Source organism: Oncorhynchus gorbuscha, linkage group LG16 (genome assembly GCF_021184085.1).
Source record: "Oncorhynchus gorbuscha isolate QuinsamMale2020 ecotype Even-year linkage group LG16, OgorEven_v1.0, whole genome shotgun sequence".
Lineage (NCBI taxonomy): Eukaryota > Metazoa > Chordata > Actinopteri > Salmoniformes > Salmonidae > Oncorhynchus > Oncorhynchus gorbuscha.
The window spans coordinates 79247135-79535492 of NC_060188.1; the positions used below are offsets into that span (position 1 = coordinate 79247135).

Sequence of the window (288358 nt, forward strand, 5' to 3'; positions counted from 1 at the left end):
TACAGACCAACTAAAGAACAACTAAATAACTGTATAACATCTAAAGAACTACCAAACTACAGACCAACTAAAGAACTACCAAACTACAGAACATCTAAAGAACTACAGAACAACTAAAGAACTACAGAACAACTAAACAACTGTATAACATCTAAAGAACTACCAAACTACAGACCAACTAAAGAACTACAGAACAACTAAACAACTGTATAACATCTAAAGAACTACCAAACTACAGACCAACTAAAGAACTACAGAACAACTAAACAACTGTATAACATCTAAAGAACTACCAAACTACAGACCAACTAAAGAACTACAGAACAACTAAACAACTGTATAACATCTAAAGAACTACCAAACTACAGACCAACTAAAGAACTACAGAACAACTAAACAAACGGAATAACATCTAAAGAACAACCAAACTACAGACCAACTAAAGAACTACAGAACAACTGTATAACATCTAAAGAACTACCAAACTACAGACCAACTAAAGAACTACAGAACAACTAAACAACTGTATAACATCTAAAGAACTACCAAACTACAGACCAACTAAAGAACTACAGAACAACTAAACAACTGTATAACATCTAAAGAACTACCAAACTACAGACCAACTAAAGAACTACAGAACAACTAAACAACTGTATAACATCTAAAGAACTACCAAACTACAGACCAACTAAAGAACTACAGAACAACTAAACAACTTTATAACATCTAAAGAACTACCAAACTACAGACCAACTAAAGAACTACAGAACAACTAAACAACTGTATAACATCTAAAGAACTACCAAACTACAGACCAACTAAAGAACAACTAAATAACTACAGAACAACTAAAGAACTGCATAACTACTAAAGAACTACAGAACAACGAAAGAACTGCATAACTACTAAAGAACTACAGAACAACGAAATAACTGCATAACTACTAAAGAACTACAGAACAACAAAAGAACTGCATAACTACTAAAGAACTACAGAACAACGAAAGAACTGCATAACTACTAAAGAACTACAGAACAACGAAAGAACTGCATAACTACTAAAGAACTACAGAACAACGAAAGAACTGCATAACTACTAAAGAACTACAGAACAACGAAAGAACTGCATAACTACTAAAGAACTACAGAACAACGAAAGAACTGCATAACTACTAAAGAACTACAGAACAACGAAAGAACTGCATAACTACTAAAGAACTACAGAACAACGAAAGAACTGCATAACTACTAAAGAACTACAGAACAACAAAAGAACTGCATAACTACTAAAGAACTACAGAACAACGAAAGAACTGCATAACTACTAAAGAACTACAGAACAACGAAAGAACTGCATAACTACTAAAGAACTACAGAACAACGAAAGAACTGCATAACTACTAAAGAACTACAGAACAACGAAAGAACTGCATAACTACTAAAGAACTACAGAACAACGAAAGAACTGCATAACTACTAAAGAACTACAGAACAACAAAAGAACTGTATAACTACTAAAGAACTACAGAACAACGAAAGAACTGCATAACTACTAAAGAACTACAGAACAACAAAAGAACTGCATAACTACTAAAGAACTACAGAACAACTAAATAACTGTATAACATCTAAAGAACTACCAAACTACAGACCAACTAAAGAACTACCAAACTACAGAACATCTAAAGAACTACAGAACAACTAAAGAACTACAGAACAACTAAACAACTGTATAACATCTAAAGAACTACCAAACTACAGACCAACTAAAGAACTACAGAACAACTAAACAACTGTATAACATCTAAAGAACTACCAAACTACAGACCAACTAAAGAACTACAGAACAACTAAACAACTGTATAACATCTAAAGAACTACCAAACTACAGACCAACTAAAGAACTACAGAACAACTAAACAACTGTATAACATCTAAAGAACTACCAAACTACAGACCAACTAAAGAACTACAGAACAACTAAACAAACGGAATAACATCTAAAGAACAACCAAACTACAGACCAACTAAAGAACTACAGAACAACTGTATAACATCTAAAGAACTACCAAACTACAGACCAACTAAAGAACTACAGAACAACTAAACAACTGTATAACATCTAAAGAACTACCAAACTACAGACCAACTAAAGAACTACAGAACAACTAAACAACTGTATAACATCTAAAGAACTACCAAACTACAGACCAACTAAAGAACTACAGAACAACTAAACAACTTTATAACATCTAAAGAACTACCAAACTACAGACCAACTAAAGAACTACAGAACAACTAAACAACTGTATAACATCTAAAGAACTACCAAACTACAGACCAACTAAAGAACAACTAAATAACTACAGAACAACTAAAGAACTGCATAACTACTAAAGAACTACAGAACAACGAAAGAACTGCATAACTACTAAAGAACTACAGAACAACGAAATAACTGCATAACTACTAAAGAACTACAGAACAACAAAAGAACTGCATAACTACTAAAGAACTACAGAACAACGAAAGAACTGCATAACTACTAAAGAACTACAGAACAACGAAAGAACTGCATAACTACTAAAGAACTACAGAACAACGAAATAACTGCATAACTACTAAAGAACTACAGAACAACGAAAGAACTGCATAACTACTAAAGAACTACAGAACAACGAAAGAACTGCATAACTACTAAAGAACTACAGAACAACGAAAGAACTGCATAACTACTAAAGAACTACAGAACAACGAAAGAACTGCATAACTACTAAAGAACTACAGAACAACGAAAGAACTGCATAACTACTAAAGAACTACAGAACAACAAAAGAACTGCATAACTACTAAAGAACTACAGAACAACGAAAGAACTGCATAACTACTAAAGAACTACAGAACAACGAAAGAACTGCATAACTACTAAAGAACTACAGAACAACGAAAGAACTGCATAACTACTAAAGAACTACAGAACAACGAAAGAACTGCATAACTACTAAAGAACTACAGAACAACGAAAGAACTGCATAACTACTAAAGAACTACAGAACAACAAAAGAACTGTATAACTACTAAAGAACTACAGAACAACGAAAGAACTGCATAACTACTAAAGAACTACAGAACAACAAAAGAACTGCATAACTACTAAAGAACTACAGAACAACGAAAGAACTGCATAACTACTAAAGAACTACAGAACAACGAAAGAACTGCATAACTACTAAAGAACTGCATAACTACTAAAGAACTACAGAACAACGAAAGAACTGCATAACTACTAAAGAACTGCATAACAACTAAAGAACTACAGAACAACGAAAGAACTACATAACAACTAAAGAAATACTAATGCCCAAAGAGCTATCCCAGAAATAGACAATAACACTGGGTGTAATGCCTCAAAGTAGTGTTGAGAAAGATTACAGTACACAATGCTCTAACTACTGGAAGTGCCTTTTGTTAAATTAATGAAGATTGAATGAAGAGTGGTGGTGCCACCCCTCTGCAGAGCCCGTTAGCCAATCATTCATGCCCTTTGCCATCATCCTCTGTGTCCACTCCTCAGACCAAAATGTCCCCAGAGAACTCCAGACAGCTCCTGGCAGGAGGCTCCAGGTACTGGGATTACACTCTTATACTGGTAACAGGTGGACAGTGGTGGGAAAAGTACCTAATTGTAATACTTGAGAAAAAGTAAAGATACCTTCATAGAAAATGACTCGAGTAAAAGTGAAAGTCACCCAGTAAAAGTCTAAAAGTATTTGGTTTTAAATGTATTTAAGTATCAAAAGTAAAAGTATGAATAATTTCACATTCCTTATATTAAGAAAACCAGACGTGCGTGTGTGTGTGTGTGTGTGTGTGTGTGTGTGTGTGTGTGTGTGTGTGTGTGTGTGTGTGTGTGTGTGTGTGTGTGTGTGTGTGTGTGTGTGTGTGTGTGTGTGTGTGTGTGTGTGTGTGTGTGTGTGTGTGTGTGTGTGTGTGTGTGTGTGTGTGTGTGTGTGTGAGAGAGAGTTTTTGTGTGCGTGTGTGAGTGCGTTCATGTGTATGTGACACAACAGAAGCGTTAGTGTTTATTGTATCATGTTGTTTCCAGCTGAGTTCATACACTGAGTCTCCATAGAACACAAGTGTTACATTACAAACATAATGTACATCACATATACATGGATCAGAGTCAAACAAAGCCTATCTATAAAAACACTAGCTCACACAGCACACCTTGTCCCCAGGCTAATTGCTACCAGATAGCAATAGCTTGACAGAGAGATTCAGCTGATGGATGAGACTACAATATTGAGACTTTTAGCCAGCTGGCTGTTTTATCATACTTCAGGATCTCCAAACTAGTGTCAAGGTCTACAACTGAGCAGTGCTGCTGGCAGTGGGTGATTTAAAAAAATATTTTTTATATATACATTCTGTCACATAAAAAGCACATCTCAAGAAGTTAAATAAAATACATGTAAGTGCCTGTTACGTGCCAAATAAAGTTACAGGGTTGACAATTTCATTTTCAATTAGCCATAAATCCCATTGTGACAGCAGGAATGGAAGCCTCACAAAATAAAATGCTTTTTTTTCCTTCTTTTTTTGCCTGTCTTTTTATGAGTAACAGGCTTGACTTGTTATGCTCAACCCGGTCAGTTTTTCACCACAAAACACCAGAAAATTGCCAAAAGGCATAGAACCAGCTCACATGCTTTAAACTATGATTTGATTACTAGATGTTCAATGATTCTTTTGAATAATAATAAAAGTAATCCGCGTGGCTCAGTTGATAGAGCATGGCACTTGCAATGCCAGGGTTCTGGGTTTGATTTTCACTGGGGACCAGAACAAAAATGTATGAGCTCATTACTGCAAGTTGCTGTGGATAAGAGTGTCTACTAATTGACTAAAATGTAAAAATGAGATTTAAGTTCACCTATCACACACTTTGGCATTCCCCATGGGGGAACCCTTTTTGGTTCGAGATAAAACCCTTTTGGTTCCATGTAGAACCATTTTGGGTTCTGTGTAGAACCCTCTGTGGATAGGATTCTACATGGAACCCAAAACAATTCTACTTGGAACCAAAAGTGTTCTACCTTGAACCAACAAGGGTTCTTCAAATGGTTCTCCTATGGGGACAGCCGATAGCTCCTTTTTTTCTAGAGTGCGGGGTTGACTTTAAAATGAAGGACATGTTGTTTTTTACTTCAAAATGAATCACTAATCACATGAAATAAATAATAATAATCTTCAGAAATAACTTTGTCAAAGCAACAAAACAACTAGTTCTTACAATCAGAGTGAAATCTTAAACCTGGGTTAGGTGGGTTAAAATCTTTCTGTAAGTCTCAGAAATGAACATGTCAATACGCTGAATTTTGGCACTGATTTATTGTATTCTCTGTTTGGTCTATATTAAAGAAAACTTAAATTAATATAACAGCTTTTAAAATTCTATTTGGTGCAAAATGTCTACTTAAAATATCAAGGATGATGCAAAATACACTTATTTTGTGGAACGACACTAGTATTCCATCAGCATAGTAATGATTTATGTTCTGAAACACAACAACTAATGCTCATTACTGCTGGCTCTGTTTTCTCTAATCTTGCTGGTCCTCTGTGTTTGTAGAATAGATTTTCCCATTGTAAGTATGTGTGTGTTTGTGTGTGTGTTTCTTCACAGTTACATAAAGCCCTAATTGTTTTTACGGGAGGCATGGGCGGGTTCAGAGGTGAAGCCAGATTATAGTCGGAATTTCACCAACCCGGATTAACCCGAGATTTAATCACCTTATTTACTTACAAGAAGTGAAAATAATAATTAAGCTTGTCTGTGTTCGTGTATATAAAGGACCACAAACACAAGAGACTCCACAACCTAACGGACAACCACAAAACAGAGATCACTGAGTTCTACTTGCTGGTCATCTTTACAAAGAAGGGTAAGGTCCAGACACTTGGTAAAGAGGAGCCATGGATATAATATAACTTGATTATCTTACTGAAAACGTAAATATTGTTCTTGAATACAGTACAAATTTATTTTGGAAGATACTAGTTAGCTAAGAATGAGTTGTGCTTTTGTATATATGTGCATGCAAAATATGTGATTGGACAGCTCATTTTTACCTCAGGACCCTATGAACATATAACAGAATGACCATCGTTCCTAAAGAAAAATGTTTATGTCATTTTACTACAACTACTAGTGTGTTTACTAACTTCATTTGAAGCTCTCTCTCCTGATCTAGTGTCTATTTTGTCTAGTGTGGTCAGTTCATCCCCATTGTCTCTCTCTCTCTCTCTCTCTTTCTCTTTCTTTCTCTCTCTCTCTCTCTCTCTCTCTCTCTCTCTCTCTCTCTCTCTCTCTCTCTCTCTCTCTCTCTCTCTCTCTCTCTCTCTCTCTCTCTCTCTTCTCTCTCTCTCTCTCTCTCTCTCTCTCTCTCTCTCTCTCTCTCTCTCTCTCTCTCTCTCTCTCTCTCTCTCTCTCTCTCTCTCTGTCTCTCTCTCTCTCTCTGTGTGTGTGTCTCTCTCTCTCTGTGTGTGTCTCTCTCTCTCTCTCTCTCTCTCTCTCTCTCTCTCTCTCTCTCTCTCTCTCTCTCTCTCTCTCTCTCTCTCTCTCTCTCTCTCTCTCTCTCTCTCTCTCTCTCTCTCTCTCTCTCTCTCTCTTACTCTCTCTCTCTCTCTCTGCTGTGCAGCATGGGATCCTCAAAGCTGACTCTCCTCATGGTCCTGATGGCCTGCGTGGAACACACCTGGTCTGCTTCCTGCGTGGTCGACAGCTTCACAGTCAAGGAGGACTTTGAACCGAAGAGGGTGAGCTTTGCTACAGTACATACATTATGGGTCACATCCCTAGACAGACAAAAACAAGCAATGATGTCAGTGAATGATGTCAGTTCTAAACATGATTGGATAAACATGGCTGTACGAGAATGTTTAACGTAAATGAATATGAGAGTATTACAATGATCTACTGATGAAGTCTTACATCTCCATATATACATTTAGTGCTCTGGATTTCCACCCTCATCTCCATCACTGTCTACGGTATGTGTGAGCATTTCTCACCTTTCTGGTTTTGTTCTGTTTCTCTCTGTGGCAGTATGCAGGGAAGTGGTATGCCCTTCAGAAGAAGGACCCCGAGGGACTATTCCTCCAGGACAACATCTCCGCTGAGTACACCATCGATGATGACGGCACTATGACAGCCTCCTCCAAGGGACGTGTCACTCTCTTCGGGTGAGTAGGTCTATATCAACTTGGAAAAACTAGCATATAAAGCATAGAGTCTAAACTAATTGTCTAATTGTACAGAAGAATGTGGTTTGATATCCGAACATTAATCTAAACAATTTTTCTGTTAGACAACAAGATTTTGTGGACAGGAAATATAGACAACAGTTTACAGTGTGTGTTATGGATCGCAATAATGTTGCGTTTGTATTTGACCTCCGGTTCTGTTTTGCGAGAGCTAATATGAGTTTGAGTTTGTTCTGGATTGTGTGCTGATGAGTGTGTGTTGTTGTGATGACAGGTTCTGGGTTGTGTGTGCTGACATGGCTGCCCAGTACAGTGTGCCTAACCCCACCACCCCCGGCAAGATGTTTATGAACTACCAGGGGCTGGCCAGCTACCTGTCCAGTGGAGGTGACAACTACTGGGTGATTGACACCGACTATGACAACTATGCCATCACCTACGCCTGCCGTACACTGAAGGAGGATGGAAGCTGCGAGGATGGTTACTCCCTGATCTTTTCCCGTAACCCACGTGGCCTACCCCCAGCCATCCAGCGCATTGTCCGTGGGAAACAAGAGGAGATCTGCATGGCTGGCCAGTTCGAGCCTGTCCTGCAGTCCGGTGAGTTGGACACAGCATGGAAAAAAATGAGATCCCATCTGGATAATTGCAATGAGAGCATTTATCCAGAGCATCCTGATTAATGAATGAAAGATAAGCGGGAGCTTAGAGTTGCAGTTAAAATACAATAAAAAACTATTCACAGCCTTAGGAAGATAACTTATTCATGCTCCCTAACCTAACTTATTTTTCTCTTTCATCTACAGGAGCTTGCTAAGTTGGTAGCACACCCTGTGCTCAATTCCTTAAACATGCTGGCATGAGAAGAGGCCTCCAGGGCCGATGGATGCATCCATAACAGAGCTGTAGAAGTGAATAGACTGTGTTGCTAGGCGGGAGGGAAGAAGCCCGCCTCAGCCACCCATTGTCTCAAGGGAAGGGTTGCTCAATTAGGTTGGTGTGTTCTGTCAAGTCAAGTGCGTGTGTTAAAATGTATCTTCTTTTTTTTCAACAAATCTCTGAGTTGCATCCATGTTTGATCAAGACTGCATTTAAGCAAAAATGCCTGAGTGTGTGTGGTATATGGCCAATATACCTTGGCTAAGGGCTGTTCTAATACACGACGCAATGCGGAGTGCCTTGATACAGACCGTAGCCATGGTAAATGGCCATACATCACAAACCCCCGAGCAGCCTTTTTGCTATTATGAACTGGTTGCCAATGTAATTAGAGCAGTAAAAATAAATGCTTTGTCATACCCTTGGTATCTGGTCTGATATGCTATGGCTTTCAGCCAATCAGCATTAAAGAGGCAAACCACCCAGTTTATAAAGAGCGATACCTGAGGTACATTGAGACCAACACTGAGACAAAGCACCACAACAAACCTCAAAGTTACCCTGAACAAAAATATAAACGCAACACTCAACAATTTCAAAGATTTTACTGAGTTCACAGTTAATCTATGTTTTTCACATCACTGGGAATACAGATACGCATCTTTTAGCCACAGATCCTTTAAAACAAAGATCAGACATTTTCAGCATTCAGGAATTGTGTACAAATCCTTGCGACATGGAGCCACGCATTATCACTTTTAGTTTTTAGTTATTATATTTTTAGTCCAGCAAATTCAACCAAATCTATCTGGACATGGATACTACACTGAGTATACCAAACTGGGGCACAACTACCTACCCCCCTATTCGACAGCGCAAAACCTAGCAGTACTATTTAATTTCTCTGAGAGTGAGGTGGATTCAGTTGAAGTAGGAAGTTTACATACACAGGGCTTTTAGCCAAACCTTGACTTTACATTTAAACTCAGTCATTTTTTGGGAGGACCCATTTATGACAATTCCTGACATTTAATTCTTCAATATAAATATACCTCCCATTTGTCTTAGGTCAGTTAGGATCACCACTTTATTTTCAGAATGTGAAACATCAGAATCATAGTAGAGAGAATGATTTATTTCAGATTTTATTTCTTTCATCACAGATAGAGGTGGAGGTGGACATAGAGGTGGAGGTGGAGATAGAGATAGACGTGGAGGTTGGGGTGGAGGTAGAGATGAAGGTGGAGGAGGAGGTGGAGATAGAGGTGGAGGTGAAGGTAGAGATAGAGGTGGAGGTGGGGGTAGAGATGGAGGAGGTAGAGATGGTGGTATTTGTATTTATTATGGATCATATCAAATGTATTTATAAAGCCCTTCTTACATCAGCTGATATTTCAAAGTACTGTACAGAAACCCAGCCTAAAACCCCAAACAGCAAGCAATGCAGGTGTAGAAGCACGGTGGCTAGGAAAAACTCCCTAGAAAGGGCTGAACCTAGGAAGAAACATAGAGCGTAACCAGGCTATGAGGGGTGGCCAAGATGTTCAAATGTTCATAGATGACCAGCAGGGTCAAATAATAATAATCACAGTGGTTGTCGAGGGTGCAACAGCTCAGCACCTCAGGAGTAAATGTCAGTTGGCATTTCATAGCCGATCATTCAGAGTATCTCTGCCACTCCTGCTGTCTCTAGAGAGTTGAAAACAGCAGGTCTGGGACAGGTAGCACATCCGGTGAAAAGGTCAGGGTTCCATAGCCGCAGGCAGAACAGTTGAAACTGGAGCAGTAGCACGGCCAGGTGGACTGGGGACAGCAAGGAGTCATCAGGTCAGGTAGTCCTGAGACATGGTCCTAAGGCTCAGGTCCTCCGAGAGAGAGAAAGAAAGAGAGAAAGAGAAAGAAAGAGAAAATTAAAAAGAGCATACTTAAATTCACACAGGACACCGGATTAGACAGGAGAAATATTCCAGATATAACAGACTGACCCTAGCCCCCCGACACAAACTACTGAAGCATAAATACTGGAGGCTGAGAAAGGAGGGGTCGGGAGACATTGTGGCCCCATCCAACGATACCCCCGGACAGGAACAAACAGGTAGGATATAACCCCACCCACTTTGCCAAAGCACAGCCCCACACCACTAGAGGGATTTCTTCAACCACAGGCCGAGTATAGCCCACAAAGATCTCTACCATGGCACAATCCAAGGGGGGGTGCCAACCCAGACAGGAAGATCACGTCAGTGACTCAACCCACTCAAGTGACGCAACCCTCCTAGGGACGGCATGGAAGAGCATCAGTAAGCCAGTGATTCAGCCCCTGTAATAGGGTTAGAGGCAGAGAATCCCAGTGGAGAGAGGGGAACCGGCCAGGCAGAGACAGCAAGCATGGTTCGTTGCTCCAGTGCCTTTCCGTTCACACACTCCTGGGCCACACTACACTTAATCATAGGACCTACTGAAGAGATGAGTCTTCAATGAAGACTTAAAGGTTGAGACCGAGTCTGCGTCTCTCACATGGGTAGGCAGACCATTCCATAAAAATGGAGCTCTATAGGAGAAAGCCCTGCCTCCAGCTGTTTGCTTAGAAATTCTAGGGGTAGTTAGGAGGCCTGCATCTTGTGACCGTAGAGTACGTGTAGGTATGTACGGCAGGACCAAATCAGAAAGATAGGTAGGTGCACGCCCATGTAATGCTTTGTAGGTTAGCAGTAAAACCTTGAAATCAGCCCTTGCCTTAACAGGAAACAAATGTAGAGAGGCTAGCACTGGAGTAATATGATCACATTTTTTGGTTCTAGTCAAGATTCTATCAGTCGTGTTTAGCACTAACAACCTAGAAGTGACAAAAGCATGGATACATTTTTCTGCATCATTTTTGGACAGAAAGTTTCTGACTCATGCAATGTTACATAGATGGAAAAAAGCTGTCCTTGAAACAGTCTTGATATGTTCGTCAAAAGAGAGATCAGGGTTCAGAGTAATGCCGAGGTCCTTCACAGTTTTATTTTAGACAACTGTACAACTATCAATATCAATTGTCAGATTCAACAGAAGATCTCTTTGTTTCTTGGGTCCTAGAACAATCATCTCTGTTTTGTCCAAGTTTAGAAGTTTAAAATTTGCAGCCATCCACTTTGTTAAGTCTGAAACACAGGCTTCCAGGGAGGGCAATTTTGGGACTTCACCATGTTTCATCGAAATGTACAGCTGTTTGTCATCCGCATAGCAGTGAAAGTTAACATTATGTTTCCGAATGACATCACCAAGAGGTAAGATATATAGTGAAAACAATAGTGGTCCTAAAACGGAACCTTGAGGAACACCGAAATTTACAGTTGATTTGTCAGAGGACAAAACATCGACAGAAAATATCTAAACCAGGCCAGAACTTGTCCGTGTAGACCAATTTGGGTTTCCAATCTCTCCAAAAGAATGTGGTGATCAATGGTATCAAAAGCAGCACTAAGGTCTAGGAGCATGAGGACAGATGCAGAGCCTCGGTCTGACGCCATTAAAAGGTAATTTACCACCTTCACAAGTGCAGTCTCAGTGCTATGATGGGGTCTAAAACCAGACTGAAGCATTTCATATACATTGTTTGTCTTCAGGAAGGCAGTGAGATACTGTGCAGCAGCTTTTTCCCCCAAAATTGAGAGGAATGGAAGATTCGATATAGGCCGCTAGTTTTTTATATTTTCTGGGCCATGGTTTGGCTTTTACACGAGAGGCTTTATTACTGCCACTTTTAGTGAGTTTGGTACACATCCGGCACATAGAGAGTCGTTTATTATGTTCAGCATAGGATGGCCAAGCACAGGAAGCATCTCTTTCAGCAGTTTAGTTGGAATAGGGTCCAGTATGCAGCTTGAAGGTTTAGAGGCCATGATTATTTTCAACATTGTGTCAAGAGATATAGTACTAAAACACTTGAGTGTCTCCCTTGATCCTAGGTCCTGGCAGAGTTGTGCAGACTCAGGACAACTGAGCTTTGGAGGAATCGGCAGATTTAAAGAGGAATCCGTAATTTGCTTTCTAATGATCATGATCTTTCCTTCAAAGAAGTTCATGAATGTATCACTGCTGAAGTGAAAGCCATCCTCTCTTGGGGAATGCTGCGTTTTAGTTAGCTTTGTGACAGTATCAAAAATACATTTTGGATTGTTCTTATTTTCCTCAATTAAGTTGGAAAAATAGGATGATCGAGCAGCAGTGAGGACTCTTCGATACTGCACGGTACTGTCTTTCCAAGCTAGTTGGAAGACTTCCAGTTTGGTGTGGCGCCATTTCTGTTACAATTTTCTGGAAGCTTGCTTCAGAGCTCAGGTATTTTCTGTATACCAGGGAGCGAGTTTCTTATGACAAATGTTATTTGTTGTTCAGGGTGCGACTGCATCTAGGGTATTGCGCAAGTTTAAATTGAGTTCCTCAGTTAGGTGGTTAACTGATTTTGGGGTAGGTAGAGGGAGTCTGGAAGGGCATCTAGGAATCTTTGGGTTATCCGAGAATTTATAGCACGGCTTTTGATGATCCTTGGTTAAATCAAAAGTCTCAGAGTACAAATATCAGTTAACCACCTAACTGAGGAACTCAATTTTACCTAGCGCAATATCCTAGATGCAGTCGCACCCCTAAAAACAAAAAACATTTGCCATAAGAAACTAGCTTCCTGGTATACATAAAATACCCGAGCTCTGAAGCAAGCTTCCAGAAATGGATCCCCATTAGCTGCTGCCAACGCAAGAGCTACTCTTCCTGGGGTCCAGCAAAATTAAGGCAGTTTATACAAATGTAAAACATTACAATACATTCACAGATTTCAAAATAGTGATGAAATCAATCTCTCCTCCACTTTCAGCCAGGAGAGATTGACATGCATATTATTAATATTAGCTCTCTGTGTACATCCATCTGAAACTAACTGCAGCTCTTTGATGAGTGTTGCAATCATTTCAGTCAAGTCAGTGGCATGTTGTTAGTAAAAATTGAAAAAAGCAGGTGGAGGTAGGTCACTGTGATGATTTTAACTGAAACATCCTCCCTCGTAAGAAAGCTTCGCAAACCAGCCAATAAGCTGCCATGTTGAGTAGGTGAAGGCAAGACAAAAATAAAACCAAAAACCCATTGGCTTAACAATAAAGTGACAAGGGGAATCACCAATATAACCATGTTACATATGGGGTGGAAGGTGTATGATCGCAAACCCCATTGAACCTATGGCAATTTCCAGGCAATGTAGGAGGCCTGTAGTGGCATTCCAGTCCTTTCAGGGGTGGAGGTGTCATGCTAAATCAAATCAAATTGTATTGTTCACATACACATGGTTCGCAGATGTTAATGCGAGTGTAGCGAAATGCTTGTGTTTCTAGTTCCAACAGTGCAGTAATGTCTAACAAGCAATCTAATAATTGCACAACAACTACCTAATACACACAAATGTAAAGGGATGGAATAAGAATATGTACATAAAAATACATAGATGAGCAATGGCCGAGCAGCATAGGCAAGATGCAGTAGATGGTATAAAACACAGTATACACATATGAGATGAGTTACGTAAGATACAGTTGACGTCGGAAGTTTACATACACTTAGGATGGAGTCATTAAAACTAGTTTTTCAACCACTTCACAAATGTTTTGTTAACAAACTATAGTTTTGGCAAGTCGGTTAGGACATCTACTTTGAGCATGACACAAGTAATTTTTCAATTTTTTGAGAAATACGTTTTTGTGCTTATGGCAAATGTCTGTGATCTTTTATTTCAACTTATGAAACATGGGACCAACACTGTCAGGATTTGGCCAGGGTTGTTCCGGTTTTTGGTCACTAGATGCCCCCATTGTGCCTTTTGACCTTTTGTTTCCCTTGATCCCCATTATTATTTGCACCTGTGCCTCGTTTCCCCTGATTGTATTTAAACCCTTTGTTTTCCTCTGTTCTTTGCTCTGTGTTTGTATGTTAGCACCCAGCCCTAGTACTCTGAGAACTCTTGTTGATCCCGGTGGACTCTCTTGTGGAATTCTGTTTTTTTTGTTCTTGTTTGTTTGTTTTTTGAGTATCTTTTGAGGCTTTTTGTGCTTTACCTTCCACCTTGTGGATTTACCTTTTTTGTCTTGGAGGATTACCTTTGTTCTTGTAGGATTCCTTTTGAGGTTGTGGAGTTACATGTTTTCCTGAAGAACTTCACTTTTTACTTAATTAAATACACCGTCTCAAGTACTGCTGCGTCTGCCTCATCTTCTGGGTTCTGCAGACTATTCGTGGCTCAGTTGGTTAAGTGACTGTTTCTCACTCTGAAGACCCGGGTTCGTAACTGGGTCCTGACAAACACTTTACATGTTGCGTTTATATTTTTGTTCACAATAAAGTTTTAGTCCAGCAAATTCACCCAATTCTATCTGGACATGAATAATACACTGAGTACACCAAACAGTGGTACACCTACCTAATATTAGGTTGAGTATGAAACATGGGACCAACACATTCTTCCTTCAGCTATTCAGTGTAATAATAGAAACAGTGACACAAGGAATAAATACACAGTGAATAACAATAACGAGTAAAAATAGCGTGGCTATACAGTATACAAGGAGTACCGAGACAGTGTGCAGGGTTCAAGGTAATTGAGGTAGCTATGTACACACACGTAGGGGTTAAATAAACATGAAATAAAAACAATTTTAAAAAGGGATAAAGTCACTAGGCAACAGAATAGATCATAGACAGTAGTAGCAGCGCATGTGAAAGTGTGTGTGTGTGTAGTCAGTATGCATGTGTTATGTGTGTGTGGATGTACAGTTGAAGTCGGAAGTTTACATATACTTCGGTTGGAGTCATTAAAACTCGTTATTCATCCAAAAATGTATTTTTAACCAAACTATAGTTTTGGCAAGTCGGTTAGGACACATACATTGTGCATGACACAAGTAATTTTTCCAGCAATTGTTTACAGACAGATTATTTCACTTATAATTCACTGTATCACAATTCCAGTGGGTCAGAAGATTACATACACTAAATTGACTGAGCCTTTAAACAGCTTGGAAAATTTCAGAAAATGATGTCATGGCTTTAGAAGCTTCTGATAGGCTAATTGACATAATTTGAGTCAATTGGAGGTGTACCTGCGGATGTATTTCAAGGCCTACCTTCAAACTCAGTGCCTCTTTGCTTGACATCATGGGAAAATCCAAATAAAAATTGTAGACCTCCACAAGTCTGGTTCATCCTTGAATTTTCAAACGCCTGGAGGTACCACGTTCATCTGTACAAACAATAGTATGCAAGTATAAACACCATGGGATCACGCAGCCATCATACCGCTCAGGAAGGAGACGCGTTCTGTCTCCTAGAGATGAACGTACTTTGGTGCAAAAAGTGAAAATAAATCCCAGAACAACAGCAAACGACCATGTGAAGATGCTGGAGGAAACAGGTAAAAAAAAGTATTTATATCCACAGTAAAAACAAGTCCTATATCAACATAACCTGAAAGGCTGCTCATCAAGGAAGAAGCCATTACCTCAAAACCGCCATAAAAACGCCAGACTACGGTTTGCAACTGCACATGGGGACAAAGATCGTACTTTTTGGAGAAATGTCCTCTGGTGTGATGAAAGAAAAATGGGACTGCTTGGCCATAGTGACCATTGTTATGTTTGGAGGAAAAGGAGGAGGCTTGCCAGCCGATGAACACCATCCCAACCGTGAAGCATGGGGTGGCATCATCATGTTGTGGTGGTGCTTTGCTGCAGGAGGGACTGGTGCACTTCACAAAATAGATGGCGTCATGGGGAAGGACAATTATATGGATATATTGAAGCAACATCTCAAGACATCAGTCAGGAAGTTAAAGCTTGGTCGCAAATGGGTCCTCCAAATGGACAATGACCACAAGTATACTTCCAAAGTTGTGGCAAAATGGCCTAAGCACAACAAAGTCAAGATATTGCAGTGGCCATCACAAAACCCTGACCTCAGACCTAGGAAGCCTACAGACCTGACTCAGTTACAAGAGCTCTGTCAGGAGGAATGGGCCAAAATTCAACCAACTTATTGTGGGAAGCTTGTGGAAGGCTACCTGAAATGTTTGCCCCAATGTAAACAATTTAAAGGCAATGCTACCAAATACCAATTGTGTGTATATAAACTTCTGACCCACTGGGAATGTGATGAAAGAAATAAACACTGAAATAAATCATTCTCTCTACTATTATTCTGATATTTCACATTCTTAAAATAAACTGGTGATCCTAACTGACCTAAGACAGGGACGTTTTACTTTTTAAATGTCAGGAATTGTAAACTTGAAAACTTCCGAGATCAACTTTATGTAAACATTATTAAAGTGGCATTTTATAAAAGTAACTAGTGATCCATTTATTAAAGTGGCTAATGATTTTAGTCTATGTTGGCATTCAAATTAATTAAGGATCGGACCCTTGCCTAAAATTCTTGCCTAAAATGGCATTCCCAAATCTAACTGCCTATAGCTCAGGCCCTGTAGCAAGGCTATGTATTTTATTGATACCATTTGAAAAGAAACACATTGAAGTTTGTGGAAAGGTGAAAGGAGTGTAGGAGAATATAACACATTAGATCTGGTAAAGTAATAAATAAAAATAATTGTACCATCTTTGAAATGCAAGAGAAAGGCTATACTGTACTATTCCAGCCCAGGTGTAATTTGGATTTTGGCCACTAGGTGGCAGCGGTGTATGTGCAAAGTTTTAGACTGATCCAAAGAACCATTGCATTTCTATTCAGAACTTTGAATCGAGACTGCCCAAATGTGCCTAATCTGTTTATTAATAACTTTTCATGTTCAAAACAGTGTACTCTCCTCAAACAATAGCATGGTATAATTTCACTATAATAGCTACTGTAAATTGGACAGTGCAGTTAGATTAACAAGAATTTAAGCTTTCTGCCAATATCAGATATGCCTATGTCCCAGGAAAGGTTCTTGTTACTTACAACCTCATGCTAATCTCATTAACCTAGATTAGCTCAACCATCCCGCAGGGGACCCACCGATCCTGGAGAAGATTTATACATTTATTTAACAGTCTGATGACCTTGAGATAGAAGCAGTTTTTCAGTCTCTCGGTCCCAGCTTTGATGCACTTGTACTGACCCCATCTTCTGGATGGTAGCGGGGTGAACAGGCAGTGGCTCAGGTGGTTGTTGTGCTTGATGATCTTTTTGGCCTTCCTGTGACATCGGGTACTGTAGGTGTGTCCTGGAGGGCAGGTAGTTTGCCCCCCGGTGATGCATTATGCAGACCGCACCACCCTCTGGAGAGCCTTGCGGTTGAGGGCAGTGCAATTGCCGTACCAGGGGGTGACACAGCTCGACAGGATGCTCTCAATTGTGTGTCTGTTGTGAGGGTTTTAGGTGACAAGCCACATTTCTTCAGCCTCCTGAGGTTGAAGAGGCGCTATTGCGCTTTCTTGACCACACTGTCTGTGTGGGTGGACCATTTCAGTTTGTCCATGATGTGTATGCCGAAGGAACTTAAGTTGCAGAAACATTTCAAGGGTGATCATTGGAAACAGGATGCACCTGAACTCAATTTTGAGTCTCATAGCAAAGGGTCAGAATACTTACGTAAATAATGTATTCATATATTTTTTTATCTTTAATACATTTGCAAAAATTTCTAATAACCTGTTTTTGCTTTGTCATTATGGGGTATTCTGTGTTGCTGATTTATTTATTTTTTAAATCAATTTTAGAATAAGGCTGTAGCGTAACAAAATGTGGAAAAAGTCAAGGGGTCTGAATATTTCCGTAGGCACTTTATGTCCTAAATACAAAGTGTTATATTTGGGACAAATCCAACGCAACACGTCACTGAGTACCACTCTTCATATCCAAGCATGGTGGTGGCTGCGTCATGTTATGGGTGTTTGTCATCGGCAAGGACTACGTTTTTTATGATCAAAAGAAACAGAATAGCGTCAAGCACTGGCAAGAGGAAGAGAGGAAATCCTGGTTCAGTCTGCTTTCCAACAGACACTGGGAGACAAATTCACCTTTCAGCAGGACAATAACCTAAAACACAAGGCCAATATATACACTGGAGTTGCTTACCAAGATGAAATTGAATGTTCCTGAGTGGCCAAGGTACAGTTTTGACTTAATCAGCTTTAAAATCTACGGCACAGCTTGAAAATGGCTGTCTAGCAATGATCAGCAACCAACTTGACAGAGCTTGAAGAATTTTTTTAATAATAATGTGTGAATATTGTACAATCCAGGACAAGTGTGCAAAGCTATTAGAGACGTACCCAGAAAGACTTTCAGCTGTAATTGCTGCCAAATGTGATTTTCAAATGTATTGACTCAGCGGTAACTACTTATGTACATGATACATTTCTGTATTTATTTTTCAGTAAACTTTTCAAAAAATATATTTTCACAGTTATTATGGGCTATTGTGTGTAGAAGGGTGGAAAATTTATTTGATAAATTTTGAATTCATGCTGTAACACAACAAAATGTGGAATAAGTCAAGGGATATGAATACTTTCTGAAGACACTGTATATAGATATAGTAAACATTCACAAACACCTGTTGCATAAAACTGGACTCAGGGGTAGATGTAACATAATAAATCTAAATCCGAGACACTCAAATTAGTGTGATATGTTACATTTCATATGGTATGTATTCATTTGTGGCTGTCCATCATACATCTTGTATGATGGCTTACGAATTACAATTCATATGATATGAATTTCAGTTAGCGCAATATGTCACTAACGGCAATTTCTTACAATATGTTATGAATTTGAAAAATGTATGATATGTAACAAACTACAATTTGTAGCTCGGTGGCGAGGTGGTTAAACATAATGTTTAGCAAGGCTAGGGCTTAGTGTTAGAGGTTAAGGTTATGGTTATGGTTAAGGTTAGGAATTATGTTAAAGGGTTAGCTTTAGGGTTAAGTGTTAGGTTAAAGATTTAAGTTTAGGGTTATTGTTAGGATTAGGAGTTAGGTTAAAGGGTTAAGGTAAGGATTAGCTAAAATGCTAAGTAGTTTCAAAGAGCTGGCCTTTTTAATAACAGTGTAGCTAGTTTATTTTGAGTCTATTGTGTTGTTGTTTTGTATTCCACTGGTCCAGATGGTCCCACTCACCAGTCCCTTAGACGCCAGATTGCTAATTACAGCTTCTCCTCACAGAACCTCTTTGTAAGAGCCATAGTTAATAATATAAGTGGATTTACCTGCACAGTTGTTCTCCTGTAGTCTGTGAACTGTGAATACTGGCAGACAGAGACTCCACTGGTCCAGGTCCAGTTAGGTCCACACTCGGTAATGATAGGTCCAGACTAGGTCCACACTAGGTACAGCTAGGTCCACACTAGGTCCAGCTCTGTCCACACTAGGTACAGCTAGGTTCAGACTAGGTCCAGACTAGGTCCAGCTAGGACCAGACTAGGTTCAGACTAGGTCCAGACTAGGTCCAGCTAGGTCCACACTAGGTCCACACTAGGTCCAGCTAGGTCCAGACTAGGTCCCGTCTAGGTCCAGACTGGGTCCAGCTAGGTCCAGACTAGGTCCAGAATAGGTCCAGCTAGGTCCACACTAGGTCCAGCTAGGTCCACACTAGGTCCAGCTCGGTCCACACTAGGTCCAGCTAGGTCCAGACTAGGTCCCGTCTAGGTCCAGCTAGGTCCAGACTAGGTCCAGCTAGGTCCAGACTAGGTCCAGACTAGGTCCAGCTAGGTCCACACTAGGTCCAGCTAGGTCCAGACATGGTCCAGACTAGGTCCAGCTAGGTCCAGACTAGGTCCAGTCTAGGTCCAGCTAGGTCCAGCTAGGTCCAGCTAGGTCCAGACTAGGTCCAGTCTAGGACAGTTCTGAAAGTCAGTTCTCTCTCACACCAGCTCAACGGCCTCAACTCCTGAATCATGAGACCACAGATATCCTATTAAATTATCAAGTTAGTTCTAATATGTAATTCTTTGTGTGAGCCTTCAAAGCCTTTACCCGGAAAGTCCCCATGTGAATATGGCCCACACAAAATGTGACTTTGTGTATTAACAGAATAGCTGAGTTGCAATAGGCTTATCAAGCTAGTTATTCAGGAACTGTTTTCTCCTGTTGGGGGGTGAACAACCTACCGTCAATCATACCTTAACTTTGGATACAAAGTATCTAAGATGAGTAAAACATGTCTAGACTGTGGTTTCTCACTCTGCTATCTCGGCCTTGAGCCTGGGTGACAATCAGCAGGTTCAGACCATTCTCAGCCTGAGAACTAAAGCAGTACATCTCCATTTACCCAGTACTTTTCAGTCATTGCGCATTGCAAGCATACAAAGGTTATCACATATATACAGTAATCATGGCATTGGCAAGTTCTTAACTTCCCTGCATGGGCTGATTTTTTAATTGTACCTTTATTTAACTAGGCAAGTCAGTTAAGAACAAATTATTATTTACAATGGCGGCCTACACCGGCCAAAGCTGGACGACACTGGGCCAATTGTGCACCACCCGATGGGACTCCCAATCACAGCCCGTTCTGATACAGCCTGGATTTGAACCAGGGTGTCTGTAGTGACACCTCAAGCACTGAGCCTTAGACCGCTGTGCCACTGATGAGACAGTGGATAACACAGTCAGATGGAACAGATACATTTTAACATCATAGATTTAGCCGGATGTAACTTGTGGAATAGACACCAGCTGGAATGTGCTTTTAACCTATCAGCATTCAGGATTAGACCCACCCGTTGTATAAAAGGCTATATTTAAACCATGATCACCCACTGAGAAATACTGTAGTTATGATATGCAGCAAATGTGTAGCTATGTGTCTAATGTTAGCTAGGCTAGGAGTTAGGGTTAAGCATTAAGGTTAGGGCTAGGGTTAAGGTTAGGGCTAGGGTTAAGGTCAGGGTTAAGGTTAAGGTTAGAGTTAGGAGTTAGGTCAAAGGGTTAAGGTTAGGGTTAGAGGGTTAGCTATCATGCTAAGTAGTTGCAAAATTGCTAATTAGCTAAAATTGTAATGTTGTCTGTGATGACATTTTATCACGCAAACTTTGGGTTTGCTTAGACATTCACGTTAACACGCTACCATCCACCCCGACCAACTGCCTATTAACCTGAAATGTATAACATATTTGTATGTTATTGTAATTTGTAACATATCATACAAGATGTATGATGAACATTCAGAAATGAAAACATACTATATGAAATGTCATGTATGTGTCATTAATTTGAGTGTCCTCGATTTACATTTACTATGTTATGTCTAGTCTATGAGAACAGGCTGGTTTCATTGCCATGCAGTTTCCTTTGCCTTTTCTAACTTCCTTTCTGTACTATTCAACAGTGGTGATTGTGGCATGATGAGAACTCAAGATAGGAGATTGTTCCCTCTAGTGGCACATGGTATTTTTAATTTGGCCTAACAGAGACAGAAGAAAAAGCAAGACACTCAACCTTAACCCACATTTTTCCTGATCGCTTATTTGATTTATTATACTTTTCTTAATGCTTAGGTTGTTACGAGTGTACTGATATAAGTCCCATAAACTTTAAGAAAAAACACTTCATACAGGAGTAGTGCCTGTTGTTCACACACGCTAGAATGACCCACCTGATCTTGCCTCCTCCCATCGCCTTTCCTTTTTGAATAATTGTTCAAGCGGCCACTTGAGTATCTGGTCAATATAATGGATAATCTGGGGACACAGTTGCCCAGAGCAAGCTGTTCCCTTCCTCACTTGAACATGCCAGATATTCTGGAGGAACCGTGAGCTCATGAGGAGAGCATGCTGACACGCTAGAGGGAATGCCCACTTACACAGATCATTTTTTCTATGGTAAACAGCCCGAGTAAACTATCTTATTTATCCACCATCATTAGTGCTACCACACTCATGAGGAAGAGTGAGGATTATGCAATGATTAGGGATTTATTTGTATCTTTATGGTACCTCAAATCTGTATGGTATGCATTATTTTCCCTCAACAACTGTTCGCCCCCCGTCCTAAAAAGACAAAAACAGAAAGTAATTGGTGACTGATTAAGAAACAAAAAACGTATGGACTTTATAGTGAACTTAGTGTGACTCAGCATTATAGCCAGACCTAGATGTAAAAACACATTATTCTATGGTTACAATATAACCCAAAGGACTTTACAACAACAATAACTAGACAACATTGACTGGGGAACTTTGATCTGGAAACAAAGCTTAAAATGTAATTTTAAGCAAGCCAAAGTATGTTTTGCAACTACATATTGCTCTTATTATTTTGAAACCATCCGTCTTGTCAGGATCAAAGGGGGAATGTCCAACATTGCTGCTCAAGCTAAGCTCTGATTCTACTCATTCTAAGCCATAGGCAGAATTCTATCGCATTCATGACTACCTTCGTTGCTGGAAATAAAAGTAGACTACAGGCTTTGTTACCGCAATATCTTTCAGATATATAGAAAAGGCAGCTAAAAGTTGGCGGCATGGTAAAGTTTGTGGCTAAACATCTTGGTATGTAAGGGGTATTAGTTAGAGTGGATCTCAAGGTCAAAAGTGTATCTGCTGTAAACCTGGATGAGATGGTAACCAATAGGTCACTTTTCCAAGCTCGCTAACTAATCCTATTCAAACATTTACATGTTGATACAAAAAACTGTTTACTCTCTTCAAAGGAAGTTAATGTGTAAAGGACCTTTAATTACTCTCACACCTAGGGTTGCAAAAATTCTTGGTACGTTCAAAAACTTTTGCCAAAATACCGGCTGTAGGATTGCCGGAATCAGGAGGGAATAAGCAGGAAATCCGTTAACCTTCAACCAGGATTTCTGGAAAACCAGGGAATTTATTAAAAGCCCAGAATTTTGCAACCTTACTTACACAAGATGTTCCATGTATGTAAGAATGAATTGGCATAACAAACGTCCTCTCTGTACAGCCAGTACTGCAAAAAGAACCCAACAATAGAATAGAATAGAATAGAATAGAATAGAATAGAATAGAATAGAACACCTACATATTGTTGCTGAGGTAGGCTACCCGGGGAGATAATAAAGCACTTGACAGTGACACATTTTACAAAGTAACAGTGCTAATGATGTGACAATGTCCTAGAGAAAGCATTATGTATTTGGCAAGCTATATAACACGTACAACACAGTTCATGATCATTCTGTTACTTCGAGAGAGACTGTTCATTCCCTCCACCTCCTCACACAGACTCTCAGTCCCATCAGTGAATGGATGCCTCTGTCTCCATGGTAACAACCCATCCCACACAACCCATCCCCTGTCCCCTCCTCTCTCGCTCTGTGATTGGAGGATTAGATGAGTGGTGCCTGGATGAGAATGAGGCTGCTATTCCCATCATGCTTTGCTCCATCCGGTTGTACGGAATCAGGCCTGTGGGTGTGCGCACAGTGAAGATCTCAGAAGAGGAGGCATGGCTACTGTGTCCTCTCACAAGCCTTCACATTCCTTATGTCAGGGTGAGTCTCCTTTCCTTGTTCACAATGTTGGCTCTGTCTCTGTGCAGCCACAGATGGACCCCTGCAGAGGGGCTTTGTAGCTAAAACAGATACATGTCTAGACTGAGAATGAATAGTACATCAGAGAACACCCCGACTCTGATGTATTTGCAGAGACAGAGCTTTAATCCTCTCAGATCTGTTACGTATAGTGCGCCTTCTACAGTACATACTTACACATTTACAAAACAAGGTATTGCCTTATTTATTTATGTGTTTTATAATAACGTCCTCATTTCAATATTAACTTGAAAGGTAAATGTTTCAGCAGCATGGTGTATTCCTCTCTGCATGTTTTTCACAGATACAGGTTCTTCAAGAGGTATATTCTGTCTGGAATGCATTGTATATAAACTTATGATGAACTGTATTGTGTTGCACATTGTTACACTTAAACAACAATGAGCGACCCCTCCCTTTACAGATTACAGTAATTTAGTACCATTAGTCTACTGAAGCCCGTTACTCTGTTGGAGAGGGGTCTGTTGAATGCCACTTCTTCAGCCCACCAACATTAGTGCCATTCACTATGAAACACAGCCACACAAAGCAATTGTTACTACTACGGGACCAAGGCACTGAAGGAAAAAACAGACAATACAATGACTCTCAATTCCATTTATATTTGGGAAAATGTACATAAATTCATGAGGTAGAAAGAACCAATATCACCAAGCACCCCTATTTGGAATAACCCTACCTTCCCTCCAGCATTTAATGATAACACCCTTAAGTCCTGGTTCCAAAGTGGCATCATTCATTTTGAACATGTGTGATCTGATCCTATGAAGGATCTCTATTGTCATTCATTCAATTACAAGAAAGATTTGGATTGTCCAAGGACGATTTCTTTACGTTCTTACAACTCAGAAATCTTATTTGTATTTATATTTGTACTTATTAGGGATTCCCATTCTTCCTGGGGTCCAAACATATTAGAACACTTACATTACATATAAAACAAAAGATTAAACAGTACATCATATAAACATCCTTACACTACTACATACCGGTCAAAAGTTTGGACACACCTACTCACTCAAGGGTTTTTCTTTATTTTGACTATTTTCAACCTTGTAGAATAATAGTGAAGACATCAAAACTATGAAATAACATATGGAAACATGTAGTAACCAAAAAAGTGTTCAACAAATCAACAAAATGTTGTTTTTTTAGATTCTTCAAATAGCCACACTTTACCTTGATGACACAATCTTGGCATTCTCTCAACCATCTTCATGAGGTCGTCACCTGGAATGCATTTCAATTAACAGGTGTGCCTTGTTAAAAGTTCATTTGTGGATTTTTTTTCCTTCTTAATGCAATAAAGCCAATCAGTTGTGTTGTGACAAGGTGGGGTGGTATACAGAAGACAGCCTTATTAGGTAAAAGACCAAGTCCACATTATGGCAAGAACAGCTCAAATAAGCAAAGAGAAACAACAGTCCATCATTACTTTAAGACATAAAGGTCAGTCAATACGTAACATTTCAAGAACTTTTAAAGTTTCTTCAAGTGCAGTCGCTAAAACCATCAGCGCTATGATGACTGGCTCTCATGAGGACCGCCACAGGAATGGAAGACCCAGAGTTACCTCTGCTGCAGAGGATAAGTTCATTAGAATTACCAGCCTCAGAATTCACAGCCCAAATAAATGCTTCACAGAGTTCAAGTAACAGACGCATCTCAACATCAACTGTTCAGAGGAGACTGTGTAAATCAGGACTTCATGGTTGAATTGCTGCAAAGAAGCCACAACTAAAGGACACCAATAAGAAGAAGAGACTTGCTTTGGCCAAGAAACACAAGCAATGGACATTAGACCGGTGGAAATTTGTCCTTTGGTCTGGAGTCTATATTGGAGATTTGTGTGTTTTTGTGTGTGAACGGATGATCTCCGCATGTGTATTTCCCACCGTAAAGCATGGAGGAGGAGGTGTTATGGTTTGTTGGTGCTTTTCTAGTGACACTGTTGGTGATTTATTTAGAATTCAAGGCCCACTTTACCAGCATGGCTACCACAGCATCCTGCAGCGATACGCCATCCCATCTGGTTTAGGCTTAGAGGGACTATCATTTGTTTCTCAACAAGAGAAACACCTCCAGGCTGTGTAAGGGCTATTTTACCAAGAAGGAGAGTGTTGGAGTGCTGCATCAGATGACCTGGCCACCACAATCCCCCGACCTCAACCAAACTGAGATGGTTTGGGATGAGGCTTAGGAAGGAAACCAAAAAATAGAACATTTCCATCCCAAATTACAACATTTTCCGTCAAGACAGAACTGCTGAAGGGGGTGGAATTACAATCTACTGTAGAGATAGCCTGCAGAGTTCTGTCATACTATCCAGGTCTATGCCCAAACAATTTGAGCTTCTACTTTTAAAGATCCATTTCTCTAGAAATAAGTCCCTTACTGTTGTCGCTTGTTATAGATCCCCCTCAGTTCCCAGCTGTACCCTGGACACCATATGTGAATTGATAGCCCCCCATCCATCGTCAGATGTTCGTACTGCTAGGTGACCTAAATTGGGATATGCTTAACACCCCGGCTGTCCTACAATCTAAGCTAGATGCCCTCAATCTCACACAAATTATCAAGGAACCTACCAGGTACAACCCCAAATCCGTAAACATGGGCACCCTCATAGATATCATCCTGACTAACTTGCCCTCTAAATAGACCTCTGCTGTTTTCAACCAGGATCTCAGTGATCATTGCCTCATTGCCTGCATCGGTTATGGGTCCGCGGTCAAACGACCACCCCTCATTACTGTCAAACGCTCCCTAAAACACTTCTGCGAGCAGCCCCTTTTAATCGACCTGGCCCGGGTATCGTGGAAGGATATTGACCTCATCCCGTCAGTAGAGGATGCCTGGTTCTAATTTAAAAGTTCTTTCCTCACCATCTTAAATAAGCATGCCCCTTTCATTAAAAAATTAATTAAGAACAGATATAGCCCTTGGTTCACTCCAGACTTGACTGCCCTTGACCAGCACAAAAACACCCTGACACCGTAAAGTCCATGGAGAATAAGAGTACCTCCTCCCAGCCTCCCACTGCACTTAGACTAGGAAACACTGTCACCACTGATAAATCCACGATAATCGAGAATTTCAAGAAGCATTCCTCTACGGCTGGCCATGCATTCCACCTGGTTACCCCCCCCCCCCACTACTCCATCACCCATATCCAGACAGCTGATGTCCTGAAAGAGCTGAAACATCTGGATCCCTACATATCAGCTGGGCTAGACAATCTGGACCCTCTCTTCCTAAAAGTATCTGCTGCCATTGTTGCAACCCCTATTACTAGTCTGTTCAACCTCTCTTTCGTATCGTCTGAGATTCCTAAAGATTGGAAAGTGGCCGTGGTCATCCCCCTCTTCAAAGGGGAGACACTCTAGACCCAAACTGTTACAGACCTATATCCATCCTGCCCTGCCTTTCTAAAGTATTTGAAAGTCAAGTTAACAAAGATCAATCAGTTCAAATCAAACAAAGATCAGTTCGAATCCCACCATACCTTCTCCGCTATGCAATCTGGTTTCCGAGCTGGTCACAGGTGCACCTCAGCCATGCTCAGGGTCCGAAACAATATCATATCCGTCATCAATAAAAGACAGTACTGTGCAGCCGCCTTCTTCGACCTGGCCAAGGCTTTCGACTCTGTCAATCACAGTATTCTTATCGGCAGACTCAACAGTCTTGGTTTCTCTAATGACTGCCTCGCCTGCTTAACTACCTACTTCCCAGATAGAGTTCAGAGTGTTAAATCAGAGGGCCTGTTGTCTGGACCCCTGGCAGTCTCTATGGGGTGCCACAGGGTTCAATTCTCGGGCTGACTCTTTTCTCTGTATATATCAATGATGTCGCTCTTGCTGCCGGGTTATTGTTTTATCCACCTCTATGCAGATGACCCCATTCTGTATATATCTGGCCCTTCTTTGGACACTGTTTTAACAAACTTCCAAACGAGCTTCAACGCCATACAACACTCCTTCCGTGGCCTCCAACTGCTCTTAAATGCTAGTAAAACAAAATGCATGCTCTTCAATCGATCACTGCCCACACCCACCCGCCCGACTAGCATCACTACTCTGGACGGTTCTGACTTAGAATATGTGGACAACTATAAATACCTAGGTGTCTGGCTAGACTGTAAACTCTCCTTCCAGACTCACATTAAGCATCTCCAATCCAAAATTAAATCTAGAATTGGCTTCCTTTTTCACAACTAAGCCTCCTTCACTCATGCTGCCAAACAAAGCCTCGTAAAACTGACCGTCCTACCGATCCTTGACTTCGGCGATGTCATTTACAAAATAGCCTCCAACACTACTCAGCAAATTGGATGCAGTCTATCACAGTGCCATCCGTTTTGTTACCAAAGCCCCATATACTACCCACCACTGCAACCTGTTTGATCTCGTTGGCTGGTCCTCGCTACATATTCGTCGCCAAACCCACTGGCTCCAGGTCATCTACAAGTCTTTGCTAGGTAAGGCTCCACCTTATCTCAGCTCACTGGTTACAATAGCAGCACCCACCCGTAGTAAACGCTCCAGTAGGTATATTTCACTTGTCATCCCCAAAGCCAACACCTCCTTTGGCCGCCTTTCCTTCCAGTTATTTGCTGCCAATGACTGGAACGAATTGCAAAAATCAATGAAGTTGGAGACCTATATCTCCCTCACTAACTTTAAATGCCAGCTGTCAGAGCAGCTTACCGATCGCTGCAGCTGTACACAGCCCATTTGTAAATAGCCCATCCAACCAACTAGCTACCTCATCCCCATATTTGTTTTTGTTTTTCTGCTCTTTTGCACACCAGTATTTCTACTTGCACATCCTCATCAGCACATATATCACTCCAGTGTAGATTGCTAAATTGTAATTACTTCGCCACTATTGGCCTATTTATTGCCTTACCTCCTTACTTCATTTGCACACACAGTATACAGATTTTTCTATTGTGTTATTGACGGTATGTTTGTTTATCCCATATATAAATCTGTGTTGTTTATGTCGCACTGTTTTGCTTTATCTTGGCCAGGTCGCAGTTGTAAATGAGAACTTTTTCTCAACTGGCCTACCTGGTTAAATAAAGGTGTTCTCAACTGGCCTACCTGGTTAAATAAAGGTGTTCTCAACTGGCCTACCTGGTTAAATAAAGGGGAAATACATGTTTTTAATGTTGGACCGCAGAGTGAAGGAAAAGCAGCCAACAAGTGCCCAGCATATCTGGGAACTCCTTCAAGACGGTTGGAAAAGCATTCCAGGTGAAGCTGGTTGAGAGAATGTCAAGAGTGTGCAAAGCTGTCATCAAGGCAAATGGTGGCTATTTGAAGAATCTCAAATCTCAAATATATTTTGATTTGTTTAACACTTTTTTGGTTACTATATGATTCCATATGTGTTATTTCATAGTTTTGATGTCTTCACTATTATTCTACAGTGTAGAAAATAGTTTTAAAAAAACTAAAAACTTGAATGAGTAAGTGTTCTAAAATGTTTGACCGGTAGTGTATCTATAATACAAAATGTTTGATACCACCATATAACAATATCACAATGTGTGCATATGCATGTGTCTGTACCTTTGTGTGTGTTACTTCACTGTCTCCATTGCTCCATAAGGTGTATTTTTACCAGTTTTTTAAATCTGATCCTACGTGGAATAGAGTTCCATGTAGTCATGGCTCTATGTAGTACTGTGCGCCTCCCATAGTCCATTCTGGACTTGTGGACTGTGAAGAGACCTCTGGTGGCATGTCTTGTGGGGTATGCATGGGTGTCCGAGCTGTGTGCAAGTATTTTAAACAGACAGCTCGGTACATTCTGCTTGTCAACACCTCTTAAATAAACAAGTATTAAATTGCTTCAATGGAATCTGGATGAACCTAAGGCATCTTCCATAGAAAAAATACTGAAAGAGGCTGCTACGCCAAATAAGTTGATTGCCAAGTTTTTCAAGGGTTGTTTGAAACTCTACCTGGTGGTTCAGACCCTAAAAGGAAAAAACGGGAATCAGATCTAAAGGAAGAATTTGGGGGGAACCATTGGTCACAGATATCGAATTGCTGGAGAGAAAAAAATGAGCCATCAATTGGAAATCCTCATATCCGCCCTCAATAACAAACTAGAGGACTGAACTATCTAGCTACATCCCATTAGACATTACAAAATCAAACATAAACCAGACACATTTGAATGTTTTCTATAGTGCCTGTTTCATTGAGTTTTTTGTGTTGTGTTATACAGTATGTGTTGTATGTAATAATAACAAATGTAAACAAACAACATAGACAAAAATAGCTTTTTGCTAAAAATATATTCCGCAATAAAGGATTTTGCTAGGACTGTCTGGGAGTAGTCTGGTTGGGAGGGGAAAACTGAAAACTAGCTGTTATTGGCAAAGAGGTTCGGAACTCTCTTTGTTTTTGGTCTATTAACCAATTTACCCCCTGGTGATGTCACCAGGCAAGCCGAAACTCCCGCCCATGCAAACCTGCTGATTAGAAGGTCCTATGTAGATTTAATTTTCAACCAGCAACTGTCAGGAAATAACACTGATCAAATTTGTTCACACTTTTACAGCATTAGTTTCCTCAGCTGTTGTACAATATGATACAAAACAAAGGAACAACTGAATTTTGACTGCACTAAGTCTTTGACATAGCTAGAAACCAGAAACACAACACATATTTTAGTAGTCCATCAATGATGACTAATATGCAAAGCAGAAGTAAAAAATAATGTACGTGAATACAGACCTTACTAAGTAAGCGCACCTTTCTGATTCAGTGTGGTTGGGTTAAATGCGGAAGACACATTTCAGTTGAAGGCATTCAGCAACTGACTAGGTAGCTTCTGGAAACAGGGCATTCTGTCTAATTAAAAAAGTCTGGTTCTGAAAAGCATGTGCATTTGTTTTTTAATTTCCATATTTGTCACATATATTATGTAAATGAATGCAATACATTGATAAACTGAGAGCAGGGATCGGTAACCTGGTGTCCAGGCAATAGTGAATGAAGCCCCAATCTGTGGTAAGGCATCCATACCAGGCTATGGTATCAACTGGAACTATGTGAACAGTTTGGCTTTTGCAATTTGTGACCCTTCTTCAATTTCAGTTGGACAACCAGATCCCAGGTTAAGTCTGAATAGTAACACTGTAGAAGATAAGCCACACCAGCCAGTAAACGATTGACTTATGTTACCCTATTGCCCTGATCTTGACTCAATGAGACAGTGCCCCCCCCCCTCCCCATGATAATGATCAGTGTCAGGCAAAGGGTTGCCCTTATCTTCATTCTCATCCAACATAAATTTGCCACAGAAACCGGTTTGTCAGTCTCCTTGGGGGAAGTGAGCGAGGTGCATGTATGACACTGCCAGAGAGACAGTGGAGACGGGGGAGACAAAAGTAGAGAGAGAGAGAGCGAGCGAGCGAGCGTGTGACACGTTGGCTTTAAGTGTGAGGGACAGTACAGATAGCGGTGATTATTTTCAGGTATACCTGAAGATACATGTACCTGACTATAAAACTAAGACACCCAGTTTGCATTCCTCTTTGGGTTGGCAGAACACAGTGTGGGTGAGTTATTGTTTTACCTCAGCCTGAACGTTGCTAAAATAACAAGTAGCCTAACTTTGTAACCTACAGTATGCATGCCATATCATGCATTTAGATGTTTTAATACAGGTATAAAATATCATTTAGAGGAGAGAGTGTTAAAAATAGTGTTCAAATCTGGAGTGTCTACCAATGAGATTTTTTACCTTAAATATCTCTTACTATTTGAGTCCCCTTAGTGCAGTTATGGGGGGTGGGTGTTGTACATGGGGGGTGGGTGTTGACTTTGGCAACACAGAGTAAAAGCAGGAATCAAAGCCCATTAGACAGTTGTAATGAGGTTAGGATGAGACACAATGATGACTTGATCTTCTGTGCTACTGTAAGGGATTATCATCCTAGTTATCATATACTGCATCGTTTAGTGCTTCTGAAGACATGATGAGACATGAACGGCTCTATGGTGAATGTCTGTATTACCCATTCATCTCAATCTAGGGATGTTCAGACTGTCCACAGCGGGAAATGGAGTCATGTTTTGTTTTTTTCACTGATATCATTAGAGGCATGCTTTGATACTTTCCGGTTAGGTCCCATTTAAGATATATTGGGGTTTTATATGATAATTATTATTATTATAATAACATATTTTATTTTGTACCCTTTTCAAGACACCCAGTCACTTTACATACACAAGCTAATCAGCAGGATAAAAAGTAATACAATCACACATTAAAATAAGCAAATGCAAAAATACATACAGTGCCGTGAAAATGTATTTTCCCCTTTCAGATTTTCTCTATTTTTGCATATTTTTACACTGAACGTTGTCATCTTTAAAAAAACGACTAATATTAGATAAAGGGAACCTGAATGAACAACAAACACAACATTTTGATACGTATTTCATTTATTTTATTTTGGGGATGCTTTGCTGCCTCAGGACCTGGACGACTTGCCACCATTGAAGGAACCATGAATTGTGCTCTGTATCAGAGAATTCTAAAGGACAATGTCAAGCCATCCGTCAGTGGGCTGAAACTAAAGCGCAGCTGGGTCATGCTGCAAGACAATGATACAAAACACACAAGCTAGACTACATCAGAATGTCTGGAAAGCAACACATTTAAAGTTTTGGAACGGCCTTGTCAAAGTCCAGAAAATCAGAAAGTGGAAAAATATTTATTCATGGCACTGTATATGGACTGTCAATACATTGTCTGTGTTTGTCTTTGGATTGAGGGGCAATCTGAGATGGGTTGACAGATATGGTCCTTGGGTAAGTTTTTCCATTGCCACTGTGCTGAACATAGCTCTGCAATATTGAACTGGATGTGGGAGCACATCAACAGCAGGCTCTATGAGAATAGTCTAACTTATCTCTCATATATAATGACATGTTTATTGCTTTTCAATGTATTCATGTTATCCATACAGTGAAGCTATTTTCACTAAATCACAATTTCATCGATGTACACTACCCATCAAAGTTTAACTAGCAGACTATGTGAGTGATGTAACACCCCTTGAATTCCAATGCTAGCTTGGAAGTAGCTGTGTTTAATCATTGTTTCCTTTCAGGGAGGAAACACTATCTAATGATCAAAGAGTATCATGATGAGTGAAGGTTCTCTGTCTGATTCATTCCAGGAGCACGGTTAAGCACCACACCAAGACCACCACCACAACCTACCCCTTCCAGAGGCCATGGAGGAAGCCAAGGTCACAGAAGTTCCCCACCTGGAGCGGAGGGTCAGGAAGCGGAAAGAGCCCATGGCCATCCTGAAGACCAAGCTGAGCCGTAGCCTGTCCTGCTCCATGCCCAGGGTCAAGACAACCCTGACTGGATTATTCCCTGTGGTGCTCTGGCTGCCCAGGTACAAGCTGAAAGAGTATATCTGGGGTGATCTAATGTCGGGCCTCGTCATAGGCATCATCCTGGTCCCTCAGGCCATCGCCTACTGTCTGCTGGCCGGCGTAGACCCCATCTATGGCCTCTACACTTCCTTCTTCGCCAACATCATCTACTTCTTCATGGGGACCTCCAGGCACGTGTCTGTGGGCATATTCAGTCTGATGAGCCTTATGGTGGGCCAAGTGGTGGACAGAGAGGTGTATATGGCAGGGTTCGATTTGGATGACACCAAAGCAGATGGAATCTTGAATGTGACAGTTGACTCAGACAGCTCAGCCGTCAACCTGACCATGGGGGCCTTCGGCATGGAATGTGGGAAAGAATGTTATGCCATCAGTATCGCAGCAGCCATGACATTTTTGGTTGGGATTTACCAGGTACATTTTCAACTCAACCACTCTGATTCATCACTCTCAAAACTGCTTTGAAGATTTTGTGAAAAAGATGTAACAATTACTCCTGAAATGATTTTACTTAATTAAACACTGATGTCATAAACATTGTAGATCCCCTACAGATGTAGGATCTTAATATGAACCATATTTCTACAGCAGAAAATAAATCCTGCAGCAACAGGAAATTATGTAGATTATAATTCATGGGAATTTATTGTAGGTGTTGATACATTTATCATTAGGGCAAATCACGTCTGACATTTTTTAAGTTAAGTGGAAATTATGAACTTTAGAAGCCTTTTTAAGCTTTGAATACGGTACAAGTTTGCATTTCCTGCTGTACAGGAAAGTTTTCGCCAATAAACGAGTGATCAAATGAAGATCCTACATCTGTACATCAAAGATGACTGTGCTGAATATATTGACCTTCAGAATAGATTGAATGAACTATCTGATAAAAATGGTTGTCTCCTTCCAGGTATTGATGGCTGTGTTTAGACTGGGCTTTGTCTCCGTCTATCTCTCTGCCCCCATGCTGGACGGCTTCGCCACTGGCGCCTCGTTCACCATCCTAACCGTCCAAGCCAAGTACCTCCTGGGGCTCAAGATCCCTCGCCACCAGGGCTATGGAACAGTGGTGGTCACCTGGATCAACATCTTAAGCAACATCCAGAATACCAACTACTGTGACCTGATCACCAGTGCCATCTGCATCTCCGTCCTGGTGGCGGGGAAGGAGCTCCAAGAGCGCTTCAAGGACCGTCTTAAGATCCCCCTGCCCACAGAGCTGGTGGTGGTGGCGATCGCCACACTGGCGTCCCACTTTGGAGACTTTCATAGACGGTATGACTCCAATGTCTCTGGGGCTATCCCCACAGGCTTCATCCCCCCTAAGGTGCCCAGTTTTGGGTTGATGCCCAGGGTGGCCTTCGACGCCATCCCACTGGCTGTGATCAGCTTTGCCTTCACGGTTTCCCTCTCTGAGATGTTTGCCAAGAAGAACGGCTACACCGTTCGCCCCAACCAGGAGATGATGGCCATTGCTTTCTGTAACATCATCCCTTCTTTCTTTCACTGTTTTACCACCAGCGCTGCCCTGGCTAAGACTATGGTGAAAGACTCCACGGGCTGCCAGACTCAGGTCTCCAGCATTGTGAGTGCCTTCGTCGTTCTCCTGGTCCTACTCTTCTTTGCCCCCCTCTTTTACTCCCTCCAGAAGTGCGTCCTGGCCTGTATCATCATCGTCAGCCTGAGGGGTGCGCTCCGTAAATTCAGAGACGTGCCCAGTAAGTGGCGCATCAGTAAGATGGACGCTGTTGTCTGGATGGTGACGATGAGTGCCTCAGCTCTGATCAGTGTGGAGATGGGGCTGGTGGTTGGGGTAGTTTTCTCTATGCTCTGTATCATCGTCCAGACCCAGAAGCCCAAGGTTTCTCTGCTGGGACAGATCCATGACACTGCCCACTACGAGGATATGGAGGAGTATGAAAACCTCATGTCTCTCCCTAAAGTAAAGATATTCCGTTTCCAGGCCCCGCTGTACTATGCAAACAATGACTTCTTCCTGAAGTCCCTGTACAAAGCCGTGGGCTTGGCACCCTTCCTGGAGATGACCAGGAGGAGGAAAGCAGAGAAAAAAGGGGAAACACTGGCAGCGAAGGAGGCTGGGAGAGCCGACAAGACTAATGGAGAGGTAAAGGTAGGGCTGGGTTCCAGAGAATTTGACTTACATACGATCATCCTAGACTGCTCTGCCATGCCCTTCATAGACTCAACAGGAATGCAAACCTTCAAAGGGATCCTTAAAGACTATAAGGAGGTGGGTGTCACGGTGCTGCTAGCGAGCTGCAACACCACGGTCATAGATTCTCTCAGTCAAGGCTCTTTCTTTGGGAAGGCTGACAAAGACATGGAAAACTTGTCATTTTACACTGTACATGCTGCAGTTAGATTTGCCAATGACAGGGCAGCTTCTACATCAGAACTCTCCAACCCTGTTCCTCGAGAGCTACCGTCCTGTAGGTTTTCGATCCAATCCTAATCTAGCAGTTGTTAGTTGATAAACTGAGTCAAGTTAGTTAAAACTGGGGTTGGAGTAAAAGTAAAAACCTACAGGAGGCTAGCTCTCTAGGAACAGAATTGGAGAACCCCGATCTACATCCATTGGTGACGCACAGAAAGGTTGGAGGCACCTTCATTGGGGAGGACAGGCTCGTGGTAATGTCTGGAGCGGAATCAGTGGAATGCGACCAAATAGTTAACAGTATAGGAACCTATTGAACTTTTCAACAACAAAATATTCCCTTAATGTTATACTTGAATTATAAGACAAGCAAGCTTTTGTACAGTGATGACCATGTGTCAGTGATACTGTTAATGCGCTGGATGTTTATAGGGGATTTATGATTGACCATCCAATTAATAATCAAGGGAGTATCAATATATTTTATGTTACATTTTGAGTTTGGCCAGGACAGATTCACCGTAACATAGTACATTTGACTTCACAATTTATTTTCTAAAACACAACCTATGGTTACTAATCCAATATGTTACCTCAAGATGTACAATATTAGTTGACTTTTCAGATTAACTTTTGAAGTTTGGAATCTCATCAATTAATTACATTCCCATATATTATTTCTTAAAATCTGTACATTTGAGTTACCAAAAGAAACAATAATTTTGTATATTTATACAGTATCTGGAAATCCATGGTTTAATAAACTATTACAATACATTGTGTAATTTAAATGACTGATGATTTTGAAACTGTGAAGTTATAATGAATGCCATTTTCAGCACGCAGTGTGTCAATTATTAACTAGCAAACATGGAGCATTGGACAACACTTTGTCTGTGCTCAGCCATATACAGCCTAGGCCTACTACTTTGTTTGATCATTTCATCATTTGTTTCATCGGTATGACATTTTAAAAATGTTTATTTAGCATTTATTTAACTAGTCAAGTCAGTTAGGAACAAATTCTTATTTACAATAACGGCCTACCCCGGCCAAACTCTAACCCGGACGACGCTGGGCAAATTGTGCCCCGCCCTATGGGACTCCCAATCACGGCTGGTTGTGATACAGCCTGGAATCGAACCAGGGTCTGTAGTGCTGCCTCTAGCACTGAGATGCAGTACCTTAGACCTTAGACCGATTGGGTGCACCCAAGTGGCATGTATTACGGTGACTTTTCCTATTACAGGTTCAAACATATGTCCAGACTATTACAGACATTCATTGCAATTTGATCTAACTGTTTATTGAAAATGTATTGAATGCACTGTCTAACGTGTCTAATCTAATCAGCAATAGCTGGCTACAGTATTTTGACTGACAACGTTCAGTACTAAAGTGAAAATGTAATGTAGCTTACTATCCACTTGACGGAGGCAGAGAGCCTCTCTGACCAAAACGAGAAAAGGGGAGTGTCATTAGTGAATAGCACCATTGCTTCGTCGCGGCTATAATGACAATTCAAACCAGCCAGACACACGTCTTTTTAATTTAATGTAAAACATTTATATTCGTCAATAGCTACCTAGTTTTCAGAGCAGCTAACGTTATGTCAAGCCGGAGGAGGTAAGTTGACTTGGTTTGCTAGCTAAAGTGGCCATAATTAACCATATTAGTAAGGAGTTAACGTTAGCTATACTTAGGAGTATCTCTAGTTATGTTTGCTGCAGCAATGTGTGATTTAAATTAGAAGTAGCTACCACAATGCAAAAAGCCAATGCCATTGCTGGGGTGGGGGAACGTCTCATACTAGACTACTCTTATTCTGACAATGACTATATTAGGTTAGCTAAATTAAGTTATTCCGCGTTCAAAACAACTGGTAACTCGTATATATCGGATTTGTGAGTTCAAGACAATTGGGAACCCGGCTGGCGGAAAAAATCGTTTAATGGTCATCTAACTCAAGAACTCGGGCCTATTTCTAGAACTCTTAACTTCCCGACCTGAAGATCAGACGTCATGATTTGACCGTCATTTTTAGTGTTCCCAGGTGTCTTGAACGCACCAATAGTTAAACACACGTTTTCTAGCTCGGGAGTATTCATTACAGAACACGTTCAGTTTAATAACCAAACAGAACTAAACTCGTTTTTGGACAAATGCAGGTCTCTCATAAAACGGAAGCAAACGAAACTAAGGAACGTTTTGCAACAGAATTGGCGCAATGAATAGACCCGTGGGGCAAGAGGAGTCTTCAACGCGCTTTATCGTTAAATCATCCCCACATCACACATTTTTATTAGACTGTCATCACCATATTTGGCAGTGAGAGAAACACCAATGAGATGCTTCACATGTATACTTCCGATCAACTATCTGGCTCATTTTAATATCTGTGATGGCGCTACCCATGCTGTCACAGACACTAAATATAATGGCACCGATACAATGACGAGGCCTCCATCTCAATGCCACATCCACAAAGTCATAATTATGGCTAAACCCTGCCTATTTCTAAAATGTGTCTGCTTTTAACCACACTGCTAACCTTGTGCCTAACCTTAAGACCAGAAAGGAAAGCAAGTTTTTGTTTTCATGTATTTTTACGATTTAGCCAATTTTGGCTGTGGTAACTAGTGACAACCCGGTGAAAACCCAATCTGCACCGTTCGGCAACATGATCCATTGTTAAGAAACAAACATCTCATTTCCATAAAGTATATATTCAAATTTTCATACTATATTTCATTGGAAAGGCAGAGCGTTTATCAAAAGCAATCACTTTTGCACGTGAACACAGAATCGTACTCATTACTCCACATCCTTAATCTACCTCACTTTCGTTTTGCGTGAACTTTGCCAACGAATGCAATCACTCTTCACCCGATGCAAACTACTTTTGCCCGGGCCAGGGGTGTATTCATTAAGCCAAGTATATTGCAAAATGTTTTGTCTGTTCAACGTGACGTAAAAGCGGTTGGGTTCTTAAACTGAAGTTGTAGTTCATTTTAATTGTATGATTTCCACACATTGCCATTTCAATCAGAATAGTCTGATGTGTTTGAGACAAAATATCCACAGGAAAATAGTATTAAACAGACATCAAAATGTGGGTCTCTGTGTGGCAGTCAATACTTGTTTGGTCATCTGCTAAGACATGTGCACAAGACAGAAGTACATGGATAGGATACAACAAAAGTCTTGAAGGTGTTTACATGGTGTAAGCATGTGACAGATATAACAACGCCAGTACCGGTGCTCTAATAATTCAGGAAGACAACACTTCTGTGGATATTTTGTCTCACATTTTGACCTGCTGAAGGACCAACCGCACAGACAACCAGTAGAGTAAGTGCAAATGTAATTTTATACAAGATTCTGGCTTGTAAGGAAACTTTCCAAGTTTTTGCAGTGCTTGGTTTGACTGTATACCAATAATTGGTATCATATTCAATTAAGTAATGTGTTTGCGAATGGGGCTGAAGTATGGGATTAAAAACAAACAAAAAAATAACTGTTGTAAATTATAAACTGGGTAGTTTGAGCCCTGAATGCTGATTGGCTGACAGCCGTGGTATATCAGCCCGTACACCACGGTCTTGACATGTATTTTTACTGCTCTAATTAACTTCTTGGCGCACCCAAGAAGGGTGCGTCAACATCGCTGAATTGCAGAGCGCCAAATTCAAATTAAATTACGAAAAGGATTTAATTTTCATGAAATAACAAGTGCAATATAGCAGAACACAGCTTAGTTTGTTAATCCACCTGGTGTGTCAGATTTCAAAAAAGCTTTACAGCAAAAGCTATCCAAGCGTTTGTTAGGACATCTCTCTCAGCAGACAAAACATTACAAACAGCTAGCAGCAAAGTAGATTGGTCACGAAAGTCAGAGAAGCCATAAAATGAATCGCTTACCTTTGATCTTCAGATGTTTTTACTCACGAGACTCCCAGTTACACAAATGTTCCTTTTGTTCCATAAAGATTATTTTTATATCCAAAATACCTCCATTTGGTTGGTGTGTTTGTTCAGAAATCCACAGGCTCGAGCGGTCACGACGGGGCAGATGAAAATTCCAAATAGTATCCGTGAAGTTCGTAGAAACATGTCAAATGTTTTTTATAATAAATCCTCAGGTTGTTTTTACAATAAATAATCAATAATATTTCAACAGGACCGTAGCTTTTTCAATAGGAGAGAGTGAGAAAATGTCTGCTCCAAGCTGTTGCGCATGCAAAACTCTGCTGGCACCCAGTCATCCAATGACACGATGTGATCCTTTTCGTTCATTTTTCAGAATAAGCCTGAAACTGTGTAAAGACTGTTCACAACATGTTTAAGCCATAGAGAAAGGAATCTGGTTGATATCTCTTTAAATGGAAGGAAGGCATGCAATGGAACAGAGGTTTCTGGAAAAACAGCACTTCCTGGTTGGATTTTCCTTAGGTTTTCGCCTGCAATATCAGTTCTGTTAATCTCACTGACAATATTTTGACAGTTTTGGAAACTTTAGTGTTTTCTATCCTAATCTGACAATTATATGCATATTCTGGGCCTGAGGAATAGGCAGTTTCATTTGGGTAAGTTTTTCGTCCAAACATCAAAATACTCCCCCCTACACTCAAGAGGTTAAGTTGGTAACCAGTTGCGTCATGCCTAAGAACAGCCCTTGGCCATGGTATATTGGCCATATACCACAACCCCATGCCTTATTGCTTAAATATACTGTCTGTAAAATGTATGTATGAGCTGGATGTAGAAGCCTGAGTGTTGTCCATTAGTTTACTCCAATTAGGGGAGGGATGGTAGGGTTGGGGGAAAATAATATAGATCTTTTTTTATACAGTACCAGTAAAAAGTTTGGACACCTACTCATTCAAGGGTTTTCCTTTATTTTTTTTACTATCTTCTACATAGTAGAGTAATAGTGAAGACATCAAAACTATGAAATGACACATATGGAATCATGGAGTAAACAAAACAAGTGTAAAACATTTTTTTTATAATAATCTAAATATATTTGAGATTCTTCAAAGTAGCCACCCTTTGCCTTGATGACAGCGTTGCTCACTCTTCGCATTCTCTCAACCAGCTTCATGAGGTAGTCACCTGGAATGCATTTCAATTAACAGGTTAAGTTAATATGGAATTTCTTTCCTTAATGCGTTTGATCCAATCAGTTGTGTTGTGACAAGGTAGGGTTGGTATACAGAAGATAGCCCTATTTAGTAAAAGCAAAGAGAAACGACAGTACATCATTACTTTAAGACATGAAGGTCAGTCAATCCGGAACATTTCAAGAACTTTGAACGTTTCTTCAAGTGCAGTCGCAAAGGCCATCAAGCGCTATGATGAAACTGGCTCTCATAAGGACCGCCACTGGAAAGGAAGACCCAGAGGTACCTCTGCAAATAAGTTCATTAGTTAACGGCCTCAGAAATTAACTGCACCTCAGATAGCAGCCCAAATAAATGCTTCAGAGTTTAACTAACAGACACATCTCAACATCAACTGTTCAGAGGAGACTGCATGGTTGAATTGCTGCAACAACAAAAAAACACTACTAAAGGACACCAAGAAGATACTTGCTTGGACCAAGAAATACGAGCGATGGACATTAGACCGGTGGAAATCTTCCCTTTGGTCTGATGAGTCCAAATTTGTGATTTTCTTTTTTTTGTTCCAACCGTCGTATCTTTGTGACATGCAGAGTAAGTGAACGTATTATCTCCGTATGTGTGGTTCCCACCGTGAAGCATTGAGGTGTGCTTTGCTGGTGACATTGTCTGATTTATTTAGGATTCAAGGCAAACTTAACCAGCATGCCTACCACAGCATTCTGCAGTGATACGCTATCCCATCTGGTTTGCGCTTAGAGGGACTATCATTTGTTTTTAAACAGGACAATGACCCAACACACCTCCAGGTTATGTAAGGGCTATTTGACCAAGAAGGGGAGTGATGCATCAGATGATCTGGCCTCCACAATCACCAGACCTCAACCCAATTGTGATGGTTTGGGATAAGTTGGACCTCAGAGTGATGGAAAAGCAGCCAACAAGTGCTCAGCATATGTGGGAACTCCTTCAAGACTGTTGGAAAAGCATTCCAGTTGTAGCTGGTTGAGAGAATGCCAAGAGTATGCAAAGCTGTCAAGGCAAAGGGTGGCTACTTTGAATAATGAAATATATATTGATTTGTTTGACTTTTTTCTATTTTTTTTCTATTTATTTAACCAGGTAAGCTAGTTGAGAACAAGTTCTCATTTGCAACTGCGACCTGGCCAAGATAAATCATAGCAGTTCGACACATACAACAGAGTTACACATGGAATGAACAAAACATACAGTCAATAATACAGTAGGGAAAAAAAGAAAACAAAGTCTATATACAGTGAGTGCAAATGAGGTAAGATTAGGGAGGTAAGGCAATAAGTAGGCCATGGTGGCGAAGTAATTACAATATGGCAAATAAACACTGGAGTGGTAGATGTGCAAGTAGAGATACTGTGGTGCAAAAGGAGCAAAATAGATGGGCTGTATACTGATGGGCTATGAACAGGTGCAGTGATCTGTGAGTTGCTCTGACAGTTGGTTCTTAAAGCTAGTGAGGGAGATGGGAATCTCCAGCTTCAGTGATTTTTGCAGTTAGTTCCAGTCAGTGGCAGCAGAGAACTGGAAGGAAAGGTGACCAAAGGAGGAATTGGCTTTGGGGGTGACCAGTGAGATATACCTGCTGGAGCGTGAGCTACGAGTGGGTGCTGCTATGGTGACCAGCGAGCTGAGATAGGGCGGTGCTTTACTTAGCAGAGACTTGTAGATAACCTGTAGCCAGTGGGTTTGGTGACGAGTATGAAGCGAGGGCCAGCCAACGAGAGCGTACAGGTCGCAGTGGTGGGTAGTATATGGGGCTTTGGTGACAAAACGTATGGCACTGTGATAGACTACATCCAGTTTGCTGAGTAGCGTGTTGAAGGCTATTTTATAGATGACATCGCCGGAGTCAAGGAAGGGTAGGATGGTCAGTGTTACGAGGGTATGTTTGGCAGCATGAGTGAAGGAAGCTTTGTTTTGCGAAATAGGAAGCAGATTCTAGATAAAACTTTTGATTGGAGATGCTTAATGTGAATCTGGAAGGAGAGTTTACAGTCTAGCCAGACACCTAGGTATTTGTAGTTATCCACGTATTCTAAGTCAGAGCCATCCAGAGTAGTGATGCTGGATGGGCGGGCAGGTGCGGGCAGTGATCGGTTGAATAGCATGCATTTAGTTTCTTGCGTTTAAGAGCAGTTGGAGGCCACGGAAGGCGAGTTGTATGGCATTGAAGCTCGTCTGGTGGTTAGTTAACAGTGTCCAAAGAAGGGCCAGAAGTATACAGAATGGTGTTGTCTGCGTAGAGGTGGAATAGAGAATCACCAGCAGCAAGAGCGACATCATTGATGTGTACAGAGAAGAGAGTCGGCCCGAGATTTGAACCCTATGGCACCCCCATAGACTGCGAGAGGTCCGGACAACAGGCCCTCCGATTTGACACACTGTCTATCAGAGAAGTAGTTGGTGAACCAGGCGAGGCAATCATTTGAGAAACCAAGGCTGTTGAGTCTGCCAATAAGAATGTGGTGATTGACAGTCGAAAGCCTTGGCCAGGTCGATGAATACAGCTGCACAGTAATGTCTCTTATCGATGGTGGTTATGATATCGTTAAGGACCTTGAGCGTGGCTGAGGTGCACCCATGACCAGATTGTACCTTCTCCGCTATGCAATGTGATTCAAAATGGTCAGTAATCTGTTTGTTAACTTGGCTTTCGAAGACCTTAGATGTAGGATAGATATAGGTATGTAGCAGTTTGGGTCTAGAGTGTCACCCTTTTGAAGAGAGGAATGACAGCGGCAGATTTCCAATCTTTGGGAATCTCAGACGATACGAAGAGAGGTTGAACAGGCTAGTAATAGGGATTGCAACAATTTAGGCAGATAATTTAAGAGAGGGTCCAGATTGTCTAGCCCGGCTGATTTGTAGGGGTCCAGATTTTGCCGCACTTTCAGAACATCAGCTATCTGGATATGGGTGAAGGAGAAATGGTGGGGGCTTGGGTGGGTTGCTGTGGAGGGTGCCGGGCAGTTGACCAGGGTCGGGGTAGCCAGGTGGAAAGCATGGCCAGCCGTAGAGAAATGCTTATTGAAATTCTCAATTATAGTGAATTTGTTGGTTGTAAGTCTTTCCTAGCCTCAGAGCAGTGGGTAGCTGGGATGAGGTGCTCTTATTCTCCATGGACAATGGTGTCCCATAACATTTTTGAGTTTGTACTGCAGGATACAAATTTCTGTTTAAAATAGCTAGCCTTAGCTTTCCTAACTGCCTGTGTATATTGGTTCCTAACTTCCCTGAAAAGTTGCATATCACGGGGGCTATTCGATGCTAATGCAGAACGCCACAGGATGTTTTTGTGCAGGTCTGGAGTGAACCAAGGGCTATATCTATTCCCGGTTCTACATTTTTTTGAATGGGGCATGCCTATTTAAGATGGTGAGGAAGGAACTTTTAAAGAATAACCAGGCATTCTCTGTCTGGATGAGGTCAATGGCGTTCCAGGATACTCCGGCCAGGTCGATTAGAAAGGCTGAGATCTTGGTTGATAACAGCAGAGGTGTATTTGGAGGGTGAGTTAGTTAGGATGATATCTATGAGGGTGCCCGTGTTTACGGATTTGGGGATCTGGTAGGTTCATTGATAAGTTGTTTGAGATTGAGGGCATCAAGCTTAGATTTTAGGATGGCCGGGGTGTTAAGCATTTCCCCTTTTAGGTCACGAGCTCAGAAGATAGATGAGGGGGAGCAATCAAATCACATATGGTGTTGAGGGCACTGCTGGGGGCAGAGGGTGGTCTATAGCAAGCAGCAACGGTGAGAGACTTGTTTCTGGAAAGGTTCATTTTTAGAAGTAGAAGCTAAATTTTTGGGGGTACAGACCTGGATAGTAAGACAGAACTCTGCAGGTTTTCTTTGCAGTAAATTGCAACATCGCCCCCTTTGGCAGTTCTATCTTGTCGGAAAATGTTATAGTTAGGAAAGGAAATTTCAGTTTTTGGTGGTCTTCCTAAGCCAGGATTCAGACAGGGCTAGGACATCCGGATTGGTGGGGTGTGCTAGGGCAGTGAATAAAACAAACTTAGGGAGGAGGCTTCTAATGTTAACATGCATGAAACCAAGGCTTTTACGGTTGCAGAAGTCAACAAATGAGAGAGCCTGGGGGATGGGAGTGGAGGTAGACACTGCAGGGCCTCTGGATTAACCTCTGCATCACCAGAGGAACAGAGGAGGAGTAGGATAAGGGTACGGCTAAAGGCTAACAGAACTGGACGCCTAGTATGTTCAGAACAGAGAGTAAAAGGAGCCAATTTCTGGGCACGGTAGAATATATTCAAGGCATAATGTACAGACAAAGGTATAGTAGGATGTGAATACAGTGGGGGTAAACCTGTGCATATAGTGATAATGAAAGAGATATTGTCTCTAGAAATGGCATTTAAACCAGGTGATGTCACTGCATGTGTGTGGGGGGGTGGAACTAAATTGTTAGCAGAGTCGTGTTGTGCAGTGCTAGAGGTTCTACAGTGAAATGTTTCTATTGTAAAAAATAGTAAAAATAAAAACCCTTGAATGAGTAGGTGTGTCAACTTTTGACTGGTACTATGTATCAATTTTTTTCATATTTGATTTACTTAAATAAGTCATTGGAAATGCAGACAATTACATAGATTCTGTCAATCTGCAATATTAAAGCCGATCTACCCCCTAAAGAAATATTGTTTTTGCAGTGCTTGGTTTCAAACGGTATACCAATAATTGGTATCCTATTCAGATTTGTTGGGCAATGTGTTTGCTACTTAGCCAGCTGAAGTTACCAAATGTAATGGTCATGTCACTCATCTCTGCAGTGAAGCCCTGGCTTTCTCTCTAGTGACGGGTATAAACCATGCCATGGCCAAGCTGGTGGACATCTGGGACAGCATGGGCATCATGGAGGAGCAGAGGGTGGAGCGGATGGAGACTGTGAAGAAACACATTGAGGTGAGGCTTCAGAAAACAGGAAATGTAGATTAACTGAAACGGAAGCCTTGTCAAGTAACTAATTAACAGACTGACTTGACATTCCTAATCTAAAGGGCCTTTTGAATGACATGATCACTGAGGAGGAAGCTTTGAAGCACCGCATCCGAACCAATGTCATCACTTTTGAAAAACAGTTGGATACCTTGTGTCTGGAAATGTCAATGGATCCATACAAAGTAAGTGGTTATTTCTTCAGGCTTAACAACAGTAAAGGTTGGTCTTTAAAGGTTCTGTGTCTCAATAATTTAGCTGGTTCCACCCCTTGACTCTTTACCTTCCATTGTGCTAACCTCCTGTCTCCATCTTGTCCACCTGTCAGTTGGAGGAGGGCCTGACAGTCCTCCAGATCGAGAAGAACCTGCGTCTGCGTGTGGAGGTTCTGACCAAGGAGAAGGGGGATCGTTTGAAGGAGTTACACGGACTGCAGCAGCAGGATAAGGAACTGTGCTTGGAGCTGTGCGTCACTCCCTATTATGTTCCCACAGGCAGCATACCCTCACGCACTCAGTTGCAGGAGTTCCGGGAGCACCTCAAGACCCTCAGTGAAGAAAAGGTATTGCAACAGCTGCCAGGATGGCAAGACTTTAGTGTGAATGTTATGAATACCTGACTCAAGTATTACTAAGAACACTATTATTAATTTCTTATTTTTTAAGTCTCTTTTGTGGTCTTGTGATATTTGTCTTTTGTTGGAAGCATCTCGTCTCTTGTCCCTCCCTTCCCCCGTTCTGTAGAAGAGTCGAGCAAAGGTGTTCTCGGGGCTGCGTGAGGACATCAGGAAGCTCATGGAGGACATGGGTCAGAAACCAGAAACCAGTCTGGAGAAAGAGTCTGTGTGTCATGGCGAGGAGATATTCCTGCTCACGCATGAAAACATCAAAGCCCTCCAACTGCTGTTGTCCCAGGTACTGAAAATAATTTGATAAAACTTACTAACGATTACTCAAAGATTTGTTGTTTTGGTTCTAGGACTTTTGACCAATTATATTAGTATATTTTTGTTTAGATGAAGGTCAAGAAGGAATCGCTGATGAATACTCTGGCTGAGCTGAAAGAACGAGCTATAAGCCTGTGGAATCGTCTGGAAGCGCTGGAGCAAGATCGCACTGCGTTCCAGGAGAGTGTGCGGGGTACCCTTTCTGACCAAATCGCACAGGTTGGAACTCCCTCTTCATACATCTCCCTTCACCACTGTGTTGGACAAAGCTTCACCGGCATACCATACACCACTGTGTTGGACAAAGCTTCACCGGCATACCACTGCAAAACAGTAAACATGGCACCATAACAATTAAGTTTCCCCAGAATTGACTAACAAGGGAACAGAGAATACCTTTACAATGGTGCTAGAACATCAGTGTTTGACAGTCCTGTATCATTAGGGCAGTGTTTCCTAACTCCAGTACCTTCAACAGTACACATTTTTGTTGTAGTCCCAGACAAGCACACCTGATTCAACTTGTCAACTAATGATCAAGCCCTCAATGAGTTGAATCAGGTGAGTTTGTCTGGGGCTACAACAAAAACATGTGCTGTTGGGAGGTACTTGAGGACTGGAGTTGAGAAACACTGCATTAGGGCATACGGAAAATTTAAATGAGTATTTCTTAAGGAACGAGTTCAGATGGTACCTCATGTTGCTGTTTCAGAGATGTATTTTTACTCCTACTGAACCTGACCTTGTTGCCCTTCCAGTGGCAGGGGGAGGTTGATCGTCTGACAGTCCTGCAGAAAGCCATGTTGGAGGATGTGATTGACAAGGTCCGACAGGAACTAGTGGCTCTCTGGGACAAGTGCAACCAGGGCACTGAGCACCGTGAACCCTTCAATGCCCACATCTGTGACGGTAGGTAGAACAATAATGGAAATACTTCCTCTCACTCATGCGCAAAACGCATACATACTGATCGAACCGATCCGTCTTTCCCTAGATGACTTCACAGAGGAATTGTTGGCACTGCATGATGCTGAGCTATTGAAGGTGAAGAATTACTATGATCAGGCTAAACCCTTACTGGAGGTTCTGCAGAAATGGGAGAAGTACTGGGCCCTCTTCCTGGACTTTGAGGTAATGCTGGAATTTGCGGTCAAGCTATGTTTGTGAAATAAAGTGCAAATATGTATTTTTAATTGTGTACCACTTGACGCATGTAATGGTTTTCAATCAAAAATATCCACAGTAGATACCAGCTGCTCTTGTTTCTGATACATGTTCAGTGTGGTGCAGAATTGTTTTTGTTCCACTTGACATAGAAACATATCTAATTTTCAAACCTCTTTGCAGAAAAAGGCCAATGATCCAAACCGCTTCTCCAACAGAGGAGGTGCCCTTCTCAAAGAGGCCAAAGAGAAGGTCAAAGTTCAGAAGATGTTGCCAAAGGTAAGGCTGGATTTGACTCCTCAACATGTCCCTCTAATAACTTTATTTGGCAGTTGGAGGGAGAAAAAAAAAATGTATATATTCTTTGTTTTTAAAGTAGGGCTGTTGTACATGTTGGTCTAGAGCATCGCAATCATGCTCAATGGGTGACTTGTCTGAGAATGGAAGAACTGGGACATTTTCAGCTTCCAGGAATTGTGTACAGATCCTTGCGATATTGAGCTGTGCATTATCATGCTGGACATGAAGTGGTGGATGAATGGCACCACAACGGGCCTCGGTTCTCGTCACGGTATCACTGCATTCAAATTGCCATCAATAAAATGCAATTGTGTTCATTCTCTGAAGCTTATGCCTGCCCATCCCATAACCCCACTGCCACCATGGGGCACTCTGTTCACAACGTTGACATCAGAAACCCGCTCGCCCACACGTCTGCGGTTGAGGCTGGTTGGACGTACTGCCAAGTTCTCTAAAAGATTCTTGCAGTCAGGAAACTTTTATTGTCCCCAGCACAATGTGCACCTGTGGACGTACTGCCAAATTCTCTAAAAGATTCTTGCAGTCAGGAAACTTTTATTGTCCCCAGCACAATGTGCACCTGTGGTAATGATCATGCTGTTTAATCATCTTCTTGATATGCCTCACCTGTCAAGTGGATGGAATAGCTTGGCAAAGGAGAAATGCTCCCTAACGGATGTAAACAAATTTGTTCATAATTTTAGAGAAATAAGCTTTTTGTGTGTGGAAAGTTTCTGGGATCTTTTATTTCAGCTCATTAAACATGGGACCAACACTTTACATGTTGCATTCATATTTTTGTTCAGTGAATATATTTTTTGAAATATACTGTACATTTAAAATGTAATGTCTGAAAAGTGGCAGCAATGGTTGATGGTAATCAAAAGATCACCGCCTCCTTTATTCAATGTCAAATCTCGCCCCACTGTATGCTGCTGCCCCACTGTATGATGGGTATATGATGGTGTCAGTGAGGTTGTGACCTTATGTAAAATGCCAATGATGTATACAGTTTAAATGTGTGTGTGTATAAAGGATTTTTACAAAGGAAAAGTGATGTTGATCCTCCCTGTTATGTGATGTGACTAGTTGGAGGAAGAGCTGAGGACTGGTGTTGAGAGCTGGGAGAAGGACCAGGGTACTGCCTTCCTGGTCCAGGGCCAGAGAGTCATGACCTACATCTCCACCCAATGGGAGGAGCACAAACAGCTGAGGGGCAAGGAGAAGAGTGAACGTGTCACTGTAAGTCCAGCCCCTCATAATGCTCTCACATTGACCCAGCAGTGGTCCCCAGTCAGCCCAATACTGGTCCATAGAGGCTTCGGGTGGGGGTTTGCTATTTGTCTTTAAAAACTATCAACAAACCTGATCTCCCTGTTCCCATGTGCAAAAGGCCAATTCTAAAACGTACTGTGCTGAACTTAGATTGAAATAGACTTGTACACCATATGGTGGTCAGCATGTGTAACTGTTGAGTGGTGGGAAACAGGGATTTTACCATTCTGTCCCCAGCAGAATGGTCTGTTTGTTATTGACTGGTCTGTGACTGAGGCTTTGTTTGTCTCTGTGTTGCAGACATCAAAGAAGGGAGAAATGACAACTCTCTTCAAAACTCCCACAAAGAGGGCCCATGGCGGGATGAACACCCTCACCCCCAACAAGATCAGGAAGGTACAGTAACTAGCAGTGGTCCACATAGGGCTAGTTCACTCTCCTCCAAAACCAACTGGCCAATTTACTATTGTGGTAACTTTTTATTTAACTAGGCAAGTCTGTTCTTAACTTTCTTATTAACAATGACTGCCTACACCAGCCAAACCCAGACGACGCTGGGCCAATTGACCTTGACCACCATGACTGTCCTTTCAGCAGACTCCTACACAGCCCATCATGGTGCGCTCCTACAGCTGCAACTCATCCAGCACCTTCATCAGTGTGCCTAGCAGCAAGCCTCCTCTCTCCCAGATTCAGATGCAGGTACACACACACAGCACTCACTCCAAACTGTGACCCATCATTGGTTCTTGTGCTTGCACACGTATATCCAAATTGAATGTTCAACATCTTCCTTTTATATTGCTGGACAACTATTAAAACAACCACTAGGTGATGTTGTTATAGAATTGTTCTTATTCAAGCGGTATTCATTCGGCCACAGTCAACTTAGCTTGTGAAAGAATATTGACAGCAAAATCAAAACTTGTCTTTAGAATCTAAACTCTTTCCAAGGTCAATCATTATGGTAAAGAGATGCAGAAATTGAATACTTCAAATGGATTAGCAGAGACTGCTGGGAAGGAAGTGTTGCATGCTCAGTTTGTTGACTGATGTGCTGTTTGTTTGTCCATTCATTGGCTAAGCAGAAAACCAAGTCCCTTGAGAGAAGCAGCAGTAGTCAGAGAACACCCCTGCAGGAGTACAACGGTACAGAGGAGAAAAATCCTGTTGACATCAGCTACTCTGACTTCACTGTAAGACCAGCCTTTTAAACTATACTCGAACTCAGCGATCACCAACCTTTTCTCAGTCAAGATCACTTTCGCAGTCAAAAAGCAAGCCGAGATCTACCTCACAGAATTAATTAAAAGCATGACATGAATCGAGGCCTATGCAACATTAATCTAATTAAACCAGTTCTGTAGGAATGACGTTTGTGCTGTATGCCTAATATATTACCACAGCATACTGCCAATCTTGTTCTTGTCGGACCATACACTGCCATTCAAACGTTTGGGAACACTTAGAAATGTTCTTGTTTTTGAAAGAAATGCACTTTTTTTTTTGTGCATTAAAATAACATCAAATTGATCAGAAATACAGTGTAGACATTGTTAATGTTGTAAATGACTATTGTAGCTGGAAACGGCTGATTTAAAATTAAAATAAAAATGGAATATCTACATAGGCGTACAGAGGCCCATTATCAGCAACCATCACTCCTGTGTTCCACTCCTGTTGTTAGCTAATCCAAGTGTATTATTTTTTAAGACTATTTGATCATTAGAAAACCCTTTTGCAATTGTTAGCACAGCTGAAAACTGTTCTGATTTTTAAAGAAGCAATAAAACTGGCCTTTAGACTAGTTGAGTATCTGGAGCCTCAGCATTTGTGGGTTCAATTAAAGGCTCAAAATGGTCAGAAACCAAGCACTTTCTTCTGAAACTCAGTCTATTCTTGTTCTGAGAAATGAAGGCTATTCCATGTGAGAAATTGCCAAGAAACTGAAGATCTGGTACAACGCTGTGTACTACTCCCTTCACAGAACAGCACAAACTGGCTCTAACCAGAATAGAAAGAGGAGTGGGAGGCCCTGGTGCACAACTGAGCAAGAGGACAAGTACATTAGAGTAATGGAGTACAAATTCATGACCTCCATATTAAAATAGACACGACGAGCTGCTTATAATTATAATGCAGGGCTGTCGATACTTTTGGCTACTCATTCATTGCAGCTACAGATCTGGTTGTAGCGGGAGTAGAAGTAGGGTGAAGCGCATTTTTATGTTTTGTAAAAGTGTTGAATAAAAACAGTGTTGACAGTGGTGAATTAAACTGAAGTATGAAAGCAGCAGCTCTTTGCTGTGTTCTTTAAGTCTCTCTGGTCATGGGTTTTAAAGTGATTAGATCTCATGTAGTTTGGGTGTTGTGGAAGCTGTAGGCATGGTGATTTGAGCTATTCAATAGGCCAGTGCACTTGATTTAGCTCTCTCAGGTCTGCCGGGTAGGCAGAGTTTGTTCCTTCAGACAAATGAAATGGTTCAAAATGGGAGTACTTTGATTATCTGGCGCGCAGGGCTTCTGAATCAAGTGCACCTACCGCCAGCAGCACAAGATGAATAAAAAATAATAATAATAGGCGCATAAGGCTTTATCGACCAGTTAACTTCACTGTAAGACCAGCCTTATATGCTGCCACCTCAACTTTCAATGTTTACTTCAATAATCCATACCAGACACATGAATTTAAATGTTTTTTTTTCTTCGCATTCTGCTTACTCTTCTAGATTGCTTTTTTTTATGGGGGTGGGGAGGGGTATATCAGTTACTAAAATATGTGTCCTTTCATTCCCCCCAGGGTGACCTGTCCAAAAAGACAAATGATGCCGTTTTCAATTCGACAGCAAAGGACCTTTTCTGATTTTCTCTTGATGGTCCCCATGTTTTAAGATGTGTGTGTGTGTGTGGACAATTCACCCCGCACAGGGTGTTGTGTCCACTTGGCACTCCTCGTGTGTGTGTATATATGGCCGGTGTTTGTAATGGTCAGTGAGCATTTCAGGTAATGCAAGTCTTTGTTATCTTGATGTAAATCATTTTTTGTAGTTTGTGTTGCTGTTACTTTGAAATGTGACCTATTTTGTCTTTTTGTAAATGCTTATTTTTGGACACCCTGTATGGAAGTGAATAGGTCTAAAGGGACTCTATGTGTCAGGTGTGGATGAAACATCATAAAGCCATGTTTTCCAGTTATTAATACTGTGCAGTCCAGGGAAGTGAATCACAAGTTTGATACGGTAGAGCCCCTTAGATGTTACATGCAGTACTTTTGATATTCCTTTTGATATTTGACTTGTTTATAAATGGCCAGGCTCCACCGGAGGAAGTATCCTGTTTAGATAGACCTTCCAGCAGAACAACATGCAGCTCTTTCTGTATGTAAATATTGCGCTCTTGAAAATATACTTTTCTTATTGCACATACGGTATTGACAATGTGTTTTGTCTTGACATGTGCGTTGTCTTGTCAACATGTGCCTGTTTTTATTTGATATTTTTTGACTTAATTAATAAATATATTTCAATGACATCTTTTGAGTTTATTTTTTAATCTACGGTATATCATAATACACATGAAACAAGAGTTTGGCGTTAATCATATGGGGGAGTGTTCGATTAGAGCCAAAGTCCTTCAATTGAACCAGGCCCTGTAAACTTGAGCGATTTATAGAGAATATGAATTCCTCTTCTGCGCCATCAATCCTGGATTGTATCGTTGACCTTGAGGTCAAACACTCCTCTAACCTCGACCGATGAGTGGGATTGTAGCAACCATGTAATTATCATGGATAATCAAGTTAGTCATTTATGAAAAGGGAGGGAGAAGAGTATTTTTGCTGTGTAATTGCCTCACTGAAATAACAGCATAATGGTCAAACATGTTTTAAATGCTTTCAAGGCAACCCAGTATTACACAATTACAGCTGTTTGCTATTCAGCGGTCTCCATCAATTTTTCTGGCCTACATGATCAGAAGTATAAGGCTAGATTAGACAGCAATTCAAAAGCAATTTTGTTAGTTGCTGAGTTCTTGGCACATAAAATTGTGAAGTTACACATTTATTTATCACAAATAATATCCAACAATGCAAAAGAAATCTGACTAAAAAGTTGTCACATAGTAACAAGACATTGCTCCTTATTTTCTGAAGCCAAAATAAATACAATTTAGTAATGTCTATACCATCAGTTCTCTTCAGATTAAAATGTACATGAAATATTTGTTGTCAGAGTCAAAACTGAATATAAATAGTAAATGCTAAGTTGATTGACATAATTAAATACAGTTTTTAACATACACGGGTCACTACCAGGAATGAGACTCTTTCATCCAGTGTTTTCCCCCAGGTATTTTTTTCAGCAGGGGTGGCAAGTAAGCAGGGGGTGGTAGGCATGGCCAATGGAGCGGTTTTAGAAGCCCTCTTGACAATTCTACATGTTTTGCCATAGGGCAGAGAGAATTTTAGTTTTAAAGCTAGTTTCCTACAATTGTTCTTATGCTGAGTAGCTCAAACAACTAAATTAAAGGGGGTCCCATGCTATGACATTTTTGGAATTTCAGATTCTCCCTGACTAGTTTGTATTGTGGTGGTTGTTTGTTCCTCAAATATGATCTTATTTAAAATAAAATAAAGTGTGTGTGTAATATATATATATATATATATTGCTCCATTATCTTTTCTACGTTCCTTTATATATTGTTTTAGTTGTTGAAGTTTAGATTTTAAATGTTTTATCATCCCGAAAATATATTTAAAAAATTAACTGGAGGCCAAGATTTAGCAGCGGTAGTGCGACGCTTGTAAAATACATATAGGGGAAACACTGACAACTGGTGAGCCAACAATAGCTTTTACCTTCATAGGGACCCGTAGAATATGAATCACCAACAATCATCTTGGTGTAATACTCATGTCATTCCACAGACACTAATTGGCTTTTGATCTCTTCATGCATCTTCATTGTCTGATTGTCTTCACCTGGGGGAAAAAACTCTGACTGGACAGTGCTTTTACGCAGTAAATTCATAAACCATGATCTGGTAATTCAATAATCAAATGATTGACTTCATCACTATCAGACTAGTCCTTCAGACCAGAATCTCATTGTGGTGACCATACGACCCCATTAATACATACTGTATTTCACTTGTTGAACTTGTGTAAGACATAAGCAGGTTTAGGTCATTATCTCTGGGCTATAGACAGTCCACCCATGGAGTCCTGAGATTCCAGCTCATTGGATAAAATCCTCCTGCTGTTGTCACTGTAGCTTCCGTTGGGAAGGAAGGATAGTCTAGAAGGGGGAAATGAAAATAATTTAGTTAGTTATGAGCTCAGCCTGCCACGACCGGGAGACCCATGGGGCGGTGCACAATTGGCCCAGCGTCGTCCGGGTTAGGGGAGGGTTTGGCCGGTAGGGATGTCCTTGTCCCATCGCGCTCTAACGACTCCTGGGCCGGGCGCATGCGTGCAGACACGGTCGCCAGGTGTACGGGGTTTCCTCCAACACATTGGTGTGGCTGGCTTCCGGGTTAAGTGGGCATTGTGTCAAGAAACAGTGCGGGTTGTGTTTTGGAGGACGCACGGCTCTCGACCTTCGCCTCTCCCGAGTCTCTGTACGGGAGTTGCAGCGATGAGACAAGACTGTAACTACCAATTGGATACCAAGAAATTGGAGAGTAAAAAGGGGTAAAATAATAAAAACATATATTTTTTTAAAGAGTTATGAGCTGATGAGGGTCCAAGTAAAAGATGATATCCAATGGAAAGTGAATCTGAAAAAAGACAGTTCTTGACAAATGAAGGCTCCTAGCAGGCAGGGCAGATACCAGACAGTGTTACACAACCAGCTACGCTAACCGTAGAATAGACGCATCTCTCACGCCTCAAGACATTCATTCTTAATTACAATGTTCCTCCATGTGAGACAAGGGAGATGTACCTGTCCATAGTTTTGTCTGTCTTTGTCTTGTCACTACTATTGCTGCCAAACCTTGCTGCATCCCCCTTCCCCTCCAAAAGGAGCACAATGAAAATAAGCTTTTAAGCTTTGTGTTATCATTAATGATTTTCTTAAATTGTTTGTGGAGGCGTCACTGGCTGGAGCGCCCTTATGTATGTATTTAAAATGGTCTAAATTCAATCAAATCAACCTCCAAATGCACTCTGTTCTCACAGAAGACTGTTTAATGTCAAAATAGAGCTCTCAATCTCTATTTATCAAACAAGTACTTATCATACCCATATGAACAATATCAGATGCTATTTGTCTAAGCCTGTACAGAATGTCATATCAGGCATTGTCATGATCAACTTGACAACATGAAAATGTCACCAGGACATCCATCAAACTTGGACATATTATCACTCCTACACGGATGTTTCAAACATACATTTTCTGTCAGGAATGACAAATGGTTTATAAATAGCCTACTGCAATTGCCTTTGTTCATATTTACACTGCTAAACGGCCATTAAAGCTGCCATAATGCACAGCTATATATAATGCTACAGTGCCTATTCTATGCCGGGTATTTTGTCAGTGTAATGATGCCACTTAAATGGAATGAATCACGATGGCACAATGTGGCATCACACCACACACAGTAACAGAATCACTCTGTACCTATGGCATCCTGTGGCACTGGACTTGTTCACTGCAGTTATGTTTCAGCACTTCCTGCAGGGTCGACAAAGGTACCTCATAACATGCGTTCCTGATTGACAAAATACACAAGACATGTTCAATGTTATTTCTAGATTATTAATGTTATGCACTCTAGACTAGTGCCAGCTCACACCTGAGGGCTGCATCCATGGAATCAGACAGTTGTGCTATCCACTGAGAACCGAAGGCATTTTGCGGGAATTAGACATTTTGAATGCTGATGATACATTTCTAGAGCACCACCCTTGTATGGTTCATTTCACCTACATGCCATGTGATTTAGCTTAAGATGTTTATGGTTAAAGAACTAAAATAGATCTCCATAATGGACATTCCCACGTTTGACCACAATGGGATCTATAAAAACTGTGCTCCACATTGTGAACCCTGAACCTTGAACTGTATTTCGCATCATACAAATGCTTTGGCAGAGATGTCACCCTATCTCTTACACTAAGCAGTAGATCCAACTGATATCTTTGGCTGTAGTGCAAACTTCATTACAAGAACAAAATGTGTTGTCCACATTTTTGAAAACAGAGTGACCTCCAGCCAGGATGTACTGTTTTGAAAGAACAAGTGCCAAAATAAACCCACATGAGGTCAAGCACTCAACATAAACATACTGTATCAAAAGAAGCACTATAACTATATAGATACCATTCAATGCATGTCCAATTTGGCCTAAACTTTCCAACAGCTCTCCAACTCTATACAACTCCTCAAAAGAGAATGTGTAGTGAGCATGAGAAAGCCGATTTGGTTTATTAGCTTAGATCGTTGTCACTTAATACAATATTTAGGCAAGTGAAGAGGGAACACAACCCCTTCTGCCGTTTTCTATGCTCCATTTCATGGCAATATTTTTTTTTTTTGTATATCAAATAATCAAACCCTCATCAAATAAAAATTAAAGCAAATTTTATTTGTCACATACACATGTTTAGCAGATGTTATTGCAAGTGTGGTGAAATGCTTGTTTTTCTAGCTCCAACAATGCAGTAATATGTAACAATTCACAACAATACACACAACCTAAACGTAAAAGAATGGAATTATAAAGAACATATAAATATTAGGATGAGCAATGTCGGACTGGCATAAACTAAATACAGTAGAATAGAATACAGTATATACGTATGAGATGAGTAAAGCAAAAATATGTAACATTATTATTGTGACTAGCGTTCCATTATTAAAGTGGCTAGTGATTTCAAGTCTATGTAAACTACCATTCAAAATCTTGGGGTCACTTAGAAATATCCGGGCACATTTTTTCGTCCATTAAAATAACAAATTGATCAGAAATACGGTGTCAACATTGTTAATGTTGTCAATGACTATTGTAGAAACGGCAGATTTCTTTTATGGAGTATCTACTGTACATGGGTGTACAGAGGTCCATTATCAGCAACCATCACACCTGTGTTCCAATGGCACTTTGTGTTTAGCTAATCCAACTGTATCATTTTAAAAGGCTAATTGATCATTAGCAAACCCTTTTGCAATTATGTTAGCACATCTGAAAATGGTTGTGCTGATTAAAGAAGCAATAAAACTGGCCTTCTTTAGACTAGTTGAGTGTCTGGAGAATCAGCATTTGTGGGTTCGATTACAGGCTCAAAATGGCCAGGAACAAAGAGCTTTCTTCTGAAACTTGTCAGTCTATTCTTGTTCTGAGAAATTAAGGCTATTCCATGCGAGAAATTGCCAAGAAACTGAAGATCTCACAACGCTGTGTACTACTCCCTTCACAGAACAGCGCAAACGGGCTCTAACCAGATTTGAAACAGGAGTGGGAGGCCCCGGTTCACAATTGAGCAAGAGGACAATCACATTAGAGTGCCTTTTAAAATGATAAACTTGGATTAGCTAACAACGTGCCATTGGAATACAGGAGTGATGGTTGCTGATAATGGGCCTCTAATGGGCCTCTGGCCTGTAGATATTCCATAAAAAATCTGTCGCACAACTGAGCAAGAGGACAAGTACATTAGAGTGTCTAGTTTGAGAAACAGACGTCTCCCAAGTCCTCAACTGGAAAAACACCAGTGTCAACGTCAACAGTGAAGAGTCGACTCTGGGATGGTGACCTTCTAGGCAGAGTTCCTCTGTCCAAAGCCCTGACCTCAATCCTATTGAAAATGTGTGGGCAGAACTGAAAAAGCATGTCCGCTCAAGGAGGCCTACAAACCTGACTCAGTTACACCAGCTCTGTCAGGAGGAATGGGCCAAAATTCACCCAACTTATTGTGGGAAGCTTGTGGAAGGCTACCCGAAACATTTGACCTAAGTTAAACAATTTAAAGGCAATGCTACCAAATACTAATTGAGTGTATGTAAACTTCTGACCCACTGGGAATGTGATGAAACAAATAAAAGCTGAAATAAATAAATCATTCTCTCTACTGTTGTTCTGACATTTCACATTCTTAAAATAAAGTGGTGATCCTAACTGACCTAAAACATGGAATTTCTACTAGGATTAAATGTCAGGAATTGTGAAAAACTGAGTTTAAATGTATTTGGCCAAGGTGTATGTAAACCTCTGACTTCAACTTTATACAGTGCATTCGGAAAGCATTCAGACCCCTTGACTTTTTTCACATTTTGTTACGTTACAGCCTTATTCTAAAATGAATGAAATAGTTTTTTTCTCTCATCAATCTACACACAATACCCCATAATGAAAAAGCAAAAGAAAATGGAAATATCACATTTACATAAGTTTTCTGACCCTTTGCTCAGTACTTTGTTGAAGCACTTTTGGCAGCAATTACATCTTTGAGTCTTCTTGGGTATGACACTACAAGCTTGGTACACCTGTATTTGGGGAGTAAATCACATTTTCTGCAGATCCTCTCAAGCTCTGTCAGTTTGGATGGGGAGTGTCGCTGCACAATTTTTAGGTCTCTCCAGAGATGTTTGATCGGGTTCAAGTCCGTGCTCTGGCTGGGCACCTCAAGAACATTCAGAGACTTGTCCCGAAGCCACTCCTATGTTGTCTTGGCTGTGTGCTTTGGGTCGTTGTCCTGTTGGAAGGTGAATCTTTGCCCCAGTCTGAGGTCCTGAGCGCTCTGGAGCAGGTTTTCATCAAGGATCTCCCTCTACATTGATCCGTTCATATTTCCCTCGATCCCGACTAGTCTCCCAGTCCCTGCCGCTAAATAACATCCCCACAGCATGGTGCTGCCACCACCATCCTTCACTGTAGCTATGGTGCCAGGTTTCTTCCAGACTTGATGCTTGGCATTCAGGCCAAAGAGTTCAATCTTGGTTTCATCAAACCAGAGAATCTTGTTTCTCATGGTCTGAGTGTCTTTAGGTGCCTTTTGGCAAACTCCGAGCAGGCTGTCATGTGCCTTTTACTGAGGAATGGCTTCCATCAGGCCATGACCATAAAGGCCTGATTGGTGTAGTGCTGCTGAGATGGTTGTCCTTCTGGAAGGTTGTCCTTCTCCCATCTCCACAGAGGATCTCTGGAGCTCTGTCAGAGTGACCATCAGGTTCTTGGTCACCTCCCTGACCAAGGCCCTTCTTCCCCGATTGCTCAGTTTGTCTGAGCAGCCAGCTCTAGGATGAGTCTTGGTGGTTCTAAACTGTGCTCCTGGGTACCTTCAGTGCTGATGACATTTGTTGGTATCCTTCTACAGAGCTGAGCCTCGACACAATCCTGTCTTTTGCTCTGACATGCACTGTCAACTGTGGGACCTTATATAGACAGGTGTGTGCCTTTCCAAATCATGTCCAATCAATTGAATGTACCACAGCTAGGCTCCAATCAAGTTGTAGAAACATCTCAAGGATGATCAATGGAAACAGTATGCAGCTGAGCTCAATTTTGAGTCTCATAGCAAAGGGTCTGAATAATTACGTAAATACATTTATAAAGTTTTGAAAAACCTGTTTTCGCTTTGTCGTTATGGGGTATTGTCTGATGATTGAAGAAAAAGGTAATTTAATACATTTTAGAATAAGGCTTTAACATAACAAAATGTGGAAAAGGGAAGGGGTCTGAATACTTTCTGAATGCACTGTCATCAACAGAGACGAAGGGAGACCAGTTGAACGTCTCCAGGGGAAGGTTGTTTCTGTTTAATTTAGTCTTAATTCCTCGGACGCTGGTACACATGGTTCTTTTTATCAACATATGTGATCAGTCTTAAACTATAAACTCTGAATCCTGGAGGACTCTGGATGGAAATGAAACCAAAATACAGGACCTCAGACCTTGACCTGGCAGACACCAGGAGCCATGGGGATTGCATGTTGATTAGCTTAATAATGATGTGATTTTCTTCTGACATGACATCAAGGAATGTAGAAATAGAGCTACAACAGGGGTGGGCCAGTTCCGGCTCGTGAGCCCATTCAATCTGGCCCGCGGGAGGTTTGAGTAAGAATAAAATAAAAATCACTCCAGGCCACTCTTGAATGTCTTCAACTAGATAGAAAGTATGTAGAAATTAGAATGTACCTATATATTTTCAAATACCTGCCCTTTTTCTGAAATTTCTTTTGACAAACAAATCGTTCCAACAAAAGAAATCTGTGAAACCCTCCGCTGAATTTTTAAATCCCACCTCCTGATCTACAGTATATCTCTCAGACACTTCGACCTTATTTCACAGGGTCAGAAAACAGAAAATGGCTTGAGTCCCTTGGGTACCTGACTACCCTGAATTTCTTTCTGCCAAAACATGTTACGAAGAATTTGTTCTGCCCCTGAAAACAAATAAATTGCATTTTTGCAGCTCTATCAAATCCCTAAGTCCCAGTCAGTCTCAAATGAATTACAACCAAATCCCATCTATGGTGCAGTATTTGTTCAAATGTAGTCATGGTACATTTTACAACTGTTTATTCCCAGACTAAAAATAACATGTATTTCTATTGAAGAGGGCAGAACAGCAGTACATTCCCCAAAGGAAATGAAAACACTGACTTTCAGATCACTTGACCATTATCCAAGGTATTATGCCACCGGTATAGTGGGTCTATAATATACTATTCTGATATTTGAAAACATCTATATAATAGATGAAAACATCTTATATTTTTTATACCTATTCATCCATTCATCTTGCACTGCATAAATCCATTTGCAGTCACTGACGACAACTGAAATTGCCATCCGGATCAGCTCCTCTGATCCCTGGTATGTGGACGTTACTAGTTTCAGTTTGTATGGGGTTTATTGGATTGAGGCTGAGACACACTGTTAAATTCCCCAATCCTGGTATGTGGACGTTACTAGTTTCAGTTTGTATGGGGTTTATTGGATTGAGGCTGAGACACACTGTTAAATTATCCAATCCTGTGGTCCTAAACTCAAACCTTTGATCATAACCAGATGACCACCAGTATGGTCAGGGCAGGACAGGAGTGAAAGGGGCTGTGTGTGAGAGACCCTGCTATCTGAGCCCTTCTATCTGAGCCTTGCTATCTGAGCCTTGCTATCTCAGCCCTGCTATCTGAGCCCTGCTATCTGAGTCCTGTTATCTCAACCCTGCTATCTGAACCCTGCTATATGAGCCCTGCTATCTGAGTCCTGTTATCTCAACCCTGTTATCTCAACCCTGCTATCTGAGCCCTGCTATATGAGTCCTGCTATCTGAGCCCTGCTATCTGAGCCCTGCTATCTGAGCCCTGCTATCTCAACCCTGCTATCTGAACCCTGCTATATGAGCCCTGCTATCTGAGTCCTGTTATCTCAACCCTGTTATCTCAACCCTGCTATCTGAGCCCTGCTATCTGAGTCCTGCTATCTGAGCCCTGCTATCTGAGTCCTGTTATCTCAACCCTGTTATCTCAACCCTGCTATCTGAGCCCTGCTATCTGAGCCCTGCTATCTGAGCCCTGCTATCTGAGCCCTGCTATCTGAGTCCTGCTATCTGAGCCCTGCTATCTGAGCCCTGCTATCTGAGCCCTGCTATCTGAGTCCTGTTATCTCAACCCTGCTATCTGAACCCTGCTATATGAGCCCTGCTATCTGAGTCCTGTTATCTCAACCCTGTTATCTCAACCCTGCTATCTGAGCCCTGCTATCTGAGCCCTGCTATCTGAGTCCTGCTATCTGAGCCCTGCTATCTGAGCCCTGCTATCTGAGCCCTGCTATCTCAACCCTACTATCTCAGCCCTGCTATCTCAGCCCTGCTATCTGAGCCCTGCTATCTGAGCCCTGCTATCTCAACCCTGCTATCTCAACCCTGCTATCTCTGCTATCTCAGCCCTGCTATCTGAGCCCTGCTATCTGAGCCTTGCTATCTCAGCCCTGCTGTCTGAGCCCTGCTATCTGAGCCCTGCTATCTGAGTCCTGTTATCTCAACCCTGCTATCTGAGCCCTGCTATCTCAGCCCTGCTATCTGAGCCCTGCTATCTGAGTCCTGCTATCTGAGCCCTGCTATCTGAGCCCTGCTATCTCAGCCCTGCTATCTGAGCCCTGCTATCTGAGCCCTGCTATCTCAACCCTGCTATCTGAGCCCTGCTATCTGAGCCCTGCTATCTCAGCCCTGCTATCTCAGCCCTGCTATCTGAGCCCTGCTATCTCAACCCTGCTATCTCAGCCCTGCTATCTCAACCCTGCTATCTGAGCCCTGCTATCTCAACCCTGCTATCTCAGCCCTGCTATCTGAGCCCTGCTATTTCAGCAGGTAGCCAAATCTCCACATGTTAGATCACTGAAGGGATCTGTCAAGCATCAAACCAGCTCTGGTAAAATAAACAACCATCAAACCTGTTTTAACTGTTTTATCTGAAAAAGTCAAATGAACATTACTGTTCAAGTTTCAAAACATGCATATTAATTACACATGAACATGTAGTGCTCATAAAAGCTTCCGCCGAGTCCATCATAAATCTATTCTGTGCAGTAAACAAACACCTGGTTTGACTAAAGTCTGCAGAACCTAGAGGGGTTGAGTTGTGAGTTTAGTACAGTTAAAATTATATTAAATTATATGGTTTGACTCACCATATTTGCATCATATTGTGAGAACTAGTAAACAATTTATATAACATAATATAATCGTGAAATTCACAGTACATTTGTAATACAATATAACATGGTGAACTATGTGTATTACAACTTGTTGACGTCAAAGAAAGTACTGGAAGCTTTGTTATTAAACTGGAACAGATCAGTTGCCCCCAGGTCATGAAGTCATTTCCCCCCATTTTTCCACAGTCTTTCACTATTACATCAAGACATAATAATAATAGTAATAATATGTGCCATTTAGCAGACGTGACTTACAATCATGTGTGCATGCATTTTACATATGGATGGTCCCGGGAATCAAACCCACAACCCTGGCAGTGCAAGGACCACAAGACAAGGCAGGAAGAGATAGAATCAGACATCCACATCAGTTGAGGTCCTGCTTTATTTATGAGCTATATTAAAATCCAGTCTCCAATAATAATAATATATAATAATAATAATATATGCCATTTAGCAGACGCTTTTATCCAAAGCGACTTACACTCAGTACACTGTACCAAAATACACTCTGCGGCCAGTTTACTAGGTACACAACCCTGTTCACGAAAATGGTTCGCTACTAGTGAGTCACGTGGCCATCGCTTGCTATATATTTGTATTTATTTAACGAGGCAAGTCGGTTACGAACAAATTCTTATTTACAATGACGACCTACCGGGGAACAGTGGGTTAACTGCCTTGTTCAGGGGCAGAACGACAGATTTGACCTTGTCAGCTCGGGGATTCAATCCAGCAACCTTTCGGTTGCTGACCCAACGCTCTAGCCACTAGGCTACCTGCCTGCCCTACAGCAGGCAGACAAGCATCGAGGCATTCAGTTACTGTTCGATTGAACGTTATAATGGGAAAAACTAGTGACTTTGAGGGTGATATGATCGTCGGTATCTCAGAAACAGCTGGCCTCCTGATCTTTTCACATGTCTAGAGTTTATTAAGAGTGGTGTGACAAAACAAAAACCATCCAGTCAGCGGCAGTCCTGAGGGTGAAAACAGCTAGTTGATGAGAGGTCAAAGGAGAATGGCAAGAATCGTATAGGCTAACAGGCATGCCACAAGCAGGCAAATAATGGCACAGTACAATAGTGGTGTGCAGAACGGCACCTCAGAACCCACACCTCGTTGGACCCTTTCACGAATAGGTTATTACAGCCGCACTGGGTTCCACTCCTATCAGCTAAAAACAAGAAGAAGCGTCTCCAATGGGCACGCGATAACCAACACTGGATAATATGGAAATGGAAATACATTGCCTGGTCCGACGAATCCCGGTTCCTGTTGCGTCATGCTGATGGCAGAATCAGGATTTGCCTGGTGTCAATGGTACAGGCTGGTGGGGGTGGTGTAATGGTGTGGGGAATGTTTTCCTGGCACGTGTTAGGTCCCTTGATACCAATTGAGCAATGCTTACATTCCCCAAAACATTCAGTCTGTTCTGGAGACAAAGGGGTCCGACTCTGTACCATATGGGTGTGCCTAATAAACTGTCTACTGAGAGTAGATTCCCACAATTGAAACAGCCTGGACCTGACTTGTTTTTCCAAGTTTTAAAAAACTGTCATGCTCTATAAGTTTGTTTTCTTTGAAGAAAATGAAAACGATTTCATAAAAACTTGCCTTCTTTTGATCATCCTGTGCCTTAGGAAAGTATTCAGACCCCTTGACTTTTTCCACATTTTGTTACGTTACAGCCTTATTCTAAAATGGATGCAATAAAAAAAAATCCTCAGCAAACTACACAGAGTACCCCATGAGGACAAAGCGAAAACAGTTTTTTAGACATTTTTGAAATACCTTATTTACATAAGTATTCAGACCCTTTGCTATGAGACTCAAAATTGAGCACAGGTGCATCCTGTTTCCATTGATCATCCTTGAGATGCTTCTACAACTTGATTGGATTCCACCTGTAGTAAATTCAATTGATTGGACATGATTTGGAAAGGCACACACCTGTCTATATAAGACCTCATAGTTGGCAGTGCATGTTAGAACAAAAACCAAACCATGAGGACGAAGGAACTGTCTGTAGTGCTCCGAGACAGAATTGTGTCAAGGCACAGATCTGGGGAATGTGACGACCCTCCCACTCTGTCTGCCGTATTCTGTCTTTGTTCTTGTTTCCTTATTAGGATGCCGGTGGGCGGAGTTGAGAGGGTCGTCAGCTACATGGGAAACACCTGGGCCAGGTGTCTCCCAGGATAAATAGACCTCTTCAACATTCATGGAGGAGACTCTCTCCATGCAGACACCTGTTGTAGATTGTGGTGTGGTTCTTGGTGGCCTTTTGTTTGTGTGCTTTGGCACCTTTCAACACCCTGCATTATCACATTCATGCATGCAAAACACTCACTTACACTACGGACTACTGATTACACACACCATTGGATATTTTCCTTAGTTGCTTTAGTTAATAAATATATCTTTTGTTACTCCTTATCTCCACGTTGTCTCCCTTTGTTACGGGCTTTGAGCCGGTTCGTGACAAGTGGGGGCTCGTCGGGATCTTTGAACTATTGGTTTGGGAGACCGTGGAGGTACGTGTTTGGTTTGAATATGGTGTTTGAGTGTGATCGGCCCAGTATTGGTTGCCTTTGTTGTTTGGTTTGTGTGCTGCGTTGGAGAGAGTATAATGGTTAGTTTCCCGGCCTTGCCTAGCCTGGAAACTCTTGTTCTACTTTCTGTTGGGAAGTCAGTCTGAGGAGGTGAGTAAATCGGCTGTGTACCTCGGTAGGAGATTTGTGTAGGGTAGTGGAACTTCCTACCCGGAGCTATAGCCTTTTTCCCCTGATAGGTTTAGCGACGTGTTTCATTTTTTGGAATATGTTGGGCATGGTTAATGTTTGTTATTTTTGTGTGGTGTCTGTGGACTGAGCAGTTGTCTCGGGGCACATCCGTGGCTTGGTGGAATTTGCCAGCATGCTGGGGAGTTCTATTTCCTTGCCAGCGGGCTACAGTGCGTAAATTCCACCGCAAATCTGCACGAAGACTAGGTTGAGTTATTGTAGGTTTTGGGGAAGCTCCATATCTCATCTCTCTTCTGTGGTGCTCAGGGTGATTGTCAATTCTCGGGTTGTGTTCTGGTGTGCTCAGCAGAAGGGAAGAGCGAGAATTTTTTTTTGTGTGATTATGGCGTCTTATGTAGATAAGTTCATTCGCTCTCCATCAGAGGAATTGTTAGATTTAGGTACTAAAGAACAGCTGTTGAAGGTCGCGGAACACTACAAGGTTGAGATTAGTGATAAACGTCTAAAGAATTCTATTAGGTTGATATTGAAAGCCAATCTGATGGAGAGTGGTATTCTTGAAGTTACCACCGGGCCAGCCTCTGCTGAGGATTTGTTGTCTCCCCATAACGTTACAATGGCCATTCCATCGGTTAGTCCTAGTAGCCTTCTTTTTGAACAGCAGAAAGAACTGCTTTTGTTACAGCTAGAGCATGATCGTGAGAAGCTAGAGCATGATCGGCAGCATGATCGTGAGAAGCTAGAGCATGATCGTGTGAAATATGAAAAGGAATTGGCATTTAAACAATATATGGAGCGTGCTAAAATCAAGTTGCAACAAGAACGTATAGAGTTGGTTAGGGAAGGAAAGATCTCAGGGGAGAGTTTGTTTTGGGAAGGTGACCCAGATTTACCTAGGGGTAGTTCCGCTTTTGGTTGTGCCCCAGAGACATTTGATATTGTTGGGAACTTGCGGTTATTGCCTCGGTTTAATGAAAGGGACCCCGAGACATTCTTTTCGTTGTTTGAGCGGGTTGCTAACGCTAGAGTTGGCCTGATTCTGACCGCACTTTAATGTTGCAGTGTGTGCTGACTGGTAAAGCGCAGGAAGCATATTCAGCTCTTAGTGTACACGACAGTGCCAGTTATGATAAAGTTAAAACAGCTGTGTTACAGATTTATGAATTGGTCCCTGAGGCTTACCGCCAACGATTTAGAACTTTAAAAAGGGACGATAACCAGACTCATGTTGAGTTTGCGCGACAGTTATCTTTACAGTTTAATCGCTGGTGTTCTGCCTCTGCAGTTGTGACTTTCAAGGGCTGTGTGATCTGATTATGTTAGAGCAATTTAAGGACACAATTCCTGATCGTATTGCCACTTATATTAATGAACAGAAAGTAAAGAATGTTGCTGAAGCTGCGGTTTTGGCGGACGAGTATGTGTTGACTCACAAAAGTGTCTTTGCAAAACCCCGTATTCGGAAAGAGTGGGGGCGTTCGGATAGATTTGGGCTTCGCTCACCGAGATACTTTGATTCTCGGGCAGAGTTCTATTCAACTAGGGTTGAACCTGACTCCCATGGTAAGGCTGACTTTGGGCAGGAGTGTCACTACTGTCAAGGTTCAGGTCATTGGAAAAACGAATGTCCACTTCTCAGGTCAAAGGGTGCTTACGCTAAATCTAAGCCTGCTGCGTTAGCTGCACCTGTTCCACATCAGTTCATTCTTGACTCATTTCCTCAGGCCCAGGAGAATGTGAAAGTCCATATTGATCCAGACTATTTACCTTTCATTACAGAAGGTTTTGTGTCTATGTTAGGAAGTAAAGACCTAGTGCCAGTGAAGATCCTGAGAGACACAGGTGCCTCTGAATCATTTGTGTTGGAGTCTGTGTTACCCTTTTCTGCTGAGACTGATTCGGGGAATAGTGTTCTAATTAGGGGAATAGGTTTGAACACTCTGTCAGTTCCATTGCATAAACTGATGTTGGATTGTGGGCTGGTGAAGGGTGAAGTTGTTGTGGGGGTGCGTCCTTCGTTGCCTATTGAGGGTATCGACGTTATCCTTGGGAATAACTTAGCAGGTGAGCGTGTATGGCCAGTTGTGTTTCCATCTCTAGTGGTTTCCACTAAGCCGTCATTTGTTGGGATTCCTGATGAGAGTGTACAGAGTTTCCCAGAGGTGTTCTCTGCGTGTGCAGTGACACGTTCTATGAGCCGTGGCGAACTAGTCACTGCGCCGACTAATGATAATAATACAAAGTATGTCACTGTTTTCCCTGTTATCCCGTTATCTGTAACCCGCTCAGATCTAATCAATGCTCAACGGGATGACCCCACGTTGGAAGAGTTGCGTGATCAAATTGTGCCTATAGAACAGTTGGGAGATGTCGCCCATGGCTATTTTCTCCAAGAGGATGTCCTGATGAGAAAGTGGGTGTCTCATGATAGTGTTTTTCTGGGGGAGGCAATTAGTCAGGTTGTTGTACCAGTTAAGCTTCGTGAGTTGGTGTTGGAAACTTCTCACAGTGACGTTGCTGGACATATGGGGGTGAGGAAAACCTACAATCGCATATTAAGACATTTCTTTTGGCCTAGATTAAAGAGGGATGTTTCTGATTTTATCAAAACTTGTCACACCTGTCAATTAACTGGTAAGCCTAATCAAGCTATTAAACCAGTACCATTGTTTCCTATTCCTGTACTCAGCCAACCTTTTGAGTATCTTATTATTGACTGTGTGGGTCCTCTGCCTCGTTCTAAAAAGGGTAGCAGTTACCTGTTCACTGTCATGTGTCAGACCACTAGGTTTCCTGCTGCCTATCCTCTCCGATCTATCACGACTAAATCGGTGTTAAAAGCTTTGACTCAGTTTCTCTCATTGTTTGGAATCCCTAAGGTCATTCAGAGTGATCAAGGATCTAATTTTACCTCTAATCTGTTTGGTCAGGTTCTTCAACAGCTCCATATTAAACACAATGTGTCTAGCGCCTATCACGCGCAAAGTCAAGGAGCACTGGAACGTTTCCATCAAACACTTAAGTCTTTGTTGAGAGCTTATTGTACTGAGATGGATAAGGATTGGGAGGAGGGGTTGCCTTGGTTACTGTTAGCCGCTAGGGAAGTTTCACAGGAGAGCACAGGTTTCAGTCCAAATGACCTTGTGTTTGGACATAGGGTGCGTGGACTTTTATCTGTTCTCCAGGATGACTGGAAGTCTCCCGAGCCTCCTCAGTCCCTGTGTTCGTATGTGTGTGATTTCCGGCGACGGCTGTATGCCGCTGGTGAAATGGCTAAAGAGAAGTTATCATCTTCACAGGCTAGGATGAAGGGCATATTTGATCGCCGAACTGAGCCTCGTCACTTTAGTCCAGGTGACCAGGTTCTTGCTCTGCTGCCAATTGTTGGTTCTCCTTTTCAAGCCAAGTTTCAAGGTCCATATACAGTGGTGCGCCAGTACACTGAGCAAAATTATCTAGTTGCCACTCCAGAACGGAGGAAAGCACACCAGCTGTGCCATGTAAATCTGTTAAAACCCTATTATGCACGTTCCTCTGAGACTGAACAGTGGGATTCTACAGAGGACGGTAAACCTGTTCTTTTGGCTGATACCGTTGTTTCCTTGGGTTCTTGTCGTGCTAGATCTGTGCATGAGGAGGAAGATGTTCCTGGTCCTGACGATTGTATATTGCAGGGTAGATTGAAAAATTCAGAAACACTGGATATTTTAGACAGTCTTCTCACTCACCTACCTGTTGATGAGCGGAAAGAGATGGTTGGTCTGATTCAGAGATTTCCAGGTTTATTTTCTGATACACCTACACGTACAAACTTAATAGAACATGATATTGACATTGGAGGTGCTGACCCCATTCGTCAGCGGTTCTATAGAGTTTCTTCAGAGAAACTACGTTGTCTGGATGCTGAGGTCAAGTACATGCTGGAGAGTAAGATAGCAGAGCCTTCTTTCTCCAGTTGGGCTTCTCCCTGTATCTTGGTCAGTAAACCGGATGGAACAAACCGTTTTTGTACGGACTACCGTAAGGTAAACAGTGTCACAAAGCCAGATTCATTTCCTCTTCCTCGGATGGAGGACTGTGTTGATCAAGTCGGTGCAGCTAAGTTTGTGAGCAAATTTGACCTGTTAAAAGGCTATTGGCAGGTGCCACTGACGAGTAGGGCACGTGAAATCTCTGCCTTTATTACACCCTTTGGTCTGTACTCGTATTCAGTTATGAGTTTCGGTCTGCGCAATGCACCTGCCACTTTTCAGCGACTTATGAACAGGGTTGTCGCCGGTCTGACCGGGTGCGCTGTTTATTTGGACGATGTAGTGATCTATGCAGATACTTGGGAAGAACATCTGTCCCGTATTCAAGCCTTGTTTGAACGTCTGGCTGCAGGTCGCCTCACAATCAATCTGGCAAAATGTGAGTTTGCTCAGGCGACCGTTACATACCTTGGAAAAGTGGTTGGGCAGGGTGAAGTGCGTCCTGTTCGGGCTAAAGTGGTGGCTATTGATGCTTTTCCACCACCAACTACTAAAAAGGAACTGATGCGTTTCTTGGGCATGATTGGTTATTACCGTAGTTTTTGTAATAACTTCTCTACTGTGGTCGCTCCCTTGACAGATATGCTGAAAGCTAAGGCTGTTTACGTTTGGTCTACTCGTTGTCAACACGCTTTTGAAGATTCAAAGAGGTTGCTTACCTCAACTCCAGTGCTGGCTGCTCCTCGCATGGATTTGTCATTTACCTTGCAGGTGGATGCTAGTCATGTGGGGGCAGGTGCAGTTTTGCTGCAAGCAGATGTGTCTGGGATTGAGAAGCCTGTTAGTTTCTTTTCTAAAAAGTTTAACGATTATCAGTTGAACTATTCGGTTATTGAAAAGGAAGCGCTAGCACTCATTTGGGCGCTACAACACTTCGAAGTGTATGTCGGGTCGGGGTAGTACCTATTGTGGTCTACACCGACCATAACCCCCTCACTTTTTTGAGGTCCATGATGTGTCCAAACCAGAGGATAATGCGATGGTGTTTATTTTTACAATCATTCCATCTAGATGTGAGGCACATCCGGGGGACTGAAAACGTGATTGCTGATGCGCTCTCTCGTGCGCCCTGTTCCTAATGTTTACGTGACTGACCATTGTTTCGTATTGTCATGTTCTCTCTGTCCTGTCTGCTCCCTCCTGGTCTTGTTTTCTTTCCTCTTAAATGTTGCTTCCTGTGCGAAGGTTGCTGAGGTCTGGGGAGGAGGTTGGCTGGGGCAAATTGTAAGTGTGAACACGTAAACCCTCATCAATTTGGGGCACAGAGGCCTGTGTCAATTTGGGACGCAGAGGCCTGTGTCAATTTGGGACGCAGAGGCCTGTGTCAATTTGGGACGCAGAGGCCTGTGTCAATTTGGGACGCAGAGGCCTGTGTCAATTTGGGACGCAGAGGCCTGTGTCAATTTGGGACGCAGAGGCCTGTGTCAATTTGGGACGCAGAGGCCTGTGTCAATTTGGGACGCAGAGGCCTGTGTCAATTTGGGACGCAGAGGCCTGTGTCAATTTGGGACGCGAGAGGCCTGTGTCAATTTGGGACGCGGGAGGCCTGTGTCAATTTGGGACGCGGGAGGCCTGTGTCAATTTGGGACGCGGGAGGCCTGTGTCAATTTGGGACGCGGGAGGCCTGTGTCAATTTGGGACGCGGGAGGCCTGTGTCAATTTGGGGCGCGGGAGGCTGGTATGTTGTTCCGGGGTCCTTGTTGGTCCCCGGTTTTATGGGGGGGAATGTGACGACCCTCCCACTCTGTCTGCCGTATTCTGTCTTTGTTCTTGTTTCCTTATTAGGATGCCGGTGGGCGGAGTTGAGAGGGTCGTCAGCTACATGGGAAACACCTGGGCCAGGTGTCTCCCAGGATAAATAGACCTCTTCAACATTCATGGAGGAGACTCTCTCCATGCAGACACCTGTTGTAGATTGTGGTGTGGTTCTTGGTGGCCTTTTGTTTGTGTGCTTTGGCACCTTTCAACACCCTGCATTATCACATTCATGCATGCAAAACACTCACTTACACTACGGACTACTGATTACACACACCATTGGATATTTTCCTTAGTTGCTTTAGTTAATAAATATATCTTTTGTTACTCCTTATCTCCACGTTGTCTCCCTTTGTTACGGGCTTTGAGCCGGTTCGTGACAGGAAGGGGACCAAAACATTTCGGCAGCATTGAATGTCCCAAAGAACATCATCATTCTTAAATGGAAGAAGTTTGGAACTACCAAGATTCTTCCTAAAGCTGACTGCCAGCCAAACTAAGCAATCGGGGGAGAAGGGCTTTGGTCAGGGAGGTGATCAAGAACCCGATGGTCACTCTGACAGAACGTCACATCTGGAGGAAACCTGGGACCATCCATGTTTTTCAGCTGCAGGGACTGGGAGACAAGTCAGGATCGAGGGGAAGATGAACAGAACAAAGTATAGAGAGATCCTTGATAAAAACCTGCTCCAGAGTGCTCAGGACCTCAGACTGGGGTGAAGGTTCACCTTCCATCAGGACAACGACCCAAAGCACACAGCCAAGATGACATAGGAGTGGCTTCGAGACAAGTCTCTGAATTCCCTTAAGTGGCCGAGCCAGAGAACGGACTTCAAATAAAATAAAATAAAATAAAAGTTTATTTGTCACGTGCGCCGAATACAACAGGTGTAGGTAGGCCTTACAGTGAAATGCTTACTTACAGGCTCTAACCAATAGTGCAAAAAAGGTGAACAATAGGTAAGTAAAGAAATAAAACAATAGTAAAAGTGAGGCTATATACAGTAGCGAGGCTATAACAGTAGCGAGGCTATAACAGTAGCGAGGCTATAACAGTAGCAAGGCTATAACAATAGCGAGGCTATAACAGTAGCGAGGCTATATACAGTAGCGAGGCTATAACAGTAGCGAGGCTATATACAGTAGTGAGGCTATAACAGTAGCGAGGCTACATACAGACACCGGTTAGTCAGGCTGATTGAGGTAGTATGTACATGTAGATATGGTTAAAGTGACTATGCATATACACTGCTCAAAAAATAAAGGGAACACTAAAATAACACATCCTAGATCTGAATGAATTAAATATTCTTATTAAATACTTTTTTATTTACATAGTTGACTGTGCGGACAAAATCACACAAATATTATCAATGGAAATCAAATTTATCAACCCATGGAGGTCTGGATTTGGAGTGACACTCTAAATTAAAGTGGAAAACCACACTACAGGCGGATCCAACTTTGATGTAATGTCCTTAAAGCAAGTCAAAATGAGGCTCAGTAGTGTGTGTGGCCTCCACGTGCCTGTATGACCTCCCTACAATGCCTGGGCATGCTCCTGATGAGGTGGTGGTTGGTCTCCTGAGGGATCTCCTCCCATACCTGGACTAAAGCATCCGCCAACTCCTGGACAGTCTGTGGTGGATGGAGCGAGACATGATGTCCCAGATGTGCTCAATTGAATTCAGGTCTGGGGAACGGGCGGGCCAGTCCATAGCATCAATGCCTTCCTCTTGCAGGAACTGCTGACACACTCCAGCCACATGAGGTCTAGCATTGTTTTGCATTAGGAGGAACCCAGGGCCAACCGCACCAGCATATAGTCTCACAAGGGGTCTGAGGATCTCATCTCGGTACCTAATGGCAGTCAGGCTACCTCTGGCGAACACATGGAGGGCTGTGCGGCCCCCCAAAGAAATGCCACCCCACACCATGACTGACCCACCGCCAAACCGGTCATGCTGGAGGATGTTGCAGGCAGCAGAACGTTCTCCACAGCGTCACCAGACTGTCACGTCTGTCACATGTGCTCAGTGTGAACCTGCTTTCATCTGTGAAGAGCACAGCGCGCCAGTGGCGAATTTGCCAATCTTGGTGTTCTCTGGCAAATGAAAAACGTTCTGCACGGTGTTGGGCTGTAAGCACAACCCCCACCTGTGGACGTCGGGCCCTCATACCACCCTCATGGAGTCTGTTTCTGACCGTTTGAGCAGACACATGCACATTTGTGGCCTGCTGGAGGTCCTTTTGCAGGGTTCTGGAAGTGCTCCTCCTGCTCCTCCTTGCACAAAGGCAGAGGTAGCGGTCCTGCTGCTGGGTTGTTGCCATCCTGGATAAGCTGCACTACCTGAGCCACTTGTGTGGGTTGTAGACTCCGTCTCATGTTACCACTAGAGTGAAAGCACCGGCAGCATTCAAAAGTGACCAAAACATCTGCCAGGAAGCATAGGAACTGAGAAGTGGTCTGTGGTCCCCACCTGCAGAACCACTCCTTTAATGGGGGTGTCTTGCTAATTGCCTATAATTTCCACCTGTTGTCTATACCATTTGCACAACAACATGTGAAATGTATTGTCAATCAGTGTTGCTTCCTAGGTGGACAGTTTGATTTCACAGATGTGTGATTGACTTGGAGTTACATTGTGTTGTTTAAGTGTTCCCTTAATTTTTTTGAGCAGTGTATGATGAACAGAGAGTAGCAGTAGCGTAAAAGAGGGGGTGGCAGGTGGTTGGTGGCGGGCCACAATGCAGATTAGCCAATGTGCGGGAGCACTGGTTGGTCGGCCCAATTGAGGTAGTATGTACATGAATGTATAGTTAAAGTGACTAAGCATACATGATAAACAGAGAGTAGCAGCAGTGTAAAAAGGGGGGTTGGGGAGGGGGGGCACATGCAATTAGTCTGAGTAGCCATTTGATTACCTGTTCAGGAGTCTTATGGCTTGGGGGTAAAAAACTGTTGAGAAGACTTTTTGTCCTAGACTTGGCACTCCTGTTGTGTTGTCTGCAAACTTAATAATGGTGTTGGAGTCATGCCTGGCCATGCAGTCGTGGGTGAACAGGAAGTACAGGAGGGGACTGAGCACGCACCCCTGTGGAGGTCCAGTGTTGAGGATCAGTGTGGCAGATGTGTTGCTACCTTCACTCACCCCCTGGGGACAGCCTGTCAGGAATTCTAGGATCCAGTTGCAGAGGGAGGTGTTCAGTCCCAGGATCCTTAGCTTAGTGATGAGCTTTGAGGGTACTATGGTGTTGAACGCTGAGCTGTAGTCAATGAATAGCATTCTCACATAAGTGTTCCTTTTGTCCAGGTGGGAAAGGGCAGTGTGGAGTGCAATAGAGATTGCATCGTCTGTGGATCTGTTTGGGCGGTATGAAAATTTGAGTAGGTCTAGGGTTTCTGGGATAATGGTGTTGATGTGAGCCATTACCAACCTTTCAAAGCACCTCATGACTACGGATGTGCATGCTACGGGTCTGTAGTCATTTAGGCAGGTTGCCTTTGTGTTCTTGGGCACAGTTGGTCAGCACATGCCCGGAGCACACGTCCTGGTAATCCGTCTGGCCCCACAGCCTTGTGTATGTTGACCTGTTTAAAGGTCTTACTCACGTCGGCTATGGAGAGCGTGATCACAGTCATCCGGAACAGCTGATGCTCTCATGCATGCCTCAGTGATTATGCTCGTGTCACTGGGCAGCTCGCGGTTGTGCTTCCCTTTGTAGTCTGTAATAGTTTGCAAGCCCTGTCACATAAGACGAGTGTCAGAGCCGGTGTAGTATGATTCAATCTTAACCCTGTATTGACCCTTTGCCTGTTTGATGGTTCGTCGCAGGGCATAGCAGGATTTCTTGTAAGCTTCCGGGTTAGCGTCCCGCACCTTGAAAGCGGCAGCTCTACCCTTTAGCTCAGTGCGAATGTTGCCTGTAATCCATGGCTTCTGGTTGGGGTATGTACGTACAGTCACTGCGGGGATGACGTACTCGATGCACTTATTGATAAAGCCAGTGACTGATGTGGTGTACTCCTCAATGCCATCGGAAGAATTCCGGAACATGTTCCAGTCTGTGATAGCAAAACAGTCCTGTAGTTTAGCATCTACTTCATCTGATCACTTTTTTATAGACCGAGTCACTGGTGCTTCCTGCTTTAAATTTTTCTTGTAAGCAGGAATCAGAAGGATAGAATTGTGGTCGGATTTACTAAATGGAGGGGAGGGAGAGCTTTGTACGCGTCTCTGTGTGTGGAGTACAGATGATCTAGAATTGTTTTTCCTCTGGTTGCATATTTAACATGTTGATAGAAATTTGGTAGAACTGATTTAGGTTTCCCTGCATTAAAGTCTCCGGCCACTAGGAGCGCCACCTCTGGGTAATTTTTATTTTTATTTATTTTACCTTTATTTAACTAGGCAAGGCAGTTAAGAACATATTCTTATTTTCAATGACGGCGTGGGTTAACTGCCTGTTCAGGGGCAGAACGACAGATTTGTACCTTGTCAGCTCGGGGGTTTGAACTCGCAACCTTCCGGTTACTAGTCCAACGCTCTAACCACTAGGCTACGCTGCCGCCCCGTAAGTAGTTTCCTGTTTGCTTCTTTCCTTATACAGCTGACTGAGTGCGGCCTTAGTGCCAGCATCTGTCTGTGGTGGTAGATAAACAGCCACGAAAAGTAGAGCTGAAAACTCTTGAACCCGATCGAACATCTCTGGAGAGACCTGAAAATAGCTGCACAGCGACGCTCCCCATCCAACCTGACAGAGTTTGAGAGGATTTGCAGAGAAGAATGGCGGACTCCCCAAATACAGGTGTGCCAAGCTTGTAGCGTCACACCCAAGAAGACTCAAGTCTGTAATTGCTGGCAAAGGGTCTTCAACAAAGTACTGAGTAAAGGGTCTAACTACTTATGTAAATGTCATATTTCAGTTTTAAAAATGTCGAAAAACCTCTTTTTGCTTTGTCATTTTGGGGTATTGCGTGTATGTTGATGAGGGGGAAAAAATGTTTTAATCAATTTTAGAATGAGGCTGTAACTGTCACGACTCCGACCGAAGGACACTCCCCTTCCCGTTCGGGTGGCGCTCGGCGCTCGTTGTCGCCGGCCTACTAGCTGCCACTGATTATTTCCTCCCCCTCCTTATGTGTTTATTGAATGCACCTGTTTTGAGTTAGATAGTTAGTAGTAAGGCTTTATTAGTCAGCCGGCCCGCCTGGTTCCTTGTGCGGGATTAATTATTGTGACCATCTGTTTGGTGTACACGTCTATGGGTTTTGTGTTTTCCCATTTTGTGGGTTTTCCCTGGACAGTTTAAGTCCCCCTGTTTGGGGCATTTGTTTGTTCTTTACGCCCTGTGTTTTCGTGAGGGTTGGCTTATGTTCGCCGTTTCTCTGTGCATTAAAATAGCACTCACCTGAACTCTCTGCTTCCTGCGCCTGACTCCTCACCCACTACACTCAGATCGTTACAGTAACGTAACAAAATGTGGAAAAAGTGAAGGGGTCTGAATACTTGCCGAATGCACTGTATCTTTGATCTCTCATTTCATCAAAGCTAAAAACAATCATTCCTGAAATTCTACTTTTTCTTAAATGTATTTGCTGATATCAGAATCTGTGGCTTTTTATCATCAGTTTCAGAGACATAAAGATTTGTCTAGGCTGATTTATTGTGGTTTTCCTTTATGAAGAACTTTCCCCCTGACTATATATCTAGCCGCAAGCATCATAGTAAAACATGATTTACCACCAGTGTCATTGGGCCATCTCAGCCCATGTATTAATAAGCACATTACTGCTAGTCTATAGCGTAAGACAATGTTTCGTGTAAGACACAGTGAATGACTAGGGACCTCTCTCTGTCTTTCGTATCCATTACTGTCTTCTACAGTTGATCACTCAGGCCTGTCATGTAACATCATGAATATGCTTCCTTATACAACCAGTGCTTAGGGTGGTTGTTATTGAACAGACACAAAATGGCACTCTTTGCATATACATTTTATAGTTTGCAAGTTCATTAAGAATTCTTTAGGCATGTGAGTGTGAAGGTGTATAATTTATAGAATGCATTTCATCGCTGTTATATGGAATGTTTGTCCAAAGTTAATTTAATTGTTTTGCTGCATAATGTGGAGGAGAGCTTGCCTTAAAAAAAAATCACAAAAACAATTAGCAATGCTGTATCAACAACTGTCAAAGCCAACACGTTGATTTGGAATGGTCATATCAAGGCTAACCAATGTAAATAAACCTTTAATAATCTCTTCATCCAATTTAATCAAAGCCAAGAGGTGATACAGTATGTAACCAATTCCAGCATTTGTACTGAACAACGCTGAATCTCCAGAGGTTACTGCGGACTGATCAAATCCAGGCTTCATCTACGCCACTAATCCAAGCACACTAATAACAGAAACCACTGAAAAGCTCAGTGTGAATAGAACAGTGCATATTTATACTGGCAATTGCTTAAAAGCAAAATCCTCCAAACGCAGATCCTGCCAAATGCCTGTCTTGAATTGGGTCCGGAATGACTCATCAAAATGATAGTTTTGGACAGATCTGGCAGAATCAACACCTCGGCTGGATTTGTACACGGACATCAGACGATACACATGAGATGATGTGTTAGATGTTTTGCTGTTACTATACAATCAATCAGGATGGGAAACAACCTCTTTGGTTGTTAGTATCATTCTGAAAATACCTGATATTATTTATTTATTGTAAAATTGTCATTTATTGTCAAATTAGTCATGCAAGCTGAAGAAGAGACTCCCTGAAATCTACACTGGAAACAGTATAACAGTTTACAACAGAAATCATTCCGCAACCGTTTCCAGGTTACACAGGTTACGATGATGATTACTGAATACAAATCTACCACAATTAGGAAAGCTGCTCTTCTGGATGTTAAAACAACTACATTAGCAAGATATTTCAGGATGCTGTATTTGACAGACATAAGAGGCGAACCTGATAAAGAAAGCATTGTTTTCAATGGCTAATCAATATGATTGACTGACGCTGTAGCCCAAAGACTGACAGGGCTGGCCATCATCCTGAGATGGGTTGATTTGGTGCTTTAGAGAAAAACATTTTCCTTGGTTTGACCAAATATGGAGATATACTTCTAGGTAATTGCTTAGAAATTAGGTTTTACTAAATGCTTACTGCAGCTGGAGAAATTGGCACGCAAGGGTTATTCTCTTGGTAATAGTCACCATGGTGATAAACACTTATAGAAAGCCTAATAATTGTGAGACAAGCACATCTACAGCACAGCCTCACTCAATCCACTATTATTATCCAGATCAATTATTTTCTGTGATTTCAGTAAAAAGAGGATTTGATTCATTCTAGCGGTAAATCAAAAACATTGATCTCACTACCAACAGTGCAGTTGACTGTAAGGGGGGGATTGTATATTTACCTAGATATGTCACACTCACAGGATTAAATTGAGATTTTGTGTCACTGAAATGTCTTGAGTCAATAAGTATTCAACCCCTTTGTAGGGCAAAACTAAATTCAGGAGTAAAATGGGCTTAACAAGTCACATAATAAATTGCATGTGCAATAATAGTGTTTAACATTATTTTTGAATGACTCCCTCATCTCTGTACCCCACACATACAATTATCTGTACGGTCCCTCAGTCGAGCAGTGAATTTCAAACACAGATTCCATAAACCATAAAGACCAGGGAGTATCACTCTTCATATTTTCAAGCATAGTGTTGGCTGCATCATGTTATGGGTGTTAAAAATAAATGGAAATGGAAGTTTCCCACTGCAGGCGGTCAATGAGTTTGAGGTGCTAAAGGAACTCCTTAAACTTGACCCCCACAAAAAACATCTGGGTCAGATGGTTTAGACCCTTTCTTCTTTAAGGTTGCTGCCCCTATCATCGCAAAGCCTATCTCTGAACGTTTTAACCTGTCTATCCTTAGAGCTTGAGGTAGTTACCTCATACAAATACTATTCAAATGACCATCCTACCCGTACTAGACTACGGAGACATAATTTATAGATCGGCAGGTAGGCTAGATGTTCTTTACCATTCGGCTATCAGATTTGCCACCAATGCTCCTTATAGGACACATCATTGCACTCTATACTCCTTTGTAAACTGGTCATCTCTGTATACCCGTCACAAGACCCACTGGTTGATGCTTATTTATAAAACCCTCTTAGGCCTCACTTCCCCCTATCTGAGATACCTACTGCAGCCCTCATCCTCCACCTATTCTGCCAGTCACAATCTGTTAAAGATCTCCAAAGCACACACATCCCTGGGTCACTCCTCTTTTCAGTTCGCAAGTGACTGGAACAAGCTGCAAAAAACACTGAAACTGGACCGTTTTATCTCAGTTTCTTCATTCAAAGACTACATCATGGACACTCTTACTGACAATTGTGGCTGCTTCACTTAATGTATTGTTGTCTCTACCTTCTTGCCCTCTGTGCTGTTGTCTGTGCCCAATAATGTTTGTACCATGTGCTGTACCATTGTGGTGCTACCATGTTGTGCTGCTGCCATGTTGTGTTGCTACCATGCTGTGTTTTCATGTGTTGATGCCATGCTATGTTGTTGTCTTAGGTCTATCTTTATGTAGTGTTGTGGTGTCTCATCGTTTTTCATTTTCACGTGTCATTGTGGGGTTATTGTGTGTAGTTGGGTAAGAAAAAAATATATTTAATACATTTTGAATTCAGGCTGTAACACAAAATGTTGAATAAGTCAAGGGATATGAATACTTTCTGAAGACACTGTATGTCAAGTCACTATAGGAATAAAACAGGACAATGTGATTCAAGGAGGCAACCTACTCTCTTCATGCAGCTTAATTCCACTTCCATAAAAATAAAATATATTTAGCTGTTCAGGTCTACAAAGTACAGCTGTTGGTGATTCACATTGGCAGAATGAATAGAGAATGTATAGAGAATGTATCACTAGCCACTTTAACTATGCCACTTTGTTTACTTTGTCTACACACTCATCTCATATGTATATACTGTACTCGATACCATCTACTGTATGCTGCTCTGTACCATCACTCATTCATATATCCTTATGTACATGTTCCTTATCCCCTTACACTGTGTATAAGACAGTAGTTTTGGAATTGTTAGTTAGATTACTTGTTGGTTATCACTGCATTGTCGGAACTAGAAGCACAAGCATTTCGCTACACTCGCATTAACATCTGCTAACCATGTGTATGTGACAAATAAAATTTGATTTGATTTGATTTTGAGAATACAACACATCAGTTTCTACAGAGCACAGACTTTCTACACAGTAAACAGAAAACCAAAGGGTGACCACTAGGACTGTTACAGTGGCCGTATTACTGCCACACCGGAGGTCACGAGTCATGACGGCAGTCAAATTCCACGTGACCATTTAGTCACGGTAATAAGGCTTCTCCAAGCTCTGATGTTGCTGATGGTCATTAGTAGCCTACCAAACTTGCTAACCGCCTGGTACTCAGCACTCTATTGTCCATCTAATCACTCTGACATCAATGCAAATGTAATCTAAAATCAAATCAAACACTTCATGAGAGCCCATGAGCTCATGTTGCACAACATTTCTATAGATTGCAAATGTGTGAGAAAACAGAGTGATGGCCTCTATTAAAAATAGGAGAATCCCATTAGCTTTCTATAGGCAAGGCCTTATATTTATTTCTAAACTTTCCTAATATTAAGCACATTGCTTATCATTACAACAGGAGTATAGGCCACCTAGCTGGCATGAAAATGAACCACGGGAAAAGCACACTCCATTCTCTATTTAAGTACATAAATTACATGTATTTTTTTCACCTGTTTCAGACATCATGAAAATGGTTCATTCTAAATAAAACAAATTTCACACATGTATTATTTGGTATACAGTACCAGTCAAAAGTTTGGACACACCTACTCATTAAAATCCAATCAAATCAAAATCAAATCAAATGTATTTATATAGCCCTTCGTACATCAGCTGATATCTCAAAGTGCTGTACAGAAACCCAGTCTAAAACCCCAAACAGCAAGCAATGCAGGTGTAGAAGCACGGTGGCTAGGAAAAACTCCCTAGAAAAGCCAAATCCTAGGAAGAAACCTAGAGAGGAACCAGGCTATGTGGGGTGGCCAGTCCTCTTCCTCTTCATTCAAGGGTTTGTCTTTATTTGGACTATTTTCTACATTGCAGAATAATAGTGAAGACATCAAAACTATGAAATAACACATGGAATCATGTAGTAACCAAAAAAGTGTTCAAATCAAAATATATTTGAGCTTTGAGATTCATTCAAAGTAGCCACCCTTTGCCTTGATGACAGCTTTGCACACGCTTGGCATTCTCTCAACCAGCTTCACCTGGAATGATTTTCCAACAGTCTTGAAAGTGTTCCCATATATGCTGTGCACTTGTTTGCTACTTTTCCTTCAGTCTGTGGTCCACCTCATCCCAAACCATCTCAATTGGGTTGAGGTTGGGTGATTTAACTAGGTAAGTCAGTTAAAAACAAATTCATCTTTGCAATGACGGCTTACCGGGGAACAGTGGGTTAACTGCCTTGTTCAGGGGCAGAACGACAGATTTATTTTACCTTATCAGGTTAGGGATTTGATCCAGCAACCTTTCAGTCATTGGCCCCACGCTCTAATTACTAGGAGGCCAGGTCTGATGCAGCACTCCATCACTCCCCTTCTTGGTCAAATAGCCCTTACACAACCTGGAGGTGTGTTGGGTCATTATCCGGTTGAAAAACAAATGATAGTCCCACTAAACACAAACCAGATGGGATGGCGTATTGCTGCCGAATGCTGTGGTAGCCAAGGTCAGTCAATACAGAACATTTCAAGAATTTTGAACGTTTCTTCAAATGCAGTCGCAAAACCATCAAGTGCTATGATGAAACTGGCTCTAATGTGTCCCGCCATAGGAAAGTAATACCCAGACTTACCTCTGCTGGAGAGGACAAGTTCATTTGAGTTACCAGCCTCAGAAATTGTCCAAATAAATGCTTCACAGAGTTCAAGTAACAGACACATCTCAACACCAACTGATCAGAGGAGATTGCATGAATCAGGCCTTCATGGTAAAGTACAACAAAAATAAGAGGATACTTGATTGGGCCAAGACACACAAGCAATGGACATTAGACTGTTCCTTGGTCTAATGAGTCCAAATTTTAGGTTTTTAGTTCCAACTGCCGTGTCTTTGTGAGACACAGAGTAGGTGAATGGATGATGTCTGCATGTGTGGATCCCACAATGAATCTTGGAAGAGGAGGTGTGATGGTGTAAGGATGCTTTGCTGGTGACACTGTCTGAGATTTATTTAGAATTCAAGGCACACTTAACCAGCATGGCTACCACAGCATTCTGCAGCGATACGCCATCCCATCTGGTTTGGTCTTAGTGGGACTATCATTTGTTTTTCAACAGGACAATGACATAATACACCGCAAGGCTGTGTAAGGGCTATTTGACCAAGAAGGAGAGTGATGGAGAGCTGCATCAGATGACTTGGCCTCCATAATCACCTGACCTCAACTCAATTGAGATGAACTGGGATGAGTTGGACCGCAGAGTGAAGAATCTCAAATATAAAATATATTTTGATTTGTTTAACACTTTTTTAGTTACTACATGATTCCATATCAAAAGCATATAAAATAAAATGTTATTGAACATATACACATGTTTATGTGGCAGGTAGCCTATTGGTTAGAGCGCTGGGCCAGTAACCGAAAGGTTGCTGGATCAAATCCCTCAGCTAACAAGGTAAACATCTGTAATTCTGCCCCTGAACACAACAGTTAACCCACTCTTCCCCGGTAGGTCGTCATTGTAAATAAGAATTTGTTTTTAACTAACTTGCCTAGTTAAATAAAGGTTAAATTTAGCAGATGTTATTGCGGGTGTAGCGAAATGCAGCTTTATAAAATAGTATCTGCAAAACACCAGTCAACAGTGAAGAGGCGACTCCGGGATGCTGGCCTTTAAGGCTGAGTTGCAAAGAAAAAGCCATATCTCAGACTGGCCAATAAAAATAAAAGATTAAGATGGGCTAAAGAACAAAGACACCGGACAGAGGAACTCTGCCTAGTAGGCCAGTATCCCGGAGTCTGTCGCCTCTTCACTGTTGACGTTGAGACTGGTGTTTTGCGGGTACTATTTAACGAAGCTGCCAGTTGAGGACATGTGAGGCGTCTGTTTCTCAAAATAGACACTTTAATGTACTTGTCCTCTTGCTCAGTTGTGCACCAGGGCCTCCCACTCCTCTTTCTATTCAGGTTAGAGCCAGTTTGCGCTGTTCTGTGAAGGGTGTAGCACACAGCGTTGTACCAGATCTTCAGTTTCTTGGCAATTTCTCACGTGGAATAGCCTTAATTTCTTAGAACAAGAATAGACTGACGAATTTCAGAAGAAATTTTTTAGCTTGTAATCAAACCCACAAATGTTGATGCTCCAGATTCTCAACTATTCTAAAGAAGGCCAGTTGTATTGCTTCTTTAATCAGCACAATAGTTTTCAGTTGAGCTAACATACTTGCAAAATGGTTTTCTTGAAAAAATATATATACTTTTTTTCTCCAATTTGGTGGTATCCAATTGTTTTAGTAGCTACAATCTTGTCTCATCGCTACAACTCCCGTACGGGCTCGGGAGAGACGAAGGTTGAAAGTCATGCATCCTCCGATACACAACCCAACCAGCCGTACTGCTTCTTAACACAGCGCGCATCCAACCCGGAAGCCAGCTGCACCAATGTGTCGGGGGAAACACCCTGCACCTGTCAACTTTGGTTAGCGTGCACTGCGCCCGGCCCGCCACAGGAGTCACTAGTGTGCGATGAGACAAGGATATCCCTACCGGTCAAGCCCTCCCTAACCCAGACGACGCTAGGCCAATTGTGCGTCGCCCCACGGACCTCCTGGTCACTGACGAAAAGTAAATGTGGACAGTTGTTCCAATATGCAGCCGGGAAAATGTAGGCATTATCCAGTCCTTGTCAAATTATTAATGAGAGACTGATGAAGTGTGTACAGCCTTCACAAAAAACAAAGCAGATCTCATGTCTTTCATGCAACTTTTTTCAAATCATTGTTAGAGTAGTTTCATGCAGCCTTAGAATATATTTTAAAAAATCTAAAACATATAGCTCAACATTTGTATCACAACTAAAGTTTCATAAATAACTCTAAATTTAGCATTTAGAAGTACCTGTTCCTTTGTTACCCTCCCAACACAGAATCGACACGTGTGCACTCCATCAAAACATTTGGAGAAAATACCCCTTCTATTTTATTCAGGTATGTTCAATTGTATTATTCATACTGTCAAACATACATACTGCCAAACACAAGGACAACTCAGAGTATGCAATTCTGTTCTTCTGAAATAAACCACGTTTTCTTCATATAATGTTTCTTTAAGACCTGTCTAAAATAAAGAATGGATTTATTGTGATGGTGTAGGCTATATTACAAGTATTTATCAGCACTCCTACTCTGAGAAGCTTTTGGATACGGGCCCAGGGCTGTTTGAGCTGAAGGTCATTAAACTCTCACTATGTAGTTGAACATTTTACCAGAACTATACTGTAGCTACCTGGGAATTTACAACATGCAATAACCACACTTCCCCATCATTGCATACAGACCAATAAAGCAATATCACCGCCTTTATAAAGGGAAAACCAGCTGTGGCAAATACAGATGCCTCTCTTCCAGACGAGCTAAACGCCTTTTACGCTTTCTTCGAGGTAAACAACAGCGATCCTCCTATGAGGGCCCCCGGTGCTCAATGGGATGTGTGCTCAGCCCCCTCCTGTACTCCATGTACACTCACGACTGTGTGGCCATGCACGACTCTAACACCATCATTAAGTTTGCCAGCGACAAGACGGGGGTGGGCCTTATTGCTGACGGTGACAAGACAGCCTACAGGGAGGAGGTTAGAGCCTTGGCAAAGGGGTGCCTGGGGAACAGCACCTCCCTCAACGTCAATAAAACCAAGGAGCTGATCATGAAATCCAGGAAATGGGGGAGGAGCACACCCCCATCTGCATCGACGGGGCTGCAGTGGACATCACAGAGGAACTGACATGGACCAATCACACCGACACTGTGTTGAAAAAGGCACCATAGCGCCTCTTCAACCTCAGCAGACTGAAGAAATGTGGCATGTGCCCTCAGATCCTCAAGAAGTTATACAGGTGCACCATCGAGAAGGATCTTGACCGGCTGCATCACCGCCTGGAATGGCAACTGCACTGGCCTCAACCACAAAGTTCTACAGATGGTGGTGCGGACATCCCAATACATTACTGGGGGCGAGCTCTCTTGTCTGAGGAAGCCCAGGGAGATCGTCAAGGACTACAGTCACCCGAACCATGGAATATTCAATCTGTTACCATCTGGCAAATGGTATCGGAGGATCGTGTCTCGGACCAACAGGCACCGAGACAGTTTCTAACATCAGGCTATCAGACTGTTGAACAGCTAGACCCTAGCTGTATAACTGCTCAGCCCTGCACCACCAAGACTATCTGCACCACCGAGACTATCTGCACCACCGAGACTGTTTACACCGACTCGCCACACATCCAACCCTTACACACAAGCACAGACACATACAACCACAAACAGCTTTGTTTTGGTGAAATGTCAGGACTTTTTGGAATGTAAATATGTTTGACCATTAAAAATCCTATTTTCCCTAAACCCTAACCTTACACCCAAATCCCTAAACCTAACCCTTACCTTAACCCCAAAACCCTAAACCTAACCCTTAAGCTTAAAATAGCATTTTAACAAATTTCCTACCTTTTCAGGACATTTGCGTGAAATGTCAAGACATTGGGTTCCTGATAATGTAGGAAAACACACACACACACCCACATAGTCAACGCTACTGTTCTATTATATATTTTTATTAAACTGTGCGACCAAGACACAATCCACTTTACATTTGTAACAGAGTTATACTTGATCATAGCACATTCATGATTTATATCATATAACCTATTATGTACATATACTTTTATTACTATGCATACTACCTTCCTCTATTACTTGTTATTATCCATTTGGATTATTATTGATATCAATATTGTATCACAATGTTCAGGGAGCTAGCATGTAAGCATTTCACTGCACCTTGGACCTGCTGTAACTATGTCCGTGATTAATAAAATTGTATTTTATTTAATTTCATTCAAGTCTGCCTTGAGATAACTAACAGCCAACACAATGCTCTACTACCGTAAAAGGATTCCATCTTCTTGCCAGAAGTAGCGTACTAGAGCCATCAATGCTGGATCCAAGATAAATGCATGGATGCAATACAGTTGAAGTCGTAAGTTTACATACACTTAGGTTGGAGTCATTAACTTCTTGGTGACAGTGGGGGCAGTATTGAGTAGCTTGGATAAGGTGCCCAGAGTAAACTGCCTTCTACTCTGTCCCAGATGCTAATATATGCATATCATTAGTCTTATTGGATAGAAAACACTCTGAAGTTTCTAAAACTGTTTGAATGATGTCTGTGAGTATAACAGAACTCATATGGCAGGTGACAACCTGAGAAAATCCAACCCGGAAGTGGGAAATCTGAGGTTTGTAGTTTTTCAACTCCTTGCCATTCCAATATTCAGTTTAAATTGGGTCATATTGCACGTCCTACGGCTTACACTAGATGTCAACAGTCTTTAGAACTTGGTTTGAGGATTCTACTGTGAAGTGTGGGCGAATGAGAGGGGATAAAGCCAGGTGTCTGGCAGAGTGCCACAGGCTCATGAGGCGCGGTCTCGTTCCATTGCTTTTCTACAGACAATGGAATTCTCCGGTTGGAACATTATTGAAGATTTATGATAAAAACATCCTAAAGATTGATTCTGTCATGTTTTGTCATTGATTATCATGCCTTGTCCCTGTTCTTCTCCTTCTATTCGTTTCCCTCTGCTGGTCTTATTAGGTTCTTTCCCTCTTTCTATCCCTCTCTCTCCCCCTCCCTCTCTCACTCTCCCGCTCTCTCTTCTCTCTATCGTTCCGTTCCTGCTCCCAGCTGTTCCTATTCCCCTAATCAATCATTTAGTCTTCCCACACCTGTTCCCGATCCTTTTCCCTGATTAGAGTCCCTATTTCTCTCCTTGTTATTCATTTCTGCCCTGTCGGTTCCTTGTCTAGAATTCACCGTGCTGTGTTTGTGTATCGCCCTGTCGTGTCGTGTTTTCCTCAGATGCTGCGTGGTGAGCAGGTGTCTGAGTCTGTTTGGTTCAAGTGCCTTCCCGAGGCAACCTGCTGTTCACCTGCTGTTCAAGATCGAGTCTCCAGTTTGTCCTTGTCATTTCGAGTGAAAGTTGTGTTTTTTTGATTGTATTTACTTTACTGGATTAAAGACTCTGTTTTCGCCAAGTCGCTTTTGGGTCCTCTTTCACCTGCATGACAGAAGGAACCGACCAAGGAATGGACCCAGCGACTTCAGACGCTCGTTACACTGCCGTCGAGATCCAAGGAGCCATGCTCGGCAGACACGAGCAGGAATTGTCTGCTGCTCGCCATGCCGTGGAGAATCTGGCCGCTCAGGTTTCCGACCTCTCTGGACAGTTCCAGAGTCTTCGTCTCGTGCCACCTGTTACTTCCTGGCCTGCCGAGCCTCCAGAACCTAGGGTTAATAACCCACCTTGCTACTCCGGGCAGCCCACTGAGTGCCGCTCCTTTCTCACGCAGTGTGAGATTGTGTTCTCTCTCCAACCCAACACATACTCTAGAGAGAGAGCTCGGGTTGCTTACGTCATTTCACTCCTTACTGGCCGGGCTCGAGAATGGGGCACAGCTATCTGGGAGGCAAGGGCTGATTGCTCTAACAAGTACCAGAACTTTAAAGAGGAGATGATTCGGGTTTTTGACCGTTCAGTTTTTGGTAGGGAGGCTTCTAGGGCCCTGGCTTCCCTATGCCAAGGTGAACGGTCCATAACGGATTATTCTATTGAGTTTCGCACTCTTGCTGCCTCTAGTGAGTGGAACGAGCCGGCGCTGCTCGCTCGTTTTCTGGAGGGACTCCACGCAGTGGTTAAGGATGAGATTCTCTCCCGGGAGGTTCCTTCAGATGTGGACTCTTTGATTGCTCTCGCCATCCGCATAGAACGACGGGTAGATCTTCGTCACCGGGCTCGTGGAAGAGAGCTCGCATCAACGGTGTTTCCCTGCTCCGCATCGCAACCATCTCCCTCCTCTGGCTCAGAGACTGAGCCCATGCAGCTGGGAGGGATTCGCATCTCGACTAAGGAGAGGGAACGGAGGATCACCAACCGCCTGTGCCTCTATTGCGGAGTTGCTGGACATTTTGTTAATTCATGTCCAGTAAAAGCCAGAGCTCATCTGTAAGCGGAGGGCTACAGGTGAGCGCAACTACTCAAGTCTCTCCATCAAAATCCTGTACTACTTTGTCGGTCCATCTACGCTGGACCGGTTCGGGTGCTACATGTAGTGCCTTGATAGACTCTGGGGCTGAGGGTTGTTTCATGGACGAAGCATGGGTTCGGAAACATGACATTCCTTTCAGAGAGTTAGAGAAGCCTACGCCCATGTTCGCCTTAGATGGTAGTCATCTTCCCAGTATCAGATTTGAGACACTACCTTTAACCCTCACAGTATCTGGTAACCACAGTGAGACTATTTCTTTTTTGATTTTTCGTTCACCGTTTACACCTGTTGTTTTGGGTCATCCCTGGCTAGTATGTCATAATCCTTCTATTAATTGGTCTAGTAATTCTATCCTATCCTGGAACGTTTCTTGTCATGTGAAGTGTTTAATGTCTGCCATCCCTCCCGTTTCTTCTGTCCCTACTTCTCAGGAGGAACCTGGCGATTTGACAGGAGTGCCGGAGGAATATCATGATCTGCGCACGGTCTTCAGTCGGTCCCGAGCCAACTCCCTTCCTCCTCACCGGTCGTATGATTGTAGTATTGATCTCCTTCCGGGGACCACTCCTCCTCGGGGTAGACTATACTCTCTGTCGGCTCCCGAACGTAAGGCTCTCGAGGATTATTTGTCTGTGTCTCTTGACGCCGGTACCATAGTGCCTTCTTCCTCTCCGGCCGGGGCGGGGTTCTTTTTGTTAAGAAGAAGGACGGTACTCTGCGCCCTGCGTGGATTATCGAGGGCTGAATGACATAACGGTTAAGAATCGTTATCCGCTTCCCCTTATGTCATCATCCTTTGAGATTCTGCAGGGAGCCAGGTGCTTTACTAAGTTGGACCTTCGTAACGCTTACCATCTCGTGCGCATCAGAGAGGGGGACGAGTGGAAAACGGCGTTTAACACTCCGTTAGGGCATTTTGAGTACCGGGTTCTGCCGTTTGGTCTCGCCAATGCGCCAGCTGTTTTTCAGGCATTAGTTAATGATGTTCTGAGAGACATGCTGAACATCTTTGTTTTTGTCTATCTTGACGATATCCTGATTTTTTCTCCGTCACTCGAGATTCATGTTCAGCACGTTCGACGTGTTCTACAGCGCCTTTTAGAGAATTGTCTCTACGTAAAGGCTGAGAAGTGCTCTTTTCATGTCTCCTCCGTTACTTTTCTCGGTTCCGTTATTTCCGCTGAAGGCATTCAGATGGATTCCGCTAAGGTCCAAGCTGTCAGTGATTGGCCCGTTCCAAGGTCACGTGTCGAGTTGCAGCGCTTTTTAGGTTTCGCTAATTTCTATCGGCGTTTCATTCGTAATTTCGGTCAAGTTGCTGCCCCTCTCACAGCTCTTACTTCTGTCAAGACGTGTTTTAAGTGGTCCGGTTCCGCCCAGGGAGCTTTTGATCTTCTAAAAGAACGTTTTACGTCCGCTCCTATCCTCGTTACTCCTGACGTCACTAGACAATTCATTGTCGAGGTTGACGCTTCAGAGGTAGGCGTGGGAGCCATTCTATCCCAGCGCTTCCAGTCTGACGATAAGGTTCATCCTTGCGCTTATTTTTCTCATCGCCTGTCGCCATCTGAGCGCAACTATGATGTGGGTAACCGTGAACTGCTCGCCATCCGCTTAGCCCTAGGCGAATGGCGACAGTGGTTGGAGGGGGCGACCGTTCCTTTTGTCGTTTGGACAGACCATAAGAACCTTGAGTACATCCGTTCTGCCAAACGACTTAATGCCCGTCAAGCTCGTTGGGCGTTGTTTTTCGCTCGTTTCGAGTTTGTGATTTCTTACCGTCCGGGTAGCAAGAACACCAAGCCTGATGCCTTATCCCGTCTGTTTAGTTCTTCTGTGGCTTCTACTGATCCCGAGGGGATTCTTCCTTATGGGCGTGTTGTCGGGTTAACAGTCTGGGGAATTGAAAGACAGGTTAAGCAAGCACTCACGCACACTGCGTCGCCGCGCGCTTGTCCTAGTAACCTCCTTTTCGTTCCTGTTTCCACTCGTCTGGCTGTTCTTCAGTGGGCTCACTCTGCCAAGTTAGCTGGTCATCCCGGTGTTCGAGGCACTCTTGCGTCTATTCGCCAGCGCTTTTGGTGGCCGACTCAGGAGCGTGACACGCGCCGTTTCGTGGCTGCTTGTTCGGACTGCGCGCAGACTAAGTCGGGTAACTCTCCTCCTGCCGGTCGTCTCAGACCGCTCCCCATTCCTTCTCGACCATGGTCTCACATCGCCCTAGACTTCATTACCGGTCTGCCTTTGTCTGCGGGGAAGACTGTGATTCTTACGGTTGTCGATAGGTTCTCTAAGGCGGCACATTTCATTCCCCTCGCTAAACTTCCTTCCGCTAAGGAGACGGCACAAATCATTATCGAGAATGTATTCAGAATTCATGGCCTTCCGTTAGACGCCGTTTCAGACAGAGGCCCGCAATTCACGTCACAGTTTTGGAGGGAGTTCTGTCGTTTGATTGGTGCGTCCGTCAGTCTCTCTTCCGGGTTTCATCCCCAGTCTAACGGTCAAGCAGAGAGGGCCAATCAGACGATTGGTCGCATACTACGCAGCCTTTCTTTCAGAAACCCTGCGTCTTGGGCAGAACAGCTCCCTGGGCAGAATACGCTCTGGTCGCTTCCTTCGTCTGCTACCGGGTTATCTCCGTTTCAGAGTAGTCTGGGTTACCAGCCTCCTCTGTTCTCATCCCAGCTTGCCGAGTCCAGCGTTCCCTCCGCTCAAGCGTTTGTCCGCACCTGGAGTCACCTTAGTGGATTGGGGGTGAGGTCTGCACTTTGCCGTTATAGGGCACAGACTGTGAGAGCCGCCAATAAACGCAGGATTAAGAGTCCAAGGTATTGTGGCGGCCAGAGAGTGTGGCTTTCCACTCGCAACCTTCCTCTTACGACAGCTTCTCGTAAGTTGACTCCGCGGTTCATTGGTCCGTTCCGTGTCTCCCAGGTCGTCAATCCTGTCGCTGTGCGACTTTTTGGATTTTCTTCAAAAGAAGCTATTTGAACATAAATGATGACATCTTCGCATTCGCGTCCATCCTGTCTTCCATGTCTCCTGTGTCAAGCCCTTTCTTCGCACTCCCGTTCGTCTTCCCTCCCCCCCAACAGACCAACAGAAGTCTGGTTCATCCTTGGGAGCAGTTTCCAAACGCCTGAAGGTACCACATTCATCTATACAAACAATAGTACGCAAGTATAAACACCATGGGACCACGCAGCCATCATACCGCTCCGGAAGGAGATGCGTTCTGTCTCCTAGAGATGAACGTACTTTGGTGCGAAAAGTGCAAATCAATCCCAGAACAACAGCAAAGGACATTGTGAAGATGCTGGAGGAAACAGGTACAAAAGAATCTACAACCTCAGTAAAACGAGTCCTATATCGACATAACCTGAAAGGCCGCTCAGCAAGGAAGAAGCCACTGCTCCGAAACCACCATTAAAAAAAGCCTGACTACGGTTTGCAACTGCACATGGGGACAAAAATCGTACTTTTTGGAGAAATGTCCTATGGTCTGATGAAACAAAAATAGAACTGTTTAGCCATAATGGCCATCGTTATGTTTGGAGGAAAAGGGGGAGGCTTGCAAGTCAAAGAACACCATCCCAATCGTGAAGCATGGGTGTGGCAGCATTATGTTGTGGGGGTGCTTTGCTGCAGGAGGGACTAGTGCACTTCACAAAATTGATGGCATCATGAGGTAAGGAAATTATGTGGATATATTGAAGGAACATCTCAAGACATCAGTCAGGAAGTTAAAGCTTGGTCGCAAATGGATCTTCCAAGTGGACAATGACCCCAAGCATACTTGCAAGATACGTTGCGGCAAAATTGCTTAAGGACAACAAAGGCAAATCAAATCAAATCAAATCAAATTGTATTTGTCACATACACATGGTTAGCAGATGTTAATGCGAGTGTAGCGAAATGCTTGTGCTTCTAGTTCCGACAATGCAGTGAACCAACAAGTAATCTAACTAACAATTCCAAAACTACTGTCTTATACACAGTGTAAGGGGATAAGGAATATGTACATAAGGATATATGAATGAGTGATGGTACAGAGCAGCATACAGTAGATGGTATCGAGTACAGTATATACATATGAGATGAGTGTGTAGACAAAGTAAACAAAGTGGCATAGTTAAAGTGGCTAGTGATACATGTATTACATAAGGATGCAGTCGATGATGTAGAGTACAGTATATACATATGCATATGAGATGAATAATGTAGGGTAAGTAACATTATATAAGGTAGCATTGTTTAAAGTGGCTAGTGATATATTTACATAATTTCCCATCAATTCCCATTATTAAAGTGGCTGGAGTTGGGTCAGTGTCAATGACAGTGTGTTGGCAGCAGCCACTCAATGTTAGTGGTGGCTGTTTAACAGTCAGATGGCCTTGAGATAGAAGCTGTTTTTCAGTCTCTCGGTCCCAGCTTTGATGCACCTGTACTGACCTCGCCTTCTGGATGATAGCGGGGTGAACAGGCAGTGGTTCGGGTGGTTGATGTCCTTGATGATCTTTATGGCCTTCCTGTAACATCGGGTGGTGTAGGTGTCCTGGAGGGCAGGTAGTTTGCCCCCGGTGATGCGTTGTGCAGTCCTCACTACCCTCTGGAGAGCCTTACGGTTGAGGGCGGAGCAGTTGCCGTACCAGGCGGTGATACAGCCCGCCAGGATGCTCTCGATTGTGCATCTGTAGAAGTTTGTGAGTGCTTTTGGTGACAAGCCGAATTTCTTCAGCCTCCTGGTCCTTCTGTAGCTCAGTTGGTAGAGCATGGCGCTTGTAACGCCAGGGTAGTGGGTTCAATCCCCGGGACCACCCATATGTAGAATGTATGCACACATGACTGTAAGTCGCTTTGGATAAAAGCGTCTGCTAAATGGCATATATTATTATATCATATATTATTCTTCACAACGCTGTCAGTGTGAGTGGACCAATTCAGTTTGTCTGTGATGTGTATGCCGAGGAACTTAAAACGTACTACCCTCTCCACTACTGTTCCATCGATGTGGATAGGGGGGGTGTTCCCTCTGCTGTTTCCTGAAGTCCACAATCATCTCCTTAGTTTTGTTGACGTTGAGTGTGAGGTTATTTTCCTGACACCACACTCCGAGGGCCCTCACCTCCTCCCTGTAGGCCGTCTCGTCGTTGTTGGTAATCAAGCATACCACTGTTGTGTCGTCCGCAAACTTGATGATTGAGTTGGAGGCGTGCGCGGCCACGCAGTCGTGGGTGAACAGGGAGTACAGGAGAGGGCTCAGAACGCACCCTTGTGGGGCCCCCGTGTTGAGGATCAGCGGGGAGGAGATGTTGTTGCCTATCCTCACCACCTGGGGGCGGCCCGTCAGGAAGTCCAGTACCCAGTTGCACAGGGCGGGGTCGAGACCCAGGGTCTCGAGCTTGATGATGAGCTTGGAGGGTACTATGGTGTTGAATGCCTAGCTGTAGTCGATGAACAGCATTCTCACATAGGTATTCCTCTTGTCCAGGTGGGTTAGGGCAGTGTGCAGTGTGGTTGAGATTGCATCGTCTGTGGACCTATTTGGGCGGTAAGCAAATTGGAGTGGGTCTAGGGTGTCAGGTAGGGTGGAGGTGATATGGTCCTTGACTAGTCTCTCAAAGCACTTCATGATGACGGAAGTGAGTGCTACGGGGCGGTAGTCGTTTAGCTCAGTTACCTTAGCTTTCTTGGGAACAGGAACAATGGTGGCCCTCTTGAAGCATGTGGGAACAGCAGACTGGTATAGGGATTGATTGAATATGTCCGTAAACACACCGGCCAGCTGGTCTGCGCATGCTCTGAGGGCGCGGCTGGGGATGCCGTCTGGGCCTGCAGCCTTGCGAGGGTTAACACGTTTAAATGTCTTACTCACCTCGGCTGCAGTGAAGGAGAGACCGCATGTTTTCGTTGCAGGCCGTGTCAGTGGCACTGTATTGTCCTCAAAGCGGGCAAAAAAGTTATTTAGTCTGCCTGGGAGCAAGACATCCTGGTCCGTGACTGGGCTGGGTTTCTTCTTGTAGTCCGTGATTGACTGTAGACCCTGCCACATGCCTCTTGTGTCTGAGCCATTGAATTGAGATTCCACTTTGTCTCTGTACTGACGCTTAGCTTGTTTAATAGCCTTGCGGAGGGAATAGCTGCATTGTTTATATTCGGACATGTTACCAGACACCTTGCACTGATTAAAAGCAGTGGTTCGCGCTTTCAGTTTCACGCGAATGCTGCCATCAATCCATGGTTTCTGGTTTGGGAATGTTTTTATCGTTGCTATGGGAACGACATCTTCGACGCACGTTCTAATGAACTCGCACACCGAATCAGCGTATTCGTCAATATTTCCATCTGACGCAATACGAAACATGTCCCAGTCCACGTGATGGAAGCAGTCTTGGAGTGTAGAGTCAACTTGGTCTGACCAGCGTTGGACAGACCTCAGCGTGGGAGCCTCTTGTTTTAGCTTCTGCCTGTAGGCAGGGATCAGCAAAATGGAGTCGTGGTCAGCTTTCCCGAAAGGGGGGCGGGGCAGGGCCTTATATGCGTCGCGGAAGTTAGAGTAACAATCATCCAAGGTTTTACCACCCCTGGTTGCGCAATCGATATGCTGATAAAATTTAGGGAGTCTTGTTTTCAGATTAGCTTTGTTAAAATCCCCAGCTACAATGAATGCAGCCTCCGGATAAATGGTTTCCAGTTTGCAAATAGTTAAATAAAGTTTGTTCAGAGCCATCGATGTGTCTGCTTGGGGGGGGATATATACGGCTGTGATTATAATCGAAGAGAATTCTCTTGGAAGATAATGCGGTCTACATTTGATTGTGAGGAATTCTAAATCAGGTGAACAGAAGGATTTGAGTTCCTGTATGTTTCCTTCATCACACCATGTCTCGTTAGACATAAGGCATACGCCCCCGCCCCTCTTCTTACCAGAGAGATGTATGTTTCTGTCGGCGCGATGCGTGGAGAAACCCGTTGGCTGCACCGCCCTGGATAGCGTCTTCCCAGTAAGCCATGTTTCCGTGAAGCAGAGAACGTTGCAGTCTCTGATGTCCCTCTGGAATGCCACCCTTGCTCGGATTTCATCAACCTTGTTGTCGAGAGACTGGACATTGGCAAGAAGAATGCTGGGAAGTGGTGCGCGATGTGCCCTTTTTCGGAGTCTGACCAGAACACCGCCTCGTTTCCCTCTTTTTCGGAGTCGTTTTTTTTGGGTCGCTGCATGCGATCCATTCCGTTGTCCTGTTTGTAAGGCAGAACACAGGATCCGCATCGCGGAAAACATATTCTTGGTCGTACTGATGGTGAGTTAACGCTGATCTTATATTCAGTAGTTCTTCTCGACTGTATGTAATGAAACCTAAGATGACCTGGGGTACTATTGTAAGAAATAACACGTAAAAAAAACAAAAAACTGCATAGTTTCCTAGGAACGCGAAGCGAGGCGGCCATCTCAGTCGGCGCCAGAAGTGCCAGTCAAGGAATTGGAGTGGCCATCACAAAGCCCTGACCTCAATCCTATAGAAATTTTGTGGGCAGAACTGAAAAAGCATGTGCACTCAAGGAGGCCTACAAACCTGACTCAATTACACCAGCTCTGTCAGGAGAAATGGGCCAAAATTCACCCAACTTATTGTGGGAAGCTTGTGGAAGGCTACCCGAAATGTTTGACCCAAGTTAAACAATTTAAAGGCAATGCTACCAAATACTAATTGAGTGTATGTAAACTTCTGACCCACTGGGAATGTGATGAAAGAAATAAAAGCTGAAATAAATAAATAATTATCTCTACTATTATTCTGATATTTCACATTCTTAAAATAAAGTGGTGATCCTAACTAACCTAAGACAGTGAATTTTTACTCTGATTAAATGTCAGGAATTGTTAAAAACTGAGTTATTTGGCTAAGGTGTATGTAAACTTCTGACTTCAACTGTATGTTTGACCTGAAATGTCTATATCTAAGTGATGTACAGTAGCCATTTTGCACCAGGACACCCATCATCCTATGTATGAACTATTTTGGTGGCAAGATGACGAGTCAATACAACCAATGGAACATGGCCAGACTGGGAATTCCACGAGGAAATCAGGGTCAGTATACAAATGTGTACTCTCTGAATCTTCAAATCAAATTTTATTGGCCACATACATCTGTTTAGCAGGTGTTATTGCGGGTGTAGCGAAATGCTTGTACTTCTAGCTCCGACAGTGCAGTAATATCTAACAATTACACAACATAAACCCAATACACATAAATCTAGTAAATGAATGGAATTAAGAATATTAAAATGTATGGACGAGCAAAGTCTGAGAGGGCACAGAATAAGATACAGTAGAATAGTATAGGATATAGTATATACATATTGACCATAAAGGTTGAGAGCAAAACATTTGTAAATTATTGAAAGGGGCGTAACAAGAAAAACTTCCCAAAAGGATTCATTCAAGGCAGAAAAGAGTTGGAGCACTCAACAAAAAAGGCTCAAAATTATTTTCTCACTTTAATCCATTGGTCAGGTTGAGTAATTCACCTGTAGTCATCCTGAACAAAGGATTAAATGGAGCAAATGAGTGCTCCAATTTAACACAACATTTTGCCTCAAATTAGTCCTTTTGGAAGTTTTTCTTGGTAAGCCCCTTAGATGGATTTTGGTCATTGTTGTCGAGCACCCCTCCCACTTTTCATTGTTTGCAGTAGCGCGGAGGCCTACCTGAACTCTCATTTGGAAAGTAAATGCACTCATTCTCAGACTTTTTTTTCACTAATGGTTCTTTAGACCAATTAGGTCAGCTCTGAAAAAGATCTGATGTGAGAAGATCTAATGTGATTGGTCAAAATGCCAATTAGTGGTACAAAGTTTAGCATTGGTCTGCCTCTGTAAACACAGCAAGAGAGGCTGAAGGGGTGTGTGGCTGCTAGAGCCTGACACAATCCTCTAAAATATCCCTGAAAAAAAACAACTCAGTACATCCCTGCCAGCAGATCAGCACCATTGGGACATGTTTCTGCATTTGGCATTCCTGGATTACAATCTTAGGGTTTATGTGAAAGTTAAGAACATTCACAACATCGCAAAAATAAGAAGTCCAAAGTACTTGGAAGGGAAGATATTCCAGCTCTTTCTAGGCACATGCAATATCTGTTAATATAATCAACATTCTTACCAATTTTACCTAACAGCTCAAACAGGACTGATGACACACTTCACCTGAATAGAACACCAGAGACATGGTTAGAAGGGGGGGGAATGAATAACCAGCATTCTGTGCATCGGCGTCTACTTTTGAGTCCTTCACTACTTGCTATGTGAATAAAACCATTGAATGAACCAAGGATTATTCATGTGTGAAGCAAGGTGAGAGCTGAGTGCAGCAGAGAGCATGGTCTGTGTGAACCAAGGCTAAACCTGCTTTTCAGCCACAGGAACTCCATTCTCTCTCTGCATTATGACTACACTTGTTACACAAGGCTTGGTTTTTGACGTGTAATGTGCTTATGCCTTTTTCCTTCAGATTACTAAACACACACTATGAATCCACACTTTGTTCTGATGCTGAAAGCAGCTTTATAATGAAAACACAGACTAAAGCTGCTAAAGTCGCTGAAAAAAGGAAATGTTTGTCTATAATGATATCCATAAGAAACACTGAAAACAATGGATTTGACCATCCTATGTAAGCATTATAACCTAACTATCAAAGTGTTATTCAACATCCTACAACCTCATGGAAGGACGACTGGGACGTTGAGTTCAACCCCCGAACCCCAGTCAAGCCAGGTGCTCATTTGACCTGCTACAGTATAATATAGATAGGCTAGATAAAGACACAGAGCTGACAGTGAATTTCTCTGTATAGTAAATCTATGATTTGTATAGTAAATCTATGATTTACTATAGTCAGTCACATGGTGAAGAGTGAACATTTGAACCAATAACCTAACAGCACGGCTATAGTACTCTCTCTAACCCACTGCCCTGAATAATCATGGGATTAGCAGCCAATGTAAGGGCTATAGTACTCTCTCTAACCCACTGCCCTGAATAATCATGGGATTAGCAGCCAATGTAAGGGCTATAGTACTCTCTCTAACCCACTGCCCTGAATAATCATGGAATTAGCAGCCAATGTAAGGGCTATAGTACTCTCTCTAACCCACTGCCCTGAATAATCATGGGATTAGCAGCCAATGTAAGGGCTATAGTATTCTCTCTAACCCACTGCCCTGAATAATCATGGGATTAGCAGCCAATGTAAGGGCTATAGTACTCTCTCTAACCCACTGCCCTGAATAATCATAGGATTAACAGCCAATGTAAGGGCTATAGTACTCTCTCTAACCCACTGCCCTGAATAATCATGGGATTAGCAGCCAATGTAAGGGCTATAGTATTCTCTCTAACCCACTGCCCTGAATAATCATGGGATTAGCAGCCAATGTAAGGGCTATAGTATTCTCTCTAACCCACTGCCCTGAATAATCATGGGATTAGCAGCCAATGTAAGGGCTATAGTATTCTCTCTAACCCACTGCCCTGAATAATCATGGGATTAGCAGCCAATGTAAGGGCTATAGTACTCTCTCCAACCCACTGTCCTGAATAATCATGGGATTAGCAGCCAATATAAGGGCTATAGTATTCTCTCTAACCCACTGCCCTGAATAATCATGGGATTAGCAGCCAATATAAGGGCTATAGTATTCTCTCTAACCCACTGCCCTGAATAATCATGGGATTAGCAGCCAATGTAAGGGCTATAGTACTCTCTCTAACCCACTGCCCTGAATAATCATAGGATTAGCAGCCAATGTAAGGGCTGTAGTACTCTCTCTAACCCACTGCCCTGAATAATCATGGGATTAGCAGCCAATGTAAGGGCTGTAGTACTCTCTCTAACCCACCTCCCTGAATAATCATGGGATTAGCAGCCAATGTAAGGGCTGTAGTACTCTCTCTAACCCACTGCCCTGAATAATCATGGGATTAGCAGCCAATGTAAGGGCTGTAGTACTCTCTTTAACCCACCTCCCTGAATAATCATGGGATTAGCAGCCAATGTAAGGGCTGTAGTACTCTCTCTAACCCACTCTCCTGAATAATCATGGAATTAGCAGCCAATGTAAAGGCTATAGTACTCTCTCTAACCCACTGCCCTGAATAATCATGGGATTAGCAGCCAATGTAAGGGCTATAGTCAGCATTGATGCGTTGTATGACTGCTAGGGAGCAAAACAGTTGCAAGCAGAAATAGCTCTTGTGATTGAAAACATTTGACTAATAAATGTATATTATTGATGTGTAATGAATATAGAAACGTCACAAAAATCACATGGCTGCACTAGTGCACGTGGAACTGTATCCAAATTAACAGCGCTGACCACTTTAATGCTGGAAGAAAAAGTATCTTACTCAAAATCCGGAATTACTTTCCAACAGCTTCTATTCTAGTTGCAGTAATTTGATTCTGAGCGGAAAAAAGAGACATCTGCTTTGTGTCTCAGACACTTTTTAATAGACAGACATTAATACTGTTTGTTTTTCTGCCTACTAAATGAATCTGAGGAGTAACCTCTACATCTGTGAATACAGCCGCAGAGTTACCAGCTAAACATGAAATGTTCTTTTCCACAACTGAATAAAATAGAAACACATGGATGGTAGACTTGTAACACTTTGCATGGAAACAAAGTCATAATCATTATATGTGAAAAACCCACAAAAAAATGGAACAATAACAAGAGGCTAAATCACACCCTGTATGTAAAACCAGCAACTGCTCTCTGTCTCTGTCTCTCTCTCTCGCTCTCTCTCCCTCTCTCTCTCTCTCTCTGTCTCTCTGGCTGTCTCTCCCTCACGCTCTCTCTCTCTCTCTCTGTCTCTCTGGCTGTCTCTACCTCGCGCTCTCTCTCTCTCTCTCTCTCTCTCTCTCTCTCTCTCTCTCTCTCTCTCTCTCTCTCTCTCTCTCTCTCTCTCTCTCTCTCTCTCTCTCTCTCTCTCTCTCTCTCTCTCTCTCTCTCTCTCTCTCTCTCTCTCTGTTTCTGCCTATGTCTCTGACTCTCTGTCTCTCTATCTCTGACATTCCACGATAGAGTCAGGTCCATTTTCTTTTTCCCCCTCTGTGTAACTAGTACTGTTGAATTCATGTAGATGCGTGCTGCTTGTGGCGCCGGGCTGAGGGGCGTAAAGTGCCTTCCTTACCCATGAGCCTCTGACTCTGTCAGAAGAGTACAGCACTGTTCAATGAGCCCAACCAAATTGAGTATGGAAAAATCAGGGTATAGGAGCAGATCTAAATCTCCCTAATGAAGCCCCATCCTTCACTTATCTTCACTTGAAGATAACGTCCTCTGCTTTTCCACATGAACATGTGTATTCTTTACCATATTGTATACAGTACCAGTCAAAAGTTTGGACATACCTACTAATTAAAGGGTTTGTATTCATTTGTACTATTTTCTACATTGTATAATAATAGTGAATATATCAAAACTATGAAATAACACATATGGAATCATGTATTAACAAAAAAAAGCATTAAACAAATCAAAATATATTTCATATTTGACATTCTTCAAAGTACCCACCCTTTGCCTTGATGACAGCGTTGCACACTCTTGGTATTCTCTCAACCAGATTCATGAGGTAGTCACCTGGAATGCATTTCAATTAACAGGTGTGCCTTGTTAAAAGTTAATTTGTGGAATTTCTTTCCTTCTTAATGCGTTTAAGCCAGTTGTGTTGTGACATGGCAGGGGTGGTATACAGAAGATAGCCCTATTTAAAAAAGACCAAGTCCACATTACGTCAAGAGCAACTCAAAAAAGCAAAAAGAAACGACAGTCCATCATTACTTAAAGACATGAAGGTCAATCAATCTGGAGAATTTCAAGAACTTTGAACGTTTCTTCAACTGCAGTCGCAAAAACCATCAAGCACTGAAACTGGCTCTCATGAGGACCGCCACAGGAAAGGAAGACCCAGAGTTACCTTTGCTGCAGAGGATAAGTTCATTAGAGTTACCAGCCTCAGAAATTGCAGCCCAAATAAATGCTTCACAGAGTTCAAGTAACAGACGCATCTCAACATCAACTGTTCAGAGGAGACTGTGTGAATCAGGACTTCATGGTTGAATTGCTGCAAAGAAGCCACAACTAAAGGACACCAATAAGAAGAAGAGACTTGCTTTAGCCAAGAAACATGAGCAATGAACATTAGACTGGTGGAAATCTGTCCTTTGGTTTGATCAGTCCAAATTTGAAATGTTTGGTTCTAACTGACGAGTCTTTGTGAGACGCAGAGTAGGTAAACGGATGATATCCACATGTGTGGTTCCCACCGTTAAGCATGGAGGAGGAGGTGTGATGGTATGGGAGTGCTTTGCTGGTGACACTGTCAGTGATTTATTTAGAATTCAAGGCACACCTAACCAGCATGGCTACCACTGCATTCTGCAACAATACGCCATCCCATCTGGTTTACGTATAGTGGGACTGTCATTTGTTTTTCAACCGGACAATGACCCAACACACCTCCATGCTGTGTAAGGGCTCTTTGACCAAGAAGGGGAGTGATGGAGTGCTGCATCAGATGACCTGACCTCCTAGTGGTTAGAGCGTTGGGCCAGTAACCGAAAGGTTGCTGGATCGAATCCCTGAGCTAACAAGGTCAAATAAATCTGTATTTCTGCCCCTGAACAAGGCAGTTAACTCACTGTTCCCTGGTAGGTCGTCACTGTAAATAAGAATTTGTTCTTAACTGACTTGCCTAGTTAAATAAAGATAAAAAAATAATAAATTAAATAAATAAATAAAAATACAGGTTCAAATTTCTTTTTTTTAAATCAACCTCAACCCAATTGAGATGGTTTGGGATGAGCAGCCAACAAGTGCTCAGCATATGTGGGAACTCCTGTTGGAAAAGCATTCCAGGTGAAGCTGGTTGAGAGAATGCAAAGAGTATGCAAAGATGTCATCGAGGCAAAGGGTGGCTACTAAAATCTATTTCGATTTGTTTAACACTTTTTGGGTTACTACATGATTTCATGTGTTATTTCATAGTTTTGATATCTTTACTATTCTCCTACAATGTAGAAATAGTAAAAATAAAGAAAAACCCTTGAATGAGTAGGTGTGTCCAAACTTTTGACTGGTACTGTATGTACCTGCTTCAAGGCTTTCCTAATGTTTTCTTCCTTCCCTCATTCAGAGCAGAGCTAAATGTGTTATGTGTACTGAAATAAGAGGGGAAAAGATGAGGCTGTTTGTCTATAAATGTCACGACTTCCGCCGAGGTCGGTCCCTCTCCTTGTACGGGCGGCATTCGGTGGTCGACGTCACCGGTCTTCTTGCCTTCGCTGATCCATCTTTCATTTTCCATTGGTTTTGTCTTGATTTTCTACACACCTGGTTTTCATTATCCAATTACATGTTCTTGTACTTAACCCTCTGTTTCCCCCATGTTTGTTGTGCGTGATTATTTCTATGTTCAGTTCGGTTCATGATGGCTGGTTTTTGACGGTTGCTGTGTTCACCGGTGCGTAATTATTACCTTTGGTTTTTGGTCAAGTGGATTTGTTTACCTTGTGCTTTTATTGTTTGAGTAAAGTACGTTGCTCACTCATTTTGCTCTCCTGCGCCTGACTTCATACACCAGCTACACTCTGCTTCTGACAATAAAAACAACAATAACAGCGCTGAACCACGGATAACTAAGATTTTTTTTAAATAACACAGACATTCAACACATTTAATATTCAACATCTTGAAATCTGATCTAAATATGAATTATTTGATTACTCTGATGGGAGTTGGAGAATAACCAGATTTTTCCAAACGTTTTTGGCAATGACTCATCTTAGATGTTTAAAAATGTATTTTAAGTAAGATTAGACAACAGAGATTCCGCATAACCCACCTACCTGAGAGAAGATGATGCACCTGTACCTGAGAGAGAATGATCTTAATTCAGGGCTAGTTGATAAAAGGGAGGACATGGGTGGGTGGTCCAGTATCAGTTCCTTACCTGAGTGCGATGGAGGTCCCGTTGACAGATCCAGAGTAGTGTCTGGTGGGGCCATAGCTCCCCTGGCGTACGTATCTCTCATCACCACAACACAGTATCATGAGGAAGGCCCGTCTGAAGGCCCGGTTCAGGAAGGCGTAGAGAAAGGGGTTAAGGCCAGAGTTAATATAGCCAAGCCACAGCCAGGCGGTCCACATCTGCCAGGGCACACTGTAGTGGATGAAGGGGTCCACCACGTTGGTGATGAAGAAGGGGGCCCAGCAGAGACAGAAGCAGCCCATGATGACAGCCAGGGTCTTGGCAGCCTTGGTCTCTATGCGCATGCGACTGGAGCCCTGCTGCTCAGAGCTGAGGTAGTGCTGGGGGGGCGCCGAGTAGGGGGCGGAGCCTGCCCGCTGCAGCGTGCCAATCTGCCGCACGTGGCCCATAGCAGTGACGTAGATGCGCTGGTAGGCCAGGACCATGAGGCTCAGGGGTACGTAGAAGGCCACGGCGGAGCAGATGAGAGCATACGGACGGTTCACCACGAATACACAGTTGGTCTCGTTGCTGTTGCCGCTAAACTTCCTCTGCTCTATCTGAAGGCAGCGTGCAGAGAGAACAATCCATTAACAAGCCGATCCACATACAGGAAGAGACATGCACGTTCTGTAGTATCCACATATGCAATAGTTACACACATGTTTCTCATTCAACCAAAAGTATATAAATAGAGAGAGTGCAACTACTGACTGCCTAATGCCCATTTCCTGACTCTCTTATAACAGACTTCGAACAGGTATTATTTGTGTTCATAAACTGGTAGCTGTGGATTGTGCTCAGCACTGACTTACAGTAGGTCTCAGAGCAAGAGGCTGTATGCCTGGTGTTTATGTCTGTCTATGTAAATGGTATTAGTAGCTTTAGTCTTATGAGCATTGAGTGCATGGAGAAGGCCTCCATTTGACAGAGGGAAGTTTTTTCAGGTGTCAAAGGTGAAACAATGAGTCATAGTGCTGTTTTTAGAACTAGAAAAGGGCTTGCGTAAGTTTGCTCTCCCCAAAGAACATGATGCTTGAACTGACTACTACATCCCCATCCCATGAATTTGAAATATGTTATGCTTGTTGGTTTAACCATGTGTCCTTCACTTAACATGTGTCCTTCACTTAACATGTGTCCTTCACTTAACATGTGTCCTTCACTTAACATGTGTCCTTCACTTAACATGTGTCCTTCACTTAACATGTGTCCTTCACTTAACATGTGTCCTTCACTTAACATGTGTCCTTCACTTAACATGTGTCCTTCACTTAACATGTGTCCTTCACTTAACATGTGTCCTGTTCACATTTTCAAGGATCAACTAAATGTAGTATTTAGTATAAAAAGGATTTAGATGTAATGAATAAGACTAAAGAGCAAGCCACTGTCTGTAGTAAAACCATCAGACAGACAGGAAGAACATAGCTGCTTATAGACTTACAATGTCCTCAATGCCGATGGTGTGCCAACTTTGCATGATGGGAAGGAAGGAGATGAAGGAGGGGATGACCCAGCATCCTCCCAGCATCAGGGCCACTCTCAAGGGCGTCATTTTATTCCGGTACACCAGCGGTTGGCAGCAGATTGCGTAGTACCTATCAATAGAATATAACAACATTATAACAACATTATAACAACATCCACAACATCATAGATTCAACTGAGGTAAAAAACATAATCTATTGATGGTGTTTTTCTGAATTCTATCTACAGGCCACAAATATCTACCTAATATGTACATTCCAAAATATTGCCAGTGATGACTCATTCCTAATTCCGTATTCTTTAAAATAATCTCATGATTTGCATAACCAAATAATAAACAAAAATCACATCCTATTGAATTCACCATGTATGGTGGCTTTAGCCCTTAGTACATATTTTGGTATGTACATATTAGGTAGATATTTGTGGACAATAGTGTCCAAAATATTAGCAACACCTTCCAAATATTGAGTTGCACCCACTTTTGTCCTCAGAACAGTCTCAATTCGTCAGGGCATGGACTCTACAAGGTGTCGAAAGTGTTACACAGGGATGCTGGCCCATGTTGACTCCAACAATTCCACAGTTGTGTCAAGTTTGCTGGATGTCCTTTGGGTGGTGGACCATTTTTGATACACATGAGAAACTGTTGAGCGTGAAAAGCATTGCGGTTCTTGACACACTCAATCCGGTGCGGCTTGCACCTACTACCATATCCTGTTCAATGGTACTTAAATCTTTTGTCTTGCCAATTCACCCTCTGAATGGCACACATACACAATCCATGTCTCAATTGTCTCAAGGCTTATAAATATATATTTTTTACCTGTTTTCTCCCCTTCATCTACGCTGATTGAAGTGGATTTAATAAGTGACATCAATAAGGGATCATAGCTTTCACCTGGATTCACAAGCAGTGACTCATCACTTCATACGCTACTTTAAAAAATATAAGTACAATTCTAATGACCAATCAGGCCTCTTGTCACGACTCATGTCTCATATTTCCACCCAGGGAAGCTAAAAGAATGATTGGTCCTGTGGAGAAGCAGAAATCATATTTGTGTTTGGAGTGAGGGGCTGAGCTAGCAGGTGACTCACTGCAGTGGCTTTTCACTGTATGGTGCAGGACAAGACAACATAGCTGCTCATCTGTCAGCCATGACAGGCTGCCATATGCTATGGACAAAGGACAAAGAGGTGCTCGAGGGCCATCCAAGGCACATGTTAATTCTAATACAGCTGGGTGCTAACAGAGGCGTAGGGCTATTAGGCCGAATGGATGCATCAAGGTGAATGGGATAGGCGTGTGGAAAAAGTTTGCAATAGCTGGCTGACATATTTACAAATGTTTACATGAGTAAAGGTATGTTTTTCACTATATTCATTGCTCACCTGTCCAGTGCTATACAGCAAAGGTGTAGGATAGATGCAGTGGTCAGCAGCACGTCCAGTGAGGTCCGAACCAGACAGAATATCTCCCCGTACCGCCACTGACTTGTGGTCAACTCAATGGCTGCAAACGGCATGACGACCACAGCAACCAGGAGGTCTGCAAACGCTAAAGACACTATGAAGTAATTGGTCTTCTTTTTCCTAGAGGGAGACGAGGAACAAAAACATTTTGATTTATTTCCAGAAAGGCACATGAGTTTAATGTAAAGATAATTCTATTTTTGTTATCTGTTAGAATTGTCAACTGATCTGCACAAGACAGAACAAACCTTTTTTCTCTCTAATTACCCTTTAATACCATATTGCTAAACATAAAACATGACAGAAAGGATGCCAGTGCCGGATGTAAAAACAGCTACTTAGTTTGTCTCCAAATAGCTAGGAAGTGGCCTGTTCATCAGTCTGTCCATCACACGCCCTACTTCAATTGAATTCTGATCAATCATCTTTTGATGCATCATTTCATATACAGAACCAGTCAAAAGTTTGGACACACCTAATCATTCAAGGGTTTATTTTTACTATTTTCTATATTGTAGAATAATAGTGAAGACATCAAAACTATGAAATAACACATATGGAATCATGTTGTAACCAAAGAAGTGTTAAACAAATCAAAACATATTCTTCAAAGTAGCCACCCTTTGGAAGCTTTTTGCACACGCTTGGCATTCTCTCAACCAGCTTCATGAGGTAGTCACCTGAAATGCTTTTCCAACAGTCTTGAAGAAGTTCCCACATATGCTGAGCACTTGTTGGCTGCTTTTCCTTCATTCTGCTGTCCAACTCATCCCAAACCATCTCAATTGGGTTGAGAACGGGTGATTGTGGAGGCCAGGTCATCTGATGCAGCACTCCATCACTCTGCTTCTTGGTCAAATAGCCCTTACACAGCCTGTAGGTGTGTTTTGGGTCATTGCTTGTATTTCTTGGCCCAAGCAAGTCTCTTCTTCTTGTTGGTGTCCTTTAGTAGTGGTTTATTTGCAGCAATTCAACCATGACGGCCTGATTCAAGCAGTCCCCTCTGAACAGTTGATGTTAAGATGTTTGTTACTTGAACTCTGTGAAGCATTTATTTGGGCTGCAAACTGAGGTATCGTTAATTGACGATACCTGGGGCTGGTAACTCTAATGAACTTATCCCCTGCAGCAGAGGTAACTCTGGGTCTTCCGTTCCTGTGGCAGTCTTCATGAGAGACAGGTAACTCTAATGAACTTATCCCCTGCAGCAGAGGTAACTTTGGGTCTTTCCTGTGGCAGTCTTCATGAGAGACAGGTAACTCTAATGAACTTATCCCCTGCAGCAGAGGTAACTCTGGGTCTTCCGTTCCTGTGGCGGTCTTCATGAGAGACAGGTAACTCTAATGAACATATCCCCTGCAGCAGAGGTAACTCTGGGTCTTTCCTGTGGCGGTCTTCATGAGAGACAGGTAACTCTAATGAACTTATCCCCTGCACAGAGGTAACTTTGGGTCTTTCCTGTGGCAGTCTTCATGAGAGACAGGTAACTCTAATGAACTTATCCCCTGCAGCAGAGGTAACTCTGGGTCTTTCCTGTGGCGGTCTTCATGAGAGACAGGTAACTCTAATGAACTTATCCCCTGCAGCAGAGGTAACTCTGGGTCTTTCCTGTGGCGGTCTTCATGAGAGACAGGTAACTCTGGGTCATTCCTGTGGCAGTCTTCATGAGAGACAGGTAACTCTGGGTCGTTCCTGTGGCAATCTTCATGAGAGACAGGTAACTCTGGGTCGTTCCTGTGGCAGTCTTCATGAGAGACAGGTAACTCTGGGTCGTTCCTGTGGCAGTCTTCATGAGAGACAGGTAACTCTGGGTCGTTCCTGTGGCATTCTTCATAAGAGACAGGTAACTCTGGGTCGTTCCTGTGTCAGTCTTCATGAGAGACAGGTAACTCTGGGTCGTTCCTGTGGCAGTCTTCATGAGAGACAGGTAACTCTGGGTCGTTCCTGTGGCAGTCTTCATGAGAGACAGGTAACTCTGGGTCTTTCCTGTGGCGGTCTTCATGAGAGACAGGTAACTCTGGGTCGTTCCTGTAGGAGTCTTCATGAGAGACAGGTAACTCTGGGTCGTTCCTGTGGCAGTCTTCATGAGAGACAGGTAACTCTGGGTCGTTCCTTTGGCAGTCTTCGTGAGAGACAGGTAACTCTGGGTCGTTCCTGTGGCAGTCTTCATGAGAGACAGGTAACTCTGGGTCTTTCCTGTGGCAGTCTTCATGAGAGACAGGTAACTCTGGGTCGTTCCTTTGGCAGTCTTCGTGAGAGACAGGTAACTCTGGGTCGTTCCTGTGGCAGTCTTCATGAGAGACAGGTAACTCTGGGTCTTTCCTGTGGCAGTCTTCATGAGAGACAGGTAACTCTGGGTCTTTCCTGTGGCAGTCTTCATGAGAGACAGGTAACTCTGGGTCTTTCCTGTGGCAGTCTTCATGAGAGACAGGTAACTCTGGGTCTTTCCTGTGGCGGTCTTCATGAGAGACAGGTAACTCTGGGTCGTTCCTGTGGCAGTCTTCATGAGAGACAGGTAACTCTGGGTCGTTCCTGTGGCAGTCTTCATGAGAGACAGGTAACTCTGGGTCTTTCCTGTGGCAGTCTTCATGAGAGACAGTTTCATCATAACACTTGATGGTTTTTGCGACGGCACTTGAAGAAAATTCTTGAAATTTTCCATATTGACTGACCTTCATGTCCTCTAAAGTAATGATGGACTGTCATTTCCCTTTGCTTATTTGAGTTGTTCTTGCCATAATATGGACTTGGTCTTTTACCAAATAGGGATATCTTCTGTATACCACCCCTACCCTGTCACAACACAACTGATTGGCTCAAACGCATTAAGATGAAATAAATGATGATGAACTTCACAGAGTGGTGAAAGTGCAAATATTGAAGGTCTCATTCTGGTGACATGATGATCGATCCTTGGCCGCCGTTTGACAAATAAAAATAATCATATTATTTTACCATAATAATCTCAGCATGTAAACTATACGTGCGCTCTAGCCAACAGCATTCAATCTGTACCCTGTGCGCTGTTGGCTAGAGCGCACATGCCAAACCCAGAGTCTTCATGAGAGACAGGTAACTCTGGGTCGTTCCTTTGGCAGTCTTCGTGAGAGACAGGTAACTCTGGGTCGTTCCTGTGGCAGTCTTCATGAGAGACAGGTAACTCTGGGTCTTTCCTGTGGCAGTCTTCATGAGAGACAGGTAACTCTGGGTCGTTCCTTTGGCAGTCTTCGTGAGAGACAGGTAACTCTGGGTCGTTCCTGTGGCAGTCTTCATGAGAGACAGGTAACTCTGGGTCTTTCCTGTGGCAGTCTTCATGAGAGACAGTTTCATCATAACACTTGATGGTTTTTGCGACGGCACTTGAAGAAAATTCTTGAAATTTTCCATATTGACTGACCTTCATGTCCTCTAAAGTAATGATGGACTGTCATTTCCCTTTGCTTATTTGAGTTGTTCTTGCCATAATATGGACTTGGTCTTTTACCAAATAGGGATATCTTCTGTATACCACCCCTACCCTGTCACAACACAACTGATTGTGTCAAACGCATTAAGATGAAATAAATGATGATGAACTTCACAGAGTGGTGAAAGTGCAAATATTGAAGGTCTCATTCTGGTGACATGATGATCGATCCTTGGCCGCCGTTTGACAAATAAAAATAATCATATTATTTTACCATAATAATCTCAGCATGTAAACTATACGTGCGCTCTAGCCAACAGCATTCAATCTGTACCCTGTGCGCTGTTGGCTAGAGCGCACGTGCCAAACCCAGAGTGAGCACACTCACTATATAAAGCAACATTTTTCATGAGAAAACAATCAGTAAAGTTGAAAATGCCATTTAACTTGTAGTTTTTATCTGGTACATGGGAATTTAACAGTATTTTTATGTGCACTACATCATCACGCACAGCCTTTTTGGGATCCTGAGTGGCGCAGCGGTCTAAGGCACTGCATCTCAGTGCTAGAAGCATCACTACAGATCCTGGTTCGATCCTGGGCTGTATCACAACCGGCCATGATTGGGAGTCCCATAAGGCGGCGCACAATTGGCCCAGCGCCGTCCGGGTTCGACCGGGGTAGGCCGTCATTGTAAATAAGAATTTGTTCTTAACTGACTTGCCTAGTTTAATAAAGGTTAAATAAAATTAAAATTAAATGTATCTGCAATAAGTCAATTTGATGGAAACATCTCTGGTGGGAAAATGTGCATATGTATTTATCCTGATTTTAGAATATTTGCATGAACATCTATTGTCAATTGGATGAATAAACACACTTTAAAGAGGTCACATTTTCTCCTCTGACAACCTTTATTTGACAGAATGTGACTTACATGTAAACAGGAAGTGTGCTTACCGCAGTTGTCTGTCCTTGCAGAGCGCCACCATCACCAGCAGGTTCCCCAGAACAGTCATGATGATGATGATGGTGAGGAAGATGGTGAGAATAATCCTCTCCAGCGAGTTAAGCACTTGCTCCGTGTTTGCCACTTCATCGACTGAACTACACAATCAAACAGTGATGGTTATTGAGTTCATCATCATCATCACATCATTTCAAATGTGACTAATGAATACAGTAATGCATTAGATACAAGCACAACTCAATCATAACACATGTATAAATGAAGACCTTTCATAGAAAAATATATAATTTTCTGAGTGGCCTTTAGATGTTTAATGTTAAACATCACATGTTCCACTGTGTGTTCTTACTGTTCAGGTGGGTGTGATTCTGTGGCCATCACTGTTCATCTGCATGGAGTTCGCTAGAGGAGAGTCCTCCACACAAAATGCTGTGGCCCTGAGGACAAACACAACCAGGCCCATTCATCACAGCTCCAATACAAACACTGTGAATTATTCAAGTCTACAGCTCTAATCCTGTATGATGGTAATGTTACCCACTCTAAACCTGTCTCGTACACATGTAACAATGGCTGTTTAGAGGACTTCTTTATCAGTTTTGAATATTATTAACTCAGAAGTCCAGGAAAGTGGTGTTGTCTTATAGCAAACAGTTACAAAGTTCCTGTCATAACCCACCATATCTAAAGTGTGTGAGGTTTACCTCATGTTACAGTATCATGGTCCCTATGTCAACATAGTTGAGAATCCCCATCTATGGTCAACGTTTGGCCAACAGTTTTCTTACCACAAGTAAACTTCCTTGAAGCAGACTTGAGATAGGACAGCTACAATAGATAACCAGTACAGTCTGAGAAGGGCTTGAATCCAGGGTCTGGATCCCTCAGACTTTAACAAAACAATAGTGAAAGAGCAAACAGAGGGCAGTGGTTGCATGTATCTGCACAGCGTGCTTATGACCCACAAATCTCCCCTCCACACAAAGCTTAGGGGCATGACAGCACACATAGACACACAAGCACACGTGTGCACTGTGCACCCCCACACACACCTTACAGAACAAACACAACCCACACAGCCAGTGGAATGAGACAATATTTGCCATATCTGTATGTCAACGGCATAAAAGAGGAGCAGAGAAAGTTCAGACAATGGCACTATTTTCTTTGACCCAGTATTTCCCTAGATTTTCCGATCATAAATGTGTCATTTGTTAGACAGGGAGTTGAGTTGAACAGGAAGATTTCCTTACACAACATGAGGAAGGGAGAAGGGTTTTGGCACATTATTATGAACATGGAGTCCTCTGTGGCCAAATCACACCTCAGCCTCCGGAGAGGGAGCAGTGGATCCAAATCACACAGGAGTGCTCTGCCTGGAGCCCCTGCTGGATAAATACATGCGGAGAGTGAGAGTGAGGTGGGAGTATGCTGAGATCCAAGTGGGTAAATACATGAGAGGACTGAGGTGTATGCTATTCTAGAAGACTCCTCATTCCAATGGAGATCACACTCTTAAGCACAGCTCTTCAAAACAAAGGCATGCCTCCCATATTGGATTTCTCCATAATCTGCCAGGCTTCAGTACTCCATGAATTTTGCAGCCTCAGAGTGGGATGACAGTCTGACAGCTTCTGATGGAATGATGGACCATACCAGAGCAATTATATCCTCAGAAGTGACATTTATAAGCATGTAATCACATTGGAATTCCAAGAGTTGTATAAAAAATGTAGTTAAATAAATATACAATCATTTGACACTGTCTTCACAAATCACAGTTTGAGATCTAGTTATCCTTAAACCTAAACTGGAACATAGAGTACACATCTTACAAAGAGAAGACACATTCCAGGAACATAAACACTTGACTTGGCGATGGCATCACAGTCTATTTCACAATGCTCACATTGAGTCCTCGAAACACTCTCTCTGGGAATTTTATTCATGTAAGGCTTTTCTTTTGTGTTCAAATACTTCAGAAAAGTATATTAACTTCTCATTCCAAGGCTTTGAGGAAAAGAAACACAGTCATGTTTGAGCATAAAAACAGTCTGAAGCCATTGAAATGAATAGCTTGTCGGAGTCAAGTCCTCAGCAAGCACTATAATAGTTTAGAACAGGAATGTCAAGCAGAATGTATCCAAAGCACTGAAATCCTGTGATATAACTGCCATCCTTGCAATTACAAGAACCAAGATATTTGCAGATGATTATGCCATGAATACAAATACAACTTACTGTAAAAGCCTTGAATGAATCCCAATTCATTTACCAGTGCCTCCATATAAATAATTAGCAAGTAGATACTCTAAAACAACTTCACACATAATTTCACAAATCTTGCTTTAAAAGGTCTGGCATGCTGTGGATTTACATGCGAGGAGGAGGAGGGTCAAATCTGGCCACTGGCAGCTTGGACTCCTCCATGACACTACAGTTGTGCTCTCGTTGCTCAATGGGCGAGGTTCCTCCTATCATATCCACAACTAATACATTCCAGAAAACACTAACAGACATTTTATTGAAAAGCATGTTGCTTGTCTTTGGTATACTCAGTGTATATTACAATTTTCAAACATTAGGAACACCTTCCGAATAATGAGTTGCTTTATCGACACTAATTGAAGTGAATTTAACAAGTGACATCAATAAGGGATCATATCTTTCACCTGGATTCACCTGGTCAGTCTATGTCATGGAAAGAGCAAGTGTTCTTAATGTTTAGTACACACAGTGTAGTTCAACTGGTATTGGATAAATAAAATACAATTGTTTACTACTAAAATCCATGAAAATAACACTTGTTGCCTTTGTTCATTTTCATCCGTGGTCCCAGAATAAAAATAAAGGATTTCAAATCTGGGAAATTCACTTTCCAGTGTGTTCAGGGCATACTTTTGTCCCAACAAATTCAGCCAAGGAGCCGAGTTTAACTCAGACAGACATGCCTGAAGAGAAATTGAAAGGAATATTAGAAATAGCATACTTACAAAGTTTGTTCAAGAACCAATATATATGAGCTCCTAGAGAATCCAAATAACTAAATCAGAGATCCCTGATACGTTAAACACCTGCCACCATCACAATTCTGAGTTATTGAGAAGGACTAAAACAGATTCATTGAATCACAGTACAGTACATTACACAACATTAGTGGAGGAATAACAAACAGTTCTGACAAATTCTGCTAGCATAATCAGATCTGACACCTTCCCACACTAGCTGTCTTTACCGTGTGGCTCTTCAACAGGCAAACTGATTCATTTTTGATGCACCTCCACTGACCACATGCCACAATTGGTTTCATTTATTTTATTTTAATTACAGAATATATAATGTAGCTATGCTATAATCTCAGCCACAGTAGTTTATTACAATAAAAGTAAGTAACTCTAACAGTAGATTGATAGTAACTGTAACTGTGGGTTGATAGTAACTGTAACAGTAGGTTGATAGTAACTGTAACAGTAGACTGATAGTAACTGTAACAGTAGACTGATAGTAACCATAACAGTGGGTTGATAGTAACTGTAACAGTGGGTTGATAGTAACTGTAACAGTAGGTTGATAGTAACTGTACCCGTGGGTTGATAGTAACTGTAACAGTAGGTTGATAGTAACTGTAACAGTAGACTGATAGTAACTGTAACAGTAGATTGATAGTAACTGTAACCGTGGGTTGATAGGAACTGTAACAGTAGATTGATAGTAACTGTAACCGTGGGTTGATAGGAACTGTAACAGTAGACTGATAGTAACCATAACAGTGGGTTGATAGTAACTGTAACAGTGGGTTGATAGTAACTGTAACAGTAGGTTGATAGTAACTGTAACAGTAGACTGATAGTAACTGTAACAGTAGACTGATAGTAACCATAACAGTGGGTTGATAGTAACTGTAACAGTGGGTTGATAGTAACTGTAACAGTAGGTTGATAGTAACTGTAACAGTAGACTGATAGTAACTGTAACAGTAGATTGATAGTAACTGTAACAGTAGACTGATAGTAACTGTAACAGTAGACTGATAGTAACCATAACAGTGGGTTGATAGTAACTGTAACAGTGGGTTGATAGTAACTGTAACAGTAGATTGATAGTAACTATAACAGTGGGTTGATAGTAACTATAACAGTAGACTGATAGTAACTGTAACAGTAGACTGATAGTAACCATAACAGTGGGTTGATAGTAACTGTAACCGTGGGTTGATAGTAACTGTAACCGTGGGTTGATAGTAACTGTAACCGTGGGTTGATAGTAACTGTAACCGTGGGTTGATAGTAACTGTAACCGTGGGTTGATAGTAACTGTAACCGTGGGTTGATAGTAACTGTAACCGTGGGTTGATAGTAACTGTAACCGTGGGTTGATAGTAACTGTAACCGTGGGTTGATAGTAACTATAACAGTAGGTTGATAGTAACTATAACAGTAGACTGATAGTAACTGTAACAGTAGACTGATAGTAACTGTAACAGTAGATTGATAGTAACTATAACAGTAGGTTGATAGTAACTATAACAGTAGACTGATAGTAACTGTAACAGTAGATTGATAGTAACTATAACAGTAGGTTGATAGTAACTATAACAGTAGACTGATAGTAACTGTAACAGTAGACTGATAGTAACCATAACAGTGGGTTGATAGTAACTGTAACTGTGGGTTGATAGTAACTGTAACCGTGGGTTGATAGTAACTGTAACAGTGGGTTGATAGTAACTGTAACAGTAGACTGATAGTAACCATAACAGTGGGTTGATAGTAACTGTAACAGTGGGTTGATAGTAACTGTAACAGTAGGTTGATAGTAACTGTAACAGTAGACTGATAGTAACTGTAACAGTAGACTGATAGTAACCATAACAGTGGGTTGATAGTAACTGTAACTGTGGGTTGATAGTAACTGTAACAGTAGGTTGATAGTAACTGTAACAGTAGACTGATAGTAACTGTAACAGTAGATTGATAGTAACTGTAACAGTAGACTGATAGTAACTGTAACAGTAGGTTGATAGTAACTATAACAGTAGACTGATAGTAACTGTAACAGTAGATTGATAGTAACTATAACAGTAGGTTGATAGTAACTATAACAGTAGACTGATAGTAACTGTAACAGTAGACTGATAGTAACCATAACAGTGGGTTGATAGTAACTGTAACAGTGGGTTGATAGTAACTGTAACAGTAGACTGATAGTAACTGTAACAGTGGGTTGATAGTAACTGTAACCGTGGGTTGATAGTAACTGTAACCGTGGGTTGATAGTAACTGTAACAGTAGACTGATAGTAACCATAACAGTGGGTTGATAGTAACTGTAACCGTGGGTTGATAGTAACTGTAACCGTGGGTTGATAGTAACTGTAACCGTGGGTTGATAGTAACTGTAACCGTGGGTTGATAGTAACTATAACAGTGGGTTGATAGTAACTATAACAGTGGGTTGATAGTAACTAACAGTAGATTGATAATAACTGTAACAGTAGACTGATAGTAACCATAACAGTGGGTTGATAGTAACTATAACAGTCGGTGGATAGTAACTGTAACAGTAGACTGATAGTAACTGTAACCGTGAGTTGATAGTAACTGTAACCGTGGGTTGATAGTAACTGTAACAGTAGACTGATAGTAACTGTAACAGTAGACTGATAGTAACTGTAACAGTAGATTGATAGTAACTATAACAGTAGGTTGATAGTAACTATAACAGTAGACTGATAGTAACTGTAACAGTAGATTGATAGTAACTATAACAGTAGGTTGATAGTAACTATAACAGTAGACTGATAGTAACTGTAACAGTAGACTGATAGTAACCATAACAGTGGGTTGATAGTAACTGTAACTGTGGGTTGATAGTAACTGTAACCGTGGGTTGATAGTAACTGTAACAGTGGGTTGATAGTAACTGTAACAGTAGACTGATAGTAACCATAACAGTGGGTTGATAGTAACTGTAACAGTGGGTTGATAGTAACTGTAACAGTAGGTTGATAGTAACTGTAACAGTAGACTGATAGTAACTGTAACAGTAGACTGATAGTAACCATAACAGTGGGTTGATAGTAACTGTAACTGTGGGTTGATAGTAACTGTAACAGTAGGTTGATAGTAACTGTAACAGTAGTTGATAGTAACTGTAACAGTAGATTGATAGTAACTGTAACAGTAGACTGATAGTAACTGTAACAGTAGGTTGATAGTAACTATAACAGTAGACTGAGTAGTAACTGTAACAGTAGATTGATAGTAACAGTAGGTTGATAGTAACTATAACAGTAGACTGATAGTAACTGTAACAGTAGACTGATAGTAACTGTAACAGTGGGTTGATAGTAACTGTAACAGTGGGTTGATAGTAACTGTAACAGTAGGTTGATAGTAAGTAACAGTAGACATAACAGTGGGTTGATAGTAACTGTAACCGTGGGTTGATAGTAACTGTAACCGTGGGTTGATAGTAACTGTAACAGTAGACTGATAGTAACCATAACAGTGGGTTGATAGTAACTGTAACCGTGGGTTGATAGTAACTGTAACCGTGGGTTGATAGTAACTGTAACCGTGGGTTGATAGTAACTGTAACCGTGGGTTGATAGTAACTGTAACCGTGGGTTGATAGTAACTATAACAGTGGGTTGATAGTAACTATAACAGTGGGTTGATAGTAACTAACAGTAGATTGATAATAACTGTAACAGTAGACTGATAGTAACTGTAACAGTAGACTGATAGTAACTGTAACCGTGGGTTGATAGTAACTATAACAGTCGGTGGATAGTAACTGTAACAGTGGGTTGATAGTAACTGCAACAGTAGACTGATAGTAACTGTAACCGTGGGTTGATAGTAACTATAACAGTAGGTTGATAGTAACTGTAACAGTAGACTGATAGTAACTGTAACAGTAGATTGATAGTAACTATAACAGTAGGTTGATAGTAACTATAACAGTAGACTGATAGTAACTGTAACAGTAGATTGATAGTAACTATAACAGTAGGTTGATAGTAACTATAACAGTAGACTGATAGTAACTGTAACAGTAGACTGATAGTAATCATAACAGTGGGTTGATAGTAACCATAACAGTGGGTTGATAGTAACTGTAACCGTGGGTTGATAGTAACTGTAACCGTGGGTTGATAGTAACTGTAACCGTGGGTTGATAGTAACTGTAACCGTGGGTTGATAGTAACTGTAACAGTAGGTTGATAGTAACTGTAACAGTAGATTGATAGTAACTGTAACAGTAGATTGATAGTAACTATAACAGTAGGTTGATAGTAACTATAACAGTAGACTGATAGTAACTATAACAGTAGGTTGATAGTAACTATAACTGTAGACTGATAGTAACTGTAACAGTAGACTGATAGTAACCATAACAGTGGGTTGATAGTAACTGTAACAGTCGGTGGATAGTAACTGTAACAGTAGACTGATAGTAACTGTAACCGTGAGTTGATAGTAACTGTAACCGTGGGTTGATAGTAACTGTAACAGTAGACTGATAGTAACTGTAACAGTAGACTGATAGTAACTGTAACAGTAGATTGATAGTAACTGTAACAGTAGGTTGATAGTAACTATAACAGTAAGTAACAGTAGACTGATAGTAACTGTAACAGTAGATTGATAGTAACTATAACAGTAGGTTGATAGTAACTATAACAGTAGACTGATAGTAACTGTAACAGTAGACTGATAGTAACCATAACAGTGGGTTGATAGTAACTGTAACTGTGGGTTGATAGTAACTGTAACCGTGGGTTGATAGTAACTGTAACAGTGGGTTGATAGTAACTGTAACAGTAGACTGATAGTAACCATAACAGTGGGTTGATAGTAACTGTAACAGTGGGTTGATAGTAACTGTAACAGTAGGTTGATAGTAACTGTAACAGTAGACTGATAGTAACTGTAACAGTAGACTGATAGTAACCATAACAGTGGGTTGATAGTAACTGTAACTGTGGGTTGATAGTAACTGTAACAGTAGGTTGATAGTAACTGTAACAGTAGACTGATAGTAACTGTAACAGTAGATTGATAGTAACTGTAACAGTAGACTGATAGTAACTGTAACAGTAGGTTGATTGTAACTATAACAGTAGACTGATAGTAACTGTAACAGTAGATTGATAGTAACTATAACAGTAGGTTGATAGTAACTATAACAGTAGACTGATAGTAACTGTAACAGTAGACTGATAGTAACCATAACAGTGGGTTGATAGTAACTGTAACAGTGGGTTGATAGTAACTGTAACAGTAGACTGATAGTAACCATAACAGTGGGTTGATAGTAACTGTAACCGTGGGTTGATAGTAACTGTAACCGTGGGTTGATAGTAACTGTAACAGTAGACTGATAGTAACCATAACAGTGGGTTGATAGTAACTGTAACCGTGGGTTGATAGTAACTGTAACCGTGGGTTGATAGTAACTGTAACCGTGGGTTGATAGTAACTGTAACCGTGGGTTGATAGTAACTGTAACCGTGGGTTGATAGTAACTATAACAGTGGGTTGATAGTAACTATAACAGTGGGTTGATAGTAACTAACAGTAGATTGATAGTAACTGTAACAGTAGACTGATAGTAACTGTAACAGTAGACTGATAGTAACTGTAACCGTGGGTTGATAGTAACTATAACAGTAGGTTGATAGTAACTGTAACAGTGGGTTGATAGTAACTGTAACAGTAGACTGATAGTAACTGTAACCGTGGATTGATAGTAACTATAACAGTAGGTTGATAGTAACTGTAACAGTAGACTGATAGTAACTGTAACAGTAGATTGATAGTAACTATAACAGTAGGTTGATAGTAACTATAACAGTAGACTGATAGTAACTGTAACAGTAGATTGATAGTAACTATAACAGTAGGTTGATAGTAACTATAACAGTAGACTGATAGTAACTGTAACAGTAGACTGATAGTAATCATAACAGTGGGTTGATAGTAACCATAACAGTGGGTTGATAGTAACTGTAACCGTGGGTTGATAGTAACTGTAACCGTGGGTTGATAGTAACTGTAACCGTGGGTTGATAGTAACTGTAACTGTGGGTTGATAGTAACTGTAACCGTGGGTTGATAGGAACTGTAACAGTAGACTGATAGTAACCATAACAGTGGGTTGATAGTAACTGTAACCGTGGGTTGATAGTAACTGTAACCGTGGGTTGATAGGAACTGTAACAGTAGACTGATAGTAACCATAACAGTGGGTTGATAGTAACTGTAACCGTGGGTTGATAGTAACTGTAACCGTGGGTTGATAGTAACTGTAACCGTGGGTTGATAGTAACTGTAACCGTGGGTTGATAGTAACTGTAACCGTGGGTTGATAGTAACTATAACAGTGGGTTGATAGTAACTATAACAGTAGGTTGATAGTAACTATAACAGTAGACTGATAGTAACTGTAACAGTAGATTGATAGTAACTATAACAGTAGGTTGATAGTAACTATAACAGTAGACTGATAGTAGACACAGATGAGGCAGACACAGCAGTACTTGAGACGGTGTATTTAATGAAGTAAAAAGTGAAGTTCTTCAGGAAAACATGTAACTCCACAACCTCAAAAGGAATTCCACAAGAACAAAGGTAATCCTCCAAGACAAAAAGGTACATCCACAAGGTGGAAGGTATAGCACAAAAAGCCTAAAAAAATACTCAAAAACATACAAACAAGAACAAAAAACAGAATTCCACAAGAGAGTCCACCGGGATCAACAAGAGTTCACAGAGTACTAGGGCTGGGTGCTAACATACAAACACAGAGCAAAGGACTGAGGAAAACAAAGGGTTTAAATACAATCAGGGGAAATGAGGCACAGGTGCAAATAATAATGGGGATCAAGGGAAAACAAAAGGTCAAAAGGCACAATGGGGGCATCTAGTGACCAAAAACCGGAACAACCCTGGCCAAATCCTGACAAGACTGATAGTAACTGTAACAGTAGACTGATAGTAACTGTAATCGTGGGTTGATAGTAACTGTAACAGTAGACTGATAGTAACTGTAACTGCGGGATGATAGTAACTATAACAGTAGGTTGATAGTAACTGTAACAGTAGACTGATAGTAACTATAACAGTAGACTGATAGTAACTGTAATCGTGGGTTGATAGTAACTGTAACAGTAGATTGATAGTAACTGTAACAGTAGACTGATAGTAACTATAACAGTAGACTGATAGTAACTGTAACAGTAGACTGATAGTAACTGTAACAGTAGACTGATAGTAACTATAACAGTAGACTGATAGTAACTGTAACAGTAGACTGATAGTAACTATAACAGTAGACTGATAGTAACTGTAATCGTGGGTTGATAGTAACTGTAACAGTAGATTGATAGTAACTGTAACAGTAGACTGATAGTAACTATAACAGTAGACTGATAGTAACTATAACAGTAGACTGATAGTAACTGTAACAGTAGACTGATAGTAACTATAACAGTAGACTGATAGTAACTGTAACCGTGGGTTGATAGTAACTGTAACAGTAGACTGATAGTAACTGTAACAGTAGGTTGATAGTAACTGTAACAGTAGGTTGATAGTAACTGTAACAGTAGGTTGATAGTAACTGTAACAGTAGGTTAATAGTAACTGTAACAGTGGGTTGATAGTAACTGTAACAGTGGGTTGATAGTAACTGTAACAGTAGACTGATAGTAACCATAACAGTGGGTTGATAGTAACTGTAACCGTGGGTTGATAGTAACTGTAACCGTGGGTTGATAGTAACTGTAACCGTGGGTTGATAGTAACTGTAACCGTGGGTTGATAGGAACTGTAACAGTAGACTGATAGTAACCATAACAGTGGGTTGATAGTAACTGTAACCGTGGGTTGATAGTAACTGTAACCGTGGGTTGATAGTAACTGTAACCGTGGGTTGATAGTAACTGTAACCGTGGGTTGATAGTAACTGTAACCGTGGGTTGATAGTAACTGTAACCATGGGTTGATAGTAACTATAACCGTGGGTTGATAGTAACTATAACAGTGGGTTGATAGTAACTATAACAGTGGGTTGATAGTAACTAACAGTAGATTGATAGTAACTGTAACAGTAGACTGATAGTAACTGTAACAGTAGACTGATAGTAACTATAACAGTAGACTGATAGTAACTGTAACAGTAGGTTGATAGTAACTGTAACAGTAGGTTGGACAGTGTGTTCTATGTACCATACGTTCTAAGTATGTTTTGGGACTGTTCCTCTAATGGTTGACTAATTGTACTTCTCTACATTAACACTATTGTGTCATCTTTTCAAATTCACATGGCGAGCATTTCAAAGGCTCTCAATTTCTCCATAAACAACATTATTAAGACGACTTTAACTTTCCCATGTGCTCAGGGAGACAATTTCACACGCGACGCACACCAACGACAGGGACAAGATGCAAACCCGGACATTCGTTCAGTGCAAAGAAATATATTTCATGAATTGAGCTACTTGACCATGCAGGGCCACTCAGAGGAGTTGTGACAGCCTGTGATGGGGGTAAACAGAGAATGAACACAGACACACCAGGCACCATGGAATAAAACAGCTATTTGCTACCATCAGGCTGCTGTGGATGTGGTTTTCCCTTTATTTGGTGGGAACTGACTGAATCTCCATTCTCTCAATACACCATATGGCAGGCAGCACTGTCAATATCAATGAGTTCTAGATGCTCGAGCTATTGACTGTGACTAAAGCTATGTCAAGTGTACCATAAACAAGTTTTCACATTATTTCGCATGTGAAATTTCACATGAAATCATGTGATTTTCCACATGTTAATCATGTGGTTTTCCCTGTAAGGGAGATAGGAGAATTTCACTTCGTCAAAAGTGGAGCTTGGAAGTCAAAGCAACCTGAAACAGAAGGAAACCAAAGGAAAGTCGTAGCAGAATCCTATGGGTGTGGTAGGATACACTGGAGCACTAGCAGAGACAGACTCATAACACTGTGTGCAGCCACCTGGAAGGCACAGTGCTATATCTATAGCTGAGTTACTATCGTCCTGATTATGTCTGCTGGCGCCTTAATTAAGAGAAAGAGCAAAGTTCCTAATCAGAAAACTGTACCTACACATGCAAACATCCTCTTGAAGGTATTTCAGCAAGGCTATACATGATGCCTTGGAAATGAATGAAATTAAATGAAACAGGATTGGCTACAGGATAAGCATTCCTCCTGGAGGGTAACGTTACATAATCACTGGAGCTCTCCTAAACAAACTGTAGACCTGGTAGCAGCTGATATCTGTTTTGGTAATATATTTCAAAGGGGCAGGAGATGATAATCTGACCCAGAGAGAGCAGTGAAAGGGGGGGGGGGGGTGCACGTGCATACGTGTGTAGGGGTGGCAGGTAAAGTAGCGCTTAGAGTGTTCGGCCAGGGGTAAGTAACCGAAAGGTCGATGGTTTGAATCCTCGAGCTTACAAGGTGAAAATTGGTCCATCTGCCCTTGAGCAAGGCACTTAACCCTAATTGTTTCTGTAAGTCACTCTGGATAAGAGTGTCTGCTAAATGACTAAAGTGTTTTTAAAAAATGTGTGTGTGATAGAGAGAGCGTGTGTACTCTGTGCTGTTAAATGGATGTTCCGTACTTTCTCGTCTCTTTTTACCTCCATTTAGAACAGCGGTGTTAGTTGAACTGTGGACAGTTAACCTGATCTCTGCTCTAATGAAATCCACAAGGTGTTACACTATAAAACCCAACAAGATGTTAGACAATAAACCAAACCGTGTGTGATAGGCTACTGTTTCTAAAGGGTGATGAAGTAACAAGGAAGGAAGAATTCATATCTGATGTTAATGGAATATTCATTTCGAAAAACATTTAGATTAAAAAGTGCTCTTTGGTTCTGAAAGACTTCTATTAATACTATTACAATTTATAAGCATACTATTATTTTGATATAGCCTACAAGCACTTAGATTGGCCAATGTCATATCACCATCAAGCAATCAACTGTAATTTAAACTATGGACAATAAACTGTTCTTTGCCAGTTAAGTACGAAAACTGGGTTAAAATAGTGCACTAGAATGAACACAATATGCACAAAAAGAGCAAGTTTAATATGATACAGCTCTGTTCCAGTTTTGGGGAAGTTACTCTGAAAATGTAGTTTACCAAGCTACCAATTACTTTACACTGGAAGAAGTTAATCTACACTAAAGCTACTCTTAAGAAAAATATAAGTTTACTTAACTAAAGATACTTTAAAGCCAAAACCAAGTACTTTTAGACTTTTACTCAAGTAGTATTTTACTGGGAAACGTTCAATTTTACTTGAGTCATGTTCTGTTAAGGTTTCTTTACTTATACTCAAGTATGAAAATTGGGTACTTTTTCAACCACAGATTTCTCTACTCCCCAACACTACTCTGTTCACAATCAAATTAGCTACCCTATCATAACCATGAACACATAATAATAATGGCTAGATAAGTGCTATCGCGATTATAACATGCATTAATTAGTAATACAAATAAATAATTAGCATATACAATTCCAATGGTGGAAAAAGTACTCGATTTTCATACTTGTGTGAAAGTTAAGATACCTTAATAGAAAATGACTCAAGTGAAATTGAAAGTCACCCATTAAAATACTATTTGAGTAAAAGTCTAAAAGTATTTGGTTTAAAATATGCTTAAGTATCAAAAGTAAATGTAATTGCAAAAATATATTTAAGTATCAAAAGTAAAAGTACTAATAATTTAAAATTCCTTATATTAAGCAAACCAGAATGCACAATTTTCTAGATGTTTTTTAATTTACGGATAGCCAAGGTCACACTCCAACACAGACATAATTTAAAAAACGAAGCATTTGTGTCCGCCAGATCAGAGGCAGTAAGGACCAGTCATGATCTCTTGAGAAGTGTGCGAACTGGACAATTTTCTGTCCTGCTAAGCATTCAAAATGTAAGGAATACTTCTGGGTGTCAGGGAAAATGTCTGGAGTAAAAGGTACATTACTTTCTATAGGAATGTAGTGAAGTAAAAGTAAAAGATGTCAAAAATATAAATAGTAAAGTTCAGATACCCCCCAAAAAACTACCTAAGTAGTACTTTATAGTATTTTACTTAAGTACTTTACACCACTGTACAATTCAGGGTTTGTATGGGGGCTGTGTATGTCCATACCATAATTCTGATAATGCGTCCGTTAATCATAGTCGGATATACCAGTCAATTTGCTAAATTCACGTACGTAATTGTGTTACACACAACTATATCGCCCATGCAGAATATCCCTAGAATATCCCTAGCTATATTATTTTCGACGTAACCCATTAATTTTCAATGTCTGAATAACTTAAAAACAAACCACAACGCTGCTGAGAGGTTCCGAATTTGATCTTAAAGTTTTCCTCACCTGTGGGCTCGGCGCCTCGGTTTACGGGTTCGAACAGCCCTGTGTTGCTATGGACTCTCATATTCCATTGGTATTTTGTCACAGATTACGCACATCAAGCAATGACCATTGAGTGCCATAGGTGCGGGTAAATGAGATACCATGGTGCGCAAGGCGATGTGCAGGAGAACAGATGATTGAACCGCGATCACAGTTTGCAAGCGAACTAAATTGGCGAGTTGGGCTGTAGATGGGAAATCGTCTTTCAAAGCCCGTTTATCCCAGATGAAAGAAATTGTTGACTATGACGCCCCCGTGGGGTGCCAATAGGGAGACACCAGACCACATATCTCCATATCGATGGCTCTGTCTGTACCAGTTTTTATTGTGTCAAATGCTAGATAAACACTTTTGTTTGGCAGGACAACTGTTACTTTGATGGCCAACACTGACATTCTGCTTGCCTCAGAATTTGCATTGGTCTGCAGCTTCAAATAAAAATGTCAAATGAAAACAAAGTAGATGTTCAAAGAGTATTAATCCAAGACATAGCGAAAGAGGATTCGTTTGGAACAATACACAATGAATCTTGCTTTCAACAAACGTGTGCCTTTATTTAGATTGTTTTTGTGCTGATTGCACAGATATTGTGACAGCTGGTTACATTAAAACACTTGCGAAGGCAAGAACACTAATCATGTCAGGAGAAGTGCAGTATTATCATAAGGAGACGTATACTTGTAATACGGAGGAGGAATAGAGGGGAAAAGAGAGGCAGAGGAGGAGAGGGAGAGAGAGAGAGGAAGAGGGTGAGCTTGAGTCGGTTAAAAAGGGTGGGGAAAAGGGAGATGGTTTGTTTAAAGAAGAATGGTAGAAAGTGTAAGCAGAGGGAGCTGAAGACAGGAGGAGAAATGGAAGTGAATGGGGGTGAAGTATCGGAGGTGGTAGGTGTGATGAGGCTCTCGGAGCCCGAGGCTTGTACCAGGGGTCAGGATGAAGATGATTCTGTGACAGTAGGAGTTACTTTTTTTGGAAAAGGTGTATCCTTGCCTTTTAGCTGATCCCTTCATCACCAGATTCCACAGTACCCAACTCTGTTTTGACCCACCCTGAAACCACAATTCACATCTTTTACCCCATTCATTTAACGTGGATCGCCTGATCCCTCTGACCAGCAGAAACACAAACAATTATCACAAGACCACTTCTGGTTGCCCTCGCCGATTCCACAGCACCCAACTTGCACCAAGGGTCAGGATGAACAGAGTTGGGCGCTGTGGAATCGGCGAGGGCAACCAGAAGTGGTCTTGTGATAATTGTTTGTGTTTCTGCTGGTCAGAGGGAGCAGGCGATCCACGTTAAATTAATGGGGGCAAGAGATGTGAATTGTTTTGCTCTCAAGAAAAGGGCACCATTGAAAGGAATGATTACTGGAGTAGCTGTAAATGGGAACGTTGACCAACTAAAAGGGAAGATTCCCGGTGTTTGTGATGCTCGTCATTTGGTGGGACACAGATAGGGTGGCGTGAGTGGTGAAACAGAAGAGAAGAGTTTGTTCTTTTGAGTTTTGATGTTGAGTCTTTGCCCGACAAAGTGATGTTAGGATATATAAGTTAGCCTGTACAAGCTTTTGTGCTGAATACGTTAAATTGTTACAGGTGTCAAGCTTATGGACATGTGGCAGCAGTGTGTAGGAGGGAGGTTCTCGGTGTGAGAAGTGCAGAAAGGCATGAGACAAATTATCTTAATTTACCGAGGTTAGCTAGCCAGCTATTTGTCGTCCTTAACGTAGGAGACTCTGCTAGCTAGCCAACAGCTAGCCAACGTCTTCTGAATAGAACTCAACAACCCGGTCGCATTCACAGGTAGTATCACATTTTCATTTCATTTCATTACAGTACAACGGTTTGATTTGTTTGATCGTAGCTAGCTACATAGCTAGCTACATAGCCGTCTTTGTATCAAAGATAATTGTGTAGTCTAGAGCGATTTTCTAGGTTAGCTAGCCAGCTATTGTCATTCTTTTAACGCAATGTAACGTAATCAACACTGCTAGCTAGCCAGCTAGCCCCCGAATAGCAGCACTGTCGAATCTATTACACTCAACGGAACGACTTGATTAGTGTAGTGTCAACAACGCAGCCACTGCCAGCTAGCCTACAAAGTCAACAACGCAGCCACTGCCAGCTAGCCTACTTCAGCAGTACTGTATCATTTTAATTATTTTAGTCAATAAGATTCTTGCTACGTAAGCTTAACTTTCTGAACATTCGAGACGTGTAGTCCACTTGTCATTCCAATCTCCTTTGCATTAGCGTAGCCTCTTCTGTAGCCTGTCAACTATGTGTCTGTCTATCCCTGTTCTCTCCTCTCTGCACAGACCATACAAACGCTCCACACCGCGTGGCCGCGGCCACCCTAATCTGGTGGTCTCAGCGCGCACGACCCACGTGGAGTTCCAGGTCTCCGGTAGCCTCTGGAACTGCCGATCTGCGGCCAACAAGGCAGAGTTCATCTCAGCCTATGCCTCCCTCCAGTCCCTCGACTTCTTGGCACTGACGGAAACATGGATCACCACAGACAACACTGCTACTCCTACTGCTCTCTCTTCGTCCGCCCACGTGTTCTCGCACACCCCGAGAGCTTCTGGTCAGCGGGGTGGTGGCACCGGGATCCTCATCTCTCCCAAGTGGTCATTCTCTCTTTCTCCCCTTACCCATCTGTCTATCGCCTCCTTTGAATTCCATGCTGTCACAGTTACCAGCCCTTTCAAGCTTAACATCCTTATCATTTATAGCCCTCCAGGTTCCCTCGGAGAGTTCATCAATGAGCTTGATGCCTTGATAAGCTCCTTTCCTGAGGACGGCTCACCTCTCACAGTTCTGGGCGACTTTAACCTCCCCACGTCTACCTTTGACTCATTCCTCTCTGCCTCCTTCTTTCCACTCCTCTCCTCTTTTGACCTCACCCTCTCACCTTCCCCCCCTACTCACAAGGCAGGCAATATGCTCGACCTCATCTTTACTAGATGCTGTTCTTCCACTAACCTCATTGCAACTCCCCTCCAAGTCTCCGACCACTACCTTGTATCCTTTTCCCTCTCGCTCTCATCCAACACCTCCCACACTGCCCCTACTCGGATGGTATCGCGCCGTCCCAACCTTCGCTCTCTCTCCCCCGCTACTCTCTCCTCTTCCATCCTATCATCTCTTCCCTCTGCTCAAACCTTCTCCAACCTATCTCCTGATTCTGCCTCCTCAACCCTCCTCTCCTCCCTCTCTGCATCCTTTGACTCTCTATGTCCCCTATCCTCCAGGCCGGCTCGGTCCTCCCCTCCCGCTCCGTGGCTCGACGACTCATTGCGAGCTCACAGAACAGGGCTCCGGGCAGCCGAGCGGAAATGGAGGAAAACTCGCCTCCCTGCGGACCTGGCATCCTTTCACTCCCTCCTCTCTACATTTTCCTCCTCTGTCTCTGCTGCTAAAGCCACTTTCTACCACTCTAAATTCCAAGCATCTGCCTCTAACCCTAGGAAGCTCTTTGCCACCTTCTCCTCCCTCCTGAAGCCTCCTCCCCCCTCCTCCCTCTCTGCAGATGACTTCGTCAACCATTTTGAAAAGAAGGTCGACGACATCCGATCCTCGTTTGCTAAGTCAAACGACACCGCTGGTTCTGCTCACACTGCCCTACCCTGTGCTCTGACCTCTTTCTCCCCTCTCTCTCCAGATGAAATCTCGCGTCTTGTGACGGCCGGCCGCCCAACAACCTGCCCGCTTGACCCTATCCCCTCCTCTCTTCTCCAGACCATTTCCGGAGACCTTCTCCCTTACCTCACCTCGCTCATCAACTCATCCCTGACCGCTGGCTACGTCCCTTCCGTCTTCAAGAGAGCGAGAGTTGCACCCCTTCTGAAAAAACCTACACTCGATCCCTCCGGTGTCAACAACTACAGATCAGTATCCCTTCTTTCTTTTCTCTCCAAAACTCTTGAACGTGCCGTCCTTGGCCAGCTCTCCCGCTATCTCTCTCTGAATGACCTTCTTGATCCAAATCAGTCAGGTTTCAAGACTAGTCATTCAACTGAGACTGCTCTCCTCTGTATCACGGAGGCGCTCCGCACTGCTAAAGCTAACTCTCTCTTCTCTGCTCTCATCCTTCTAGACCTATCGGCTGCCTTCGATACTGTGAACCATCAGATCCTCCTCTCCACCCTCTCCGAGTTGGGCATCTCCGGCGTGGCCCACGCTTGGATTGCGTCCTACCTGACAGGTCGCTCCTACCAGGTGGCGTGGCGAGAATCTGTCTCCTCACCACACACCCTGTCGTTCTCATCTAACATCAAGGCGGTGGCCCGTTCCTGTAGGTTCATGCTCTACAACATCCGCAGAGTACGACCCTGCCTCACACAGGAAGCGGCGCAGGTCCTAATCCAGGCACTTGTCATCTCCCGTCTGGATTACTGCAACTCGCTGTTGGCTGGGCTCCCTGCCTGTGCCATTAAACCCCTACAACTCATCCAGAACGCCGCAGCCCGTCTGGTGTTCAACCTTCCCAAGTTCTCTCACGTCACCCCGCTCCTCCGCTCTCTCCACTGGCTTCCAGTTGAAGCTCGCATCCGCTACAAGACCATGGTGCTTGCCTACGGAGCTGTGAGGGGAACGGCACCTCAGTACCTCCAGGCTCTGATCAGGCCCTACACCCAAACAAGGGCACTGCGTTCATCCACCTCTGGCCTGCTCGCCTCCCTACCACTGAGGAAGTACAGTTCCCGCTCAGCCCAGTCAAAACTGTTCGCTGCTCTGGCCCCCCAATGGTGGAACAAACTCCCTCACGACGCCAGGACAGCGGAGTCAATCACCACCTTCCGGAGACACCTGAAACCCCACCTCTTTAAGGAATACCTAGGATAGGATAAAGTAATCCCTCTCACCCCCCTTTAAGATTTAGATGCACTATTGTAAAGTGACTGTTCCACTGGATGTCATAGGGTGAATGCACCAATTTGTAAGTCGCTCTGGATAAGAGCGTCTGCTAAATGACTTAAATGTAAATGTAAATGAATGTGTAGCACTGGGGAAAGTAGTGGCATGTGTTAATTGTAGGGGTGCCAATGGGGCTGGGGATCAGAAATGTCCCGTGCTAGAGAGGTTGGTTGGGGTTTCCAGGTTTAGAGTAGTGCAGAAGTTGTCATATGCTGAGGCAGTGAAGAAAGTAGAGGAACATGGGTCATGGGGGCGAGGTACTGAGAGGAGTGGTGTGAGAATAAACCAAGAAGTGATATATGTTTCAGTATGATTGGATTTTTAGCATTTAGTGCAGGGAGGGAACGTAAGAGTGTGCAGGGAGGTATTTGGGTGTGTGAGACTTGACGTCAGAAGAGTTACAGGGTGTAAGTCGCTCTGGATAAGAGCGTCTGCTAAATGACTTAAATGTAAATGTAAATGTGTTAAGTGGTGGTGTCCCATCCTTTCAGACTGTTGGCCTGAGGTAGGATTAAATATATTTAAATAATGGAATAGGGTGTTATTTTATTTTCTTGTTTCTTTTTTGTGAGTGTAGTGTTAGATGGTAGTGTATTTGTTTATTTAAATAAATAAATACATCTATCAAAGGTGGTCCTGTAGCTCAGTTGGTAGAGCATGGCGCTTGTAACGCCAGGGTAGTGGGTTCGATCCCCGGGACCACCCATACGTAGAATGTATGCACACATGACTGTAAATCGCTTTGGATTAAAGCGTCTGCTAAATGGCATATATTATTATTATATATTAAAGGATGAGGGATTTATACTCCAGTCTAGTAGGTGGCGGTATGGCAACATTCATTCGATGCCAACCGCCGTTAACCCTCATCGAAGAAGAAGACAAACGTGTGCCAATCTGCTACAGGAGGCTCGAACTGCAGGCACTGCGCCTGATGAAGTGGTGGGGGTGGGACGAACTGAAGTCCATCCAGGAAGCGTTTTGCTGAATACTTTCAGTTGCCATCGAGATATCACGATGAGAAAGCAGTAATGTGGTAGCTCTGTGTAATACAATATGCCAGTTTTTAGAAAAAACTAAACACATTTCGTAACGTTAATCCTGAGTTTTTTTTCGGAGTTTGTTTTCATGGCATAGTTAGACAATGTGTATCGTCAACCTTGTTGCAGAATGGATCAATAGTATATGCAGAATAGATGCAGAATAAGCGTTGTTTTGGACCATCTGTTGTCAAATCCAACAACTGTGTGGTTTAATTTACCACTGAACTAACCCCAGCAGTAAACTCATTTTAAATCATGTCGAAACTAGTGGGCACTGCGGGGGTCTCTGTGTTGGGCGACAAATCTTTGGAGTTTTACCGAGATCCAGTGGCTTTTTGTGAACAACGTATTGAAAAGCATGGGACACGGATATTTCAATCAAGACTTCTGAACAAACCAACTTCATTCGTCTGTTCGGTGGAAGGGATGAAGGAATTACTTTGCGGTATAGCCACGTATTCCTGTGTATGTGCGTGTGTGTCACAATAACCTAATAAATTCAACGGTAACAAGTTTTGACTAATAGGCCAACATTTTATACATTCATAGTTTTTGCTTTTCGGTCCACATATCAGTTTAGAGTCAATTTCAATTTTTAACGCATTAGTAGGAAGTGATGTGATTACATCAATGATGGGCTCCCGAGTGGCGCACTGCATCTCAGTGCTAGAGGCGTCACCCTGGTTCGAATCCAGGCTGTATCACAGCTGGCCGTGATTGGGAGTCCCATAGGGCAGCGCGCAATCAGCCCAGCGTCGTCAGGGTTTGGCCGGTGTCAGCCGTCATTTTAAATAATAATTTGTTCTTAACTGATTTGCCTGGTTAAATTAAAAATACATTTAAAAATAATATGATTTGTCCATTGATTAGACAGGCTTGGTAAACTGACCATGTCAAGAGATGGACCTGTGACTTTGCCTAGGGGGTAGGGGTGAGAATTGTGTGTTTCCCCATTGAAAGAGGACATTGCAACTTATGTGATCATGACTGTATTTCAGAGAAGTCATCTGTGTTCCTGAAAGACCCCACTGATGTAATGCATAACATGTATGGAGACAACATAGTGACTGCTAATGGTGAGTTGATGTCCCAAAGGTCCATAGGGTGCAACTTGCATGCAATTTGCTTATAATGGTATAGGGGTTGTATTAGAGAGCCTACACCTCCTCTGGCCTTTACAAAAACATATTTGATTGTACATGTTCACAGGGTAAAACTGCTTTAGGCCTTCACACTATTTGCTTGTTTTATTAATTTATCCAAAGTTGAAAAACATACAAACAGAATATTCGTTATTTAGACCAATAGATGGAGTCATTGCACATTTTTTCTTTATTTCTGCTATGAGCAACTCCATAATGTTATTCTATATGGTTCATCCAGGCGAGGAAGCCTGCTTGCTGCGTCTGTCTCTCACCAACCTTTTCACAGGAAAGTGTCTGGCCTCAGGCTCTGACCTCATTAACAGGTAAAGACTCATTTCATTTATTGAGTATTACAGGGTGACCAAATGTCATTATAAACATACCTTCATTAAGGATAACAATGCTTGTTTCTCTTTCATGTTTTTTCTTTCTTGTTTTTCTTTCATGCACAGTGTTTCTGAACGGTGCTTGAAGAACCTTTCTGCAACGTAAGAACCCTTGAAATCCCTACTTCATGCACTTCTTTCTTACTCAACATACACTAGCAGGACCATACCAGAAATGTTTCACCTACACTGCCTTCAGAAAGCATTCATAACCCTTGACTTATTCCACATTTTGTTGTTACAGCCTGAATTCAAAATTTAAAAAAAAAATAAGAATTCTCTCCTACAGTATCTACACACAATACCCCATAATGACAAAGTGAAAACATGTTTTTAGACATTTTTGCACATTTATTTAAGATGAATACAGACATTTCTCATTCACACCCTTGAATCAATACATGTTAGAATCACCTTTGGCAGTTATTACAGCTGTGATTCTTTCTGGGTGAGTCTCTAAGAACTTTTCACACCTGGATTGTATAATATTTGCACAAAATTCTTCAAGTTCTGTCAAGTTGGTTGTTGATCATTGCTAGACCGCCATTTTCAAGTCGTGCCATAGATTTTCAAGCTGATTTAAGTCAAAACTGTAACTAAGCCACTCAGGAACATTTCATGTCATCTTGGTAAGCAAATCCAGTGTATATTTGGCCTTGTGTTTGATGTTATTGTCATGCTGAAAGGTGAATTTGTCTGCTGGAAAACAGACTGAACAAGGTTTTCCTGTAGGATTTTGCCTATGCTTAGGTCTATTCCGTTTCTTTTTATCCACTCCAAAAAATCCATAGTCCTTGCCGATGACAAGCATACCCATAACATGATGCAGCCACCACCATGATTGAAAACAGTGGGGGCTGGTGTGAGGAGCCATTACAACGGGATCAGTGTAATGGCTGGAATGGAATTAATGGAATGGAGTCACACGTGCTTTCCATATGTTTGATGTGTTTGATACCATTCAATTTATTCCATTCCAGCCATTACAATTAGCTCGTCCTTCTATAACTCTTCCCACCAGCCTCCACTGATTGAAAATATGACGCATGGTACTCAGTGATGTGTTGTGTTGAAATGTTTCCTTATTTAAAAAAAACATATTTATCATTTTTTAATTATTTATCAGGGGGTGAATCAGCACCCCTATTTCCTGTGGCTATGACTGGGTGTATTGATACACCATTCAAAGTGTAATTAATAACTTCTCCATGCTTAAAGGGATATTCAATGTCTGTTTGTTTTTTTACCCATCTACCAATAGGTGCCCTTCTTTGCAGGCATTGGAAAACCTCCCTGGTCTTAGTCATTGAATCTCTGTTTGAAATTCACTGCTCGACTAAGGGACCTTATAGATAATTGTGTGTGTGGGTTACAGAGATGAGGTAGTCATTCAAAAATCATGATAAACACTATTATTGCACACAGAGGGAGTCCATGGGGTATTGTGTGTAGGCCAGTGTCACAAAATCTCTATTTAATCTATTTTAAATTCAGGCTGTAACACAACAAAATGTGGAAAAAGTCAAGGGGTGTGAATACTTTCTGAAGGCACTGTATTTCCATGTATGTTCACTTCTCTGACTACCACTTCTTGTGTAGTGGGAAGCCTGTGTCGGTGTACCCTCTGTTTAAACGACTGGGAACAGAACTGGTGTTGGGGCTGTTCCTGAATGTGAACCCAGATGAGACACCAGAGCTTTTCCAGGAAATTACAGCACTCTGTACCCTACACTGGCATGGTGAGTTTCCATGCTCTGTACCCTACACTGGCATGGTGAGATTACATGCTCTGTACCCCACGTGGCATGGTGAGATTACATGCTCGGTACCCTACACTGGCACGGTGAGTTTACATGCTCGTTACCCTATACTGGCATGGTGAGTTTACAGGCTCGGTACCCTATACTGGCATGGTGAGTTTACAGGCTCGGTACCCTACACTGGCATGGTGAGATTACAGGCTCGGTACCCTACACTTGCACGGTGAGATTACAGGCTCAGTACCCTACACTGGCATGGTGAGTTTACAGGCTCGGTACCCTACACTGGCACGGTGAGTTTACATGCTCGGTACTCTATACTGGCACGGTGAGATTACAGGCTCGGTACCCTACACTGGCACGGTGAGATTACATGCTCGGTACCCTACACTGGCACGGTGAGATTACATGCTCGGTACCCTACACTGGCATGTTGAGATTACATGCTCGGTACCCTATACTGGCAAGGTGAGATTACAGGCTCTGTACCCTACACTGGCACGGTGAGATTACATGCTCGGTACCCTATACTGGCATGGTGAGTTTACAGGCTCGGTACCCTACACTGGCACGGTGAGTTTACATGCTCGTTACCCTATACTGGCACGGTGAGTTTACATGCTCGGTACCCTATACTGGCATGGTGAGTTTACAGGCTCGGTACCCTACACTGGCACGGTGAGATTACAGGCTCGGTACCCTACACTGGCACGGTGAGATTACAGGCTCGGTACCCTATACTGGCACGGTGAGATTACAGGCTCGGTACCCTACACTGGCACGGTGAGATTACAGGCTCGGTACCCTACACTGGCATGGTGAGATTACAGGCTCGGTACCCTACACTGGCACGGTGAGTTTACATGCTCGGTACCCTATACTGGCATGGTGAGTTTACAGGCTCGGTACCCTACACTGGCACGATGAGATCAGTCTCTGCCACCTGTAGGTTTTCCCCTCTTACAATGGAAGGCATGCTGTCCACACTGGGCCTCAATGAACAATCACAACTACAATTTCAGCATACCAGCAATTGAAGAAACACTTTAGTCTCACTTTCTTTTAAAGAATTCACCCCCTGAAGGTGGTGAATATATGTATAGCCAGATAAATGTTTGACAAAACAGACTGCTCTGCATTAAAGGAGCCCTGTTTTCAAAGGGAGTGGAATAGACACACAGATCTGTGCATTAGCTGAGCGACAGTGGTAATTAGATCTCAACACCTTCATTGACAACACTGCCTCAGGCATCTCGGGGGAAACCTAGTAGTTGTCAATAACTATTACATTAACACAGTATGTTAATGTGGTAATTGTGGGGCCAATATACTTTTCAAAAGGGGATATTAGGCTAATCAAACTGTAGTGGTTTCTTTTCTATAGGTAGACATAGGCCCCTTTTCAGGTTGATGTAAACATAGAGATAGAAACATATATTTAGTCAGAATGTGACCTTTGACCTGTACTTCCCCTACAGGGATCATCTCAACTCCAATCAGTGTGAAGGTTCCTCTGTGGTCCTCTGGCTTTTGCACAGCGCTGGAGGCTAAAGACAAGCTCATGGACATCATTAAAGACAAGCTGGAGTGTCAGAGACAGGGGTGAGTCCATAAATATGTTGTCATAGACACTCAACCTTTTGGTCACATTGTCACTTTCTCTTATTAATGCTTTCTCATTTACTATCTCTTTCTCTCTCTATCGCTCTGTAGGTTTGTAGGTTATCTCCGTGATCTACCTCTCCCTGATGCCAGTTGTGCCTCCCAGCATCTGCTGTTGTTCATCTCTGCTCTGATCCCCAAAGCCCTGGCATCCTTACTCACCTCCTTCACCCTGGTTCTGAGTGGCGCAGGCAAGGTGAGACGGCCCGGTTCTCTTACTAAACCTTCAGAGCACGGGAACGTACTTTAAATCATGTTGACCTTACATTGTAGTAACAACTACACAGCTTTGGATTAGTGTAGTACTGCGGCAATCCTGTACGAACACTAACGCTTCATTTTTTTGTCAGAAGGAAATGAGGAGTCGTGCGAGGGCAGACCCGGATTACCTTTACTACGTCCTCCTGGAAGTACAGAGACTTTGGCCTCCGTTCATTGGTGGAAGGAGAATAGCTAATCAAGTGAGTCCACTACATTGCTTGTTATCAATAACATTTGATCTGATATCTTCCCTCTCTCTGTCCATTCATGATCTGAGCTCAAGGGGGAGTAGCATGCCCACAAAAAGATCTCTAAATAAGTCTGCTTGTTAAGGGAACATCATGTATTTTCCTAGACTTATGATAGCCAACTGTGATCTCCCTGCGGCACGCAGTGACAATGAACTTCTTTCTAAGTTGTTTAAAATGATGAATGACAAGTATGTTCACATGTTCCCCAGTTGATATCCTCTATGAATGATTTTCTTTCTGAAATATTGCATGAGCAGCCCAAGCATGAGTATACAGCTATCGACTCTGTCCATCTCATTGTATTCTATGTCTGATAACAGGAAGGCTATTAATTCAAACAGGCCTCCTACATCCAAGTCAATGTTTATGATGCAGAAATGAATGCATTGTGTGACAAAAAATAAGCTATTGAATATTGTATAATGGTTGTTTTTAGTAATTGAGCTGTCAGCCAGTAGATTATTGGCTTACTGTGATTGTCATCTCTTCATTGTTCACTGGCTGGCTTTGTAATGAAAATGGTCCAGTTGATGACGTCCATCTTGGAATAGTGTGACCTCATGCCTCTTCACGCAACAACAACAGCCCATGAGGGGAATTGATTGGGCTCAAATTGATTGACCCTCTTACCCAAGGGCTGTGTTTGCTTTATGAGTGGAAAAAGTAATAGCATTTGCAATGGCTTAAATTGTTTACTAGCTAGTATGTTGTGTAATTTCTTTTTCACCTTTTTTAAAACGGAGTGAGTATAGTTAGCATAATCTTTGAACTTTTATTTTTTATTAGAAAAATTATTCAATTGGTCTGATGTAGAGATATCTCCCTGTGTGAGTCCTGGCCTGGAGAGGTTGTTAATAAGTGACTTTGGACTTCAACCAGCCGGTGAGGTGTTGACACAACTAGGAGCAGACAAAAACAAGTATTGAGATTAATCAGGCCCGAACAGGTGGTTATAGATGCATATTTAATCAAAATAGTTCATGAATATGAATCTGTTGTGCAGAGTGAACTGTCAGGATGACAGAGTGTTGGGGACGGGGAGGGAGGGAGGGATGGAGAAGGAGGAAGGGAGAGGCGTGGGAGGAGAGGAGCCCTGAGTTTCTGGTCGTCTTGCCTCAGAGCCCAGCTCCCAGTAGACCTAGCAGCCACAGGGAAATACAGCTGGGCCTCTTCTGCCTTTGGGCCATAGCAACACACACAGAAAGTCACTAACACACATTTTCATATCAGAATATTTTTAGTCGTGAATTAATTAACATTGCCAAACACTCTGTACTGCACATTTAATTTTCTCCAGGGTTGTCGGGAAAAGGAACATTTTGTGACTCACCCTCCTCCCACTCCATCGATGGTAGTCAGTGAACTGTGGTTATGCCCACAGTCTCACATGTAGATTGGGATGTTTGGCTGCTGTTTGCCTGTGAGTGTTAACGTCATTGTGGTAACAGAAAGGTGTGTAAATGGGTGTTACATATTCTAGATGGAGGTGGAAGGAGGGGGGAGGCACCATGTGTGTGTAACAGTATAGCTTCCGTCCGTACCCGGGCTCGAACCAGGGAGAGCAAGTGAGAGGGACCCTTTGCACACACAGACAACTGACACCCACGAAGCATCGTTACCCATCACACCACAAAAGCCACAGCGAAGAAAGGGGAACAACTACTTCAGGTCTCAGAGCGAGTGACATCACCGATTGAAACGCTATTAGTGCGCACCACCGCTAACTAGCTAGCCATTTCACATCGGTTACACTCACCCCCCTTTTGACCTCCTCCTTTTTTTACGCAGCAACCTGTGATCCGGGTCAACAGCATCAATGTAACAGTATTGCTTCCGTCCCCTCGCCCATACCCAGGCTCGAACCAGGGACCCTTTGCACACATCAACAACAGTCACCCACAAAGCATCGTTACGCATCACTCCACAAACGCCACGGAGCAAGGGGAACAACTACTTCAGGTCTCAGAGCGAGTGACGTCACCGATTGAAACGATATTAGCGCGCACCACCGCTAACTAGCTAGCTATTTCACATCAGTTACATGTGCATCCCAAATGGAACCCTATTTTTACCAGAGCCCTAGTAGTGACAAATTGGGTGCCATTTGGGACACTTTCCTTGTCATGTGCTCTCACGGCTCCCCCTCCTTCCCTCCCTTCCTTTCTCCCTCCCTCTATCCCGGCTGGTTGGATGAATAATGGATACCCACACGCCCAGGTTATGATGGGTAATTGATTGAGGCGGTAAACACTGATGTTACAGTGTTGGAGTTGGGTGGCGGAGCGGAGGGGGAGCGAGGGAGGGAGGGAGGGAGGGTGATTGTCATGGGTGGAGGGGGGTTCCTCACGCCCTCCCATCACCTGAGATAAAGCAGCTCCTCCACAATGAGAGAGAGAGAGAGAAGGGAAGGGGGCTGGACCATTCTTTATGTTTGATGGGCTGGTCGAAATTGACACACACAAAAATATATATTTTTTGAAATAAAACCATTTAAAAAGGGCCTGTTAAGATGTTTTTTATATATATATTTGTGCAATTTCGCAGTTATAATAATCTATAATGAGCCTTTGGCTGATCAGTGGGTAATGGCCTGCCCCCCTACCAAGATGTGCCGGCCTGGTTTTCTGATAGGCTGAGCTGAGGTTATGCAAACTCATGTTCAAAGTCAAACACGGCATCAGCAAAGTGACCTGCTCCAACTCTTGTCATCAGTTAGACAGCCAAGATCATGGGTCGTAAAAAACAGAAAAGGTTGAGGTAGATACTGTATGTACATATCACAGGAGGATGCTGAGGCAAGAATGGCTAGTAACAGTGACTAAGGTTCAGGGCAGGGTATGGCTAGTGATGACTGTGTATTGACACAAACGTGTGTCAATAATATTTTCATATCATAATAATCATATCATAATATTTTTTTGCTCGGAATGTGTCTCTACCCCACTGCAACTGACTGTGTCTACATTCCGCATCTGCGGTGGAAAGTGGCAGAGCTACAGCGCTGTTTGTCAGACCAGGAGACATCCCGAAAATCGGTCTTCTCACAAAAACGTCTGTGGTGTCTGAAAGTTTTGGCTTACTAACTAATATGACCACTCTATGGAAAGATGAGACTCTCACGAACATGACAGGGATTTGAACTTGAATATTTCCATAAACACTCCAGCTAACTGGTCTGCACATGCTCTGAGGACACGGCTTGGGATGCTGTCTAGGCCGACAGCTTTCTGAGAGTTAACACGCTTAAATGACTTACGTCGGCAACGGAGGCGTCAGTGGCTGGCTGGCTTTCCCTTTTTAATCCTCCTTTTAATCCACGTGTAGCACCGGTGATGTGTTGATAGAATTTGGTTTTCCTCAGATTTCCTTAATTAAAGTCCCCAGCTAGAAAAAAATGTGGCCTCGAGATATGCGGTTTCCAGTTTGCACATAGTCCAGTGTAGTTTCATGAGCGCCGTCGTGGTGTCTGCTTGGGGGGAACGTACACGGCAGTGATGATGAGCGAAGAAAATTATCCCGGGAGGTAATTTTACCGCTCCATTGACCAATGTGCAATCACTGGAGAATATACTGGATGATCTCCGTTCGAGACTATCCTACCAACGGGACATTAAAAACTGTAATATCTTATGTTTCACCAAGTCGTGGCTGAACAACGACACAGATAATATACAGTTGGCTGGGTTTTCCGTGCATCGGCAGGACAGAACAGCTATGTCTGGTAAAACGAGGGGTGGGAGTGTGTGTCTAATTGTCAATAACAGCTGGTTTGTGATGTCTAATATTGAGGAAGTCTTGAGGTATTGCTTGCCTGTGGTAGTACCTCATGATAAGCTGTAGACCACACTATCTACCAAGTGAGTCTATTTTTCGTAGCCATCTATTTACCACCACAAACCGATGCTGGCACTAAGACCACCCTCAACGAGCTGTATAAGGCCATAAGCAAAAAATACTATCATTCAGAAACGCCGCTCCTAGTGGTCGGTGACTTTAATGCAGCCAAACTTGTAACTGTTTTACCTCATTTCTACCAGCATGTCACATATGCAACTAGAGGAGAAAAAAACTAGACCTGCTTTACTCCACACAGACACATACAAAGCTCTCCCTCGCCCTCCATTTGGCAAATCTGACCATAATTCTCTTCTCCTGATTCCTGCTTACAAGCAAAAACTAAAGCAGGACGTACCAGTGACTAACTCAATACAGAAGTGGTCAGATGACGCGGATGCTACGCTACAGTTTTGCTAACACAGACTGGAATATGTTCCGGGATTCATCCAGTGGCATTGAGGAGTTTACCACCTTAGTCACCGGATTCATCAATAAGTGCAGCGACAACGTCGTCCCCACAGTGACTGTATCCCAACCAGAAGCCATGGATTACAGGCAACATCCGCACCGAGCTATAGGCTAGAGCTGCCGCTTTCAAAGAGCAGGACACAAATCCAGAAGCTTATAAGAAATCGCGCTGTGCACTCAGATGGAGCATCAAACAGGCATAGCGTCAATACAGGACTAAAATGTAACCCTACTACACCGGCTCTGATGCTCGTCGGATGTGGCAAGGCTTGCAAACTATTACGGACTACAAAGTGAAACCCAGCCACGAGCTGCCCGGTGACGCAAGCCTACTAGACGAGCTAAATGCCTTTTATGCTCGCTTCGAGGCAAGAAACACTGAAGCATGTATGAGAGCACCCGCTGTTCCGGACGACTGTGTGAAAACGCTCTCTGTAGCCGATGTGAGTAAGATCTTTAAAACAGATCAACATTCACTAAGCCACGGGGCCAGACTGATTACCAGGACCTGTACTCAGAGAGTGCACGGGCCAACTGCCGTGTCTTCACTGACATTTTAGACCTCTCCCTGACCGAGTCTGTAATAACTACATGTTTCAAGCAGACCACCATAGTCCCTGTGCCCAAGAAAGCAAAGGTAATCTGCCTAAATGACTTTGAAAGGCTAGTCATTGCTCACATCAACACCATCATCCCGGAAACCCTAGACCTATTCCAATTTACATACTGCCCCAACAGATCCACAGATGACGCAATCTCAATTACACTCCACACAGCCCTTTCCCATTGACTAGAGCTCAGCATTCAACACCATAGTGCCCACAAAGCTCATCACTAAGCTAAGGACCCTGGGACTAAACACCTTCCTCTGCAACTGGATCCTGTACTTCCTGATGGGCCGCCCCCAGGTGGTAAGGGTAGGCAACAACACATCTGCCACGCTGATCCTCAACACAGTGGCACTTCATGGGTGCAAGCTTAGTCCTCTCCTGTACTCCCTGTTCACCCAAGACTGCATGGCCAAGCATGACTCTAACACAAGTCTAGGCAAGTCAGTTAAGAACAAATTCTTATTTTCAATGACGGCCTAGGAACAGGCAGAACGACAGATTTGTACCTTGTCAGCTCGGGGATTTGAACTTGCAACCTTCCGGTTACCCTGCCACCCCGGCAAGACAAAGGAGCTGATTGTGGACTACAAACAAACTCACCAAGACAGTTTCAGAAGAGAGCACGACAACACCTTTCCCCCCTCAGGAGACTGAAAAGATTTGGCATGGGTCCCCAGATCCTCAAAAACTTCTACAGCTGCACCATCGAGAGCATCCTGACCAGTTGCATCACCGCCTGGTATGGAAATTGCTCGGCGTCCGACCGTAAGGCGCTATAGAGGTTTGTGCATATGGCCCAGTACATCACTGGGGCCAAGCTTCCTGCCATCCAGGACCTATGTACTAGGCGGTGTCAGAGGAAGGCCCAAAAAATGGTCAAATACTCCAGTCACTCAAGTCATAGGTACCGGAGTGCCAAATCTAGGTCCAAAAGGATCCTCAACAGCTTCTACCCCCAAGCCATAAGACTGCTGAATAATTAATCAAATGGCCACCGGACTATTTACATTGACACCCCCCCTTGCCCTTTGTTTTTATACGGCTGCTACTCGCTGTTTATTTTCTATGCGTAGTCACTTTATTCCTACCTACATGTACAAATTACCTCGACTAACCTGTACCACCGCACATTGACTCTGTACCGGTACCCCCTGTATATAGCCTTGTTATTGTTATTTTATTGTGTAACTTTTATTAAATTTTTTACTTTATTTTATGTAGTAAATATTTTCTTAACTCTATTTCTTGAACTGCATTGTTGGATAAGGGCTTGTAAGTATGCATTTCAACGGTAAGGTTGTTGTATTCAGTGCATGTGACAAATACAATTTGATTTGATTATAGTTACTCCACAATACTAACCTAATTGACAGAGTGAAAAGAAGGAAGCCTGTACAGAGTACAAATATTCTAAAACATGCATCCTGTTTGTATCAAGGTACTAAAGTAATACTGCAAAAAATGCTCTGAAATTAAAGTGTTATGTTTGGGGCATCATGTTATGGGTATGCTTGTAATTGTTAAGGGCTGGGGATTGTAAATGTCACTGTGTGTGTGTGTGTGTGTGTGTGTGTGTGTGTGTGTGTGTGTGTGTGTGTGTGTGTGTGTGTGTGTGTGTGTGTGTGTGTGTGTGTGTGTGTGTGTGTGTGTGTGTGTGTGTGTGTGTGTGTGTGTGTGTGTGTGTGTGTGTGTGTGTGTGTGTGCATATCGCCAGTGCAGGTAGAGTCACTGCAGATAGTCCATACAGATAATCTGGGTAGCCATTGATTAGCTATTCAACAGTCATCAGAGGCGCCAGGCCTTACATGGCATCATTAAGGTGGCGGATTAAGATTCCTGAGCTTTCGGAAAGACGTGAGTAATCCTCTCAAATGGAACGGGGGTGTGTGCAGCAGCACTTTGAGCATGTCCTGTTGTTGCTTGCTGGTGGAATATTAACTGAGGTCAGTGAGTCTCACTGTTCTCTACAATGGACTGACTGGAGATGAGATGTTTCCACTCTGGACAGTCAGAAATAATGAGGAAACACTGACAGACCATCGCCTCTTATTTCCTGCTCTAGCTAGGCCACTGCGTTCATTGACTTACCCCTAGACTCTTGGACATCAGCACACTTTGACTCTGTAAAGTCCTCTGCAACAATCACTCTTGGACTCACACTTTATTCTGGAGCTCATGAAAGGCTTTATGTTTCACGTCAGCTGCTGCATCCCCTTTGTGCCAGCCTATGATCAGAGAAGTTCCAGACAGCAACTCCTGAAATCCAGACCCATCTCTGCCCATGTTGTGTTTCTTTCCCTCAGAACCCAGAGCCCCAGCCAGCCCCAGCCCAGCCCAGGTGGGCCCATATGCTGCCTGCTAATGGGGTTATACATAAATCATCCTCATCTGGCCAACTGCCTGCCAGGCTTCCTGATAGAAGGATGTGCATGTCACTGGAAATAAGGACCAGGCCTGATGAGGGGCTGTAGTCTACTGGGGACCTGTGATACATTACTGTAGCTCCTCAGCTTCAATCAGCCCTCTTTAAAAGCCAGGGATCATGAATACAGACATCCTAAATATGTGATATCTCTTTTCCCAGTTTTGAAATCGTTTTCATAGAATCTTATTTCCCCAGAATCTCTGCTACAATACAATGATCAGTGTTCCTTTAAAAAAAACAATGATCGGTATTCCGAGAAGTGTTTTGTCTAGCACTCTGCAGAGTGTGGAGACACATTAAGCAGTGTTTTTCAGAGCCCGTGTGTGTGTGTTTGTGTGTGTGCTCATGACTGCATGAGTGTGAACCATGTGTGTGTGTGAGTGATCTCTGCTCTGCTCTGAGAGGAGGCTCTCTGTCTGCCCTTGATAAACAGGAAGCAGCTTTTCAATAATGACATCTCAGTGCTTCTCTGTGATGGACTTAATGCCTTAAACACCCCACTGCCTCTAAATGAGTTAATGCCTTAACAAAAACCCCACTGCCTCTAAATGAGTTAATGCCTTAACAAACACCCCACTGCCTCTAATTGAGTTAATGCCTTAACAAACACCCCACTGCCTCTAAATGAGTTAATGCCTTAACAAAAACCCCACTGCCTCTAAATGAGTTAATGCCTTAACAAACACCCCACTGCCTCTAAATGAGTTAATGCCTTAACAAACACCCCACTGCCTCTAAATGAGTTAATGCCTTAACAAACACCCCACTGCCTCTAAATGAGTTAATGCCTTAACAAACACCCCACTGCCTCTAAATGAGTTAATGCCTTAACAAACACCCCACTGCCTCTAAATGAGTTAATGCCTTAACACCCCACTGCCTCTAAATGAGTTAATGCCTTAACAAACACCCCACTGCCTCTAAATGAGTTAATGCCTTAACAAACACCCCACTGCCTCTAAATGAGTTAATGCCTTAACAAACACCCCACTGCCTCTAAATGTTTTTTAAAGTTCATTTTATTTTATTTATTTAACTAGGCAAGTCAGTTAAGAACAAATTCTTATTTTCAATGACGGCCTAGGAACAGTGGGTTAATTGCCTGTTCAGGGGCAGAACGACAGATTTGTATCTTGTCAGCTCGGGGATTTGAACTTGCAACCTTTCGGTTGCTAGTCCAACGCTCTAACCACTAGGCTACCCTGCCGCCCCCTAATTGAATTAATGTTTTAACAAACACCCCGCTGCCTCTAACAAAGTAAATGCTTTAACAAACAGAGCGAGAGAGATGAAGAATGAATTATTCCTCTGGATTCCCTCTCTATGTTTTTTGCCAGTCTAAATATGTTCAGTAAGTAAATAGTGATTACTAATTATATACAAAATGTATGTTTCTATAATTACAAACCTCAGGTTGTTTCTACTATGTTCATAGCAGCACTGTATGTGAGGATTTCTGGGAAAATCTACCATTCCCACATGAAAAAATACTTCAGTATTTACTACATAATTCTGTAGTAAACTGCAGTATACTTAAGCAATAAGGCACGAGGGAGTGTGGTTTATGGCCAATATACCATGGCTAAGGGCTGTTCTTAGGCATGACGCATCACACCCCTGAGGTGCCTTATTGCTATTATAAACTGGTTATCAACATAATTAGAGCAGTAAAAATAAATGTTTTCTCATACCCGTGGTATACGGCTGTCAGCCAATCAGCATTCAGGGTTCTAACTACCCAGTTTATAATGTAGAATACTATACTACAGACTGTAGTATCCCTTGATCATGTGTAGTACTTATTATACTGTTGTAGTATACTGTACAATGCTATGGTAAATACTACAGTATTATCTGCAAAAATAACACTGTAATGTTCGCAAAAATGCTACAGTCAGCAGAAACACCACTTTTTGTACTATAGTTAACACTATAGTATTTCAATAAAACTTGTTTTTCAACCACTCCACAAATGTCTTGTTAACAAACTATGGTTTTGGCAAGTCAGTTAGGACATCTACTTTTTAAAGTAATTTTTCCAACAATTGTTTACAGACAGATATTTCACTGTATCACAATTCCAGTGGGTCAGAAGTTTACATACACTAAGTTAACTGTGCCTTTAAACATCTTGGAAAATTCCAGAAAATTATGTCATGGCTTTAGAAGCTTACGATAGGCTAATTGACATCATTTGGGTCAATTGGAGGTGTACCCGTGGATGTATATCAAGGCCTACCTTCAAACTCAGTGCCTCTTTGCTTGACATCATGGGAAAGTCAAAAGAAATCAGCCAAGACCTCAGAAAACAAATTGTGGACTTCCACAAGTCTGGTTCCTCCTTGGGAGCAATTTCCATACGCCTGAAGGTACCACGTTCATCTGTACAAAAAATAGTACGCAAGTATTAACACCATGGGACTACACTGCCGTCATACTGCTCAGGAAGGAGACGCGTTCTGTCTCCTAGAGATGAACATACTTTGGTGCAAAAAGTGCAAATCAATCCCAGAATAACGGCGAAGGACCTTGTGAAGATGCTGGAGGAAACAGGTACAAAACTGTCTATATCCACAGTAAAACGAGTCCCATATTGACATAACCTGAAAGGCCTCTCAGCAAGGAAGAAGCAACTGCTCCAAAACCGCCATAAAAAAAGCCAGACTACAGTTTGCAACTGCACATGGGGACAAAGATCGTACTTTTTCCTCTGATCTGATGAAACAAAAATAGAACTGTTTAGCCATAATGACCATCGTTATGTTTGGAGGAAAAAAGGGCGAGGCTTGCAAGCTGAAGAACACCATCCCAACCGTGAAGCATGGGGGTGACAGCATCATGCTGTGGGGGTGCTTTGCTGCAGGAGGGACTGGTGCACTTCACAAAATAGATGGCATCATGAGGTAAGAAAATTATGTGGATATATTGAAGCAACATCTCAAGACATCAGTCAGGAAGTTAAAGCTTGGTCGCAAATGGGTCCTCCAAATGGACAATAACCCCAAGCATATTTCCAAAGTTGTGGCAAAATGGCTTAAGGACAACAAAGTCAAGGTATTGGAGTGGCCATCGCAAAGCCCTGACCACAATCCTATAGCAAATTTGTGGGCAGAACTGAAAAAGCATGTGCGAACAAGGAGGCACACAAACCTAACTCAGTTACACCAGCTCTGTCAGAAGGAATGGGCCAAAATTTGCCCAACTTATTGTAGGAAGCTTGTGGAATGCTTTGACCCAAGTTAAACAATTTAAAGGTAATGCTACCAAATACTAATTGAGTGTATACTTGTTAGTGGGAATTCTAGATTCCTATATGTTTTGTAGCCAAAACCAAATTCGCACTCTTTCTATCTCATTAATGAGATGTAAGTTCATGAATTATGCATGAAGTAGATCGAGACCAGTCTTAAAAGCTAGGTAACAGCGTTTAATTCAAGAGAGTACTACCACATACACATATTTCCACAGGTTATAAACTGAAAATGACGTCAGCGTTTTCTAAACGTTCTATCTCTTAGAGGCCCTATAGTTTCTCGAGCTTTCGCTCCACGCCTGAAGTCAAGGTCAGTCAGTATAAATCAGCATTCTAGACAGTCTGGAGATAGTCCGTTCCTGCCACCTGGAGATACAAATGAATGAACTAAGGAACAGACCTTCATTGTTACTAAACTACATTATATACAATTGGGAATGGGAGCAAGAGAGAAAATTCATATGTACAGTACATTATAGCATTTGGACTAGTCAGTTCTGATTGGAATGTATACATAATTACTAATTTCAACCATAATTTCCTCCAACAATACTACAGTTTTATTTTACTACAGTATTTATACTATAGTTAACTGTAAATACTACAGTATACTACAGTAAATACTACAGTGAATACCTCAGTCAAGACTGCAAAAACACTAAAGTACTATAGTATTTATACCACGTTGAGTTATCAAATGACTGCCCTCACAACTCAATGCCAGTCTCCTACTGTTTTATTCACTCCAAAGGACACTACTCTGGGAGGCTTCCACATTCCCAAGGCTTACGCTGCCATGTATATCAGCCACGCCATCCACCGCGACCCGGAAGTGTTCCACCAGCCAGAGGACTTCCTGCCAGAGAGGTGGTGTGGAAGGTGAGGACTTTACACAGAAACCCTTCTCTTTTTGCTTTTACAGTAGCATCGTTCACTTCTTTGCTCAAACGGGCCAACCTCCACCTATACTAAGATCTTCTGTCTGAGCACACAGCTGTGCCTCAGTGTTTAACAGTTTACCAAATCAAAAGTAATGTTTTGTTCTGACCTTGTCCTGTCTGTGTGTGTGTGCCTCTGTCCACGCCGGTAGCCAGGCTGCAGCTGGAGTTAAGCAGTTTTATCAGTATTGTCTCTTTCTCTCTCTTTCCGTCTCTCTATTTCTCTCTCTCAGCCTTTTTTTAGTCTAACAGCTTTCTCTCTCTCTGCAGGGTTTTATTCTGGTATTATTCTCCCTCTTTTCTTTACCGTGACCTGGTTGACCCCTTGCATTCTCCAGCTCACTTCACAGACACCTGGGGCTCCGGTTTAAAAATAACACCCTCTGTGCTGAGAACATGTTATGTATTCTCTCGTCCTCCCTCTTTCTTACTTACTTGCTTTCTTTTGCTTTGAAGCCTCCTGTGTTTGTGTGTGTATACATTAGGTTGGACTCTTTACTCCAGTGTTCATGAGTTCCCTTGAATCATTAGAGAGTGTGTCCTCTGAGTCCATCATGGAGCCCAGGCTGGAAAAACAGCCAATTATAAAGGTCTCAGGACAACTCTCACATACTCTCAAATTTCCAATAACATATCCACAAATGTACTGTATTTTCTCCAATACCTTTAGAATATACCCCATGTAATGTAAGGATTTTATATGTTTGCCATTATTGGATGATGAGCTCGAGAAGAACATTTGAAATATGCTGATGATGAATCTATTCAGTGGAGTTACCATCTGGTGTTGCCTGTGGTTCTAAAGGAGGGACTTCTATATTGTGAGCTCATCTTGTCCTGTTCTGAAGGATTTACCATAGAAATAGATACATTAATATATATGGGATTTATCTTTATCTCTATTCTATGGGAGAGGCTGATCATGAGAACAACTGAGTATCAGAGATACTGTTGCTAAGGCTGTCAATGCTTAGCGCCCAAAGATCTGGCAAGAGACAAAATTAGTCATACAGTTATAGTGTTACAGTGAAATTCTGTGGTAAAACTGTGATAATGTCTGATAAGCGCATTATAACAATGTGTGAAATTCATACCATGACTGATGAATCAATAAACAATGTTCAGGGTAGGTGCTCTGATGATTGGGGGTGGGGGGGTCACAGAGAGTGAGAGAGAGAGAGAGAAAAATAGTAAGACTGTTAGAAAGGTGGAGACGGTGAATCGAACTGGCCTAATTGTCATTTGGATGCACACAGATGCTGCCCACTGCTGCATGGCATGATCCATGATGGGACCTGGCTTGTTCGCCGTGTATGAGGTCACAGTGATGTGGTGGTTCAGCTCAGTGAGAGGAGAGAGGCCTGAGGATGGCCTGAGGATGGCAGGGGATGGGGGGTAGCAGAGCTCAGTGAGAGGAGAGAGGCCTGAGGATGGCAGGGGATGGGGGTAGCAGAGCTCAGTGAGAGGAGAGAGGTCTGAGGATGGAGGTAGCAGTGCTCAGTGAAAGGCCTGAGGGGATGGCAGGGGATGGGGGTAGCAGTACTCAGTGAGAGGAGAGAGGCCTGAGGATGGCAGGGGATGGGGGTGCTCAGTGAGAGGAGAGAGGCCTGAGGATGGCCTGAGGATGGCAGGGGATGGGGGTAGCAGTGCTCAGTGAGAGGAGAGAGGATCTGAGGATGGCAGGGGTGAGAGGGGGTAGGCAGCAGCTCAGTGAGAGTAAGAGGAGAGGCCTGAGGATGGCAGGGGATGGGGGTAGCAGAGCTCAGTGAGAGGAGAGAGGCCTGAGGATGGAGGGGAGTGCTCAGTAAGAGGAGAAAGGCCTGAGGAGCTCAGGGGTGAGGGGTAGAGAGCTCTGAGGATGAGCAGCTCAGTGAGAGGAGAAGATCTGAGGATGGCAGGGGGGTAGCAGTGCTCAGTGAGAGGAGAAGAGGCCTGAGGATGCTCAGGGGATGAGGATCTCAGGGGGGGGTAGCAGAGCTCAGTGAGAGGAGAGAGGCCTGAGGATGGCAGGGGATGGGGGTAGCAGAGCTCAGTGAGAGGAGAGAGGAGATTAGCAGGCCTGAGGATGGCAGGGGATAGGGGGTGAGAGGAGAGAGGCAGGAGCTCAGTGTGTAAGGGAGAGGCCTGAGGATGGCAGGGGATGGGGGTAGCAGAGCTCAGTGAGAGGAGAGGATCTGAGGATGGCAGGGGATGGGGGTAGCAGAGCTCAGTGAGAGGAGAGAGGCTCAGTAAGAGGAGAAAGGCCTGAGGATGGCAGGGGATGGGGTAGCAGTGCTCAGTGAGAGGAGAGAGGTCTGAGGATGGCAGGGGATGGGGGTAGCAGTACTCAGTGAGAGGAGAGAGGTCTAGCAGTGCTCAGTAAGAGGGATGAGGATCTCAGGGGATGGGGGTAGCAGAGCTCAGTGAGAGGATGGAGAGAGGCTCTGAGGATGGCAGGGGATGGGGGTAGCAGAGCTCAGTGAGAGGAGAGAGGCCTGAGGATCAGGGGATGGGGGTCAGTGAGAGGGGATGGCAGGGGGGGGTAGCAGTGCTCAGTGAGAGGAGAGAGGCCTGAGGATGGCAGGGGATGGGGGTAGCAGAGCTCAGTGAGAGGAGAGAGGCCTGAGGATGGCAGGGGATGGGGGTAGCAGAGCTCAGTGAGAGGAGAGAGGTCTGAGGATGGAGGTAGCAGTGCTCAGTAAGAGGAGAAAGGCCTGAGGATGGCAGGGGATGGGGGGCAGCAGAGCTCAGTGAGAGGAGAGAGGTCTGAGGATGGAGTAGCAGTGCTCAGTAAGAGGAGAAAGGCCTGAGGATGGCAGGGGATGGGGGTAAGAGGAGAGAGGCCTGAGGATCTCAGGGGATGGGGGTAGCAGAGCTCAGTGAGAGGAGAGAGGCCTGAGGATGGCAGGGGATGGGGGTAGCAGAGCTCAGGGGATGGGGGAGCAGAGGAGAGGCCTGAGGATGGCAGGGGATGGGGGGTAGCAGAGCTCAGTGAGAGGAGAGAGATCTGAGGATGGCAGGGGATGAGGGGCAGGGGAGCAGAGCTCAGTGAGAGGAGAGAGGCTCTGAGGATGGCAGGGGATGGGGGTAGCAGTGCTCAGTGAGAGGAGAGAGGTCTGAGGATGGAGGTAGCAGTGCTCAGTAAGAGGAGAAAGGCCTGAGGATCTCAGGGGATGGGGGTAGCAGAGCTCAGTGAGAGGAGGGGTCTGAGGATGGCAGTACTCAGTAAGAGGAGAGAGGCCTGAGGATCTCAGGGGATGGGGGTAGCAGTGCTCAGTCTGAGGATGGAGGTAGCAGTGCTCAGTAAGAGGAGAGGCCTGAGGCCTGAGGATCTCAGTAAGGGAGAAATGGGATCAGGGGATGGGGTAGCAGAGCTCAGTGAGAGGAGAGAGGGGATGGGGGTAGCAGTACTCAGTGAGAGGAGAGAGGTCTGAGGATGGGAGGTAGCAGTGCTCAGTAAGAGGAGAAAGGCCTGAGGATGGCAGGGGATGGGGGTAGCAGTACTCAGTGAGAGGAGAGAGGTCTGAGGATGGCAGGGGATGGGGGTAGCAGTACTCAGTGAGAGGAGAGAGGTCTGAGAGGAGAAGTGCTCAGGTAAGAGGAGAAAGGCCTGAGGATCTCAGGGGATGAGGGGGGTAGCAGTGCTCAGAGCTGAGGATCAGGGGATGGGGGTAGCAGAGCTCAGTGAGAGGAGAGAGGCCTGAGGATGGCAGGGGATGGGGGTAGCAGAGCTCAGTGAGAGGAGAGAAGCCTGAGGATGGAGGTAGCAGTGCTCAGTAAGAGGAGAAAGGCCTGAGGATCTCAGGGGATGGGGGTAGCAGTACTCAGTGAGAGGAGAGAGGTCTGAGGATGGAGGTAGCAGTGCTCAGTAAGAGGAGAAAGGCCTGAGGATCTCAGGGGATGGGGGTAGCAGAGCTCAGTGAGAGGAGAGAGGTCTGAGGATGGAGGTAGCAGTGCTCAGTAAGAGGAGAAAGGCCTGAGGATCTCAGGGGATGGGGGTAGCAGAGCTCAGTGAGAGGAGAGAGGCCTGAGGATGGCAGGGGATGGGGGGTAGCAGAGCTCAGTAAGAGGAGATTGGCCTGAGGATGGCAGGGGATGGGGGGTAGCAGAGCTCAGTGAGAGGCCTGAGGATGGCAGGGTATGAGAGGGGGGCCTGAGGAGCAGAGCTCAGTGAGAGGAGAGAGATCTGAGGATGGCTGGGGATGGGGGTAGCAGTGCTCAGTGAGAGGAGAGAGGTCTGAGGATGGCAGGGGATGGGGGTAGCAGTACTCAGTGAGAGGAGAGAGGTCTGAGGATGGAGGTAGCAGTGCTCAGTAAGAGGAGAAAGGCCTGAGGATCTCAGGGGATGGGGGTAGCAGTACTCAGTGAGAGGAGAGAGGTCTGAGGATGGAGGTAGCAGTGCTCAGTGAGAGGAGAAAGGCCTGAGGATGGCAGGGGATGGGGTAGGTAGCAGAGCTCAGTGAGAGGAGAGAGGCCTGAGGATGGATGGGGGTAGCAGAGGTGAGAGAGAGAGGCCTGAGGATGGCAGGGGATGGGGGTAGCAGTGCTCAGTAAGAGGAGAGAGGCCTGAGGATCTCAGGGGATGGGGGTAGCAGAGCTCAGGTCTGAGGATGGCAGGGGATGGGGTAGCAGGCCAGTGAGGAGGCCTGAGGCAGGGGATGGGGGTAGCAGAGCTCAGTGAGAGGAGAGAGGCCTGCAGGATGGCTGAGGATGGCAGGGGATGGGGGATGGGGGTAGCAGAGCTCAGTGAGAGGAGAGAGGCCTGAGGATGGCAGGGGATGGGGGTAGCAGTGCTCAGTGCTGAGGATCAGGGGATGGGGGTAGCAGTGCTCAGTAAGAGGAGGAGAGGATCTCTGGGGAGGCAGTGCTCTGAGGATCTCAGGGGATGGGGGTAGCAGAGCTCAGTGAGAGGAGAGAGGTCTGAGGATGGATGGGGTAGCAGTGCTCAGTAAGAGGAGAAAGGCCTGAGCAGATCTCAGGGGATGGGGGTAGCAGAGCTCAGTGAGAGGAGAGAGGCCTGAGGATGGCAGGGGATGGGGGTAGCAGAGCTCAGTGAGAGGAGAGAGGCCTGAGGATGGCAGGGGATGGGGGTAGCAGAGCTCAGTGAGAGGAGAGAGGCCTGAGGATGTAGCAGTGCTCAGGGCCTGAGGAGGGGGGTAGCAGAGCTCAGTGAGAGGAGAGGTCTGAGGATGGAGGTAGCAGCCTGAGGCTCAGTGAGAGGAGAGAGGCCTGAGGATGGCTGGGGATGGGGGTAGCAGTGCTCAGTGAGAGGCCTGAGGATGGAGGGGATGGGGGTAGCTGAGGGAGAGATCTGAGGGATGGCAGGGGATGGGGGTAGCAGAGCTCAGTAAGAGGAGAGAGGCCTGGATCTCAGGGGATGGGGGGATCTCAGTGAGAGGGAGAGGTCTGAGGATGGGGTAGCAGTGCTCAGTAAGAGGAGAAAGGCCTGAGATCTCAGGGGATGGGGGTAGCAGGAGAGAGGCCTGAGGATGGCAGGGGATGGGGGTAGCAGAGCTCAGTGAGAGGAGAAAGGCCTGAGGATGAGGATAGCAGAGCTCAGGGGATGATGGGGGGTAGCAGTGCTCAGTAAGAGGAGAGAGGCCTGAGGATCTCAGGGGATGGGGGTAGCAGAGCTCAGTAAGAGGAGAGAGGCCTGAGGAGGATGGCTCAGTAAGAGGGATGAGGCAGGGGATGGGGGTAGCAGAGCTCAGTAAGAGGAGAGAGGCCTGAGGATGGCCTGAGGATGGCAGGGGATGGGGGGTAGCAGAGCTCAGTGAGAGGCCTGAGGATGGCCTGAGGATGGCAGGGTATGGGGGTAGCAGTGCTCAGTGAGAGGAGAGGGGCCCCCAGGGAAAATAAAGCCCCATCTGCTGGTAAGGAAAGTGAACAAGAAGAGAGTTTTTACACACTGCTCTGGTGATTATCCATGAGCATCATGCTCTGTGGCAGCAGAATGGAAAATGTGAGGTAGACTAGTCTAGAGACTCACTCATCTAGGCAATTGAAGCTCAGTTTTGCTCTTTTAATTATATTGACTCATATCTCCCTCGCCTGTAGTGCTTCTAAGTAATTTGAGTCAAAATGAGACATGGAACAATATGTGGAGGACAAAGTAGAGCGATAGAGAATATTGTATGGATATGCACCAATGGAAAGTCATCAATCAGTAGTCATCAACAGTCTGATTGGCCACTGTAACCGCCCACACGCACAAGCACACACGCGCACAAGCACACACGCGCACAAGCACACACGCGCACAAGCACACACGCGCACAAGCGCACACGCGCACAAGCGCACACGCGCACAAGCGCACACGCGCACGCGCACACGCACACGCACACGCACACGCACACGCACACGCACACGCACACGCACACGCACACGCACACGCACACAGACACAGACACACACACACAAAAGGTTTAAGTGAGGGGAAGCGTTCAGTACTGTCTGTGTCACATGAAGAATAGAGAGACATTCAGGGGGGAATGCGTTAGAAAAACACATTTTAATAAAAACCAGGGGGAAAATAACTAATACATTTTTCATAAATGGAATTGTGTTCATTATTTTTTTGTATTTTTAAAAGCACTGCATAAACAGAGAGGGGGGGGCTATGTTTACGTGTTTATGTTTTACAAACAGTGACTGTCTGGGAGTAATGTGGATGAGTTCAGAGCTACAGATGTAGGGTCTTAATTTGAGCCAGTTCGCTATGTCAAGTATATACAGTAACAGGAAATGTGAATTATTATTTTGTAGGGGGGGTTGATACATTTTTTGTAAGGGAAAATCAAGTGTGACATTTCAGTGGAAATTACAAACTTAAGAAGCATTTTTAAACCTCAAATGCAAGTTAAAAATGTCCTGCAACAGGGTTATCAAATTAAGATCCTACATCTGTACACAGACAGGCTGGCTAGTTTTCATTTCGGTTGACTTTAATATGAACGTGCCCATGTGCTGTATAGGAAAACGAAATAAAGGGGTTAATGGTGTTGTTTTTATTGTTGTGGCGTTGCTCAAGTCAGGAGAGCTGTCTGCTTCTCATGCAGTTTGATAGTAAAGCAGAAATACTGTAGAAAGTGATTCAACCATTCATTAAAGTGGCTTGCGAAAGCAGCTACACTTTAAATATTGTATCACTTATTTCTGACTTATAGTTAAAGGGGCTTGTGAAGCAAGAGTCCCCAATTTAAGTCTTCAACATTCTGACTAATTATTATTATTTTTTACCATGCTAATCCTTTTACACCGTTGAAACTTTAAAACGTGGAGACTGGATTGGAGTTGCTTGTATATAACTTTTTTGATCTATTTTATACTTTTTAAACTACTAACCTGCGATGGGTATACAGAAATGACCCATTTACAGAGGAGTATAGAATGCAGTGATGTGTCCTATAAGGAGGATTGGTGGCAAATTCGGATGGCCGAATGGTAAAGAACATCTAGCCGCTCGAGAGCATCCTTACCTGCTGATCTATAATTTATGTTTCCGTAATCTACCCTGGGTAGGATGGTCATCTGAATCAGGGTTAGTTTGGCAGCTGGGGTGAAAGAGGAGCGATTACGATAGAGGAAGCCAAGTGTAGATTTAACTTTAGCATGCAGCTTTGATATGTGCCGAGAGAAGGACAGTGTACCGTGTAGCCATACTCCCAAATACTTGTATGAGGTGACTACCTCAAGCTCTAATCCCTCAGAGGTAGTAATCACACCTGTGGGGAGAGGGGCTTAATTCTTATCAAACCACATGACCTTTGTTTAGGAGGTGTTCAGAACGAGGTTAAGGGCAGAGAAAGCTTGTTGTAGAGTGTTTTAACACAAAATCCGGGGAGGGGCCAGCTGAGTACAAGAATGTATCATCTGCATATAAATGGATGAGAGAGCTTCCTACCGCCTGAGCTATGTTGTTGATGTAAATTGAGAAGAGTGTGGGGCCTAGGATAGAGCCTTGGGGTACTCCCTTGGTGAGAGGCAATGGATGAGACAGCAGATGTTCTGACTTTATACACTCTTTGAGAGAGGTAGTTAGCAAACCAGGCCAATGACCCATCAGAGACAGCAATACACTTTAGCTGTCCCACAAATATGGAATGGTCTACTGTATCAAAAGCTTTGGCCAAATCAATAAAAATAGCAGCATAACATTGCGTAGAATCAAGGGAAATGGTGACATCATTGAGGACCTTTAAGGTTGCAGTGACACATCCATAACCTGAGCGTTAACCAGATTGCATTCCAGAGAGAATACTATAGAAGAATGCCAGTCAGTTGATTATTGACAAGTTTTTCCAACACTTTTGATAAACAGCGCAAAATAGAAATAAGCCTATAACAGTTAGGATCAACTTGATCTCCCCCTTTAAATAAAGGATACACCGTGGCTGCCTTCTAAGCAATGGGATCCTCCCCAGAAAGGAGAGACGGGTTAAAAAGGTCAGCGATAGACAGGCTTGGCGATGATAGGGGCAGCAACATTAAAGAAGGGGTCTAAACCATCTGACCCAGATGTTTTTTTGGGGTCAAGTTAAAGGAGCTCCTTTAGCACCTCAGACTCAGTCACTGCCTGCAGGGAGAAACATTGTAGCGGGGCAGGAGAAAAAGAGGGAGGAGCATCGGGGCTAGTCTCATTGGAAGAGGTGGGAGATGAGGAAATGTTGGACGGGCAAGGGAGTATGGCTGAGTCAAATAGGAATCCTGACTTATTAAATTGGTGATTTTAAAGAGCTCAGCCATGTGCTTCTTGTCAGTAACAACCACATCATCAATGTTAAGGGACATGGGCAGCTGTGAGGAGGAGGGTTTATTATCCAGGTCTTTAACCGTTTTCCAGAACCTTTTGGGGTTAGACCCACAGAGAGACAACTGCTCTTGCCCTGCTTCTTATGGCTGCAGGGGCCGTATTGAGTAGCTTGGATGAAAAGGTGCCCATTGTAAACGGCCAGCTCCTCAGTCTCAGTTGCTAATATATGCATATTATTATTATTATTATGATTATATATTTTTAAAACAACCTGAGGATTGATTATAAAAAACGTTTGACATGTTTCTGTGGACATTACGGAAACTATTTGGAATTTGTCTGCGTTGTCGTGACCGCTCTTTCCTGTGGATTTCTGAACGTAACGCGCCAAACAAACGGAGGTATTTTGGATACAAAAATAATCTTTTTGGAACAAAAGAAACATTTATTGTGTAACTGGGAGTCTTGTGAGTGAAAACATCCGAAGATCATCAAAGGTAAACGATTAATTTGATTGCTTTTCTGATTTTCGTGACCAAGCTACCTGATGCTAAGTGTACTTAATGTTTTGTCGAGCGATCGATTAACCTCTTGCTCCTACCTGACATGCAGGCGTCCCATCTAGACATCTGGAAATGCAAATGCGCTATGCTAAATGCTAATAGCACTCGTTAAAACTCAAACGTTCATTAAAATACACATGCAGGGTACTGAATTAAAGCTACACTCGTTGTGAATCCAGGCAACAAGTCAGATTTTTTAAATGCTTTTCGGCGAAAGCATGAGAAGCTATTATCTGATAGCATGTAACACCCCAAAAGACCCGCAGGGGACGTAAACAAAATAATTAGCATAGTCGGCGCTACACAAAACACACAAATAAAATATAAAACATTCATTACCTTTGACCATCTTCTTTGTTGGCACTCCTAGATGTCCCATAAACATCACTATTGGGTATTTTTTTCGATTAAATCGGTCCATATATAGCCTAGATATCGATCTATGAAGACTGTGTGATCAACAACAAAAAATAGCGTTTTATAACGTAACGTCATTTTTTAAAATTAAAAAAGTCGACGATAAACTTTCACAAAAAACTTCGAAATACTTTTGTAATGCAACTTTAGGTATTAGTAAACGTTAATAAGCGATCAAATTGATCACGAGGCGATGTATATTCTATAGCTGTACGTCTGGAAATAATGTCCGGGTAAATTTCAACCAAAATATCCGGTCGGAGACCGGAAGAACTGCGCTGCCTTGTGTCTGTTTGACCAAGAAACAAATCGTAGGCAAATGACAAGACTGTTGACATCGTGTGGAAGCTGTAGGTATTGCAACCTCGGCCCCATTTAATGTGGATCACGTTTAACAATGGGTTGAAGTGGCGCATGGATATATTTTCCCATTTTCAGCGATCAGATTTTCCTGCACTTTTCGATGAAACACACGTTCTGTTATAGTCACAGCCGTGATTTAACCAGTTTTATAAACGTCTGAGTGTTTTCTATCCACACATACTAATCATATGCATATACTATATTCCTGGCATGAGTAGCAGGGTGCTGAAATGTTGCGCGATTTTTAACAGAATGTTCGAAAAAGTAAGGGGTAGGAGTAACAGGTTAATGCTATGCTAGGCTATCAATACTCTTACACAAATGCTTGTGTAGCTTTGGTTGAAAAGCATATTTTGAAAATCTGAGATGACAGTGTTGTTAACAAAAGGCTAAGCTTGTGTTTCAATATATTTATTTCATTTCATTTGCGATTTTCATGAATAGGAAACGTTATGGTAATGAGCTTGAGGCTATGATTACGCTCCCGGATACGGGTTTGGAGTCACAAGAAGTTAAACAAGATATTTTGTCACGAAAAGATGCTCGACTATGCAAACTAAACTGCAAAGATATTGTCTGTGAGTGCCAGAGAACTGATGTTACAGGCGAAACCCAGATATAAAAACAACCAGGAAGTGCCACATTTTTTGAAACCGCCTCATGCCAATGACTCCTTATATGGCTGTGAATGAGCTACGAATGAGCTTACGTTTTCCACATTTTCCCCAAGCTGTCTACAGCATTGTGACGTCTTTTTAGGCATTTCCCTTCAAGAATGGCTGTATGGGACCATATATGGCATGTGGTCACATGGTGTCTCCTGCAGAAAACCTTGCGTAAAATACTGAGGTAGCCATTTTGCCAATCGCTTCTCATGAGAAACCAACTGCCTCAACGGATATATTAAGTCGATCTGTAGTTTATACTTTTTTTAAATAATTCAAAGTAATAATGTTGATACAGTAGTTTATCAAAGTAATCAGACCAATTATTTTACAAAATGTAACTTGGAAAATATGTAACTGCTTAGCATCTGGGACAGAGTAGCAGGCCGTTTACTCTGGGCACCTTATTCATCCAAGCTACTCAATACTGCCCCCCCTGTCATCAAGAAGTTAAACTTATTAAACTTTCATGGGATTTCATGGGATCCACTTTCATGAGATTTCTTCAACATTCTGAAGCTTCCATTGTGACATCATCATTTCCAACCTTCCATTCACTGTGAATGCAACAATGCAACTTCTGATACAAATCAGATACTTTGACTACTTCCCAAAAAGGTCTAACTGCCCTGCAATTCAAATCTGAAATCAGAACATAATTATCTAGTATCGATCAAATGTTACACCTGTTGATTAAGTAACCACATCAACAAAATGTTCCCTTACGTTTTCTAAACCGCTTTTCCAGACACATTGGTATACTTCTCTGCTATTCAAATTTGGAATCAGAACAGGATTATCTGGCACCAATCAAAAGTTACAGCTTTTTTTTCTGAGTTTATAGTGGCGAAAAGTAGCTAGATATTGCCAGCTAACAGCTCTCTCATGTCGTCATTGAGCAGCCCAAACAGAGCCATTGCTATGGATACTCACACATGCAGAGGAGCACATGGGCAGCGCAGGCAAAAAATATTGAAGAGGGTGATTGAATTTAAAACGACATATTTTATGATGATGAAGAATTGTGAACACCAAGAAAGCAGATACACATCGTCTTCCTTCATATTTCACGCGATCACTTCTGATCACATGTTTTGGTCTGATCATATAAAATAACTCGCCAACAGTAACTCTTGAACCATTCAAGCTAGAGACACCAAATCAACTTTCACATATTCAGGTTGTCTTAATTTCATTTTTTTAAAACTTTCATCAAATACTATATCAATCTATATCAATTTGCTACAACTAGCCTAAAACTAGCCTAAAATAACTCACTAACAGTAACTAATGAACTGTTTAAGCTGGAGACACCAGGGCCTCCCGGGTGGCGCAGTGCCAGCTGTGCCTTCAGAGACTCTGGGTTCGCGCCCAGGCTCTGTCATAACCGGCCGTGACCGGGAGGTACATTTGGCCTAGCGTCGTCCGGGTTAGGGAGGGCTTGGCCGGTAGGGATGTCCTTGTCTCATAGCGAACCAGCGACTCCTGTGGCGGGCCGGGTGCAGTGCGCGCTAACCAAGGTTGCCAGGTGCACTGTGTTTCTCCGACACATTGGTGTGGCTGACTTCCGGGTTGGATGCGCGCTGTGTTAAGAAGCAGTGCGGCTTGGTTGGGTTATGTATCGGATGACGCATGACTTTCAACCTTCGTCTCTCCCGAGCCCGTACAGGAGTTGTAGCGATGAGACAAGATAGTAGCTACTGAAAACAATTGGATACCACGAAATTGGGGAGAAAGGGGGTAAAAGAACATTGAAAAACGCTGGAGACACCAAACCAACTTTGAACCCATCAACAATAACTCTTGTACCATTCAAGATAGAGACACCAAACCAACTTTCACATGTTCAGGCTATCCTATCCACTGCCACATAAATACTTTCAAAGAGCTGAAGCAAGTCACATCATTTTTAATAATGGAAAATGACAATCTAGTTCCCATTTTTCACTGTAGCATGGCACCATTATCAGGACTGGCAGACTGGGATGTGACAGTTTGTAGGGAGGACAGTGTGGGAGAGAGGAGGTTATCAACAATGCTCAACTGCTTAGTACTGCTCTCTCTAGCACCTCCAAGAATAGAAGAAAGCTAATAAACAACCTAATAAACCATTTGACTTTTACTTGACTATTCTTGTTTTGTCAGACATCCAGCATTATTACATTTACATTTACATTTAAGTCATTTAGCAGACGCTCTTATCCAGAGCGACTTACAAATTATTAGAGCCCCATAGATTCTATCTCTCCATCTAGACAGGATGTTGATCTGGGGTAACGGAGGGTACCTGCTGTGTCTGCTACTCTGTCATTTAATAAATAATCATAATAATTTCCTCCTCGGACGAGACAGGACGGTCCTTTTAGCTGCTGTTGCTGTGGTTTCAGTGCAGCTGTGCAACAGATGTTGTGTGCAGCTGTGTGCATGTGTGTGTGTGTGTATGTGTGTTGGGCAGGGCAGTAAGCTTAGTTTGTCTTAGCAGACAGCCCCGGTGTGACTGAAACTCTGACCAAAAAATAGATAGCAGCCTGAAGACATGTGGATACATCCATTACAGCCATTGTTGAAGTGGTTTAGGTTAGTCTCAGACGTATGTCTGGGTTTTCATTTCACTAAGTAACTCAAGGACAGCTTCTGTTTCACTGATAGCTCAGTATATACGCATTGACTGTGACAACATTGTAAGGGAGTAAAAACAAACAAGAATAAACTTGTCACCATTCCAAAGGTTATTTAAGCTATAGTCTATAAAATCTCCCACATCACAAGATAATTCATGGAAATGAATAGTCTTGTTACCATGCATTTAAAGGAAGAAAACACTCCTCCTCCCTGATATGAATTATTTGTATGGCTCTTACTAGCATTGGTAGTTCTCAATAGGCAGGAGGTCCTGATCAGAACCAGGTAAAGAGAGGCTGATGGCAGGTCCTGCTGGTTTAGCCCGCTGCTTTATTATTCGTGAAGTCATGAATTAGATTTACGAGCTCTCCTGTGACACCAGCTCACTCCACATAATAAGGAAAATCCACTGAAATTCATACTGTGCGAGATGTGTAGGTTAAATGCTTTAATGCTCCTGTTGATCGTTATTGCAGCACATTAGGTCCAGGCTCCACCCTTAAGTCCCTCAATAATAGTGATTATGTCATTTCTCAAGGTGCACTCGAATTATGATGAAACAGAGGTTAATGGATATGGGATGTGATAATGGCTACATAAAGCTTCTGTCATTTATTCATATAATTAAATATATTTAATCGTCACTCTCCGAAGGGGATATCTACCTTCCATCAAAATTCATGTATTGTAGTGGCAATAGGTTATTGTAAATTATCCTAAAATGGTGAATTGTTTTCCTTTATCATGTCAGATTTGTATCATATCAAATGTGAGTGTCTTTCTCTCCACACACAGTAGATAACTGTTGCCATGGCAACTGGTGACCTGACCGTGTCTGTACCAATGGGGATTCCGCTATGCATATGGCTGGGCCTCCATTCTGATGTTGTATTAGCCTTATGAATGAAGTCTTCATATTTCTTGCATGTAATTTTATCGATACATCCATTTGCATCCATGCAATGTCCATTGGTATGTGTCTGTGTGTGTGTGTGTGTGTGTGTGTGTGTGTGTGTGTGTGTGTGTGTGTGTGTGTGTGCACTGGTGTGCTTGTTTGTGGGAAAACTGTGTGTCTCTGTGTGTGTGTGTTAGCGTCCAAGTGTGTGTTTGTGAGTTGAGAGAGAGAGGGATGCTTCTCTATTGTATGAAGCCCTGGGAAGGAGGATGATTCAGAAGTGAGTCAGAGCAGAGCATCCCTCTGCCCCCCTGCCTTAGCTACAGAAGGGGGATGGATGAGGCTCCTCTCTTTTCTACAGCTGCTCTTTCTGCAGTGAGGTGAAGGACACAGAGACACAGGGACTCATCATCACACAGACTAATGACCTCTGAGTTGGGTTTCCTTCCTAGAAAGTAACACCCTTAAGATTTGGGGGAGAGACACAGGATCAAGTCAGTCAATACGCTGGCCACAAGCCAAGCTTCTGTTTCGCTCTGCGTGATGAATATTTCAGAGACTGTCCCAAAGGACACACTATTCCGTATATCGTGCCTGGTCAAAAGTAGTGCACTAGTGCATCATTTGGGAGGCCGTCAGACCCTCCTACTCTCCTTATCAACTGCCTCTTCAAATCAATCCGCTCGCTCTTCGAGGACCAACATCCTTCTTCATCTGCATAAACCCTCTTCACCCTCTTCATCTGCATACACCCTCTTCACCCTCTTCATCTGCATACACCCTCTTCATCTGCATAAAACCTCTGAGACTATAGTGTTTTTCATCAGCATACAGAGTACAATAACCCTTTACACAGGGCCGTCTGTAGCCTTTTGTGGGCCCTAAGCAAGATTGCCCCCCCCCCACCACCACCACCAAGTTGGCAAAATGTTTAAGTGGCCCCCCTATTGACAGCGGAGAGAAACATGTACGTTTTAAAGTTAGTTTTCTGCACTTCGACAAATTTTGCCATAGGTGAAGAGAACATTTGATAGAACATATCATGCAATTCTTCCTATTTTTCCATGTGGTGTAGAGAAATATTTGCAGTTTTAAAGCAAATTTCCTGCAATTCTACACATTTTGCAATGACTTATGCCATATGAGTGAGAGTGACTAACAAAATCAATGGGGGCTCCCTGGAGGTCAGGGCGCCTGGGTAGAGGAGTGCCCTGTCTGTATTCATCCATGATAACTGACTCGATTAATTTACCAAGGTCAGGGCGTCTGGGTAGAGGCGTGCCCTGTCAGTATTCGTCCATGATAACTGGCTAGACTAAGTTACCAATCCCAAAATTGTTAGCTGACATTGTTAATTAAGTGACTGTCAGAACTGCTGATGCGCTCGCACCTTGTGTATTTTTAAAATTTATTTAACCTTTATTTAACCAGGCAAGTCAGTTAAGAACACATTCTTATTTTCAATGATGGCCTGGGAACAGTGGGTTAACTGCCTGTTCAGGGGCAGAACGACAGATTGTGTACCTTGTCAGCTCGGGGTTTGAACTCGCAACCCGCCGGTTACTAGTCCAACGCTCTAACCACTAGGCTACGCTGCCGCCCCACTTGAGATTTTCTGGGCTAATAATGTAAGAAATAATGCTAGTTGAATACTATTGTAACTCTCAACAATAAGTTGACACCCCGAAATATATGTAATGGTGCCAACAGAGATGGTCGCCCTGCATCAGGTCCTTAGGAAACTATGCAGTAATTCGTTTTTTAAAAATGCATTATTTCTTACATTATTAGCCCAGAAAATCTCAAGTGTTGTTACATACAGCCGGGAAGAACTATTGGATATAAAAGCGATGTCAACTTACCAACATTACGACCAGGAATACGACTTTCCTTTGTTCGGACCTCCACCCTGGACGTGGGATCTTATCCCAGAGGCCCACCCAAAACAATGCGTTCGCCGCAGGAGAGGCAGACGGAGCGGCCTACTGGTCAGACATAGAAGGCGAGCACACCATACACCACTTCCGAGCATATTACTCGACGATGTCCAGTCTCTAGACAACAAGGTGATGAAATTAGGGCACGAGTTGCCTTCCAGAGAAACATCAGAGATTTTAACATTCTCTGTTTCACGGAAACATGGCTCACTCGGGATGTGTTGTCAGTCGGTACAGCCACCTGGTTTCTTCACGCATCGCGCCTACAAACAAACAACTCTCTGGTAAGAAGAAGGGCGGGGATGTATGCCTATGATTAACGACTCATGTGATCATAACATACAGGAACTTAAGTCCTTTTGTTCACCTGACCTAGAATTCCTTACAATCAAATGCCGACCGCATTATCTACCAAGAGAATTCTCTTCGATTATAGTCAGAGCCGTGCATATCCCCCAAGCAAATACCTCGACGACCCTGAAAGAACTTCACTGGACTCTATGTAAACTGGAAACCATACATCCTGAGACCCTGGGTCTCGACCATGCCCTGTGCAACTGGGTCCTGGACTTTCTGACAGGCCGCCCCCAGTTGTAGGAAACAACATCTCCACCCCACTCATCCTCAACACTGGGGCACCACAAGGGTGCGTTCTCAGCCCTCTCCTGTACTCTCTGTTCACCCATGACTGCGTGGCAATGCATGCCTCCAACTCAATCATCAAGTTTGCAGACGACACTACAGTGATAGGCTTGATTACCAACAACGATGAGACGACCTACAGGGAGGAGGTGAGGGCCGTCGGAGTGTGGTGTCAAGAAAATAACCTCCCACTCAATGTCAACAAAACAAAGGAGATGATCGTGGACTTCAGAAAACAGCAGAGGGAGCACCCCCCTATCCACATCGACGGGACAGTAGTGGAGAAGGTGGAAAGTTTTATGTTCCTCGGCGTACACATCATGGACAAACTGAAATGGTCCACTCACATAGACAGCGTGGTGAAGAAGGCGCAACAGCGCCTATTCAACCTCAGGAGGCTGAAGAAATTTGGCTTGTCACCTAAAACACTCACAAACTTTTATAGATGCACAATCTAGAGCATCCTGTCGGACTGTATCCCTGCCTGGAACGGCAACTGCTCCGCCCACAACCGCAAGGCTCTCCAGAGGGTAGTGCGGTCTGCAAACTACCTGCCCTCCAGGACACCTACAGCACCAGATGTCACAGGAAGACCTAAAAGATCATCAAGGACAACAACCACCCAGCCACTGCCTGTTCACCCCACTATCATCCAGAAGGCGAGGTCAGTACAGGTGCATAAAACTGGGACAGAGAGACTGAAAAACAGCTTCTATCTCAAGGCCATCAGAACCATCAGGCCATCAGAGCCATCAGGCCATCACTAACATCGAGTGGCTGCTGGCAACATACAGACTCAAATCTCTTGCCACTTTAATAAATGTAATAAATGGATTTAATAAAGGTATGACTAGTCACTTTAAATAACACCACTTTAATAATGTTTACATATCCTACATTACTCATCTCATATGTATATACTGTATTCTATACCATCTACTGCATCTTGCCTATGCTTCACGGCCATGGCTCATCCATATACATGTGTGTGACCTTGTTAGATATTACTGCACTGTCGGAACTAGAAGCACAAGCATTTCGCTACACTCACATTAATGTCTGCTAACCATGTGTATGTGACCAATAAAATGTATTTTGATTTTTTACTGATTCCCGGGGCCCTAAGCAACCACAGAGGTTGCTTATGCCTCGAGCCGGCCCTGCCTTTACACCTTTACTCCAGGCTGGGGTTCCCTCCCTCTTGTCCTGGTTGTTGTCACACTCCTCTTCTGGGCCTCGTCGTGCTCAATAAATGCAGAAGGAAGAGTAATGCCCTACCTCTTTTTTATGGTATCCATTGCTCTCTTCCCATCATTGGGTTCCTCTCCTCTTTCTATATTCTGCTTTCTCGTCTCTCCCCTTTTTCTTCTCTCCTCCCTTAGTCCCTGTCTCTTCTGAATGTCCCTGGGGCGGCAGGGTAGCCTAGTGGTTAGAGCGTTGGACTAGTAGCCAGAAGGTTGCAACCCCCGAGCTGACAAGGTACAAATCTGTCGTTCTGCCCCTGAACAGGCAGTTAACCCACTGTTCCTAGGCCATCATTGAAAATAAGAATTTGTTCTTAACTGACTTGCCTGGTTAAATAAAGGTAAAATTAAATAAAATAAAAAAATCTGACTGTCTGTCAGATGGAGAAAGCAGTGTGCTGGGTTTCAGTCAGCTCTAAGGCTGGATCAGTTGCCTAAGCAGCACTAATGACTGTCCAGTCCTGTTATGAGATGTTATGCATGGACCACAACCCTGATCTCATTAAAGATCCCATGGCACCTATCGTAAGAGTGTCCTGGCTAAATTCCCAATCTGGCCCTCAAACCATCACGGTCACCTAATAATCCCCAGGTTACGATTGGATCATCCCCCCCCTCCCCCTGTAACTATTCCCCAGGTCGTTACTGTAAATGAGAATGTGTTCTCAGTCAACTTACCTGGTAAAATAACGGATAAATAAATAACCACCAGCTGTGGAAACGTCGGCTGTGATACCATACAGAGGGATGTAGAGACTGGACAAGTCTGAGTGGGGATGCTTGCCCAAGTGGGGATGCTTGCCCAAGTGGGGATGCTTGTCTGAGTGGGGATGCTTGCCCAAGTGTGACAATGCATTGGCCTGAAGAAGGATGACAGCGAGATGTCCTGCTGGAGCTCATTCACACCTGGCTAGTCATTGATAATGTGTGCTGTGCAGGAGGAAGAGAGAAGTGTGGAGCCCTAGTACACTAAACCCTTGACATTCAGTATGAGCCCATTCATGTTGAATGTCAGTGCAATTTCCTTCATGCTTGAGAGAAATCTTACTTACTCTCATCCACTGTTTCACATGGAAGTAGAAATTATGTATTTTGTATTTGAAGATTATTGCACTTTACAATGTTGCTTTAGTCTATTGAGTTACATCAGAAGCATCAAACTTCCCAAAAATAAGATACATGGGCGGTGTGATTCATTGTGTCTTAATATGATATTTACAACATTTGATATGACGTTCAACACAATACTGCCATCCAAGCTCATCACGAAGCTCGGGGCCCTGGATCTGAACCCCGCCTTCTGCAACTGGGTCCTGGACTTCCTGACTGGCCAACCCCAGGTGGTGAAGGTAGGCAATAACACCCCCGCCATGCTAATCCTCAACACGGGGGCCCCACAAGGATGTTTAATCAGCCCCCTGCTGTACTCCCTGTTCACCAATGACTGCTTGGTCATGTACGTCTCCAACTCAATCATCAAGTTGGCTGACAACACAACAGTGAAGTGGCGCAACAGCGCCTCTTCAACCTCAGGAGGCTGAAGAAATTCAGCTTAGTCCCGAAGTCACAAACTTCTACAGATGCACCACTGAGAACATCCTGTCGGGCTGTATCACCAACTGGGAAGGCAATTGCAATGCCTGCAACTGTAGGGCTCTCCAGAAGGAGGTGCGGTCAGCCCAACACCCTCCAGGACATCGACAGCACCCGCTGTCACAGGAAGTCCAAGAAGATCATCGAGGACCTGAGCCACGGCATATTCACTCCACTACCTTCATAATCTCCCTCGATCTGGGGCTCCACGCAAGATCTCACCCCGTGGGGTCAAAATGATCACAAGAACGGTGAGCAAAAACCCCAGAACCACACGGGGGGACCTAGTGAATGACCTGCAGAGAGCTGGGACCAAAGTAACAAAGCCTACCATCAGTAACACACTACGCCGCCAGGGACTCAAATCCTGCAGTGCCAGACGTGTCCCCCTGCTTAAGCCAGTACATGTCCAGGCCCGTCTGAAGTTTGCTAGAGAGCATTTGGATGATCCAAAAGAAGATTGGGAGAATGTCATATGGTCAGATGAAACCAAAATATAACTTTTTGGTAAAAACTCAACTCGTCGTGTTTGGAGGACAAAGAATGCTGAGTTGCATCCAAAGAACACCATACCTACTGTGAAGCATTGGGGTGGAAACATCATGCTTTGGGGCTGTTTTTCTGCAAAGGGACCATGTGTCGTGAGATTTTGAGTGAAAACCTCCTTCCATCAGCAAGGGCATTGAAGATGAAACGTGGCTGGATCTTTCAGCATGACAATGATCCCAAACACACCGTCGCTTCGTAAGAAGCATTTCAAGGTCCTGGAGTGGCCTAGCCAGTCTCCAGATCTCAACCCCATAGAAAATCTTTGGAGGGAGTTGAAAGTCTGTGTTGCCCAGCAACAGCCCCAAAACATCACTGCTCTAGAGGAGATCTGCATGGAGGAATGGGCCAAAATACCAGCAACAGTGTGTGAAAACCTTGTGAAGACTTACAGAAAACGTTGACCTCTGTCATTGCCAACAAAGGGTATATAACAAAGTATTGAGAAACTTTTGTTATTGACCAAATACTTATTTTCCACCATAATTTGCAAATAAATTCATAAAAAATCCTACAATGTGATTTTCTGGATTTTTTTTCTCATTTTGTCTGTCATAGTAGAAGTGTACCTATGATGAAAATTACAGCCCTCTCAACTTTTTTGTGGGAGAACTTGCACAATTGGTGGCTGACTAAATACTTTTTTGCCCCACTGTATGTATATATGTGTATGTATATATGTTTATATTATATATATGTGTGTGTACGCGACCAACAAGATTTGATTAGATATGACAATATATAGTTTAACAAAGAATATTGTGCATTTATCAATTTTTTTATTCATCATGTCATCGTAATCAGCGTGTTATTCAGATGGGGACACCAAATTTGAACATTGAGCTCAGGGGACTCAAAAGCTGCCCTTCCTCTCTGAGCACACAGTGAGTCACAGAGCGGGTCACTGCTACAGATCTGTATTAATCATGACATTGTTTAATTTAAGAAATGTGCATGTCTGATATTACTGTGGCTTTGAACATTGGTCACCATTATGTAACGAGGCTTGATCACCAGGTGCAGGAGTCGCGTTATGTGCCTGTCTACACCACATGCAGTGTGCAGGTCCTCCGGAAGCATCTTTTTTACCCTGACCTTAATAACGACGATAAACATACTGATCTAAACGCATGTACACAATCAGACATTCTACTGTAACTAAACATGCAGACATTTTGAGCAAGCATACATTCTAAAGACTCAGACACTCTAAACAGTAGTCATTCTGACTGAACAATGACGGTTTTATACATTCAGTTATTGTTTGTGTGGGTTTTTAACCTCTTCTATATTGCTTTCTGGAGACTGTGATATGCTTGACCCCTGAGGTGATTGATATGTCAGTCATCTGCAGGTGTGACTCATAGCAGATTGTTGGACCCCCTCCCTGCGTCATAGTGACTGACTGCACACTCACTGGTACACAGTGATAGAGAAGGGGAGGCAACACTTATTTATTGGGTGACTTTATGTCAGCTTGAGTGTAGAAAATACTTACATGAACATACTGTATATATTTCCCTACACTCTGTTGCAAGTATGTTTGTTCAAAATGGTTTACATTATCACAGTTGCATTACTCCCAGGAAGCACAACAAGGGGGATGGAAAACCATTTCACACATTAGAATAACATTGTTGAAACTGACCACAGGATCCGATGATCTGGTCGGAAACACAGCTCTGCATGATTCTGGAAGCCAGCCACTCAGAACTTGCACTTCATCTCTGTCCACTTAGTGCATTAGTCCATAATCCTGTCTCAGAGCAAGCCAATATGTTTCTTCTCTCTCTCTCACTCCACTTAATTCCTTCCTGTAATGCGAGTGGAGAAAGAGAATTATATCAAAAACATGTTAGTTAATGTGTGTTGTGCAGAGACGAGTAAGTAAGTTCCTGCTGTCAGTCCAACAGCTACAGATGTAGGATCTTAAATTGATCACCCTGTTGGAGGAGAACCTTCCTGCAATGCAGGACATTTTAAACATATAGTGTATTTGAGGTTTTAAAAGGCTTCTGTAGTTTGTAATTTCCATGTAGAAATTTCAGACTTAATTTCCCCTGCAAAAAATGCATCAACCACTACAAAAATTGAAATTAATTATAATCCACATAACAATTAAAATGTCCTGTTGCTGCAGGATTCTGGCTCAAATTAATATCCTGCACCTGTATATGGACATATACTGTACTATGACAACATAACATGATGTCAATTATATGGATTTGTGAATAGGCTCAAATCATTGTTGTGTATGATATGAATATATAGCACTGCTTTACATACATGGTAGGCAAGCTCTACTTCCTAAAGGTAGTGATAGCATTGTCTGATCTGTTGGCTCCCTGATGCTGCTGACTTAATCACCAGGGTCGTCACCTCACATCTCTGCACCGTGGCAGGACATGACAGCTACAAACCACAGCACCCCGAGGTCTCGGCTCTAGTCATATGAGGACAGAGAAATGAAACCGAGTGGGAAGAGAACACTGTTATGTAATGATTGGTTATGCTGTGCTTTGTTGTCTGTCTTAGAAACGCAGGACAGGAGCACCTCCTCTGCAGCCTAGGCAACGGCCCCAGGAACTGCATCGGAGTCCAGCTGAACAACGTCTTTCTCAAGGTGACTCTCCTTTCCTCTCCTCCCTCATCTTTCTACTCTAATCACTTTTCTCTCCTCTCATCACTCTTATTTTATTTTTCTCCACCAAAGTTATTGTTTATCTTTTTTAATGGATTTAACATGACGCTACCAATGTCCTTTAAATGTAAACACTATAAGGTCTATGTACATTTGTTGATAAAACAAAGTCCTACATTACTGACCATTTAGATAGGAATGGTCTGTCTGCAGTGCCTGAAGTCTACAGCTTCTCCAGAAAGTAAAGCACCCCTAAGGAGACAGGGACAGGGATGTTCAGTAGGGATTCCTCTTGGCTAAAGGGGTAATGTTGTTACGGTGGTAAGTTTTGCTGCGGATGTTCTATTGGCTGCTTGTAAGAAAAGGCCAGCTGTGCAGGGCCCTCTGTGGCGTCATTACCAGGCTAGCAACCGCTGACTGAGACTGTCTCTCTGCGTCCCAAATGGCACCCTATTCCCTATATAGTGTTCTACTTTTGACCAGAGGCCCTGGTCAAAAGTAGTGCACTACAAAGGGAATAGGGTGCCATTTGGGTTACAAACACTGTCTGTCCAGACCTGGAACACTCAGTGGGAGGCAGGTGAGAAAGAGGACAGGTGTGCTGCGGCCATAATGACAGTAAGGTGGGAGGGGATCCACTTCCTGTTTCTGGTGTCTATGATAACGTGGTGTGTATGGGTGTGTACTGGTAATATATATGCGGTGGCTTAGATGGGCAGGAGGCAGGAGTCATAGTATCTGATCATCAGAGCTCGTTCTGCTTATCTGTCTATGGCACAGAGAGATGTGAGACAGGCCCTGTTGACAGAGATATTGATGTCCCATGTTTGCTGTTCGCAGTCAGGGTCGGCCGGTGGTGGTGACACATGATGTCCAGTAATTGCACTCTGAAAACCAACACAGCAACAATTGTTTTAACAACAGCAGCTGCTTAAACCCCCACATACACACCACACTACGTTCTCCTGGCCTGGCCTGGTCGACAGATCATATCAGACCTTTGTGGGGCATGAGGGAGGCTGGGTTCCTACTACCCTGGCCTGGTCGGCAGATCATATCAGGCCTCTGCGGTGAGGGAGGCAGGGTTCCTACTACCCTGACCTGTTCGGCAGATCATATCAGGCCTCTGCGGTGAGGGAGGTTGGGTTCCTACTACCCTGGCCTGGTCGGCAGATCATATCAGGCCTCTGCGGGGCGGTGAGGGAGGTTGGGTTCCTACTACCCTGACCTGTTCGGCAGATCATATCAGCCCTCTGCGGGGCGGTAAGGGAGGTTGGGTTCCTACTACCCTGACCTGTTCGGCAGATCATATCAGCCCTCTGCGGGGCGGTAAGGGAGGTTGGGTTCCTACTACCCTGACCTGTTCGGCAGATCATATCAGGCCTCTGCGGTGAGGGAGGCAGGGTTCCTACTACCCTGGCCTGGTCGGCAGATCATATCAGGCCTCTGCGGTGAGGGAGGTTGGGTTCCTACTACCCTGGCCTGGTCGGCAGATCATATCAGGCCTCTGCGGTGAGGGAGGTTGGGTTCCTACTACCCTGGCCTGGTCGGCAGATCATATCAGGCCTCTGCGGTAAGGGAGGTTGGGTTCCTACTACCCTGGCCTGGTCGGCAGATCATATCAGACCTCTGCGGTGAGGGAGGCAGGGTTCCTACTACCCTGGCCTGGTCGGCAGATCATATCAGGCCTCTGCGGGGCGGTAAGGGAGGAGGTTGGTTTCCGACACCGTAGTGACGCCCATGGGGCTCTGGTCAAAAATAGTGCACTATATAGGGAATAAGGTGCCATTTTGAAGGCAGCGTTATCCTGCCAGATCAGCTTGCTTCCTCTGACGTACTGAACTGAGTGTCTGTACTGAGCTCTCTAATGCCCACTGATAGACAAGGATCTGGGAGATTACCATCCACTCAGCAGAGAGTATGACTCACTCTCTATTGCTTTTTATCCAATAGAACTAGATACTGTCAGTCAAATAAACAGTAGGTACCACCACAGTACTTCATTCAGCCTGTCATTCACCCTGGGAATTGCCGATGTTCAGAACTATGCAGCAGTACAAGACTCCAAAGGCACAGCATTGTAACAGGAGGAGCTGGTGTGTGCTTACGGACGTCATCAACTTCCATACATCTTTTTTTTCTAGGAGAATATAATCACCCTCCCTTCTCCTGTTCAATGATTTAGTGCATGCGGACGGACAAGGCTGTAGTGAGGGATGACTCAACCCTGATCATCTTATCATGGGAGAGTTGATGCTGAACTATACTTACGCTGTATATAGATGTGCTGACTGACAAAGGCGGCCATATGGCTGCTATAAGAACTGGTTAGCTGGCTTAGGTGTTTTGTTTGTTGGAATGGAATGCAATCCATTGTGTCATTGCTTAATTATGGTGTAGGTAGGTTTATAGGGAAAATACTGTATAGGTCTCAAACTCATATATGAGATATTGTGTCTCTCTGAGTAACTGATATTTGATGACAGCTAGAGCAGAAAGCATATCTTTGAGACAGTTACCATGGCAACAGACATACAGTGGTTTGAGAGGATGAGCTGTACTGAGCCTGTTGTATCAAAACAGCCACTTTACCTAGCTCAGGTCAAAATCTTAAGCGATAAAAGTCATGTTGATGTTTTGTAAAAGTAATAATACATTACTCTCATATGTTGACTAGAATGCAATTCCTCCCTGTTGTGGACAGACACCCAGTAACAGGTTTTGATGGTATATACTGTATAGGCCCTATACGTGTCCATTGTGGTACTTGAGACATATTCACAACGCTTAAGTTCAAATCCTAGGTGATATTGCATTATAAAGAAGTGATACACTGTCTTGTCATGTCAAGGCTGCTAACAAGCTGCAGTGGGCAGTGACGGTAACATTGCACCCAGACATACCCATTCTGAGGAGCGGGGGGTGACAGGGCGGTTTCATGTCATGGAAGAGATGAGGCATCACTGTTTGGCTTAGTGAAATCCAGTGTGGCCAGTCCCCCAAACCCAGGCCACCCCTGAGGGGACAGTCCATTTGTCATCCTCCTTTACACATGGCAGCCTCCACACGTATACACACATCAGCAGTGCTTTCTCACTGGGCCAATTTCAACAACAAAAAAGTATGTGATGACGTTGAATCAACGTGGAAAACTGATTGGATTTGCAAATGGTCATCAACATAAGTGAATTTTGTATTTTTTTCACCCAACTTTGAATCTAAATCCAGTGAGATGGTGACATGTTTTGAACTGTCATCTGTGCCCAGTGGGCTCTCTCTCTACAGCAAAACCAAAACCTCTACTACTGTATAAGAGTGGTATGAGATGGTGACATGTTTTGAACTGTCATCTGTGCCCAGTGGGCTCTCTCTCTACAGCAAAACCAAAAACTCTACTACTGTATAGGAGTGGTATGAGATGGTGACATGTTTTGAACTGTCATCTGTGCCCAGTGGGCTCTCTCTTTACAGCAAAACCAAAAACTCTACTACTGTATAAGAGTGGTAGTGACATGTTTTGAACTGACATCTGTGCCCATGCTCTCTCTCTACAGCAAAACCAAAAACTCTACTACTGTATAGGAGTGGTATGAGGATGGTGACATGTTTTGAACTGTCATCTACAGCAAAACCAAAAACTCTACTACTGTGTGAGATGGTGACATGTTTTGAACTGTCATCTGTGCCCAGTGGGCTCTCTCTCTACAGCAAAACCAAAAACTCTACTACTGTATAGGAGTGGTATGAGATGGTGACATGTTTTGAACTGTCATCTGTGCCCAGTGGGCTCTCTCTTTACAGCAAAACCAAAAACTCTACTACTGTATAAGAGTGGTATGAGATGGTGACATGTTTTGAACTGTCATCTGTGCCCAGTGGGCTCTCTCTCTACAGCAAAACCAAAAACTCTACTACTGTATAAGAGTGGTATGAGATGGTGACATGTTTTGAACTGTCATCTGTGCCCAGTGGGCTCTCTCTCTACAGCAAAACCAAAAACTCTACTACTGTATAAGAGTGGTATGAGATGGTGACATGTTTTGAACTGTCATCTGTGCCCAGTGGGCTCTCTCTCTACAGCAAAACCAAAAACTCTACTACTGTATAAGAGTGGTATGAGAGGTGACAAGATGTGAGACTCATGGATATACTCTAAGGGTTGATATATATTATATCTAAGTAAAGCCAATCATATATTTCCCTTTAAGCATGAAGGGATATATTACGAGAAGAGAAATGGGGTTAGTGTCATGTTAGTGTGACACTAAATTAGTGCCATGCATCAACATTTTTTAAAAACTTTTTAATGACATGCATTGGAATAATAGCCTGATGGAATCTGTCCTGAACATGCTCTGTCCTTATCCTTGTGATTTATTACCTGGCCCATCCCAACTGCAGCAGTGTGGTCATTACCGAGGCACAATCTCTAGAGAGGTGGCTGGTTGTCTCTGTTTTGGCCAGACTAGTGCATGGGTTGGGTGTGACCAGAGACCAGTGAGGGGACTCTGGAGAGCAGTGGGATGTAGGTCAGAAGCTGTGAGTCATCTTTCCCCCTTCCCTCCCCCTTACCGCCTCTGGCAAAGGCAGTCTCTCTGGAGAGAGAGGAGAGGCAAGGACGATCTGTCACTCATGTACTGTTAGCATCAAACTGGTCACTTCAGAGATCCTGCCAAAATGCCACTCTGCAGTGGACGAACAAGACACTACGACACAAGCAGCGCTGTTATTTGTCGTTCATTAGCCAGATTGGCCAGAGTGGTTGTTCATGTAGCCTAATGTGTTGTGTCTTAAAGAGACATCTCTATTGTACATGTATCCTAATGTGTTGTCTTAAAGGGACATCTCTATTGTACCTTGTAGCCTAATGTGTTGCATCTTAAAGGGACATCTCTATTGTACATGTAGCCTAATGTGTTGTCTTAAAGGGACATAATGTGTTGTGTCTTAAAGGGACATCTCTATTGTACATGTAGCCTAATGTGTTGCATTTTAAAGGGACATCTCTATTGTACATGTAGCCTAATGTGTTGTCTTAAAGGGACATAATGTGTTGTCTTAAAGGGACATCTCTATTGTACATGTAGCCTAATGTGTTGTGTCTTAAAGGGACATCTCTATTGTACATTTAGCCTAATGTGTTGTCTTAAATAGACATGTTTTGCATCTTAAAGGGACATAATGAGTTGCGTCTTAAAGGGACATAATGTGTTGCGTCTTTTAATTAAAAAAAATAAAATGTTTTACCTTTATTTAACCAGGCAAGTCAGTTATAGAACAAATTCTTAGTTTCAATGACGGCCTAGGAACAGTGGGTTATAACTGCCTGTTCATGGGCAGAACGACAGATTTGTACATTGTCAGCTCAGGGATTTGAACTTGCAACCTTTCCGTTACTAGTCCAACGCTCTAAACACTAGGCTACCCTGCCGGGACATAATGTGTTGTGTCTTAAAGGGGCATAATGTGTTGTCTTAAAGGGGCATACTGTGTTGTGTCTTATGGTACATCTCTATTGCCACCAGAAAGACATCTGTATTTGTGTTTCAGGCAGCGTGTGGGTACCTGCTCCAGCACTATGATTGGGACCTGAGCCCCTACTCACAGGACCTCCAGTACAAATGGTTGCCTGTGTCCCGGCCCACTGTCCCTCCAATGGTGAGCTTCACTGAGCTGGAGCTGGAGAGCAGTGCCACAGACCTGCCTGATGGTCCACCCTAAAGACCAAAGCATGGACACTGAGAGGCAGGTGGATAGGACGAGGAGAGGCCCCGTTGTAGCAGTGGTCCTAATGGTCTCTCAAGGACACCAGTATGTGCAGATCTTAGTTATTACCCGTCACTCGATCTTCCTGATTTAAAGATAATGTTGATATGGATCACTGTTCACATCTTGATACTGTATATTGTCCAACTGTGTCATACAGTTGAAGTCGGAAGTTTACATAGTCAAATACATTTAAACTCAGTTTTTCACAATTCCTGACATTTAATCTGAGTATAAATTCCCGTCACCACTTTATTTTAAGAATGTGAAATGTCAGAAAAATAGTAGAGAGAATGATTTATTTTGACTTTAATTTCTTTCACACATTCCCGGTGGGTCAGAAGTTTACATACACTCAATTAGTATTTGGTAGCATTGCCTTTAAATTGTTTAACTTGGGTGAATCATTTCGGGTAGCCTTCCACAAGCTTCCCACAATAAGTTGGGTGAATTTTGGCCCTCCTGATAGAGCTGGTGTAACTGAGTCAGGTTTGTAGGCCTCCTTGCTCGCACATGCTTTTTCAGTTCTGCCCACACATTTTATATAGGTTTGAGGTCAGGGCTTTGTGATGACCACTCCAATACCTTGACTTTGTTGTCCTTAAGTCTTTTTGCCACAACTTTGGAAGTATGCTTGAGGTCATTGTCCATTTGGAAGACCCATTTGCGACCAAGCTTTAACTGATGTCTTGAGGTGTTGGTTCAATATATTCACATAATTTTCCATCCTCATTATGCCATCTAGTTTGTGAAGTGCACCAGTCCCTCCTGCAGCAAAGCACCCACAACATGATGCTGCCACCCCCGTGCTTCACGGCTTGCAAGCCTCCCCCTTTTTCCTCCAAACATAACGATAGCCATTATGGCCAAACAGTTCTATTTGTGTTTCATCAGACCAGAGGACATTTCTCCAGAGAGTACAATCTTTGTCCCCATGTGCAGTTGCAAACCGTAGTCTGGCTTTTTTATGGCGGTTTTGGAGCAGTGGCTTCTTCCTTGCTGAGCGGCGTTTCAGGTTATGTCGATACAGGACTCTTTTTACTGTGGATATAGATACTTTTGTACCTGTTTGTACCTGTTTCCTCCAGCATCTTTGCTGCTGTTCTGGGATTGATCGCACCAAATTACGTTCATCTCTAGGAGACAGAACGTGTCTCCTTCCTGAGCGGTATGACGGCTGAGTGGTCCCATATTGTTTGTACAAATGAACGTGGCATCTTCAGGCGTCTGTAAATTGCTCCCAAGGATTAACCAGACTTGTGGAAGTCTACAATTTTATTTCTGAGGTCTTGGCTGATTTCTTTTGATTTTCCCATGATGTCAAGCAAAGAGGCACTGAGTTAGAAGGTATGCTGTGAATTACATCCACAGTTACACCTCCAATTGACTCAAATGATGTCAATTAGCCTATCAGAAGCTTCTAAAGCCATGACATAATTTTCTGGAATTTTCCAAGCTGTTTAAAGGCACAGTCAACTTAGTGTATGTAAACCTGCTTTGATGCACCTGTACTGACCTCGCCTTCTGGATGATAGCGGGGTGAACAGGCAGTGGCTCGGGTGGTTGTTGTCCTTGATGATCTTTATGGCCTTCCAGTGTAGGTGTAGGTGTCCTGGAGGGCAGGTAGTTTGCCCCTGGTGATGCGTTGTGCAGACCTCACTACCCTCTGGAGAGCCTTGTGGTTGTGGGCGGAGCAGTACCAGGCAGTGATACAGCCCGACAGGATGCTCTCGATTGTGCATCTGTAGAAGTTTGTGAGTGCTTTTGGTGGCAAGCTGAATTTCTTCAGCCTCCTGAGGTTGAAGAGGCGCTGCTGCGCCTTCTTCACAATGCTGTCTGTGTTGGTGGACCAATACAGTTTGTCTGTGATGTGTACACCGAGGAATTTAAAACGTACTACCCTCTCCACTACTGTCCCATCGATGTGGATAGGGGGGTACTCCCTCTGCTGTTTCCTGAAGTCCACAATCATCTCCTTAGTTTTGTTGACGTTGAGTGTGAGGTTATTTTCCTGACACCACACTCCGAGGGCCCTCACCTCCTCCCTGTAGGCCGTCTCGTCGTTGTTGGTAATCAAGCCTACCACGGTAGTGTCGTCCACAAACTTGATGATTGAGTTCGAGGCGTGCATGGCCACGCAGTCGTGGGTGAACAGGGAGTAGAGGAGAGGGCTCAGAACGCACCCTTGTGGGGCCACAGTGTTGAGGATCAGCGGGGTGGAGATGTTGTTACCTACCCTCACCACCTGGGGTTGGCGGGGGCAGTACCAAGTTGGGGGCAGTACCCAGTTGCACAAGGCGGGGTCGAGACCCTGGGTCTCGAGCTTAATGACGAGTTTGGAGGGTACTATGGTGTTAAATGCTGAGCTGTAGTCGATGAACAGCATTCTCACATAGGTATGCCTCTTGTCCAGATGGGTTAGGGCAGTGTGCAGTGTGGTTGAGATTGCATCGTCTGTGGACCTATTTGGGCGGTAAGCAAATTGGAGTGGGTATAAGGTGTCAGGTAGGGTGGAGGTGATATGATCCTTGACTAGTCTCTCAAAGCACTTCATGATGACAGAAGTGAGTGCTACGGGGCGTTAGTCGTTTAGCTCAGTTACCTTCGCTTTCTTGGGAACAGGGACAATGGTGGCCCTCTTGAAGCATGTGGGAACAGCAGACTGGGATAAGGATTGATTGAATATGTCCTTAAACACACCAGCCAGCTGGTCTGCGCATGCTCTGAGGACGCGGCTGGGGATGCCGTCTGGGCCTTCAGCCCTGCGAGGGTTAACACGTTTAAATGTTTTCTCACGTCGGCTGCAGTGAAGGAGAGTCCGCATGTTTTGGTTGCGGGCCGTGTCAGTGGCACTATATTGTCCTCAAAGTGGGCAAGAAAGTGATTTAATCTGCCTGGGAGCAAGACATCCTGGTCCGTAACAGGGCTGGTTTTCTTTTTGTAATCCGTGATTGACTGTGGACCCTGCCACATACCTCTTGTCTCTATACTTTGTCTCTATGCTGATGCTTAGCTTGTTTGATTGCCTTGCGGAGGGAATAGCTACACTGTTTGTATTCGGTCATGTTTCCGGTCTCCTTCCCTGGTTAAAAGCAGTGGTTTGCGCTTTCAGTTTCACACGAATGCTGCCATCAATCCACGGTTTCTGGTTTGGGAATGTTTTAATCGTTGCTATGGGAACGACATCTTCAATGCACTTTCTAATGAACTCTCTCACCGAATCAGCGTATTCGTCAATGTTGTTGTTGGATGCAGTACGGAACATATCCCAGTCCACGCGATGGAAGCAGTCTTGGAGCCTGGAATCAGATTGGTCGGACCAGCGTTGAACAGACCTGAGCGCGGGAGCTTCTTGTTTTGGCTTCTGTCTGGGAGCAACAAAATTGAGTCGTGGTTAGCTTTTCCCGAAAGGAGGGCGGGGTAGGGCCTTATATGCGTCGCAGAAGTTAGAATGGCAAGGATCCAAGGTTTTACCAGCCCTGGTTGCACAATCGATAAGTGAAATAATCTGTCTGTAAACAATTGTTGGAAAAGTTACTTGTGTCATGCACAAAGTAGATTTCCTAACCGACTTGGAAAAAGTATAGTTTGTTAACAAGAAATTTGTGGAGTGGTTGAAAAACTAGTTTTAATGACTCCAACCTAAGTGTATGTAAACTTCCTACTTCAACTGTATTTCTGTTCTTGAGTCCGCCTCGTAGGGGACTGTTTCCTGACTACTGCCGAGGTGTGGGGGTCTTTCTAGCGCTTTTAGCTGCCGAAGCATCACCCAGGCAGAGCCTGCTTCAGGCATAAGTTACATAAGCTGGGGCCCCTGGCCACTAGGAGGCCCCTGACCTCAATTAGCCATGTCAGCTAACACTTTTTATATTGGTAAGTTAGTTTAGCGAGTTTTCTAAACTAGTAGTAGGCTAATCATGGCCGAATACCGACTGGGAAAGCAGGGCACATGCCCAGTGGCCTTGACTTCCATTGGGCCCCCATTGATTGATCTCTGAAGCTAAATTAGTAGAATTGCATGAAATTTGTTATAAAATATTTAAAATGTCTCTCCAAGCCCCATGGCAAAATGTGTAGAACTGCAGGAAGAGAGGGGGAACACAATTATTTTTATGCAGGCTTGGTGGGGCGGCCCCGCCACCCAAATCTCGATTAGGGCCCCCAAAAGGCTAGATCTGGCCCTGTACCCAGGTATGTGCTACACTTCAGAAGCACACAGCTACCCAATGAAGAGCTCCGGGCATGTCTAAATAACTGTCGCTGTTCCCTCTGTGTCATCTGAGCTTTCTCCACTAAATCTACTGCCCAGCCTTTCTGAACTTCCTGGCTGAACAACACATTATCATCTGAAGCTGTGGAAGAACATTGCCCAAGACCTACCAGATCATGTGTTTTGTTTGTTTTTTATTAATCTTTGAGATTCTCTTTGTAATGAAAAGCACTATATAAAATAAATTATGCTGATTTTTTTTACTTTTATTTATTGTCAAGTTGCTGCAAATGATTGCAATATAGGTACATACTGCTGCCTACATTAGATGATGTTGCCCTATTTTAAGATCGTTGTTTATATGTGTGTTTATTTAACCTTGGGAAAAAACTACTGTATCACACTTTGGATGCTTTAGGACTGTCTCTATCACTGCACCGTTAGCCTGTCATATGACAGGGGTTTTAACAGTTCTGCAGCACCAGAAGTCAAGGAATGCCCTCAGATTTCAGCATTGCACCAAGGGCTGCTGAAATGTTCCCCCTCTCACTCTCACTTAGCAACCAGAAGTGCTTAGCAACGGTTTGTCCTAGCTACTCAGAGGAACCTAGCCCATGTTATTGTCTGGCTGCTTATTATCATGCAGCTCTCACCCTCACACAGACAAGACATCTTCACATTAAACCTTTTGTTTAATATATCGGAGGGAACGGACATATCTTCTGAATGGCAATGAAGTGCAAGCTGTTTTAGGAGAATGTGAATATGTCAATATCATATCTCATAATGTACATGTTTTCTGATGTATTTTTTCTGTTCAATAGTTACTCTGAAATGATAGCCATTCTAGACTACTCTTAAAGGTTAAATATTAGCACTGTATAATATATTTGAATCCCATCTTTATTAAAGATTATGATAAACTGTGAAAAGATGATTATGTATCTGATCATTACGATAGTAATTGAGCTATTTTTTCATTAGACAGATTGTGATAATATAAATCATAACTTATTTCTTCAGGTCATGTAATATCCTCTGTATTACCTGGAAACAGAATTCCATCGGATGTCATACTTTAAAAAAAATGTCATGTTCATTTTAAAAGTTCGATCAAATTTTTATTATGCATTTACTATGTACTGATATTTTGTAGGTAATAATGTTTCCAATCTGTTTTTCTGTCAATCACAAGTAGTAAATCCCTAAGAATGCAAGCTATTTGAATGTAGAAACTCTCACTTTCTTATGAAAAACACTAGCACAACAGTAGTTCAGTCTTAGTTAGTGAACAAATCTATTAAATGCAAGTTATGCTGCTTATCCTGGATGACGTTCCGATAAAGTCTACAGGACACTATTGTCCAGCGCGCTGCTACAGATGTAGGAACTTAATTTGAGCCAGTTTGCAAAAGCAGGAAAATAATCCTGCAGCAACAGGAATTTTGTATTATTTTGTGGATTTTAATTAAGATTTTGTTTGTAGGGGTTGATACATTTTTCACGAAGGGAAAATCTAGTCTGAAATTTCAAAGTGGAAATTACACACATTTCAGAAGCCTTTTTAAACCTCAAATACACTACAAGTTTTACATTTCCTGCATTTCAGGAAAGTTCTCCTTGAAAAGGGTGATCAAATTAAAATCCTACATGTGGACACTGCATAAACCTGTTGTCAGCACACATTAACACACTTTAGACATTGCTTGCACTATTACAGACAGGCTGGAGACAGAAGGTAAATAATAGCTGATTTGTGTCAATAGTAGTAATGCATGAGTCACTCTTGTTTTCCATTTAAGGTTCATGTTGAATATAAATGCAGGAAATACAAACTTGTAGTGTGTTCAAGGCTTGAAAAGGCTTATAAAGTCTAATTTTAACTTTATGTCAGACTTGATTTGCCCTAATGAAAAATGTATTACACCCTACAAAAAATGTCTGTTAATTATAATCCACATCATTATTCACATTTCCTGTTGCTAAAGGATTATTTGCCTGCTGTAGAAAACTGGGTCAAATTAAGATCCTTCATCTGTAGTATCGACATTCTGGTCTGTGTGTGTTCTGTATTTTTCCCTGTTTTGTGCAGGATAGTTAAACCCATTCCGTTTACCTTCCACAGACCGCTGTTTTGATCCTGTTGCATTAATGTAACATTGTGCACACATAGCTCTGTATTTTGATGTACACTGTAGGGCAGACTCCTACCTCCTTCTTTAACTCCTACACAGACAAAACAGAATAGCAGGCCATCTGCCTCCAGTGAGGGCACATATCTCAATACATTTCGCCTACAGAGCCCAAGGCTCATGTACTGTATTAGCACTCCGCACTGTCAACAGAAAGAATGAACACATGCATGAGAGTTCTAAGATGAGCTGCCTTTGAATGCGTACATAATATCACTCAGGTTAGAAACACACATGTCCGGCTGTAACGGAAAACATACAGAGGAGCCCTTCAAGATCAGTTTACATACAGTGCCTTGCGAAAGTATTCGGCCCCCTTGAACTTTGCGACCTTTTGCCACATTTCAGGCTTCAAATATAAAGATATAAAACTGTATTTTTTTGTGAAGAATCAACAAGTGGGACACAATCATGAAGTGGAACAACATTTATTGGATATTTCAAACTTTTGTAACAAATCAAACACTGAAAAATTGGGCGTGCAAAATTATTCAGCCGACTGGACATGAATTGGCAGCGGATGTACTCTTTTACTTTCAGTGCAGCAAACTCTCTCCAGAAGTTCAGTGAGGATCTCTGAATGATCCAATGTTGACCTAAATGACTAATAAATACAATCCACCTGTGTGTAATCAAGTCTCCGTATAAAAGCACCTGCACTGTGATAGTCTCAGAGGTCCGTTAAAAGCGCAGAGAGCATCATGAAGAACAAGGAACACACCAGGCAGGTCCGAGATACTGTTGTGATGAAGTTTAAAGCCGGATTTGGATACAAAAATATTTCCCAAGCTTTAAACATCACAAGGAGCACTGTGCAAGCGATAATATTGAAATGGAAGGAGTATCAGACCACTGCAAATCTACCAAGACCTGGCCGTCCCTCTAAACTTTCAGCTCATACAAGGAGAAGACTGATCAGAGATGCAGCCAAGAGGCCCATGATCACTCTGGATGAACTGCAGAGATCTACAGCTGAGGTGGGAGACTCTGTCCATAGGACAACAATCAGTCGTATATTGCACAAATCTGGCCTTTATGGAAGAGTGGCAAGAAGAAAGCCATTTCTTAAAGATATCCATAAAAAGTGTTGTTTATAGTTTGCCACAAGCCACCTGGGAGACACACCAAACTTGTGGAAGAAGGTGCTCTGGTCAGATGAAACCAAAATTGAACTTTTTGGCAACAATGCAAAACGTTATGTTTGGCGTAAAAGCAACACAGCTCATCACCCTGAACACACCATCCCCACTGTCAAACATGGTGGTGGCAGCATCATGGTTTGGGCCTGCTTTTCTTCAGCAGGGACAGGGAAGATGGTTAAAATTGATGGGAAGATGGATGGAGCCAAATACAGGACCATTCTGGAAGAAAACCTGATGGAGTCTGCAAAAGACCTGAGACTGGGTCAGAGATTTGTCTTCCAACAAGACAATGATCCAAAACATAAAGCAAAATCTACAATGGAATGGTTCAAAAATAAACATATCCAGGTGTTAGAATGGCCAAGTCAAAGTCCAGACCTGAATCCAATCGAGAATCTGTGGAAAGAACTGAAAACTGCTGTTCACAAATGCTCTCCATCCAACCTCACTGAGCTCGAGCTGTTTTGCAAGGAGGAATGGGGAAAAACTTCAGTCTCTCGATGTGCAAAACTGATAGAGACATACCCCAAGTGACTTACAGCTGTAATCGCAGCAAAAGGTGGCGCTACAAAGTATTAACTTAAGGGGGCTGAATAATTTTGCACGCCCCATTTTTCCGTTTTTGATTTGTTAAAAAAAGTTTGAAATATCCAATAAATGTCGTTCCACGTCATGATTGTGTCCCACTTGTTGTTGATTCTTCACAAAAAAATACAGTTTTATATCTTTATGTTTGAAGCCTGAAATGTGGCAAAAGGTCGCAAAGTTCAAGGGGGCCGAATACTTTCGCAAGGCACTGTATGTACAGACTTCTGGACACTGGAGAGAAAAACACACATAACACCACACATACACACATAAACACGTTTTTGCACCTCGAGATCCAGTGGTCGCTCTTCCTGTCTCCCTGACCTATCACCCCTTGTCCTGTCATGGTGATGAGGAAGTCATAGCCACTTAGTTTTGTTTGGCCTGTTTCTCCACCCCTGATACAGGAGGTGGACGGGGAACCAGATGTCACTACAAAGGGACAGACTCTCTTTTAATTACCATGCCTAATTAGAGTATGGTGGCTACAAGGAGCCCTGTGCCATTCAGCCTCACAGGACAACCTTTCACATGGTAATCAGATGAGGAAGAGGTCACAGGATACACCCCTGCATGGTCTGGGACTGGGTAGTATACTGACGGACACCACTCTATAATTGATCTGCTTTGTCCTTATTTGACTTTTAACATGTTGAGCATGTTCTGTCCTGCGTAGTGCTATTGATATGGAGCTGTTAGATATAGGTCATTTCGACCTATTTAGTGCAATAAACCTTATAGGACATAAAAACAACGGTCAATATACTGTATTACTTCAATACACAATGAATCAGGTTACATTCAGAGAGTAGAGTAGTACTTTATTGATCCCAAATTGGGAAATTTTTATTTTACATTTAGGGGTGGTGAGCGTGTATATTTCGACAAGGGGGTTTACAAAGCCACACCACGCCATGTCCCATTCACTCACCTGCTCCAGTAAATTAAGTAACCTCCCTCTGTGTGCTGGGAGAAGAAGTCCATCCCTCCCTCCCGACATCCCTTTGTCCAACTCTCCCTTTCTCCCTCTGAGAGGCCCAGGAGGGACCATGTCAGAGCACATCCCTCAGGGTCAGGTCAATTCCATTATCACAGATAGAATTGGCTTCCTGTGTAGCTCTGAGACTAATAACCATCTCTCTCAACACACACACACACACACACACACACACACACACACACACACACACACACACACACTCACTCACTCACTCACTCACTCACTCACTCACACTCACTCACTCACTCACACACACACACACACACACACACACACACACACACACACACACACACACACACACACACACACACACACACACACACACACACACACACACACACACACACACACACACACACACACACACACACACACACACACACACACCCCTACTCAACACACACACCTACTCAACACACACACACTCAACACACACACTTCCCCAAGCCGGACCATGTTAAATCTCTGGTCCGGTCTGTGTGCATTTGCTGAGGTATGAGGAATGGGTAACATGCTCTCACTCCTCACACTGTAGCGGGGACCATCTCCACCCTTCCATATCACTGTTCATGCTAATAGTAATGAATACTGTAAGAAGTCCATTCACCCCCACAGCTGAGTCATGTACTCTATTTACAGCCACTTGAAAGCTCATGCAGAGGTAGGCCATGTATCGTTTTGCGCACTACATGCCTACTAATGTTATGGCAGAATCTGCAATAAATCAATTACCGGCCTGAAACAACACATTTTTCACTGTCACCTCAGTGAGCACAGGAGATCATTTGGTTTTATTTTCCTGGCTTTCTTGTCACATTCCATTAGGCAGGAAGGGAGAGGGTGAGAAAGTAGAACATTAGGATTCACAGAGACAAGTGATACACCCACAAGTGGATTCATACCAATAATCTATTCAAGCTTTCAAGCAAACATGAACTGTGTTGTATTGCACAGGCAGGTAAGGAGGAGAAGGAGAGATAAACTACTATTTCCATACCCAGCACCTCTCCTATGCCATGTAAAATCAAGCCTGGTAAACACACACCGTTACATACACACCTGCTCACTCAGCTCCTTCTACTGATTGCTCCTCATTGACCCTCAGGACTGACATCTTCTGTCTCTCTCTGCACTAGCAAGCTCAGCTCAAGTACACACGCGCGCACACGTATAGACGCACACACATAGATACACACCAACACACACACCTCCTGTCTCCCTGCTGTGTGTGGTTGCCTGCATGGCTGGCTGGATCTCCAGAGCTGGCAGGAAGATGGGCAATTACTCACTGGGGTCTCTTTAATTGTGTCACTTTTCATCCCAAGATTCACAGCTCTCTCGTCTCCTCAATCAACACTAGTCGTTAATTGCAACACCATGGAACAACACTTGAACTGTGTCTTCACCTGTGGAAAAGGGAAGACAAGTAGGTTAGGTGAACCAAGGTTACAAACGTCCTGAAGAGACAATAATTCATAGTCAATCTACAAAACCTGGAAATATATATATATATTTAAACGTGGCCGAAATAGGTAGAGGATATTACCCCAAAAAATTTAAAACCTGGATAACTTTTCAAAGCAGCTTTTTAAGGTAAGAAGCAGAGTGTCAACATTTACATGACACATGCCTCTCCTCTCCTCCAGTGAGGAGGCAGGCAGCCGACCGGACGATGAGGAGTGGGCTATATCTCTGGTGACTCACTACAGGTGAGCTGACAGGCCACAGCCCTGCAGCATATCAAACAAAATGATTAATCCTTTCTCAGGAGCCAAGACACACCTGGATGACTGGCCTCTGAGCATGTGATGATGCCAGAGAGACTCTTCTCCTTCCTCCTGTGATAAAGGCTGTTTGAACTGATTACATCTAAAAGGGACAAAATGTCCTTTATTTCCCTCTTTGGAAAATCTGCATCACAATGTTAATAATATGTTGACTAATAGCTTTATTTGAAGTAATAACTCTTAACTCTGTTATGGGTATGTTTGTAATCATTAAGGACTGGGGAGTTTTTCAGGGTAAAAAAATAAACATAATGTTGCTAAGAATAGGAAAAATCTTAGAGGAAAAACAGATTCAGTCTGCTTTACACCAGACACTGGGAGAGGAAGTTTCCATCATTAACTTTGCTGATGACGCAACAGTGTCCTGATGACCGACAACAACCTGACAGCCTATAGGGAGGAGGTCAGAGACCTGGCCGTGTGGTGCCAGGACAACAACCTCTCCCTCAACATGATCAAGACAAAGAAGATGATTGTGGACTACAGGAAAAAGAGGATCAAGCACACCCCTTTCTCATCGACCGGGCTGCAGTGGAGCAGGTTGAGAGCTTCAAGTTCCTTGGTGTCCACATCACCAACAAACTAACATGGTCCAAACACACCAAGACAGTCGTGAAGAGGGCACGACAAAACCCATTCCCCCTCAGGAGACTGAAAATATTTGGCATGGGTCCAGATGCTCAAATAGTTCTACAGCTGCACCATCGAGAGCATCCTGACTGGTGGCATCACTGCTTGGTATGGCAACTGCTCGGCCTCCAACTGCAAGGCACTACAGAGGGTAGTGCGAACAGCCCAGTACATCACTGGGGCTAAGCTTCCTGCCATCCAGGACCTTTATACCAGGCGGTGTCAGAGGAAGGCTCTAAAAATTGTCAAAGACTCCAGCCACCCCAGTCATAGACGGTTCTCTCTGCTACCGCACGTCAAGCGATACCGGAGTGCCAAGTCTAGGTCCAAGGGGCTTAACATCTTCTACCCCCATGCCATAAGACTCCTGAACATCTAATCAAATTGCTGCCCAGACTATTTGCATTGCCCCCCTACTTTAATAACTCTACCTATATGTACAAATTACCTCAACTAACCGGTGCCCCCGCACATCGACTCTGTACCGGTACCTCCCTGTATATAGTCTCGCTATTGTCATTTTACTGCTTCTCTTTAATTACTTGTTACTTTTATTTATTTTTCTTATTTGTTTTTATTTGTTTAACAGCATTTTTGGTTAGGGGCTCATAAGTAAAGCATTTCACTGTTGTATTCGGCGCATGTGACTAATACCATTTGATTTGATTTGATTTGATTCCACCTTTCAGCGGGACAATAACCTAAAACGTTCCAAATCTACACTGAAGTTGCTTACCAAGAAGACAGTGAATGTTCCTGAGTGGTTGAGTTACAGTTTTGACTTAAATCTACTTGGAAATCTATGGCAAAACCTGAAAATGGTTGTAGCAATGATCTAGCAATGATCAACAACCAATTTGACAGAGATTGAAGAAATAATGGGCAATGTCGCCCATCTTCGAGACTTACACAGAAAGACACAGCTGTAATCATTGCCAAAGGTGCTTTTTCAAAGTATTGACTCAGAGGTATGAATACCTATGTAAATTAGATATTTCGGTATTACATTTTCAAAAAATGTGCTAACATTTCTAAAAATATGTTTTCACTTTGTCATTATTTGGGTATTGTATGGAGATGGCTGAGAGAAAAAAATCCAAACCATAAGTCAAGGGGTATGAATACTTTCTGAAGGCACTGTAAGTGTCTTCCTCAAGGGCACATCAACATATCTTTTGGTTGCTGGCCCAATGTTATAACTGCTAGTCTACCTGCCCCCCATTAGACATGTAAATAATAAATGGTAGTCCGATTCGGTCAGATTCTGCGGAAACAAATGTTTCTCAGAATCAGCAGGCAAATTATTTAAAAAGGAACTATGTGACAAACATACGCATCAGACTCTCCAGCCTAGTACTACTTCATAATATAATATATATCATAATAGTACTTCTAACAGAAGCCTAGTCTATAACAATGGTCATTATCATCTGATTTGGAACTGACTATACAGTTGTCAGCCTTATCCAATCAAGAATAGAAAGCATATGGCTGGCCTCATTCATAAGGGTGAAGACTACTGTGTGTTCTACTGTGTGTTCTGCTGTGTATTCTACTGTGTGGTCTGCTGTTTGGTCTGCCGTGTGTTCTACTGTGTGTTTGTTCTACTGTGTGTTTGTTCTACTTTGTGTTCTGCTGTGTGTTCTACTGTGTGTTCTACTGTGTGTTTGTTCTACTGTGTGTTTGTTCTACTGTGTGTTTGTTTTACTGTGTGTTTATTCTACTGTGTGTTCAGCTTTGTGTTTGTTCTACTGTGTGTTCTACTTTTTGTTCTACTGTGTGTTCTACTGTGTGTTCTGCGATGTGTTTGTTCTGCTCTATGTTCTACTTCATTTATACCAACGCTTCATTGTGACCTTTTAATTGGGTCAGAGGGCCCAGGAAATAAGTATCTTTATCCTGGTTGAGAAATAGGGTTTATAAACACTCACTGAGAAAGACCCAACAAAAGGCCACTTGTTTTTGTGGCCTTGCTTTTACCGTTGCTGCAGGCCAGACCAGGCCAGGGCACAGTTAAAGGGGTCAGACACGTTTCTGATGTTCCTTTCAGATCAAGGAGGTCAGTTGCCAAGCTAGTATTTGTCCTTATAAACCTCATAGTTTGTGATTATGTTAAATTAACAAAAATAATAGTTTTTATTATTTTGACTATTAATGTTATTGGTTGCCTGTTACAAACATGACTGTACCACTAACACCATGTGGCACAACATTCACACGGCTCCTTGGATATTTGCATTTTCCTTGTAAAGTGAAAGGCAGTTTGTTGCAATAGGCCTACAATGTAAATTTAAGTATAGCCAAGTATGAGTTGGAAAAAGTACCAGGGAATTTTGCTTCCTGATGGTACGATCTGAGTAGTTGGTAGCGTGGGCGAGTTAGGAATTCACGTTGAGCTGTTTGCATAATTAAGCCTTTCATGGGAAGTTTGTGGGTTACCATGATCCCTGAGTAGAATACATATTGGAGTCATGGTTAGGCAATTGCCTATTCTTCCTTCCTCAACAGTATAAATAGGCAGCATATCACCTGGAAAACTGTGAGTAACTGTCATTTCCCCACAAGGTACCATTATAGCCTAGATAGATCCACACAGAGATGGTCATGTGGTCATGAACAGCCCACTCAAACAACTTCACTATTCTTCACTTGAAATGATCACCGCATATTAATCTTCCAGATTACCCTTCATTCCAGCCAGATTAGTCTAAGAACATTATATTGCAAACGTTTATAATCTTTCAGACAAGCTGGACAGGAAGATTCCAAGAACACAGGATGAGATGTTACTATCCTTTGTGCAAGCACTTCTAAGAGTTAATGAACAGTGAGCGTGGTGAAATTTGGGGAGCGCATCGTCAGTAGTGTACCTTTGGTTCCTAGGGTGTTTCGGCCTTTCACACTATACACCCTCCCCAAAGGCGGCCAGCGACAGGGTGATCAATCCTACGCTTGCGTCCCATTCCCAATTAGTCATAGGAGTTGCCTTGTTGTTGATAGCCAACATCCCATAGTTAGTGAAAATGAAAGGACTGAATTAAGGTGATTCTGTGTAGAGGTCATCATTTCTCTCTGCTTTGTGATTACAGGTATATGCAGTAATTAAAAGTAATTATACAGCATGAAGAGAACCTCTCTTCTGAAGGCTACATTGTACCCTGAATTTGTTGTCTTCACTTGTTCTTGTATTATTTATTTAGTCTATCTTACAAACATATTGCCAGGGCATTCACATTTCCACTGAGGTGTTACCACAGCAACTTGTCTTCCTGTCAAGAACGGACATCTTTGATGCATCACCTCTCTCTTCTCTCTAAAATCCCACCAAGCCACACCCCTGTCCTATGGTCCTATTTGTTCTGTAAAGATTTGAATTTCAATCTTTCTAACAGTCAATGGATTCATCCATGGGCCTACAGCCTAAAAATGATATGAATAAGAGGCAGTGAAGGGTACAGACTAGATAAAGCTTGAACAGGAACATTGGCACCTCCACCAATATTTGGCTGCTTTTACTTTTTGTTTTTATTTGATTTTATTTCCCAATACACACATCAGTAGAGGAAGTGTCCATATCAGGGTTCCCCAACTGGTGGCCCGGAGCCAAATTTTTCTCTGGGTGGTTTTATTTGGTCCCCCAAGTTGTCTGAAGAAAAAAAAAAGGGTTTTATTTTTATTTTTATTTTTACATTAAACACTGTAAAAACACCAGGAGTTTTGAAATTATTACGTTTTAGTCTACTATTATATCTGTTTGGGATTCTTGAAGTCATTTAGCAGTCAAATTATTTGTAATTATGTTCTGACCATCTGCTCAAGAAACAAATTGTCCCATGGCTGAATCTAGTTGATGATGACTGGTCTATATGATCACCTTGTCTCTGTGTGAGTGGGTTTGAATCACACATCGCATCGTCCCTATACCTACTGCCTCACTGTCAGTCTGCCAGAACCCCTGCCGTCCCTTCCTGATCCAACACTCCCAGGTTCTCAGATGGTTGTCAGATAGTTGTCACCTATTTTTACAGCGGTTTCAGCCCACTGTGGCAGTTAGACCAACAGAGCCAGATGTGTTTCCTTTAGCAGCTTGTCGTTTCCCATGTGAAACAGAGTGCCACTCAAGGTCACAGCTAGTCCCTTCACAGGTACACACCCTACACGCACGTCTCCTTCCATTTTCATTACTCCTCAGTCGTCAGTTACCTGACTCATTCTGGGTGAGTGGGGATCATCCCGACATGGTAAATATAAACCATAAAATGATTCCCTCTGTGGGAAACTTGCAGCATAGCCCAGTAGGCCTAGCTAGTTAAGTCAAATCTCTACAAGGTTAGAGAATGATTCACCCTATTCACAGCTGAGTGGATGCAACCCAGTAATGAGGAATATAGCTCACAAATAAGAACAAATTTCAGAAAAATGTTCTCACTCACACAGCTACCAGTTTTTGTGTTCAGCCCTATTTTGGTGTTGGCTGGGTGGAACAGGTTTTTATAAATACATTTAATTGACTGCCGATAGGTACTTGTCACAGTGGGAGGTCGTTCCTTCTCTTACTAAAACAAAAGCGGCACCTGCTGTGTGCGACCTGATAGTAACGAACCTGACGTTTCTACTTGTAGAATCTCAAATCATGTCAGTGGCCAACAACTTGACTTTGAGCCAATTAGAGAGCATGAACCCCCACGTGGGGAGCCAACATGAGTGGCAATAACATCACGGTTGAATGTCATGAGCCAGTCACACTTCATATGCAATGTAGGCTATGGGATGGTAGTTAGCTAAGTGCACAGACAATGCACAAAACGAAATACTTCCTCCAAGCTAGCTAACCACTGTAGCTAGTATTGTCATTTTAATTAAATCATAAATCAGCTGCCTGTGTTAGCTGCAGAGTTAGTGCAGTGTCTTTAGCTAGCTAGCCACGTTGTGCTAGCTAGCGAATATGATAACTGGCAGTATGTGATTACAGAGAGTGAATTAAATAGTTTCATCTTGCTAGGTAGTTATCTAGCTGTGGCCATTTGGCTAATATCAACCAGAGCTTTCTACAAAATAGCAACATTAGCGCAGCTAACTAGCTAGCTTACATTGGAATCTAGACCATAAACTAAGCAACACACACAGACATGCATTGCCAAACAATGCTACTGCCACCTTCTGGTTTGGAGTATTTTAACAAGGTTGAGTGGCTGACGACTTTAAGGTCTTCGCTGTGTGAACACAAAAGAGATTGACTGCCGACAATCTGTTCAGAGGTGCTAAGTACTGTCGACAGGCAAATCCTACCGGTGTGTCTGAGCTAATATTCAATTGGAAAATATTACAACATATTTTGATTTATGTCAACTGACTGTATATGTGTCATTTAATTATTGGCCAATAGTACACACCCAGGTGTTTGATTATTCATTCCAAAGTGTTTAGCTATCTTGGCCCGCCAATCAATTAACAGTCAGGAAAGGAAATTCAATCACTTGGAAGTACCACTGTTACATTGGCAAGAGCTCCTTTGCTCCTCCCTCTCTATCACCCCTCCTGTCCACAGTCTCACCCCCAGCCTGCTAGGGAGGGGACCAGGTGCCAAAAGTCTGCACGTTGAAGTCTGCCTCCTCCCTTCTAACGTTCACTGACAGGAGAGGGAGGCTTCCTGTGTCTGGCCATTGTCGCTTTGTAGTCTAGTGAAGCATAGAAGGGAGGACACCTTAGTGCATATCAGTGCAAGTGAATACTGAGCATAATCTATCTTTGACATGATTCTAAAATAGAATGCTTAGTGCTGTAGTGATGGAGGTGCCAAGATCTTGAGCAGGGGCATAATACACTCCAAAAATCTGACGAATCACAAAGTGTGTGAGAAACTGCATTTTCCTGCATTCTAGAGCCATAATCATTAAGCTTAATTCTACGTAAAACATAGATCTGTCTATTTTTCTACATATCTAAGCATACCTCTTGAGCTGTCTGTATCCACCTGGCTGGTGGTTCTAAAAACCAAATATGCTTCTCTGCATCTCTCCTCAAATCTGGGTAAAAGATTTAAAGGAATGCGAGTCTTATTCAGTATATTTAGTTATTGCTTGCTTTTCTAAAGTCTACAAGCAGGCGTTGCAGCTACAGATTTGGATCTTAATTTGATCACTCTTTCATAACGGATCATTTTCCTACCAGAAGGAAATGCAAACTTGTTGTGTATTTGAGGATTAAAAAAGCTTCTAAAGTTTGTCATTTCCATTTTGATTTGCCCTAATGAAAAATGTATCCATTCATTATAATCTCTAATCATTTCCTGTTGCTAACCATATTTTCTGTAAGAGTGGATGTGCCATCATCAGACAGACTGCTTCGCCTTGGTTACTGTGTTCCTAGCTATTTCGAAAAACGCAAAGATAGAAAACATGACAGCTGCTGTAATATCTTAACCCCTCCCAGAAGCAGTATAGAATCCCGTCCATGGTCACGGTGAAGGCAAGGATGTCAATGTTAGAAAACGGCCAGACAGTATTATGCATATGATTCATGACACATCTCTGGGTGCTGGTTCTGTGAGTGTCTGTACTACACATTCAAGCCAGAGCATTAAAGGGCGGAGATTTCATTTTTATTTCAATTCATCTTTAATTTTATAATGTATCTGTCCAAAACATTCCACTTAATTTTATGAGTCTTTGGGTCCTAAGCACACAATATCCTGTATTTGGAAGGACATCTTTTGACACGTACAAAGATTGTATTGTAGCAGAATCAGTATTCATCAAGGTATGATTCATTTTTCCCGCTGAGATGCTGAAGCCATTTTGTAACTTCGCCACTCACCATTCACCCTTCTGAAGATACTTACCATAAGAGATAGGTGAGTCTGGTGCATGGATCTCCAGTTGCTTAGCAACAAATCAAACTTCTTCATTTCCAATATCCTGCTTATTATGGAGAAAATGGTTGTGGCGTGACCGATTGGGGTGCTGTACTGTAACCTCCTTATCCACTGAGAAAGAGAGAGAGAAAGATAAAGAGAGAGAGAGAGAGAGAGAGAGAGAGAGAGAGAGAGGGAGGGAGAGAAAGAGAGATTGAGAGAGAGAGAGAGAGAGAGAGAGAGAGAGAGAGAGAGAGAGAGAGAGAGAGAGAGAGAGAGAGAGAGAGAGAGAGAGAGAGAGAGAGAGAGAAATAGAGAGAGAGAGAGAGAGGGAGGGAGAGAAAGAGAGATTGAGAGAGAGAGAGAGAGAGAGAGAAAGAGAGAGAGAGAGAGATGATAAGGTCAAGGTACTGAGCCGTTAGTTAGAACCCACTTCCTGCCTATGACATTAGCGATTAACGTCAGTTTCCTGCTTTCCTGTGATACCTTGGCTATGAAAATAAATATCTGTATGAATAAAATATTATTGTTAAGCACCCTTAAGAGCTTCTACCCAGGAAATGCAACATTAGATGTAATACTTCCAGGAGTACAGGATCCCTCTGAAATATTTCTCATCAAAACAAATCAACGTAAATCACTGTTGTGTGTTGTAAAATATCCTACATGAGTCTGAACATCTGAAGAAAGACACACAGTACATGCACACAAGCACACAGCATACACATGCTCACACACTCACATTGTCCCTGCTTCAAAGGCAGTGGAGGGTGGTGGGAGGAGCTATAGGAGGACAGGCTCATTGTAATGGCTGGAATGGAATAAATGGAACGGTATCAAATTATATCAAACCACATGTTTGACTCAGTTCCATTAATTCCATACCAGTCATTACAATGAGCCCGTCCTCCTGTAACTCCCCCCACCAGCCTTCACTGTTCAAAGGAAATCTGCATAATTTTGTCAAAAGTTATATGAAAGAGGTATCTAAAAGTGAGCAGTACATTAGTAGCCTAGGTATACAAACGCAATTGCAGGGTAACCATGGAAACAAATGTTAGTTGAGAGAGCCATAAGACAAAACCAACCAAACCTAATTCAACCAACTGGCCATGTTGATGCAACATGATAACGGTCATAACAAGTTGAAATAACCATCTTGATCCAACCACCCCTTTGCTCCGAGGGTGGGGTATGCGGTAAGCGTCAGACATAGCCTACTCTGTACAGGAGTGAGTCAAAGAGGGGCATGGAAAAACCTGAGCAGCAGCAGCAGCATTGTTGGATAGAGGAGCCCACGTGTTCTTGGCCTCTCTACAGCTTCCTGGATCCAGGGGGGTCAGCTCTCACACATGTTGTTTGATATAAGTATTTTTCCACTCCCTAATCCCTGAATGTTCGCCCCGCTCGCCTGCCATGTGCCACAGCCAATCTTTAGCACTGCTTCTCTCCATGCCTCCCACTCTGGCTGACCTGGTGGGCTGGTCAGGGCCGGGGATAATCCTTGTTCATCCACCCATAGCACAGCAGAGCAGACAGCCTGAATCTGGACAGACTGGAGATGGAGGGATGGAGGAAAGAGAGCCTCAGCCTAGACAACAACACATTAAGTGTGTACCCTCAGGCCCCTACTCTAATACCACATATCTACCGCACAAAATCCATGTGTGTATAGTGCATATGTTATTGTGTGTGTTTGTATGCATGTGTTTGTGTCTACAGTATGTTTGTGTTGCTTCATAGTCCCTGCTGTTCCATAAGGTGTATTTGTATCTGTTTTTTAAAATCTAATCTTACTGCTTGCATCAGTTACCTGATGTGGAATAGAATTCCATGTAGTCATGGCTCTATGTAGTACAGTGCACGTCCCATAGTCTGTTCTTGACTTGGGGACTGTGAAGACACCTCTGGTGGCATGTCTTGTGGGGTATGCATCTGAGCTGTGTGCCAGTAGTTCAAACAGACAGCCAGGTGCGTTCAACATGTCGATACCTCTCACAAATACAGGCAGTGATGAAGTCAATCTCTCCTCCATTTTGAGCCAGGAGAGATTGACATGCTTATTATTAATGTTAGCTCTCTATGTACATCTAAGGGCCAGCCGTGCTGCCCTGTTCTCAGCCAACTGCAATTATCCTAAGTCCCTCTTTGTGGCACCTGACAACACGACTGAACAGAAGTCCAGGTGCGACAAAATGAGGGCCTGTAGAACCTGCCTTGTTGATAATGCTGTTAATAAGGCAGAACAGCGCTTTATTATGGACAAAGGCCTTGGCTGTGGGAAGAAAGTTAGGGACAGAGGCTGGTCTCAGCCACATAAATATGTTCTTTCAAACCAGCTAGATGCGGACACCATTTTTACTTGTTATTGTGCATTGAATGTACCCGTGTGGGGAGAAAGCTAGGGACAGAGGCTGGACAAAGGCTTTGGCTGTGGGCAGAAAGTTACAGAGAGAGACTGGACACAGTCTTTGGATGTCTTGAAAAGTTGCTTGGAATCATCTGAAGACTGAACTACACAGCACTATTTATGTTGGGGATTGCTGTATAAACTGGTTAGGTAAAGTATGAGGTTCTGCAATCCACTCTGTGAACATTCCAATCTCCCATGGTTACAGATCACTGAAGAATGAATTGGTTCGTGTTTTATCCAAGAGCTTTATCCAGTAATATCATCCAATTATATGTTGTCAGTGGCCTGACCCGAACAGGTCTTGCCATATGCTCTGACAGATTTGACTATTCGAAACAGGGAAATTGAATGAGGATACAGCAAGGCTGTGGTTCTGTGACCTATCACATCATAAACCACCAGCTTCGCTATTCTACCTAGATGAGCTTGAACTTTTTGTGGTCCATCAAAGAATGCAACATTGTGATAACATTTATATTTACCATGTCTGGACATTATCAATGAATACAGCCACTTGGCAAAGATCCCAGGATTAATTTCTCAGAGCGGCTTTGGCTGTGGGGAGAAAGCTAGGGACAGAGGCTGGACAAAGGCTTTGGCTGTGGGGAGAAAGCTAGGGACAGAGGCTGGACAAAGGCTTTGGCTGTGGGGAGAAAGCTAGGGACAGAGGCTGGACAAAGGCTTTGGCTGTGGGGAGAAAGCTAGGGACAGAGGCTGGACAAAGGCTTTGGCTGTGGGGAGAAAGCTAGGGACAGAGGCTGGACAAAGGCTTTGGCTGTGGGGAGAAAGCTAGGGACAGAGGCTGGACAAAGGCTTTGGCTGTTTTATTTATTCAAACCCTCAGTTTGAAAAAATAGCCTGTGCACAAATTAGCTGTGTTGTCTGTAATTGTTGTAACAGTCAGCAGAAACATGCAGAGGCCATCAGGAATAACTGAAGAGGATAGGAGTGAACAAGAGAGACTGTTCCTCAGGACTAGATGACTGATTAGGAAAATATTACTCAGCCTTAACTGAGCCTGCGGTTTCTCATTGTGTCTCTACCACAATGCCTGGCATCTGTGGGCAGAACACAACTGGCATGTCTGAGGCTGAGCAATACAGCTATAGGGGAAAGCTTTACAAGACTATAGTCCTGACTCCCTAGACTACAGGACTCAACATTTGTTCGACATTGAGCAGAGTAGGGAATGCATGATCTCTTCAATTGTCATGCTCTGATCCCCCTTTATACACCATTGTAAATGAAATGACCTCTGCTCTGAGTCTGAGCTGGTTCCATCAAGAGTGAGAGTTCCCTGGCTTGCCTTTACAGGCTATAGAAGCACAATGCCTGCCTTCCTATTCTATTCTTACACTCATCTCAAGGTCTCAGACACATAAAATATGTTCTTTCAAACCAGCGAGTTGCGAATTCCATTTTGTCTTGTTATTGTGCATTGAACGTACTTCAACAATTCAAAACCTGCATGAATGCATGGTACATAAAGAGATGGACGTTGTCAAGTCACATAACATCCACAATAGAGCTGGAGCTGTAGATTCCAGAGTCACAACCTCAATAAGTCAATAACACCACTGAGGCTAGGGTGAACATTCCATGCCGGGAATGAAGCCTGCTGCCCAACCAATACTATCTTATACAGATCCAGCACCAGCAAATGAATGAGAAGTCAACAGACGGGTTGGGGTTATTGACACACAAACTGTCATTGATTAACTCACAGACTTTCCAAAAACACACAGTATATTGCTGCTCTGCAGTGGTGGAAAAAGTGCCCAGTTGTCATACTTGAGTAAAAGTAACGTACCTTAATAGAAAAAAGTAAAAGTGAGTCACCCAGTAAAATAATACTTGAGTAAAAGTATAAAAGTATTTGGTTTTAAATATACTTAAGTATCAAAGGTGAATGTAATTGCTAAAATATACTTAAGTATCAAAAGTGAATGTAATTGCTCAAATATACTTAAGTATCAAAAGTAAAAGTAAAAGTGCAAATAATTTCAAATTCTTTATATTAAGCAAACCAGATGGCGCCATGTTATGTTTTTTTTTAATTTACGGAAAGCCAGGGGCACACTCCAAACACTCAGACATAATTTACAAACCAAGCATGTGTGTTTAGTGAGACCACCAGATCAGAGGCAGTAGGGATGACCAGGGATGTTGCATTGATAAGCGTGTTAATTGGACCCTTTTCCTGTCCTGCTAAGCATTCAAAATGTAACGATTACTTTTGGGAGTCAGGGAAAATGTATGGAGTAAAAGGTAAAAACATTTTTTTAGGAATGTAGTGAAGTAAAAGTAAAAGTAGTCAAAATATAAATAATTTAAAAAAATACAGATATCCCAAAAAAGTACTTTTTACATAAGTACTTTACACCACTGCTGCTCCTGTAGTGTATTGACGTTAAAGGTCATACACTAGATGTGTACAATATTCCCAAATGTTGGGTTTCATTTGAATCTACTTCCTTATGATACACCATATGTATCTCATATCCGCAGGTAGCCTAGTTGTTAAGAGCATTGGGACAGTAACCAAAAGGTTGCTAGTTTTAATCCCTGAGCCGGCAAAGTGGGAATATCTGCTGTTCTACCCTTGACCAAGGTAGTTAACCCCCAACAACAACTGCTGCCTGGGCGCTGATAACATTGGTGTCGATTAAGGCAGCCCCCTGCACCTCTCTGATTCAGAAGGGTTGGGTTAAATGTGGAGGACACATTTCGGTTAAAAGCATTCAGTTCTGCAATTGACTAGGTATCCTCCTTTCCCATAACCCGATGTAGAGAATAATGTATTTTTATTTATTTAACCTTTATTTAACTAGGCAAGTCAGTTAAAAACAAATTCTTATTTTCAATGACGGCCTAGGAACAGTGGGTTAACTGCCTGTTCAGGGGCAGAACAACAGATTTGTACCTTGTCAGCTCGGCGGTTTGAACTTGCAACCTTCCGGTTACTAGTCCAACACTCTAATCACTAGGCTACCCTGCCACCCTACCCTGGCTAATACATATTTGGCCATGATGAGAGGGCAACCCCTCTATGACCCAAACAAAACCCTGAGGTGTTTCCACGCAGTAATCCTAGGAGAAATCAGGCTGTCTGGCGTTTCAACTTCATTTAAAGCCTGTGACAAATAGCACACTGTGTGACAAAAACATACCATACACATACAACAGGACAATAATTCTGCAGCAACATGAAATGTGAATTATGGTGGATGAGGTGGATTGAGACGCAACCCATGAAAAAACATATGTCAAGCTTAAACAGACCGATTTTGATGGGAAATTTTTATTATGCTAATTAGATTTCTGCAGGACCGTGGACATCGACGCCGATTTTTGTATTGGTTTCTATATAAGGGAAAATGAAGTCTGAAATTTCTAAGCAGAAGTTACAAACTTCAGAAGCATTTTTAAACATCAAACACACTACTAGTTTTACATTTCCTGCATTAGAGGAAAGTTCTCTTGCGACAGGGTGATCAAATTACATCTGTATGCAACCTGTCCACGGGGCACACATGCAACCTTCCCAACCATCTCTATTTCTATCCTATAGAGACATACCTAAACACAGAAACCAAAACACCACATACGCATTCATAAAAACACACCATTCTCAGTTTAAATACTGGATTAAAAGGGTTTATGGAGAAAAGATTTAGAGTGCAGGGTAAAGCGAGGGAGAGAAGGAGAGATAGCGGTGGAACTGAGGCAGACAAACATGCTGCTGGAGTTAGGGAGGGAGACACATGCATCTTCCCTGAGAGCAGAGGAGAGAGGAGAGGGAGAGGAGAGGGGAGAGGAGAGGAGAGGAGAGGGGAGAGGAGAGGAGAGGAGAGGAGAGGAGAGGAGAGGAGAGGAGAGGAGAGGAGAGGAGAGGAGAGGAGAGGAGAGGAGAGGAGAGGAGAGGAGAGGAGAGGAGAGGAGAGCAACTGAGTGGGGTCTATTCCCATGGCTCAACTAGTGACTCATATCCTACCCGGCATGCAAAGTGCTGTCTGTTTATCATGGCATTGAGAGAGGGATCACGCGAGGAGTGTGAGAGAGAGGGAAATTAAGCTTGACTTTGGAGTAGTGTGTGTTTGGGAGGATGTGGAGGTAGGGATCCCAGCCAGTTTTGTGTGCCTGCCTGGGCGGCCTCTCCTGGGGTGTGATGTGATGGGGACTGGAGGGGGGGTATAATGACGTCAAACACTCAGAACAGGAAAGGGCCACACACACACATCTAATGACAGCCGCATGCAGTTCTCTTGCTGCACCCTCCTCATGCACCTCTCCATTGTTGACGTGATGGCTGAGAATCATTGCAGCTCCCTGCGAGCTGAAGCTTTGTCTTGCTGCATGCATGGTTGGCGCTGGGAGCCACGGTGACCGCAGGACACATGTCATTCCATTCCGACACTGCTGTCCACTGTGCACATGCTGTCACATTGGTCTGAGTGTTCAGTCACAGAATGTCATCGTACTAGACACACACACACACACTCACACATACCACCTGTCACCTCTATCTCTTTCTTCTTCTCTGCTCTGAAACATTGAAGGCATTCCATCCATTATTCAGCTGGTACCGCAATGCCACACTGCCAGTCCGCCTGAAATTTCCCTTCACACTACACAAAAAGTCCCTTGGAATGAAATACTTCCGGATACACACAGGAAATTCACAGAAAATGAAAGCTATTGGAATTCATTCTTATTTACTATTGGTCTTCAGGTAGGCTGTCTTACAGTCACATGGACATTATTTCTGATACTGTACCTACAATTTTACCTTGACCTACAGAACCAGTCAAAATTTGGACACACATTCAAGGGCTTTTCATTATTTTTACTATTTTCTACATTGCAGAATAATAGTGAAGACATCAAAACTATGAAATAACACATATCAAACATTGTAGTAACCAAAAATGTGTTAAACAAATCAAAATATATTTATATTTGAGATTCTTCAAAGTAGCCACCCTTTGCCTTGAAGACAGCTTTGCAAACTCTTGGCATTCTCACAACCAGCTTCATGAGTAATGCTTTTCCAACAGTATTGAAGGAGTTCCCATATATGCTGAGCAAGTCTTGGCTGATTTTCCTTCACTCTGCGGTCCAACTCGTCCCAATCCATTGGGTTGAGGTCGGGTGATTGTGGAGGCCAGATCATCCGATGCAGCACTCCATCACTCTCCCTCTTGGTCAAATAGTCCTTAAACAGCCTGGATGTGTGTTTTGGGTCATTGTCCTGTTGAAAAACAAATGATAGTCCCACTAAGCACAAACCAGATGGGATGGCGAATAGCTGCAGAACGCTGTGGTAGCTATGCTGGTTAAGTGTGCTGTGAATTCTAAGTAAATCACAGACAGTTGTAGGAATCAAGGTAAGACCCAGATGCAGACCGTGTCAAAGTAACAATGTTTATTACAGCAACAGGGGCAAAGGTACAGGACGGAAGGCAGGCTCAGGGTCAGGTCAGGCAGAGGTCGGTAATCCAGGGGTGGGGCAAAGGTACAGGACTGCATGCAGGGTCAGGAGCAGGCAGAGTGGTCAGGCGGGTGGGTACAGTCGGCGATGTGGGCTGGGTCCAGGTGTCTCTAGCGGGAACCTAGCACCTCTACTCCAGGCCATAACCCTCCCAGTCAACCAGATACTGGGAACCCCTGCCCTGTGGTCGAACCCTCAGGAGGATTTTCACTGTGTACAACGGATGGCAGGGTGGGCCTGGAAATAGAAGACAAAGGATGTGAGACACAGGCTTAATTTTAGACACATGGAATGTAGGATGAATACGAAGGGTACGGGGAAACAGAAGACGAACAGCAGAGGGACTAATCATTTTAGAGATGGGAAACGGGCCAATAAACTGGGGGGATAGATTGCGAGAATCCACCCGGAGGGGTAGATCCAGTGTGGATAGCCATACCTTCTGCCCGAGACTATACCGGGGAGCCGGGGTCCAATGGCAATCCGCTTGTCGTTGATACCTGGAGGTGGTCTTGAGGAGGCCCGACCAGGCTCTTCTCCAGGTATGACGACAGCGGCGGTCAAACATCTGGGCAGAAGGTACGCCGGCCTCTTCCTCCTGCTCGGGGAAGAGCAGAGGTTGATACCCCAAGGAACACTCAAAGAGCGATAAGCCGAAGGCAGAGCATGGAAGGGTGTTGCGTGTGTATTCCACCCACACAAGCTGCTGGCTCCAGGTGGTGGGGTTGGCAGAAACAAGGCAGCACAGAGTTTATTTTTAATTTGACCTTTATTTAACTAGGCAAGTCAGTTAAGAACAAATTCTTATTTTCAATGACGGCCTAGGAACAGTGGGTTAACTGCCTTGTTCAGGGGCAGAAGGACAGATTCGATCTTGCAACCTTTCGGTTACCCAATGAGGATACAGAACACGTTCCAGAACTGGGACGAGAACTGAGGTCCTCGGACAGAGACCATGTCCATGGGCAGTCCATGGATCTGGAAGACGTGCTGCACCATGAGCTGGGACGTCTCCTTGGCCGAGGAGAGTTTAGGGAGAGGAATGAATTGGGCGGCCTTGGAAGACTGGTTGACCACAGTCCGGATGGCCGTGTTGCCCTCAGACTGGGGAGACCCGTGGCGAAATCCAGAGATGTGGGATAATGGATGGTGAGGGAGAGGCAGAGGTTGCAGAAGGCCAGCCAGAGCTTGCCAATGAGTCTTGTTCTGAGCACACACTGTGCAAGCGGCGACGAATGCGGAGACGTCATGGACCACTCATCCCCCTCCCATATCCGCACCAGGTATTAGGCGTTCCATAGATCCAGCTTGGAAAACACGGTGGCCCCTGGAGTGGCTTGAAGGCCGAGGAGATGAGTGGTAGCGGTAGCGGTAAACGGGGCTCCCGAGAAGGTGGAGTGGCCGTTGAGATGGAACTGCTAGCAGCTGGGCTTCTGGGGGGGCTGTGGGGTTACCACCTTGGTAGGCTACCTCCCAGACAACCCGCGGAATTGCTCCAATGCACGGTCATGGTGTTCAGCCAACGTTTGGACCCCCTTCATAAGGCCACGAAGCAGTTCCTCATGGCTCCTTGGGAGGAGATGGTGTCGCGCAGATGGCCCTGGGTCTGCTGGGTCAGTCATGGCCAGTTCATACTATCAGGATAAGGTAAGACCCAGATGCAGACCGTGGGAGAGAGAGCGAGAGAGAGATTTATTTGCACATCATTACAAAACTGTGTATAGACATAATATGACATTTGAACTGCCTTTATTCTTTTGGAACTTTTGTGAGTGTATTGTTTACTGTTCATTTTTTTATTGTTTATTTCACTTTTGTCTATTATCTATTTCACTTGCTTTGGCAATGTCAACATACAGTATGTTTCCAGTACCAATAAAGCCCCTTAAATTGAATTGAGGGAGATCGAGAATGAGAGAGCAAGAGAGAGAGAGAGAGAGAGAGAGAGAGAGAGAGAGAGAGAGAGAGAGAGAGAGAGAGAGAGAGAGAGAGAGAGAGAGAGTTAGAGAGAGGTGCCCTGTGGTTCATTCATAGATCTGCAGCTCAGTCTATAGGGGACAATTACACTTTACAGTAGGCTAGGATACTATGTATAGAGAGGACCATTAACCGCTGTAAAATGAATGACATAAAATGTTCTCTACATTGGAAGTGTAATTGTGGCAGTGGACAGATTTGAAGATTCAGTATTGATGCCACTGTTTTGTGAGATTGGGGCATTAGGAACTGAAATTCTCCAGAGACATTGAACGTTAATCAGACTTTATTGACACCACAACAAACAATTAGGACATGACTCTATGGATATTCAATATGGTGCCTTCATCTATTACTTCATTTATATCTCTGGAAATCTAAAATGATTCCTTCTTCTAAACCGGGACTTCCTCTGTGAATGCCTTGGCTACTAAAGCTTGATCAAAATAACTCAGAGACAGTAGAGTGAACTTGCAGGACAGATCTCCAATACAGATGTGGGATCTTAATTTGACCATCCTGTTGCAGGAGAACTTTCCTGCAATGCATGAAATGTGAAACTTGTAGTGTATATGAGGTTTTAAAAGACTTCTGAAATGTGTAATTTCCACTTTGAAATGTTAGACATCCCTTATGGAAAATGTATAAACCAATACAAATCATCAATTGGCCACCTAGAGTCGATATCTGCGCCCCCACAGAAATCGAATAACTAAATTAAAAAATCCAGATCAAAATCTTTCTGGTTAAGCTAGATACAGTGCATTCAGAAAGTATTCAGACCCCTTGACTTTTTCAACATTTTGTTACATTGCAGGTTTATTCGAAAATTGATTGTTTTCCTCATCAATCTACACACAATACTCTGTAATGACAAAGCAAAAACAGGATTTTAGACATTTTTGTAAATGTATTAAAAATCAAAAACAGAAATATGTTATTTACTTAAATATTCAGTCCCTTTGCTTTGAGACTCTAAATTGAGCTCAGGTGCATCCTGTTTCCATTGATCATCCTTGAGATGTTTCTTCAACTTGATGGAGTCCACCTGGGATAAATTCAATCGATTTGACATTATTTGAAAGGCACACACCTGTCTATTGTCACACCCTGATCTGTTTCACCTGTCTTTGTGATTGTCTCCAGGTATCGCCCATCTTCCCCTGTGTATTTATACCTGTGTTCTCAGTTTGTCTTGTTTGTCAAGCCAACCAGCGTTTTGTGTGTCAGCTCCTACTTTTCCCCAGTCTCTCTTTTCTCAACCTCCTGGTTTTTGACCCTTACCTGTCCTGACCCTGTACCCACCTGCCTGACCACTCTGCCTGACCCTGACCTTGAGCCTGCCTGTGGTCCTGTACCTTTGCCCCGTCTCTGGACTACTGACCTCTGCTTGACCTGACCCTGAGCCTGCCTGTGGTCCTGTACCTTTGCCCCGTCTCTGGACTACTGACCTCTGCTTGACCTGACCCTGCGCCTGCCCGCGGTCCTGTACCTTTGCCCCGTCTCTGGACTACCGACTTCTGCTTGACCTGACCCTGAGCCTGCCCGCGGTCCTGTACCTTTGCCCCGTCTCTGGACTACCGACTTCTGCTTGACCTGACCCTGAGCCTGCCCGCGGTCCTGTACCTTTGCCCCGTCTCTGGACTACTGACCTCTGCTTGACCTGACCCTGAGCCTGCCTGCCTGACCCTGACCTTGATGCCTACTGTACCTTTGCCCCGTCTCTGGACGACCTCCCAGCCTGCTGAGCCTGACCTCTGCTTGACCTGTCCTGTACCTTTGCCCCATCTCTGGACTACTGACCTCTGCTTGACCTGACCCTGAGCCTGCCCGCGGTCCTGTACCTTTGCCCGTCTCTGGACTACTGACCTCTGCTTGACCTGACCCTGAGCCTGCCTGCGGTCCTGTACCTTTGCCCCATCTCTGGACTACTGACCTCTGCTTGACCTGACCCTGCGCCTGCCTGCCGTTCTGTACCTTTGCCCCATCCTCTGGATTACCTACCTATGCTTGATCAGACCCTGAGCCTGCCTGCCGTTCTGTACCTTTGCCCATGTTGCTGTAATAAACATTGTTACTTTGACACGGTCTGCATCTGGGTCTTACCTTGATACCTGATATCTATATAGGGTCCCACATTTGGCAGTGCATGTCAGAGCAAAAACCAAGCCATGAGGTCGAAGGAATTGTCCGTAGAGCTCAGAGACAGGATTGTGTCGAGGCACAGATCTAGGGAAGGGTACCAAAAAATGTCTGCAGCAATGTCTTTTCCCCAAGAACACAGTGGCCTCCATCATTCTTAAATGGAAGAAGTTTGGAACAACCAAGACTCTACCTAGAGCTGGCCACACATCCAAACTGAGCAATCACGGAAGAAGTGCCTTGGGCAGGAGGTGACCAAGAACCTGATGGTCACTATGACAGAGCTCCAGAGTTCCTCTGTGGAGAACCTTCCAGAGGACTACCGTCTCTGCAGTACTCCACCAATGAGGCCTTTATGGTAGAGGGGCCAGGCGGACGCCACTCCTCAGTAAAAGGCACATGACAGCCCGCTTGGAGTTTGCAAAAAGACAACTAAAGGACTTTCAGACCATGAGAAACAAGATTCTCTGGTCTGATGAAACCAAGATTGAACTTTTTGGCCTGAATGCCAAGTGTCACGTCTGGAGGAAACCTGGCACCATCTCTATGCAGCATCATGCTGTGGGGATGTTTTTCAGCAGCAGGGACTGGTGGACTAGTCAGGATCGAGGGAAAGATGAACTGAGCAAAGTACAGAGAGATCTTGCTCCATAGGACCTCAGACTGGGGCAAAGGTTTACCTTCCAACAGGACAACGACCCTAAGCACACAGCGAAGACAAAGCAAGAGTCTCTGAATGTCCTTGAATGGCCCAGCCAGAACCCGGGATGAACCTGATCGAATATCTCTGGAGAGGCCTGAAAATTGCTGTGCAGCGATGCTCCCCATGCTACCTGACAGAGCTACAGAGAATCGGCAGAGAAGAATTGGAGAAACTCCCCAAATACAGGTGTGTCAAGCTTGTAGCGTCATACCCAAGAAGACTTGAGGCTGTAATCACTACCAAAGGCGCTTAAACAAAGTACTGAGTAAAGGGTCTGAATACTTAAGTAAATGTGATTTTTTCATTTTTAACAAATTAGCAGCATTTTCTAAAAATCAGTTTTTGCTTTGTGATGATGGGGTATTGTGTGTATATTGTATATAATAACAAAAACAATTCAATCAAATTTAGAATAAGGCTGTGAAGTAACAAAATGTGGTGATGTTTGACAGAAATATAACTTTTAGAAAAAAGAGGGATTACATTTTCCACCATAACAATAAACTGAATCATCATTAATAATGGTGTCAGTAAAAAAAAATCATGTCGGATTATAATGAGATGTTCACTGATAGGGAGGGCAACAATGCTGCAAGCTATTATTATATAGGATAGGAAAACAAAACCAATTGAAAACACTCTGGGGTAACACTCCATTACTGAGGCACATCCTCTAAACTTGCTTGCTGCAATTTTGTGGGCTCTGGAGCAGTCTACGCAGAACTAGAACTATTAGCCTACATTTTGCAGGGTCTTCATATAGAATGGGTTTTAGGTTATGGACAATGGTGAACCACTGTAGGTGAAAATACACTGTGAAACATTGTATTATTTCAAAACATTCTGTGGAGCTTGACATTACTTTAGCCTAATGATGATGTGTGAATGTTCTAGAAGACAGTTAAACCTGAAGTGGAACAACAAAATGTGATTGCCTGAAACTGGGGAAATATATAGTATATATCCTGCTTTCAACACTCTGATCCTGTTGATAAAAACAAGTATCAGAAATTCCTTGCAATATATTTATTATTCTACTATGGGCTACAATAAATGTGTTAATTTATCCATATAAGTGATGCAAGCCTATAATGCAAGTTTTCTAAGAAATTCTAATAAAGGATAAACCTACCTATATTTCTAAAACATTCTCAGAGGACAGTAACAGTAGCCTACATTTGTCCAGGTTTACATAATTCCACCAATTGCTAGTATTTAATAGCTTGTTTGGGATGTTTGATGGGATGAGGACAGTACGGAGGGCATATCGTTGGCCTGATCCTGTAGGATCCTGTAGGATCCTGTAAAGGCTTTGTGAGCAAACAAGAGAGGTATCCTGGCACCCAGATGAGAGAAAGGGAGTAGGGGAGGGGGATCATAGCATATTCACATTCAAAGGAATATTCATATTCAAAGGAATATTACTTAGAATCTACAATCAAGAATGACATAAGCATATGACATATTCATAACATTTTACAAATTGATCTTCCTATGGAGGAATATAAAATACTAGTAGGAATGATAGCCTACTAATATCGTTACAGAAAATGTTCCTTGGGAAAATAAATATAGTATTGCCTTTGACTTTGTCACTAACAAGAGAGTCAACTTTTTCGAGCTTCGGCAGAGGCAACCTCATATTCTGTTGGCATTGATCGTTGACTTTTTATGAATGAAAAGAGAGGAGAGAATTTTACAAGCGGTTGACGTCACCTCCAGCGTGACGCCACCCCCCTTTTTATTGGGGCTGGCAGCAGAGGCCCCATTCATAAAACGGAAAGAGGCGGACTACTCGTGATAGTAATGCTCTCAGGAGAATAAGAGCACAACATTGCGCAGGAGCTGCTCAGCATAAACACACATCCTGCACTCTTCGTGTTCTTCAACAGGAAAAAGAGAATTCCCTTCATTATGGAGGAAAATATGGTTATTATGGATGAACTTTGCGAAATGGATTGCAACGTTTTGAAAAGGTTGTTGAAGGACGACAGTGCGAAATGCCTGGTGCTGGACTGCCGATCATTTTTGGCGTTTAGCGCTGGACACATTCGGAGCGCAGTGAATATTCGCTGTAACACAATCGTGAGAAGGCGAGCGAAGGGCTCGGTGAGTTTAGACCAGATTCTGTCGAGTGATGAAGAGGTCAAAGCCCGGCTGAAATCAGGACTGTACTCCGCTGTGATCCTCTACGACGAGAGGACGCCCGACATAGACACTGTTAAAGACGATAGCACAATCACTCTGGTGCTCAATGCAGTGTACAGAGACACATTTGGAACTGAAATATTTCTACTAAAAGGTAAATGATCACAATGCATTTAAGAGATTATCAGAATAAAAACATGCCCAATTAGTTTTGTTTACAAGCATAAATAACACAAAAGCATGAATCATAATTTAATAGCACATATTTTTCATTATATCTGACAAATGTATTATTACAATGTTATTATTTTATTATCAGAATTATTACAAGTATTTCTTAACCAGCTTAAAATTGTACATCTAGTGCGGTTTTGTATTGCTGCACAATTCAACCCACAAATAGGCACTAGGCGCTAACAATGAGGTAATGCAGAAAGAGCCACGTCTGGGTGCACGAGGATGTGCTGCAGCGAGTGTCTTGTGTGAGCCCCAACAATTGGATCATCTTCAAGATTTCACTTCAGCAAATGTATTAATTTAAAAAAGTAATTTTAGAATGGCTTTTGTTGCCAATTGCTTATTATGAGATCAAAATTACACACAGGCATTGAACATTTAAGTGTTGCCAGATAATCACAAGACTATACACTATTTCTGAATAAATTATTATAAGTATATGGGAAAATGCATTTTTTTCTCATAAATTCGACTAGGTTTTTCAATTGTCACATTTAATTTAGGTGAAAACCACTAAGCATGCCCAAATTATAAGCCTATTTTTATTAAATGGAAATCAAATTATAATTGCTGTTCTATAATGTTTTATATAAATATTCAACGATATTTTATTTCGTTTTTATAGAGAAAAATTACCTATTTGTATTACGCTAGGTAGACTAATGTGTAAATGATATACGCACATGGTGAATTATTAGGCTGCTTTGACTTGAGTGTGGCCTGTGATTAAAATATCCTAATGTCTAAGGTTAATCCTTTTTCACAGGGGGCTACGACAGATTTTTCACGGAGTATCCCGAGTTCTGTTTGAAGACCAAAACGTTATCTTCGTTCTCTACCCAGTCCAGTTTGGACGCGTGTTCTTCCTGTGGAACTCCACAGACGTCCCACCATGACCAGGTAAAGAAGGGGACATGTTTATATCGGAGACCGAGTTGTGACCGAGTTTGACTGAATGTGTGGCATTGAGTGAAATACCAGGGGACTCGTAAATTCCAGTCATCTAGGTTTAGGCCTACTGTTGTATTTTCGTCTCGATAAGAGCACCAATTGTGACTCCTTTTTATCTCTCACACTGGTGCAGGGGGTGGTAGGGTAGGCATGTGTGACCAACATTGCCCGGCCTTCCTTCACTATCTGTTTTAAGCAGGCGTTATCGATACTTTTCTGCTGTTTGAAGCGGGCCCATAGCAGCAATGCAATAACAGGGCACAAATCAACAAACTGGCTGAAGATACAGTATATTAATTTCTTGAGTTGTCATTGGCCTATATTTTATGATACAATTTCAGACCATATTGCTGCAACCTTAAAATTAAAATAATTAAAAGAAAGTGAATACCATACATTTTAATTATCACAACCTTTTTTTATTGATTGCAGATTGTAATTAGGCCCTTTCTCCAGTCTTCTTAATTGTGTTACTTTGTGATGTTTGAAAGATACATTCTGACTACATTTGCGTGTATTCTCTTTTGACTCTGTATTAATGCCAACTTTGTCTTCTATATGTTCCAGGCTGGTCCAGTGGAGATTCTTCCCTTCCTGTACCTTGGCAGTGCCTTCCATGCCTCCAAAAAGGACATGCTGGACGGCATGGGCATCTCTGCATTACTCAACGTGTCCTCTAACTGTCCCAACCACTTCGAGGGGGTTTACCAGTACAAGTGCATTCCTGTGGAGGACAACCACAAAGAGGACATCAGCTCCTGGTTCATAGAAGCCATTGAGTTTATCGGTAAATTAAATTTTCTTAGAAGAATACATGGGATCCGTCCCAAATTACACCCTGTAGTGCACTATAAAGGGAATAGGGTGCCATTTGGGACTTAGACTAATACATCACCATCATCATGATGAGCAGGAGGAGAATGACATGATTTATGATGGTCCCTGTAGCTGCAGCATAGCTTAGTAGAATGTTAATTTGATCATGTGATTAAAGGTCTTCTTTTTGCAGGGAAGAGAGTGTCACTTCAATTGATTGCTCTTCAAGAACAAACAGATGGTTCTTTTGATAATTACTCTGAGTGTATGAGTAATGGGTGGCATTATTTTTCTAACTACGGTGACAAAATGTATTTAAGATAACATTTTCATTCCCGGCCAGGTACTAGCCTAAGTAAAAGGAGAAGATTTTAGAATAAATAATTGGTATTAAATAGACAATAAATAGTGTGCTCATGCAGAATCTCAGTGTGAGGTTTACCCATGCTCAGTGTGCTCAGTTGATATGGATGATGGAGGGAGAGGAGAGTTCAATTATAGTCATTGTGGGACTACGATGGTTAGGGATTTCCATGGTTAGAGATAATCATGGTTAGAGATGATCATGGTTAGAGATTATCATGGTTAGGGATTTCCATGGTTAGAGATTATCATGGTTAGGGATTTCCATTGTTAGAGATTATCATGGTTAGAGATTATCATGGTTTGGGATTTCCATGGTTTGGGATTTCCATGGTTAGAGATTATCATGGTTAGGGATTTCCATTGTTAGAGATTATCACGGTTAGAGATGATCATGGTCAGGGATTTCCATGGTTAGAGATTATGATGGTTAGAGATGATCATGGTTAGGGATTATCATGGTTAGAGATTATCATGGTTAGGGTTTCCATGGTTAGTGATTATCAAGGTTAGGGATTTCCATGGTTAGGGATTTCCATGGCTAGGGATCACCATGGTTAGAGATTACCATGGTTAGGGATTACCATGAGGGAGGATAGGCTGGGCCTAGTGTCATATTCCACATGGAAGCCTGCTGCACTGGTGTGTGGAGACCCCAATATGTTTGGATGGGTGTGTGTGTGTGTGTTTGTAAGCATTTATGGGCTTGAATGCATCATAGTTAGCTGCTTAGGGACCAGAGTATGACTCATCCACTGTTCTTGGGTGCGGTGCTGCGTTAGTTGGAGTTACCTTAATAGCTGTGTATGTTCACACTAGAGAATACGACTGCACTATAGAATGGGATGTTACATTTCTGTGTTTTAATGAGTATATATGACATTCTACTCACATAGAATTATTTGGGTATTAGGACACACATTTTGTTGTGTGGACACTAGTCATAATGGCTTCCCAGTGATAAGGGCAACTCCCCTGTGGTTGTTATTTCTCATGGCGAAAAATGCTTATGTATGGAAAGGGCTGTAGGTGTGTTGGGTGCAGGATCAACATTTGCATGTCTTTGCTTTGGGGCGCATAGTTTTGCTGTTTGTAATTTATAGGGCTACAGACTAATATATTGCTTATGAGACACTGAGGTGTAAGAGCCTGTCCTGTAAGGACCTGTCGTGTAAGGACCTGTCGTGTATTTGATAATTACTCTGAGTGTATGAGCAATGGTGTATGAGTAATTACCTGTCGTGTAAGAGCCTGTCGTGTAAGGACCTGTCGTGTATTTGATAATTACTCTGAGTGTATGAGCAATGGTGTATGAGTAATTACCTGTCGTGTAAGAGCCTGTCGTATAAGAACCTGTCGTGTGCCAAATCAGTGAAGTTATACGAGTCTATCAAGAAAGCTTACAGATGATCCTGAGCACTATGTATTACCTATCCTGTGCATATCTACAGTATACCCTGAGTAAATTGTGGACCCCCTATCTCTCTGTGCCTTTCTCTTCAGACTCTGTGAAAGACTCCAACAGACGTGTGCTGGTGCACTGCCAGGCGGGCATCTCTCGCTCTGCCACCATCTGCCTCGCATACCTGATGAAGAAGAAGCGTGTTCGGCTAGACGAAGCCTTTGAGTTCGTCAAGCAGCGCCGGAGTATCATCTCCCCCAATTTCAGCTTCATGGGTCAGCTGCTGCAGTTCGAGTCCCAGGTGCTGGCCACATCATGCGCGGTGGAGGCTGCCAGCCCCTCGGCAGCCAGCCTGGGCCCCAAGTCTTCCTCCAGCCCTACGTCGCCCTTCATCTTTAGCTTTCCCATCTCCATGGTAGCACATGGCCAGCCCAGCAGCCTGGCCTACCTGCAAAGTCCAATCACAACCTCACCCAGCTGCTGATGCCCCGCCCCCACAAAGACTCACTGCCCCATTCCTCTCACTATCCAGACCAGAGAGAGAGAGGTTATCTTCTCCTACCTGGTATAAGCTGAAATGTCCATTGACAATGAAACACTGAGGGCGCCTATCCTGCTGCCTGACACAAAAGACTGTATAGAATATGGCACTCACACGTACACCTTCATCACTATATGGTGACTAATAAATACACTCTTTCATAAAACAGGCTAAAAAACAGATGCAGTTCCTGTGTTTTAGTGTGAAGGTGGACACAGGAAGGACGGGGCGGCAGAATTCTAAGTTGTTGTCCACCTTTTCCATTTCCTGTGGACTTTTCCAAAGCCACTCCGGTCCTGTTGAGAGGGCTGAATGGCCGTGAGCAGAGATGCAGAGAAAACGAAAGAGCAAAGAGGGGAGGGGGGAGAAAGAGAGTGCTCAGTCATTTAGTGGCTTCCTGATGGAGCACAGGAGGCTCTTCAGTTGTGACAGGTGCTTGCTAGCGTCCTGTCCGGCTTCCTGTCCCTGACATCCCCATCCTCTCTCCCACACGCCCCCTCCTCTTCTGGAGCAGGACTGCTGATGAATGACTGAATAAAAGTCACCCCTACTGAGGAGGAGAGGCCGCTGAGATGGAAAGACTAGCTTTCTGAGACAGTGCCAAATGAACGTCTGAGCCCCTGCTACACTGCCCGGGCAACCCCTGGTGTTCCATGTAATAAACTCGGTCGGAAGGACAGCTATGCTTTTGAGGGGAAAGGGGGTCTAGTCATTTGTTTTTTTTGTTCAGTGCCTTGTTCAGAGAAGGTATAGGATGTTTTTCCCAGCGCTTTTGGATGTGCTCAAGTGCCCTAGCGCCTTTTCTTTCCAAACAGACTGTGGCAGATAAACTGGCAAATCTCTAAACAGTAACAACTTCAAGTCAGCACTGCAATACAGACAATGTAATCCGATCCGTTCCTCTCCCCCAAGTAGAGCAATAATGCGTTTCTCTCTCTTCCCAGTTTCCACCAAAGTACTACATTGTGTTGTGTATTTATAATCATGTTTTTAGCTTCATATGTGTGTATTCGCTAATCGATAAAGACCGGATCATTGAGAAGTGCTGTTTGCCTTACCAATAATGATTTTTTTCTAATTCACTAGATAAGAATGTTATTTTTCATTCCTGTATGGAGGCATATTGTTGTCTGTTACATAGGTACTATTTCTGTTCAGACCATGGATGCTGATTGGTCTAATGCTTGTTGGAGGAGGGAGTTAGTTGGGAACAGACCTATGGCTTGTTTCTTTGTCTTATCACTGTTACTCCACCAATGTCTAGTAGATCCAGACTACTTTCTAAACTTGCCAAATGCACAATTTCCCGGCTACGCACAAACACCCCTAAAAAAACAGGCACACTGGAATGTCTGACATCACTGGGAAAAAATATATATGAGATGGTAGAAAACTGCTAGTGTGTGCTGCCACTGAACTGATTCATGTGAAATGGTTAGTTTTTCTTCTCATTTCATTCTCTGAGTGAACATATTGCCTGGAAGTGCTGGCCCAGGCGACGATCAGAGCCAGGAGCAAAGGCTTTTGGGAAAACAGGATTTTACTCCCCTCTTTTTGAAGAATGCTGGCACCTTTTATAGAGCACTTTTTAGTGATGCAATACCGTATTATAACTTTGAATTAATTTGCACATTATTATTACTATGATACCAGGTGGTAACTGATGACACCCATAATGTGCTTTTGTTCTTGAACGAGGGTATGTATGTAAATGATATGAAGATGAGAGGCGTTCTCTGGTCCACAATCATTGAACAATGCAATACTTTCTACCTGTGTCAAGTGAAATGCTGTTGTCTCATCATGGCAATATCATTCATCAGGTTGACTTTAAAAAAAACTTGTCCCTATGTTTTTGTTGAATTGTATATGCTTTATTTATTCCTAAAATTCCATTGTGAAATACAACAATGTTCTTAAAAAAAATAATCTCTGTCTTACTTGCATGAAACATCATACATGGTATCTGGGAGGGACTACAGAAAGGATTCACACCCCTAGACACCCCAGCCTACACACAATACCCTATAATGTCAATGTGGAATTATGTTTTTCGAGAGTTTTACAAATTAATAAAAAATGAAAAGCTGAAATGTCTTGAGTCAATAAGTGTTTAAACCCTTTTGTTATGGCAAGCCTAAATAAGTTCAGGAGTAAACATTTGCTTAACAAGTCACATAATAGGGTGCATGGATCCACTATGTGTACAATAATAGTTTAACATATGTTTTTATATGACTACCTCATCTCTGTACCCCCCACATACAATTATCTGTATGGTTCTTCAAACAAGCAGTGAATTTCAAAAACAAATTCAAACACAAAGACCAGCGAGGTTTTCCAATGCCTCACAAAGAAGGGCACCTATTGGTAGATTGGTAAAACATTTAAAAAAATAAAGCAGACATTGATATACCATGCTCAAATGGATATTCAATGCACCCAGTCACTACAAACTTTAAAACAGTTCCAGAGTTTAATGGCTATGATAGGAGAAAACTGAGGATGGATCAACAACATTGTAGTTACTCCACAATACTAACCAAAATAATAGAGGGTAAAGAAGGAAGCCAGTACAGAATAAAGACATTCCAAACAGGCATCCTGTTTGCAATAAGGCACTAAAGTAAAACCACAAAAAATGTGGCACAGAAATGTACTTTATTCCTGAATGCAAAGTGGTATGTTTGGGGCTAATCCAATACATCACTGAGTACCACTCTTGATATTTTCAAGTATGGTGGTGGCTGCATCATGTCATGGGTATGCTTGCCATTGGCAAGGACTAGGGAGGTTTTTTTAAATAAAAAGAAATGGAATATATCTAAGAACAGGAAAGATCCTGGAGAAAACCTGGTTCAGTCTACTTTCCAACAGACACTGGGAGACAAATTCACCTTCCAGCAAGAAGTAACCTAAAATACAAGGCCAAATCTACACTGGAGTTGCTTACTAAGACAACATTGAATGTTCCTGAGTGTTTTTACTTAAAACAGCTTGAAAATCTATGGCAAGACATGAAAATGGCTGTTTTGCAATGATCAATAACCAACTTGTTAGAGCTTGAATAATTTTTTCAATAATAAGGGCAAATACTGTACAATCCATGTGTGCAACGCTCTTTGGGCTCCCGACTGGCACAGTAGTCTAGGGCACTGCAACTCAGTGCTAGAGGCGTCATTACAGATGGCTGAATCACAACCAGCCATGATTGAGAGTTCCACAGGGTGGCGCACAATTGGCCCAGGGTCGTTAGGGTTTGCCCGGGGTAGGTGTCGTTGTAAATACAAATTTGTTCCTAACTGACTTGCCTAGTTAAATAGAACCTTGGGTTTAAAAAATGTTGTTAATTCTAATCACAAGCTCCTAAATGCAAGCACAGATCATGATGTCAAAATAATCAAAGGCCTACTTACTTCTAAGTCATTTCACAAAGATAAAAGGCTGGTCTTTAGATGTAGCCAGCTTTAGACTATGCAGCGATCTTTGCCGCAAAGTTTATTGGATTGTGATGGTCTGTTCATCACTGGTGTACAGTAGGTCGGGTCCTGTCTGCAATGACTAGAATAACGCTCGAGGAGCTGGGTTACATATCACAACATAACTGTATGGTTACAGCATCCCCTAGTGGGTGATTTTAATACTCCACTTCCTCATTAATCTCTCCATAGAAATCACATTGTAGGTGTTTGTTGGGTAAAATGATGACATGACGATTATACCCGGAACCTAGCTATTTAGATGACACAAAAAAACAAGCTAGCTATAACAAGCTATAACTTTAGATATCAAATATCCGCTAAACATAGGATCAAGACGTTTATCTGTCTCTCTGACCACCGAAAACGTCATAGTTTAATATATAGTTCGCAATGTTATTATAAACAAGTGAATCAAGGATACATTAAAGAAAAGAAAACCGAGATAACCGAATTATATAATAGTTCGATTTAGGCAAAAATATTAACATAACATTAATTTATGTACAATCGATAGACCTACCTAGTATTATTAACCGGTTAGATCACTATATCTGAGCTGCTTCAATTTTCGTATCTATTAGGCCTATAGGCTATATTATCTAAAAGCTTAGGCATTTCACTGTAGCCTAACGAATAATCTAAAAGTCAACATATTAGGTCTATGGCAACGTCACTTAATTTGCCACTTCATGGTTAATTAGCCTATTTTAATTGTTTAATTGCATAATATCTGTAGGCCTACTTGAAGCTCAATTCCTGCCTGCCTTTAGGCTACAATGATTTGTTGAGCAATTACGAAAACCATTGTCATCATATCCTATTTTTAGGTCACATTGATATTTTCTATAGCTAACGAAAAAACGAGCAACTGACATTATTTATTATTTCTCACAGTTTACAAACTGAAGAAATGCAGAATTAACATAATCAAAAATGTAATTCAAAATAGCAGGAGAATAGCCAGAAATCATTTAAGGCTACAGCAAGCTCTAGTTTAAATGAAAGGACTAAGGCATGAGGAGGTGTGGTATATGGTCAATATACTGTTCTTTTGCGCAACGCGGAGTGCCTGGATACAGCCCTTTGCTGTGGTATATTGGTCATATACCACAAACCCCGATGTGCCTTTTTGCTATTATAAACTGGTTACCAATGTAATTAGAGCAGTAAAAATAAATATTTTGTCATACCGTGGTATCACGGCTGTCAGCCAATCAGCATTCAGGGCTCGAACCACCCAGTTTATAATTCAGCAATAAGGCCCAAGGGGGTGTGGTATAGGGCCAATTTACTATGGCTAACGGCTGTTCTTATGCGCAACGCGGAGTGCCTTGATACAGACCTTAGCCATGGTATATTGGCCACATATGACAACCCCCGAGGTGCCTTATTGCTATTATAGACTGGTTACCAACGTAATTAGAGCAGAAAAAAATAAACGTTTTGTCATACCATTGGTATATGTCCCCAGGGCAACATTAAAAACATTTTAATGTTAAATTAATCGTCAGAACCTTCGTAGGAGCATTCCAAAAACCATCGTTTGTAACATTGCACTTGAAAACGCTCTTAATTTTGTTTTGATATTTCAACCTGCTTGTCCTGATCGCGACTGGTGTGGATGGAACACGCGTGCCGGGTGTAGTCAGCATGTGAGACGCCTGCCTCACCACTGGTTCGTCAGCCAAGCGCGACATCGCCGTACCACGGCTTCTTATTAACATAGAAGAATCACATGGTTTTTCCATCTCTCTGCGACTGCCGATAACTTCAGAACAAAGTTGACTACAAATACAAAATAGCCAAGGTCTTTGCGTTTGATACAACAAGCAAGTATACAATTTGGCTTCAAAAGAAAACCAAGATGACACTAGGCTATTCAGTGCATTTTTATTGGGTAAGCATTAGAATAAGCCTCGTCAATATTTGCAGCCGTAGGTGGTAATACACTATATATACCAAAGTATGTGGACACCCCTTCAAATGAGTGGAATCGGCTATTTTGGCCACACCCGTTACTTACAGGTGTATAAAATCGAGCCTACAACCATGCAATCTCCAAAGGAAACATTGGCAGTAGAATGGCCTTACTGTAGTGCTCTGTGACTTTCAATGTGGCACTGTCATAGAATGGCACCTTTCCAACAAGTCAGTTAATCAAATTTCTGCCCTGCAAGAGCTTCCCCGGTCAACTGTAAGTACTGTTATTGTGAATTGGCAACACCTAAGAGCAACAACGGCTTAGACGCGAAGTGGTAGGCCACACAAGCTCACAGAACGAGACCGCCGAGTGCTGAAGGGCTACAGTTATGCTACGAACTAACGGCAGATAACATTTCTGTCCTGGATTGCAACACTCACTACAGAGTTCCAAACTGCCTCTGGAAGCAACATCAGCACAATAACTGTTAGTCAGGAGCTTTATGAAATGGGTCTACATGCCCGAGCAGTTGCACACAAGCCAAAATTCACCATGCGCAATGCCAAGCGTCGGCTGGAGTGGTGTAAAGCTTGCCGCCATTGGACTCTGGAGCAGTGGAAATGCCTTCTCTGGAGTGATGAATCACTCTTCACCATCTGGCAGTCTGAGGGACGAATTTGTGTTTGGCGGATGCTAGGAGATACATAGTGCCCCAATACTGCCCCAATACATAGTGCCAACTATAAAATTTGGTGGAGGAGGCATAATGGTCTGGGGCTGTTTTTTCATGGTTCGGGCTAGGCCCCTTAGTTCCAGGGAAGGGAAATCTTAACGCTACAGCATACAATGACATTCTAGACAATTCTGTGCTTCCATCTTTGGGAAGGCCCTTTCCTGCTTCAGCATGACAATGACCCATGCACAAAACGAGGTCCATACAGAAATGGTTTGTCGAGATCGGTGTGGAAGAACTTGACTGGCCTGCACAGAGTCCTGACCTCAACCACATCAAACACTTTCTGGATGAATTGGAATGCCGACTGCCAGCCAGGCCTAATCGCCCAACCTCAGTGCCCGACCTCACTAATGCTCGTGGCTGAATGGAAGAAAGTCCATGCAGCAATGTTCCAACATCTAGTAGAAAGCCTTTCCATAAGAGTGGAGGCTATTATAGCAGCAAAGGGGGAACCAACTCCATTTTAATGCCCATGATTTAGGAATGAGATGTCCGACAAGCATGTTTCAACATACAGTGGGGCAAAAAATATTTAGTCAGCCACCAATTGTGCAAGTTCTCCCACTTAAAAAGATGAGGCCTGTAATTTTTATCATAGGTACACTTCAACTATGACAGACAAATTTAGAAAAAAAATCCAGAAAATCACATTGTAGGATTTTTAATGAATTTATTTGCAAATTATGGTGGAAAATAAGTATTTGGTCACCTACAAACAAGCAAGATTTCTGGCTCTCACAGACCATTATAAATCCTTCTTTAAGAGGCTCCTCTGTCCTCCACTCGTTACCTGTATTAATGGCACCTGTTTGTTCAAACAGGTATAAAAGACACCTGTCCACAACCTCAAAGTCACACTCCAAACTCCACTATGGCCAAGACCAAAGAGCTGTCATTGGAAGACATACAAGACCACTGATAATCTCCCTCGATCTGGGGCTCCACGCAAGATCTCTCCCCGTGGGGTCAAAATGATCACAAGAACGGTGAGCAATAATCCCAGAACCACACAGGGGGACCTAGTGAATGAGAGCTGAGATCAAAGTAACAAAGCCTACCATCAGTAACACACTACGCCGCCAGGGACTCAAATCCTGCAGTGCCAGACGTGTCCCCCTGCTTTAGCCAGTACATGTCCAGGCCCGTCTGAAGTTTGCTAGAGAGCATTTGGATGATCCAGAAGAAGATTGGGAGAATGTCATATGGTCAGATGAAACCAAAATATAACTTTTTGGTAAAAACTCAACTCATCGTGTTTAGAGGATAAAGAATGCTGAGTTGCATCCAAAGAACACCATACCTACTGTGAAGCATACTAATCTGTCATCAGTATTGTAACATAATTAGAATGTTAATATAAGATTTGAATGGATAGAGCTGATCCAAAAGCAGCACTCCCTTTCTTTCTATCCTATCAGACGCTACACATGCTCCAACGATGCAATTAGTGACTGTTCTCCCTGATGCCAGCGCATGTTGTTTTGGGAAATGCATGTTACATCTTCGGCCATTGTAGGAAAGGTCCGTCGTTAAACACTCGTAAGCCTAAATTCCATCGCTATCGGGAAACCGGGCCCTACTCTAGTGCCATCCACATCATCTAGGAGAGAACACAATAGCTCTGTGTGACAAACAGGTGGATAGATTGTTTGTTTTGATTGACTCATTTCTAATCGGCCTCCTGAATGAGAAGTTTGACTGACATCTCTTCCTGCTGGTGATCGCTGAAGTAATGGTCAACTCTGTCCTCACAGCTATTCATCTCCCCCACTTCACTGAAAATCAATTCCCCTCTACAGGAAAACATAGCACAGCCAATACTATTTCACAGTGTTGAGTACATTTTTCCTCTGGACATTTCCATGAATGTTCCGCACAGTATCAGTATGTAGTGTTGGGTTGAAAGAAAACTGAGCTGTAGTCAATACAAGGCCATGCTCCTTTTGAGGAACACTTACATGATGTACATTTCACTTCAACAAAAGCCATTCAGACAAAACAATCTTCAGTGAACTACTTTCATTGTGAGAAAAGTAGCAGGGAAGAGGCATTGGACAGTTATGTACTTTATTAATACTTCTTTACAACACGGAGGAGTGTTACATTAGTCTCCAAATCAGCTGTGGTACATGATAGTCAGTGTGTCATTCATTACTGGGTCTTTTCAGCATCAGAAAAACAAAATAAAATGGTGAAAAAATAAGATAAGAACTGTAGTAGGAAGTAAGTAAGAGGCATCGAGGCTCTCTCCAGGTGTTGGTCTGAAGAGAAGAGTGGAGATTAAATGAAAATTCCACTCAAACTATCTTTTGGTATTGTTTCATTAGTCGCTTCATACTGGGACACATTCTGTATTTTGAAAGTTCTTTATTTTGAAAACTTGATTACTGACATGCAAAACTATCAACAGCAGACTAATGAAACAAATACCAAAAAATAGTTTTGAGTGGTGTTTTCCTTTAAGACCAGGGTTCAGTCCCAAATAGCCCCCTATTCCCTATATAGTGCATTACTTTGGACCAGGACCAGTAGGGAACCCGTCAAAAGTAGTGCACTATATAGGGAATAGGGTGGTATTTGGGACTTACACAGGTTGTAGTAAATGGATAGGTTAACATCCCGGTCAAAGCGCAGACAGTTCTGGAGCTGGTATCTGAAACAGCAAGGATGGTAGAGTACCACACCGGCAGATGCAGATAGAGCCCAGCTCGTGAGAGTGAGGAGACACAGGGAAACAGTGTCCTCCAATACAGACTACAGGATGTGACAATCAAACCAGCCATTGCTTCAAACTGTTAATTCCCAGAGAATGATTGACAAAACCAGTAGGAAGCAAGACAAGTTATTGTTTACTTCTCAAAGAGGATACAGAGCAGAGGGATGAATGTGGAAGTGACCATGAAAGAGATCGGGAAAAACAGCTACAAAAATCCCTTTCATCCCCACCAAAAAACAAACAAATAATTTACAGTACTAATACAGCCCACTCTTCATCCGTTAACAACATGTTGAGCTTTACAAAGGCATCGTCTGCTACACACTACAATACTGGACATCTTTTTTTCAACTTTATTTTCAAATAACTTAAAAATCATTCCCGTTTAAAAGTGCAAATCCATTAAAAGATGAGTTTGACTGGATGGGAAATGGTAATGAAAAGTCAGATGTTCAGTGTTTTTCTTGTGCAAAGTAATGTTATATTAATAATAGTAATGTCTCATAGCTTGCTTTACTTTCTCACATAACTCAATTTCACAATCTGAAACCTTTAGGGATTTCCCATCAGTTCCAGCAACAGAAAATAAACCCCTAATGGTCCCAGAGAGGGAACCCCTAATGGTCCCACAGGGGGAACCCCTAATGGTCCCAGAGAGGGAACCCCTAATGGTCCCAGAGAGGGAACCCCTAATGGTCCCAGAGAGGGAACCCCTAATGGTCCCACAGGGGGAACCCCTAATGGTCCCAGAGAGGGAACCCCTAATGGTCCCAGAGAGGGAACCCCTAATGGTCCCACAGGGGGAACCCCTAATGGTCCCACAGGGGGAACCCCTAATGGTCCCAGAGGGGAACCCCTAATGGTCCCAGAGAGGGAACCCCTAATGGTCCCAGAGAGGGAACCCCTAATGGTTCCAGAGAGGGAACCCCTAATGGTCCCAGAGAGGGAACCCCTAATGGTCCCACAGGGGGAACCCCTAATGGTCCCACAGGGGGAACCCCTAATGGTCCCAGAGAGGGAACCCCTAATGGTCCCAGAGGGGGAACCCCTAATGGTCCCAGAGAGGGAACCCCTAATGGTCCCAGAGAGGGAACCCCTAATGGTCCCAGAGAGGGAACCCATAATGGTCCCAGAGAGGGATATCTTATATCATCTCAACTTTAAAAAAACAAATGGGTCAAAAACCTCCAGGTCTGGTCCCCATTGTGACATGGTCCCATTATACATCATCTTTTAAAACAATAAAGTAAATCATGGAAATATCACAATAAAATAATACAGAGCTAATTGGATAAATGCAGTGTAATGTTTGATGAGCTAAAGAAATGATATTTGTGTGCTGGAACAGAAAGGGAGAGGTTATTGGTTGTTTTCAGTCACGCATGACCTGGGTCTGGGGTCTGTGTACCCCATCTTCCCTTGCCAGGCTTGATGAAGAAACAGGGCTGGAATTAAGGCTGGTATACTGCATACTAGAACAGCCACCCTGATTTCTACCTACATATCCATCTGAGTGATAGGCACAGTAGAGTCTCAGCCATGCTTCACTGGGGAAGCTATCATTTAGGTAAAGGCAGACTGGCAAGAGTCCTTATCTCTGAGCCTTACTGCTAACCAATGAGCTTTGAGTCCCCATCTCTATCCTAACCTGAACTTTATCCGCTTGGTTCTCTCTATTTGGCCTTAACCAGTGTCAACAATCACCAGTGGCAACCATGAGCGAGAGACCCGGGACCATGAGCTCTGAGACAGGCGACAACATTAGACAATTCCCAGTGAAGGCAACATTTTCAAGTAAACACTAAAGAAGGACGAAGGAAAAAATAAAAACAAAACATTTGGGAAAATAAAGGGTGGTGGTTATGAGGAACCGGTCATTTATAGTGAGTGAAATAGAACAAAAAACTAGTGGAAAAAAGACATCCTTCCAGGGGTGTAGAGTTCATTTAAGGGGCTGATGTTCATCCCGGCTCAGCCCAGAATGTGTGAAGTAGTGATTTGGGTAACAGTCTCTGTGATTCGTTCTCTCCCAGCAAAGGTGGGTGTGTGTTAGTCTGGTTGAGTCTGGATTAGGTTTTCTGTTCTGCTCCGGCTGTGGGGGAGGGTGTGCTCTCTGGTTTCAGGATCTGATACGTGATGAGGTATTCTGGGTACGCCTGAGGAATACAGTGGGACAGGACAGATGAGTCATTGTTATGGGTCTGTTATGGGTCTGTTTGTGGTGTGTGTGTGTGTGTGTGCGCGTCTGCAAGCTTCGCATCCGAAACAGCTTGGAACAGCTTGGAACAGCTTGGAACAGCTTGGAACAGTTTGGAACATATATTATGACGACATTTTGAGACATTTTTGTTAGTTTTGGTCTTTGGCAAGGGTTTTTCCAGCTGTTCGTGAACACAACATTTTTCTTGAGGCAAGCCGAAGTCTACGTCCCTTCGTCAGTGATTGGTCAACAGTATGGATTCTTCAATTAAGTATTTGTCATTCAACGAGCGACGAATCAATTTCACCCACATTTTTTCACTTGAGAAATACTGCACCATCTTAGATGTAAAATTGCGTGAATTAGATCTCCTCGACAAAAACAACAATTAAACAATGTATACGAAATGCTTCAGTCTGGTTTTAGACCCCATCATAGCACTGAGACGGCACTTGTGAAGGTGGTAAATGACATTTTGATGGCATCGGACCGAGGCTCTGCATCTGTCCTCGTGCTCCTAGACCTTAGTGCTGCTTTTGATACCATCGATCACCACATTCTTTTGGAGAGATTGGAAACCCAAATTGGTCTACACGGACATGTTCTGGCCTGGTTTAGGTCTTATCTGTCGGAAAGATATCAGTTTGTCTCTGTGAATGGTTTGTCCTCTGACAAATCAACTGTACATTTCGGTGTTCCTCAAGGTTCTGTTTTAGGACCACTATTGTTTTCACTATATATTTTACCTCTTGGGGATGTTATTCGAAAACATAATGTAAACTTTCACTGCTATGCGGATGACACACAGCTGTACATTTCAATGAAACATGGTGAAGCACCAAAATTGCCCTCGCTAGAAGCATGTGTTTCAGACATAAGGAAGTGGATGGCTGCAAACTTTCTACTATTAAACTCGGACAAAACAGAGATGCTTGTTCTAGGTCCCAAGAAACAAAGAGATCTTCTGTTGAATCTGACAATTAATCTTAATGGTTGTACAGTCGTCTCAAATAAAACTGTGAAGGACCTCGGCGTTACTCTGGACCCTGATCTCTCTTTTGAAGAACATATCAAGACCATTTCGAGGACAGCTTTTTTCCATCTACGTAACATTGCAAAAATCAGAAACTTTCTGTCCAAAAATGATGCAGAAAAATCAATCCATGCTTTTGTCACTTCTAGGTTAGACTACTGCAATGCTCTATTTTCCGGCTACCCGGATAAAGCACTAAATAAACTTCAGTTAGTGCTAAATACGGCTGCTAGAATCCTGACTAGAACCAAAAAATTTGATCATATTACTCCAGTGCTAGCCTCTCTACACTGGCTTCCTGTCAAAGCAAGGGCTGATTTCAAGGTTTTACTGCTAACCTACAAAGCATTACATGGGCTTGCTCCTACCTACCTCTCTGATTTGGTCCTGCCGTACATACCTACACGTACGCTACGGTCACAAGACGCAGGCCTCCTAATTGTCCCTAGAATTTCTAAGCAAACAGCTGGAGGCAGGGTTTTCTCCTATAGAGCTCCATTTTTATGGAACGGTCTGCCTACCCATGTCAGAGACGCAAACTCGGTCTCAACCTTTAAGTCTTTACTGAAGACTCATCTCTTCAGTGGGTCATATGATTGAGTGTAGTCTGGCCCAGGAGTGGGAAGGTGAACGGAAAGGCTCTGGAGCAACGAACCGCCCTTGCTGTCTCTGCCTGGCCGGTTCCCCTTTTTCCACTGGGATTCTCTGCCTCTAACCCTGTTACGGGGGCTGAGTCACTGGCTTGCTGGGGCTCTCTCATGCCGTCCCTGGGGGGGTGCGTCACCTGGGTGGGTTGATTCACTGTTGTGGTCGGCCTGTCTGGGTTTCCTCCCCCCTTGGGTTGTACCGTGTCGGAGATCTTTGTGGGCTATACTCGGCCTTGTCTCAGGATGGTAAGTTGGTGGTTGAAGATTTCCCTCTAGTGGTGTGGGGGCTGTGCTTTGGCAAAGTGGGTGGGGTTATATCCTTCCTGTTTGGCCCTGTCCGGGGTGTCCTCGGATGGGGCCACAGTGTCTCCTGACCCCTCCTGTCTCAGCCTCCAGTATTTATGCTGCAGTAGTTTATGTGTCGGGGGCTAGGGTCAGTTTGTTTATCTGGAGTACTTCTCCTGTCCTATTCGGTGTCCTGTGTAAATCTAAGTGTGCGTTCTCTAATTCTCTCCTTCTCTCTTTCTTTCTCTCTCTCGGAGGACCTGAGCCCTAGGACCATGCCCCAGGACTACCTGACATGATGACTCCTTGCTGTCCCCAGTCCACCTGGCCATGCTGCTGCTCCAGTTTCAACTGGCCTGGGCCCTAGGACCATGTCCCAGGACTACCTGACATGAGGACTCCTTGCTGTCCCCAGTCCACCTGGCCATGCTCCTGCTCCAGTTTCAACTGTTCTGCCTTACTATTATTCAACCATGCTGGTCATTTATGAACATTTGAACATCTTGGCCACGTTCTGTTATAATCTCCACCCGGCACAGCCAGAAGAGGACTGGCCACCCCACATATGCTCTCTCTAATTCTCTCTTTCTTTCTCTCTCTCGGAGGACCTGAGCCCTAGGACCGTACCCCAGGACTACCTGACATGATGGCTCCTTGCTGTCCCCAGTCCACCTGACTGTGCTGCTGCTCCAGTTTCAACTGTTCTGCCTTATTATTATTTGACCATGCTGGTCATTTATGAACATTTGAACATCTTGGTCATGTTCTGTTATAATCTCTACCCGGCACAGCCAGAAGAGGACTGGCCACCCCACATAGCCCGGTTCCTCTCTAGGTTTCTTCCTAGGTTTTGGCCTTTCTAGGGAGTTTTTCCTAGCCACCGTGCTTTTACACCTGCATTGTTTGCTGTTTGGGGTTTTAGGCTGGGCTTCTGTACAGCACTTTGAGATATCAGCTGATGTACGAAGGGCTATATAAATAAATTTGATTTGATTTGATTTGAATTAATGACAGACTTCTTGATTTATTTTAGATATATTCGGACTATTCTGTTCTACAGCATCTCAATATGGACAAACAGTTGTTTTGCTGGCTAAGCGCCAGCTGAACTGAAGCATGCTGAGGCCTTTAGACTGACCTGTTCTCCTCTGTAGATGACATATTCTGCGTACGCCAGTCCGTTGACACTGGGCCGGCCGATTACTGAGTGGTGTCCAGGGGGGGCGTGGGCCATCTTCATGGCACTGAACTGGAGGAAGGACTTGCCCAGGGTCACTCTGCAGAACAACATCTGCCTGCAACACACAACAACCCAACACACACACACCTGTAATAAACAACCTAGTAACACACATCAGAATACTATACGCAACATTAATTCATTCATAACACACACATCAGAACACCACATACAACGGCTTGCAATACACAACGTCACCACACAGATTATAACACCAGCATACATCACACATATTATTTATGAACGTCTGGAGTGAGTCTGACCTGTGGCAGAGGTAGCAGGAACGGTCTTTGTGAGTGGGGCAGCCTGTGCCCCCCCCTATCCCGTACACGTACTGGTTACTCTTCGAGGAGTTCTCTGCAAAATAGATGCCCGCTCCGAACATGCCTCCGATGTAGGCATGCCGCTCGTCAAAGCCCTTATGGATGATAGCGTTGATGAATGGAGAACCTGACAGAGGAGAGGAAGAGAAGGGGAGGAAAGAGAAGAGGGAAAATCGATGTCAAAATCAACTTTGATTCAGCATAGATGTTATAACAGAGAACCCACTGTTTCTTCACCAGAATTGACAGGTAAGCCTGCAGAGGTACTGCTATCTTACCGTGGAAGAGCATGCGTTCGTTGTGATGGTTGTGGTTTTCATCAGCGATCTCTTTCTGTCTGTGTGAGTATCTCTCCCTCAACTTCTTATTCACCACCTTCTGGATCTACAGACAGACAGACCACACACAGTCAGACTCATTCACAGATACAGAGACAACAGAATGACCTAAATACGAAAATCTTTCACAGACTGGTGTTTGTTGAGGACATAAAAGGAATTTTGGGAGGTTGTCTCCTCTCCAGGTGCCTATGACTCACCTTTAGAATGTTGTACCTGCTGAAGACCCCACCTGCGTTGCCCCCGTCCCGGTGTTCTCGGATCGTACTTTGCAACTGCAAGCAGATACACACAGCTAGGGTCAGAACGAGGAGAGTACTGCACAGGGCACCTACATCAGTGGATCAACATTGTTTCCATTGTAGAAACAGATAATGATGTAGAGTACATACTTCCTCTTCTACAGACTGGAACTCCTTATCGTCCGTGGCCAGGTCTATGAGCACCGTACCCTGACTGGCACAGTGGAACGTCAGGTACGGATTAGCACCTGGAGCAGAGAGACAATAACACAATAACAACAAATGAGAAACCACGGTAACAGCGCTAACAGGCGATGTTCTATAAGTAGGAGGTTGTGCTGAGAGACATCAGGTATGAGTTAGCAGCAGTGTCATCTGTTGTTTCATAAGCGGTTAAACAGTCCTTCTGAAAAACATTCAAATCTCTTCAGCCAGTGTGGCCAATAAGGCAGGTTTATAAGAAAGTGCTTAAATAATAAATCAATAAGGAATAAGATGAATGGAATATGGATGTGATCCAGCATGCAGAATCTTGGCTGAGCTCTGGCTCTCTGACCTTGCTGTCCTCTCAGGAGTCTCTCCACGCCTTTGACGAGTTTGTGGCGGTGACCGTAGGCGTTGATCCCAATCTCCTTCAGCTCCTCGTGGCCCATATCAGCCAGGACATCCAGCGAAATCTACATGGAAACAGAGCACATTCAGCCAACCAGAGTAGGGGCAGAGGACAGCCTGCTCTAAACATAGCCAATCAGATTGGGGGGAGGAGTCAGACTGTCCAAACACATCCAATCATAATATCATTAGAATCAAGGGACACTAACAGTGCAGAGAACAGCAAGTCACCGTCTACTGCTAATGTGACATTTGGAATGACAAATCAGAACACTTAAAATTCCATTAAAAAAGTCTATTTTGGATTTATTTTTCATTTTAATTTCTCTCTCATCTCTTATTAAATTGTAGTCGCTGGTAGGGTTGCACATTTTGGCTGAATATTCTGGGGTGGAAACTTTCCGAGGGAATTAACGGGAATATATGCAAATTAATATTAATACCATTTAAATGTCGATATTTCTTGCATTGGATAAATTTACCATATCATATGGAGACAGAAACAAACATTGTACCTTATAATAGGTAGACATAATTGCTAATGACTAAATCCTTCCAATATAAATTTTAAAAACAATTTAATTACGAATTGAACTCTAATTAAATGAGTTGACTCTTCACATGGGATGATTTCACTGAACAACAAAATAAAGGGAATATTGAATGATCCCCAATGATCCATCGCATCATATGTAAAATGATCGTCTAGAAACTAAGGCGTTGGTTGTCTTCCTCTCAGGCTTCCATGTCTTCTCCCTGGACCTCCTCAATGTCCACCTCTTGAACAACAGACTCTGAGGCCTCATCTTCACTGTCACTTTCCAACTTTGTTGATGATGGCTCATTGTCAGACTCAAAAAGCCTCAAATTTGCCCGGATGGCCACTAATTTCTCAACCTTTGTATTGGTCAGCCTGTTGCGTGCTTTGGTGTGCGTGTTCTCAAACAAGGACCAGTTGCGCTCTGACACGGCTGATGTTGGTGGGATGTGGAGGATGATGGCGGCAACAGGGGAAAGCCTCAGATCCACAAAGTCCCTTCCACCAGGTGGCTGGTGAGATATGTTGGCACTACTGCCATATTGCATCTCCATCCCAAAGCCCTTGCTTGGAAGTGTACTTTGCCAGACTGCCGAGAATCTTGCTCTCATCCAGGCCAAGGTGGCGAGACACAGTAGTGATGACACCATAGGCCTTGTTGATCTCTGCACCAGACAGGATGCTCTTGCCAGGATACTTGGGGTCCAACATGTACGCTGCGGCGTGTATGGGCTTCAGGCAGAAGTCTTAGCGCTTTTTGATGTATTTCAGAACTGTAGTTTCCTCTGCTTGGAGCAACAGTGAAGTGGGCAGGGCAGTACTGACTTGTTCTCTGACATCTGCAAGCAGAGTCTGAACATCAGACAGGATGGCATTGACTCCCTCAATCCTTGCAATAGTTACTGCTATAGGTTTCAGGAGTTTCAGGCTGCTTACCACTCTCTCTCAAAATACATCATCCAGGAGGATCCTCTTGATGGGGCAGTCCATATCAGCAGACTGTGACATGGTCATTTCTTGACCTCTTCCCCTTTAGGCGACTGTCAAACATGTCAAACATGATGACAACACCACCCCAACGGGTGGGCAGTTTCAATGTGGTGCTCTTATTCTTCTCACTTTGCTTGGTGAGGTAGATTGCTGCTATAACTTGATGACCCTTCACATACCTAAACATTTCCCTGGCTCTCTTGTATCCATTGAGTGTATCCATTGTTTTCAGTGCCATGATGTCCTTGAGGAGCAGATTCAATGCATGAGCAGCACAGCCAATGGGTGTGATGTGAGAGTAGGACTCCTCCACTTTAGACCAAGCAGCCTTCATGTTCACAGCATTGTCTGTCACCAGTGCAAATACCTTCTGTGGTCCAAGGTCATTGATGACTGCTTTCAGTTATTCTGCAATGTAGAGACCGGTGTGTCTGTTTTCCCTTGTGTCTGTGCTCTTGTAGAATACTGGTTGAGGGGTGGAGATGTAGTTAATTATTCCTTGCCCACAAACATTTGACCACCCATCAGAGATGATTGCAATACAGTCTGCTTTCTCTATGATTTGCTTAACCTTCACTTGAAATCTGCATCCAGCAAATTAGTAGATAAAGCATGTCTGGTTGGAGGGGTGTATGCTGGGCGAAGAACATTCAGAAATCTCTTCCAAATAGACATTGCCTGTGAGCATCAGAGGTAAACCAGTTGCATACACAGCTCGAGCAAGACATTCATCAGAATTCCTCTGACTACGTTCCTCCATTCAGTCAAAAAAACCTTCTGATTCCAGGAGGACCATGAGCTGTTGCTATTGATAAGGTGTCTGATTCATCATTTTCACCTCGAACAGAAGAAGAGGGACTTTTGTCAGGTTGCTTGTTGTGAGCGCTGAGGGAACTTTATGCACTTGGCCAGATGATTCTGCATCTTTGTTGCATTCTTCACATATGATTTGGCACCGTATTTGCAAATGTACACAGCTTTTCCTTCTCCATTAGCTGCAGTGAAATGTCTCCACACATCAGATAGTGCCCATGGCATTTTCCTGTAAAGATTAGAAAAATTTAAAAAACAAATATAATTCCATGTTCAGATAAATAGTTAAGCAGTTCGATTAAACAACTCCTTTATAAGATGCATGTTTTAAAATTAAACACGCATGGAAACAGGTGAATTAACATTCCTCAGTTAGCAGGCTCAAGCAAGCTAAACCCCACATGGTAGCAGAAACTAACTCGCAGAAATTGTTAACAAGTTAGAAATTATTTAAACACACTTTGTTATAGGCTACTATTTAAAAAAAAACATGTATGTCATATAAAATGTATTCACCCCACCCATTATTGCAATCAAAACTTACTAGAAAGCATGTAGTCCTTCGCTCAGACAGTATAGTAGTGTCGGCTCAATCTCATTAGTGCGCAAGATCTTGAGAATCAGCTGTAGATGTGATGGAAGAGTGCACTGCACATGTGATGGAAGAATGTACTGTGCATGCAGAGGGTTGCTATTCCATTGAATTGGGGATAGTTTAACCAAAATATGCCACAAGACCAAGAATTGCTTTGTGTATCTCACAAAAAAAGGTTCACTGTTATAAGCTATCCTTTTTGATGAATTTAAGCAAAATTACCAAAATTCACGGCCTTAATGAACTTCCCATGGAAAATGTCTGGAAAAATTCTGGAAATTTACCGGAAAGTTTCCAACCCTTGTCGCTGGGGCCCTTCTTCTATCCCTTCTTGCAGCCTACCATGACCCATTGTACCAAGACATGAGTCAGGTTCAGAGCTCTCCCTCTCTCTCGGCCACCCTCAGTCATCAGGCCAGTGCAGTGAGTTGTTTAAAATCTCTCCACCCACTGAGGGGATAAACTTAGCATGTGGAGGAGAAGACGATGGGGAGAAGAGAGGGATTTAAATGGGTGACTCACTACTAAACTGCATGTTCACTGGTCAACAAGACTGGCGAATCCTTTTTCACAGCAGCATGCATCATCATCATCATCATCATGCAGCCCACACACAAACACAAACCTTCAGATATGGACAAATAAACAAACGCTCACACAATCGCATATCGAGAGTATAACGTTGAGACTGTATGTAGAGGCCGTGGTGTGAGTGTGGGGTGTGTTAGTGACTGTGTATGGAGGACCCTTGATTTTTTTATTCACTGAGCAATTATCCCCTGAATTATCTCTCACAAACCCAAAGAGCCTCATCCTTGGCTATCTCAAAGAGCCTCAAACTATTGACCCGGTTTAAACAATCAGGAAAAGAAACCTGTCTGATTTTTTCCGCTCTCCAGACCTCACTCTGCTCCCCACTGTAGGCATTCATCTGCTCATCTATGTGAAAATGAAAGCCCTCTCCGTCCCAGCATCCCTACTGTGTCCCCAGCCTGTTTTCACCTGGCATGGAACTCCACACTCTCAACGCTCTGCGTGGAACCCAACATTCCCCCTAAAACCAATCAGCAGTGGGATGAAGAGGTCAGCCTAAACTATCCTGCTGGAGACAAGGAGATACAGGGCACTTGGAGCTGCTGCAGGTACACGCAGAGAGGGGAGGGAGGAAGAGAAAGGAAGAGCAGGTGATAGAGAAGAGTGGGGGCAGTCTACTCTACATGATGAGGGTAATTTCAGTGTCTGGCCATGCAGCATGGTAAAGTCTGAGATGATCTGTTTCTCTGGATGAGGCAGGCAGTCAATACTACTGACTGACTGTGGAAAACTCCAGTAAAAAGACCAGCTGTAGACAGAGAAGCATGGATGACAGGTAGATTGAGAGTTGAGCTTTTTAGGTTTATGGCGTGAGTGACAAGAGGTGTATGATTGGGCAACAGTAAACATGAAAGTGATTGGCTCGTACAGGGACCACAAGGATACGTGCATTTACCTGTTCCTTCTGGAAGATGTCACGCAGGTGCTCCAACCCCAAGCTCTTCAGGAACTGGCTGATCTTCATGTCTACAATAGCTGTTGAATGAAACATAAAATAGACAAGACTGCTTAAATACTGTGAGACAAATCAGGCTAACTGTTTCTCATATGTATAAGAGTATGATGCGAGGTCATTTTAATCATTGTTGATGTCAAAGAAAAATGTCCAAGTTGTATAATATTATAATATACTGTATATAAAAGTCGGAGGGTTTACGTACTCTCTTTGTCCTTCCTGTCGGAGCCGGTGGCTCCATCTGCAGGACCAGTGGCTCCAGCCACAGTGAGCTCGCTGAGGGACCCGGCCAGGTTGTCTATGCTGCTGGCTGCAGACAAGCAGGAGGGCGTGGAGGCTGGAGAGATGACCGCTGTACTGACCACTGAGGCGCTGACCACCGTGGCCTGAGGCTTGAAGCAGCTGGGCAGGGCGTCTGGAGGCATGGCATCTATCAGCAGCGCTCTGATGTCATCAGCCTGAGACAGAGGAGACAAGAAACGGACAATGTAATGAGGATTATATAGTAAAGATATTCATTGATTTACACAGTAATCCATATACAGGGCATTCGGAATGTTTTCAGACCCCTTCACTCTTTCCACATTTTGTTACATTACAACCTTATTCCAAAATGGATGAAATACATTTTTCCCCTCAATCTACACACAATACCCCATAATGACAAAGCGAAAAGAGGTTTAAAAAAAACAAAAATACCTTATTTGCATAAGTATTAAGACACTTTGCTATGAGACTCGAAATTGAACTCAGGTGCATCCCGTTTCCATTGATCATCCTTGAGATGTTTCTACAACTTGATTAGAGTCCACCTGTGGTAAATCCAATTGATTGGACATGATTTGGAAAGGCACACATCTGTCTATATGAGGTCCCACTGTTGACAGTGCATGTCAGAGAAAAAAAACAAGCCATGAGGTCGAAGGAATTATCTGTAGAGCTCCGAGACAGGACTGTGTCGAGGGACAGATCTGGGGAAGGGTACCAAAAAATGTCTGCACCATTGAAGGTCCCCAAGAACCCAGTGGCCTCCATCATTCTTAAATGGAAGAAGTTTGAAACCACCAAGACTTCCTAGAGCTTCAGAGTTGTTCTGTGGAGATGTATTGAGTAAAGGGTCTGAATTCATATGTTTTTGCTTTGTCATTATGGGGTACTGTGTGTAGATTGATTCATGTTTAAAAAATAATAATTTTTTAATAAGACTAATGTAATAAAAAGTGAAGGGGTTTGAATATTTTCCGAATGCACTGTAGCACATTAATCAGAAGGAAGGTCAATCACCGAAGCTTCTCATAATCAGAACATGGTTCAAATCAGTGAGGACCTCATAACAAGCTACGGTTGTGTATTACAGTATTACATGGCAGAGTGAGGTCATTCCTTGAGGTAATTACAAATGTGTGTGTGTGCATCCATGTATATCCATGTGTGTGTATATACCGTAGCCAGGTCCAGTGGCGCCTGTCCCTCCTGGTTCTTCATGCTAGGGTCAGCTCCGTGGGCCAGTAGCAGAGCACATAGCTGGGTCCGGCCTTTCTGAGCCGCCTCGTGGAGCGGGGTGAAGGCCCACTTATCTGTAGCGTTCACACACGTGTTGTACTTGATCAGGAGAGCAGCTATATCCACATGCTGAGGGAGAAACAGGATACGGTTAGGCTAAATCTGAATGTATGAATAAAAAATGTGTCATTCAATGAACTAAATAGTGAATCAGTTAAATCCATGGCTCATCATATTATCATAGAATCATATAATTTACACATCCCTTCATATCAACCCTCCATATCAACCCCCCATATCAACCCTCCATATCAACACTCCAGTGTCCTCTTAAGGCCATGGGCCTTAAGAGGACACTGGCACACAGGCAGTCAAAGCAGCACATTGGCCGATACTTGGACTGGTGCAGCAGCAAGAGGAGGAGGAGCAGGAACCATGTCAAGGGGCAGCAGGGTGGGTGCTGGACTGAACCCAGGACTGTTATGTCAGCAGCAGGAAGAGGAGGAGGAGTAGGAACCATGTCAAGGGGCAGCAGGGTGGGTGCTGGACTGAACCCAGGACTGTTATGTCAGCAGGAAGAGGAGGAGGAGCAGGAACCATGCCAAGGGGCAGCAGGGTGGGTGCTGGACTGAACCCAGGACTGTTATGTCTGCAGCAAGAGGAGGAGGAGTAGGAACCATGCCAAGGGGCAGCAGGGTGGGTGCTGGACTGAACCCAGGACTGTTATGTCAGCAGCAGCAAGAGGAGGAGTAGGAACCATGTCAAGGGGCAGCAGGGTGGGTGCTGGACTGAACCCAGGACTGTTATGTCAGCAGGAAGAGGAGGAGGAGTAGGAACCATGCCAAGGGGCAGCAGGGTGGGTGCTGGACTGAACCCAGGACTGTTATGTCAGCAGCAGGAAGAGGAGGAGGAGCAGGAACCATGCCAAGGGGCAGCAGGGTGGGTGCTGGACTGAACCCAGGACTGTTATGTCAGCAGCAGGAAGAGGAGGAGGAGCAGGAACCATGTCAAGGGGCAGCAGGGTGGGTGCTGGACTGAACCCAGGACTGTTATGTCAGCAGCAGGAGGAGGAGGAGGAGCAGGAACCATGTCAAGGGGCAGCAGGGTGGGTGCTGGACTGAACCCAGGACTGTTATGTCAGCAGCAGGAAGAGGAGGAGGAGTAGGAACCATGCCAAGGGGCAGCAGGGTGGGTGCTGGACTGAACCCAGGACTGTTATGTCAGCAGCAGGAAGAGGAGGAGGAGTAGGAACCATGCCAAGGGGCAGCAGGGTGGGCGCTGGACTGAACCCAGGACTGTTATGTCAGCAGCAGGAAGAGGAGGAGGAGCAGGAACCATGTCAAGGGGCAGCAGGGTGGGTGCTGGACTGAACCCAGGACTGTTATGTCTGCAGCAAGAGGAGGAGGAGTAGGAACCATGCCAAGGGGCAGCAGGGTGGGTGCTGGACTGAACCCAGGACTGTTATGTCAGCAGCAGGAAGAGGAGGAGGAGCAGGAACCATGTCAAGGGGCAGCAGGGTGGGTGCTGGACTGAACCCAGGACTGTTATGTCAGCAGCAGGAAGAGGAGGAGGAGTAGGAACCATGCCAAGGGGCAGCAGGGTGGGCGCTGGACTGAACCCAGGACTGTTATGTCAGCAGCAGGAAGAGGAGGAGGAGCAGGAACCATGTCAAGGGGCAGCAGGGTGGGTGCTGGACTGAACCCAGGACTGTTATGTCAGCAGCAGGAAGAGGAGGAGGAGCAGGAACCATGCCAAGGGGCAGCAGGGTGGGTGCTGGACTGAACCCAGGACTGTTATGTCTGCAGCAAGAGGAGGAGGAGCAGGAACCATGTCAAGGGGCAGCAGGGTGGGTGCTGGACTGAACCCAGGACTGTTATGTCAGCAGCAGGAAGAGGAGGAGGAGTAGGAACCATGCCAAGGGGCAGCAGGGTGGGTGCTGGACTGAACCCAGGACTGTTATGTCAGCAGCAGCAAGAGGAGGAGGAGTAGGAACCATGTCAAGGGGCAGCAGGGTGGGTGCTGGACTGAACCCAGGACTGTTATGTCAGCAGCAGGAAGAGGAGGAGTAGCAGGAACCATGTCAAGGGGCGGCAGGGTGGGCGCTGGACTGAACCCAGGACTGTTATGTCAGCAGCAGGAAGAGGAGGAGGAGCAGGAACCATGTCAAGGGGCAGCAGGGTGGGTGCTGGACTGAACCCAGGACTGTTATGTCAGCAGCAAGAGGAGGAGGAGCAGGAACCATGTCAAGGGGCAGCAGGGTGGGTGCTGGACTGAACCCAGGACTGTTATGTAAGCAGGAAGAGGAGGAGGAGCAGGAACCATGTCAAGGGGCAGCAGGGTGGGCGCTGGACTGAACCCAGGACTGTTATGTCAGCAGCAGGAAGAGGAGGAGTAGCAGGAACCATGTCAAGGGGCAGCAGGGTGGGTGCTGGACTGAACCCAGGACTGTTATGTCTGCAGCAAGAGGAGGAGGAGCAGGAACCATGTCAAGGGGCAGCAGGGTGGGTGCTGGACTGAACCCAGGACTGTTATGTCAGCAGCAGGAAGAGGAGGAGTAGCAGGAACCATGCCAAGGGGCAGCAGGGTGGGTGCTGGACTGAACCCAGGACTGTTATGTCAGCAGCAGCAAGAGGAGGAGGAGCAGGAACCATGTCAAGGGGCAGCAGGGTGGGTGCTGGACTGAACCCAGGACTGTTATGTCAGCAGCAAGAGGAGGAGGAGCAGGAACCATGTCAAGGGGCAGCAGGGTGGGCGCTGGACTGAACCCAGGACTGTTATGTCAGCAGCAAGAGGAGGAGGAGCAGGAACCATGTCAAGGGGCAGCAGGGTGGGTGCTGGACTGAACCCAGGACTGTTATGTCAGCAGCAGCAAGAGGAGGAGGAGCAGGAACCATGTCAAGGGGCAGCAGGGTGGGTGCTGGACTGAACCCAGGACTGTTATGTCAGCAGCAAGAGGAGGAGGAGCAGGAACCATGTCAAGGGGCAGCAGGGTGGGCGCTGGACTGAACCCAGGACTGTTATGTCAGCAGCAGGAAGAGGAGGAGCAGGAACCATGCCAAGGGGCAGCAGGGGTGGGTGCTGGACTGAACCCAGGACTGTTATGTCTGCAGCAAGAGGAGGAGGAGCAGGAACCATGTCAAGGGGCAGCAGGGTGGGTGCTGGACTGAACCCAGGACTGTTATGTCAGCAGCAAGAGGAGGAGGAGCAGGAACCATGTCAAGGGGCAGCAGGGTGGGTGCTGGACTGAACCCAGAACTGTTATGTCAGCAGCAGCAAGAGGAGGAGGAGTAGGAACCATGTCAAGGGGCAGCAGGGTGGGTGCTGGACTGAACCCAGGACTGTTATGTCAGCAGCAAGAGGAGGAGGAGCAGGAACCATGTCAAGGGGCAGCAGGGTGGGCGCTGGACTGAACCCAGGACTGTTATGTCAGCAGCAAGAGGAGGAGGAGCAGGAACCATGTCAAGGGGCAGCAGGGTGGGTGCTGGACTGAACCCAGGACTGTTATGTCAGCAGTCATGTCAAGGGGCAGCAGGGTGGGTGCTGGACTGAACCCAGGACTGTTATGTCAGCAGCAAGAGGAGGAGGAGCAGGAACCATGTCAAGGGGCAGCAGGGTGGGCGCTGGACTGAACCCAGGACTGTTATGTCAGCAGCAGGAAGAGGAGGAGGAGCAGGAACCATGCCAAGGGGCAGCAGGGTGGGTGCTGGACTGAACCCAGGACTGTTATGTCAGCAGCAGCAAGAGGAGGAGGAGAACCATGGAGGAGTAGGAACCATGCCAAGGGGCAGCAGGGTGGGCGCTGGACTGAACCCAGGACTGTTATGTCAGCAGCAAGAGGAGGAGGAGCAGGAACCACCAAGGGGCAGCAGGGTGGGTGCTGGACTGAACCCAGGACTGTTATGTCAGCAGCAGGAAGGGAGGAGGAGCAGGGGTCAAGGGGCAGCTGGACTGAACCCAGGACTGTTATGTCTGCAGCAAGAGGAGGATGTGCCAAGGGGCAGCAGGGTGGGCGCTGGACTGAACCCAGGACTGTTATGTCTGCAGCAAGAGGAGGAGGAGTAGGAACCATGTCAAGGGGCAGCAGGGTGGGTGCTGGACTGAACCCAGGACTGTTATGTCAGCAGCAAGAGGAGGAGGAGCAGGAACCATGTCAAGGGGCAGCAGGGTGGGCGCTGGACTGAACCCAGGACAGTTATGTCAGCAGCAAGAGGAGGAGGAGCAGGAACCATGTCAAGGGGCAGCAGGGTGGGTGCTGGACTGAACCCAGGACTGTTATGTCAGCAGCAGCAAGAGGAGGAGGAGCAGGAACCATGTCAAGGGGCAGCAGGGTGGGTGCTGGACTGAACCCAGGACTGTTATGTCAGCAGCAAGAGGAGGAGGAGCAGGAACCATGTCAAGGGGCAGCAGGGTGGGCGCTGGACTGAACCCAGGACTGTTATGTCAGCAGCAGGAAGAGGAGGAGCAGGAACCATGCCAAGGGGCAGCAGGGGTGGGTGCTGGACTGAACCCAGGACTGTTATGTCTGCAGCAAGAGGAGGAGGAGCAGGAACCATGTCAAGGGGCAGCAGGGTGGGTGCTGGACTGAACCCAGGACTGTTATGTCAGCAGCAAGAGGAGGAGGAGCAGGAACCATGTCAAGGGGCAGCAGGGTGGGCGCTGGACTGAACCCAGGACTGTTATGTCAGCAGCAGGAAGAGGAGGAGGAGCAGGAACCATGCCAAGGGGCAGCAGGGTGGGTGCTGGACTGAACCCAGGACTGTTATGTCAGCAGCAGCAAGAGGAGGAGGAGTAGGAACCATGCCAAGGGGCAGCAGGGTGGGCGCTGGACTGAACCCAGGACTGTTATGTCAGCAGCAAGAGGAGGAGGAGCAGGAACCATGTCAAGGGGCAGCAGGGTGGGTGCTGGACTGAACCCAGGACTGTTATGTCAGCAGCAGGAAGAGGAGGAGGAGCAGGAACCATGTCAAGGGGCAGCAGGGTGGGTGCTGGACTGAACCCAGGACTGTTATGTCTGCAGCAAGAGGAGGAGGAGCAGGAACCATGCCAAGGGGCAGCAGGGTGGGCGCTGGACTGAACCCAGGACTGTTATGTCTGCAGCAAGAGGAGGAGGAGCAGGAACCATGTCAAGGGGCAGCAGGGTGGGTGCTGGACTGAACCCAGGACTGTTATGTCTGCAGCAGGAAGAGGAGGAGGAGCAGGAACCATGCCAAGGGGCAGCAGGGTGGGTGCTGGACTGAACCCAGGACTGTTATGTCTGCAGCAAGAGGAGGAGGAGTAGGAACCATGCCAAGGGGCAGCAGGGTGGGTGCTGGACTGAACCAAGGACTGTTATGTCTGCAGCAAGAGGAGGAGGAGTAGGAACCATGCCAAGGGGCAGCAGGGTGGGTGCTGGACTGAACCCAGGACTGTTATGTAAGCAGGAAGAGGAGGAGGAGCAGGAACCATGTCAAGGGGCAGCAGGGTGGGTGCTGGACTGAACCCAGGACTGTTATGTCTGCAGCAAGAGGAGGAGGAGCAGGAACCATGTCAAGGGGCAGCAGGGTGGGCGCTGGACTGAACCCAGGACTGTTATGTCAGCAGCAGGAAGAGGAGGAGGAGCAGGAACCATGTCAAGGGAAAGCAGGGTGGGTGCTGGACTGAACCCAGGACTGTTATGTAAGCAGCAGCCTGCTCTGAGATTCCTGTTTGGGACTAGTCATGCCCCCAGGGGCCACACACTACTGCTGGACTAAACAATGGCATAAACAAAACAAACAACGGCCATTCCTGCTGCTTATTAGCTTAAAAAATGGCCCAGTTTACCATCTGTGTTGTCTCAATGGTCAGAACTGTCCCTGAGATTGTGTTTCATTTATGTTGGGAGAGGGTTTGATTGGGAGAGTTTGGTTGGGTTGGTAGAGAGTTTGGTTGGGTTGGAAGAGAGTTTGGTCAGGTTGGGAGAGGGCTTGGTCGGGTTGGGAGAGGGCTTGGTCAGGTTGGGAGAGGGCTTGGTCGGGTTGGGAGAGGGCTTGGTCGGGTTGGGAGAGGGCTTGGTCGGGTTGGGAGAGGGCTTGGTCGGGTTGGGAGAGGGCTTGGTCGGGTTGGGAGAGGGCTTGGTCGGGTTGGGAGAGGGCTTGGTCGGGTTGGGAGAGGGCTTGGTCGGGTTGGGAGAGGGCTTGGTTAGGTTGGGAGAGGGTTTGGTTGGGAGAGGGCTTGGTTGGGTTGGGAGAGAGTTTGGTTGGGTTGGGAGAGGGTTTGGTTAGGTTGGGAGAATGTTTGGTTCGGTTGGGAGAATGTTTGGTTAGGTTGGGAGAGGAGTTGGTTAGGTTGGGGCAGCAGGGTGGGCGCTGGACTGAACCCAGGACTGTTATGTCAGCAGCAGCAAGAGGAGGAGGAGCAGGTTGGGTTAGGTTGGGAGAGGGTTTGGTTAGGTTGGGAGAGGGTTTGGTTAGGTTGGGAGAGGAGAGGAGTTGGTTAGGTTGGACGAGGGCTTGGTCAGGTTGGGAGAGGGCTTGGTCAGGTTGGGAGAGGGCTTGGGTCAGTTGGGAGAGGGCTTGGGTCGGTTGGGAGAGGGCTTGGTCGGTTGGGAGAGGGCTTGTTTCGGTTGGGAGAGGGTTTGGTTCGGTTGGGAGAGGGCTTGGTTAGGTTGGGAGAGGGCTTGGTTAGGTTGGGAGAGGGCTTGGTTAGGTTGGGAGAGGGCTTGGTTTGGTTGGACGAGGGCTTGGTCAGGTTGGGAGAGGGCTTGGTTCGGTTGGGAGAGGGCTTGGTTTGGTTGGGAGAGGGCTTGGTCAGGTTGGGAGAGGGCTTGTTCAGGTTGGGAGAGGGCTTGGTTGGGTTGGGAGAGGGCTTGGTTGGGTTGGGAGAGGGCTTGGTTGGGTTGGGAGAGGGCTTGGTCGGGTTGGGAGAGGGCTTGGTCGGGTTGGGAGAGGGCTTGGTCAGGTTGGGAGAGGGCTTGGTTCGGTTGGGAGAGGGCTTGGTTCGGTTGGACGAGGGCTTGGTTTGGTTGGACGAGGGCTTGGTTTGGTTGGACGAGGGCTTGGTTTGGTTGGACGAGGGCTTGGTCAGGTTGGGAGAGGGCTTGGTTCGGTTGGGAGAGAGCTTGGTTCGGTTGGGAGAGGGCTTGGTCGGGTTGGACGAGGACTTGGTCAGGTTGGGAGAGGGCTTGGTCAGGTTGGGAGAGGGCTTGGTCAGGTTGGGAGAGGGTTTGGTTCGATTGGGAGAGGGTTTGGTTCGATTGGGAGAGGGCTTGGTCAGGTTGGGAGAGGGCTTGGTTCGGTTGGGAGAGGGTTTGGTTCGATTGGGAGAGGGCTTGGTTCGTTTGGGAGAGGGCTTGGTTCGGTTGGGAGAGGGCTTGGTTAGGTTGGGAGAGGGCTTGGTCAGGTTGGGAGAGGGCTTGGTCAGGTTGGGAGAGGGCTTGGTTCGGTTGGGAGAGGGCTTGGTTAGGTTGGGAGAGGGCTTGGTTAGGTTGGGAGAGGGCTTGGTTGAGGCTTGATCAGTTACTTGGCCTATTTGATTTACTGTAGACTAGATAGTGTTTACTGTCAGTGCTGCTGTGCTCTGTCTCTCTCAATTCCTTTGTGACCACTCAGTATTATCTCCATATCAGCCAGTGTTTCCACTAAGTCTCCCTCACTAGGAGACGCCAGGGTTCCTTACAAAATTAACTATGAAACATAGTGTCACATGAAAACTTTATGAGCCCCTTCAGCCTTGGAGGGACCTCTACATCACACCATTTACACACACGCCACAATGCCTCAATACACTCAGGAACACAACAAATTGTGTTTGTCATAAGGAGGAAGCACAGAGAGGCTATGTGGGGGAAGCACAGAGAGGCTATGTGGGGGAAGCACAGAGAGGCTATGTGGGGGAAGCACAGAGAGGCTATGTGAGGGAAGCACAGAGAGGCTATGTGGGGGAAGCACAGAGAGGCTATGTGGGGGAAGCACAGAGAGGCTATGTGGGGGAACCGGAGTAGAGAGGAGCTGATTGGCTCAGTAAACTATTCTGGTGTTGGAAATAATAAAGTAGTGAATACTTGTTCCATGGGATGGAGAAGAGAGGGAGGAGGTGAGTTACTAACCCCATAAGAGGCAGCGTTGTGGAGGGGGATGAGGCCCCCCTTGTCCTGGGCGTTGACATCAGCTCCATGCTCCAGCAGGTATTCTGCTACCTCCAGGTTATTGTAGCCAGCTGGTGGGGGTGGAAGCAAACACACAATGGGTTAATATAGCGTGGCACCATATGGCTGGTGTTCTATCTCAATCCCTCTCTGCCTCTTTCTCCCTCTTTTCTTTTCACTATTCTTTCAATGTGTTAAACAAGCTCAGCTTCATAGAGTGACCCTATGCCACTGCAGTAATTTATTTTGTAAGAAATTGAGCAGAAATAGAGACAAAAAATACAGTTCTGCCGTTGTGTGATGAGGCCTCTTCTCCACCCTGAGCCCCTCTCTGCACCGCTCCCCTCTGCACCGCTCCTCTCTGCCCTTCTGCACCGCTCCTCTCTGCCCTTCTGCACCGCTCCTCTCTGCCCTTCCACCGCTCCTCTCTGCCCAGCTCCTCTCTGCACCGCTCCTCTCTGCCCTTCTGCACCGCTCCTCCTGCCCTTCTGCACCGCTCCTCTCTGCCCTTCTGCACCGCTCCTCTCTGCCCAGCTCCTCTCTGCACCGCTCCTCTCTGCCCTTCTGCACCGCTCCTCTCTGCCCAGCTCCTCTCTGCACCGCTCCTCTCTGCCCTTCTGCACCGCTCCTCTCTGCCCAGCTCCTCCCTGCCCCGCTCCTCTCTGCCCCGCTCCTCTCTGCCCCGCTCCTCTCTGCACCGCTCCTCTCTGCCCAGCTCCTCCCTGCCCCGCTCCTCTCTGCCCCGCTCCTCTCTGCCCAGCTCCTCCCTGCCCCGCTCCTCTCTGCCCCGCTCCTCTCTGCCCAGCTCCTCCCTGCCCCGCTCCTCTCTGCCCCGCTCCTCTCTGCCCAGCTCCTCCCTGCACCGCTCCTCTCTGCCCCTCTCTGCCCCGCTCCTCTCTGCACAGCTCCTCTCTGCCCCTCTGCACAGCTCCTCTCTGCACCGCTCCTCTCTGCCCCTCTGCACAGCTCCTCTCTGCCCCGCTCCTCTCTGCACCGCTCCTCTCTGCACCGCTCCTCTCTGCACCGCTCCTCTCTGCACCGCTCCTCCCTGCCCCTCTGCACCGCTCCTCTCTGCACCGCTCCTCTCTGCACCGCTCCTCCCTGCCCCTCTGCACCGCTCCTCTCTGCACCGCTCCTCCCTGCCCCTCTGCACCGCTCCTCTCTGCACCGCTCCTCTCTGCACCGCTCCTCCCTCTCTGCACCGCTCCTCTCTGCACCGCTCCTGCACCGCTCCTCTCTGCACCGCTCCTCCCTGCCCCTCTGCACCGCTCCTCTCTGCACCGCTCCTCCCTGCCCCTCTGCACCGCTCCTCTCTGCACCGCTCCTCTCTGCACCGCTCCTCCCTGCCCCTCTGCACCGCTCCTCTCTGCACCGCTCCTCTCTGCACCGCTCCCTGCCCCTCTGCACCGCTCCTCTCTGCACCGCTCCTGCCCCTCTGCTCCTCTCTGCTCCTCCCTGCCCCTCTGCACCGCTCCTCTCTGCCCCGCTCCTCTCTGCCCCTCTGCACCGCTCCTCTCTGCACCGCTCCTCTCTCTGCCCCTCTCTGCCCCGCTCCTCTCTGCCCCGCTCCTCTCTGCCCCGCTCCTCTGCCCCTCTGCACCGCTCCTCCCTGCCCCTGCCCGGTTCCTCGCACCGCTCCTCCCCTCTGCACCGCTCCTCCTCCCTGCTCCTCTCTGCCCGGCTCCTCTCTGCCCCGCTCCTCTCTGCCCCGCTCCCTCTCTGCACCTGCCCCGCTCCTCTCTGCCCCGCTCCTCTCTGCTGCCCGCTCCTCTCTGCCCCCCCTCCTCTCTGCTCCTCTCTGCCCTCTGCACAGCTCCTCTGCCCCTCTGCACCGCTCCTCTCTGCCCCCTGCACCGCTGCCCTGCCCCCCTCTGCCCGGCTCCTCTCTGTTCGGCTCTTCTCTGCACGGCTCTTCTCTGCCCGGCTCCTCTCTGCCCGGCTCCTCTCTGCCCGGCTCCTCTCTGCCCGGCTCCTCTCTGTTCGGCTCCTCTCTGCACGGCTCTTCTCTGCCCGGCTCATCTCTGTTCGGCTCTTCTCTGCACGGCTCTTCTCTGCCCGGCTCATCTCTGCCCGGCTCCCCTCTGCTCCTCTCTGTCCGGCTCCTCTCTGCACCGCTCTGCCCCGCTCCTCTCTCCTCTCTGCCCGGCTGCCCCTCCCTCTGCCCGCTCCTCTCTCTCTCTGCCCGCTCCTCTCTGCTCCTCTCTGCCCGGCTCCTCTCTGCCCGGCTCCTCTCTGCCCGGCTCCTCTCTGCCCCGCTCCTCTCTGCCCGGCTCCTCTCTGCCCCGCTCCTCTCTGCCCCTCTGCACCGCTCCTCTCTGCCCCTCTCTGCCCCGCTCCTCTCTGCACAGCTCCTCTCTGCCCCTCTGCACAGCTCCTCTCTGCACCGCTCCTCTCTGCCCCTCTGCACAGCTCCTCTCTGCACCGCTCCTCTCTGCACCTCTCCTCTCTGCCCCTCTCTGCCCCTCTGCACCGCTCCTCTCTGCCCCTCTCTGCCCCTCTGCACCGCTCCTCTCTGCCCCTCTCTGCCCCTCTGCACCGCTCCTCTCTGCCCCTCTGCACCGCTCCTCTCTGCCCCTCTCTGCCCCTCTGCACCGCTCCTCTCTGCCCCTCTGCACCGCTCCTCTCTGCCCCTCTGCACAGCTCCTCTCTGCCCCTCTCTACCCCTCTGCACAGCTCCTCTCTGCCCCTCTCTGCCCCTCTGCACAGCTCCTCTGCTCCTCTCTGCTCTGCCCCTCTGCACAGCTCCTCTCTGCACCGCTCCCCTCTGCCCCTCTCTCTCTGCTCCTCTCTGCCCCTCTGCACAGCTCCTCTCTGCCCCTCTGCACCGCTCCTCTCTGCCCCTCTGCACCGCTCCTCTCTGCCCTGCCCCCCTCTGCCCGGCTCCTCTCTGTTCGGCTCCTCTCTGCCCGGCTCCTCTCTGCCCGGCTCCTCTCTGCCCGGCTCCTCTCTGCCCGGCTCCTCTCTGCCCGGCTCCTCTCTGCCCGGCTCCTCTCTGCCCGGCTCCCCTCTGCCCGGCTCCTCTCTGCCCGGCTCCTCTCTGCTCGGCTCTTCTCTGCCCGGCTCTTCTCTGCCCCTCCTCTGCCCGGCTCCTGCCCTGCTCCCTCTGCCCGGCTCCCTGCTCCTCCTGCCCGGCTCCTCTCTGCCCGCTCCCCTCTGCCCGGCTCCTCTCTGCCAGCTCCTCTGCTGCCCCTCTGCTCCTCTCTGCCCCCGGCTCCTCTCTCTCCTCTCTCCCTGCCCCTCTCTGCCCCTCTGCACCGCTCCTCTCTGCCCCTCTCTCCTGCACCGCTCCTCTCTGCCCGGCTCCTCTCTGCCCTGCCCCTCTGCTCCTCTCTGCCCCTCTGGCTGCCCCTCTGCTGCCTCTGCTCCCCGCTCCTCTCTGCCCCCTGCACAGCTCCTCTCTGCCCGCTCCTCTCTGCTGCCCCTCTCTGCCCCTCTGCACAGCTCTCTCTGCCCGCTCCTCTCTGCCCCGCTCCTCTCTGCCCCTCTGCACAGCTCCTCTCTGCTGCCCCTCTGCACAGCTCCTCTCTGCCCCTCTGCACAGCTCCTCTCTGCCCCTCTGCACAGCTCCTCTCTGCCCCTCTGCACAGCTCTCTGCACAGCTCTCTGCCCCTCTGCACAGCTCCTCTCTGCCCCTCTGCACAGCTCCTCTCTGCCCCTCTGCACAGCTCCTCTCTGCCCCTCTGCACAGCTCCTCTCTGCCCCTCTGCACAGCTCCTCTCTGCCCCTCTGCACAGCTCCTCTCTGCCCCCCTCTGCACAGCTCCTCTCTGCCCCTCTGCACAGCTCCTCTCTGCCCCTCTGCACAGCACAGCCTCTGCCCCTCTGCACAGCTCCTGCCCCTCTGCCCCTCTGCACAGCTCCTCTCTGCCCCTCTGCACAGCTCTCTGCCCCTCTGCACTGCACAGCTCCTCTCTGCCCCTCTGCACAGCTCCTCTCTGCCCCTCTGCACAGCTCCTGCCCTCTGCCCCGCCCCTCTGCACAGCTCCTCTCTGCCCCTCTCCTCTCTGCCCCTCTGCACAGCTCTGCCCCTCTGCACAGCTCCCTGCCCCTCTGCACCTCCTCTGCCCCTCTGCACAGCTCCTCTCTGCCCCTCTGCACAGCTCCTCTCTGCCCCTCTGCACAGCTCCTCTCTGCCCCTCTGCACAGCTCCTCTCTGCCCCTCTGCACAGCTCCTCTCTGCCCCTCTGCACAGCTCCTCTCTGCCCCTCTGCACAGCTCCTCTCTGCCCCTCTGCACAGCTCCTCTCTGCACCGCTCCTCTCTGCCCCTCTGCACAGCTCCTCTCTGCCCCTCTGCACAGCTCCTCTCTGCCCCTCTGCACAGCTCCTCTCTGCCCCTCTGCACAGCTCCTCTCTGCCCCTCTGCAGAGCTCCTCTCTGCCCCTCTGCAGAGCTCCTCTCTGCACCGCTCCTCCACATTACTCCTCTGCTTCTCTCCCCTCCAGGACTTAGTCTAATCAACATTATTGACCTCATGTCTCCCCACTGGAAGCCCGAGGTAGGGGGAGCAGGGGACCAGTAACTTTGTACAGTACTAGTGCAATTTAGCTTGTGTATTTCTTGTTTGAAGTGCAACAATCATGTTCTCTTCTTTATAAGTGTGTTATTCTATTTGTGTATTTGTGTGATATAGGATTTGTGCAATTTAGTTGTATTTGTGTTTTCTGTTAGCAATAGGGTAATAGTGTAATAATCTGATTCCCTTTTTTATTTGTATTTACATACTACAATTTGTTTCTATTGGTCTTTGTTACTTCTTTTGGATATTTATGAGTCTTATTTTTGAATTGATATTTATAGAGTTTTAAATGTTCTGATTATTTATGTGTTGTTCCAAATGTCTGGATCCCCTGCAGGGAGCCATACAAGCAGGAAGCACCACTGAGTCAGCATACAGCCCATCTTCATTTCTCCTGGGCTGTCTGAAGGTTAACTATGAAAACAAGCTGTGGTAGAAATTGAGTGGCGCAGCAGTCTAAGGCACTGTTAGAGGCGTCACTACAGACCAGAGTTTGATCCCGGCCGTGATCGGGAGTCCCATAGGGCAGCTCACAATTGGCCCAGCGTCGTCCAGGTTAGGGGAGGGTTTGGCCGGGGTAGGCAATCATTGTAAATAAGAATAGGTTTTTAACTGACTTGCGTAGTTAAATAAATCAATAAAAATAGATTGTGTGTATGTGAGATGAGGGTAGTCCTCTGCCACCTAGAGAGGTCATACTGTAGGGTGTCCATCCACTCTGCCCAGACTGGTTGAAAACGCTCTTTAGTGACCTATTTTCACATCTCATCCTTTTGTTATAAAATACATTTTACCAAGACAAATATGATCGTTCATGTTCTGAATCGTTCCGTGGGGTCTTTCTCTACCATATTATTAACATTATATCTAAAAAGTTGGATTTTGTAACCTAATACATCCCATAATATGCACTTAGTGCTGTTGACAGAACACTGCCACTTTGTCTTTATATTGTAGTAAAACATGGTGTTAGGTCAGCTGTTGTCCCAGGCTGGGGCTGTTATCTATTCCCTACTGTGACTGTTACTTCCTTTCACCCATCTGTTGTCCCCCCTCCAATGAGCCACAGCCTACCAGCTTCACACAGACACAGGGGGGGCAGACTGGCCCCACAGCCCGACCATCTGGGCACACTGGGGGAGTCTACAATCACACCTAGCTTCAGCTATGAGATTACATTGGCAGACCTACTTCAGCCAGTTACTCAGGACACTGTGTGGTCTCTCAACAAGTCATTTAACAATTCATCAAATCTGGCCCTTTTCACAAGTATAACTGACACTGTTATTTGTTAACAGAACTTAATATTTAGAAACAGAAGTCAAACTGGGTGGGTCTGTATGTACCCCTGGCTATGTCTTGGTTACCAGTCTCACCTGCAAGGTGCAGTGGGGTGGAGTTGCGTCCCTGTGTGTCTCTACAGTTGATGTTCTCTGGGCTGCAGAGCTTCTGGACACGGGCCAGACAGCCCTTCTTCGCAGCGTCCAGCAGGGCAGCGTCTCCTCTCAGCAGGTCCTGGATGTCCGTGTCCCCCTCCTTCACCAGGTCCAGAGGAGTGTTTCCATCACGGTTCTTCTTGGTCGGGTCTGCCCCATGCTGAGGGAACCAGCAGAGGGGCTTGTCATGTATTGCTAAGGGACAGCAGTGAGTATAGCTTTAATTGAAAGCTAGGAAATCTGTGCCTCTTGGCTGCTGCAGTGAATATGGGCTGGTGAACACATGGTTGCTGGTTTCTTGAATGCCAAAGTGAGAAACAGAGGGAGACGGGTTGAGAAAGCGTGTGATAAGAACTGAAATTACTCTGAATCTAAAAAAAATAAATGTATTCAGCAGGGTTATTCTTGTGATGTGCATCAAGTTTAATGGAAGACTAACTATGAGGTGGGAAGTTAGATGCTCCAGCAGCTCTTAGGATTTTTATATGCTAATGCAATCAAAAATAACTCCTCAGTTTACAGCCAGATACACGTTTCACATATTTTATAAGACATAAACTGGCCCTGCTTATGCCGATGAGAAGGAACACATTACACATCCTGCTCTCTCCCCCTTCTCTCTCTCTCCCCCTTCTCTCTCTCTCCAGTGATCAAATCATGACCAGAGGTGTAATGAAAATAAGCCATAAAACCCAAGTGTTTTTCCTGTCTATTATTCAGCCGTAATAAACAGTCTTTAACCACCAATGGGCATCAGCATGTGATAAAATTAAATGACTAAACTGTTATGACTTTCTACAGTACCTCTCTGTAAAAGGTATTTAAGGAGAGAGAGAAACCCAAACCTTCCATAACAAAGTCATCACCTACAGAGAGATGAACCTGGAGAACTGCTCCTTAAGCATGCTGGTCCTGGGGCTCTGTTCACAAGCACAGACCCCACAGAGCCCCAGGACAGCAGCATAATTAGACCCAACCAAATCATGACAAAACAAAAAGATAGCATTCTAGTTTACTGTAGTTATTTGGCCCTAAACAGAGAGTACACAGTGGCAGAATACCTGACCACGGTGACTGACCCAAACTTAAGGAAAGCTTTGACTATGTACAGACTCAGTGAGCTTAGCCTTGCTATTGAGAAAGGCCGCCATAGGCAGACATGGCTCTCAAGAGAAGACTTAAATGTAAATGTAAGACAGGCTATGTGCTCACTGCCCACAAAATGAGGTGGAAACTGAGCTGCACTTCCTAACCTCCTGCCAAATGTATGACCATATTAGAGACACATATTTCCCTCAGATTACACAGACCCATAAAGAATTTGAAAACAAACCCAATTTTGATAAACTCCCATATCTACTTGGTGAAAAACCACAGTGTGCCATCACAGCAGCAAGATTTGTGACCTGTTGCCACAAGAAAAGGGCAACCAGTGAAGAACAAACACCATTGTAAATACAACCCACATTTATGTTTATATATTTTCCCCTTTGGTACTTTAACTATTTCAACATAATGCCATTGGAAATGTGAGTGCAATGTTATCTGTTCATTTGTATGGTTGATTATCTACTTCACTTGCTTTGGAAATGTTAACTTATGTTTCCCATGCCAATAAAGCCCTCAAAAAAGAGAGAGAGACACAGACGCAGAGACCGAGAGAGAGACAGAGACAGGGGTTGAGAACACGTGATAGCCTCCAGAGATATTTTGAATGACAAACTCTGTTGTAGTCCCACAGGCCTGAGTTCAGTTGTGTACAGTACCTTGAGGAGAAGCTTGCAGATCTCGTATTTGCCCTTGGCTGCAGCCTCGTGGAGAGGAGTGAACTTCCATAGGTCTGCCACGTTCACCGACGCCCCATGTCTCACCAGCAACTCAGCTACCTCATAGTGACCATAAGAACAGGCGTTGTGCAGGGGCACCAGACCTCTGTAGAGAGAGACAGAGAAAGAGATGGAGAGAGATACATCAATGGAGAGAGAGATGGAGACAGATGGGGAGGCAGAGAGGGAGACAAAGACAGAAGGGGGAGAGAGAGAGAGAGAGAGAGAGAGAGAGAGAGAGAGAGAGAGAGAGAGGAGAGAGAGAGATGGAGACAGGAGGGGAGAGAGAGATGGAGACAGATGGGGAGGCAGAGAGGGAGACAAAGTCAGAGGGGAGAGAGAGAGAGACAGGAGGGGAGAGAGAGAGATGGAGACAGATGGGGAGACAGAGAGGGAGACAAAGTCAGAAGGGGGGAGAGAGAGAGAGACAGATGGGGAGGCAGAGAGGGAGACAAAGTCAGAAGGGGGGAGAGAGAGAGAGAGAGAGAGAGAGAGAGAGAGAGAGAGAGAGAGACAGAGAGACAGAGAGACAGGAGGGGAGAGAGAGAGTCAGAAGGGAGAGAGAGATAGAGAGAGACAGGAGGGGAGAGAGAGAGACAGGGGGAGAGAGAGAGACAGGAGGGGGAGAGAGAGAGAGAGTCAGAAGGGGGGAGAAGAGAGAGAGAGAGAGAGAGAGAGAGTCAGAAGGGGGGAGAGAGATAGAGCGAGAGAGACAGGAGGGGAGAGAGAGAGAGAGTGACAGGAGGGGGGGAGAGAGAGAGAGAGAGAGACAGGAGGGGAGAGAGAGAGAGAGAGAGAGAGAGAGAGAGAGAGAGAGAGAGAGAGAGAGAGAGTCAGAAGGGGGAAAGAGAGAGAGAGTCAGAAGGGGGAAAGAGAGAGAGAGAGTCAGAAGGGGGAAAGAGAGAGAGAGAGAGTCAGAAGGGGGAAGAGAGAGAGAGAGAGTCAGAAGGGGGGAGAGAGAGAGAGAGAGTCAGGAGGGGAGAGAGAGAGAGAGAGAGAGAGTCAGGGGGGAGAGAGTCAGAGAGAGAGAGAGAGAGAGAGAGTCAGAGAGGGGGAGAGAGAGAGAGAGAGAGAGAGAGAGAGAGAGAGAGAGAGAGAGAAGAGAGAGAGAGAGAGTCAGAAGGGGGGAGAGAGAGAGAGAGAGTCAGAAGTGGGGAGAGAGAGAGAGTCAGAAGGCGGAAGGGAGAGAGAGTCAGAAGGGCGGGGGAGAGAGAGAGAGTCAGAAGGGGGAGAGAGACAGAAGGGGAGAGAGAGAGAGTCAGAAGGGGGGAGAGACAGAAGTCAGGGAAGGGGGAGAGAGAGAGACAGAAGGCGGAAGGGAGAGAGAGAGACAGAAGGCGGAAGGGAGAGAGCGAGACAGAAGGCGGAAGGGAGAGAGCGAGACAGAAGGCGGAAGGGAGAAAGCGACACAGAAGGGGGGAGAGAGGGAGAGAAGGCGGAGAGAGAGAGATATTCATTATTGCAATAATGGAGCTGGTCAACAATCGCCCGGAGGTGATCGCTGAGAACCCAATGAGCAGAACTGAGCCACGGCATTTTATAGTTAAGACACATGCTCCTGAATACGTGACAAACAACAGATGTGTGGAACGGGTCAAAAGGTTAGGATTTGTATTAAAGAAATGAATAATTCACATCAGATAGTATCTGCAGTGAAGACTGTTCTAATTGTATAAGACAAGGTTATTGTTATCAGCTATCCAGACAAGAGACATCTCCTCCCTGGTACCTCATAGTACACAAATACCAATTCAATCTATGGGATGCAGGCTGTAGGTTTTATCACCAAGCCGACATAAATCAATTTCCAGCGCCAAGCCCCAGAGGCCCAACTCAGTCCACACAGACAAAGATGAGTACAGAGAATCCTTATTCGATGCACAAACAGTATTTTACAACATAATCTTGTAATTTTCTACCATAGACAGACATAACATTCTATATCATCAGGGGAGTGGTGGAGCAGAGAAGATGAAAGCACTGTAGACATAGGAGATAGACAGACACATGCAGATTTCTGAGCTAATAGACAGCGACACACAGACAGATAGGGAGAAAGAAAGACCGATAGCCAGCCAACCACCATCCAGACACATAGTAAGCCAGCCAGGCAGCCAACCAGCAAGACAGATAGTCAGTCAGCCAAAGACTCACCCCTTGTCTTTCGCGTGGACATCGGCCCCATGATGCAGCAGGTACTCCACCACCGCCACACGGTTGTAACCAGCGGCAAAGTGCAGTGGAGTGGAGTGACGACCCTCCAGGTCCCGACAATTCACATTCTGTGGAGAGCACAATGACTGCAAGGAGAGAGAGAGAGAACCGTTTTACATTCCGACAGCAGCAAAGCAGTCTGCAGAGAGAGTGAGAGTGGAAAATGAGAAACACACTCAGTATCCATTCTAAAATTCAGTTAACAGCAGCACAGGCAGATCAAATCAAACCTGAAAAAGCAGCAGAGGTGAAAATGGCACGTTTTCAAAACATTCTTACAATATCTTGAGTTGCAGCCTGGTCTCATAGACTAGACATAACATGGTAAACATAAATCCGGGACACTCAAATTAGTATGATACAGTCATATGTTATGTTTGGTGTGGTTACATATGACTGAAGGTTACTTAAGGCAAAAACAGAAGTGGGGTATCAACCCAAAGTTTGCGCGTTCAAAACTTAATCACAGACAACAGTAGCATTCAAGCTAATGCAAATACTTACTACTTTTTTAGCTACATTGCAACTATTTAGCATGTTAGCCAACCCTTCCCTTAACCCTTTAACCTAACTCTTAACCCTAACCAACTCCTAGCCTAGCTAACATTAGCCACCTAGCCACCTAACGTTAGCGTTAGCCACCTAGCTATTGTTAGCCACATCAAATTGGATTTGTAACATATCATTTCGCTGTACGAATTGCAATTCGTAACATATAAGAATTGTAATTCGTAAAATACCACATAATTTGTAACATATCAAAATAATTGTCATTCATAAAATACAAAATAATTTGTAACATATTGTACGAATGGCAATTCTTAACATGTACGAAATGATGGACATCCATAAATTAATACATACCATAAGAAAAGTAACATATCATACTAATGGAGTGTCCCAGATGTACATTTACTATGTTACGTCTACCCCTGATTGCAGGTTGGGAGTTGAAGGTGATGCAGTCCAGTGAGTTCACATACCAAGACAAAGAGTAGTAGAAAATCCAATAACAGTTTCCATATCAACGGGTCCTGTGCATGTTGTGTATTAGCCTTCTTTTACTTGTGAGTCAGCTAGCTATGCCAGCGAGTAAGGACCACACAGACGCACGCACGCACACTTAAATGAGAATCCTACCTTCACAGTGTCCAGATCTCCAGCTTTAGCTGCCTCCAGGAGTTGATAGTCTACATCAGAGGTCCTCACAGGTACATTTTCTGGGCAAGCAAAAAGAACATCACATAATCACCAACCAGTGTCTCAGTGTAACACAACCCCAGCCAGCAGAAAGGTCACTCTGTCACTGCACAGTCGCTTTCCATGGAAGACACAGCGATGGAACCGACAAAGACTGTCTGAATAGAATGGAGAGGAGATAAAGGTAAATAAACACAAACCCACACCACAGGAGGTTGGTGGCACCATAATTGGGGAGGACAGTCTAGTGGTAATGACTGGAGAAATCAGTGGAATGGTACCAAATATATCAAACATGTGGGTTCTATGTGTTTGATGCCGTTCCATTAGTTCCTTTCCAGACATTATTATGAGCCGTCCTCCCCTCAGCAGCCTCCACTGACCCACACATATTCAGAGCTGTCAGGCACACACATATATTCGCTCTCTTGCTGTCTCTCTCCTTCTCTCTCTGTTGTCTCTCCGTACCACTGAGTATCTGCTGCACGGCCTCGTTGCCCATCTGTGAGGCGGTGAATCCCTGTAGTGAGAGGATGGAGGCGTCTGCGCCGTAGCTCAGCAGCAGCCTGCAGGTCTGGAGGTGTCCTGCCATGGCAGCACGGTGCAGGGCTGTCTGCCCCAGGGTGTCCAGTGCATTCATCTGGGAGACAGGGAATGAGTGAGGAGAGGGGTTGTGGGGATTGAGCTGTGCTGTGAGTGAATTTTCCCCAGCTGAGCCCTAAGGCTGCTAGAGCTCTTCAGAGACTATCAGCCCCGAGCAGGAACTGGGAGTGTGTTTTCGTGCACATCCATTTTGTGTGTGTGTGTGTGTGAGCGTTTTTGGGAGGTCTACTGCATATGTAAATGTATGTGTCCCCACAGACACACTGCCCACGCTCCCCACAGACACACTGATCTGAGCACAGCAGAAAAACTCCAATACTAGGCACTGCTTGACTGTGTTGACTGCTCAGCCAGCCAGGCAGGCAGTCAGGCATGTGCTGCTGTTTACTTTAGATGGCTGAAGGGATGTATGGCTGAGGATGGCTGAAGGGATGGATGGCTGAGGATGGATGATGGCTGATGGATGGCTGAAGATGTATGGCTGAGGATGGGTGAAGGGATGGATGGCTGAGGATGGATGAAGGGATGGATGGCTGAAGGGATGGATAGCTGAAGGGATGGATGGCTGAGGATGGCTAAAGGGATGGATGGCTGAGGATGGCTGAAGGGATGGATGGCTGAAGGGATGTATGGCTGAGGATGGCTGAAGATGTATGGCTGAGGATGGGTGAAGGTACAGTGCCTTGCGAAAGTATTCGGCCCCCTTGAACTTTGCGACCTTTTGCCACATTTCAGGCTTCAAACATAAAGATATAAAACTATTTTTTTGTGAAGAATCAACAACAAGTGGGACACAATCATGAAGTGGAACGACATTTATTGGATATTTCAAACTTTTTTAACAAATCAAAAACTGAAAAATTGGGCGTGCAAAATGATTCAGCCCCCTTAAGTTAATACTTTGTAGCGCCACCTTTTGCTGCGATTACAGCTGTAAGTCGCTTGGGGTATGTCTCTATCAGTTTTGCACATCGAGAGACTGAAATTTCTTCCCATTCCTCCTTGCAAAACAGCTCGAGCTCAGTGAGGTTGGATGGAGAGCATTTGTGAACAGCAGTTTTCAGTTCTTTCCACAGATTCTTGATTGGATTCAGGTCTGGACTTTGACTTGGCCATTCTAACACCTGGATATGTTTATTTTTGAACCATTCCATTGTAGATTTTGCTTTATGTTTTGGATCATTGTCTTGTTGGAAGACAAAAATCTCCGTCCCAGTCTCAGGTCTTTTGCAGACTCCATCAGGTTTTCTTCCAGAATGGTCCTGTATTTGGTTCCATCCAGCTTCCCATCAATTTTAACCATCTTCCCTGTCCCTGCTGAAGAAAAAGCAGGCCCAAACCATGATGCTGCCACCACCATGTTTGACAGTGGGGATGGTGTGTTCAGGGTGTTGCTTTTACGCCAAACATAACGTTTTGCATTGTTGCCAAAAAGTTAAATTTTGGTTTCATCTGACCAGAGCACCTTCTTCCACATGTTTGGTGTGTCTCCCAGGTGGCTTGTGGCAAACTTTAATCTACACTTTTTATGGATATCTTTAAGAAATGGCTTTCTTCTTGCCACTCTTCCATAAAGGCCAGATTTGTGCAATATACGACTGATTGTTGTCCTATGGACAGTCTCCCACCTCAGCTGTAGATCTCTGCAGTTCATCCAGAGTGATCATGGGCCTCTTGGCTGCATCTCTGATCAGTCTTCTCCTTGTATGAGCTGAAAGTTTAGAGGGACAGCCAGGTCTTGGTAGTTTTGCAGTGGTCTGATACTCCTTCCATTTCAATATTATCGCTTGCAGTGCTCCTTGGGATGTTTAAAGCTTGGGAAATCTTTTTGTATCCAAATCCGGCTTTAAACTTCTTCACAACAGTATCTCGGACCTGCCTGGTGTGTTCCTTGTTCTTCATGATGCTCTCTGCGCTTTTAATGGACCTCTGAGACTATCACAGTGCAGGTGCATTTATATACGGAGACTTGATTACACACAGGTGGATTGTATTTATCATCATTAGTCATTTAGGTCAACATTGGATCATTCAGAGATCCTCACTGAACTTCTGGAGAGAGTTTGCTGCACTGAAAGTAAAGGGGCTGAATAATTTTACATGCCCAATTTTCCAGTTTTTGATTTGTTAAAAAAGTTTGAAATATCCAATAAATGTCGTTCCACTTCATGATTGTGTCCCACTTGTTGTTGATTCTTCACAAAAAAATACAGTTTTATATCTTTATGTTTGAAGCCTGAAATGTGGCAAAAGGTCGCAAAGTTCAAGGGGGCCGAATACTTTCGCAAGGCACTGTATGTATGGCTGAGGATGGCTGAAGGGATGGATGGCTGAAGGTATGTATGGCTGAGGATGGCTGAAGATGGGTGGCTGAGGATGGGTGAAGGTATGTATGGCTGAAGGGATGGATGGATGAAGGTATGTATGGCTGAGGATGGCTGAAGATGGGTGGCTGAGGATGGGTGAAGGTATGTATGGCTGAAGGGATGGATGGATGAAGGTATGTATGGCTGAGGATGGCTGAAGATGGGTGGCTGAGGATGGGTGAAGGGATGGATGGCTGAAGGGCTAGATTGCTAAGGATGGGTGGCTGAAGGGATGGATGGCTGAGGATGGGTGAATGGATGGATGGCTGAGGATGGGTGAATGGCTGAAGGGATGAATGGCTGAAGGGATGGATGGCTGAAGGGATGGATGGCTGAGGTGAATAATGTTTACTTTGGATGTCTGTTCCCTCTGTCATGCTCCCTACCCAGCTAACTAGTGCTGGGTCTCTGTGGGGGATAGCTACCTGCACTCATGACTTTGGAAGGACAAGCCAGACATGGCAGTTAAAGGACCACTGTGTGTAGAGGCTTCTCTTTTCTGGATAGCTGCTCAACGAACGCTGCTGTCAAAAGCACCACAGAGCCTCTCATGTCTGTCTCGGCCGTGTTTCTTTAGAAAGCAATATAAAACATACAACACTAACACTATTGAAATAAATCTATCAAGGAAAGATATCAAGAGGATTCTCTTTAGTGGCTGTCTGGCTTTAAACAGTGTACACCTGGTGTGTGTCTTGCCCCAGGCCTGCATCAGAGGACAGCCTGTTAAGGTGAGATCTTCAGGGGGAATGGCAGGCTCTGAACACTCACTCCATTAGGTCATTCTTATCTGATGGAGCTCTCAGAACCAGACAGTCTTTTCCCGCTGTCCAGACTGTTGGTGCGTTAAGTAATACTATACGCGATTCAGCTCCAAAACTGGTGACTTCAGATTGCCACCCGACACTGGGAAGACAAAACTCTCTGTCTTTGGGTAGTTAGTTAGAGAAACATCATGCCTCCCAGGGTTTGGTTTCAATCAAATGGCTCAGATTTACACTCGGATTGGGTGAAGGGATGGATGGATGGGTGTGGATGGGTGAAGGGATGGATGGGTGAAGGGATGGATGGGTGAAGGGATGGATGGGTGAAGGGATGGATGGGTGAGGATGGGTGAAGGGATGGATGGATGGGTGAAGGGATGGATGGATGGGTGAAGGGATGGATGAGTGAGGATGGGTGAGAATGGGTGAAGGGATGGATGGATGGGTGAGGATGGGTGAAGGGATGGATGGATGGGTGAAGGGATGGATGAGTGAGGATGGGTGAAGGGATGGTTGGGTGGGTGAGGATGGGTGAAGGGATGGATGGGTGAGGATGGGTGAAGGGATGGATGGGTGAGGATGGGTGAAGGGATGGATGGGTGAAAGGATGGATGGGTGAGGATGGGTGAAGGGATGGATGGATGGGTGAGGTCAATTCTGTACCTTTGCTCCATGTTTCTGCAACACCTCCATGATGTCATTGTGTGCCCTCTCAGCAGCCACGTGTAGGGGAGTCATGAAGCTGCAGCAACAAAACGCACCCACAGGTTTGAGTCCACATAGTCATGACATAAGTGGTTAGGGGATGAGGTCAGACAGAGGTCAGGTAAACAGGAAGACACTCACTCCTTGTTCTTCTCGTTGACGTTGGCACCTTTACGTAACAGCAGCTCTGTGACCTGCTTCCGCTTGGGGTGAGGAGAGGCCACTGAACAGTGCTGCAACACAAGAGGAGTTCATTTAACACTGTAGCCCTGTGTGGTGTGTGTGGTGTGTGTAGTGTGTGTGTCTTACCAGTGCTGTCTCGTGGGTCTGTGGGTGTTTGAAGTTGATAATCTCTAGAGCAAGGGTCTTCTTGGCCTTGGCCATGTCTGCCTCCCGCGCTGCCTGGAGCAGAGAGTGACCCTTAAACTCATCTGCAGAACACACACAGTGCGGAGAGAAAGACAATGTCATCCAAACAGTTACACACACAACCCAAAACATTTTATTGGAGGGACAAACTATAATACCAGTGTGACCATGTTGGTATGCATGTGCATGTGAGTGTATTGTGTGGGCCTGTGTGACAGTGTGTGTGTTTGTGTGTCAGTGTGTGAGAGAAGATGCTGTTCTCACAGGCGAGTCTCTCTTTGAGCTCTGGGGTGGGGGCCATGTCCACAGCACTCTTCCCGTGACAGTTGACCAGGGAGGGGTCAGCCCCGTGGCTCAGCAGCAGAGAACACACCTCCACGCGGTTCTTCGAGGCAGCTTCGTGGAGAGGGGTGAACTGCCACAGGTCCATGGCATTAACACACGCTCCGTGCTACAGGAAACAGAGAGGGATGTTAGACACAATCGATATTGTAAAGGAAAGAAAGTGGCAGGTAGGTGAAAATGTTTTTTTTGAAACTAGTCCAATAAGAGCAAAGATTTCGCTGAACTTTTCATTGAGGCGTTACGACTCAGGTGTTACCGCAGCACTCACGTGATATCTGACATCAAACATCAGGTGAGTGATGAGGACTTCCCGTAAACTAGCCAGTCAGTCTTGAGACTTAAAGACCAACTCAGACAAGAAGTGAAAAAAGTCTGAGTTTTCTGTCAAAGGAACCCAGGAGCCTGCTGGTTTCCTGTTCAACCTGATTATGAGGGCTAAAATCAGTCCCTGGTTTGAGGGGAACAATGGAGAAAAAAAAGCAGTGGAACTGGCTTCGTGGTCCAGAGTTTAATTTGAGGGCTCTATAGCCTCTGAGCTAAAGGATTCTCACTTTCATAACATATGCCATTTAACAGAGGCTTTTATCCAAAGCAACTTACAGTCATGCATGCATACATTTGAAGTATGGGTGGTCCCAGGAACCAAACCCACTGTCCTGGCGTTGCTAGCATCATGCTCTACCAACTGAGTTCAACAGCCACACCATAACAAGCATGCCAGGACACACACGAAGCAGCAGAGGCGACTAGAAATGCTGCATTTCTTACCTTCAGCAGCAGCTCTGTCACTTCGTAGTGACCATAGGAACAGGCATTATGGAGAGGAACCAGACCCCTGAGGGTGAGAGGCCCACATAGACCACATTCATTCACATACGAAACAGACTTTGTATATCTGTGTACTGAACAGCTCAGTTAGTTAGGTAAGGAGGTCAATGAAGTGTGAACTCAACATTTCAAAAACATTGGGGGGGACACGACACATGGCAAACAACAAACACACTTACCCTTTGTCCTTCGCATGTACGTCGGCACCGTGCTGTAGTAGGAGCTGGACTATTCTGACCCGGTTGTACCCTGCAGCCAGGTGGAGAGGGGTGGACTACAGAGGAGAAAAGCGAGAGAGAATAATCAGAATAAGACAAGGAAATCTGAGACGACACTTTCTATCTAACAAAACACCCCCTACTGGGCTAGAGCAGGAGGTGGATGCCCATGACCACACCTATAGCGCGTTAGCACCGCTCCTCAGCGGTAGCCTATATATGAGTGTGTGTATCTGGGGAGAGATGTTGATGGGAGATCCCAGAGAGGGAGGAATGGACTCAGGAGGATGGAAACGTTTACCAGGAGGTGGTTCACTGAAACAGAACTACAATGAGCTCAGAACCAGAATCAGCAACACAAAGAGCTGATCTGGGAGGAAAATATCATTGTGATCATTATAGTTAACACTTCAGGGGAAACCCCAGTGGGCTAGCCTTGGCTATATGACTGCACTACTTATATATCCTTTCACATCTACTCGCTTGTCTTTTGTTATTGTCTTCCAGATGGAGGCTGTGTGTGTGTGTGTGTGTGTGTGTGTGTGTGTGTGTGTGTGTGTGTGTGTGTGTGTGTGTGTGTGTGTGTGTGTGTGTGTGTGTGTGTGTGTGTGTGTGTGTGTGTGTGTGTGTGTGTGTGTGTGTGTGTGTGTGTGTGTGTGTGTGTGTGTGTGTGTGTGTGTGTGGTATAACCTAAGTTATGTTAATCTCATCTCACAGACTCGGTCTTCCCACTGAATAGTCAAATAGCGTACATCACCTCATTTAAAATAATTAGTGCAATTAGGGAACTGCCAACTCAAGCTGGACCAAAAATGTGAATCAATGGCTTCCCTCGTAGCAGCCATGTGAAAGCCTCTCTCAGCTGTTTCTGCTTTGAGCAGAGTGCTCGACACATTAGTCAACAGTCAAGTAGTGAAGCGCTAGAACAATGGCTGCTGCCAACACAACACAGGAAATTGGTGCTTTGGTGCCAGTTTGTTGGGCTGTCCTACACCTGTGATTCTGGAAAATCATGAAATGTAGCTTGCTACGTTTGTTGTGAAGAGGCAGTGACTGATTTCGAGCAAACGCAGACAAAACAACAAACCTAAGGAGGAGCTGAAAAGAAAAGGAAGCATCACGGAAGAGACAGCAGCAGTGGAGTTCCATCAACAGAACACACAGATGACTAGTGGAGCATCACTGTAACTCAGAGACAGCAGCAGTGGAGTTCTATCAACAGAACACACAGATGACTAGTGGAGCATCACTGTAACTCAGAGACAGCAGCAGTGGAGTTCTATCAACAGAACACACAGATGACTAGTGGAGCATCACTGTAACTCAGAGACAGCAGCAGTGGAGTTCTATCAACAGAACACACAGATGACTAGTGGCGCATCACTGTAACTCAGAGACAGCAGCAGTGGAGTTCTATCAACAGAACACACAGATGACTAGTGGCGCATCACTGTAACTCAGAGACAGCAGCAGTGGAGTTCTATCAACAGAACACACAGATGACTAGTGGCGCATCACTGTAACTCAGAGACAGCAGCAGTGGAGTTCTATCAACAGAACACACAGATGACTAGTGGAGCATCACTGTAACTCAGAGACAGGAGTTCGTCTAGCGACCGTGCGTTGAGTGGGTATCAGAGACTAAATCAAATTGTCACAGCCAGACAGTGAATAAAGAGGTAGCACGAAAAAGGCTGGACCTCAGCCCCTTTCAGATGTACTTTCTAGGTGAGGAAAAAGTATGTGACTGGAGAATAGTGAACAAAATAACGAGACAAAAGTGCCAATGAAGAGTGCACAACAAATATTTTCCTGCTTTCCACTGATTACACAATTAATAAGGAACTGTGTATATTGTCCACCCATAGATAATTTACAACTCTTATTTGGTCTGGACAATAGTACCAAAATGCAAAAAAGCTTTCGTAACATGCACATTATGATTACAACAGCAAAAGTAGACAATGACCCAAGTCCAAAACAAGGATAAAGGGTGTGACAAGCTACAGGATGGCAGGGTGAGGTCATAGTATGGCATTACAGGAGCAGATGCAGACAGGGGAAGTATGTTGGCCCCGGTAATAAGCAGGAAATAAGGTGAAATCAGGAACACCTACAGAAGAGGGCTCGTATCCCAGTGTTCTTCATCCTGACCCAAACTCCCCTCCACCCCAAATCATAACCGGAACCCAGGAAGCAATGGGAGGTTTGGTGGGTGGATGAAATGTGACCAACAAGAAGGCCAAGGTCCCAAAATGTGCACAAGGAGTCAGCTAAACTGAAAAAAATGATAAACCAAAATCCCCCAGAAAAGTAATCAAAAGGAGTGCATCAATCTTAGAGCTGTTTGAAAATAACTTACCAGCATTTTTTGAGATGTCGACTGATTGACAATGTCGCCAGAACAAAAACAAGGAACACAAAAACACAAAAATGATAGCATCATGTCGGTATTCCAAGCTAGAAGAAGTCATTGCAGATTTCAATCTAAATGTCAAATTCAATTGAGCAGGTGTATTTTATTTTAGGTGTTTCTAATCATTTGAATAAGTTGTTGGGAACAGAACAGCGCGTTTGCACTAGAACCTTTCGAGACAGAAGGTCAGGTGAGAGGTGCAGGAGACTGACATTAGCAACCATAACATTTCTATGACATTTGAGCAATATCAGGAGGAAGACGACACGGTTGTTGATCATTCAGTCTCCCCTTTTACACTCGGTCCAGCCCATTTGGGCAGTGGGAAGGTTGGGCCTGGCATCCGGGCACCAGACAGCCCTGTTCTGTTCTACCCCCAGATAGATAACCTAGGCTACGTGAGCCGGACGGGACGGGGGAAAGGGGGCTGGGACAGGGGACAGGGTGCTGGGACGGGGGACAGGGTGCTGGGACGGGGGACAGGGTGCTGGGACATGGTGCTGGGACGGGGGAAAGGGGGCTGGGACATGGTGCTGGAACAGGGGACAGGGTGCTGGGACAGGGGACAGGGTGCTGGGACATGGTGCTGGGACGGGGGAAAGGGGGCTGGGACAGGGGGCTGGGACATGGTGCTGGGACAGGGTGCTGGGACGGGGGACAGGGTGCTGGGACGGGGGACAGGGTGCTGGGACGGGGGACAGGGTGCTGGGACATGGTGCTGGGACGGGGGACAAGAGGCTGGGACAGAGGACGGGAGGCTGGGACAGGGGGCTTGGACGGAGGATGGGAGGCTGGGACGGGGGGCTGGGACGGAGGATGGGAGGCTTGGACGGAGGCCGGGACGGAGGCCGGGACGGGGAGCTGAGACAGGGGGCTTGGACGGAGGACGGGGGGCTGGGACAGGGGGCTTGGACGGAGGACGGGAGGCTGGGACGGGGGGCTGGGACGGAGGATGGGAGGCTGGGACGGGGGGCTGGGACAGGGGGCTTGGACGGAGGACGGGAGGCTGGGAAGGGGGACAGGAAGGATGAATCCTTCCAGTCCCATCCCTGTCAAACGTGGCAAAGCAGAGCTGTTGTATGTTAGTAATCATAGGATGCAACACTAGACCTCCCTTCAACATGACAGCACAGCCCCCCTGTGAATCATACGTATTAATATGCCCTTTACCAGACGCTTACAGTCATTTTGTGGATCTCAGTACAAAACTGCTATAGAACAACAAAAGCCATTGTAGAACCTCAGAACTGGAAACCAGTATCATGCACGTCCTTATTTTACAAGGGAAAGAAATCAGCTATTATATGAAAGCCTGATAACAAAATAGCTATCTACAAAATAAACTGACTGAAATTCACCCAAAACACAGTTTATGATGAGAGTATTTTACATGCATCCCATACCACTGTCTTGACCAGAGACTAGACTATTTATCCCAGTAACAACATGCCATGAATCTATAACGTGTTGGTAGGATTCACACACCATGCTGACAGAATGCTTTCTTTCACTCTGTTTCGTCTGCACTAAAAGCTGCATTTTTCACAAACAGTTTTCCCTTGTCTGCCAGTTTGTTTTTATTGGGTTGTGTCTCGCCCCAGGAACATTACAAAATGCAATGCAGCACAGGGCTGCATCGCCATGGCGACACAGCTGTAGCTGAGGTTGGGCTCAATCGCTTAGGCTCCGCCCGTCAATCTGTCACCCCAGAGGGACAGGAGGAAAGGAGAGGGGGAGGAGGGGAGTCAGCCTAGTGAGAGATAGAGCATCCCACCGGCTTTATACCCAATCACTACTGCGAAATAAACAATAACAAACCCTGTTCAAAATAACTAGGTACTGGTCCCTCCCGCTCCCTTTGCAATCACTAACATAGCTCATGGACAAGACAGGGTAATGTTCCATCTGCTTTCAGACACAAATCTTCTCTCTGTTAAACAACGGACCGGAAATGATTACAAACCGGCTTCCATTTAGAGAGTCTAGTCCACTACCACAGTCCACTCAATACCCTCTCCCTTCCTCAAATAATGTACTGCCCCTACGGATATTAAGGACCGTTCGAATTCGTAACATGATGTACTGAAGTGATACAGATAGTTAGAGGAACTGCTGGAGCATATTGTCTCGGAGGCCCCACTGTGATAACACAGAGCATTTCCATTTTAAAACCAAATCTTCAGTGTTTGAAGGGGACATCTGTGATGGTATAAAAGCACTGTTCCATTTCCCAGTAGACCTGGAGAAATAAATAAAGAGAGAGCGTGAGAGAAAATGGATGTGGCAGGATGACCTTTTGTCTCCCAGCCCTTGGGGATGGGTACTGTAGTGAGTCAGGGAGAGAAGAGAGATTTTCAAGTGTGCCGCGGAACTTTTCCTAATCTCGATTTCTTTTTGGAACTCACTTATAAACGTGACCTGTGGAATGCAGATGGAATTGGCAGCACCAGTGGCGCTCAGACAATACATTGGATGGCACATGGTTACATCTGTGTCATTGTTTCACGTCCAGTACGCTCAGCTAGTTGGTGTTTGTCAGTTGAGGGGCGCACATCACGAGCAAAAGAATTAGCATTATTTTATCTGCATGTGAGAACCACTAGCACAGGCAAGTCTGATAAGGCTCAGCTGAACCACAGCCTCTGCCGTAGAAAACAACAGAGCTTTCTGTCCATGGTTGCACCTTTACAGAACATGGCCCGTCTCAAGCTCAGTTCAAAACAAAAAAACTATTTTACTGGAGCTAAAAAAATAATGTGTCACAGAAAACAGATGATTTGCAGTATGGATCAGATGGAGGACACCACCACTAAATAAATGGGGACATTTTAGGTGTGCCGCAGAATGTATTATGCCATCAAGGCGTGCCACGGTTGAAATAAGGTTGGGAACCGCTGGGTTAGAAAAGGAAAGGGGGATACCTAGTCAGTTGTACAACTGAATGCATTCAACTGAAATGTGTCCACCGCTTTTAACCTAACCCCTCTGAATCAGAGGTGCGGGGGGCTGCCATAATCGACATCCACGTCTTGGGCGCCCGGGGAACAGTTGGTTAACTGCCCCAATGCTCTAACCACTAGGCTACCTAGCGAATACTTATCTGTGTGTACTATATGTCCATGTCCTTTGAATTGTTACCTGGCAGTCAGCTCAGTTAGCCCAGTTAACCCAGTTAGCCCCAGCGCCTCGCCAGCATGATTTGGACTTCTAACCCCTTTTAAAAATGGTGTGTTTGAGCTACAGACGTCTGGGTTGTACCTTTTCATTAGTCTATTTGTTCTGGTAGCAACAATTTTGTCTGTGATTAATGGCAGATCCCGAAGGGTTCCGGGTCTTTTTTACAAAAACATCTGAATGGTTTCAGCTTCAAACTATTAAAATCTTTCTATGAAAAGACGACTCATGAGCACATACATGTTTTGCTCCTAATTACAAGATCACAGTAATACGAGGACAGTGGCTTTGATGCTGTAATAAAGCTCACATAATTGCTGTCACTGACTAGTTGGATATTCATTTCCCATTGGACAAACAATTACTGTACTTACACCATTCATTTAAATTCATTTTTAGAGGGGTTTCTGCAGTGGCAGACCTTTTTTCATTCACATTTGTCAATAAAACTCATGAATGCAACTTTATGTCAAATAGTTATGTGTTGTAGCCCTGGTTGTCCTGAAAACAACATGGTAAAACACTTCATTGTGAGGCTAAATAGGAAGGCTGAACAAGCAGATAAATGAAAAGCAGGTTTTTGCTGGGGTCTCAGGACTGATAGGGTTAAAGTAGTCCACCTCCTGCACACTGGGAGGTCTCAGATCACCAGCAAGTATCTGTAATGTGTGACTACATCAGGCACCTGTAAACACACCTCTCTACAGCACAGGGTCACAAAGAGCTTCACAGAGGGAAGAGGAGAGGAGGGACTGGGGTGAGAAGAGAGGGACTGGATGATAGGAGGGACTGGGGTGAGAAGAGAGGGACTGGGTGAGAGGAGGGACTGGGGTGAGAAGAGAGGGACTGGGTGAGAGGGACTGGGGTGAGAGGAGGGACTGGGGTGAGAAGAGAGGGACTGGGTGAGAGGAGGGACTGGGGTGAGAAGAGAGGGACTGGGTGAGAGGAGGGACTGGGGTGAGAAGAGAGGGACTGGGTGAGAGGAGGGTCTGGGGTGAGAAGAGAGGGACTGGGTGAGAGGAGGGACTGGGGTGAGAAGAGAGGGACTGGGTGAGAGGAGGGTCTGGGGTGAGAAGAGAGGGACTGGGTGAGAGGAGGGACTGGGGTGAGAAGAGAGGGACTGGGTGAGAGGAGGGACTGGGGTGAGAAGAGAGGGACTGGGTGAGAGGAGGGACTGGGGTGAGAAGAGAGGGAGGGGATGAGAGGAGGGACTGGGGTGAGAAGAGAGGGAGGGGATGAGAGGAGGGACTGGGGTGAGAAGAGAGGGAGGGGATGAGAGGAGGGACTGGGGTGAGAAGAGAGGGAGGGGATGAGAGGAGGGACTGGGGTGAGGGAAGAGAGGGAGGGGATGAGAGGAGGGACTGGGGTGAGAAGAGAGGGAGGGGATGAGAGGAGGGACTGGGGTGAGAAGAGAGGGAGGGGATGAGAGGAGGGACTGGGGTGAGAAGAGAGGGAGGGGATGAGAGGAGGGACTGGGGTGAGAAGAGAGGGAGGGGATGAGAGGAGGGACTAGGGTGAGAAGAGAGGGAGGGGGTGAGAGGAGGGACTAGGGTGAGAAGAGAGGGAGGGGGTGAGAGGAGGGACTGGGGTGAGAAGAGAGGGAGGGGATGAGAGGAGGGACTGGGGTGAGAAGAGAGGGAGGGGATGAGAGGAGGGACTGGGGTGAGAAGAAAGGGACTGGGTGAGAGGAGGGACTGGGGTGAGAAGAGAGGGACTGGGTGAGAGGAGGGACTGGGGTGAGAAGAGAGGGACTGGGTGAGAGGAGGGACTGGGGTGAGAAGAGAGGGAGGGGATGAGAGGAGGAGGGACTAGGGTGAGAAGAGAGGGAGGGGAGGAGAGGAGGGACTAGGGTGAGAAGAGAGGGAGGGGTGAGAGGAGGGACTAGGGTGAGAAGAGAGGGAGGGGATGAGAGGAGGGACTGGGGTGAGAAGAGAGGGAGGGGATGAGAGGAGGGACTGGGGTGAGAAGAGAGGGGAGGGGATGAGAGGAGGGACTGGGGTGAGAAGAGAGGAAGGGGATGAGAGGAGGGACTGGGGTGAGAAGAGAGGGAGGGGATGAGAGGAGGGACTGGGGGTGAGAAGAGAGGGAGGGGGTGAGAGGAGGGACTGGGGTGAGAAGAGAGGGAGGGGATGAGAGGAGGGACTAGGGTGAGAAGAGAGGGAGGGGATGAGAGGAGGGACTAGGGTGAGAAGAGAGGGAGGGGATGAGAGGAGGGACTGGGGTGAGAAGAGAGGGAGGGGATGAGAGGAGGGACTAGGGTGAGAAGAGAGGGAGGGGGTGAGAGGGGAGAAGATGTACTGGGGTGAGCGGGGAGAAGAGGGACTGGGGTGAGCGGATGGGAGGACGGAGGGGAGAGGGACTGGGGTGAACGGAGAGAGGAGGGGAGGACGGGGGTGAGAGGAGAGATGAGGGGGTCAGAGAGGAGAGGGTGAGAGGGGAGGGACTGGGGTTGAAGGAAAGCTCTGACTACATACTTTGATATTACTTTCATCAGTAAGCACCTAGCAGCTCCATTCCTTTTACTCTACTTTCACAGAATTGTAACCTGTAACCATGCCAACAGTGACTGGTAAGTCGTTGCCATGGCGGCAGTGCATGCTATAACTACCATGAAAACGGTACAGTTGGAGGTTTGGCCGAGGCACTGTGCTTTCCTGAGTGAACCTCTCTCTCCATTCATATAACCATGCATCATAAGGCTTAACCCCAGGGAGGGACGATACCACCTGCCTGGGAGGGACACTGTCCTTATGTCCTGGATAGAGTAAACAGCCTAGTCCGAGGGGAGGCAGGCGAACACAAACGTTGGTCAAACAGAGAGAAAGAGAGAGCGAACACAAACGTTGGTCAAACAGAGAGAAAGAGAGAGCGAACACAAACGTTGGTCAAACAGAGAGAAAGAGAGAGCGAACACAAACGTTGGTCAAACAGAGAGAAAGAGAGAGCGAACACAAACGTTGGTCAAACAGAGAGAAAGAGAGAGCGAACACAAACGTTGGTCAAACAGAGAGAAAGAGAGAGCGAACACAAACGTTGGTCAAACAGAGAGAAAGAGAGAGCGAACACAAACGTTGGTCAAACAGAGAGAAAGAGAGAGCGAACACAAACGTTGGTCAAACAGAGAGAAAGAGAGAGCGAACACAAACGTTGGTCAAACAGAGAGAAAGAGAGAGAGCGAACACAAACGTTGGTCAAACAGAGAGAAAGAGAGAGAGCGAACACAAACATTGGTCAAACAGAGAGAAAGAGAGAGCGAACACAAACGTTGGTCAAACAGAGAGAAAGAGAGAGAGCGAACACAAACGTTGGTCAAACAGAGAGAAAGAGAGAGAGAACACAAACGTTGGTCAAACAGAGAGAAAGAGAGAGAGAGAAAGAGAGAGAGCGAACACAAACATTGGTCAAACAGAGAGAGAGAGAAAGAGAGAGCGAACACAAACATTGGTCAAACAGAGAGAAAGAGAGAGAGCGAACACAAACGTTGGTCAAACAGAGAGAAAGAGAGAGAGCGAACACAAACGTTGGTCAAACAGAGAGAAAGAGAGAGCGAACACAAACGTTGGTCAAACAGAGAGAAAGAGAGAGAAAGAGAGAGCGAACACAAACGTTGGTCAAACAGAGAGAAAGAGAGCGAACACAAACATTGGTCAAACAGTGAGAAAGAGAGAGCGAACACAAACGTTGGTCAAACAGAGAGAAAGAGAGAGAAAGAGAGAGCGAACACAAACGTTGGTCAAACAGAGAGAAAGAGAGAGAGCGAACACAAACGTTGGTCAAACAGAGAGAAAGAGAGAGAGCGAACACAAACGTTGGTCAAACAGAGAGAAAGAGAGAGAGCGAACACAAACGTTGGTCAAACAGAGAGAAAGAGAGAGAGCGAACACAAACGTTGGTCAAACAGAGAGAAAGAGAGAGAGCGAACACAAACGTTGGTCAAACAGAGAGAAAGAGAGAGAGCGAACACAAACGTTGGTCAAACAGAGAGAAAGAGAGAGAGCGAACACAAACGTTGGTCAAACAGAGAGAAAGAGAGAGAGCGAACACAAACGTTGGTCAAACAGAGAGAAAGAGAGAGAGCGAACACAAACGTTGGTCAAACAGAGAGAAAGAGAGAGAGCGAACACAAACGTTGGTCAAACAGAGAGAAAGAGAGAGAGCGAACACAAACGTTGGTCAAACAGAGAGAAAGAGAGAGCGAACACAAACGTTGGTCAAACAGAGAGAAAGAGAGAGCGAACACAAACGTTGGTCAAACAGAGAGAAAGAGAGAGAGCGAACACAAACGTTGGTCAAACAGAGAGAAAGAGAGAGAGCGAACACAAACGTTGGTCAAACAGAGAGAAAGAGAGAGAAAGAGAGAGAGCGAACACAAACGTTGGTCAAACAGAGAGAAAGAGAGAGAAAGAGAGAGAGCGAACACAAACGTTGGTCAAACAGAGAGAAAGAGAGAGAAAGAGAGAGAGCGAACACAAACGTTGGTCAAACAGAGAGAAAGAGAGAGAAAGAGAGAGAGCGAACACAAACGTTGGTCAAACAGAGAAAGAGAGAGAGCGAACACAAACGTTGGTCAAACAGAGAGAAAGAGAGAGAGCGAACACAAACGTTGGTCAAACAGAGAGAAAGAGAGAGAGAACACAAACGTTGGTCAAACAGAGAGAAAGAGAGAGAGCGAACACAAACGTTGGTCAAACAGAGAGAAAGAGAGAGAGCGAACACAAACGTTGGTCAAACAGAGAGAAAGAGAGAGCGAACACAAACGTTGGTCAAACAGAGAGAAAGAGAGAGAGAACACAAACGTTGGTCAAACAGAGAGAAAGAGAGAGAGCGAACACAAACGTTGGTCAAACAGAGAGAAAAGAGAGAGTCAAAAAGAGAGAGAGCGAACACAAACGTTGGTCAAACAGAGAGAAAAAGAGAAAGAGAGAGCGAACACAAACGTTGGTCAAACAGAGAGAAAAGAGAGAGCGAACACAAACGTTGGTCAAACAGAGAGAAAGAGAGAGAGCGAACACAAACGTTGGTCAAACAGAGAGAAAGAGAGAGAGAACACAAACGTTGGTCAAAAGAGAGAGAGCGAACACAAACGTTGGTCAAACAGAGAGAAAGAGAGAGAACACAAACGTTGGTCAAAAGAGAGAGCGAACACAAACGTTGGTCAAACAGAGAGAAAGAGAGAGAGCGAACACAAACGTTGGTCAAACAGAGAGAAAGAGAGAGAGCGAACACAAACGTTGGTCAAACAGAGAGAAAGAGAGAGAAAGAGAGAGAGCGAACACAAACGTTGGTCAAACAGAGAGAAAGAGAGAGAAAGAGAGAGCGAACACAAACGTTGGTCAAACAGAGAGAAAGAGAGAGAGCGAACACAAACGTTGGTCAAACAGAGAGAAAGAGAGAGCGAACACAAACGTTGGTCAAACAGAGAGAAAGAGAGAGAGCGAACACAAACGTTGGTCAAACAGAGAGAAAGAGAGAGAGCGAACACAAACGTTGGTCAAACAGAGAGAAAGAGAGAGAGCGAACACAAACGTTGGTCAAACAGAGAGAAAGAGAGAGAGCGAACACAAACGTTGGTCAAACAGAGAGAAAGAGAGAGAGCGAACACAAACGTTGGTCAAACAGAGAGAAAGAGAGAGAGAGAACACAAACGTTGGTCAAACAGAGAGAAAGAGAGAGAAAGAGAGAGCGAACACAAACGTTGGTCAAACAGAGAGAAAGAGAGAGAGAACACAAACGTTGGTCAAACAGAGAGAAAGAGAGAGAGCGAACACAAACGTTGGTCAAACAGAGAGAAAGAGAGAGAGAACACAAACGTTGGTCAAACAGAGAGAAAGAGAGAAAGAGAGAGCGAACACAAACGTTGGTCAAACAGAGAGAAAGAGAGAGAGCGAACACAAACGTTGGTCAAACAGAGAGAAAGAGAGAGAAAGAGAGAGAGAACACAAACGTTGGTCAAACAGAGAGAAAGAGAGAGAAAGAGAGAGCGAACACAAACATTGGTCAAACAGAGAGAAAGAGAGAGAGAGAACACAAACATTGGTCAAACAGAGAGAAAGAGAGAGAGCGAACACAAACGTTGGTCAAACAGTGAGAAAGAGAGAGCGAACACAAACGTTGGTCAAACAGAGAGAAAGAGAGAGAGCGAACACAAACGTTGGTCAAACAGTGAGAAAGAGAGAGAGAACACAAACATTGGTCAAACAGAGAGAAAGAGAGAGAGCGAACACAAACGTTGGTCAAACAGAGAGAAAGAGAGAAAGAGAGAGAGCGAACACAAACGTTGGTCAAACAGAGAGAAAGAGAGAAAGAGAGAGAGCGAACACAAACGTTGGTCAAACAGAGAGAAAGAGAGAAAGAGAGAGAGCGAACACAAACGTTGGTCAAACAGAGAGAAAGAGAGAGAGCGAACACAAACGTTGGTCAAACAGAGAGAAAGAGAGAGAAAGAGAGAGCGAACACAAACGTTGGTCAAACAGAGAGAAAGAGAGAGAAAGAGAGAGCGAACACAAACGTTGGTCAAACAGAGAGAAAGAGAGAGAGCGAACACAAACGTTGGTCAAACAGAGAGAAAAGAGAAAGAGAGAGAGCGAACACAAACGTTGGTCAAACAGAGAGAAAGAGAGAAAGAGAGAGAGCGAACACAAACGTTGGTCAAACAGAGAGAAAGAGAGAAAAGAGAGAGAGAACACAAACGTTGGTCAAACAGAGAGAAAGAGAGAGAGCGAACACAAACGTTGGTCAAACAGAGAGAAAGAGAGAAAGAGAGAGAGCGAACACAAACGTTGGTCAAACAGAGAGAAAGAGAGAAAGAGAGAGAGAGAACACAAACGTTGGTCAAACAGAGAGGTGGTGAGGGTAGGCAACAACATCTCCCCGCTGATCCTCAACACGGGGGCCCCACAAGGGTGCGTTCTGAGCCCTCTCCTGTACTCCCTGTTCACCCACGACTGCGTGGCCACGCACGCCTCCAACTCAATCATCAATTTTGCGGACGACACAACAGTGGTAGGCTTGATTACCAACAACGACGAGACGGCCTACAGGGAGGAGATGAGGGCCCTCGGAGTGTGGTGTCAGGAAAATAACCTCACACTCAACGTCAACAAAACTAAGGAGATGATTGTGGACTTCAGGAAACAGCAGAGGGATCACCCCCCTATCCACGTCGATGGAACAGTAGTGGAGAGGGTAGCTAGTTTTAAGTTCCTCGGCATACACATCACAGACAAACTGAATTGGTCCACTCACACTGACAGCGTCGTGAAGAAGGCGCAGCAGCGCCTATTCAACCTCAGGAGGCTGAAGAAATTCGGCTTGTCACCAAAAGCACTCACAAACTTCTACAGATGCACAATCGAGAGCATCCTGGCGGGCTGTATCACCGCCTGGTACGGCAACTGCTCCGCCCTCAACTGTAAGGCTCTCCAGAGGGTAGTGAGGACTGCACAACGCATCACCGGGGGCAAACTACCTGCCCTCCAGGACACCTACACCACCCGTTGTTACAGGAAGGCCATAAAGATCATCAAGGACATCAACCACCCGAACCACTGCCTGTTCACCCCGCTATCATCCAGAAGGCGAGGTCAGTACAGGTGCATCAAAGCTGGGACCGAGAGACTGAAAAACAGCTTCTATCTCAAGGCCATCAGACTGTTAAACAGCCACCACTAACATTGAGTGGCTGCTGCCAACACACTGTCATTGACACTGACCCAACTCCAGCCATTTTAATAATGGGAATTGATGGGAAATGATGTAAATATATCACTAGCCACTTTAAACAATGCTACCTTATATAATGTTACTTACCCTACATTATTCATCTCATATGCATATGAATATACTGTACTCTACACCATCGACTGCATCCTTATGTAACACATGTATCACTAGCCACTTTAACTATGCCACTTTGTTTACTTCGTCTACACACTCATCTCATATGTATATACTGTACTCGATACCATCTACTGTATGCTGCTCTGTACCATCACTCATTCATATATCCTTATGTACATATTCCTTATCCCCTTACACTGTGTATAAGACAGTAGTTTTGGAATTGTTAGTTAGATTACTTGTTGGTTATCACTGCATTGTCGGAACTAGAAGCACAAGCATTTCGCTACACTCGCATTTAACATCTGCTAACCATGTGTATGTGACAAATAAAATTTGATTTGATTTGATTTGATTTGAAAGAGAGAGAAAGAGAGAGAGCGAACACAAACGTTGGTCAAACAGAGAGAAAGAGAGAGAGCGAACACAAACGTTGGTCAAACAGAGAGAAAGAGAGAGAGCGAACACAAACGTTGGTCAAACAGAGAGAAAAGAGAGAGAGCGAACACAAACGTTGGTCAAACAGAGAGAAAGAGAAAGAGAGAGAGCGAACACAAACGTTGGTCAAACAGAGAGAAAGAGAGAGAAAGAGAGAGCGAACACAAACGTTGGTCAAACAGAGAGAAAGAGAGAGAGAACACAAACGTTGGTCAAACAGAGAGAAAGAGAGAGAGCGAACACAAACGTTGGTCAAACAGAGAGAAAGAGAGAGAGCGAACACAAACGTTGGTCAAACAGAGAGAAAGAGAGAGAAAGAGAGAGAAAGAGAGAGAGAGAACACAAACGTTGGTCAAACAGAGAGAAAGAGAGAGAAAGAGAGAGAACACAAAGTCAAACAAGAGAGAGAGAGAGAACACAAACGTTGGTCAAACAGAGAGAAAGAGAGAGAACACAAACGTTGGTCAAAAGAGAGAGAGCGAACACAAACGTTGGTCAAACAGAGAGAAAGAGAGAGAGCGAACACAAACGTTGGTCAAACAGAGAGAAAGAGAGAGAGAGAACACAAACGTTGGTCAAACAGAGAGAAAGAGAGAGCGAACACAAACGTTGGTCAAACAGAGAGAAAGAGAGAGAGCGAACACAAACGTTGGTCAAACAGAGAGAAAGAGAGAGAAAGAGAGAGCGAACACAAACGTTGGTCAAACAGAGAGAAAGAGAGAAAGAGAGAGAGAGAGAGAGAACACAAACGTTGGTCAAACAGAGAGAAAAGAGAGAGCGAACACAAACGTTGGTCAAACAGAGAGAAAGAGAGAGAGCGAACACAAACGTTGGTCAAACAGAGAGAGAGAGCGAACACAAAAGAGAGAAGCGAACACAAACGTTGGTCAAACAGAGAGAAGAGAGCGAACACAAACGTTGGTCAAACAGAGAGAAAGAGAGAGAGCGAACACAAACGTTGGTCAAACAGAGAGAAAGAGAGAGAGCGAACACAAACGTTGGTCAAACAGAGAGAAAGAGAGAGAGCGAACACAAACGTTGGTCAAACAGAGAGAAAGAGAGAGAGCGAACACAAACGTTGGTCAAACAGAGAGAAAGAGAGAGAGCGAACACAAACGTTGGTCAAACAGAGAGAAAGAGAGAGAGCGAACACAAACGTTGGTCAAACAGAGAGAAAGAGAGAGAGCGAACACAAACGTTGGTCAAACAGAGAGAAAGAGAGAGAGCGAACACAAACGTTGGTCAAACAGAGAGAAAGAGAACACAAACGTTGGTCAAAGAAGAGAAAGAGAGAGAGCGAACACAAACGTTGGTCAAACAGAGAGAAAGAGAGAGAGAGAACACAAACGTTGGTCAAACAGAGAGTCAAAAAGAAAGAGAGCGAACACAAACGTTGGTCAAACAGAGAGAAAGAGAGAGAGCGAACACAAACGTTGGTCAAACAGAGAAAGAGAGAGAAACAAACGTTGGTCAAACAGAGAGAAAAGAGAGAGCGAACACAAACGTTGGTCAAACAGAGAGAAAGAGAGAGAGCGAACACAAACGTTGGTCAAACAGAGAGAGAGAACACAAACGTTGGTCAAACAGAGAGAAAAGAGCGAACACAAACGTTGGTCAAACAGAGAGAAAGAGAGAGAGCGAACACAAACGTTGGTCAAACAGAGAGAAAGAGAGAGCGAACACAAACGTTGGTCAAACAGAGAGAAAGAGAGAGCGAACACAAACGTTGGAGAGAAAGAAGCGAACACAAACGTTGGTCAAACAGAGAGAAAGAGAGAGCGAACACAAACGTTGGTCAAACAGAGAGAAAGAGAGAGAGCGAACACAAACGTTGGTCAAACAGAGAGAGAGAGCGAACACAAACGTTGGTCAAACAGAGAGAAAGAGAGAGAGCGAACACAAACGTTGGTCAAACAGAGAGAAAGAGAGAGAGCGAACACAAACGTTGGTCAAACAGAGAGAACACAAACGTTGGAGAGCGAACACAAAGTCAAACAGAGAGAAAGAGAGAGCGAACACAAACGTTGGTCAAACAGAGAGAAAGAGAGAGAGCGAACACAAACGTTGGTCAAACAGAGAGAAAGAGAGAGAGCGAACACAAACGTTGGTCAAACAGAGAGAAAAGAGCGAACACAAACGTTGGTCAAACAGAGAGAAAGAGAGAGCGAACACAAACGTTGGTCAAACAGAGAAAGAGAGAGAGCGAACACAAACGTTGGTCAAACAGAGAGAAAGAGAGAGAACACAAACGTTGGTCAAACAGAGAAAGAGAGAACACAAACGTTGGTCAAACAGAGAGAAAGAGAGAGAGCGAACACAAACGTTGGTCAAACAGAGAGAAAGAGAGAGAGCGAACACAAACGTTGGTCAAACAGAGAGAAAGAGAGAGAGCGAACACAAACGTTGGTCAAACAGAGAGAAAGAGAGAGAGCGAACACAAACGTTGGTCAAACAGAGAGAAAGAGAGAGAGCGAACACAAACGTTGGTCAAACAGAGAGAAAGAGAGAGAGCGAACACAAACGTTGGTCAAACAGAGAGAAAGAGAGAGAGCGAACACAAACGTTGGTCAAACAGAGAGAAAGAGAGAGAGCGAACACAAACGTTGGTCAAACAGAGAGAAAGAGAGAGAGCGAACACAAACGTTGGTCAAACAGAGAGAAAGAGAGAGAGCGAACACAAACGTTGGTCAAACAGAGAGAAAGAGAGAGCGAACACAAACGTTGGTCAAACAGAGAGAAAGAGAGAGAGAGAACACAAACGTTGGTCAAACAGAGAGAAAGAGAGAGAGAGAGAAAGAGAGAGAGAGAACACAAACGTTGGTCAAACAGAGAGAAAGAGAGAGAGAACACAAACGTTGGTCAAACAGAGAGAAAGAGAGAGAGCGAACACAAACGTTGGTCAAACAGAGAGAAAGAGAGAGAGCGAACACAAACGTTGGTCAAACAGAGAGAAAGAGAGAGAGAACACAAACGTTGGTCAAACAGAGAGAAAGAGAGAGAGAACACAAACGTTGGTCAAACAGAGAGAAAGAGAGAGAGCGAACACAAACGTTGGTCAAACAGAGAGAGAGAGCGAACACAAACGTTGGTAAAACAGAGAGAAAGAGAGAGAGCGAACACAAACGTTGGTCAAACAGAGAGAAAGAGAGAGAGCGAACACAAACGTTGGTAAAACAGAGAGAAAGAGAGAGCGAACACAAACGTTGGTCAAACAGAGAGAGAGAGAGAGCGAACACAAACGTTGGTAAAACAGAGAGAAAGAGAGAGCGAACACAAACGTTGGTCAAACAGAGAGAAAGAGAGAGCGAACACAAACGTTGGTCAAACAGAGAGAAAGAGAGAGAGCGAACACAAACGTTGGTCAAACTAGAGAGAGCGAACACAAACGTTGGTCAAACAGAGAGAAAGAGAGAGAGCGAACACAAACGTTGGTCAAACAGAGAGAAAGAGAGAGAGCGAACACAAACGTTGGTCAAACAGAGAGAAAGAGAGAGAGCGAACACAAACGTTGGTAAAACAGAGAGAAAGAGAGAGAGCGAACACAAACGTTGGTCAAACAGAGAGAAAGAGAGAGAGCGAACACAAACGTTGGTAAAACAGAGAGAAAGAGAGAGAGCGAACACAAACGTTGGTCAAACAGAGAGAAAGAGAGAGAGCGAACACAAACGTTGGTCAAACAGAGAGAAAGAGAGAGCGAACACAAACGTTGGTCAAACAGAGAGAAAGAGAGAGAGCGAACACAAACGTTGGTCAAACAGAGAGAAAGAGAGAGAAAGAGAGAGAGCGAACACAAACGTTGGTCAAACAGAGAGAAAGAGAGAGAGCGAACACAAACGTTGGTCAAACAGAGAGAAAGAGAGAGAAAGAGAGAGCGAACACAAACGTTGGTCAAACAGAGAGAAAGAGAGAGAGAGAACACAAACGTTGGTCAAACAGAGAGAAAGAGAGAGAAAGAGAGAGAAAGAGAGAGAAAGAGAGAGAGAGAACACAAACGTTGGTCAAACAGAGAGAAAGAGAGAGAGCGAACACAAACGTTGGTAAAACAGAGAGAAAGAGAGAGAGCGAACACAAACGTTGGTCAAACAGAGAGAAAGAGAGAGAGCGAACACAAACGTTGGTCAAACAGAGAGAAAGAGAGAGCGAACACAAACGTTGGTCAAACAGAGAGAAAGAGAGAGAGCGAACACAAACGTTGGTCAAACAGAGAGAAAGAGAGAGAAAGAGAGAGAGCGAACACAAACGTTGGTCAAACAGAGAGAAAGAGAGAAAGCGAACACAAACGTTGGTCAAACAGAGAGAAAGAGAGAGAAAGAGAGAGCGAACACAAACGTTGGTCAAACAGAGAGAAAGAGAGAGAGAGAACACAAACGTTGGTCAAACAGAGAGAAAGAGAGAGAAAGAGAGAGAAAGAGAGAGAGAGAACACAAACGTTGGTCAAACAGAGAGAAAGAGAGAGAAAGAGAGAGAGAGAACACAAACGTTGGTCAAACAGAGAGAAAGAGAGAGAAAGAGAGAGAAAGAGAGAGAGCGAACACAAACGTTGGTCAAACAGAGAGAAAGAGAGAGAAAGAGAGAGAGAGAACACAAACGTTGGTCAAACAGAGAGAAAGAGAGAGAAAGAGAGAGAAAGAGAGAGAGCGAACACAAACGTTGGTCAAACAGAGAGAGAGAGCGAACACAAACGTTGGTCAAACAGAGAGAAAGAGTGAGAGCGAACACAAACGTTCGTCAAACAGAGAGAGAGAGCGAACACAAACGTTGGTCAAACAGAGAGAAAGAGTGAGAGCGAACACAAACGTTGGTCAAACAGAGAGAAAGAGAGAGAAAGAGAGAGAAAGAGAGAGAGAGAACACAAACGTTGGTCAAACAGAGAGAAAGAGAGAGAAAGAGAAGAAAGAGAGAGCGAACACAAACGTTGGTCAAACAGAGAGAAAGAGAGAAAGAGAGAGCGAACACAAACGTTGGTCAAACAAGAGAGAGAAAGAGAGAGAAAGAGAGAGAGCGAACACAAACGTTGGTCAAACAGAGAGAAAGAGAGAAAGAGAGAGAGCGAACACAAACGTTGGTCAAACAGAGAGAAAGAGAGAGAAAGAGAGAGAAAGAGAGAGAGCGAACACAAACGTTGGTCAAACAGAGAGAAAGAGAGAAAGAGAGAGCGAACACAAACGTTGGTCAAACAGAGAGAGAGAGCGAACACAAACGTTGGTAAAACAGAGAGAAAGAGAGAGAGCGAACACAAACGTTGGTCAAACAGAGAGAAAGAGAGAGAGCGAACACAAACGTTGGTAAAACAGAGAGAAAGAGAGAGAGCGAACACAAACGTTGGTCAAACAGAGAGAAAGAGAGAGAGCGAACACAAACGTTGGTCAAACAGAGAGAAAGAGAGAGCGAACACAAACGTTGGTCAAACAGAGAGAAAAGAGAGAGAGCGAACACAAACGTTGGTCAAACAGAGAGAAAGAGAGAGAAAGAGAGAGAGCGAACACAAACGTTGGTCAAACAGAGAGAAAGAGAGAGAGCGAACACAAACGTTGGTCAAACAGAGAGAAAGAGAGAGAAAGAGAGAGCGAACACAAACGTTGGTCAAACAGAGAGAAAGAGAGAGAGAGAACACAAACGTTGGTCAAACAGAGAGAAAGAGAGAGAAAGAGAGAGAAAGAGAGAGAGAGAACACAAACGTTGGTCAAACAGAGAGAAAGAGAGAGAGCGAACACAAACGTTGGTAAAACAGAGAGAAAGAGAGAGAGCGAACACAAACGTTGGTCAAACAGAGAGAAAGAGAGAGAGCGAACACAAACGTTGGTCAAACAGAGAGAAAGAGAGAGCGAACACAAACGTTGGTCAAACAGAGAGAAAGAGAGAGAGCGAACACAAACGTTGGTCAAACAGAGAGAAAGAGAGAGAAAGAGAGAGAGCGAACACAAACGTTGGTCAAACAGAGAGAAAGAGTGAAAGCGAACACAAACGTTGGTCAAACAGAGAGAAAGAGAGAGAAAGAGAGAGCGAACACAAACGTTGGTCAAACAGAGAGAAAGAGAGAGAGAGAACACAAACGTTGGTCAAACAGAGAGAAAGAGAGAGAAAGAGAGAGAAAGAGAGAGAGAGAACACAAACGTTGGTCAAACAGAGAGAAAGAGAGAGAGAACACAAACGTTGGTCAAACAGAGAGAAAGAGAGAGAGCGAACACAAACGTTGGTCAAACAGAGAGAAAGAGAGAGAGCGAACACAAACGTTGGTCAAACAGAGAGAAAGAGAGAGCGAACACAAACGTTGGTCAAACAGAGAGAGAGAGCGAACACAAACGTTGGTCAAACAGAGAGAGAGAGCGAACACAAACGTTGGTCAAACAGAGAGAGAGAGCGAACACAAACGTTGGTAAAACAGAGAGAAAGAGAGAGAGCGAACACAAACGTTGGTCAAACAGAGAGAAAGAGAGAGAGCGAACACAAACGTTGGTCAAACAGAGAGAAAGAGAGAGCGAACACAAACGTTGGTCAAACAGAGAGAGAGAGCGAACACAAACGTTGGTAAAACAGAGAGAGAGAGCGAACACAAACGTTGGTAAAACAGAGAGAAAGAGAGAGAGCGAACACAAACGTTGGTCAAACAGAGAGAAAGAGAGAGAGCGAACACAAACGTTGGTCAAACAGAGAGAAAGAGAGAGAGCGAACACAAACGTTGGTCAAACAGAGAGAAAGAGAGAGAGCGAACACAAACGTTGGTCAAACAGAGAGAAAGAGTGAGAGCGAACACAAACGTTGGTCAAACTGAGAGAAAGAGAGAGAGCGAACACAAACGTTGGTCAAACTGAGAGAAAGAGAGAGCAAAAACAAAAGTTGGTCAAAATTCCACGGAACAGTTGGATGTGCTTTGGTAGTACCCAACTTGCTAACAACCATCAGGTCCTAATGGCCTGGTAGTCAGGGTTCTAGTGTGCTACTGGCATCGATGCCAAATGCAATTGAAAATCCCATCAAACAAAACAGTATCATGCTTTTAAAACTCAACGTGATGCTCAGTTTGAAGAAAGAAGTTCAACAGCAGGTTTGTCATTGTGGATTATGTTTCAAACGAAATGGACAGAGCTTTCTAAGGTGATGATTTATTCAAAACACCCATATGCATAGGCTTATGAGATAAAGCCCCCAAAATAACCTGAATTAAAATGAGGATTGTGCCATTATACCATAAATAGCCTACTGCATATTACGCATGGCAAAAAAACTAAACTGATTTAAGAACTGTTACCAGCCCTTTCAAGCTTAACATCCTTATCATTTATCGCCCTCCAGGTCCCCTCGGAGAGTTCATCAATGAGCTTGATGCCTTGATAAGCTCCTTTCCTGAGGATGGCTCACCTCTCACAGTTCTGGGCGACTTTAACCTCCCCACGTCTACCTTTGACTCATTCCTCTCTGCCTCCTTCTTTCCACTCCTCTCCTCTTTTGACCTCACCCTCTCACCTTCCCCCCCTACTCACAAGGCAGGCAATACGCTCGACCTCATCTTTACTAGATGCTGTTTTTCCACTAACCTCATTGCAACTCCCCTCCAAGTCTCCGACCACTACCTTGTATCCTTTTCCCTCTCGCTCTCATCCAACACTTCCCACACTGCCCCTACTCGGATGGTATCGCGCCGTCCCAACCAGCTTTCTCCCCCGCTACTCTCTCCTCTTCCATCCTATCATCTCTTCCCTCTGCTCAAACCTTCTCCAACCTATCTCCTGATTCTGCCTCCTCAACCCTCCTCTCCTCCCTTTCTGCATCCTTTGACTCTCTATGTCCCCTATCTTCCAGGCCGGCTCGGTCCTCCCCTCCCGCTCCGTGGCTTGACGACTCATTGCGAGCTCACAGAACAGGGCTCCGGGCAGCCGAGCGGAAATGGAGGAAAACTCGCCTCCCTGCGGACCTGGCATCCTTTCACTCCCTCCTCTCTACATTTTCCTCCTCTGTCTCTGCTGCTAAAGCCACTTTCTACCACTCTAAATTCCAAGCATCTGCCTCTAACCCTAGGAAGCTCTTTGCCACCTTCTCCTCCCTCCTGAATCCTCCTCCCCCTCCCCCCTCCTCCCTCTCTGCAGATGACTTGTGTCAACCATTTTGAAAAGAAGGTCGACGACATCCGATCCTCGTTTGCTAAGTCAAACAACACCGCTGGTTCTGCTCACAGTGCCCTACCCTGTGCTCTGACCTCTTTCTCCCCTCTCTCTCCAGATGAAATCTCGCGTCTTGTGACGGCCGGCCGCCCAACAACCTGGCTTGACCCTATCCCCTCCTCTCTTCTCCAGACCATTTCCGGAGACCTTCTCCCTTACCTCACCTCGCTCATCAACTTATCCCTGACCGCTGGCTACGTCCCTTCCGTCTTCAAAGAGCGAGAGTTGCACCCCTTCTGAAAAAACCTACACTCGATCCCTCCGATGTCAACAACTACAGACCAGTATCCCTTCTTTCTTTTCTCTCCAAAACTCTTGAACGTGCCGTCCTTGGTCAGCTCTCCCGCTATCTCTCTCAGAATGACCTTCTTGATCCAAATCAGTCAGGTTTCAAGACTAGTCATTCAACTGAGACTGCTCTTCTCTGTATCACGGAGGCGCTCCGCACCGCTAAAGCTAACTCTCTCTCCTCTGCTCTCATCCTTCTAGACCTATCGGCTGCCTTCGATACTGTGAACCATCAGATCCTCCTCTCCACCCTCTCCGAGTTGGGCATCTCCGGCGTGGCCCACGCTTGGATTGCGTCCTACCTGACAGGTCGCTCCTACCAGGTGGCGTGGCGAGAATCTGTCTCCTCACCATGCGCTCTCACCACTGGTGTCCCCCAGGGCTCTGTTCTAGGCCCTCTCCTATTCTCGCTATACACCAAGTCACTTGGCTCTGTCATAACCTCACATGGTCTCTCCTATCATTGCTATGCAGACGACACACAATTAATCTTCTCTTTTCCCCCTTCTGATGACCAGGTGGCGAATCGCATCTCTGCATGTCTGGCAGACATATCAGTGTGGATGACGGATCACCACCTCAGCTGAGGTTCGGCAAACGGAGCTGCTCTTCCTCCCGGGGAAGGACTGCCCGTTCCATGATCTCGCCATCACGGTTGACAACTCCATTGTGTCCTCCTCCCAGAGCGCTAAGAACCTTGGCGTGATCCTGGACAACACCCTGTCGTTCTCAACTAACATCAAGGCGGTGGCCCGTTCCTGTAGGTTCATGCTCTACAACATCCGGAGCGACCTTGCCTCACACAGGAAGCGGCACAGGTCCTAATCCAGGCACTTGTCATCTCCCGTCTGGATTACTGCAACTCGCTGTTGGCTGGGCTCCCTGCCTGTGCCATTAAACCCCTACAACTCATCCAGAACGCCGCAGCCCGTCTGGTGTTCAACCTTCCCAAGTTCTCTCCACGTCACCCCGCTCCTCCACTCTCTCCACTGGCTTCCAGTTGAAGCTCGCATCCGCTACAAGACCATGGTGCTTGCCTACGGAGCTGTGAGGGGAACGATGCACCTCAGTACCTCCAGGCTCTGATCAGGCCCTACACCCAAATAAGGGCACTGCGTTCATCCACCTCTGGCCTGCTCGCCTCCCTACCACTGAGGAAGTACAGTTCCCGCTCAGCCCAGTCAAAACTGTTCGCTGCTCTGGCTCCCCAATGGTGGAACAAACTCCCTCACGACGCCAGGACAGCGGAATCAATCACCACCTTCCGGAGACACCTGAAACCCCACCTCTTTAAGGAATACCTAGGATAGGATAAAGTAATCCTTCTCACCCCCCTTAAAATATGTAGATGCACTATTGTAAAGTGGCTGTTCCACTGGATGTCATAAGGTGAATGCACCAATTTGTAAGTCGCTCTGGATAAGAGCGTCTGCTAAATGACTTAAATGTAATGTAAATGTAAGATATTTTTGGTACATAATTGGTCTAGACTATACTCCAAAATGAAACAAATTCGAGTCACTGCCATTGAGTGTGGACTATTATTATGCATACTGGATGGTCTGGTTATCTTATGCGATCTGTCCACGAGACTGGGAGAGAACGTAAAGCCCTAGGCCATGCAGTTGGTTCATCGGTGGTGCAGGGCGATTTTAAATAGCCTAGTAAAAGGGAATTGATTATATTTTCATAATGAATTGGATGACACAACATTTAGCTATACACAATATCTAACAACCATGTGCGTCCATCTCCTTCTCGCTCCGTTTCATTCCTTTCTCCAGCGCGCATAGGGGCTGTTAACAGTTTAATGAAATATGTTTCGTTGCAAAAACACGTTAGTATCTCTGTTCCCGAACAGATTGTACTTCGAGTCCCAAATGAAGCCCCCCATTAGAAAGGTGTTCCTAATGTTTTGTATAGTCCTTTATATATTTGCTATGGACTGTGTTCTTCTGCCTTCTACATAGTAAAGGCTACATACACCTCTACTGTGCTGCTGTGTTTCTCAACCATTATAGTTCATTGTCTTGATTGTTGTCTGTTTTCAGTCGCCACGACTAATCCACCTTGGTACCTAGGCCTATATATACACACTACCTTTCAAAAGTTTGGGGTCCTTTAGAAACGGCAGATTTTTAATACAATATCTACATTGGCGTACAGAGGCCCATGATCAGCAACCATTACTCCTGTGTTCCAATGGCATGTTGTGATAGCTAATCCAAGTTTATAATTTTGAAAGGATAGTGGTTACAGTAGCCTAGTGGTTACAGCGTTGAACTAGTAACCGGAAGGTTGCAAGTTCAAACTCCCGAGCTGACAAGGTACAAATCTGTCGTTCTGCCCCTGAACAGGCAGTTAATCCACTGTTCCCAGGCCGTCATTGTAAATAAGAATTTGTTCTTAACTGACTTGCCTGGTTAAATAAAGGTAAAAAAATTAATACAGTTAGAATACCCTTTTGCAATTATGTTAGCACAGCTGAAAACTGTTGTTTTGATTAAAGAAGCAATAAAACTGGCCTTTAGACGAGTTGAGTATGTGGAGAATCAGCATTTGTGGGTTCGATTACAGGCTCAAAATGGCCAGAAACAAAGACCTTTCTTCTGAAACTCGTCAGTCTATTCTAATTCGGAGAAATTAAGACTATTCCATGCGAGAAATTGCCAAGAAACCGAAGATCTCGTACAACGCTGTGTACTACTCCCTTCACAGAACAGCGCAAACTGGCACTAACCAGAATAGAAAGAGGAGTGGGAGGGGAGTACAATGAGCAAGAGGACAAGCACATTAAAGTGCCTTTTAAAATGATTAACTTGGATTGGCGAACACATGAGTGATGGTTGCTGATAATGGGCCTCCAATATACACACACACACACACACACACACACACACACACACACACACACACACACACACACACACACACACACACAGTTGAAGTCGGAAGTTTACATACACTTAGGTTGGAGTCATTAAAACTTGTTTTTAAACCACTCCAAAAGGTTCTTGTTAATACACTATACTTTTGGCAAGTCGTTTAGGACATCTACATTGTGCATGACAAGTAATTTTTCCAATAATTGTTTACAGACAGATTATTTCACTTAAAATTCACTGTATCACCATAGTCTGGCATTTTTATGGCGGTTTTGGAGCACTGGCTTTTCCAGCGGAGACAGACCTTTCAGGTTATGTCGATATAGGACTTGTTTTACTGTGGATATAGATACTTTTGTACCGGTTTCCTCCAGCATCTTCACAAGGTCGTTTGCTGCTGTTCTGGGATTGATTTGCACTTTTCACACCAAAGTAGGTTCATCGGGAGAAGACAGACCGCACCTACTTCCTGGAAGATACGGGCGTAGTCCCATGGTGTTTATACTTGCGTACTATTGTTTGTACAGATGAATGCGGTACCTTCAGGCGTTTGGAAATTGTTCCCAAGGATGAACCAGACTTGTGGAGGTCTATAATTTGTTTTCTGAGGTCTTGGATGATTTATTTTGATTTTCCCATGATGTCAAGCAAAGAGGCACTGAGTTTGAAGGTAGGCCTTGATATACATCCACAGGTACACCTCCAATTGACTCAAATGATGTCAATTAACCTATCAGAAGCTTCTAAAACCATGACATAATTTTCTGGAATTTTCCAAGCTGTTTAAAGGCACAATATAACCACATTAAAACTGTCAGTTTTCCCATTGTAAACCGACAGAGACATTCTAACCATGGGCGAAGGTAGTCTTCCCACACCAAGACAGAGCT

At 44.3% G+C, this 288358-nt stretch overlaps 7 protein-coding genes and 1 long non-coding RNA gene across 15 annotated transcripts in view; 5 read left to right on the plus strand and 3 right to left on the minus strand.

Annotated features, from left to right (window-relative positions):
- Positions 1 to 5801: 5801 nt before the first annotated feature.
- On the plus strand, positions 5802 to 8569 carry rbp4l (retinol binding protein 4, like). Its single transcript, XM_046306806.1, has 5 exons — positions 5802 to 5950; positions 6707 to 6824; positions 7114 to 7250; positions 7546 to 7871; positions 8078 to 8569. The coding sequence occupies exons 2-5, from the start codon at positions 6708 to 6710 to the stop codon at positions 8086 to 8088; spliced, it is 591 nt and encodes a 196-aa protein (XP_046162762.1). The 5' UTR covers positions 5802 to 5950; position 6707; the 3' UTR covers positions 8089 to 8569.
- Positions 8570 to 23522: 14953 nt separating this feature from the next.
- LOC123998736 (sulfate anion transporter 1-like) lies at positions 23523 to 36313 on the plus strand. 2 transcript variants are annotated; one of them, XM_046303846.1, is made up of 3 exons: positions 23523 to 23642; positions 32914 to 33555; positions 34052 to 36313. In XM_046303846.1, the coding sequence occupies exons 2-3, from the start codon at positions 32971 to 32973 to the stop codon at positions 35612 to 35614; spliced, it is 2148 nt and encodes a 715-aa protein (XP_046159802.1). In that variant the 5' UTR covers positions 23523 to 23642; positions 32914 to 32970; the 3' UTR covers positions 35615 to 36313. The 2 variants fall into 2 exon arrangements, with proteins under 2 accessions (XP_046159802.1, XP_046159801.1); XM_046303845.1 differs by lacking the exon at positions 23523 to 23642 and adding an exon at positions 31030 to 31284.
- Positions 36314 to 37009: 696 nt separating this feature from the next.
- Positions 37010 to 52863, plus strand: LOC123999678 (protein regulator of cytokinesis 1-like). 4 transcript variants are annotated; one of them, XM_046305657.1, is made up of 14 exons: positions 37010 to 37162; positions 45482 to 45614; positions 45710 to 45832; positions 45976 to 46209; positions 46391 to 46561; positions 46663 to 46812; positions 47352 to 47502; positions 47588 to 47724; positions 47941 to 48036; positions 49147 to 49299; positions 49633 to 49728; positions 49927 to 50034; positions 50418 to 50528; positions 52133 to 52863. In XM_046305657.1, the coding sequence occupies exons 1-14, from the start codon at positions 37146 to 37148 to the stop codon at positions 52193 to 52195; spliced, it is 1743 nt and encodes a 580-aa protein (XP_046161613.1). In that variant the 5' UTR covers positions 37010 to 37145; the 3' UTR covers positions 52196 to 52863. The 4 variants fall into 4 exon arrangements, with proteins under 4 accessions (XP_046161613.1, XP_046161615.1, XP_046161614.1 ...); XM_046305659.1 differs by having other exon boundaries at positions 50421 to 50528; XM_046305658.1 differs by having other exon boundaries at positions 49930 to 50034.
- Positions 52864 to 53383: 520 nt separating this feature from the next.
- si:dkey-247m21.3 (5-hydroxytryptamine receptor 4) lies at positions 53384 to 125929 on the minus strand. Its single transcript, XM_046306669.1, has 7 exons — positions 125798 to 125929; positions 111714 to 111801; positions 111355 to 111501; positions 106908 to 107108; positions 105469 to 105622; positions 104004 to 104581; positions 53384 to 54629 (listed from the first exon to the last, which is right to left on the minus strand). Exons 2-7 carry the CDS (start codon positions 111740 to 111742, stop codon positions 54521 to 54523), a joined length of 1218 nt encoding a protein of 405 aa, XP_046162625.1. The 5' UTR covers positions 111743 to 111801; positions 125798 to 125929; the 3' UTR covers positions 53384 to 54520.
- A 5774-nt stretch (positions 125930 to 131703) lies between these two features.
- On the plus strand, positions 131704 to 177870 carry LOC124000640 (putative cytochrome P450 120). 2 transcript variants are annotated; one of them, XM_046307172.1, is made up of 11 exons: positions 131704 to 132246; positions 132800 to 132877; positions 133185 to 133269; positions 133399 to 133434; positions 134932 to 135071; positions 136571 to 136694; positions 136806 to 136950; positions 137105 to 137215; positions 148612 to 148739; positions 171552 to 171639; positions 177208 to 177870. In XM_046307172.1, the coding sequence occupies exons 1-11, from the start codon at positions 132057 to 132059 to the stop codon at positions 177376 to 177378; spliced, it is 1296 nt and encodes a 431-aa protein (XP_046163128.1). In that variant the 5' UTR covers positions 131704 to 132056; the 3' UTR covers positions 177379 to 177870. The 2 variants fall into 2 exon arrangements, with proteins under 2 accessions (XP_046163128.1, XP_046163129.1); XM_046307173.1 differs by lacking the exons at positions 148612 to 148739; positions 171552 to 171639; positions 177208 to 177870 and adding an exon at positions 144486 to 146232.
- LOC124000642 lies at positions 169816 to 195928 on the minus strand. Its single transcript, XR_006832647.1, has 3 exons — positions 195817 to 195928; positions 187848 to 187964; positions 169816 to 170830 (listed from the first exon to the last, which is right to left on the minus strand). It is a non-coding gene; the product is annotated as an uncharacterized LOC124000642 (long non-coding RNA).
- Positions 195929 to 210344: 14416 nt separating this feature from the next.
- Positions 210345 to 217096, plus strand: LOC123999729 (dual specificity protein phosphatase 4-like). Its single transcript, XM_046305755.1, has 4 exons — positions 210345 to 210856; positions 211706 to 211839; positions 212458 to 212677; positions 214573 to 217096. The coding sequence occupies exons 1-4, from the start codon at positions 210469 to 210471 to the stop codon at positions 214953 to 214955; spliced, it is 1125 nt and encodes a 374-aa protein (XP_046161711.1). The 5' UTR covers positions 210345 to 210468; the 3' UTR covers positions 214956 to 217096.
- Positions 217097 to 223204: 6108 nt separating this feature from the next.
- tnksa (tankyrase, TRF1-interacting ankyrin-related ADP-ribose polymerase a) overlaps positions 223205 to 288358 on the minus strand; it is a 175574-nt gene continuing 110420 nt past the window's right edge. For 2 of the 3 annotated variants that reach the window (XM_046304579.1, XM_046304580.1), the window contains exons 7-29: positions 264632 to 264652; positions 262231 to 262325; positions 261992 to 262058; positions 261143 to 261329; positions 260819 to 260940; positions 260651 to 260742; positions 260468 to 260546; positions 256540 to 256711; positions 256012 to 256091; positions 254812 to 254957; positions 252598 to 252763; positions 250772 to 250991; positions 244841 to 244950; positions 236716 to 236904; positions 235478 to 235730; positions 235213 to 235292; positions 230732 to 230852; positions 230326 to 230423; positions 230134 to 230208; positions 229874 to 229979; positions 229536 to 229722; positions 229171 to 229327; positions 223205 to 226023 (exon numbers count right to left, since the gene is read on the minus strand). In XM_046304579.1, coding sequence (XP_046160535.1) covers positions 225937 to 226023; positions 229171 to 229327; positions 229536 to 229722; positions 229874 to 229979; positions 230134 to 230208; positions 230326 to 230423; positions 230732 to 230852; positions 235213 to 235292; positions 235478 to 235730; positions 236716 to 236904; positions 244841 to 244950; positions 250772 to 250991; positions 252598 to 252763; positions 254812 to 254957; positions 256012 to 256091; positions 256540 to 256711; positions 260468 to 260546; positions 260651 to 260742; positions 260819 to 260940; positions 261143 to 261329; positions 261992 to 262058; positions 262231 to 262325; positions 264632 to 264652 — 2910 coding nt within the window. In that variant the 3' untranslated portion in view covers positions 223205 to 225936. The remainder of the gene's footprint in view (positions 226024 to 229170; positions 229328 to 229535; positions 229723 to 229873; positions 229980 to 230133; positions 230209 to 230325; positions 230424 to 230731; positions 230853 to 235212; positions 235293 to 235477; positions 235731 to 236715; positions 236905 to 244840; positions 244951 to 250771; positions 250992 to 252597; positions 252764 to 254811; positions 254958 to 256011; positions 256092 to 256539; positions 256712 to 260467; positions 260547 to 260650; positions 260743 to 260818; positions 260941 to 261142; positions 261330 to 261991; positions 262059 to 262230; positions 262326 to 264631; positions 264653 to 288358) is intronic. The other variant, XM_046304581.1, reaches the window with a different exon arrangement.

Excerpts from the sequence above, each read along its gene's own strand:
- LOC123999678 (XM_046305657.1), top strand. Across the intron at positions 45,615-45,709 it reads CTGTGAAGAAACACATTGAG|GGCCTTTTGAATGACATGAT; the intron begins GTGAGGCTTCAG and ends CCTAATCTAAAG. Across the intron at positions 45,833-45,975 it reads TGTCAATGGATCCATACAAA|TTGGAGGAGGGCCTGACAGT; the intron begins GTAAGTGGTTAT and ends TCCACCTGTCAG.
- LOC123999729 (XM_046305755.1), top strand. The coding sequence starts at position 210,469 with ATGGAGGAAAATATGGTTATTATGGATGAACTTTGCGAAATGGATTGC. Across the intron at positions 210,857-211,705 it reads TGAAATATTTCTACTAAAAG|GGGGCTACGACAGATTTTTC; the intron begins GTAAATGATCAC and ends CCTTTTTCACAG. Across the intron at positions 212,678-214,572 it reads AGAAGCCATTGAGTTTATCG|ACTCTGTGAAAGACTCCAAC; the intron begins GTAAATTAAATT and ends CTTTCTCTTCAG.
- LOC123998736 (XM_046303846.1), top strand. The coding sequence starts at position 32,971 with ATGGAGGAAGCCAAGGTCACAGAAGTTCCCCACCTGGAGCGGAGGGTC. Across the intron at positions 33,556-34,051 it reads TTTTGGTTGGGATTTACCAG|GTATTGATGGCTGTGTTTAG; the intron begins GTACATTTTCAA and ends GTCTCCTTCCAG.
- LOC124000640 (XM_046307172.1), top strand. The coding sequence starts at position 132,057 with ATGTCGAAACTAGTGGGCACTGCGGGGGTCTCTGTGTTGGGCGACAAA. Across the intron at positions 132,247-132,799 it reads GATGAAGGAATTACTTTGCG|AGAAGTCATCTGTGTTCCTG; the intron begins GTATAGCCACGT and ends ACTGTATTTCAG. Across the intron at positions 171,640-177,207 it reads TGAACAACGTCTTTCTCAAG|GCAGCGTGTGGGTACCTGCT; the intron begins GTGACTCTCCTT and ends TTTGTGTTTCAG.
- rbp4l (XM_046306806.1), top strand. The coding sequence starts at position 6,708 with ATGGGATCCTCAAAGCTGACTCTCCTCATGGTCCTGATGGCCTGCGTG. Across the intron at positions 6,825-7,113 it reads AGGACTTTGAACCGAAGAGG|TATGCAGGGAAGTGGTATGC; the intron begins GTGAGCTTTGCT and ends TCTCTGTGGCAG. Across the intron at positions 7,251-7,545 it reads GGACGTGTCACTCTCTTCGG|GTTCTGGGTTGTGTGTGCTG; the intron begins GTGAGTAGGTCT and ends TTGTGATGACAG.
- si:dkey-247m21.3 (XM_046306669.1), bottom strand. The coding sequence starts at position 111,742 with ATGGCCACAGAATCACACCCACCTGAACA. Across the intron at positions 105,623-106,907 it reads TGCTGTATAGCACTGGACAG|GTACTACGCAATCTGCTGCC; the intron begins GTGAGCAATGAA and ends TTCTATTGATAG. Across the intron at positions 104,582-105,468 it reads CCATCGGCATTGAGGACATT|ATAGAGCAGAGGAAGTTTAG; the intron begins GTAAGTCTATAA and ends CGCTGCCTTCAG.